Raw genomic sequence first — 243,793 nt, 5'->3', positions numbered from 1 at the left:
TGGCCTTGTGTTCCGGATACAGGCAGTATATGCAGTTGTCATGCTTATCTTCCACAAACAGCCTCTTCTTCCCACAAGAAGCACAAGATCTGAATAAAGCTTTCTTCTCCTAATCTGACATTATGTCCCAAAAGATGGCAAATAAAGTTGAAATAGTAAAGTTTTTGAGAAAACTGAGCAGAGCTCAGTGGAGACTCCCTAGCACAACGTGCGGTAGAAAAATCTGAGGCTCTGAGCTCTCTCAGGAAGGTTCCAGAGGGTGAGGCTGTGCTGATTGGTCCTGGCAAAAGTTTGGGATCTTTTACACAAAGAGGGTGATATACTACAAAATGAGATGAGGCCTAGGCCTATTTTTCTCTTTTGTTTCTATGGATATACATACATACACATATATATATATATATATATATATATTTTTTGTTACCGAGGCTCCCATTCCGACGACGGGGAATGATACAAAGCATGAGAATCTATGAAAGTTCCAATACTGGGGTAAAGTAGCAAACACATACTGTGACAAAGTTCACAACAAAAATGAGTCAGATAGTAAGAGCGATGATTCAAATGGCGTCAACGCAACGTGTGAAATGCTGCTGCGTACAGAGTAGGGAGAAGTTGGCAGCATAATTCTTTGCTTGGGTACGTTCCGTTTGATGATGTTTAATACATCAGATAGTTTGGCTCCAGCGTGAAGCATAAATCCATGCCTAATTTCCAACACCTATACAGACAACACAAAACTAATAAACACTTTAGTTCTGAAAGCCAGAAAACTACCTGGGGTATCCCGCAAACATTTAAGTATTCCAAAAGAAGCCAATGTTAAACTAGGTTTCCATTTTCTACAGTAACTTACACTCAGGGACACTAGAATTATGCAGCAGGGGAGGACCAAATTATGCAGCAAAGTTAACTACATTATGAAAGAAGAAAAGGCAAATTACGAGTGGATTGACTACATTATGCATTAAGAAAAGGCAAAATATGCGACTTAATGAGGCACATTTTGTGATCGTATTCCTAATTTTGCCATGTTTTGACATGTTAACAGTCTAGGCATAGGTTTCACCTCATTGGTAAAAGTTTACAATCCAAACGCATTAATAAGCAAAAAAAAGATGACAATTCAAACTTTGCATAGGGCCTTCCACTGTGGGGCAACAAAGGTCATTGCGATTTTATTTATATTTGACACGTTTGAGCCAAAAAAAGCATTTTTTTTGTTAAAACCTGCATATTATGCATCATGTGGCAAATCCATATTCACACTGAAAACGCTGCAGCCACAGGATTGCATAATTCCCGTGCCTGTGGTTATACTTTCACATCTTATGGAGATACACCATACTGCGGACAAAAACGCCTGAAACTCATTTCGGTGGTAGTAAAACAAGATTTTATTTTTTATTAAATTGGCAATGCTGTATCGCAACTGCTAAAAATGTATAATGATTTAAACTATAATTTGCTAAATTGGGTATTGGAAATAAAATGAACATACCAAAGCTAAACAAAAATGCAAATATGGCAAAACACCAGTGAGTGTGCAAATTTCAAGATATTTTTTAAACATCTTTGCATCACAATTTGTCAGCATTTGCAAAGAATGTGTGGCTTAAATACAGTGCAAAAGTTTGATGAGCAACACTTAAAATTAACCTTTTATTTCCCGGTAGCCCTTACACCTACTTTTCACCCAGAGGCCTGCTCCGAATCCTGCTCAACTTTCAGACATTACACACTAAATTACAGAAAAGCACTCCTTCAAATTTAAAGCTATATTATTCACATTGCTAGAGGCTTTTGCCAGCATTTAAAGAAACAGCTCATTAGGGATTAAGGTGGACATCAGTAAGGATTTTAACATTGTAATTTAACAGCTTCATTTCAACTGCTCAACTTTATTCAAATATGGCAAGAAAGATTTAGAGATGCTTCCTAGTGTTACTAGTCTTTAAGGCACTCTTCTTTAGCTCCCAGCAGAAAAGATAGTGCTGCGTTTTAACTCGCTGAAAAATACAGACCTTGAACTAATACTTAATTACCATTCACTCTTCCAAACAGTACCGCAAAACCTATTAGACATCATTTATTTCTAATGTAGAAAAAACTGACTTTGCCTACAGTCATCGCAATTTTACAAACAAATCTGGTATTTTTCTAGTGTACGAAAAACCACAAATTGTCCCAAATCGCACACCTCATCTCCACCCAATTTCTAACAAGTCATTGATTTAGTACTTTTGAAAGGTACGCTCTAAATAGGATAGCAAGATACTGCCCTTTTAAGAACAATAACAAAGTACACTAGCAATAGTGCTGTTTCGTCATAGGCCTGTCACTTTTTGACACAGTTTTCAAGGGTATTGAAATTAACCATAAATGCACCTTTGGTATAGGAAGAAAAAATATCAATAGTTGCATTAACGAACACATGTAAAACAGCCACCACAAGGTTGCATGCAGCATGTGTGCGCATATAAGGATGCAAATTTATTTTCCCAATATGTTCTGGGGAAGTGTCCTGCTGTCATCCTCGTTAAGGGTATTTAGATACACGGTCATAAATGAGAAAATCTCAAGAGGAGAACGGATTTTGATTTGAACAATATGCAATATTATTGGCGAGCTGTCAGCAGTAGCAGAATGAATGGCACATCTTAGAGAGTATGGTAGTTTCTGTCCTTGGACTTGCAAAATTTATAAAGGAAGAAGATCACGGCCTGCACTCCCAAAACGAGAACAATGCCACCAATGAAACTTGCTGCGTCAAAGGTGGCTTGATTTGGAGAAAATTTGGTAGGAGTCACTGTGGTGTTAGCCGCACCTGCCAAACAAAAAGCATCAACAGGCTGAAAACATTTCCAACTTCAGCAGCAAATGATTTTAAACAATCTCACACTTATTTAAAACAAATTATACATTGTCTTTTAAATAGTGTATCGGAACACGCAACATTTTATTTCGAATTATTTTATTTGTGTAGGTTTTGCAGCTACTTCAGAGAGATTTAACTAATCAGAGCTCAACTGGACAGATGAAAAATATTAGTTAATAGTAGTTCACTTCCTACACAGGAGAATCTTTCTTGAAAGAGGCAGAGGCATAATCTTAATTAATGGTTTCAAAAGCCCTACACCAAAGTGTTCATTTCTGGCATCGGTAAAGTGGAGAGAACTGTTAAAAAAAAAATCAAATTCTGATCAATAGACCTAGATGCTTATTTTGCTTAGAAGGGCTCGAATTCCTGGTACTGTAGAGCAAAAATGAAGACATATTTTAGGTTTGATTGAAAAGATCAAGCAACTTGTGCAGGAGACACCAAATATAGATTTGAATGAATTTGTGTCTCCTAATGTGGCAGATAACCTCTAAGCTGCAATCACACCTCGATTCCAATGTAGAGAGCAAGCAACTATTATCTACAGGCACAGCTTAAATCAGAACAGAAAACTGGGTTTGGGATAGAAGGACACTTAAGGTCAGACCCATGATCACAATGGTTAACTCTGCTTCATCATGACTGAATCACAGCACAGATTATGGAGGAAATGAGGCACCACTGGTAACCACAACTAGACCTCAAGTGAAATAATCGCCAAAGAACTGTCTGACCAAAACAAGCATCACTCCTGTCTGTGTGATAAAATAGGCAATGCTTCCGAAGCTGTGCAGCGACGCTCATAATAATGCACTTTAGATTATTCTGAATTGAGAGTCAGGCAATACCTCAGCTATGATTCAATGCACACAAATCACCAAGGCAACTGATGTCTCAGAAGCCTATCTGTTCTAGGAATTCTTCCACATATCACCGTGGCAAACATTTCAACTTTAGTTTTTCCAAGAACATCATTAGATCTTATCCACTGTGGCAATTCACCTCTGCTCTTGAAAAGTTGATCACTTGAGAAAATGGCAAGATGTATTTTCTATATTGGGAAATCCAATAAATCATATTTAAGAAGTGTAGAATGTTTCATGATTTCAAACTAAAGATAGTTTGAAATTCCAAAACCCTTCAAGACCAATTCAAATGGTCACTTGGAAGGCTGTTTTCAAGGTATGCCGTACCAATAAACAGATGTCTATGGACTGGATTGATTCTATTTTAAACATGCCTAATCACGCTAACATTTGGTTCAAATATCGGCTTACAAGGGAACAAATGGCCAAATGGTGAATCTTTAGGCAAAAAATCGTAAGTGTGTTGAATATCCCAATGAAAGCTAGCCAGCTATTACAAGATTTAGCAAGTATTCTATTCTGTGACAGAGATTTTCAAACACTTTGGTACCTGGGCCTTAGAGGAGGATCTTCCAGGCTTCTAACATGAATTCCATGTAAACCCTATGTCAGAAAAGTAATCTAAGGAACCAGGTTCAAGTCCTTGCAGGAGAAGAGAGGTCTAGATATTTGCTCTATCCTGAAACAATGTTGTGGTGAAAGGTTCATTAACCTATTAGATAGTCAGGAGGTTTAAGAATCAAATGCACAGAGTTCACACTACTGTAGAAACTTAACTGCCAGAGGAAGAAAAATATGGCAGTCAAAATTTACCAAGACATACTGAAAATAAATCCTACAGATATAAGTAACTTCAGCATTGCCTATGTTGGCAAACAGCCTAACATCAATGCTAAATAACCACTCGTTAATTTAGACATGGAGCTAAGATTTGTGTGCTCCATGATTCAGCCATTTTAGTTTGAATTTTACTACTACATCTCTCCCAGGAGGTCGTGGATCCACTCCAAAATGTACATTGTAAGTTAGAGAGTACACCTGTGGTTCCTCTAACTTCAATGTGACATTAGAAGTAAGAATTTATAACCCAAACAAGTTTCTTGCATATGCAATTTTCCCAACCAACTAGACCCACTTTAAATGGAATACAGCAAGAAAGGAGTCAGATCCAAGACACAGTATACTATTTACGAGCTCGGGGACAAGACGGGCAAACTCTTAGCCTGGCTAGCTAGACGGGAAAAGGCTAACCGGTGTGTGGCACAACTAAGACTAGACGATGGAACCCTCAACGCAGACCCGCAATGGATAGCTGATGCACTAGCGGCTCACTACGAGAAGATACACACCCGCAGCAACGACAACAGTGGCTGACAACCTCGCTTTCCTTAAAGACATCAAAATGCCTACACTGTCCCCTACTGCTATTCAGGCGCTGGAGACTGATCTGACCCCAGATGAACTGACATTCGCAATAGGTGCACTACACACCGGGAAGGCCTTGGGACCGAATGGTATTCCCATTGAATTTTGTAAAAACTTGCGACCCAACCTGTGCCGCACCTGTTTGCCATGTATGAGGATAGCCTGGAAAGAGGGGATTGCCAAGGGACTAACGTCTAGCGACGATAGTAGCAATACATAAGCATGGTAAATCACCGCAGGAGTGTGCGTCCTACAGGCCGATCTCACTAATAAATGCGGAAGCCAAATTACTGGCTAAAACATTGGCTGTTGGCCTGCAACCATACCTCACAACACTGCTACACCCGGGACCAATCGGGTTTCATGCCGGGCCGCAACACGGCTCTTAACTTACGATTGTGCAGTGTCATGGCACGCATTCCCATGATCGCAGAGGATGCCGTCATTCTCTCCTTAGACTCACGTATGGCATTCGACTTAGTAGAGTGGCCCTACCTTTTCGCTGTCCTTAAGCACCTGGGTTTCGGCCCTAAATTCTGTGCATGGGTCCAGCTGTTGTACACTGGACCTTTGGCACATGTAGTGTGAATGGCGCATTTCGTCCGACTTCTGCTTGGGAAGAGGGACAAGACAGGGCTGCCCCTTATCACCGCTCCTGTTCGCGCTGGTGCTTGAGCCACTGGCAGCGTGGATACGACAGGACCCGGTCATTCATGGGTTGAAATGGACAGTGGACTGGGAGGGTCGCATCTCGCTATATGCGGACTATGTATTACTATACATGGCATCTCCTACATGCTTTATTAACTGTCTTCTGGACATCTGCGTGGCTTCTGGCAGAGTGTCGGGGTATACTATTAACTGGACAAAATCACTGTTATATGTGCTCCATGGTTCTCCTCCGCGGCTCCCACGGGGCTGTGAAATGCAGATCGCGACAGAGGGGTTTAAATACCTAGGTCTATATATCATACCCCAGCTCTCGCAGTTTATGGAAAGAAATCTCATGAAGCCTCTGCGTCTATTTCGCCGTGATGTGAAGCACTGGCGTTCGCTACTATTGACACTGCTGGGAAGGGCTGCCCTCTTTAAAATGACGGCGCTCCCTAGATTTTTGTACGCCCTACAGAATGCCCCATTCCCGGTCCCCTCCCGTACTTTAAAGCAGTTGACACCGAGGTGAGCAGATCTCCTCTGGGATGGAAAGCCAAGCCTGTATAGCCATTCACAAACTGGTGAGGGGCTGGTATGATGGGGGAATTGCCCTTCCAAACATAAAAATATATTACTGGGCTTCACAGCTCACTGTAATAAATCGATGGTTACATGTCTCCCAGGAGGACCCAGCGTTTCGCATTGACAGATATGTCCTTGGTACTGAGGCTGTCATAGGAATACTTTACAATAATTCAAGGGGGACCACTCTTACGGGTCCTACAGCGCACACTGTCCGAATTTGGTTTACGGCACTTCGTGCACTTGGATGAGAGGGGGGTCTTAACACAGGCCACACCACTCTTTGGGCAACCCGAAGGCTAGGCAGACTACGTAACACGAAGGGATTCAGGCAGTGGGATCTAATAGGTATCTCCAAGATAGGAGACCTGTGGAAGAGGGAAGAGGTTCTGCCTTTCTCGCAACTCCCAAAAACATATGGGCTGCCACAAACTGAAGCATTTCGATACCTGCAGATCAAGCATGCGCTTATGGGGGTACTCCCACCAGGAACGCAATTACCAGAAGCCTCGCCGTTAGAGGACAGGCTTATAACAGACCACACGACTAAAAAAAGCAATTTCACAAACCTATCAGAAAATTATAAATACCCAACCTGACCCCACGGGAACCCTAAGGGAACGTTGGCAGGTCGACATCGGAGATCTTGATGAAACAGACTGGCAAGACACCCTCGCATCCCCACACGAGGTAGCAATATCCTCTAAATTAAAATTAGCACAACTAAAAATCTTACATCGAATATATTACACACGTACACTGCTGCACCGACTGGGCCAGACAGACACACCACTTTGCTTGCGACAGTGTGGACAACCGGGTACATTCTATCACATACTATGGGAATTTCCGGGGCTTGCAACATATTGGAGGGCGGTCATGCGAACTATTTCGGAGGTCAGTGGAGTTAGTGTGTTGCCGGAACTGAGGAGATTTCTCCTAAATATCTGGGAGCCTACGGATTTTAACCACAGAGAGCAGGACTGGGCGACATTAGGTATGATGACACAGACAAGGCCAAATTACAGAATGAATTAAACTCTTTGGGCAATTCCAGATGACCCAGACAGGTGGCCTTATAAACTATTTGCTGTTTTAAAGATGAAGTGGGCAGATCTTTCTTTTTTTTTTTTTTTTTTTGATAAATCAGCATCGATGAAGCAAGTTTACAATCAGAAAGAAAGAGAAAAAACAACCAATAATCATTCAATAATAAATGAGCATACACAGAAAAGAAGTATAATAATCAAATCCAGTTCCTCACTGGGGCCCATAATGCGAACCCAAATTCTTTCCTTCGTGAGCTTTTATGATTATATAGAGAAATTTCCAAATTATACAAAGATAACAATTTAGCTTTCCATATAGAAAAAGAAGGTGCCTCCAAGCTAAGCCATTGTGAGGTAATACATAAACGGGAAATAGCCATACACAGAAACAAGAAGCCTTTCTCTGGGGTTGAGCGATTTCTGCCGTTGGAAACAAAATCATAACCAAAGAGTACTAATTGCGGTGTGATATCGACCGAGACTCCTAAACCTGAGTTCAAAAAGCAGTGTATTTCTTTAAAAAAAAGAGGTAAGTACAGGACATTCAAATAGCATATGCAACAGATCAGCAGCCCTCTGGCTGCATCTAGGACATCGATCCCCCTTATTTGTACCCCATTTGGCTATCTTCGCTGGAGAATAGTACAAATCAAAGATTGCCATATAGCATTGGCTTTTATAGCTGCCTGAGAATATAACAGCATCCAAGAGATTCAAAACTACTTGTAAATCAACACCTACTATCCCCAGCCGCAATTCCCAGCGTTGCTCAAAATAGGCAAGATCGTCCTGTTTGGTTGCAGCTATAGTTTGACAGTTGGGATAGCTTACATTTCTTTTTTATACATTCCAAAATTACTATTTACATCTATCTATTTATGGTAGGTGTAATGTCATTAAGATGGTGGTTTTCCCAAGATTTCTTTATTTTTTCCATTCAATTCCTCTTCTTATACCTAACCTAGTTTTTACAAAAATAGAAAGAATGTGTTCCCGTTTTATTTGGGGGTATAAGAGGTCAAGAAGAGCCATTAAGAAACTTGCTCTACCAATGGCAAGGGGGGGGGTTGGGTATCCCCCAGTTTCAGTACTATTATTGGGCGGCAATGCTCCAATATATGGGGATTTTATTTTTTGGTCCTCAGGTATATTTTGATCCTGCTTCTTTACCCTCCATATACGAGCTTGTTTTAGGGCCAGAAGCCAATTATTTATTCTCTAAATTTTTTGAGCCCAGCTATTACAAAAGAACCCGTTTTAAGATTTTGGTGGCTGCAGCTGCAGTCTGGTTAAAAGTGCATAAACTTTTTACTATAAAGGAATATAATCGATACATGCCACTAGGAGAAATAGGGAAACTTCCTATGATTTTTTCAGATTCAATCATGCATAGATGGAACACTCAGGGGATTAGAGCCATTGGGGACTTATTTTCTAATAACCAGCTGATGTCTTTCTTTGAACTTCAAGAGAAATATGGGCTATATCATATGGATTTTTTTAGATACCTTCAGATTCGAAGCTTCTTAGCTAAACTTCTCAAGAGGTCGGATTAGTTTAGAAAATAACCCAATTTTGGAATGTATAAAAAAAGAAGTGGGCAGATCTTTCTACACAGATGAAATATGCTCACAGGATGGATCCTGCAAAACAGCCGTTAAATCTTCATTGTGCAATGTCTTGAGCATCTAAATCAAATATGCTACGCTGGCACAGTATACAATATTTGCATAATTAAATTAAGATGCGACAGTACTATGGAAGATGTCAAGATCAGGAAACTTCTTTAACCCCCTTTATTTAAGGCGTCAGTTGTTGACTAACACCAGCACTACCTCCTAAGTGTGGTCGTGGGCCAACGGCAGACTCTGGGGATGGTTTAAAAGAAACCTCCCGTTCTTGAATAGGCTGCTTTTCTTTTTTTTGTTTTAAGTGGGGGCCAAAGTGGAATTACGTTCCCACCCCTCCCCCTACCAATTTGTGATGCCAGCACACCACAAGGGGCACTGTGGACACACACCCCACCAGAGCGTTGAGGAAGGAAAGACTAGTTTGTCATGCATACGTCTCATGGTGATCATTCTGCCCATGCTGCCTCCCCACGTTTGAGGAATGTCAAACTATTCAAGGAGGGTGCTATCTCCCCTATCCCCAATAGTAGAAGAAAAAGGGTGGCCAAAATGGCCACTAGTGTCAGACTAGCCTAGAGCAATCTAGCAAAGCCAGAAGGCCTGATCTGACTGATCAATGTCAGGGAACGTTTCTCCCCTTTTAAACAGTATTTGGGTCAGTTTTATGGGCCCATAGGCGAGTTTTTACAGGTCATTTCCCCAATATTACCACCACATTGCCTACAGCAAGCACAAATGTATGCAGTCTTCCATACCTTGTAAAACACCTGTGGATTAGGTCTTTACAAGTTCAAAACTACCCCAATGTGCAAATGTGGGCCACTATTTTAGCCATTTGATTTGACAATGGAGGCCACTTATTTTGGTGCTCAGGCCTAGTTTCTGTTCCACCTAAAATTGCGCCCGCTGAGTGCGAGTCAATGTGGAAAAAAGATATCTTATTTCTTTTAAATCTCTTTTTCCAGTTTAAAATGTTAGCATTTATGATACTTTAACGTCATTGCATATACTTAGCTTTTACTACCACTAGTGAGATATTGCCGTGCTTTACTACGGGCAGCATGCTGCACCGGAACCCAAGGCTAGTGGATAATCCAGTGGTAATTGAGATTAGTCTTTTGCTCTTAGTGCAAACAAAGGTATATAATTGTGTTCATAAAGAACCCAGACAATTGTACATGAACTTTATAGACCTGTTTCTGGCTGTTCCAGAACAGCAAAAAGTTAATAAATGAAAAATAAATGTAAGAAGGAAGGTGGCAACCATGCACGTACCATAATAAATGAACAGTGCCTACAGATGGCTCACCACTCATCCCACAATATATAGCGTGGCACTGCGTATGTGGTAAGTTGACATTAAATAGTTTGGTATTTTTGGTCTCTTTTACCATCTTAGTTATGCTATGTTACGTGGATTGGTATGGCGTAGCTTATCACCCATAAGGGCATTCAGGCACAGGAGCATAGGTTCTTCAGTGCTCCTAGTTGAACAGCCAGGTCTTCACCTTCTTGCGGAAGTTGAAAAGTGGTGTGGCACTTCTGAAATGTTGAGGAAGTTTGTTCAAATTTTTGGTGGCGATTAAGGAGAAGGCGTGCAGGGGATTCATGACAGGGGAAGAGCTGGAGCTTAGTGGTCTAGAGGGTTGATAGGTTTGGAGTCAGTTGTTGAGGTAAGCTGGTCCAGTGTTTGGAAGGCTTTGTAGAAGTGGATAAGCATCTTGAATTGGAAGTGTTTCTGGATGGGTAGCCAGTGTAGTTTATTGAGGTAGGGAGTGATGTGGGCCCTTCTAGGGACTTCTAGGATGAGTCTGGCTGCAGTGTTTTGGATGGTCTGGAGTCCTTATGAGAGTTGGTTGGAGATGCCGACAGAGCGAGTTGCTGTAGTCGAGTCTGCTAGTGATGAAGGCCTGGGTGACTGTGCCTTGTGAGCTTGGGGAGCCATTTGGAAATCTTGTGAAGCATTCTGAGGATGTGGCAGCAGGATTCGATCACTGTGTGGACCGGTTTGTTTGTCACAATTTTGTCATCAAGGGGGATGCCAAGGTATCTGGCGTGGTCTGTGCAAGTGGGTCCCAGGTCGGGTGGCCACCGGGGAAGCTCTTATTTCCAAAGATCAGGACCTCCGTTTTGTCTGTGTTGAGTTTCGGGCAGTTCTCTGGCATCCAGTTGGCCACATTGGACATGCAGGCGGTGAAGCTGGTCCTGGTAGTGTTGTTTATGTCGGTGAGGGAAACGATGAGCTGTGTCGGCATAGGAGACTAGGTTGATACCGTGGGCTCTTATGATGCAGTCGAGGGGAGCTATGTTAACATTGAACAGGTTGGGCGGGATCAGCCCTGGGGGACTCCACAGACAAGCTTCTTATATTCGGAGGTGAAAGTAGTGTCTGACTCATGTTCTGTTGGAGAGGAAGGAGGTGATCCAGCTCAGGACAGGCCCATATATTCCGGATACCTGGAGTCTGATGAGGGCGTCATGAGAGATGGTGCTGAATGCAAGAGGTCGAGCAGGATGAGAGCAGCAATTTCTCCTCTGTTCATGATGGACCGGATGTCGTCTGATGCTGCCAAGAGGGCGGCTTCCGGACTGTGGTTGCTGCGGAACTCCGACTGGGTGGAGTCCAGGAGGTAGTGCTGTTCGAGATGGGCAGAGACCTAATTGTTAATCTCCTCCTCTAGAACTTTGGCTGGGAAGCACAGGAGTGAGATAGGCCCATAATTGCTGCGGTCTTTTGGGTTTGGCTGAGGGTTTCTTTGGAAGAGCTGTGACCTCTGCGAGTTTCCAGCTGTCTTGGGAAGTTTCCACTGAGGATGGAGGAGGTGAAGTTTTTGGAGAGGTTGGCACTGATCAGTGTGCTACCCAGATTGTACAAGTGGTGAGGGCATGGGTCTGTAGGGGAGCAGGAGTGCATGTTCTGGTGGTGTCATCGGTGGTGAAGGTGCTCTAGTTGGTTAGAAGGTTGGTGCTCCTGGTGGTGAAGGGTGGTTGTGAGATGTCCTCTACAATGGGTTGGAGTGTGAAATTGATGTAGATCTTGAGTATTTTGCTGTGGAAAAAGTTGGAAAGGTCATCACAGATTATCTGTGAGGGGATGATGGAGTTTGAGGCTATTCAAGGGTTGGAGATTTCTTTGACGATGCAGAGTTGGAGCAGCATTCGGGTCTGATCATGAGGGCCGCTTTGGAGAAGTTCTTAGGATCTCAGCATCTAGAGACAAGTTATTTTTTCATTGCTTTTCCACTTTGATATTACAGAATTTGAGCTCATATCGCACACCCGCTGATTTGTAAGCATACTTCTCTGCCTTCTAGGCAAGCTACAGTATTTCAGGAGGAAAGTTAGACAGATAACAAAGATAGCATCTCAGTGGGTGACTGCTGTTCAGGCCCTAACTCAAATAATGGAAAACCACGAGGCAAGATCTGGTACTGAGAGAACAGCAGAGGGAGAGGATAATGGAGCAGAATGTCTAAACGATTTTTTTCTTGGCATTCCATTCGATGACTACTAATTTTCCAGTGATTCTGAGGAACATAACCATAGTAGTTGTTGGATCACTTGCCAAGCACAATCTACAGTGGAGCGACAGCAGCACGGCGGTCCACTCCAGAGAGCAAGCATTTATGGTGCCGAGCAGACAGCAAGCTCTTTACAGCCTTGCAATTTAGCTCAGCCCAAATTTACCCCATTTGCTGCAGACACTTGATGTAAAGTCAATAAGGTAAATTCTTTGCCTAATCACTGCATCCATCTCTTTCTGGATGTTGACTTCCTTGATAAAATTGCGCACCAAACAAATGTGTGCCAAGCAGTTTGAGGAAGCATAGAGACACTCTCCAGCCTTTTTCTAGGGCATAACGGTTGACTCTCACATCACTTGGAGGGTTGAAAGAATTTCTGGGCTTTACGCTCAACATTGATATAGTGCACAAACTAAGTGTAAAGTTCTACTGTTCATCTTGCATGGGTTGGGCAACACTCCGCTTCAAACTGATCCTGAACGGACTATTTTTGTTTTCGCAGAATGTGCTGCATTTCAATGGTAATTCTGCAGCATTGCCTCAGTATTATCCAGACCATATCAGGTTGTTCAAAATGAGACTTTTAAAAAAAAAAAATTATTTAATTGTTTTCATGACAGTTAAAACAGTAAGACACTTAAATAGACCTTGTGCACATATCGTTTGACATACCAGCACCCCAATGAACAGTCCTATAGCAAACCCCATTTCTTCATTGCCGATACAGCCAATGGCAACCCACCTCCCTACGGCCCTGCAGGCCACCTCAACAATCCGAATCAGAGGAGTCCTCATGTGAGAGCGGTGGCGGGACACATACTCCTCCCCTAAATTTGTTCCATGCCCCCCATACCTTGTCCCACTTGCGAGGGCATCCCCGCCTGATAAATGCTGATCGCCCAGCAAACATGGCTACATCCATATCTCTCCCCCATGCGGTCAGCAACGGCACCCCCAACGCTCCCCATTTTTGGGCTATGTTCCTTTTGGCCGTCATTATCCCTAGCGTTACACAGCTCTGCGCCTGGCGACTGAGATCATTGGGTTCCCACACATTTAACAGACAACGCTGAGGCTCCGGCGCCAACGATATCCCGCACGCCTGCGACATTGTCCGCATCACTCGCTTCCAGAAGTCTTGGATGGCAGGGCACTCCCAAATAGTGTGATAAAAGGTTCCTTCCTCCCCACAACCTCGCAAGCAGAAGGGGTGTAGTGCTCTGCCCATCTTATGTAGTAAGCACCTGGTGTAGTATGAGCGATGCAAAATGCGAAGCTGCACCAGCCGCAGCCTCGAAGGTATACCCGCCTCGCGCCATTCCGGGTCGTCAAAGTCACCGACCTCATCGGCCCACCGCTCCCGCAAGGGCCCCATAGGGTCCGGCAGGTTGTTGATAAGTTTGCGCAAAATGAGACTTTTGTGGAATGTGTGCGTCTCCTAAGTTTCCAGAGATTTATACTTGTATAAAGAATATAGCAGTTCATGAGTCATGATACTGTATAAAGGGTGACTGCTGCTCAGGCATTACAGACCAAGCAAAAGAGCTCAATATGGAATTAGCATGTACATGCTGTGAGAGAGCCACTGGTTATGTCTATAGCTTGACAGTATAATCAGGAAAGGCCTGATATAAAATCTTACAGGTTGCTTTTCCATGCTAGGAATCAGTACAAAGATTGTAAGGAAGCTTGTGAAATCATTCCTTTATAAAGGTTATAACCTTAATGTGGACAATTTCTTCCCAGGAGGGTAGCTATAAAAAGCTGGTACTGTGGGTAAATGTACAGTTGGATGTCGCTGCAAAGGGTTCCCCACAGGAGGCTGTTTGTAATAAGCTCCAAAAGACTCCGTGCACTGTACTGCGTTCCAATGAGCTGCTTGCAGTCAAACTCTCAGATAGGAAGATTTATAAGTGCTCCCGACCATCCAAGGTGAGTGCTTACCTGGTTTGGGGTCAGCTGGCAGAAGTCTAATGGTACACTTGATTACCACAAGTACAAGGGAGAAGTGACTAGGCAAGCAGCCTTTCAAATTATTCCTCTAGTTTGAAAAATCTTTACAACTTGGTCTTGCTTATGGCTTGTCTGACACCTTTCTAATCCTTCAGCACATGGCAGATGTTCTGTTAGCCTTATGACAAGTATGTAACAGTCACAGCACTGCACATAACAGTGGACAGAACATATGCAACTTTGTCACCGAATACCCTGTGTGCCAACCCCTAAAGCTTTTAGCAGTTTGGGGGTTGCTCTATAGGGTACTTAGGATAGTCTGCCCCAGCAGGTTTGCATTTGTTTTAAAGGTAGACATGCTCACACAATCAGAAGAACATAGGCCAAATCAGGTAGTCACCTGTGGACACCTCTAAATTACATGCACACTCTGGAGGGAGTTGATTTTAGCACAGCGTGTGCTAAAAAACGCATGGAAGGTGCGTTTTCCAGAGTGTTAGGTGGCGGTCATGGAAGGCATTAGTAAAGGTTCACTTGAAACTCATATGGTATCACTGAGGACTTCGAAGGAGAAAGGAACTGGTAGTAAGAGCTTAGCTTAGGTCTCTTGATATTGGGATATCGTGACGCACAAACCTACATGTCTGTCTGTAGGTGTGTCCAGGTTTGCTGGTGGTGGGTTTGTATTTTTTTATTTAGGTTTTTTGCAAGTTACATCATTAATAGTAGCACAGCAACAGATTTGTATTCTACAATTCTATTGCCATCAGAATTCTCCTGTCACATGCAGCAATTGCGTGAGTGGCAGTGCGAATAGTATTTCAGTCCTGGGCATATGAATGTGATGGGTCATTGAATGGTGGCAGTATGTTAATGTGAGTGTTGTGATAGATTGGGCCCACGGCTGGTGCTATGAATGACTGTATGTGGCATATAAATAGTCCGCAAAGTGGTTAATGACTTGAAGAGCTGTAAGAACCTCTAGAAGTCATGTGCTCAGTATTCTGACAATGTTATTAGTACTTGCTCTTTGAACCTAGCAATACTGGAGGTGCTAAATCCAACTGGTACAAGTCTGTACTCTAGTAGTGAATGGCCTCCAAGGAACCCTACCAAACCAGGACATTGTTGAAAACTAGAACCCAGGGGAGTCCAGAAACTGGGGGATCCACAAAATTCCAACCTCCTAGCATTCCCACACATCTCTTGAGAAAACTGAGCTAGACTTGTGTAGCTGGGCCTAGTGCCTGCAACAAACCAGTTACTTCCCTTCAGTTACACTGGTAGAGACTAATTAAAGATTCTTCACCTTAGAATATTTACCAAGCAGCAGATTGGATCGGGAAAATCTTGATCAGTAACTCTATACGCTGGTAGGTGGCAGTCAGCCAGCTCCATATCCGCATCAGAAATGACAGTGTTCACATAAGCGCCACCCCAGCGCACTATTACCTTCTTTTGTGACCATTTGAGCGCCAAAAGTGCAGAGCCACAAAAAAACAATACTAGACAAGTGTGCAGTGGAATCTTTTAGGTGCAGAGCCCACTTCACACATCAGGGAGGATGTGAGGTTCAAAGAGCAATCTGGGTCGGATAGTGTCTCGGCCACTTGTTTTTCTGATCAAGACTTCTAACCGCAGATGCCTCACCTTAGAATAGATATCCATGCAATACTTCCCTGGATGTGGGTCTGCGAACTGGCTTAAACAAAAAAGTCCTGGAGGACCAGGTGAACAAAATACCAGTCTATATGGACCGAACTATCCAAGCAGTAGCGCTTCTTGAATGTGTAAAATGGTGCCCACGTAGCAGGTTGGCAGATGTCCAGGACAGGTACCACCCGTGCTAACAGTAGTAGCAGCCTTGGCCCTGCGGGAATGGGCTTGAAAGCCCCCAGGAGGCTGTTTCTTAGTTAGAGTATAGCAGATTTTGATGTAGAGTACAATCCAATGAGAGATGGCCCATTCTGCGTCACCATACCCTTCTTCACCCAATAAAGGAGTTTATATTCAATCTGGTGATCTTTGGTGTGATCAATACAATAAGAGCTCGTTTTGGGTTCAAGTGATGGACTATCTCCTCCTCCTCAGAAGGATGAAGTGGAGCGGGGGGGGGGGGAAAGAAAAGAGGGCAGCGTGACATTATGGCCTATATGAAAATAATTGATCACTTTTGATAGAAAAGAGAGATGTGTCCAGAGGACTACTTTGTCTGGGTAAAAGCTGGTGTACTGAGGGTTAACAGGCAGAACTTGAAGCTCGCTGACCGTCCTAACTGATGTAATGGACAAAAGAAAGACCATTTTTAGAGTCAAAAGCCGCAAAGGGCAACTGTGCAAGGACTCAAATGGGGCACAAATCATAATGTCAAGACTAGGTTGAGATCCCATTATGGAATATCAAAGAAAGTGAGAGGATACAGATGCTGTAATCCTTTTGAAAAAATTCTCACAACCAGTGACTTGAACAAAGAAAGTTGGTCCGGCAGTCACAGGAAAGCAGATATAGCCATAACATAACTCAACACAGCGCAAGGCATTGAGGGGCTAACAAAAGAACAAACAATACCACAACTGACAAGGTAGCAGAACGCGGGTCCACCTGATGCATGGAGCACCAAACAACACATTTAGCCCAAAAGCAGGCGCATATTGTCTGAGGTCACATACACCAGGAGGGACATCGAACACACAACTGTTGCTGCTCAATCTCCCGGCATGGGGGGGGGAGGAGGAGAGAAGAGAGGTTGGGTTTGGATGCAGGACCATGCAACAGAAAGCCCTACCTGAGGAGCTGCCTGATTGGAATACCGATGTTCAGGAGATTAGGATACCATACTTTGTGAGCAATCCAGAGCCATAAGAATAACTTCAGCCTAGTACATCCCGATTTTCTTAAAGACTCAGGGTAGTAATGGTATAGGCGGAAAGTCATCCAGGAGTCCCGAGAACCCCTCGAGGTGGAATGCATCTTCGGCCTTGGGCCACATCGAAGGAGTAACTGCCATTTGTGATCCGCAAGGCATATATGACTAACCTAGGCTGCCCTTTTGTTCAGAGACCCTGCCTTGTGCTGCACAACCATGAAAATGTCCTGGCACACCAGGTAAGTCCAAAGACGCAGAGTCTCCTAGCACAGGACCCACAACTTCACCGCACCCAGTCCTCTGAATTCCACCCCTCCCATATGGCTGCCCAGGAGGGACACATCTGTCACTACTGTAAGCGTATGGCTCCCACTGACCCAATCGTGGGGCGTCAGCCAGCATTAGAAATCTTGTGCAGTCTCCTACAATATCTGGGCCAGGTTGGAGAGATTTCCCTGATACTGTGCCAACAGGGACTTTAGATTCCACTGCAGAGTCAGTCAACATGTGCTATCTGCCATGATTCGCCAGCAGGATGCAGACGCCATTAGGCCCTGCAGCCTCCGAGTAAGTCTCACTGAAATCCAGGATAGAAGCTCAAATGTCAGAATGAGCCTAAATATCCTGAACTCCCGCTCTGGAGGATAGGCACGGAATCACACCGTGTCCAGAATTGCTCTGATGAAAGGAAGCATCTAGGTGGAGGTCATGTGCGACTTCGGCACATTGATAGTGAACCCCAGGAAATGCAGAACATGCGCCACAGTGTGGTGGTGGGTGACAACTGATTAGGGGTGAGCCAGTCTACAACGGCCACTGGAACCCCAGGCCTTCGCAGATGGGCTGCAACCAACTCCATCACTTTAATGAACACCCGAAGTGGAACTGGTAAGGCCGAAAGGGAGCACAGCAAATTGGAAATGTTCGTGGCCTGCAGGCAATGCCCGTGGGCCAGCAGGAATGGGATACAGGTCCAGCGCTAACATCCAGTCTCCAGGGTCTAGGGCAGACAGAACCCAAACCAACATGAGCATTCTCAATTTCTTTTTCCTCAGAAAGTATTTGAGGGCGCACAGGTCTAATATAGAGTGGAGGCCTTTTGTTGGGCACCAAAAAATAGCGTGTATAAAAACCATGCCCTTCATCTTGTGCAGACACCCTCTCGATGGGTCCTTTGACAAGAAGAGCCTGTTCTTCCTGATAGAGCATGAAGACGTGGTCTTCCATCAGCCCTTCTGTGAAAAGTGGCAAGCATATAGTAAATATAGCTTATACTCACTAACTGAAAGCACTAAGTCCAGCTGGATAGATTTCGGTTTGCCACAATTGTCGGTTTCCTCTTTTATAACCCAGACCATATGAGCTTCGCTTGATCCATGGCTGATCTGTTCCTTTCTGATTTCCCACCTTTGAATATTCCCCAGGCATCAGATTGGAACCATAAAATCTTGAGCAGTACCTCTGTGTGCCTAAACGTAGAGTCTGTCGGCACCACAACGGAAGTGACCTTGTGGTGTCAACTAACAGCACCACCTGGTGCGCTGACATGAGTCCTTTGTTTCGGCGCCAACAGCATGGTTCCAGAAAGCCACCACTGTCCTTTTTTCGATATTCTGTAAACCCTTTTTTTTTAGCATTTGCTCTTAATGTGCTTAGGGACATCTCCCCTTCAATACATACAGGATATAAACCTTTTGGGTACTACCACAGAAATGTTGCGTTGGATCCTCTCATGTGTCTCTGGTGTCTGGGGTCAGGATACGACCCCAAGGCCTACGCTCCGGGCAACTATGAACACCAACATGATCCACAAGCAGCCGATGAAGCTCCTAGTGGCGCTGCAGGAGGTGGCACGAGCCATTCCCAGCCCCATTCCTGAGGGAGATCTCTGATCTGTTCCTAGAGCCGTTCCATCTGAAGATAGTCTTCCTGCTCCAAGATCCTCTTTGATGCCTGGTAACTCAAAGACGCACAAAAAGAAGGCAAACTGTACCTGGGCTTTCCACTCATGGCATCATGCTTCAAGGCCCCATTCTCGCACTCCACAAGCGTAGTCAGCATCTGTCCCCACTCCACACTTTCCAGAGTTTACTGGAGTCGCAACGATTCCTGCTCATTTGCAGCTTTACGATGTCATGCATGCCATCACTGGGCAACCAACTCCCCCTCAGCATGGAACAGAGAGGTTCCCCAACTGGGTTAGCGCCGACAGCCCCATTCCCCCCCCCTCCCCCCCCCCTCTTCCTCCACCTAGCTGGGTTCTCTCGATCAGACCCCGGATCCAGACTGTTGCTTCCATGGGTGCCTTCTTCAACCTTGGCTCCATTTCATCCGGTGCTGTCCCCCACACCACCAGGAATAATAGAAAAGTCCATCATCCATAACTCCAAGCTGGTGTCACACTGACCTTTGATGCCGGCACCATCCAAGTCCTACCAACCCCTGGGCTTACCACTCCTAGATAGACCATTCCTGCGTGAAGCAGGAGGTAAGTTACAAGGTTGGGATCCCCTCGAATAAGAGCACAAGCCAAAAAAAAATAAAAACTGGCATGAGGTTCTTAGTGATGCCAGTGGCGTGGGCACTGCTCCAGACTCTGGCATGCTTTCCCCTCTGGGAAAAAATTGTTGCATAGCTCAGTAGGCTAATGTGGAGCTGGCTCTCTGCTGGAGACTAGAGGCCTCCAATCTCCACCTACCCTAGATTACATCCCCCATCCCAGAACCAATGCATCCATCACCACTGTGAGCCCTAGGTGGGGAAGGGAGAACTTGCACCAATAAATGGAAGTCTCTGCGTGGGAGCAAAGTGGTATTTGTCTTATTTATGGTGAAACCTAGTGATGGTAAAAGTTCTGCAGTTGTCCAGAGGTGGTCTATAGGGGACTGCGACAAGTACGTTTTCTGCAGCCAGTCGTTGATATACAGGAATACTTTTACTCCCAACCTTCAAAATGGCCAGCGACCACAGCTATCACGTTTGTGAGCATCGGAGGGGAGGCTGATTAGGGGGCACAGCAAATTGAAAGTTCTGCTGGTCTACCTTTAACTGCTAGTACTGGCAGGACTAGTACACGACAATGTGTGCTGCAAGTCCAAGGACACCATCCAGTCTCTTGGATCCAGAGAAGAGGGAATCTGAGCCATTGTTTGCTTTTTATATTTGTCCTTCCGCAGGTTGAGAAGCCAGAACAGGCCTGTGGCCTCCATCCTTTTTCAGTGCAAGGAAGAAATGTGAATAAAAAGCCTTGCCTCAGAGTCTGCTACCCATTCAATGGCACCCTTAGAGAGTAATAGATACACCTCCTGCAGCAGGATAGACGGATGCTCGCCTGAAATGTGTTCCGTAGCAGGAGGCAGACAAGGAGGGGGTTATAAAAGGCACGGTGTAGCCACTTTTAACAATCTAGAAGATCCATCTGATGGACATTAAGTATCGTCAACCTGGGACGAAATAATGAATCCTGCCTCCCACTGGTTGAACACAAGTCAAGGACAAACAAAAGCACCTTGGTGACTATTGCAGTGGGGGTTAGTTGGAAAACTTAAGTCCCTGCTGTCCTGTGTGATGTCTGCCTATGCCACATCCACAGCAGGAGAGCACTGAATGGTCTGCTGCATCACTGGTTGTGAAGACTGTTGTCTATTGGACAACCTCTTAGAAAATCCCCTTCACTGATAGGGCTGATGGGCAAATTGTTTTGCACAGGTCAAAAAGACCAAAGAAATGTGCTGTGGCCCTCTGTCTTTCAGCGTGAAGTCTGCCTTCTTTCCAAAGAGTCCAGCCCCTTCCACGGGGATGTCAACCAACAAAGCTTGCACATCGCCAGAAAATCCAGGTCTTTTTCATCCAGATGTGCCTTTGAAGCACATCATTGGTGCCAACAGCTCTGCAAGTGCAGTTTATGGTGTCCAGGACTGCACCATTAATGTATTTCACTGCATCCTGCTTATAATGAATGGCTCGAGCCAGGGAGGCTGCAAGGTCTTCCGGGGCCACCAGCAAGATATCACTCGCCATGTCCCATAAGGCATATGTGTAGCAGCATAACAGGCAGACTGCGTTTATGTGCTTCATGGTCAAGCTAGCTGAAGAGAGTATTTGTTTGCCAAAAGGATCTGTTTGGATCTTCTATCCAGGGACTGGTCGAAAATCAATCAGGATTAGCCTTAGGGGTCAAACCCACACAATGAGACTTTCAAGGTAGTGTCCTTGATGAGGAAAGAGTGAATCACAGGACGCAAGCTTGTGGCATCTGGTTTCTTGCTTACAAACAGGCAGCTACGGCTTCGACCATGAGCCATCAAAGCATCCAGGAGGGTGTCACTGAATGGGAATAATGGCTCTGATGTTGCAGACCAAGCTGAAGAATCTTAGTTAGAACATTTGTCTTCGTCTCAATGGAGGTCAACTGCTATTCTAGTACCTCAGCTGCCTTCAGAATCACCACAGCAAACAAGGACCTTTCCTCCAATGGTGGCCAATATGGAGAGTCAGGCTCCATTTCAGAGGAGTTGTCAAGCCCACTGGCATGTTTTAAAGCAAGGTCTAAGGCATAATCAGTATAACAAGGGGGAAGCTAACTATGATGGTCTCCATCATCAGCAGAATAGTGGAGGGCGCTCCTTGTTCTGGTGCGTAAGTGTCAGATTCAAAAAGAGAGCCTCTGCTGATAGTTGCATTGCGAGATAGGGGTGGGTTAGAATCACTTGCTAAGAATCAGGTAACATGACAACTCGTGGCACTTTATTTCATGGCAAGACATCGGGGCAAGCTATGTGAAGTCTGACATTGGCATCAGCACATCGATCCTTGCAGCAGGCACGGCAGAAGCCAGGCCAGTATGCAAGCTTATACCGATGTCGGTATAGGCCCAGTTATGGGTCTGAAGGGAGCAGATATCAGGGAAGGACCTGCCAGTGGTAATCTGACTGAAGGCATCTGTGGCTTTAAGGGGCTGAAGATGCACCAGTGGGAGTCTGAAGCACCCTAAAGATTAGCAGCATGACCTCCTTGAATATCTTAATTTGCTGCAAGGTAGATCATAGCCTGGGAAACTTAGGGCGTGTCAGGACCAGCTGAGGTATCCGTTCCATTGCTAGGGATACTGATGCCAATAACATTCTCTTCAAACCCAGAGTGGTGGAATGGGGTTGAGTCCCACTTCTCTTTAATGTGCTTGGACATGGACTTACCTGAAGATTTGGAAAATTAAGTGGATCAGTCGGAGAAACAGCCTCGTGACCGGGCCCGCAACTTTGAACAGTGAGCAGGCAGGACCTCTGCGATGTCTACTACTATTTCTTATGCCTTTACTTTGAGGTAATAGATTCCCTTCAGGTTCATTAGAGGACATTGACCAGACACCTTGGAGTTCTGACCAGAGACCAGTCACCAAAAACCTACATTTATTTGCAACAGTCTTGGCATAGCTTTAAATCTGTCATTTTTGAAGGAGGCATTGTAGATTGTTTGGCAAAATGTGACATTTCCAAATAATTTTCAAAGATGGGAGATGAGCTCTGGATCCTTGAAAGAAAGGATCCACTTTCAGAAAGCAAGGGTGGTGACAGCAAGCAAGGTATATGTGGCTCTGCTCCATCATTTCCAGAGTTGTAGGGAGCTAGTCTGGAGCCACAGAAATCCAGATTCCAGTGGGCACCAGCACTGCTGATTAACACAAAACCAATATGGCACCTGGAGGATATTGTAAAGGTGAGGAATATACACCTAGAATTAAATATCAAAACAATTTAATCAGTAGTGGCCAAATCTGTTGAAAGACGACTAGATGGTATGGGGATATTAATATATTATTCAGTGCAATTGTCAACAGTGTAAAAGATGCTGTTGTCTAAGTGGAAGAATTAGTTGCCTTCATAACCACTGACATTACAACTGAAATTTTTCAATGTTTCCTTATCAATGATTACTGTTGATGGTGCTTTTGTCAAAGGTATCATATTTGATAGGCCTGAGAATTATTATTATTACTTAGCATTTCTAGAGCGCATAGCTACCCAGAGGCATCCCAGCGCTAGCGGTTTATGATGGTCTCGTCATCGGCAAGTCTTTGGTCAGACTCTATTGAGTTTTTTGCTTCAGCATTAGTGGCTCAGGGGCTGGTTTAAGTCGATTTGCCAATGAGAATCCAAAAAACAGGAATTGGGCTCCTGGCTTCCTCTGAACCCATTTTGGAGATTCTTTTAAGGTAGATAATTCAGGCTTTTAACGTTCATGGTGTCTCGCCTCTGAATGAACTTCTTAGATTTTATTGTAGGCTTCTTTTAAAGATCCATCTGAAACTTCTTCGCAAGATAGATCTTTTTTAGAACGGACCTTTTGTAGCCAAATTGAGTCTTTCTTCTTTAAGCTTAACTGTGACATTTTCTGTCCTTAGATAGTAGACTCAAAGAAATATGAAGACATCTTCACTGATTATCAAAGATTGACATTGGAATACATCACAGATGTGTGAGGAAAAGAGCAGAGCTCAGGACTTCCTTCACAGAAAGCTGAAGGATGGTGGTTTTTCAGGGTGTTTACATATAGCTGATTATTTCTGACTGGCTGAAGTTTGTTTCTTTTGGGATGATGTGCATAGGCTACTAAACGGTCCGTTTTAGACATAGGGATAATTTATCAGAGAAATGCAACTAAGAGGTAACAGTGGGACTCCCAGCTCAATGACTGGGATGATTCAAGCATGCAAATCTATGAAAGATCCATTTGTTGAGAAATTTACCCAAACTAATAGAATTATTATTTTTGTATGGGTCACATGTCTTGCAAAAGGCAGTGGGAATCAATAGTCCACAAAATGTAGAATCCTATCCTGCACAGGACAATAACATTACATATTTGTAAAGCATCCATTCACCCAAGTCTCAGGTTTCTTGGCGCTCAAATACCAATCTTTATTGCTACTTAGCTCAATGTTTCAGAGAAAGGTGTGGGGCATGACGTAGAGTAACAATATCCATCCAATAATTCCTACATGCAAGACTAGACTAGCAGTCAAACAGTCACCAATTTCAGTTCAGAGCATGGTACTTTAGAGCGAATAGGATGCAGAGATTGTGTGGGCTGCAGCCAAGAATGAATCCTGCCTGTTCAGGAAGGATTAAGTTAGAAATAAAAGCACAATCTTCTTGTAACAATTCTGATGAGTATTTTAGCATCCACGTTTATCAGAGTAAGTGATTCCATCAGATCAACTTTCTTATTTTTATAGTACAATACATAACAATTTTCTGAGTAATCACCATAAGTGAACAGTCATAGAAAATCCAAATATTCTACACATTCTTCTGTACAAGTATTTTTCAGAGATATAGACTCAGATGGTCAAAGAAAACCAAATAAGGACTAAGTTGTGAACTAAGACAAATCTGCAAAAACGTTTTTATTAATGATATATGGAAGACCAATAGATTAGTTCAATTAAAACTGATAAGTGCTTCCAACATACAGGGATGGATTCAAATTCACCTCTAATTGGAGTCTACTTACTTCCAAACATATAATTTTTAAGCATTACTAACTTAAAAGGGTTGTGAAAATTATTGGCCAAGCAAGATCTTGTGGTTATACATAGTGTCAAGATTGCTTTCCTTCTTTTAACCAGCTCTGTTTTAAGTACGAATGAACAAGTTACTTACCTTTGGTAACGCTTTTTCTGGCGGATACAATATCTGCCTGTGGATTCCTCACCTTTTGAATACCCCCTGCGCCAGCATTCCGCTGGAAAATTCTTTCCTAGCTCACGACACCGTATGATGTAATCATGGCCATAAAAGGTCCTAGTCGGCGTGCTGACGTCCGTTCCACCCATTTTTTCCGTGCCACCGAGGCAAAGGGACAAACCGACACATTTTCAAATGCACACACAGCATATCAAGTATATACATGTATATAAATTCACAAATGCATAATCAAGAAAGGCATAGAGAAATAGCAACTGAATAAGCATTTCTCATCATTAAAATATAAACATGATTAAGACATTAAAATAAAATTCTTTTTTTTTTCTTTTTTGGGTATAAACAGGTGGACAACGGGGAGGTGGGTGGGAGCGCGAGGAATGCACAGGCAGATATTGTATCCACCAGAAAAAGCGTTACCGAAGGTAAGTAACTTGTTCTTCTGATGAATACTTCTGCCTGTGGATTCCTCACCTTTTGAATAGATTCCCAAAGCCGCACCTCTCCCGGAGGAGGGTGTCCACCTGACTAGACCTAAAAATCTTGTAGAACAGAGCGAGCAAAATGGCTATCTCTCCTAACCTCAGAGTCCAAGCAGTAATGCTTTGCAAAGGTGTGGAGGGAGGCCCAAGTTGCTGCCTTAAAGATATCAAGAACAGGAACACCTCTAGCCAAAGCAGAAGAAGTAGACTTCGCTCTGGTGGCATGAGCTCTGATACCTTCAGGCGGTTCCTTCTTGGCCAGGGCGTAGCAAATCTTGATGCACAAGATAATCCACCTGGAAAGCGTCCTCTTGTGCACTGCCTTGCCTTTCATTTTCCCAACATAGTCCACGAAGAGCTGATCGTCCAGCCTCAGATCTCTAGACTGATCCAATTAAAAGTGGACAACCCTCTTAGGGTCCAACCGATGCAGTCTCTCTTGCTCCATGGAAGGGTGAGGGGGGGTGGGGGGGGGGGGGGGGAGGATAAAAAGGTGGGTAGAGTGATGGATTGTCCCATATGAAAAGGGGTAACCACCTTGGGAAGGAAAGCAGCCCTCGTCCTTAGAACCAACTTATCCGCAAGAATGGTCAGGAAAGGAGGCTTCAAACTAAGAGCTTGAAGCTCACTTACCCTCCTAGCCGAGGTAATGGCAATCAAGAAAACCGTTTTAAAAGAAAGAAGCCTCAACGGACAAGAGTGAAAAGGCTCAAACGGAGAACCCATTAAAAAAGTGAGTACGAGATTCAAATCCCACCGAGGCATAATGAAAGGTGTGGGAGGAAACTTATTTGTAAGGCCCTTAATGCACCTCATGACAATGGGGGACTTAAAGACGGCTGGTCCGGCAAAAATAAAAAAAACGACAAAGCTGATAAATAGCCCTTAACAGTGGCTACAGCACAACCCTGCTGTGCTAAAGAAAGAGAAAATTCCAAAATATTAGACAAGCGGGCCTTCAAAGGGTCAACGTCTCTCTCTCCACACCATTTAAAAATCTGGACCATCTGGAAGAGTAAACAGACTTAGTGGAGTGTCGCATGGATGATAAAATAACATCCACTATATCCAGCGGGAGAGAGAAGGAACTCCGGTAGCCCCGTTCAATCTCCTGGCATGAAGGTGCAGGCTCTGGAGGTGGGGGGTGTAGAACATGCCCCTGCGACTGCGAGAGCTCTGCCCTGAGAGGGAGACGGAGCGGAGGGTGCAAGGAGAGGTGAAGTTGGTCCGTGTACCACACCCTTCTTGGCCAATCCGGGGTGATCAATATAACTTGGGCCCGGTCTTGGCGAATCTTCCTCAGAACCAGAGGAATCAAGGGTATGGGAGGAAACGCGTAAAGGAGTTGCGAGCTCCAATCCAACTGAAATGCGTCCCCCAAAGCTCCCCGCATCGGATACTGAAGACTGCAGAACGACGGGCGGTGCGCGTTCTCGTGAGTGGCAAACAGGTCCAACCGAGGAGACCCTCACATCTGAAAGATGCGATGGACCACCTCTGGATGAAGCCGCCACTCGTGATCGGCCGAGTAACGCCGACTGAGACTGTCCGCACGAACATTCGGCACACCGGCCAGATGATTTGCAAACACACAAATCCGTTGGCCCCGAGCCCAGGACCAGAGCCGCAGAGCCTCCACACAGGCGATACAACCCTACACCTCCCTGTTTGTTGATGTACCACATCGCGGTAGTGTCGTCTGTCAGGATCTGAACCGACTGACCGTGAAGGGAAGGGAAAAAAGCCTTCAGTGCCAAACGTATCTCCCGAAATTCCAGAAGGTTGATGTGAAGCAACCTTTTCTCTGAAGACCAAAGGCCTTTGATCTCCAGATCGCCCTAGAGTGGAGGTATCCGTGATCACTGTGGCCACCGGCGGAGGAGACTGAAAGGGCTTTCCTTTTGACAGGTTGCCCTGCACACTCCACCAAGACAGCTCCGCTGCAGATCCTGACTGACTCCCTTAGATCTCCGTTGTGCTGATACCACTGCCTGAGGAGGCACCACTGGAGTGCCCTCATGTGCCAGTGTGCATGGTTGACAAACAGAATGCAGGAAGCGAACAGACCGAGCAGGCGAAGAACCTTCAGGACTGGAACAACCGCTTCATCGTGAAATAAAGGAATCATTTCCTGCATGTCGAGAATCCTCTGTGGAGGCGGGAATGCTCAGCAAACAGAAGTGTCCAGTATGGCCCCTATGAACAGGATGTGCTGAGAAGGCACCACGTGAGATTTGGGTACATTTATCGAAAAACCCAATTTGAACAACAGATGAGTTGTCACTTGCAAGTGGCGCGAAACCAACTCTGGAGACTCCGCTTTCAACAGCCAGTCGTCCAGGTAGAGGAAAATAGGAACACCTGACCTTCTGAGATGAGCTGCTACCACCGCCATCACCTTTGTAAAGACTCGAGGCGCGGAAGTGAGACCGAACGGAAGAACCGCAAACTGGTAATGTTGCGATCCCACCGTGAACCAGAGATACTTCGATGCAACTTCAGGATGGGAAGATGAAAATACGCACCCTGCAAAATCGATGGACTCCATCCAGTCTTTCTGTTGCAACACAAGGAGAACCTGAGCCAAGGTCAACATTTTGAACTTTTCCCGTCTGAGGTAAAGGTTCAAAATCCTGAGGTCCAAGATTGGTCTCAAGCGACCATCCTTTTTGAGGATCAGGAAATATCGGGAGTAGCAACCCTGACCCCTTTCCTGCTGTGGAACCACCTCTATCGCACCTTTTTGGAGTAATGTAAGAACCTCCTGCTGCAAAAGCAGCAAGTGGTCGTCTGAACAACCACCCTGGCGAAGAGGGTAAGGAGGAGGAAACTCCAAAAATGGGAGGGCATACCCATTCTCTACAAGATTCAAGACCCAACAATCTGATGTGATCAGTCTCCAATCTTGTAAAAAGTGCAACACCCGACCTCCAACTGGACCAACATGTTGCAAGATGGGGAATCTAGAACTGCTTTCCTGAGGTACCAACGGTGGCGGGAGGGGAGGAAGAGGAGGAAGTCTGTTGTCGATTTGCACCCCTGAAGCCTCTCTTATTCTTCCCTCTGTATGATTTGTACAAGGGATTCTATTGTTGGCCCTGCTGAAATTGTTGGCGGCCATGAAAGGAAGCAGATCTCCCAAAGCCCCGATATCTTTTGTACCCCTAACCTCTAGACTGCACCTGGAGGCCTAAAGATCTTGCGGTAGCTCTACTGTCCTTGAAACGTTCCAAGGCTGAATCAGCCTTTGATCCAAAGAGCCTTGACCCATCAAAGGGCAAATCCAGCAAAGTCACCTCATCAGCCGAAAAACCAGAAGACTTGAGCCATGCCTGTCTCCTTATAACCACAGAAGACCTCATAACGCGAGCCACAGAGTCAGCAGTGTCCATGCCTGACTGAATCACTTGACGTGCTGCGGCCCACAAATCCGAAAAGACTTCCAAGAAGTTGGCACGATCCTCCTCAGGCAACTTAGGAGCCAACTGAACAGAGTCCATCAATGCATGTATATATCATCCAAGAAGGCAAGTTGCATTAGTTGACTTTAGAGCCATACTCGCAGAAGAGAACACCTTTGCAGCTTGCTCCATCTTCTTCGAGTCTCTATCACCCAAAATAGTAGGAAAAGCACTTGAAGACTGTTTGAGCAAGAAGCTTGGACAACTAGACTCTCCGGTATCGGGTGTGATGACAAAAAAGCCGGATCACCAGAGGCAGGCCTGTACCTTCGAGATAGAACGAGATACAGCCGAAGCAGACAAAGGCTTCTGCCACACCTCCAGAATTGGATCTGTTAAGGCATCTGTGAAAGGAAGTAGAGGCTCAGAAGTTGACGAAGAAGTTTTTAAAACTTCCGTTAGTATGTTGGACTTTATCTCCGCAGAGGGAAGTTTAAGGCCCAATAAATCAGCCGCCTTCTTTAGGACTACATGGTAAGGTGCAACGTCCTGTACAACACATCCACTTGCAGATGGTAAGTTATATTCAGGGGAAGTATCTAGGCCACTAGCTTCCTGAAGGCCTTCAAACTCATCCACAATTTCTCCTTCCTCCTGATCTTGTAAATACTCCTCCTCAAGCAATCTCTGAGCCTCTCTCCTGGAGGGTTGCTTAGGTAACGGCACCGGAGAAGACACCAGCGGCGTCGATGAAGGAGCCTCGACATCAAACCTCGACGTCGATCGAATTTGAGGTTGAGCCGACTCAGCCGCTGAAGGAGTCCGGGGAGCCAGAGTGGACGATCTCGGCGCCGGGAAATGCCAAGCCGGAGTAGATGGCATGAAAGGTGCCTGGGGATAGAACTGAGGCACACCCAGGTTGAAAGCCAAAGGTCCCACGGGGCCTGAAGGCACGCCGGATGGAGTCGAGGCTCTTGTAAATAAACCAAAAATAGCGTTGAGAAAATGCGAAGTGTCAGCTATAGGAGCAGGAAAAGGAGGATATGGATCCGTACCTTCCTGTAGGGGAGTCCCCTGAGATTGCACTGGAGCCTGCAGAGCCAGGGACGGCGCCTGCACAGGTGAAGCTACACGGCCTGGAGAGGACCCTCCCGGCGCCGGTGACGTCGCTGGAGCCAGTGAATCTTCATGAAGTGAAAGCCTCTGAAATCGGCGACGCCGCAGCCGGAGATGGTACTGGCGTCGCTTGAGGAGAAGGAGTTGGAGGGATAAAGTCCCTTCTCCGAGGTCGCTCAGCCGGAGTTGGCGACCTCGATCTCAAGACCCTGGCCTTCGAAGAACAATGACGAGAGGTAGGTCTTCTCTTGGATTTTTTGTGCTTCTTCGACCTCGAAGAGTGAGAAGATGAAGACTTCGACCTCTTCCTACCTCTCTTTTGCTTCTTGGCTTTCGCCATAAACAGCTTGGCTTCACGTTCTTTGATAGCCTTGGGATTCATTTTCCTGCAGCTCCTGAATTCCTCGACATTGTGGTTCGAGGATGAACACCACAGGCAGTCATCAAGCGGGTCCGTGATAGACATGTGCCCGCCACACTCTGCAGGGTTTGAATCCAGTCTTCCTAGAAGTAGCCATTCTGAAACAAACGACGAGATACAAAGTTTTCCACGATGAAAATGGAGAGCCCTGAAAAAAAACGTTAAGCGTCGATGGCGCGGAAAAAAGGAAACTGACGGCAGCACGCCGACGAGGTCCTTTTATGGCTCCGACAAGGTCATAGGGTGTCGCGAGCGCAGCCGTGCTATTGTGACGTCCTCGTCGACATGGGAGAGCTAGGAAAGAATTTTCCGGCGGAATGCTGGCACAGGGGGTATTCAAAAGGTGAGGAATCCACAGGCAGAAGTATGGATTAGTTACTTACCTGTAATCCTAGATCTATTCCAGGGGTATCCTCATCAAAGTCATATGCATTCGAATATTACCGCCCATGCGCGGGACCCCGGAAACACTATTATAAGTGCCCTATATATATATATATATATATATATATATATATATATATATATATATATATATATATATACCTATATACATACACATACACACACATACACACACATACACACACGTACACATATACACATACACACATACACACACATACATAAAAATAAGCAATTGCAGCCTAATAAACACCAGAGCTGAATCATGCCGTAAGGAATTTCTACCATACCTGAAAAACAAGCATTAGAAACAGGAGAAACAATAACAACATTTGTTTAGAAACTGTTTTAATGCTCAGCAAACAGTAGAAATTCTCATAAATCAATGAAAGCATAGGAAGCTCCCAGGCTGCATTGCGAATACCCAGTCTAAAAAGACTGAAAAGCTAACATGTAGCTGCATAGCAATAAACTGACACCGTGCCTTTAAGGCACACCTGACCCCCAGCTTCCCATCATGCTTCAGGGGTGCCAGTTTGGTCAGTTCGTTGCGGAGACTGAAAAAGCCATGGTACAAAGAGTTAACAACATCTTCAAAATATAACAATCCTTTGCCTGGGGAGGCGGGAGGGTTGCTTATGACTTTGATGAGGATACCCCTGGAAGAGAACTAGGATTACAGTTAAGTAACTAATCCTTCTCTTCCAGGGGATCCTCATCAAAAGTCATAAGCATTAGAATAGAAGAGCGAGCCTCACCTCATCTCCCTGCGGGCAAAGGAGAAAAAACAGAAAAGTGATCAGTAGGCTTAGAAAGAAAACTAAGCTACCCAAATAGATTCCTCAAGGACGCTTGGCCTACTTGAGCATCAGCCCTGGAATCAGATTCTAGGCAGTAGTGCCTCGTAAAGGTATGAACCGATTTCCAGGTTGCCGCCTTGCAGATCTCGGACATTGGGACGTCATGCAAGAAAGCAACTGTGGCAGCTTTACCCCTAGTGGAATGCGCCTTAGGAGGCAACGGTAAGGGTTTTCTCGCCAGCTGGTAAGCTAAGGTAATGCAGGACACAATCCATCTTGAAATGGATCTCTTAGCGGCTGGGAAGCCTGTTCTCATGGCGCCATAATGGACAAATAACTGATCTGTATTCCTTATGCCTTTGGTACTTTCCAAGTAGAACTTAAGTACCCTCTTGAGGTCCAAGGAATGAACGACCGCTCAGCCGGGGTCGCTGGATTTGGGAAAAAAGATGGAAGGGAAATGGACTGATTGATATGAAAATCAGACACTACCTTAGGGAGAAAGGATGGATGCGCCCTTAAGACTACTTTGTTATGGTGAAAAACAGTGTAAGGCTCATTGGTACACAGCGCTTGGATCTCGCTTACTCTGCGCGCTGATGTAATGGCTACCAGAAAAGCAGCCTTCCAAGACAAATGCTGCAAGGAAGCTCTGTGGATTGGCTCAAAGGGTGGGCCCATCAATTTAGATAATACCAGGTTCAACTCAGACGGAGGAGAAGGGTTTCGAACATGGGATACACCTTCTTCAACCCCTGTAAGAAGTCCTTGACCACCTGCATCTGGAAAAAGGAGGGCTGACTAGGAGATCTCCTGTACGCTGTAATGGCAGATAAATGGACCCCGATAGAAGCATACTTTAAACCAGATCATGCCAAGTACTGTAGGTAAGGGAGAATGACATCCTCCTGCCCCTTCGTAGGATCAAGGTTATGTTCTCTACACCAAAGAAAAAACCTCTTCCACTTAAACGCATACGACGCTATTGTGGAGGGTCTTTTCGCTTCTTTCAAAATATGCATGCAATCAGGAGGCAGTTTCAAATGTCTGTATTGCAGGACCTCAGGAGCCATGCTGTCAAGTTCAGTGAGGGAAGGTTGGGATGAAGAATCCTCTCGCCCATCTTGGTCAGCAGGTCCGGCCTGCAAGGTAGTCTCCTGTGTGGAAGTACCGACAGATTAAGAAGGTCCGGGTACCACCACTGCCGTGGCTAGTCTGGAGCTATCAGAATCATCGTCATGCTGGATCTGAGTAGCTTGGACACCACCTTCGGGATCAGGGGCAGAGGAGGAAAGGCGTAGGCAAATGTCCCTGACCAGTCCATCAAAAGTGTGGCATTTTGTGTTTTCGTCGTCTGCGAATAGATCCATTTCCGGACGACCCCAACGATGGAAAAGGTCCGCCACCACCTCGTCGTGCAGCACCCAGTCTGGCTGATCTTCGAAGTGCCTGCTGAGTGCGTCTGCCTTGACATTTAGTTCTCCTGGAAGGTGTACTGCCACCACCGAGAGGTTCCGGGCGAGAAGCCAGTGCCAGATCGCCTGTGACTCCAGGGAAAGAGGACGCAACCGAGTTCCTCCCTGTTTGTTTAGGTAGAACATGGTCGTCGTGTTGTCGGTCTGGACCAGGACCGACTCGGACTCGATTGCCGGCAGGAAAGCTTTCAGAGCAAGGTGGACTGCTCGTAGCTCCAGCATATTGATGTGGTAGGTCTGTTCCTTCGCCGACCACCGTCCTTGTATCTGAAGGCACCCCATGTGTGCCCCCCCAGCCTTGCAAAGACGCATCTGTCACCACCGATTGCACTGGAAGTGGCTGGTGAAAATGGACTCCCACCATCAGATTGCGCTGCTGAGTCCACCATGTGAGGGAGGATTTCGCCACCTGGGAGAGACATATCTGATCTTCCCAGCGACCTGTTGACTGATCCCACTGGTCCTCCAGAGTCTGTTGCAAAGGCCGCATCCTAAGCCGGGCGTTGGGGATGAGAAAGATGCAGGACGCCATGGATCCCAGCAGGGATGCCACCTGCCGGACTGACAGGTTCTGCACCTGGAGCAGAAGCCTGCACTTCCGTTTCATTGAAGACAGTCTCTCCTCCGAAGGATACGCTCTTCCCACGCTTGTGTCCAGAACGGAGCCAAGGTAGTGGATGGTTTGAGTGGGCTGCTGCACTGAATTCTCCATGTTGACATGAAGGCCGAGATCGTGTAACTGTTGTAGACAGATCTGGAAGTCGTGCCTCACCTGCCGCGGGGATGGACCTTTCAGCAGCCAGTCGTCTAAGAATGGATAGACGAAGAGACCTTGTCTGAAGAAAAGCCGCCACCACTGCCATGCATTTGGTTAAGACTCGCGGGCCGACTTGAGCCCAAAGGGCAGGACTTTGTATTGATAATGTTTGTGGCCGACCACAAACCGTAGGTACTTGCGATGACGTTTTGCAATGGAAATGAGGAAGTACGCATCTTGGAGGTCCACCGAACACATCCAATCCCCTACTTGCAGATGTGGCCATATTTGATGAAGGGCCAACATGCGAAACTTCTCCTTGACTATGAACTTGTTCAGAAGTCGAAGGTCCAGGATCGGTCGAAATTTGTGCTCCTGATCTTTTTTGGGGACCAGAAAGTACCTGGAGTACACTCCTTTTTCTATTTGAGAAGGTGGAACCTTTTCTATAGCCTGCTTTTGAAGAAGGGCCCTCACCTCCTTTCGAAGCAGCTTTAACTGGTGAGGACGGGACTTTTTTGGTGGTATGTCCTTTGGAAGCGCACGGAAACATAGCGCATATCCATTGCGCAGTATATTCAGCACCCAGCGATCTTTTGTGATGCTGTCCCACTCTGCCAGATGTTGTGAAGCACTTCCTCCCACTGGAGTGGGCAACGGCGGCAGAGGAAGCCACTGCTCATGACTTCCCTCCTTCTCTCGCCGTGGTAGAGGACTGCTGTTGGTGGCCCCCTCTACCTCTGTTGGACTTTCCTCCCCAAAACTGTGACTTTCCCTGGGTCTTATTCTGGGACCACTAAGGGGTTTAAACCCTCTGTTGAGGCCCCTTGCGCTGGTTGGGTCCATAGCGGCATCTGAATTCCTTCTTTTTCTCCAACCCAACCGCCTTGAGGGTGTCCAACTCGGTCTTCATCCTTCTCATCTCTTCATCTGCGTGCGTGCCGAAGAGAGAAGAGCCAGAGAATGGAAGGTTCGAGATTCTCTGCTGCGCATCTGGCTTTAGCCCTGTCAGTCTTAACCAGGACGATCTCCTGGCGCATACTCCATGTGCGTAAGAGTGCGCTGATAGCACCACTCCATCTGCCACTGTGCTAATCGTTTGATTAGCCACCAAGGATCCCTCAGTGACTATCTCCTCGAAATCCTTTTGGTCCTCCTTTGGGAGCTTGGATTTGAACCGCTCCAAAGAGTCCCAGAGAGCTCTGTCATAACTGCCTAGCAACGCAGCCCGCTGGAGACCTTAAGGGATGCAGCCGCAGACGTGCAGGCTTTGCGACCCCACGAGTCCTGAGATCTGCTCTCTTTATCTGGTGGGACAGAAGAAGAAGCCGATACAGCGCGAGTCTTTCTTGCTGCCGCTACGATTACCGAGTCTGCAGGACGGTCGATCTTAAAGACCGGATTAGAGGTAGCCGGCTTACATTTCTTAAGGATGCGAGCCGGCACCGCCTTGATGGTTGCTGGAGTTAAGAAGGTGTCCATGACAGGGTCCAGGATCCCAGGAACCAATGGAAGTAATGGTCGAGATGCAGTCTTCTGATGAAGAGTCTCGAAAATCACCATCGTCGTGACTTGCGGGACGGACATCTCAATGTTAAGTTTGAGCACCCCTCTGCAGAACCTCATGGTATGTGTTGATATCATTTATGGGTGAGACCCTGGAGACCGGGCTGTCCGATAGTGTGGGGGAGTAATCCTTCTTTGAGGACCGGGTGGAGGAAGACGATGAAGTAGATGGTGTTCTTCTACTTCGTCGATGATCACGGGGTCTCTCGTGATCTGACTGCACGATCTTCTCGCCTGGGGGAGCGCGATCTAGGGCGCTGTCTCTCAGGTGACTTCTCGCATGCTTGCCTGGGAGGACTCACTCTGTCCACTTCGTCCACCAATCTTTGAAGAGGAGATCTATGCGCCAGACTGGCATACTCTTGCATCCTCCTTGTCGCCCCCAAGTCCTGCCAGTGACGTACGGGCAGCAGACATCTGGGCGACATTTGAACCGAAGGGGTCTCGCGTTGTCTTGAAGGAGACCTGCGGACCTGGCTAGCAACTTCTCTATGTGAGAGACCTTGCGGAGTAGCTGACCTTGGAGAAGCCCCCTTGGATGAGTGCGAGGACGAATGGCGCAAAGCTGACCGTCACTAGGACCACCGATCCATCCCCAGACCTCACCGAGGTCTGTCTCGACGTCGATCTTGGCTCCTGCCTTCCCGCTTGTCGGGCCTCCCGTCTGCTCGACGTCGAACGCCGTCTCGACGCCGACCGGTGCCGATGAGAAGCAGGCGAAGAATGCAGCCTTGACGTCGAACGGCGATGTGAAGCAGACGACGGAGGGACTCTCTCTCTCGACGCCGAACTTAGTCTAGACGACAGCGGAGCGGTGTCCAATCTCTACGTCGACGGTCTGCGCGACGATGGCTGAGGGGTATTTTTCGCCCTTGGATACGACGACGGAGACCTCATCCTCGACGCCGATCGTCGCCTGGTTGACGACGGCGGAGGAGTCTTCGCTCTCGACGTCGATCGCTGATGGAACTGCGATGACAGAAGCGAGCCTGCCCTCGACGACGGAGGGGTGACACACCTCGACGCCGATCGTCGCCGAGTTGACGACGGCGGAGGGTCTCTGCTCCTCGACGCCTATCGTCGCCAGGTTGACGACGGCGGAGGGGTCTTATCTCTCGACGCCGATCGTCGCCGGGTTGACGACGGCGGATCTCGAATCTTCGACGTAGACGACGTACCTTTTCTCGACGGCAAGCCCGCTGTCGAAGTTATTTTCTTAGCCACCTGAAGATCTTTTTTCAGCGCCGAGCCCGACGCTGAAGTAGAAGGACGCGAGGACTTGCTTCCAGAAGGCGTTCTAGACCTCTTGGAGCCCTTCCTTACCGGAGATCTTCCTCTAGATGATTTACCTGCCAGGCCATACAGGCAAATTCTTTCCCTGTCCTTCAAAGTTCTTCTGGACAGGTTCTGGCAGTGAGGACAGGTCTTAGGATCATGGTCCTCCGGTAGATAAAGAATACAGACCCTATGAGAATCAGTCTTGGCCTTCTTTTTACCACAAGAAGGGCAAGGGTCAAAAAGAGATGGCATTTTAAGATATTAAAAAATGCCCAAACCTGTCAAAAAAAGACAGCTTCTTACTTTAACAGATGAAAGACGTCGAAGTAAGGAATAAAAGTTGTAAAAAGTAAATATTTTCTGACAAAAATCAGAAAAAAGTGGAGCTGTGTTGCCAGGATCCTTCCTGAAGGAGCCGGAAAGAACTGACCTAACTGTCACCCCTGAGGCATGATGGGAAGCTGGGGGTCAGGTGTGCCTTAAAGGCACGGTGTCAGTTTATTGCTATGCAGCTACAGGTTAGCTTTTCAGTCTTTTTAGACTGGGTATTTGCAATGCAGCCTGGGAGCTTCCTATGCTTTCAGTGATTTATGAGAATTTCTACTGTTTGCTGAGCATTTAAACAGTTTCTAAACAAACTTTGTTATTGTTTCTCCTGTTTCTAATGCATGTTTTTCAGGTATGGTAGAAATTCCTTACGGCATGATTCAGCTCTGGTGTTTATTAGGCTGCAATTGTGTGTATGTATATATATATATATATATATATATATATATATATATATATATATATATATATATATATATATATATATATATATATATATATATATATATATATATATATATATATATATATATATATATATATATATATATATATATATATATCCAAACGAATCGTAACGCCGTTTTTTTCAAGAAAGATTTTCACTGGAGTGACAAAACCATCTAAATAAATACACGCTGAGAAAATCTTGTGGCCATTGCATCGTTTCTTGAAAAAAAACGGCGTTACGATTCGTTTGGATATTGGGAGTCGCTTTCCCGCCGTGGCCCGCTACTGCAAGTGGCTTTGGTCTTCGTAGCGAAACAGAAGAAGTGGATATATATATATATATATATATATATATATATATATAAAATTCACTGAAAAAACCATAGGTTTCACACACGTTATAGTTAGCGGACATTTCACTCATAAAAAACCAATGAAATTCCCCCGTTATAGTTAGTGCAGGCAACTATAACTCACGCGACCGCAATCCTCTGCTGATGAAATATATGTGTCTTTATGATAAAAAAATATTTGTAATATATGTATAGCTAAAATTTAATGGAAGACGACATGGGCAAATAAGTGTCTAAATACAGTATTAGCATCAGCAGAGGATTGCGGTCGCGTGAGTTATAGTTGCCTGCACTAACTATAACGGGGGAATTTCATTGGTTTTTTATGAGTGAAATGTCCGCTAACTATAACGTGTGTGAAACCTATGGTTTTTTCAGTGAATTTGCAAGGTTTTTTAAATGCTAATTCCTAACTATAACGTGTGTGAAACCTATGGTTTTTTCAGTGAATTTGTACGGTTTTTTAAATGCTAAGTTACTTTACGCCGTTCGTGGCGTGCGTGCCCACTTCACGCAGTTCGTTCCGTGCGCGCACGGTGCGCTTCGCGCACCGTGCGCGCACAGTGAGCACGCGGTGCGCTTCGCGCACCGCGCGCCCACTTTACGCAGTTAGTGCCGTGCACGCACAGTGGGCACGCGGTGCGCTATGCGCACCGCGTGCCCACGTTACGCAGGATGGGCCATGTACGCACGATGCGCTTCGCGCACCGTCCGCACACGGAGGACATATTATGCGCTTCGTTGTGAAAGGTTATCTATCTATCTAAATGTTCAATATCAATTGAATTTTTGCCCTTGGGGGTTCTTTTGGGACACCCTAAGCAAGGCTAGGTGGTTTGGAGCTGTCTAGCCTGCCCCTTTTCATGATATCCAACTTTGTTTTTCCTCCCCCCCTCAGAGTGCGAGAGAGAAAATGGTGGCCGCCATTTCCTGGTTTCGACCGATTCGAATGTTTACTAAGATCTAACAGCCAATCAGAATCGCGCTCGCGCACGGCACCGTACGGTAAGCTTACCGTAAGCGCACGGTAAGCGCACGGTAAGCGCACGGTAAGCGCACGGTAAGCGCACGGTAAGCTGCCACAGATCTATATATTGATTTAAATGCTATTTTCTCAGGAACTACTGAACAGATTTACACCAGACCTACAAAAGGCACTTCCTTGACCTGTAGACTACCTCTCTGCCAAATTTCAAGTAACTCTGTTCAGCCGTTCGGGCTGTAGCTGTGTCTAAAGGTCCTATGGAAAAATGCATGGGGAAAATGCGTTTTGGGACCCCCCTTTTTTGTCAGCCCCCGCTTGACGAATCCCCCCGAGACTTTCAGGGTAGGAGCGGAGCGTAGCGCCCCATTAGTTTTGAAAATTTTGCGAGGATTCGTCGACCGGCGCCAAAGTTATTCCAAATAGAATGTTGCGGATTTCCTATGGAAACAGGGTCCTAACTAGAACTATCTACTGGCGACCGCCAGTAGATAATATACATATACATATACATACATACATACATACATACATACACACACACACACACAGGGCACATAATATAGTATTTCCGGGGTCCCGCGCATGGGCGGGAATATTCTAATGCTTATGACTATTAATGAGGATCCCCTGGAAAAGAACCATCAGAATCCATGTGATTGCATTCCCAATGGGGAAAAAATAAAATCACATCAGAATGTTATTCAATTTGTTGACCTTATTAGGCTAAAAGAGCTACCCACAAACCCAAGAGGCTCGGGGATAAATGCCTAAACAAAACAATGGCACTCGTAGGAATCACTCGGAAAAATCAATACATTGTTTAAATGGATAGATAGCCATTTGCAGTTAATGTGCATGTATGTTTAGAATAACAAACAATATTAAATTGTCAATAGTAGTCGATTTGCCTTCGTTGGTTGTTTTTTATAGTTGTTGACGTTTTGATTCAAAATAAAATGAACATCTTATCTGGACATAAATGATATGGGGAACATCTGAAACGACTAATGAATATAAATTAGCAAAAGAGGGAATCGGGTGGTCTTGTGTAATGCAAATTAAAGAAGCATAGTGAATATTACCAGACAACCACAAATTAGGGAAAGCTGCAACAAACTGCCAAATTTTATATGGTCACCCTTGTGAAGTGGCCAAACAATTGGTACTTACTCAGGGGGCAAAAGATTTAACCTGCAAAAATCGATACCAGCATTAAGCATCACTTACATAATTAAGCCATTACAAGAATGACCTTAATGCTTTTATACGTCAGTCATCTAAATATAGATAGGCAGATTCCCATTCTTCAGAGGTATGCAGGATCTCAACTGATTTGCATATGACTGGGTCCAAACTCGGGTGGCAAAGTGAGCCAAAGAATGATGGATTAAACCCAGATCTCTTGACTGGGGGTGAGTGGTTGAAAAGTTTCATCACACTGTCCATCATCTTGTTGTGTTTGCTATGTTCGCCCAAAGTGACCAAGGGTATGCCCAGACGTGGGTCCCCTACTCGCTGTGCCACTGGATTCAAGCTAGCCTGGCTAATGAGGGGTGCTTCCCTCAAACCAGTCCCAAGATGCTTGGTTTCGGTCCAGAGAGGACTTGGTCTGGCAGTTCGGGCTGGACTGTTCACATGAGAAGCAAGGTTAAGACTGATTTGCATATGGCTGGGTCCAAACTGGGGTGGCGTAGTGGGCAAAAAACAATGCATTAAATCCAGATCACTTGCCTGGGGGTGAGTGGTTGAAATGTTTCAGCACTCTGTTCGCTACAACCACCATCATGCACTTCAAAATCAATTGTGGGGCTGACTTCAGGCCAAAAGGTATTACTTTGTATTGGTAAAGGGAATGACCACCAAGAATCAAGGATTTCCGGTGTTTCCGAATGATAGAGCTATGAATGTAAGGCTGTTGGGTAACTAGTGCACACATCCACTCACCCCGACGGAGTTGGGGAATATACCTGGTGAAGCACCACCATCTGAAACACATTTCTTAATTTATCTGTTGTCCTGAGGTATAGGATTGGACAGTATTACAGTTTTGACCTTTTCTTTGCACCGCAAAGGCAAGAGTTTACTTCTGTAACTTTCAGTCAAAAGGGACCAGTTCCACTGCTTCTTTGATCAGAAGGGTGCTGACTTCCAAACAAAGCAACCTTAGATGGTACTAAGATGTCAACACCCATTTGCCATGTTGTCCCCCTCCAGTCAGATGACTGCTTATATTCTCCCCCTTCCCTGCCCCCATTGGAGAGGAAAACGGAGGGGGTGGGGGTGGAGGAAGAGTAGTCATTATATGGAAGGTTTTCCAGCAGCATCCGATGTTTGTGGGCTGCCTTTGCCTTTCGTAGTCTTCCAAGACTCAAAGGACTTCTGATGCTCTTTTAGCTGGTGGCACTGTTGCGAACACAAAGGTGTTTGTGCTCTCTAATTATAACACCACTTGTAAGGTTTATGACCATCTTCTGTACACCTTAAGCTGCTCCAGGACTACTGTTTTAAGGGTCTCCAATTCTGCTTTAATGTGCTTCATTTTGCGGTCAGCAGGAGCCAAAAACGAAGTATTACCTGAAAATGGTATGTTTAAAAATCCTTTGTTTCTGGTGCTTACAGTACTTATCGCCTTGCTTGTGTTTAGGTTTGGATTTGTGTTTATTTAAAACAGAACCTTCGATTCCCCTGTCATTGGAATGTTGACGCTAGCATGTGTTGTTTTTTAAAGCTGCCGTACCTCCGGGTTGTCGGCTGAATAGCTGTGTCACTGATCTTACAGAATAAAGGTTTTTACAAAAAAAAAAAAAAAAAAAAAAAAAAAATCCTTTGTTGAGCCTTGTGTTTTAATCCTCTCAGGCGCAGCCATTCAGATCAACAAAGGGCTAGGCTATGACAGTAGCAAAAGCAGCAAAGTCAATAGATTAAAAAGCAGCAGTAATCACTTAATTGGAGACCATCATATCCTAAGGAAGAACCGCTCAGAAGTCGTCTGGACTTACTTGTTGAGGCAGCTTTTCTTGAAAATGCTGAGGAGCCTCCCAGAGATACCTCTTACAGCCAGTAAGGCAGTTGCACCAAACATTCTTCTGCCAGAGTCCAGTTTCTTACATTCTTTCACATGAGGCAAAATAGAGGGTGGTGCAGTGGAATGGTGTTTTCTTGGCACTGCCTAATAGTATCAGGTGGACTGGCTGCATGCGAGAAGAGGGTCCTGCTTGGGAGCCTTGTTTGTTTGCAAGCGTGCTGGAGCCGATTTAATGGAATCTAGAACCAGAAACAACTGTATCGCCAATTCAAGATGACTTGGAACCAAAGCCAGTAAAGGACGAGCTGAGGAACGATGGTTAAAAAAAATAAAAACTGAAATCTTTGGTTCAACCAATTGTTTGCCGAGTTTATCTCTACCTCTCACCAGGACATTGGTAAAGGTGGTAATGTCCTCATTTGGGAGAGACCCTCATCTGTGGGGAATCCAAAATGGTCGGCGAGTACAGACAAAAGAATGAAGAACGAGTAGGTGTGATGAGAAGATCTGGTGTGTCTTATTTGACCTTCAACAACTTGTTAATCTGGAACAGACTGGTCAAGATTAATGTTGTGAAGCAGACTATCCATGTGAATGGCGACGCCTAATCAGACTTCTGGAGCGCCTTCTTAGTCTCAGACTCCTAACTGGTGTCACCAGAGCATTCATAGGAAGCTGAGGAACAGACAGTGGAGGTATAGTCAGTGGAGTTAACACCAGAAGAGTAACTTAAGGCACTGTTAGAGGAGTGGATTATGGAGACATCAGATGCACAGAAGACACCAGTGTGACAGAATGCGAAACTAGAGAGCCGCATGCTTCAATGTAAGCACGGAGATTGAGAAGAGAATTACTGATGGTGAATTTTCCCTGAATGGTAAATAAGTCAGAGTAATCCTAATATAACATACGTGGAACCCCTCTCTTCTTTAACCTATAGATGCACTTAAAAGAAAGATGGAAGAATTAACTTCATGAGAAATACTAACATTGAATGTCTTCTTTCCTTCGATGTAAAGACAGCCTTCGACGTAGAAAGTCTTGTTCGCAACATCGACCTACCCCTCCATGATATTGAGTCTGCCCTCAACAGTAAGTAAGCTGTGACTGACCCTACCTTGGACATCAAGTGGTCCAAGTTAGTTGCGTCTTGCAGGACATCTCCCTGGATCTACCCAGCAGGTGGTCCATGGGACGGTTAAAAGTATGAAGGTAGAGAAGTTACCAATACACATTCCTCCGCTCTTCCAGATACCTATTAATATCTGCACTGTTCCCTTCTGAAGATCATCTTTACAAGTTCTTCTTGACATCTTTTTAGAAAAGTCACAAGTCTGGACGATGAATGAAAAAAAGGTAGGCAGAAAATACAGACAGTATGAGTATGCAGTTTGGGCCTTTTTCCTGCCACATTTAGGACACTTCACAGAACGATGTTTTTTGTAAAGAAATTATATCTTGTCAGAATTAGAAAAAATGCATGTGAAGCTCTAAAGACAACATGAAGTTGTGTTTGTAAGTTTTGGAAAGGTTCTCAAAAAGAAATCCGTACTCTGGGATCCTGTCAGCAGTAACTGGACAAAACAACTTGCTCAACAGCCTAAAGGGCATGATGGGATGGTGGATGTATGCCAGGCCATAAAGGAGAAGCAGGCCTCAGAGGCTACATCATTTCCATTTTCTCAATCTCATTTAACAAAAAAACAAAAAAAAGTTTGTATAAGTGTTTAAGTCACTGTTTTCTCTAGTGACTTTTTTGGTAAATTGTTTTTTTTTTTTAGGACGTTGTCTAAAATTGACAAATATAACCCTTACTATGCAGTTTTAAAATCTTTTATTTTTCTTTGAAAACAAAGGATTGTTTTTCTTTCGTTTTTCTTTCTTAATAAAAGCATTCTATATTTCTGAAAAATGCTCCAGGACCTACACATGGGTGGGATAATTCAGTGCTTATCTCAAACAACGAACATCCACTGGAGGAGAACAACCCATGTCCAGGATTACAAAAGATTTGTCATGAAATTAAAATGCGTTACCTGTAGTAGTTGTAGTGTTAGTGGTAATGGTTGGTGCAGCAGTAGGAGTAGCAGTAGTTACATTTGTAGTCTGGTTTGCTGTGAAAAAGAACACATTAAAATATACATGAAATCCTCTTAAATTAAATACAGACATTGCCATATATTGAGCATAAATATAAATGAGTCGTATATACATGATTTAAGTTTGATAAGTGGAAGACCTATCGCACATTTATCTTCTTGTACAGTGAAATCTCTTAGAAGGTACACAGAGATAGAATACAAAGTACACACCAGGAGTAAAATTTCTAAGTGAAATGGACCCTTTCTAAACTTTTGTTACTGAAACATAAAGGAATCAATAAGGCAGTCTGTCTTGGTTTACCTATAATGATTAAAGTGACACTGCACACTGAGCAATCGATTGACAATTTATATTTACATTGCATTATCAGAAGCTCATGAATCGCTGCTTTTGCGCCTATTTACATCCACACATGAAAACGACACTGCAAAAAAAAGTACCCTGGAAACATTCGAGACTTGTAGTGTCAAGTTCTTGTTTTTATATTAAAGATTACCATAATTTTTAACACTTAATTGCTTAGGCAGCGTTGTTTCAATAGTTATGGTTATATATTGTACAGTAACTTATCCTAGTGTGTAAACATATTCAGCACTGAAACAAACCTAATCTTAACCATTATCTTCGTACTTAAAACAGATTTAGGAAAAACTAAAATATTTTTGCAATTTGTACGTAGCGAAGCACTTGCTAACACTTCGAAACAAAACTTTGACATCTACCTGTCAGGATCCGGAGGAGCACAAGGCACAGTCCTCAATAAATCAGTGGTCTACATCAAAGACAGACTAGTTACAGCTACGGACAATAAATAGTAATTGATTACTACAAGAGCTTTCAGACATGCTTGCTAGAAATCATTCATCAGTTCTTTTACAGGAACTCAAAATGTTCTGCAGGATTGTAAGATACAATTTTAAAATTAGGATATGAAAAATACGTTTTTTTTTTAGTTTGAGTAAACTTTTTGTAAGAAACTATGATATTTTAATATTCCAGAAAACCTGGGATCTCAGCCTACAATGCTCGATGGGTTCCAGTGTACTCACCGAACTGTCTCGATCCCGCCGAGCATCTGGAAGCCCATCCATCTGGTTAAACCTGCTTATTAGTGGCCATGCTACGGCCCTGGAAAACTTTAATAGGGATTTCCAGGCTGTGCATTTTGTAGGTGATTTGAGTTTGTATTTGGTTCATTTTTAGAACAATGATGTTATTAACATTCCTAATATGAAGTTACCTGTTTTATTTAATTACATTGAATCACTGCTAGCCAGAACCATTGATGAACAAATTACTTAATGTATCTGGTAGAGACACAGTCTAGCTGCAGATTCCTTAACTTAGAATAGCCCCAGGCATCAGACTGGATCCAGAGAATTTTTCTAAGCAGCACCTCTGCATGCCGGGTGACGGCGCTTCATGGCTCTGCCCCGACGTCGACCACAGACATGACGTCAGTGGAGCCATATAAATCCCTCCCGGCGCGCTGACGCCAGTTTTCTTCAGGTGAAAACTTTCCGCGCCACAATGCAGAGCCACTAGGAAAACAGTGTGTGTGGGAACAGTGTGCCAAAATAGATGAAAAAACATTGAAACAATAACAGAAAGAATAGAATGGTGAGAAAATCACCATAACTGACAGTGAAAGAGCACTTTATACTGAAAGAAATTTAAGGAAAAGAGCAGAGTACCCGTTCTTAGAAAAGCGAACACTATGCCCTCCTATGAGGCAAAACTGCATTTTAAATAAATGTCAGTGCAAATGACAGGGAGTCTGGAACCAAACGATGCAACCGTGAATGGCAACAAGACCGGAACAACATGGCTCACGATAATCGACCGGGGATGGTGGGGGGGGAGGGAAGAAGGACATGAGTAAGCCCCATACTGGAAGTACCAGGGTGTAGGAGCGTAGAAGGACACATGACCCTACCACCCAATCACGATAATGGGTGGAGAAACAACATGTCCAACAGAATGAGCCCATCCTGCCCAGGAGGGAGTTGAAAGAGGCCCCCTCGCAGGAAGACAAAAGTCCCCTGAAAGGAGACTAGTGAGTAAAACCCAACCTGAAAAGGTCCTTGCAGAGTGGGGAAGATGGGTGGGCGTTAAGGAATCTGCGGCTAGACTGTGTCTACTAGATACATCGTTACCAAAGGTAAATAACACCTTCAACATGCCGGGAGGGACTTGTATGGCTCCACCGACATGTCCGTGGACTACTTCAGGGTGGAGCCATGTGGCCCCATCTCACGGCACGCAGAAGTGCTGCTGAGAACATTTTTCCGGATCCAGTCTCACGCCTGGGGATATTCTAAGTTAAGGATGCTGCGGCTAGATGTCTCGTTCAGATAAGTTTCGCAAGGCGCATCTTTGTTGAGGAGGAGATTTTAATGCAAGACTCATCCAGTGATCTGAATTATACTTTGATAGGAGCATTCTAGAGTGTGCTGATTAGAGAGGTAGCGAGTTAATGTCATACCTAGAGTCATTTGATTTGAATAATGCGATGGAAGTCTCCCTCTGTAATAGATTTTATTTTTAGCACAAGCTGCTTAACTGAGATTATTCACTATGGCACAACCATTTCTTCATATTTTGGTGACCACAACCCCATTGAAATAGCCTGCTCAGTAACCTCGAGGGTAAATATTAAGGTAGATAAAGGGGTTAGAAAATGCCAGAAACCGGTCCTAGGAAGCTTGTTTCCGGTCCAGGGAAGACATGGCTTGGCAGTTCGGGCTGGACTGTTCCAATGAGGCACAGGGTCAGACTGATTTGCATATGGCCATGTCTGAACTGGGGTGGCAGAGTGGGCTAAAGAACATTGATGGATTAAACCCAGATCAGTTGACTGGGGGTGAGTGCTTGCAATGATCAACGCTCCGTCCATCATTTCCTTTGGTTTTTGCGTTAGAAAATTGCAGCCATCTTAGACTAATGTGGAAACTTCAAGATCCATCCCAGTTCCTGGGAACAATAATAAAGCAGAATCAGGTGCTGGTCATTAATTGCTTGACGGGAGAGGCTGCCCAAGATCGGTTAGTTAAATACTTTAATGCCCTTTGTTCAAATATAAAACAAGCCCTTATGAAACCCCCTAGATCTACACATACGTTGTTGTGTGTCGATTTAGATACCGTACATAGGTTTCCCGATTTATGTCCTTATATAGGCACAATTCGCATTGCCCATATTTAGGCATAGAAATCCTACCCTTATTTAGGCATTATCCATGCTAACCAAATACAGGCACCTACATCCGTTCATCTACGTCACAACGAGTTCTTGGAAAACCAGACTCTTAAGCGTTTAGGACTTCCCCTTGCTTGGATATTGATTTCTCCATGAACTCATTTATTATGCATGAACATCTATTCCTTAGGGGTTCATTCATGACGTTCTTCTGCCAGACTTTTACCTCAATACTGTCATTCCTCAACATCTTCAAGGTATAAATAAATATACCTTCACTTACCATGGCAAACCACAGTTCGGCTGCCTACTTGCACGACGCGGCTCGCCACAGCAAGTTCGGAAGTCAGTCAAGTCCCCGTCTGACACACTGACCAGACGCGGTCATCCTCCTCGCAGAGAATCCAGCTCCAGTGTTTGACTCCCCTTGCGGGGTGTTCGAGATCGAGACTCGGAAAGAGATTCCAACCTCACTCATTCTAAGGCATGGAGCGGACTAGAACCTAGAGGGACATTTGGTAAATCTTGGCAACTATAGCTAAACTAGATTATAGACAAACAGCTCCTACTTCTTACCTCGTACTACACTGGGGTAGAACTAGCTAGAAGCATCAGATGAGTATTAACATTTTAGCCTGTGTTATTGATGTATGTATTTTTATGAATATCTGTTATAGATACAAACCACGCTATTGCAGTATTATTTTATCTTACTGCTAACGCTGTACATATTATACTTCGCATTCTGTCTTACTATTGTAGCAGTTCATATCTCTTGCACGAGAAATAAGACTGTTCAATAAACCCTTTTTATTGAAACGCCCGTCCATCTATTTCTGTGTAACTCTGTAGAAACAAAGCATGCACGATTAAAGTGAAACGGTTATCTCTTGTTTCCACGATTCTGAGATTGTTCCGATTCTAAGGGAAACAAAGTTGTCATGTTTAAGCGGTTGTCAGAAACAAATCCCTTCTTGTTTATTCAAGACGTTTTCTAGTGACCTCGGAGTTAGCTGGCACACACAAGTAATTAAGTTGAATGTACTCGATAGAGACATACTGACATCAGTCCTGTGTCAAAACTATAGTGTATATTATTCCAATGCGCAGAGCCTATCAGGGATATAGGAACCACACTACATGGCACCCAACATTTTGGTAAGGCACTAATTTAATGATAGAAACTGAAGTAACTCAGTTGTGCTTTTCTTAGAGACCCTACTCATAATACCCCATAAGACGTCTGGAGTGGGTAGGGATAATACCCGCCATAGCTGAGTAGGACAAAAATCCTATGTACTAGCTGTTTGGCTTGTTCAACGTTGAAGGATACAGTGTTCCAAAATATTGTGCACCTTATCTTTGTTCCCTTGGAACTTGCTCTGCAATTTTCATTAAACAAATGCCCCTAAACGAGGATAACACCGGAACCGGTGGAGCTGTACCAGACTATGTTGCAGCAGCTTTTGATTATACAGGTTTTAATGAAACCGATGAAAATGCAAAAATCATCGCTCCAAATTTAAGGCGAGCCATCACTCTAAAACTTATAAAACATGGCCTAACACCAAGAGGTGGTAGAGCAGTTTTTGTGATAGAGGCACATGAATCTCACCAGACAGGTATTCTATTCATGGATAGTATTCCCAGAATCAAATCCAGTACCTAAAATGTTTCACTTCTACAAAGAAGATGAACCACCTGAGGAATATATTCCTTTCGAGGATATTGAAATCCCACTCACATACCAGAAGCATGATCTCTGGTTTAAAGGCGCCCTAAAACATTACAATCACATTACCAGGCTCGGTCCACTAGGTAGACCAGGAGCAACATGGCCGATTTTAGCCGGCTACACACCTCATCCGGACATTGAAGCAATGTCAGACGTAGAATTACTTAATCAGATACAACATTTAATAGAATTGCACAGTTAAACCACAACTGTCTGAAAGTCCTGAAAGGCCTTTACTAAAAACAATCCTACCTCTTCTAAAAAGAAGTGGGAAAATAACAAACAATATTCAAAAGATTCTCAATCCAGAGGTAGGTCTCCTCAAAAGGAGCCCTCTGAAAGGAGGTATAACTTCAGGAATAGGGATAATTTGAAAAAATATGACGGGTATCAAGATACTGATACACGTTCCTCTCGTACCTTTCAGATATCGTCACAGACATCCGAAAGAAGAGGACGGTCAGATCAAAAAGAAGAACGCGTGAAATCCAAAGACGATCAACACGTTCAGAAAAACCAACCAAAACCTCAATTCTCCAAGAAGAAAGTAGCAGGTCTGAAGATCAGACATGCCGAGGATTCTGAGAACACAACTCAAGAACGGAGAATGGGCTCAGACAATGTTGGACAGCGCAGCAGAAGTATCAATAGCTCGCCAGAACCTGAAGGGACTTCTGGAGACAGTGTTCCTGAATGAAGACATCAGAGTTAAAACTGCAGACACCAGGGTTAGTTCTCCACAAAGTTTATATGAAATAACACTCGGGATGGAGGGAGACATACCAACAAAAGTGAAAGCACTCTTTTGGGAGCGACTTTCAAAGGGTTACTTCTAGCACAACGGGACTGGCCACCAGAATTTGTCAGAGTGACCACATGGCGAAGACATCATTATGCCAACCTTCTCTAACCATGTTCCAGTACATTTAAAATATACTTATGCCAGGAAATGGGCAGTGGCCCAAGCCCCAGCATTATACAAAAATCATGTAGGATGGGATGAGGACTCCTAAACTCGATGTAAAACATTTGCAGTGCAAAATGCACATAGTACAGCATTAATGAATAACGTTGTGCGTAAAAAATATAAAACCACATTAGATATTTCTAACGGTTTCTTTTGTCAGAACATAGCTCCTGAAAGTAGGTATTTGACAGCTTTCTCAATAATGGGGACCCAGCGTCAACTCTGTCGTCTCCCTAAGGGATTCAAGAATAGTCCAGGGTTAGTCTCAGCAAGGGTAAATGTTACTACAAAATTATGATAAGACATTGTCATATGTCGATGATATCTATATGACAGACGATGACCTGAACAGGTACTTTAACAGGGTGAATACCATTATACTGGGCTTCACCTCTGAAGGTTATAAATTAATTTTTTTTAAAACGTGAATTCTCCATCTCAACGTCCTTTTCCTAGGATATGAACTATCAAGTGAAGGCAAAAGCCTGGCAGCCAACTTTTTAGAAAAAAGTGTGCGCTGCTCCAATCTCCAACAACAATGAAAAACGTAGTCGATTGTAGGTTTCCTACATTTTGTTAGAACATACATTCTAAACTACGCTGAAAGGGTTAAACCTCTACGAATTAATCAAACCTGGTTTTAAAATCACACATTGGACACAGGAACACACAGAAATCCTGCGTTCCCTACAAGCTGACATGTAAGCAACAAAACACTTACAAACACGCGTAAACGTACGCAACTTAGTGATCCGCATCATTCCGGGTCAATGCGGGTTCACCTACTTAACCTTTAACGAAGGTGAAAAAGTACCAATTGCATAGAAATCACATTTGCATACACAAGCAGAAATTAAATTTACATGGACAGAAAAAATTCTGACAGCAGTTTAAACCGCTGTAGCAAAAGAAAGAGCCCTAGCACAGGAGAAACGCATTATGGTCGTAACTCCTGTACCAGCCTTGGAGGCAGTTACAAAAGTGAGCATTACGAATGCAAAAGCTTTACATCCAGGATGGATACAGTGGGTTAATTCTCTTGCTGCAACTGATGTTGAATATGTTTTTGATCCTTATTTAAAAATTCAAGCCTTCCTGCAATACGAACACAAATTTTGTCTGCCTACTGAAATTCTCCCTCTTGACCAGTACGAATTTATAATTTATACTGACGGATCTGCACAACCCGCTACGGGGAGTAAGCAAGCTTATAATGCAGCATGCGCGATCGTTAAAGGTCGTATGCTCGATGGCAAATTTAGACCAATGGTTACAAAAACGCAATCTCTAGGAGATAGTACAGCTCAGCAAGCTGAACTACAAGCATTTAAAATGGCACTTGAAAATACGGATCATGAATTCCCCACACTCCTAGTGTGCGAATCTTTTTATTGTATTCAATAATACAATTAATATTTACAGAATTGGCTTCAAAATGGTTTCAAAGATGCAAAAGGTGGCACAATCAAGCATAAAACGCTTTGGGAACAAGTAGTTCAGTTGCAAAACGGACTGCAAAACACTCACGTGATACACACGGAGTCATCAACGTGATGGCATTCACATTGTAGGGAATGCATTGGCTGATGAAGCCGCGAAAGGGGCTATGCAAACTGCTTCCGTAGCGGCAATCATTCGTTCAAAAAACGAAAATAGACAGTGAAATAATACTGGCTGTCAATGCTTCAAGCAAAGGCAGCGGTGCAGAGTTACCTAAAAGGTTTCCACTCAAATACTCATATATAATTGACGCGAACAATGTGCCGTTTGCTCGAATCCCTGGAGTGGGGGATAGGGTAATACCAAACATGGAACATAGATTAGGACTAATCCTAGCAGCACATGAAGGGATCACCTCTGCCCATGCAGGTGTTTCCGCCACAGTATCGTTATTAAAACAGAGATACTGGTGGCCAGGCATTAGGAAACAGACCCGGAATTATGTTTTGGACCGCGAAATATGCCAGAAGATGAAAGTCTCTACTGTGAAACGTCCTGCGCAGACGCCCCTGTTAATTTCAGATAAACCATTAGCATGTGTTTACCTGGACCACTGCGGTCCCTTACAAAGGGATGGTAACTATAAATATATCATGGTCGAAGTGGATTCGTGTTCAAGGTTCCTTTGGATGTGGCCTCAGCGCTCGGCTGATGTTCGAACGGTTATAAAAGATTTGTGAGTCTTTATCGGCACATACGCAATTGGCACACTACATTCTGAACAGGGTCCTGCATTTAGCTCTCGAGCTTACAAAGAAGCCATGGCCAGTTTGGGCGTAGCATTGCGGTATTCTTCTCCATTCCATCCTGAGGGAAATTCTGTTGTGGAAAGAAAAAACTGGGACATAAAGCAGTCTATAACAGCTAGGGTATTAGGTTCGGGTGATGGGTGGGCCAAACATCTTTATGGGGTCCAACGCTCATTAAACAATTTGCCAAGAAGTTCTCTAGGGGGTGTCACTCCATATGAAGTCCAATTTGGAACTAGAATGTTGATTCCGGACCTCAACATGAAAGGCACAGTGGTTGAAAATAAAACATTTGATATCAAAGATAGTTTGGCTGTCTTACAGGACTTAAATTAACTAAGATCGAAACAAAGCAACGTGTTCCTGAAGCCGACCACCAATGGGGAAAAACCAACCGCCCCAGCAAGGCCTGTCTGGATCCCAAAGCTTGGTGATCTAGTCAGAGAAAAGATCGTGGACAAGAAGGAATTTGGGCCTTCTAACAGACAACCAGTAACTGTCCTAGCAATCCACGGATCGAGAACAGTACTACTGCCGCCCCCTTGCTGGTAAAAAGGGGAAAAGATTTGAGTCCATCAACGTGATCAAACCACACTATGTGGCCGATATTAAGCAGTAGGCCAAATGGACTCCAACAATGTAGCAGGCGCACTCCGCTAGCTACAATCCAAGAGGTTCAAACCGAGAGACTCTTCACCTTTGAAGATTCAACAGTGAGAAATGAAGGACTAAGCAACAAAGCTATGGAACTCGTCCCTCTTGAGACCCAAATAACAGTTCGTCCTGATACACCTGTCTACAACGAAGTAACAAGTGATCAACTGATACCAGCGATTTCAACAAATCCTGATGCAATTCGAACCATTGACAGAACTGACTCTGGCTATTAACTTTGATATGTTTTCGGAGGATCCCAGCGAACCTGAAAAGACGCCAGCACAAAGAACTTTCAAAGAACAAGCAACAGACTTTTTTTATCTCCTGAAAAAGACTTAACTGGTTTCACCATGGATTGAACTATGGATATTTTTGGGAATAGTCTTCTTCCTACTTTTGTTAGCTCTGGTAATAACTCTGGATATGCTGATAAATGTAAGATATATTCAAATGGACACAGCAAGTAAAAGAGTGAACTTACTTCTCCAGCCACACAAATCATCCCATCGTGAAGCAAGAGACTTGTCAGCAGTGAACATCACAGCCGTTCCTATACCAGATGGTACAGTTTGGGACAGAACTGAATATGACATTTTTGTCCCGTCTGAACATTTGAAGCTTCCACACTTATTTAAAATTTCATTGAGTGACTATTACCTCTAGTACCTTTTCTGATGATTGGGACTTCGAGACTGTTAATAACATGATGTCTGATCTAGAAATGTCTGCAGTATTCACAAATCATGAATATTTAGAGGGTTCATCAGACTATGAACAAATGTATTGTTATTGTGAGAAGTTGGCCTGATATATGTCACTAATTCTAGTGTACACCTTGTATCAGTCCAAACAACCCTTATGGCGATTGGTTGTAAAGTCAACCTTATAGACCAGCTATCCTAGTGGTAGCATGGACAAGAGCAGTCTTAGGCTAAACTCTGAATGGCATGTGAAGCCAGCTGTTATACCATATGTAATCCCTTGAATACCAAATGAAAGGACACCACAACAGATATATATAAAGATAGAATGTATTTATTCTAGTCAAACCCTCAGCACTCTTTATGAGATTCGAGGTAAGTACAACACAGTCTTATTTAAGCATACATTAAGTCACATAGGTAAGTAATACAGTAAGGCACTAGGGGCCACGCAAACCATATACTAAGTAAGTGGTAAAAGGACCACGGTCACGAACACAGGATAGGCCTAGGGAATCGCTGGGGCTACACTATTCTACCAACAGTTAGGAAGTTGGAGGCCCATGGGATTCAGGTGCAGAGTAGAAACACTCACGCGTAATGCGTAAAAGTCGATAGAATTACTAGCAGTTAGAAATAAGCTGTTTTAGGACACTTCTGGTATAGCTAGAAAGTCGAGACTCGGAAACTAGACCCTAGGATAGTCAATACCTTGGGAGCGCCGAAGGACCCAAGTTACCTAGCCCACGGGCTGCAGGTGCAAAGGTGTGAACTTGCGTCGGGTTTCGTCGTTGACTTCTATGGATGCCTGAAGGAAAGTTGCTGACAGGCAGTCAGTGAAGAGTGTCCGGTGGATCCCAAGGAGGGGATCAAGAAGAAGGAACCTGCAAGCAGAAGGGACGGAGTCTAGGTCACCAGCCAGGAGCCGGGAAGGAACCAGGAAGGAACCAGGCGATGTCGTGAAGATGCAGGTGAAGAGGTGAAGATGCAGGTGAAGAGGTGAAGCTTGCCGCAGCAGCCACGAGTACCGGGAGACGTCGAGGACGACCAGGACCAGGAGGTGAGCTGTCCCACGAAGGCTCTTGCTGTCGGCGGCGTCGAAGTCGAGTCAGGACCCAACAAGACTTGGCAAGCGGAACCCACGCAGGATGGAGGACTTGCTTCTGGTGCAGACCAGGAAGGTTTGGGGTGCTTCTCTTTCACAGAGGAGCGGGTGCCAGTCTGGAGGAGCCGGACCAGCAAGATGAAAGTAAAGGTTCGTCGTCACAGAGGCTACTAGCCAACGGGGCAGCAACCGGACAACACGTCGAGCAACACAGGTGCAGAAGGGCCCCACGCAGAACACGTGAAGTGTGGGGAGCTGGTCTTCTTTGCAAATGGTGCTCGGGAGTGGGGCTTCTCAATTCCCCAAGCACAGCCTCGAGGGAGCCTCGGAAGTCACGCTAGTCAGTTACTAGCCACTTTTCCCAAGTCGCCGGTCCCACGTCCCTCGTCGCCTCCACGGGTCTCAGCTTCGCTGGAGATGTGGATCTGGTTCAGAGGTGTCTGGAAGTCTCGGCGCTGGTCAGTCTCTGCAGTCGTCCCTTGTAGGATTCAGTTGCAAAGCAAGCAGCGGTCGCTGGATGGTGCCTGGTTGCCCAGGGTGGTCACTCCTTGGCCACAAGGGAGATTTCTTCAGTCTTCTTCCTGAGGTCGAATGTCGAAGGTCCAGAGTTTCTGTTCAAGTTGCAGATCCAGGTTAATCTAATCTAGCAGGGCTCAGCTACCTACTGATATACTGGGCTAGTGGGCTGGGCTACCTGCAAGGTCCCTCCTATGGGTGGGACCAGGAAGGGGAGTGGCTACACCCCCTTTCCTTTGTCCAGTTTCGCGCCAGAGCTGGGGCTGGAGTGCCCCAGCACCGGTTTGAACTGGACTATGCATGGAGCACCTTGTGTGCCCCAGGCATGTCTCATTCCTTTCAGCCCTCCCTACCCTAATACACTAAAGTCTGTCTGGGGAGGTGCTAGCACCTCCCCAAGCAGGAAACCTATTGTCCAGGCCTCCCTGGCTGGGATGGCTCCCAGCTGCAGGAGGTCAGACTCGTGTCTGTGGCAGCAGCATCCATTTTGTGATGCTGAGGCTTTGGTCAGAGTTAAACAGCAAAGTAGGATTTTAACATGTCTCTCCCTCTAGAAGGGAGGAATAATATCCTCATCACCAGAAATGGTATGGGGGTATTATTCCAAAGTGTTAGACACCTTACACAACATGTTTTGATAAAGCCAAACCATAGTTACCATAACCGTTTAAGATTATAAGGTACTTTAAGAGTATATGGTAGGCTATATCATAGAACAGCTATAAGGACATGGTTCCGAAAGCTGCAGACAGGCTCAGCTCATGCTAGAGCACCATCTCACATGTTACCAAGCACTCTGCCTCCAGGATTGTTAAGGCCTGCCATAGGAGTGGCTCACAGGTACACGTGTCTATTTTAAGGGTAGATATAGGTATACTATATCTAAGCAAGGGGTGATTACACGACCTTGCCCCAGCTGAGTGATCAGCCAGTTGTGTCTGATTGGAAGGCCAGTCCAGGGGTGGCATAATACATGCTGCAGCCCCTGGGAGGCCTAGGGTACACCTATGCCCTGGGTACCTAGGGTACACTGTACAGGATCCAATAAGGTGATCCTTACCAATTGGGTATGTACCTAGGGTACATGGAGTCCATTTTAAAGAGAGAGCAGACAGCCTGAGAACCTGAATGGCAGGATCTCAGGCCAACCAAGTCGAAAAACCAGCTAGACACTAGGCAAAAAGTTGGGGTTAACCATAGTCAGATATCCACCTTCCTACAGTTATAACCACTATGGTCATCATTTCTTGCATTAAACTGCATCACCTAGAAATGTATTTATGTATAACCAATGGGAACATTGTCCTACACCTCCAAAGGGTAGCTCAAACACTTTTGCAATGAAATTTCCATATTTTTCAGGGTTCCACTTATCAAATCCAGAAGTTTTATTTTAAGAATATGAACAAGACAGGAATGAAGGATATGTTAACCAATACAAAACAGATTTATTCTGCAGCCTTTATTGCCCAACTGTCTAGACAGGGTTTCGACTTTTGGAAAGACAACATTGAGACAAAATCTGTCTGGGGTACAAAGGATTGGCAAGTGCAGGGGTTAGAAGCTTTGTTTAGAGCCTGTATCATACCTAAGCAAATTATGTTTTTGAATGACGCTGTCCAACAAACATCTTGCCTTGGGTTAGCCAAGAGCAAAGACATGAACACACTGACCATATCTATACCTGCAAGTAATAGCACTACACGGGGAGAGGTCGACGTACATAATATTTTGCATCACAACAGATCAGATCCAGAATGGAAAAAATGGTTGCTCTGGCCCACAGACACAAACAACTGTCAAGATTGATTCCTGAACAAAACACAGGGTTTCACTATCAATAGGCCAGACCCACGCTATGTGCAAAGACAGCATCCAGGGGTAGTAACAACATACAGTGTAGGGAAACTCTGCATTGATTGGCTACAGAAAGCTACACTGCAGGATGTAAAACACAGGGATGTGGAATTCCTATAGCCCGACGCCCGGGACATATTGTTTGGGGTCAAGGGCAACAAGTTTTAATGTCTATTTTGTCCTTGGGACAAGTAGGGCCAACCCCCTCCAGCACAAACCCTTTAGCTGCCAGTTTACAGAAGGGCATTGTCTACAGTTAAGGTAATATGTGTGTCCATGTGTTAACCTCTTCAATGCCCGTGACGAGCTGGTCTCGTCATGGGCCGCGGTCGCGCTGTGCCCATGACGAGACCAGCTCGTCATAAACCCCGCCCGCTAATACAACGGCCGGCACAGGGCGGGGAAAGGGGCGGGCACTGAAGGGGTTAACACTGTTCAAACTTGTATTTGTGGTTCATTAATGCAATGCCTTTATTATTAGGGTGAGCACTAAAAGTAAATGTTGTCAGCTCTGCCTGCAATGACGATGGTTTCAGTATAAACATGTACACAAGTTTTCAAAGTTTAGTAATATGAGGCTACGTATAATGCTCCCAGAATGCTCTATGATATATGCAAGTATTTGCAGAAGCTTGAAAGCAACAGTGATGATTCTTTGCTTTCAAAACAAAATGTTCACAAAAAAATGCAAGTAGGAAAAATTATATTTTGCTAAACTACTGTAAGATTTTAGGTACCGTATCTTTGCAGCATAATTTAGTAACATGTTGATGTATGCTTTTATTTCCCAAAAATATTCATAATGGAAAATCGGTGTAACCAGTTAAAATACGATTGTGGGAAACAAAAATAAACAAGCATTGGCAAAGCCAGTAGGTCTGAAATTGGTGGTCAGGCTTTTGGTTTTGTCAATGCGTGACTTGTTTAGGCATGGTTTTTGTAAAACCTTATCTGTGTGCGAGCTGCAGAGCCCTCGCCATTCTAACAAGCATTGGCAAAAGCAAAAAACTGTTTTTGGTCTCAAAAAGCACACATTGCCACAGCAGTTCCAGGAACTGAACAAAACTATTTTATGTGCCAGCATGCTCCTTGCAATAGAGCAGAATACTGTCACTCACAGTGAAGCCGGCTGATAGACCGAGCGGAGGAGAAGGAGAGAGACAGACAGAGAGAGACAGAGAGAGAGAGAGACAAACAGAGAGAGAGAGAGAGACAGAGAGAGAGACAGAGAGACAGAGAGAGAGACAGAGAGACAGAGAGAGAGACAGAGAGAGAGAGAGACAGAGACAGAGAGAGAGAGAGACAGAGAGAGAGAGAGACAGAGAGAGAGAGAGACAGAGAGAGAGAGAGACAGAGAGAGAGAGAGAGAGACAGAGACAGAGAGAGACAGAGAGAGAGAGACAGAGAGAGAGACAGAGAGAGAGAGAGAGACAGAGAGAGAGAGACAGAGAGAGAGAGACAGAGAGAGAGAGAGACAGAGAGAGAGAGAGAGACAGAGAGAGAGAGAGACAGAGAGAGAGAGACAGAGAGAGAGAGAGAGACAGAGAGAGAGAGAGAGACAGAGAGAGAGACAGAGAGAGAGAGAGACAGAGAGAGAGAGACAGAGAGAGAGAGAGACAGAGAGAGAGAGAGAGACAGAGAGAGAGAGAGACAGAGAGAGAGAGACAGAGAGAGAGAGAGAGACAGAGAGAGAGAGAGAGACAGAGAGAGAGACAGAGAGAGAGAGAGAGACAGAGAGAGAGACAGAGAGAGAGACAGAGAGAGAGACAGAGAGAGAGAGAGACAGAGAGAGAGAGAGAGACAGAGAGAGAGAGAGACAGAGAGAGAGAGAGACAGAGAGAGAGAGAGACAGAGAGAGAGAGAGAGAGAGAGAGAGAGAGAGACAGAGAGAGAGACAGAGAGAGAGACAGAGAGAGAGACAGAGAGAGAGACAGAGAGAGACAGAGAGAGAGACAGAGAGAGAGACAGAGAGAGAGACAGAGAGAGAGACAGAGAGAGAGACAGAGAGAGACAGAGAGAGACAGAGAGAGACAGAGAGAGACAGAGAGAGAGACAGAGAGAGAGACAGAGAGAGAGACAGAGAGAGAGGGAGAGAGACAGAGAGAGAGGGAGAGAGAGACAGAGAGAGAGGGAGAGAGAGACAGAGAGAGAGGGAGAGAGAGAGAGAGAGAGAGAGAGAATTTTACTAAACACAAACCCCAGGCCTAATTTTTAAAGAAAGTCTCAAAAGTGCATCCATGGTTTATATCCTTGCATATATACAGCCTCCATGAATTCACAAGAATTTACAGAAGTAGGCCAAGAAATAGTACTCCTGGAAAATATTTGTGAACTGCATTTTAGCATGAGCAAATGTGCATGTGTAGATTTGCTCATGTGAAAATATGAATGTTTCAAGTTCACTTTTCCACCCACCACTTTTTCCCAACCCTGAAGAAGTTTTACGTCTGCCACTGCCAGGAGTACATTTCCAAACTTTTTCAGTATGGGAAAAGATTAGAAAAGAGTTGGTGAAAACCCTTAAAACATGCAATTGAGTAGGTTTGCACAGACTCAAAAGGGCATTCCAACCCTTGAACTATTGCTTACCACTACCTTCAGCCCCAGTATGTAGACCTGCAGAAACATAGCAACATAAGGGAATTGCTAGTATTCAAACCCTACTATGGTACAAGCCCTGGCATAATTAGAGAGGCTTTATCAAAACTCTTGCATAATGAGATTGCTGCCGTAATCTGTCGCCACATTACATGGCACAAAAGGGACAATTGGATTTTGTTACAGAACAAGTAGATATATGAAGCAACGTGCCCGATGGACAAGTAGATATTTTATTAAATTCCACACCCCTGAAAACAGCACTTATCTTTACTGAAAGAAGGCGCAGACCTTAGGGAATTCTTGCTAGGATCGAGAAAACTGCGTCACAAACGTTTCATTTCATATATGCCGGTATCTACGCTGCTTATAATGAAATCTGAAAGATTACCCAAGCACAGACTGCAGAACGAATACGAGAATTTGATCATATTAATTTAGAGAAAATCTCTCTGTAGTAGACAATGGGTTAACGACTGTCGTCCAGGATATATTCCTTGGACAGCATTGTGTCTTCTGCCATAGACCTGGAACAAGACTTGGTCATGCTGCAACATGGTCAGTCTCAATTATGTTCTATAATGCTATTAGGCTGGACGCTCCAAAACTTGCGTTCAGGCTATGTGCCTTGGTGTTTAATCAACACTACGTCACTGTTTTCAGAATTCAATATCACTGATAAACAGATCAATCTGGCACAAAGGGGAGCAGACTATACGGTGCTGAGCATTGAAAAAATGGAAAAATGACCATTCACGGTGGGAGAAAAACCAGGTACTGATTGGATCATACATGGTAAAATCACTCTGCCTGTTACAACTTTGCATTTTCAATATTGCCTAAAACATACCAGCAGGCACGTATGAAAGGTTGGGTAAATAATACATCAAGACATCTTGGGATTTACCTTACACACATAGATGTTGGAGTGGGGGGTGTGAAGTGTTTCTTAGCGGTACAAACTGTGAAAATGCACTAAGCGGTTCTCTCCTTTGTCAGGGTATTAATTTACACGGGCCTGCGATGGTTCCACTTCAAACTTATCCTGTCATCTGCAAGGCTCACCAGCTGTAGTGATTAATCCAATTTGTGGACTACTTACAAATGGAAGTTACCTCATGTTGAATGATCACAGCTGCTGTGGCATGTTGCCAGGTATCACATATCTAGTAACGGTTACATCCAGGGTCACTTGCTGTATGCAAGTCTTGTTTCCCCAAATACAGACAGTCAGGGAGTCGCCTCTATGGCCTTCACTGAACATCTCTTCTATACGAATTGATACTCTAAGCAGAATGAAAGCCATTCTTTTACAACAAACTGTGCCACTGACCTTAGCCAAAGAAACCTATGATCTACAAGTCGCAAGGACTTATGCCGAGATAAAAGCCCTTTTGAATACAACTGCCCTATACATTTCTCAGAAATGTTGGAACATATCTTAAACATGCCTGATACAAGCGGTATTGTACATGTATTTAAGACTGTGTTCAGGACTGTTAGCACCTTTTCAAGCAGTCCTCGGAATAATTCCCAACTTCGTGCACTCTGTGTTTGGCGGACTGTCACTACTTTATGAACTCCTTGCAGGGATCCTATTTTTGCTCCTACCATAGCTCTAATGGACATGAAGTGTTGTGAGCACATCATCCAAATTTTAGGTTTACCTCGTCTACAAGAATTAAATACCACATGGTTTCTGTAATTCAGACCAATCTGGCAAGATTGCATCTTACCTGTTCTACGCTGCCAGCTTTGTGGTGAAGAATGCGTGCTAGACATCTGTGTAACACTCCCATCAGTCATGCCTACGGATATCGATACTCTGCTGGACCCAGTAACGGCCCATGCTGTGTGTTGTCCCCAGCGGCTACCAATCCTATTGACGGCATTCATTGAGATCTCACAGATGCAAATTGCTACTGCTGAGGTACGAGAGGAAACAACAGGCACGCAGGACATTCGATACGAACATTGCTGATGCGACCAATGCTGACGGCGATGCTTCTCATCTATGTGCGGTTAGTCTTCTAAACGAGGTAATCCAACTTTCACCTACAACGGCAGACGACTTTTTGTCTACGGGGTTAGAAGATTACATGTTTTCTCCAACCCCATACACTGCCTTTTGATTAAGCACACAGTGTAACGGGAAGGCTCTGAATTTGGCCTTCATTTTTCATAACAAAGACTAAACTTGGAACTTTTTCCTATGATAAATTTTTTTCCAAATTTGAATTTTTCTCTTTATGACACAGTAATCTGCTTAAAGTATAACTATTCATAGAGAACAGGATTCTTTGATACACTTTCAGAGACAATATCACCTTGTCTATGCAAATTGATTTATGTAACTTAGCATGAAATGGTTTCGGCCTTTTTTCTTCTGTATTTACGAGCCATTTCATAATGTTTATATATATATATATATATATATATATATATATATATATATATATATATATATATATATATATATATATATATATATATGCACGTTCATTCATTTAGCATTCAATGTAAATATATGCTTAGAATGAAACATTGCTTTAATATGTACAGCACCCGTGCATTTTTATGCATGGCAACAGTTTTTATGCATTTTACAATGTATTTTTAGACCTGTTCTAAGCCATCCATATGTAGCTATATTTTAGATATGTTTAGGATTTAGTAATGTCGATCATACGAAAGTGGAGTGGGTGTTGTGTGTCGATTTAGAAACCGTATATAGGTTTCCCGATTTATGTCCTTATATAGGCACAATTCACATTGCCCATATTTAGGCATAGAAATCCTACCCTTATTTAGGCATTATCCATGCTACCCAAATACAGGCATGGCCACCTACATCTGTTCATCTACGTCACAACGAGTTCTTGGAAAACCAGACTTTTAAGCCTTTAGGACTTCCCCTTGCTTGGATATTGATTTCTCCAAGAACCCATTTATTATGCATGAACATCTATTCCTTCGGGGTTCATTCATGACGTTCCTTCTGCGAGACTTTTACGTCAATACTGGCATTCCTAAACACCTTCAAGGTATAAATATACCTTCACTTACCATGGCAAACCACGGTTCGGCTGCCTACTTGCACGTCGCGGCTCGCCACGGCAAGTTCGGAAGGAAGTCAAGTCCCCGCCTGACGCACTGACCAGACGCTGTCATCATCCTCGCAGAGAATCCAGCTACAGTGTTCGACTCCCCTTGTGGGGTGTTCGAGATCGAGACTCGGAAAGAGATTCCAACCTCACTCATTCTATGGTATGGAGCGGACTAGAACCTAGAGGGACTTTTGGCAAAATCTTGGCGACTGTAGCTAAGCTAGACTATAGACAAGCAGCACCTACTTCTTACCTCGTACTACACTTAAGTTAGGTACACTGGGGGAGAACTAGCTAGAAGCATCAGATGATTATTAACATTTTAGCCTGTGTTATTTATGTATGTATTTTTATGAATATCTGTCATAACTACAAACCATGCTATTGCAGTATTATTTTATCTTACTGCTAACGCTGTACATACTATACTTCGCATTCTGTCTTACGATTGCAGCAGTTCATATCTCTTGCACGAGAAATAAGATTGAAACGCCCGTCGATTTCTGTGTAACTCTGTAGAAACGAAGCATGCACGATTGACTGAGTGAAACTTATCTATTGTTTCCACGATTCTGAGATTGTTCCGATTCTAAGGGAAACAAAGTTGTCATGTTTATGCAGTTGTCAGAAACTAATCCCTTCTTGTTTATTCGAGAGGTTTTCTAGTGACCTCTGAGCTAGCTGGCACACACAAGTAATTAAGTTTAATGTACTCGATAGAGACATACTGACCTCAGTCCTATGTCAAAACTATAGTGTATATTATTCCAATGCGCAGAGCCTATCAGGGATATAGGAACTACACTACAACGTAACAGAGTTCTATCATGATTGTTCAGCAGCTAACCATTTTCTGTGTAGGGAGCTTGCTGCGAACCCTAGGGTCCCCTCTGTAGTAGCTGCATCACACAAGTAGTAAAAAATGGTCAACGTAAAGCAATGGAGGGAGGTCATCACACAGCAATAGGACTCACTAGCAGCTTCCAAGAAGACAGTAAGTCATTTGGTCGACGGTATGAGAAACCTAAAGCAAACTGCGTCTTCAATTAGCGGTCATATTACTAGTGAGGTATAGGAGGCTCATTTCTTCAAAATATACTCTGCTACCACATTGACCACTGAGCGCTGGGTGAATGTTAGTAACTGCCAGGGAATTCAGATTATCCTGTGTGAATCTGAGACCTCCATCCAACAGTGTGTTAGCGGCAAGGCTTCGGGCCCGGACGGAGTGCCAATTGACCTAATAAAGTGTAACATTGATTTTTGGGCTTCGCTATTTAGAAATGTTTTCAATAATCTTGCACATGCCCTGGCACCTAGTTTGTGGAACACCTCAAATATCATGTCAATATTTAAAAAAGGTGACAGGTCACAGCTGAGCTGCAATAGACCCATTTCCATCATCAATACCACAACCAAAATCTCAGGCAGAGTCCTTTATAATAGGATTGAGGAGTGGACCCAAGAAAAGACAATCTCACAGCCCTGCCAATATGGGTTCTGAAACTGCAAAGGCACAAACGAGCAATACCTGAATTTACATTTAATGTTAGGCAAGTGCACAACAGCCAAGCATACATTGCTATATTTAGCATTTATGGACTTCTCTTTGGCGTTCAATTGTGTAAATCGCTCTAAGTTTTGGCAAGTTTTACTATCTAAAGAGATGGATGAAGCACTTGTTCACTTATAGCATATTTGCACAAGAAAATGAAAACTAATACTAACAAAAGGGTATGCAGTTCCTGATAATAACGCAGTGTGTGTTAGAATCACTAGGTCCCAAGGTGATGGTGTGAAAACGGTCTGATTGAACGGAGTAGAAGGTACTACAACGCAACCGTGAGTATACTTTATACTTTTTACTCGTCACATGCTGTATGATTTAGAGTTAGTATGCGGCTCTTTGAGTCGGAGTTGATACAACGCTTCACAGGAGAAACTGATCGTACACAGGATATCTACTCACTGTTGACGGCGGCCTCACTAGTGCTCTCTTGAGCCACGCTGAGATTAGTCCAGCTTTGCTCTCAAATCACCATGTTCTTGCACAACTTTGTTGAATCACCGGCTGCCACAACCGCTGCGTGCCTCCTTGACACACGCAGAGACCAGTCCTGTTACTTTTTATTGCCATGCACGGGCGCTGCTATACAGGTACCACTGGCAGCGACTTCCTCTACTCTATTAGTACTTGACTGGCATTGGCTTTAACATTTTCTAGTTGATGTGATCACTTTGGCAAGCTTCCGCCTTTGTGCTACCGGATGTTAGTTCTATTTTTATACGCATAAAAAAACTTTATATGCTGTGGTTCTCCATGAGATATCCCACCACATGGGTTCTCCACCTTATTTTGAGTGCACTTGACGCGGATTGATCTGACGCATTTGCTGTTTGTTTTTGTTTTTTGTTTTTATCTATCTTCCTCCCTTTTAGGACACTAGTAATTAGTGTGTTCCTACCCTGGCCACATTGTCTCCACAGCCTAATGGGGTGAGTTTTGTATCAAATCAATAGTATCATGCTGGCTAAAGTGTAGATTAAGTTCTCCTATGAGATTCTGCTGTTTGCCTCTATAAAGTCCTTTTAATATCTGCTCACATTCGACGCATGCCACGGTTTTATGTTTGACATCACTTGTTGCCTTAACTGAACCAGATGCCTCGAACCGTTTTACAAAAACAATGATTTTAATTGTGTGTTTTCTTCACAGGTTGTGTGTTCTTGGTTTACACGGCACCACACGTTTTTAGGGTGCTGTATGTGTGGCCACCATTGACACCTCTTAGAGGTTGTGGCCACCACCAAAAAGGCGCAGGTAGCCGTATACATTGGTCCTGAAGAATTGCCATTTAATTAAAACCCAGGCAAGAAACATGTTGACCTCTTTGATTTTTGTAGCACATATCACTCATACACCTAATGGTGAGAGATGTGCGGATTGTTTTTAATCAGGGTGTTGACCATACTTTATTAAATTTGTTTGAAGTGGATCACCTACCCTGTTTTAGTACACTTACCCTTCACTTCACTTGCACCTACATCATTTATCCTAATTAACTGTTTTCCCCACACACCTCACTCACCGGCGTTTGGAAATAAAGATCTCCGACAGGAAGGCCCCCTCGGGGTGCCTGATCGGGCATTGCACTGCCGGCCCGATAAGGAGCAAAGACCCGGTGATGAAGCAAGACACCCGCTTGTTGGGTGTGTGAGGGTCTTCTTTTCCAGAAGGAGTACCTTCTACTCCGTTCAATCAGACCGTTTTCACACCATCACCTTGGGACCTAGTGATTCTAACACACACTGCGTTATTATCAGGAACTGCATACCCTTTTGTTAGTATTGATTGTTGGGCATGTATGCTGGACCTACAATAGTATTAAGTTAGTTTATTATTGTAAAAGCCCCTCCTTTCCCCTTTCTTGTTTGAGACAAGAAAATGAAAGCCAGGGTAGGGATGAGTTCAAATGAAATAAAGGTCTCCAGAGGCGAGCGGCAAGGCTGCGTATTAGCTCCTTTACGGACATATTATACAAAGACAAGCTTAGCCCTTTATCTACCATTACGCTGGATGTTCCAATGGTTAAAGGGGCTTTCCTCCCACAATACTCCATGCGGATGACAGTGCTGAAGGCTCCTACGCAAAAAGCGCAGCTCTATTGGTGTATTCATTCATCCAATTTATGGCTGCTCCTTACCGAGGAAAAGATTAAGTCGACTGCTGCGGCTTATATGAGATTGAGCACAGACAGCCCATTAACTAATTACCTTTTTAGTGTACGGGGCACTGGGAATGTTGCTTGTTATGTCACTTTAGGGCAGATAAAGTTAAGTATATAATGTGTTTTCCATTGGCCATCAGGAAAATCTGGGCACTACTCCCTGCGCATGTGATGGCAGATCTGGGTAAACTAAGTTTCAGTTTACTTTTTTTTCTGTAAAATTTATATAAAGTACATTGAACGATTTTTAATTCCTCTTATGAAACTGCAGACATTTTGAAAATCTAGGCCAGCGGTTAATTTTCTGCAACAATTGACTGATTAAGAATTATGCTACTATGTTGACTCCTTTTGGAGAGCCTCTGTGCAGTCCCAAAACACAATGCACTTTGACAAATGTATTACTTTAATTGTATGGAAGTATAGTTACTGAAATGCAATGTGCCTTTTTGTTGTGAGATTGTTTGCTACTGCATTTTTTTGCTGCACCCAACGAATTTGTATTGCTGGGTTTTATTTGCGGTGTGTACTTTTATGGATGCTACTGGCACCCTAATACATTAATTAAATCTGAATATGATTTGCATTCTTTGAGTTTGGCACATTACTAAAAAGTAAGCCTTTAAAACATTCTTACAAGAAACACCCAAATTATCAGGATTATCGAATAATTTTGGAATATTCAGGCTACGGCCCGAGTATCTCAATATATGCTAGCCACAGGATCTTCATGACCTTATCCAGACTGATACAATCTTTCAATAACAGCCATGTAAAAGAAGTTTGACTTCTGGTCCAGATGGACAGTAAAATAAATAAATAAATAAAGTAGGACTCCGACTAAAATATTCATTAACATAGAGAAACCCTACTTTCGAATGAAACAAAATGGGTAGATGTGCTCTGAGGGACTTCAAGCAACCTTTTCAGAAACCGGTTATCGACTTTCTGAAAGTCATCAGAGTCCTGTATTACCTATTGCCCCGCACTGTAAATTGCAATTGAGAGGCACTTTGAAATGTAAACGCTTCTCTGATGGGTTCACTACCAGATTTGAGGCAAACTTAAACAGTGCCTATGTACTTCTCCCAAAAGCGCCCGCCCTGATGTGACCCAGAGGGGACCACCCACAGGTGTCATAATAAAATAGCCCCCCCCTCCCGGGGTTACTACCTCGGACTCCTTGTGCGCCAGTCAGAAATATATATATATATATATATATCACCAGAAAATCCACTGCATCTCACTTTCCAAGTGTCAGGACGAAAGAAAGCACTGGAGCCGTGGCCACAAATCAAAGGTGTGTTTATTAAACACTAGGTCCGACGCGTTTCGGAGTTTACACGCACTCCTTTATCACGGGCAACAGACTGTGTTTGTTAGGCATAGTTAAAGTGCTAGTGCCGGTCACGTGCAATAAACATAGTAAAAATACTATCTTCGTATTTAAATAAACATTTTTAACATTTTACGAGACTTGACTTAACAAATGAATAATTAAACGTAATCATCCAAGTTGTTGTTGAATTTTGCACAATTCATTATTTTTGCAATGTACTGCATCTTGGTGTACTGCTTCGTGCATGGTTTTTGAATCGATCAAACTTTATCGACACGCTAATGCTAACATCACAATTTGCTAGTGAAATACCATTGCTCCGCTTATTACCGCTAAACTGCTATGTTTGTTAGTCATGCCCTAGTGGGCTAAATCAATGGTTCAACATAGTCAGTTTGTTAAATTACCCGAATCGAACAATGTTCACGACATACTTAAGTATATCGGGTGAAAAAATTACTTACTTATGAGCATGGACGTGAGTAGTCTTTACACATGCATTCCACAAGATCTGGGAATACAAGCATGTAGATTTTTTCTAAAAAACCGATCACTGTCATTCCTCTTCCACACTGAGATGCTACTTGACATGATTACATTATGTCTGAGCAAGAATTTTTTCATTTTTGACAATCAAATGTTTAAACAAACACAAGGGACGGCGATGGGAACCTGCTTCGCCCCCAGCTTTGCAGGATTATATCTCGGCTGGTGGGAGGAGCAGGTAGTCAATAACATCAGACTATTCAAAGACCACGTCGTCCTTTGGTTAAGATATATAGATGACATTTTCTGTATATGGAATGGGACAGAAAGCACGGCTCGTGAGTTTGTCCAAAGCTTAAACCATAATGAGCTTAATCTACAATTTACCTGTAACATTAACGCCACCAGTCTCGAATTCCTTGATCTACAACTTCTAATCAAGGAGAATAGATTAAGTACTAAACTGTTCAGGAAGGCAACTTCCGGTAACAGCTTATTACATGCCAACAGCTGTCACCCTAAAAATTTAATTCGCAGTATTCCATTCGGAGAATTGTTAAGAGCACGCAGAAACTGCAGCAATGATGAACAATATCTCTTAGAGAAACAAGTCATGACCGAGAGATTCCTAGCCAGAGGATATGACAAAACCCTGGTTAAGGAGGCCTCAAAAAAAGTTGAAGGGTTAAATAGACAAGAATTGTTATATCCAGTAGAGAGGCAAATGAAGAAAGATTCGAAAGAACGTTTAAGATACATCACTACCTTCAATAACCAAGCTTGGGAAGTGAGGAAAAGCCTCAAAAAATTCTGGGATGTACTTAGAAATGATGATGACTTAAAAGAGTACATAGGAGAATACCCTTCCCTTACTTTCAGAAAACCTAGATCAACAGGTGACATACTATGTAAAAGCATGCTGTCAGATAAGAAGAAAAAAAGCAACATAAAGGGTTTCTTCGTGTGCAATAATTGCAAAGCCTGCAAATTCAGTAACAGTTGTAAATCATTAAAACTGTCAAATGAACAAGCACCATTCACAATACAAAAACATTTGAATTGTAATACTGAATATGCAGTATATGCACTTAGATGTCCGTGCAACAAATTTTACATAGGCAGCACCATTCACAAATGTAAGATCAGGATTCTCGAACACCGCAGAGCAATCACTAGAAATGATAAAAATTATCCCATCGCGCGTCACTTCAATGAGTTACATGGCCAAAATCCGAACCTTCTTAAGTTCGTTGTTCTGGATGACATCCCTCTTAGATGTAGGGGCGGGAACAGGACACGTGAGCTCAGGAGGTTAGAATCAAGGATGATCATCAAATATAATACGATGGCCCCAACAGGCCTTAATCTTGATGAAGAGCTGTCAGTGCACCTGTGAAGCCTTTTATGATAACTTTCGGTGAAACTCCCCTGTGTGATTTTAACTTTTTGTGTTATTTTTTATCTTGGTTAGTGCACGTTTGACAGTTATGACAAATTGTCTTTTATTCAATTTTTCTTACAGATGACTTGACGGAAATAACGAAAAATCACGTGGAAGATTATACATATCATTCTTATGTTGAAAACATGCTCACTGAGAAGGGTATCAATGCGATTATTTTTTGTTGTTGTGAAAGCATGTGTAATCGTGCATTATGTCATATGAGTTGATAATTCCATCATTGTTCTTCTGAATCAGAGATTAATGCCCACTGGGGCTGCAACACCAGCTACTTAATTGTTTACATCATAGCTCTGAATACGAGTTTTTTCACCCGATATACTTAAGTATGTCGTGAACATTGTTCGATTCGGGTAATTTAACAAACTGACTATGTTGAACCATTGATTTAGCCCACTAGGGCATGACTAACAAACATAGCAGTTTAGCGGTAATAAGCGGAGCAATGGTATTTCACTAGCAAATTGTGATGTTAGCATTAGCGTGTCGATAAAGTTTGATCGATTCAAAAACCATGCACGAAGCAGTACACCAAGATGCAGTACATTGCAAAAATAATGAATTGTGCAAAATTCAACAACAACTTGGTTGATTACGTTTAATTATTCATTTGTTAAGTCAAGTCTCGTAAAATGTTAAAAATGTTTATTTAAATACGAAGATAGTATTTTTACTATGTTTATTGCACGTGACCGGCACTAGCACTTTAACTATGCCTAACAAACACAGTCTGTTGCCCGTGATAAAGGAGTGCGTGTAAACTCCGAAACGCGTCGGACCTAGTGTTTAATAAACACACCTTTGATTTGTGGCCACGGCTCCAGTGCTTTCTTTCGTCCTGACACTTGGAAAGTGAGATGCAGTGGATTTTCTGGTGATATTTGGGGGTGGCTACCCCTGCCGTGTGCCCGCCGTACAAGAGGCTTGGGGAAAAGCCAACGTCTTGTGGATATATATATATATATATATATATATATATATATATATATATATATATATATATATATATATATATATATATATATATATATATATATTCACAGAAAAAAACATAGGTTTCAGGCACGTTATAGTTAGGAATTAGCATTTAAAAAACCTCAGAAATTCACTGAAAAAACCATAGGTTTCAGGGGTGTTATAGTTAGCTGGACTTTTCACTTGTACAAAACCATTGAAATTCCCCCGTTATAGTTAGTTCAGCTAACTATAACTCGCGCGCCCGCAATGCACTGCTGATGACGTCACATATTACATCACTCATGACATGGTCAGTGACATCACTCATGACATCACTGATGACATCTCAAATGACATCACTCATGACATCACTGATGACATCATCCAGTGAATGTGTTTTTCTGAAAATTAAATATGTTTTATATATGTATATCTCAAGGTCGATGGAAGAATAAATGGGTATATAAGTATCTAAATGGAGGATTTGTTTTTGAAAAATTGATTGTGTAACTGACTGATTAAGTGCATCAGTGAATACATGGCTTAGTGAGTAATGTTTAAATATGTAAATATCTGTATCAGTCTCTCACTTTGTGTATAAGTGGCTGCATGGGTTGGTGAGTAGCTACATGGGTGTCTATATAGGTTATAGGTTGGTTTTTTGAGTATCAGTCTGAGTGTCTGCATGGTTCGGTGGGGGGTATTATGTAGTGCATAGGTGCATGTATGAGTGACTCACTGTTTGTATGTGTTGAACACAGCATGTGTGCAGGACTGTATGGGTGGATGAGTGTGTGTATGGGTGTGTTAGTGAGTGAATGACTGTCTCAATAGTGTCTTTATGAGTAACTACATATGTTTTAAACTAGTATATGTGACTATTGGTGTATATATGCGAGTATATGTGAGAGTGAGAGATTGAAAGAGTTCCTGTATGAATAAGTATGTGTTTCTATAAGTGATTGTTTAAAAGACTAAGTATGTGTAAGTTTCCGTAGAAGTAAGTGTGGTGGTGTGTGTATAACTGTATATGCAAGTAAATGTATGTTTGATTCTTTATTAGCATGAGTGACTATGTGTGTGAGTAACTCTATGGATGAGTGGCATTGTGTAACAGGATGTATAGGTGTATGAGTACATATGATGAGTGAGTACATGTATGAGTGACTGTATAGGACTGTTGGTGAATGAGTGGATGTGTATGTGGATCTTAGAATTACTGAAGAGGTTGTTGTAACTGGTATTGGTATGTCCATTGTTTTGAAAAGGTTAGTCTCTATTTTTGAATGTGTGTATCAAAGGTTATATTAGGGTGAGAGAAGGTCTGCCACTCTATCGCAAGGATGATGTCATCAGTGATGTCATCAGTGATGTCATTTGAGATGTCATCAGTGATGTCATGAGTGATGTCACTGACCATGTCATGAGTGATGTAATATGTGACGTCATCAGCAGTGCATTGCGGGCGCGCGAGTTATAGTTAGCTTAACTAACTATAACGGGGGAATTTCAATGGTTTTGTACGAGTGAAAAGTCCAGCTAACTATAACACCCCTGAAACCTATGGTTTTTTCAGTGAATGAGGTTTTTTAAATGCTAATTCCTAACTATAACGTGCCTGAAACCTATGGTTTTTTCTAGGTACTAGGTACCTCCAGTAAGTGCCACAGAGCTGCGTTGCAGAGAGGTGTAGAAAGTGGCACGGCCTGGACCACCTCTCTGCAATGCAGCTCAGTGGCGCTTACTGGAAGCACTTGGTGGGCTAGTTAGCCCCCAGGGGCCCTCAGTATTGAAGGGAAATTATATCCCCAATTTAAAACGTGCCATAGTGCGTGTTTGCACACGTCACCTCAGGCTCCGTCCCCTCCCCACTGTGTAAACGCGCCCTGTGGCTGTTCTACGTTGAGAGATTAAGTCCCCTTGAATCCTAAGGGTCCCTAGGGTCAAACTAGACCACTAGGTACCTCCAGTAAGCGCCACAGAGCTGAGTTGCAGAGAGGTGTAAAAAGGGGCTTGGCCTCAGAACACCTGTCTGCAGCGCAGCTCCCTGGCGCATACTGGAGATGCCTGTTGGGGGCGCGTTTGCAGAGTGCTGCACGGAGGGGGCATGGCCTCCGGCACGATGCCAGTCTTATTTATTTTAATTTTTTAAGAAGGGGGGCTGTGTGGTTCCCCTTCTTATTCTAATTTATTGGCCCCGATGACCCCATCCCCCAGGGCCTGTCTCCTAATTATATTTTTTTGACCCCAATCCCCAGGGCCGGCCACTGTTTTTTATTATTTTTAAAAAATATATATTTATAGACACACCTAGGATATGCTGGACAAACCGTACGTACCCATCACCATGACGATCTGCGTTTTATTCATTAAAAGGCGACTATGCATGCAATGAATCCACGTGGAATGTATTTACACCACTAGTGAAGCTCTGACATGTCTGATGCCCTACCGTGCCTAATCCCGGTAGACACCCTTGTCGTTTATTTATACAAACATGGGTAGCTATTGACGGGCACATTTAATACACATGCACACCAAGCCATTCAAAGAGGATTCGACAATAATTCGACCAAAACTATGCAAGAAACCCCCCTCACGGTTAATAAAACACACATCCACTGCCGGATGTGTAATACTTTTTATTTTACTCTCTGGAAAGGGGACGAACATCACTTGAGAGTCACAGCGCGCTCCTGACAGAGCCCAATGCTGTGTTACACCCACCATTGCCTGCCGAGTGCCACACACCTCTGTGTTGTATTCCACTAGCTAGTGCATATGCTATGACACTCTCTAGCCCATGTGCACTGTAACACCACCCCGTGAATGTCATGCCACACTTGTCTTCGAACGGGTTATATTGCTCCATCTAACGTGCCTTCCTCGATGCCTATGTTATAACGCACAGTGCTATGCCATACATATTACAATCTGGGATCCATATCTTTGTCACAGTGTATATGCAACGTTACACTCCCCAGCACATATTTTAGATTACAACTTTAGAGACTAGTTAGGTTACACAACACTGCCCTGTGCATATTACACTCCAAGGCGCATATCGCATAGCACGCGCTAGTGCCTGTGCTATCTCGAGCTCTCCAATTAATCTGTCACTGCGCACAATGTATTGCATATTATATTTCACGCCCGGTTCATCTTATATCACACTTTTTGGTGCATAGTTTATACCATACACTATATCTAGTTTTCATTTTCAATCGTGCTCTCAGGACTATGTTCTATATAACACTGTGTTCACCTACCCTTTTCACGGGCATTACATTTTGCGATAGGGGGTGGAGGGTCAGGGGGTGTTTCTGCCAAGTGAGGCCGGAGTCACAGTCCCAAACGTCCTCTTCTTCCTAAATAAAAGTGAGATTATGCTGCATACTTGTTCATATTTTAAGTAGTTCTCACAGACACAATGTTTTAAAAACAATAAAGTTCCTAATACCCGCCTTCTCTGAACAGTTAGCTTGCTGCCCCATCCCCTTCCTCCCTATCCTCTGTTGTGTGAATCCATGGACTAGCCTCCTCCCTCCTGCCATGCATGGTCTGATGTGCTGCCACTGCCCTCAATTTACTATGATGTACCAGTCCACTCCTCCTGCCCTCCATTGCCCAATTCTATGCCCCATCATTGACCTCCTGCTTAAACTCTGTGCTTAGCTTGCTGCCCCTATTCTCCTTCCCCCTGCCCTCCGATGTCTTTGTGCATGCCCCTGCTCCATCCTTTTTGCCCACCATGTCCCATGGACCTGCCACTCCCATCTACTCTGAGTGTTCTGTTGAGCTGCCACTCCCATCCCACCTGCCTAGCATTGTCAGATGACAGTAACCTGTCCCTGCCACCTCCACCCTGCCTGTCTGTCTGTCCACATGCCATGCCCCTATCCTCTTCCTCCTGTCCTACATGGTCCATTGTACTGCCACACCCTTCTGCCCTCCCTGGTCTGTTGTGCTGCAACTGCTCCTCCTGCCTACCCCGTGTGGTCTGTTGTGAGACCCTTCCCCTGAACTTTCTTGTCTGTGCACAGGTCCTGACCCTCCCTTCTATCCTCCATCGTCCTTCGTGCATGCCCCTGTACCCTCCTTCTTGCCCATCATAGCCATTGTGCTGCCACTGCCCCTCCCACTTGCCATGCATGGTCTTCTGTGCTGCCATGCCCCCTCCCACCTTCCCTGTGTGGTCAGTTAGCAGCCCCTGACCCCCTCCCACCTTCCCTCCATGGTCTGTGTGTATGCCATCACAGTCTCACTGTTGCTCTTCATGGTGTGTCTTGCTTCTAGTGCCCATCCTGCCTGACCTCCATGGCTATCTTGCTGCTCCTGCCCTGCCCCCTTGCCCCCAGCCCTCTGTTTACATGTGCAGACCCCTACTCCCTCCCTCCTGGCTGGTCTGTTCCATTGTAATGCCCCTGATCCGTCCCTCCTGCCCTTTATGGTCTGTTATGCTGCAGCTTTCTCTCCTGTCTGTCCATTATGGTCAGCTAGCTACCATTGCCTCTTGCCCCTCTGTTCACTGTTGTCCATGTGCATGGTCCTGTCCCCTCCCTCTTGCTTTCTATGGATTGTTGTGCTGCACTCCCGTCCTGCAAGCCCTGTGTGGTGTATTATGCTGCTGCAAACCCTGATGCCTGCCCTGCAGGGTCAGTTTGGTGCACCTCTCCATGTCCCTCCTGTCCTCTGTTATCCAAGTCCATGTCCCTATCCCATTTCCTTCCATGATCCAATGTACCATACTTGCGAACATTTTGAACTTGGTAAGAGGGAGATTTTGAAAAAAAACTGGGGTATTGATTTTCCCCTTTGAGTTACATTGAAAAAGAGGAGATTGTAGACAGGAGACAGATAAAATAAAGCCCATTTGAGCTTAAAAACATTGGACGTTTCCTGGCTGAATCGGGTCTGTTGGCATGTATGGTTGTACTACCATTGCCTCTTCCTTCTGCCCACAATGGTCTATTACATTGCCACAGCCTCTCTTGCAAGTCCTGTATTGTTGGTTTGTTGCCCCTGCCCCCCCCTTTCCACTGCCCTCCATAGTCTGTTGTGCTTCCACTGCCCTTCCTGCCTGCTCAGTGTGGTTAAATTGTTGCCTTTGCACCCTCCTACCTGCCTTCAATTTTCAGAGTCCGTGCCCCTGGCCTCTGCCTCTCAACAGTATCCTAATGAACAACTAGATTGCTAACATTCTATCTTGATGTAATCAAAACTGTAATACCTAGAGCATTTCCTTTAGAAATTACATATATGAGAGGGTCATATTGGCATCAAAATTAGGGTAAGTGCTCTAAAAGACTAAAATAAGGACATATTTTCTGAGTTTTCAAATAGCGACAAAGCACTTTTAAATTATTTGTTATCTTTATGTTTTTTTATCCAGTTGACCACTTGATTAAATGTTGCACTTAGGGGAGAGGATGTGGTGTTACTTCCAGAACTGCAGACTTTGCAACTGGGGAACCAGGTTGAAGTTTCTGCTTCAGCTCGACATTCTGTGATTCTGGTCAAATCACTTAGTCTCCCCATGTCTACAACCAAAATGAATTTGTTCTTGTGTGATGTAACCAATGCTCATGTAAAGCACTCCAATACCTGACAAGTCTGCACTATATAACACTGCAAAAACACAAAATAATAAGTGTTTTGCACACTTCTGTCATTGGGCTATATTTGGGCTACATCTGGGTGATTTTGGGCTACATTTGGGCTCTTTTGTCTCCGGTGGCCATCTTGGGAGATTTATTTGTTATGAAGTTTCCTAATTTCCTCATGTACTGCAGTCTCCTCAGTAGGAAATGCTTTCAGTTTTTTACTTTGATTCCATAATGAAGGTATTCAGATATGTCAACATTTGCCATAAATTCTGAATGTTAGCACTCTAGTTGCTCATTAGATCACTGTAGTAAAACTACTGTTCACCATGGAAGTCTGCTCCTGTATTAAAAGTGCATGTTTCAGTCTGCATGTCAGAATATTTTAATGAAATAGAAGGGGATTTGAGAAGTCACTCAAAATGTGCCCTAATTTTCTTTCTTCAGCATTAATCACAATTTCTATGGCAAAATGAACCCCCTCATTGTGTTCCTTTTTAAATTAAATGTTTTAAGTGTTACCAGTTTATTCCAATCAAGATGGCTTCAGGTGTGCCATACATTTGTCATAATGAAGACAGTAAGCGCTCTAGTTGTTTTTAAGAACATTCTGGGACATTCTGTCATTGGGCTATACTTGGGCTACATCTGGGTGATATTTGGGCTACATTTGGGCTCTTTTGTCTCTGGTGGCTATCTTGGGAGACTTTATTTGTTATGAAGTTTCCTAATTTCCTCATTTACTGCAGTCTCCTCAGTAGGAAAAACTTTCAGTTTTTTACTTTGATTCCATCAAGAAGGCATTCAGATGTGTCACACATTTGCCATAAATTCAGAATGTTAGCACTCTTTTTGCTCATTAGATCACTGTAGTAAAGCTACTGCTCACCAGGGGAAACTGCTGCTGGTATTGAAAGTGCATGTTTCAGTCTGCATGTCAGAATTTTTTAATGAAATAGAAGAGGATTTGAGAAGTCACTCAAAATGTGCCCTAATTTTTCTTTCTGCAGCACTAATCATACTTTTTATGGAAAAATGAACCCCCTCATTTTGTTCCTTTTTAAATTAAATGTTTTAAGAGTTACCACTTTAATCCAAGCAAGATGGCTTCAGGTGTGCCATACGTTTATCATAAGTAGGACTGTTAGCGCTCTAGTAGTTCTTTGGAACACTCTGGGAAGCTGCAGTAGAACACAAAGGAATCAACTGACAGTTTCTGCCCTTGTTGGATGTACATGTTTTACTGAGAATGTCAGACTTCATTCTTAAATGACTGAGAAAGATAATGTGAATTTACAGAAAATAAGCTCTCAGTTTAGCTTATAGATCACCTTCCAAACCTCTGTGGTAAAAGCATGAGAAAATATTTTTCTCTCAATCATGATATCCCAGCAGAAGGCTTTTTCACATGGTGAAATCACCTTAGAACATACCACAATTCCTAAAATGAGTATGGTACCATCAACAAATGATTTATAATGTAACTAAAGTCTTAAAACCTTCTATTAACTGCAATGCTTTTTAACCCCTTGTGTGCCACGCCCTTTCCCCGCCCTGTGCCGGCCGTTGCATTAGCGGGCGGGGTTCATGACGAGCTGGACTCGTCATGGGCACAGCGCAACCGCGGCCCATGACGAGTCCAGCTCGTCATGGGCACAGAAGGGGTTAATGAGGTGCTATCATGTATATTGGTCCCAAGATGGCTGCCAACACTTCTTGGATGAAGTGCTGACAGCCAATCAGAGCTCAGGATGAGATGTGTGGTTAGGCTCCGCCCACATATATATATATGCTTTTAAATGCTATTTTCTCAGGAAATACTGAACAGATTTACACCAGACCTGCACTTCCTTTGACCTTATGGCTACCTCTCTGCCAAATTTCAAGTAATTCTGTTCAGCCGTTCGGGCTGTAGCTGTGTCTAAAGGTCCTATGGAAAAATGCATGGGGAAAACGCGTTTTGGGACCCCCCTTCTTTCTCGGCCCCTGCTTGATAGATAGATAGATAGATAGATAGATATATATATATATATATTACAGCGATGACTCAAGTTTACGGCATACCAGCGGGCAACTGAGCACCATACAATGGAAACACACGAGTTTTCCTTTTTTGACCGTCAGACGGTAAATTAACATGAAATTTCGACAAAAGTTCCCCCAGAACTATCACGTCACGATGCAAAGTTGCAAAAATGCCAATGAGAACGATCACTAGTTAATAAACCATAACAGACTTTTGTGCACTACAAGGCCCACAATGCAAAGCAGGATATGATGCAACATCATGTGACCGAGACATATACAAAAAGGAAAAGAAAAAAATGTCCGTTACCCGTGAACAAGGTCTGAGAAGACTGAAACACGTTGGGTTAACCTGCTTGCCATGCCAGGTTATGGAATTGATTAAATTGAATTGATAATCACACCAGGGAGTGCGTGTGGATTTTTCCTGCCAAAGGAACTGGTTCGATAGATATATATATATATATATTTTTTTTTTATCAGTTCACAGAACAATTATTCGAGTCTTCGCTAATCTGAGTTACCTCATTTACATCTAGGGCCTTCATTACAAGTCGCTCCGAAAACAGCTTGGCTTTTCCCCACCCTCTGGGTTATCTATTCCAGAGGTGTCCGTAATTCAGGGGGTGTGGAAAATCTGATAGTTTACAAGTTGGATCCCAAGGCTCCCATTAGAAATGGGGAATTACTGGGGAAAATCGGTAATTCCGGTATATTCCCATGGTAATTACTCATTTCCCCCATACTGTCACACGGAGATTCCAAAGGTTTTCAGCAGTTGAAATCTTTAGGTGAAAGAAAACAATTATCCCATAGAGTACCAGCAGACCTCAATTTCAATGGGACAGGTAACTGATATCAGCCCCATAAGCATGGAGACACCACTCGTAAGAAGGACCTAAATTCACATGCGGAAAAGAGGAGTACTAGTGGCATAAAACTACGTGCAATAAGCAGCATGACCCGCTACACATCACCTTCAATTGAGTCTCCAATGAGCGGAGAAAGTCCCTTAAGGACGACACGCAAAGGGCCATGAAGCCAGCAACGCAACAGCCCCTGCAAACACATTTAAAATACTGTGCTGCATACAGAAGAATCAAAGAGAAGCATGTCCGGAGAGGAGCGCCTATTGGCCCATAAGTAAAAAATTTCAGCAAATTGCAGAGCTCAGAAACTAGTGTCCAAGGCTGAAACCGTAATATTAAGTGAAAGGCACAGCCACAGAGCGAAGACAAAATCATTATACAAGGCAGTTGAACACTGTAGCGGGCACAGCAACAATGTAAGACACAACATTAACAATTATGCAATTTAACGGATACATTTCTAATTAGTGAGACCATTAACAATTCAAAGCACATATTTACTACAGCACTCTTGCTTCAGACTTGAAAAGAACATAAGAATTGGCATAGCCAATAGGTCACATCTTTGGGACCTTAGAAGTGTTTAGTCATGCAGCACATGACCCTGGTCTGGGATCCATCCATTTTCGTTAACAGTGACTGAAGATCTGTTGAAGAAGCTGCCAACTCTCAAATGTCTATTTAATGGATACATGGCCATGCTCATGGTGCACAGTGAATCATGAAGCAGACTGGGTGTTCATGGCGCAGGATTCTTTGAGCTTTTGGCATGGAGGAAGACTCAGATAGGCGATGTTTATATGATTTACCCCGCACAGTAAGAATCCAAAACATGGATGGGACTGTAATCCGTCAGTTATTTACTTTTGAGCCAAGTTTACCTTCAGAATTCTAAATCAGTTACCTCAACCCAGGAACACCCCAATGTTAAAACGCAAGAGATGCCACATATCACGATAAAGCGTCTTCAAAGTGATGGGTGAAAGATGTGAAGATAGCCCATGACAACAGACAGGGTTTCTGTCCATTCAATGCATGTTACAATTGAACAAATGCACCATGTCCACGGTAAAATGAAGCTCAAGGCAACTTTAATATTTCTGCCTCTGTGCGCGATATATCGCTGTTAAAAAGTTCCGTAGAGTGGGAGGTTAACACCTAATGAGCCTTTTAAATAAAAAATAACTGAAGGGCTGCTGAAGAACAAGTTACTTACCTTCGGTAACGCATTATCTGGTAGAGAAAATCTAGCTGCAGATTCATTATCTACGAATTTCCTAACCGTCAGACTGGATCAGGAAACTTTTGCACGAGCAGTACCCCTGCGTGCAGTCAGTGGCTCCGTTCGATTCCGCGTGACGTAGTCAGACAGGACATTACCTATATAGGCGCCATGGAGGAATGCAGACGTCCGTTACTTTTCACATTTTCCACCCCAGAAGCACAGATCCATGAAGTGAACTGACTGGTGTGTGTCCAAACTAGGGTCCTGAAACGGGAGCAACTGTAGCCCTACAAATGAGTCCGCAGTGTGGGGAGGTATGGGTAAGGAATCTGCAGCTAAATACTGCCTCTACCAGATGATGCATTACAGAAGGTAAGTAACTTGTTCATCTGATAGAGGGTTCTAGCTGCAGGTTCTAGCTGCATATTCCTTACCTTTGAGTTGATACCCAAACCATATACTAGACCAAAAAGCCCTTCAGGACCAAACAGGCAAAATGCCCATCCCTGCAGACTGGACTGTTCAGGCAGTAGTGTTTAGCAAATGTGCAGTGAAGCCCAAGTTGCAGCTTGGCAGAAGTCCAGGACCGGCACTCCACGAGCCAACACCGTGGTCACAGCCTTCCCTGGGTGGAATGGACTTGTAAACCCTCAGGAGGCTGCTTCTTAATCAGGGTGGAGCAAATCTTAATACAGATATTGATCAAGTGCACAATGGTTTGTTTCTGTGCAGCCAGACCTTTTTTAGTTCCCACATAACTCACAAAGAGTTAGTCTTTCTGTAGGAACTCTTTTGTGCAGTCAAGGTAGAACAAAAACACTCTTTTTGGGTCCAGTCGATGGAGTCACTCCTCTTTCTTAGAGGGATATGGAGGAGCATAAAGGTGGGTAGTGTGACTGACTGACCCAGATGGAATGGGTCACCACCTTAGGAAGGAAAGAGGCTCGGGAGCGAAGCACCACCTTATCTGGAAGGATCATGAGATAGGGAAACTTGAACGATAAAACCTGCAGCTCACTTACCCTCAAGGCTGATGATATTGCCACTAGAAATGCGGTTTTGATGGTGAACAACCTGAGGGGGCAATTATGTAGTGGCTCAAAGGGCGTGCACATGAGAAGTGATAACTAGGTTCAGATTCCACTGAGGTATAATGAAGGGAATAGGAGGAAATATATGTACAAGTCCTTTCAGGAATTTATTTACATTAGGGTACTTGCATAAAGAGGGTTGGTCCTGCAGCCGCAGAAAAGCGGACAGAGCAGAAAGATTACCTTTGAGAGTGCCCAGAGCAGAGCACTGCTGGGCAAACATAAAAAGAAAAAGAAAATCAAAAAGAGGGTCAATAAACCTTTTGGTACAATATTTTAAAAAAAATTGCCAACAGGAGGCGTATACCAGGATGGTGAAGGGCCACCTGGCCACCAAAATAACCTTACAGACTTCGGCAGGAGGGTTGAAAGCTATCAACTGTCACTGCTCAATCTCCATGCAAGTAGGCAGAGAGTAGACAGGTTCAGGTGGATGACCCTCTCCTGCTGCTGCGACAGAAGATCCTCCTGAAGGGGCAGCCTGATCGGAGGATCGATGCCCATTTGAGGCAGTTTGTGATACCAGACTCTAAATGCCCAGTCCAAAGCCACAAGAAGACCTTGAACCCGGTAATACCTGATCTTCTTGAGAATTTTGGGATAGGGAGGCGTGGTATGGGTGGAAAGGGATACAGGAGGCCTAAGCTCCATTCACTACGAAAAACGATGCAAGCGATAGCTGCCTTGGAAACTTCTGACAATACGTATTCTCTTCGGAGGCAAACGGATCTAACCAAGGCTTTCCTCACTGTTAAAAAAGACCTTGCGTGACTCCGGCTGGAGATGCCATTCCTGATCCGCTAGGCATAGACGGCTGAGCTCGTCCGTCCCGGCATTCAGAGAACCTGCCAGGTGTTGAACCACCAGGGATATGCATGCTGGTCCAGCAATGTCAACAGGCGCAGAACTTTTTGACGAAGGGTCTAGGACCCCACACCGCCCTGCTTGTTGTAGTACCACATAGCGGTCGTTTTGCCCATGAACACCTTGACAGAGGGATGAAATGCTTTCAAAGCAAAATGGTTCGCCCAGAATTCCAACAAGTTGATGTGGAATCGCAAATCCCCTGGATCTCCACCTCTCCCAGATGGCTGCCCCATCCCAGGAGAGATGCAGTTATCACTACTGTGAGATCTGGTTGGGGAAGGGAGAGGGGTTTGCCTCTGACACAATCACAGTTCGTTAGCCACCACTGCAGGTCCTTTGCAGTTCCCTCTGCGATCTGGACCATGTCGGAGAGATTCCCCTGATGAAAAGCTAGAAATTTGTCTGATGTTATGAACTGCCGTTGGAAGAGATGTTAGATTCTCCCTCAACTGGACACCTATGGCCTTGCAGAACCAAACTAGGAAGGCATAGAATCTGCAGCGGGGGAGGGTAGACTACTTCTGGCTACCATTCCCACAAGGTCGGAATGCACCAGGTCCATGTCCTTGCACAACTTGGGAAGTCTGTGCGGGATGGTGGCTGGGGTATGGCCGACACAGTTGAAAGCCCCTTACACTGCCACAATAGAGACAAAAGGCAGACTGGGGATGAGGTGTTACTGAGAGGCCCAAGGTTGCCCACAAATCCTCAAAGAGCTCCAGAGCAGAGTCTGCTTTCTCTCCGAAGAGACGAGTCCCATAGGGCACGTCCATGAGGTTGGTCATAACATACCCCAGAGAAGCCAAATGTTCTAAGCCAGGTGTGGTGCCGCAAGGCCACCGTTGATTAAACCGCTCTGCCCAGTGAGTCAGTCATATCCAAACCCCACCTAATGGTGAACTTTTCTGTATATCTCCCATCTTTCACTGCTTGGGAGAGCACAGCCCAGGACTCTTCCAGGACCTGTGGCAGCAACCATTTTCCATAGGGTATGCGAGAAATGTCCCAAAAGGCATGCAGTGTTCACCGACCGCAATGCAAGGCTGACGGAAGGAAACCTCTTCCAAAGTGTGTCCAGCCTCTAAGATTCTCTGTCCGGGGGAGCAAATGGGAACGCGTCATAGAGCGTTGAGGCTTGGACCACCAAGCTCTCAAGGGTATGATGTTGGCTGAGGAAACTTGGATCATCCGGGGGAGGGGGGAGGGCGATGGCGGCGTGCTATAGGTTTGAACCACAAACCTACAAGGACATTGATTAGTGCCTCATTAAAGGGCAAAAGGGTTTCAGATGAGGAAGCCCCAGGCTGACACACTTCAGTCAAGAGGTTAGTCTAGATCTGCACCAAGGGCACCTCCAGGCGAAGAACTTCTGCTGCCCATTTACACAACCATAGCAAAAGAAGCTCCCTCCTCCATAGCCACAGTAGGTGGAGGGAGAGCATACTAGCATCTGGAGAGGTGTTCAGTCCACTGGCCTCTGCAAGTTCCTCATACCAGTCCAAATCCTCACCAGGAGTTTAACTGGTGTTCTAAATCTTGAGGCTTCATAATGGTTATGACATGGACCTCCAAAACCTTTGTCACTCAATCCATCACCACTAGTTTGGGTTTGCCTCCTCAAATCGGCCATTTCAAATTTCAGAATTGTGCATATGTCCACAAAAACTTAACACCAAGGTATCTAAATATGATACGGCTTCCTATTCTTTGAAAAAATTAACCAACTGTCGATGCATCAATGTGATGTGTTGTAAGTGGTCCTTGTGGTTTGTTATATTTTGTAAAAACCACCCAAATAATTAAGACCCATATAATCAGATGCGATGTAGAGGATGCTTCTTTGGTATATTTTAATCTCTCACAACCATCCTGAAAAGGACAATAAGGCAGTGATTGACCAGCCCGGTCTCCCAATACGGGGTGGAATTTATAAGAGCTGCTTACACAATGTGAATGCTGCTGGATTTCCAAGTGACTCGTCTATAACGGATTGAATACACTGAATGAATGGAACTGTATGGTTGTGACAATGTCAATTCCCATTTACAGTCATGCTGTATTTCAACATGAGCTCTTTAAATGGTTTTGCTGCGCCATGCCTATTGACAACTTTATTTATATGACAAAACCTTTGTTGAGACTAGACATTTGGAACCATTAGTTGGGATACTATTTCTGTTACGTGAAATAACCATTACCATTGTGTGACATTATGGTATAGGTTTAATTGTTACCCACATGCATATGTATATTTATTTCCACAATTATCTATGGATTCTATAATCTTTCATTTCAACAAATTGTTATAATGTAATTTATGGACTTTGTTAGGTCTTAATTCTGACTGTGCACTCCACACATGATTCTTCTTTTGGCCTTTTCTTTTAATTTCTGCCTTTAAAAAATCCAGAATATTTACCCTTTGTGCTTCTAATGTATCCATCTATTGCACATGAATACAACCCTGGCCTTTAACTCATTTACACAAAGCCAGTTCCTTTCATATTCTCTCTATAGTCTCCTGAGGTTCGCATTCCATTTCCTTTTTTATTATTTTACCTATAGTGAATCAACTGGTGGACATTATTTACTAACTGAAATTTATTAATCTCAGTGACTATATTTTCACTTTGTCGAATGTAAAACCTGGTGTTTTTCATTTAATTAGCTGACTCTACTGCCAACCTGATTGTCTCCCAAGACTTGTTAACTAACTTACCTCTACCACCAGTACGACGCTGGCTGTCGCATGTCAATGGTGTAGGAAGATGGCTTAGCACATGGTGCACATTTATGTAAGTGGGCACCCTGCACTAATCCAGACAACCCTTATGGTGATTTTAGTGGTCTTACACAACCTTAGAAAGCTCTCCAAGTGGTAGCTGTGGAGAGCAGCCTTCAGGCTTAGTCCAGAAGGAGTGTAAAGCAGCTTGTTTTACCAGATCATAATCTTACTGGTATAGATTTAGTGAAAAGGAACCACATAGTGTAGTTATAAAAATATGTATTTATTATAAGACACTCACTAACGCATACAGATATCTCCTAGCCAGAGATACACAATATACACAATACTGTGCAACAGAAACAGGCAAGTAGCGCAAAATACACAGTGGCCTCCAGGGGGAGACAAACCATATACTAAAATAGTGGTATGCGAACCACAACTCAAGTCAAGACTATACCCAGAAGACGTAGAAGTACCTGGGACCCAAGGAACCTCCCAAGGAAAGTAACCAGGGACCCTACGGAGGCCGTGTTCAGAATGGGAACATGACCGGGGGCTCAATACAAGTCAATGGGTAAGTCGCGGCCAATTTAGAGATGGTCATTGTGTAATGACGAATGGCCACCTCTATGTATCGGAATGGCTGAGGCACTTACAACCCAGGAGAATGGACTCTGAAGGTTGTAGGGGTGTCCTGCTCATGCAGGGGCACCCTCACACTTAGAACCGAGCACCCTGTCATCAGGATTGAAAGGACTGCTTTAGGGGTGACATAGGATTTAAGTGCAGTGACCTTAGATATAGGGAAACATATATCTTTCGTAAGTATTTCTAGCACCAGCTTACAGAGGCTGCAATAGGAGACCTGTCATTACAGTTTGAGTGGTCCCCCATGGGGGAACCCTAGTGTACCTATGCTATCGGTACCTCAGTACCATATACTAGGGACTGATAAGGATACACCAGTATCCAATCTGGGATGTGCCGGAGTACTTACCATACCAATATCGGGGAGAAAGCACAGAGACTGGGGTTCTGTTTAGCAGAATCCCAGTCAGACTAGACAAACTGCATAGCACCAGGCAAAAAAGGGGTGGTAACCATAAAAGAAGATCCTACTTTCCTACAAATGGCAAGTGTCATTTCGCTACAAGGGTCTTCATTTTCGAATGGATTCTTCTGGTACTTCACAACTTAAACCTACCCTGGTTTCTCTACCATTACAGGTCCTAAAATGCAGGCAACTAACTGCGAGTGTTACATAAATCACTCACTTTTACTGTGTGGTTTGTGCACTCCCTCAATTTTTCTTGATCTGGTTAAACTTTAACTCCCTCTTTGTTTCCTTACTGCTTTGCAGATTTCCTGGATTTATTACAGGTATCTCAGATGAACAAGTTATTTACCTTCGGCAATGCATTATCTGATAGAGACTATCTAGCTGCAGATTCCTTACCTATGAATTTCCCAGGCTGGATCCAGAAACGTTAGCAGTACCCCTTGCGCGCGCCTTCAGGTGGCTCCATGTGACATCATTGGTTAGGACGTCGCAGTCACCTAGATAGGCACCACTCTGGTGCGGATATCAGTACTTTTCCACGGCAGAAACGCAGAGCCATGAAGTGACTGACGTGTGTGTGCCAAAACTAGGGCCCTGAAATAGGGAGTAACCCTAGACCAAAAAAATAAGTAAGCAGAGTGGAGAGGCATGGGTGGGTCTGTAAGGAATCTGCAGCTTGATGTTGTCTCTACCAGATAATGAGTTACCGAATGTAAATAACTTGTTCATCTGATAGAGACTTCTAGCTGCAGATTCCTTACCTTTGAATTAGATACCAAAGCCATACCACCCAGGCGGTGGGTTGCTGACCAATACATTATACTAGGAAGTCCTGCAGGACCGAACAGGCAAAATGCCCGTCCCTGCGGACCCAACTGAACAGGCAGTAGTGCTTGGCAAACATGTGCACGGATGCCCACGTTGCCGACTGACTGATGTCCAGGACTGGGACACCCGAGCCAAGGCCGTGGTCACAGCTTTTTCCCTGGTGGAGTGAGTCCGTAATCCCTTAGGGTGCTGCTTTTTATCCAGGGCATAGCAGATCTTAATGCAGACCCAGTGATAGATGGTCATTTTCTGCACTGCCAGGCCCTTCTTAGCTCCCACGTACCCCACAAAGAGTCCACCCAGATCTCTTGTGCGTTCAAGGTAGAACGACCAAGCTCTTTTTGGGTCCAGTCGGTGGAGATGATCCTCTTCCTTTGAGGGATGCGTGGGAGCAAAGCAGGTGGGCAGCATGATGGATTGATCCAGAAATTAAATACCAGCATTTGTAAAGCGCACAGCTACCTCCGGAGAGGTGTCCCGGTGCTGGGGGCCATCGGGAAGATTAACCCCTTGGGTGCCAGGCCTTTTCCCCCTCCTGTGCCCGGCGCTTCCCTAGTGGGTGGGTGTCGTGACGAGATAGTCTCGTCATGGGCACAGCGCGACTGTGCTCCATGACGAGACCATCTCGTCATGGGCACAGAAGAGGTTAAGAAAGCGATTGCCTAGAGTCACATGGTGCTGAGTTAACCTGCAGCCGGCACCGGGGATCGAACAGTGAACCCCATGGTCCAGAGTCAGGCACCCTGGCCGTTGCGCCACACCTCTTCCCTAATGGGGTCACAACCTTTGGCAAAAATGAATCCCAAGTGACATCACAAGGGGAGGCATGCAAGACAGCAGCTGCAACTCATTCACCCTCCGCGCACATGAAATCGCCACTAAAAAGGCTGTCTTGATGGTAAGCAACTGGAGAGGACAGTTGTGTAAAGGCTCAAAGGGAGCGCACAGTATATAGATGAGGACCAAATTAGGGTCCCACTGTGGCACAGCTAAGGGCGCGGGCGGGAACAAGTGAGCTAGCCCTTTCAGAAGGTAAACGCCCATTACAACAGATCTTTTACCATGACTAGCATCACAACGCAACTACCATTACAATGCACGGCATTACATTTTATATGCTTTTACCACACATGCTTTTACAACAAAATTCGTTGTAAATGCATGAATGGTAAAAGCATATGTTTTTTATATGCAAGTATAAGGTAAGTATGGGGTTTTGGGGTATATGTTTTGGGGTTCAGGGGTAATTTTAGGGTTCGGGTGGGTTATGGTTTCAGGTTGCCAAGGGAAATTTTAGGGTACAGGATGGTATTGGGGTGGGATGGGCAATTTTAAAATTTTGGGGGAGTTTAGTCATTGGGATACAAATGGACATTTAGGGGGGGGGGAGAAAGAGGGAGAGAGGGAGAGAAAGAGAGGGAGAGAGAGAGAAAGAGAGGGAGAGAGAGAGAAAGAGAGGGGGAGAGAGAGAGAGAGAGAGAGAGAGAGAAAGAGAGGGAGAGAGAGAGAGAAAGAGGGAGAGAGAGAGAAAGAGAGGGAGAGAGAGAGAAAGAGAGGGAGAGAGAGAGGGAGAGAGAGAGAAAGAGGGAGAGAGAGAGAAAGAGGGAGAGAGAGAGAAAGAGGGAGAGAGAGAGAAAGAGAGAAAGAGAGAAATGAATATGCTACTTACCAGTATGCATCTGTTCTTGGCATGTAGGGCTGCTGACATTCATATCTGTGCATAGATCGCCGCCTAGTGTTGGGTCCGGATGTTTGCACGTTGTTGTCCTGGAAGAGTCTTCGAAGTATCCTTGGATAGGTGACTCCTCCCCTGGACTACAGTGCGCATGGGCATCCTCTCCATCCTCAGATTGTTTTTCGCCATTGTGGCAGTGATGGAGTAGATACAGAAAGTGATGACCATGCTTGCAGTAATTCTGAGAGCTGCAGCTGCGACAGGCGCCGGGGAGGAGGGAGGGCGATATGAATGTCAGCAGCCCTACATGCCAAGAACAGATGCATACTGGTAAGTAGCATATTCAGATCGAGGCATGTGGGCTGCTGAATTCATATCTGTGCATAGAATACATAGCAGTGCCCTCTATTAGCGGCGGCTACCCGTGCCAGCTGCAGCGGTCTGAAAAAGTGTCTTGAGAACAGCCTGTCCTACAGCTGCCTGCTGTTTTGACTGCACATCTACACAATAGTGTTTTGTAAATGTGTGTGTAGTGGACCATGTGGCTGCTCTGCATATATCATGCAGGGGAATATTCCCTAGGAAGGCCATGGAAGCCCCCAACTTACGTGTTGAGTGGGCTCGTGGTGGAATAGTTAATGTGCGTTTTGCCTTTTGATAACAGATTTGAATACACTTAACTATCCATCTGGCTATCCCTGCTTTGGAGATGGCGTTACCCTTGTGGTGTGGGGCAAAGGCAACGAACAGTTGTTTTGTCTTCCTGAATGGTTTAGTCCTGTCGATGTAGTACATGAGGGCCCTCCGTACATCTAGTGTATGTAGTGCCCTTTCTGCAACAGTTTGTGGGTTTTGGAAGAAAACGGGCAGTTCAATAGTCTGATTCATGTGGAACTGCGATATTACCTTGGGCATGAATTTGGGGTTGGTACGTAGTACGACCCTGTTGGCGTGAACCTGAATAAATGGCTCTTGAACGGTTAGTGCCTGGAGTTCACTAACTCTTCTTAGGGAAGTGATCGCTACTAGGAAGGCCACTTTCCAGGTAAGGAATTGAATCTCGCATGAGTGTAGAGGTTCAAAGGGTGGACCCATCAGGCGTGTGAGGACCAAGTTGAGGTTCCACATTGGAGCCGGTGGGTGACTAGGTGGAATGACTCGTTTGAGCCCTTCCAAGAATGCTTTGATGGCAGGCACTCTGAATAGGGAGAGGTGCTGCCTAGTTTGCAGATAGGCTGATATCGCGGTCAAATGGACACGTATAGAGGTGTACGCCAGATTGCATCGGTATAGGTGTAAGAGGTAACAGATGATGTTGTGGATGGATGCGTCCAGCGGGTTGATGTCATTATTACCGCAATAAATGACGAACCTTTTCCATTTGGCTGCATAGCAAGCCCTGGTAGTGGGTCTCCTGGCCTCCTTGATGATGTCCATACAGTCAGGTGGCAGGTTGAGATAGCCAAACTCTAGGACTTCAGGAGCCAGATCGCCAGGTTCAGCTGTTGCGGATCTGGGTGCTGAACCTCTCCATGGTTCTGCGTCAAATGCGCGGGTTTGATCCGCAGCCTTTGATGCGGCACCACGGAAAGTTCGAGGAAGGTGGTGTACCACGGCTGGCGTGCCCACGTGGGAGCAACTAGGACGAGTGTCAGGGAGTGTTGTCGTAGTTTGCGAGCCACCAGCGGTATCAGCGGCGCTGGGGGAAAAGCGTACGCAAATCTGCCAGACCAGTTCATCCATATCGCATTGCCCTGCGACTGCGGATGTGGGAATCTGGCGGCGAAGCTTTGGCATTTTGCGTTTTCGCTTGTCGCGAATAGGTCTATCTCTGGATGACCCCACTGCTGGAAGTACGGTTGGAGTACTGATGGGTGTAACTCCCACTCGTGCATCTGGTGGCTGTGTCTGCTGAGCAGATCTGCTATCTGGTTGTCCTTGCCAGGGAGGTGTTCCGCCATGAGGAACATGTTCCTCTGAATGGCCCACTTCCACATGCTCTGAGCCAGATGAGACAACTGTGGAGAGTGTGTTCCTCCCTGCTTCTGTATGTAGTACATGGCAGTCATGTTGTCCGTCCGGATCAACACGACTTTGTTGCACAGATGTACTTTGAATGCCTTCATGGCCAGGAAGATTGCCATCAGTTCCAGAAGGTTGATGTGCATCTTCTTCTGTTGTGTCGTCCATAGTCCCTGCACTGTGTAGTGGAGTACATGAGCTCCCCATCCCTGGAGAGACGCGTCCGCTGTCAGTACTATTTGCGGAACAGGCTCTTGGAACGGTCGGCCCTTGCAAAGGTTTTGTGGATTCCACCAATGCAGAGAGTTGTATGCCCGACCGCTCACCAACACTAGGTCTTTCAACTGTCCTTGAGCCTGATTCCACTGACGTGCTAGGCACTCCTGAAGCGGGCGCATATGTAATCTCGCGTGCGGGACTATGAAGATGCAGGAGGCCATCATGCCTATCAACTGCATAAACACTCGCGCTGGAAGTGAGTGATTGGGTTTGAACTTGGAGATCAGCAGTTGTATGCTGTTGATCCTCACTAAATTTGGCTGAGCTGTGGCCGCCAGAGTGTCTATAGTCGCACCTAGGTACTGTTGTACGTGTGCGGGGTGGAGATGGGACTTTGGGTAATTTAGTGAGAATCCCAGACTGTGGAGGAGGTGAATGGTGCGGGACATGTGGCTGGCACATTGCTGGGCTGCTTCGCTTGAACGAGCCAGTCGTCTAGGTAGGGGTAGATGTGTATATGCTGCCTCCGTAGATGTGCTGCCACTGTAGCTAGGCACTTCGTGAAAACCCTGGGCGCTGTTGTCACGCCGAAGGGAAGGACTTTGAATTGATAGTGCTGCCCCTGAACAGTGAACCGGAGGTATTTTTTGTGTGAGGGGTGGATGGGTATGTGGAAATACGCATCCTTGAGGTCCAGTGTGGCTAGGAAGTCTCCCTGCTTGAGAAGCGGAAGGACTTGCTGTAGAGTGAGCATGTGAAAGTGCTCTGAAAGAATGTACTGGTTCAGGGGTCTCAGGTCTAATATAGGTCTGAGTGACCCGTCCTTTTTTGGAATTAGGAAGTAGAGGGAGTACACCCCCGTACCCTGCTCGTGGATGGGTACGACCTTTATAGCGCCTTTTAGAAGCATACTTTGCACCTCTTTCTGTAAGAGCGTTAAGTGCTCTGAGGACATAGGACGGTTTCTTGGTGGTATTGTGGGTGGAGTGGAGGTTAACTCCAGACAGTAACCGTATTTTACAATATCTTTGACCCACCTGTCCGTGGTGATGGAGTTCCACGTGGACAGGAAACTTTGTAGCCTTCCCCCGACAGGTGTTATGTGGTCGGGAGGAAGGGAGAGGGCGTCACTGCTTGTTCTTGGGGGAGGACCTGGTGTTGCCGTAGCCGCGTCCTCTGCCCTTTGTACTGGAGCCACGATATCCACCCCGGGTGTTTTTATCGTAGGTGGTCTGTGTATTGCCTTTGTTATATGTTTGTTGTGACCCCTGTCCTCTACCTGCTCCCTTGTTTCCGGGGCGACGAAAGGAGCCGCTCCGAAAGGACTGAGTTTGGAGAGCGCCCATGGACTTTGCAGTGTCCGTGTCCTTTTTTATCTTTTCAAGGGTGGTGTCAACCTCTGGCCCGAATAGATAGTCGGGGTTGACAGGCTGGTTGAGTATATTGTTTTGTACCTCAGGCTTGAATCCTGAGATTCGTAACCAGGCATGTCGTCGCAGCATGACGCTTGTGTTTATGGCCCTTGCAGCCGTGTCTGCAGCATCTAGCGCACACTTGATGGAAGCATTCGTGAGTAGCTGTCCTTCTCTGATGAGCATTTCTGCGCCTTCCTTGAACTGGTCAGGGAGATGTTGGAATATTTGCTCGAGTGTGTCATAGTGCGCTCTATCATAGCGAGCAAGGAGCGCTTGAGTGTTGGCTATGCGCCATATGTTGGCTGCTTGGGCGGCAACTCTCTTGCCAGAGGTCTCTAACACCTTGGACTCTTTGTCCGGGGGAGGAGCGTCACCTGTCGTTTGCGAGTGTGCCCTCTTGCGAGCATTCGCTACGACGATGGAGTCAAGTGGCAATTGTCCTTTAATGTAAGTAGGATCCCCAGGTGCTGATCTGTATTTTTTATCAATCCTGGGGTTTATGACTCGCGCCCTGGTGGGTTCCTTGAAAATGTCCTTAGCTGGTTTGAGGACCCCCTTCAGCATTGGCAGAGTTTTTACATGTCTTTCTGAGGATGCAAAAGTGTCCATTAGAAAATCATCCTCGATGGTATCTGAGTGAAGCTGTACCCCATGGTTATTTGCAGCACGTTCAATAAGAGCGTTGAACGCCGCAGTATCCTCCGTGGGAGATGTTTTTGCCCCATAGAGTTGTGGGTCCTGTGTATCGAGAGGTGCACTGGGGTCTGCAGGGTCGCCCCAAGTATGATCAGGGTCCTGCTGGTCATCAGGGTCTGTGTCTACATGGTAGGGTGCTTGGTCATCCATGTAGTCCTCCAATGCATCCGTGTCGGAGCGTGTGGGGGAGAACCTGTGTGGATCCTGGTAGGAGGAATGGAACGGTTCATAAAGGAGAGGTTCTGATTCCACAGGCAGCTTCCTTTTTAGTGGGATCCTGAAAGGGTCCAATGGCGGTTCCGAAGTTATTCTTCGGTCGTGGAGAATCATCCTGCCAGTGTCGGCGTCGATGACACGTGACGGAGACGTCTCGTCCGGTGGAACCGGAGTCTGGGTAACCCGTGTCCTGAGTTGGAACATCTTCGGGATTGTTGACGGAGGCAAGCCGAAGGTAATGTTGGCTGGCCCCGTAGAGGTTGCTGGAGCTCCGATCGGGCCGGAACCCGACGGATCTTTGAGGGCCGCCGTGGTTTTGTTGCTTTGCGTCGCAGCAGGCCGCACTTGGGGCGTCTTTGAGGCTTTGGCACCGGGCAGGTTCGTAGAGCCGGGCGTGGATTTTTTCGGTGCCGGCGGGTCCTCGAGTCGAGGTGTGGAGATCACCGTCGACGTCCTCGATACGTGAGGCATCGGCGTCGTCGAGGGAGCGAGGCGAAGCAGGCGGTATTGCCCTCGGTGTCGTTGGCGTCGGTAGCCGAGTAGGTTTCTCGGTGCCGAAGGCCTTTTTCCGTTTGTCGACTCCGATGTCGCCCGCTTCCAGTTCGGCACCGAAGTCCCTCTTGGTGCGGTCGGTGCCGACGCGTTGCGCTGGCGTCGAGGGCCTCGATCCGACCAGCGCCACTTTCAGTTTCGGTTTCGTATGAACCGGAGCAGCTTTCGGTTTCGGTTTTGTGGTAGGGAAACCAGCTGGCTTATGCAGCAATGGCTGCCGCTGGACGTCCGAGGCCGGGCCCGAAGAACTACGGGATGGGTCTCGGGTAAGGCCCGAAGGCGATCCCTCGACCGGAGCCAAAGGCTGTGGCGCTGGTGTGTCTTCGGTTTGAACAGGTAGGCCTTGTTCATCATTGGGGCTACTCTCTTCGGCCCCTAAGGCCTCCTCGTCGTCTCCTACCTCGGTGTCGTCTTCACCTCTGTGGAAGAGTGACTCGTCGCCCTCGTCCGATCCGGGGTCGTGTTCGGAAACGGGACTGGAGGGTATGACTTCTAATTCTTCGACGTCGGCCTCGTCGAAGATGTCTGTTGGGGCCGGTGCCGCGTGCCGCGCCTCGAGTCTCGCCGCTCTTCGGTTCCGTAGAGTCTTCTTGGAACGGAACCGGGCACAGGCCATGCATGTCGATTCGTCGTGGTCCGGCGAAAGGCATTTGTTGCACACCGGATGGACGTCGATGTGTGGGTACTTCGCATTGCATACCGGACACCTTTTGAATGGCGTCCTGGATTCCATCGTCGAAGTAGTCGATGGACAGGGAAATGCGAAAGAAGTCGGTGCTGAAAGTTAGTAAACTAACAAAATGCTATCGAAACCCGATCGATAAACAGTACCGACGCGAACTAAAGGCCTTTTGGCCTCGACCAAATATTTTCCTAACTTGAGCTAAGATAGCACATCCGAACCCAATGGCGGAAAAAAACAATCTGAGGATGGAGAGGATGCCCATGCGCACTGTAGTCCAGGGGAGGAGTCACCTATCCAAGGATACTTCGAAGACTCTTCCAGGACAACAACGTGCAAACATCCGGACCCAACACTAGGCGGCGATCTATGCACAGATATGAATTCAGCAGCCCACATGCCTCGAACGAAAGAGATATATCTTAACCACTTTTACAGAGTTTATGCCTTCATCAGGCATGCCTTTGCGTTGTAATAGCATGCGTGGTAAAGGCATATGCGGAGTGAAAGTTTGTGCGGTGACTGTATCACGTTGTAACATCACTTGCGTTGTAAAAAAATGCAGGGTGATGACTTGCAGGAAAACTACATATTCCCTTCAGAAACCTATGTACAATTGGTGACCTAAAGTGAGAGGGTTAGTCTGACAGCCGCAAAAAAGCAGACAGAGCAGAAAGGTAACCCTTGAGAGTACCCAACACAGAGCCCTGCTGGGCAAGGGTTAGAATGAATAGAAGAACAGTGGAAAGCAAAGTAGAAAGAAGGTCAATAGACCTTTCTGTTCAGTATAATACTAATTTCTGCCAACGGCAGGCGTATACCGTCTTAGTGGAGGGACACATGGCCACCAAAACACACTTCAGGAGGAATTAGCAAAAGCCATCAACTGTCACTGTTCAATCTCCACGCATGGAGGCGCAGAATTGACTGGTTCGGGTGGAGGACCCTCCCCTGCTGCTGCGACACAAGATCCTCCCGAAGGGGCAGCCTGATTGGAGGATCGATGCTCATTTTCAGAAGATCTGGATACCAGAGACTCCGACCAGGCCGGAGCCACAAGAACGACTTGGGATCGTCGTTCCTGATCTTTTTCAGAACCCTGGGCAGGAGTGGCATGGGTAGAAAGGTGTACAGCATGCCTGAACTCCACTCGCAACGAAAGGCGTTGCCAAGCGATAGCGCCTTGGAAACTTCAGCGCATAGTATTGCTGACACTGCATATTCTCTTCGGAGGTGAATAAATATAACCAAGGTTCTCCCCACTGCTGAAAGAGACCTTGTGCCACCTCCGACTGGAGACGCCATTCTTGATCTGCTAGGCATTGACAGCAGAGTTCATCCGTCGTGGCGTTCAAAGAACCTGCAATGTGTTGAACCCTTACAGTTATGCCCATCGGTTATAGCGATGTCAAGAGATGCAGGGCCTCTCGACAAAGGTCCATGACCCCACCCCACCCCACCCTGCTTGTTGCAGTGCCACATGGCGGTGGCGTTATCCGTGAACACCTGCACTAACTTCCACTTGACCGAGGGAAGAAATGTTTCAATCCCAATCGAATCGCTCGAAGCTCCAACAAATGTATGTGGTGCCTCGACTCTGCCGGATACCACTGCCCCTGATCTCCACCTCTCCCAGATGGCCGCCCCATCCCAGAAGTGACGCATCTGTCATGACTGAAATCTGATTGGGGAAGGGAGAGGAGTCTGCTGTTGACCCAATCGCGGTTTGTCAACCACCACTGCAGATGTTTTGCAATTTCTTCCGAGATCTGGACCAAGTTGGTGAGATTTCCCAGATGCTGTGCCCACTGGAACGTCAAGTCCCACTGCAGAGTCCGGATACGCCACTTTGCCATGTTTTATCAACAGTAGATGCGAAAGAAGGGTTTTGATTGATGCGGTATGCGATGGCGCCTGCTCGTGTGTACATCTGTATGTATGAGAATGTTCTTAATAAGGTACGGTGCTACAGACAGGGGGGGGGGGGGATAACCCTGAACCCCTCAACAGACACAAGGTCCACAAATTTCTATACCAGATGCCCAGGCATCTGGTATATGTTTTATCAACAGGATGCAGAAAGCCATGAGGCCAAACAGCCTCAGAGTCAGTCTTACTAAAATCCAGGACAGAGGCTGAAACATCGGAATCGTAACCTGAATATCCTGGACTTGCTGCTCAGGCGGATAGGCCAGAAATTGCACTGAGTCCAGAACAGGCCCGATGAAAGGGAGCGTCTGAGAAGGAGTCAGGTGTGACTTCGGCACCTTTATAGAGAACCCCGGTGAATGCAGGAGGTCCACCGTAGCCTGGGGCGAGGACTACTTCAACACCCAGTCAGTCATCGAGGTAGGGGAAGACTGACACCCCTAACCTGCGCAGATGAGCTGCGCCCACAGGGCATCACCTTGGTGAACATCCATGGGGCACTGGTAGGGCCGAAGGGGAACACGGTAAACTGAAAGTGCTCGCAGCCTACCTTGAACCGCAGGCAACGCCTGTGGCCCGGCAGGATGGGGATGTGTAAAAATGCATCATGCAGGTCCAACGCTACCATCCAGTCTTCTTGGTCTAGGGCAGACAAGACCTGAGCTAGAGTGAGCATTTTGAACTTCTTGAGGAGGAGGAGATTGACGGTCCAAAAATCTAAAATGGGCCGCAATCCTTTGTTCTTCGGAATCAGAAAGAAGAGGGAATAACAGCCACTGCCTATTTCTGAAACCGGGATCCTCTCTATAGCTCCCTTGGCCAAGAGTGGGAGATGAAAAAGAAAGGAGAGGCAGAGAATAGCCCTCATGAATAATCTCCAAGACCCACTTGTCCGATGGTATTGACCTTCAGTGGGGCGGGGGGGGGGTGGGGGGGTGGGAGGGGTTGTCCCGCCAACTGGAGTGGTGTAGCCTAGCAGAGTCAGACTAGGAGTGCTTGGAGGCTGTGGCTGCCAGAGGAAGGGTGGCCAACGATTACTGGCTTCCATTCCTAGGTCAGAATGAACTGTGACCACGTGCCCTCTTGGCCTGCGAAGCTTGCGCAGGACGGTGGCTAGGATAGGGCTAACACGGCTTGAAACCTCTTCCCGTGTCACGAAAGGTAGACTGGGAGTAGAAGAGAGGCCCAAGGACCTGGCTGTAGCTCAAGAGTCCTTGAACCTCACTAGGGCTGAATCTACCTTTTCCCCAAAAAGATGGATTCCATCAAAAGGCATGTCCATCAAATTTGCCTGGACATCGCCAGAGAAGCCAGTTGTCCAAAGCCAGGCATGGCACCTCAAGGCCACTTTCATGGAAATCGATCTGCCCAGCGAATCCATCGCATCAAGGCCACACCTTATGATGAATTTTGCTGAATCTCTCCCGTTCTTAACTTCTTGAGGGAGCGCAGCCTGTCCCTCCTCCAGGACATGTGGCAGCACTTGTGCAACCATCTCCCAAAGGGAGTGGGAGAAACTGCACAATAAGCATGTGGGATTCGCTCACCGCAATGCCAAGCTGGAGAAAAAAAAACATGTGCTTAACAAATGAATCCAGCCTCTTGGATATCCAATCTGGAGGGGCGGATGGGTATGCGCCCTGGGATGTGGAGGCGTGCACCACCAAACTTTAGGGGGTGAAGTGTTGGCTGAGAAACTTGGGGTCTCCTGGAGCTGGGCGATGGCGGCGTGCAAATGTCCTATTCACATGAGTCCCTGTGCTAAGCTTAGACCACGTGCCTTGAAGTACATCAGTTAGTGCGCCATTAAAGGACAAAAGGGGTTCAGAGCGGGAGGCTCCAGGTTGAAGCACCTCAGTCAGGAGATTAAACTTGACCTGCACGGAAGGCAGCTCTAGTCCGAGGACCTTGGCTGCGATTTTAACCACCATAGTATAGAATACCCACTCCTCCGCAGCCACAGTTGGTGACGAGAGCATGCCAGTATCCGGAGAAGTGTCCAGTCCACTGGCTTGCCCAAGCTTCCCATATCAGTCAAACTGCTCTGAAGAGTCATTCTGGTGTACCGAAGGGCCCATACACCCCTCCCATTCTTTTCCAAAGCCCAACACATCCTCAAAGTGTTCAGGCAACCACATAGAGCTCCTGGGGTCAATCGGCGCTGGACAGATGTTATTGCCACTAGAAAGGCTGTCTTGATGGTAAGCAGCCGGCCAATTATGTAAAAGCTCGAAAGGAGCACACATGAGAAATGTAAGGACCAAATTAAGGTCATCACACTGTGGCATAGCAAAAGGCGTTGGTGGGGGGGCGCTAGTGAGCCCGGAGCAAAATGGCCGCACCTTAGTGCAGCTCTGCTGGCCGAGATAACTATCTGCCAATTATCCGACACATCAGGCGCCATGAGGGGTCAAACTGCAGCAGTATCAGTTTAAAGAACATCGTGGACTGTGCTGGCGGCTTACCTGGGGGCCCGGACCGCTTCTATCGGATGTCAGCTCATCTGGACCTGCCAGCCTTGCTTGTGGTAAAATGGCGGCTCCTCGAGATCGCACTGCTCCCTGCATCGCCGACGGCCGCTGCGGAGTGATTGCTAGTGCCTGGTGGTGGCCTGCAGGACCCTTTGGTGCTGGGAGTGGGAATTGCGGCCGGCCCCCCCGCCGCTAGTGACGGCTGCAGCCCCGCAGGTTTTTAAAAAAAAATTTGTTTATTCAGGTTAGCAAATGAATGACATTACAGTTGCGTACGTTCACGGCGTCATCAAACACATGTGAGCTCAAAACCAATTTGACACTGTAAAATATCATGTACACAAGTATCGGTTTTCTTTTACACCCAAATTCACTTTTAGATGAACAGAAACAAAACAAACGATGGTACGAACGGAAAGCAGCATAGGATAAACCAAACTGATTTCTCTAGCAATAGAGGGTCAACACTTACAAAGGAGATATCCCAGAGTTAGTATGTGGACACGGCCGCCAAGAAAAGAATACACATATAGACCTGACTGCGGTACATTGCAGGAGGCGCAGGGCTACGCACAGTTGAATCCGGACTCCGGGTCAGGCCTGTCTTGGCAGTGCACCCCCCAGACAACGAGGCACGAGCTTAGTCCCACCGCCCTCAGAGGGTGTCAATGAAATGTGGAAGTGCACCGGGCTCAGCGGCACAGGCGAACGCAACCCCCCGCCTGACAGCGTCAACCCCTGTCATCAGAGACCTCCCCAGACCCCGAATGTGTGGACTTAGGGGAGCCCGCTCTTTCTCGCGACCACTGCAGGAAGGGATCCCAGATATACCTGGGCCGGGAGGCAGCTGGCATCAAGTCCCAATAGCGCTCGAGTTGTGTGTTACCATACGTCACATCCTTCACCCGCTCAGAGAACTTGGGCAGCGATCTGCGACCCCAGCGCACCGCCACCTGTCTCTTAGCATAAAGGAGCAATAGTGCATGTAATTTCCTATTCTTCGGTGCAGTATCTTGAACGTACCCCAATAACCCGCGGTGTGGAGTTGGCGTATCGGCTCTGAGTAAAATTTGATTAATAGCCACAAAAATGTTTGACCAGTACTCCTCGAGCCTCGGGCAACTCCATGCAACATGCATAAAAGAGGCATTTTCGGATTCGCATTTCCAGCACGTATCGTCTTCCCTAAGCCCCATGCGGTGCAGCAACTTTGGTGTACGATAGTATCTGTGTAAAAACTTGAAATGCACCAGTCGCAACCTGTAATTAGGCAATAGTTCCGTTAGCTGTCTGCAGCAGAAGGTCCACTGGTCTTCCGACAAGGGATCTTCCAATTCCGCATTCCATGCGTGCATGGAAGAAGGTACAACAACGGGGGACTGTTCCTGCATACAGTTATATAGCCGGGACACAAGTTTTTTGGGAGATGCCCTCGAGAGCAAGTTTTGTAACGCCAGTAACTGTGGGGGTTCTTCTGGAAACTGAGGCCACAGTGCTTTACAGGATTCTTTGAGCTTATAGTAAGTGAAGAGGTCAGAAAAGGACTCGGGTGGGTCCGCCCCTCCAGAACCGGGCTCCCTGAAGGTGCCCTTGGGGTAGATGTCTGCAAAAGTGTGCAGGGGCTTCCCCCTGATAGTGACGTCACCCCCGCTGTCCTGTAGGCAGGGCATCATTATATTGCCTCGCAGGGGAATGGCCGGCGCGTAAAGAAGTGGGAGTTTTGCCCTCCTCTGCAGTTCCCGCCATGTCCATCGGAGCATGGCCACTGTGTCCACATCTTTTGATGGACGAGGCGCCCTCCCGTACAACGCCACACTCAGCGGTAATGGAGCCGCGGCAGCCAGTTCCACCGCAACATGCGGTTGACAAGGGGTGGGAAAAGCCCAAAAATGTAGAAATTGTGCTTGCGCACATAGCGAGTATAGTTGCATATCTGGGGCCCCCAGTCCACCCTGCCTCAACGGGAGTGTAAGCAGCGCCCAAGATGCTCTCGCCTGACCACCAGCCCAGACCAGTGTCAACAGCAGTGCCCGCACCCGGGCGTGAAAGTGCACAGTCAGGGGTATTGGAAGGTTTACAAATAGATATAAGAATTTGGGAAGGATCACCATTTTTGCTAGGGCTATTCTAGCGACCAAAGACAGGGGGAGCCTGTTCCACAGTTCTATCTTCCCTTCCAACCAGGCCATCGCCCTGCCAAAATTCAGAGTCCAGAGATCATTGAGGTTGCGGCTGATCCAGACCCCCAAGTATTTGACGGAGTCAGCTTCCCAGCGCAGGGGATAATCAGACAGCACCTCCGATGTGGTATCTGTCAAAGGGAACGCGACAGACTTGGACCAGTTGATTGATACCCCTGCTAGACCTTTGAAACGGACAAACACCCTCAACAATGGGTTTAAGTTCTCGGCGGGGTTGGTGACATACAGCGGGACATCATCCGCATATAGGGAAATCAGCAAGCTGCGAGAGCTGAATCAGATGCCCCTTGCCGTGTGATGTTGTCTGACCCTGGCCGCAAGAGGCTCCATGGCAATGGCAAAGAGTAATGGGGATAAGGGGCAGCCCTGCCTAGTCCCGCGGGAGATAGCAAATGGCTGGGATATCAGACCGTTCACACACACCCGCGCCCTGGGCGCATCGTATAGCAGTCTAATCGAGTTGATGAAGAGTGGGCTAAAACCCATCCTACCGAGGATCTTAAAAAGGTAGGGCCATTCCAGCGAGTCAAACGCTTTCGTAGCGTCTAAAAAAATGACCGCCGCCTGTATGGAAGGATGTAGATAGTTTAATATTGAAAATATCGTTCTAAGGTTGTGCGACGTGGCTCGGCCAGGGATAAACCCAGATTGATCGGGCAGTGCCACCATGGGGAGCAGGGGCTGCAGTCGGTCCGCGATGATTTTAGCGTAGATTTTAACATAAACGTTAATTAGTGATAAGGGGCGGTACGAGTCCAACACCTGGCTATCCTTGTCCGGTTTTAGCAGCGTTATTATTAATGCTTCGCGCATCGAGTCGGGCAGGGAGCCAGACTCCAGGGCCTCGGCAAAGACAGAGTGAAGTCTGGGGGCCAGTTCTTCAACATAGGCCTTATAAAAGGCCGTCGTCAGACCATCCGGACCCGGGGCCTTGTTTGCGGGCATACTCATTACATGAGCTATATCCTTGGCAGTAAATGGGGCATCCATATACCGGCGATGGAAGTCGTTAAACCATACTATGGCTATTAACCAGGAAACCTTCTAGGGATTCCGGAGCGGTAGCCTGTCTTGAGGTATATAGAGTCGAGTAAAATTCTGTAAATGTGTTAAGAACCGCTTCCTGTCCAACAATGAGTGTCCCCTCTTTGCTTCTAATGGAGTGAATATAGTTTGATTGTGCGCGTGGAGATTGGAGCCTCGCTAGGGTTCTGCTCGGTCTGTCCCCCTCCCCGTATGTACGCGCCTCTGCATGCTTGCCCAGGAATATCACCTCGCGCTGTGCCTCTTCGCTGAATGTCAGCAGTTTGGCCTTCATCTGTGCCGCCAATTCGGGTGAAGGATCATTGCAGAAGTGCACGTCTAACTCTTGTAGCTCCCTCTTCAATTTGCCGAGGGTCTGGCGGAGTGCTTTTAGGACACCGCCTGTCTCAAGATGTACTGGCCACGGATCACCACCTTAAACGCGTCCCACAGGACGGCCTCGGTGGACACTGACCCCGCGTTGTCTGCAAAATATTTCTCAATGTCTGCCCTGATCTCTTCAGTGAAGGCGGAGTCGGTAAGCGCATGAGGGGGTAACCGCCAGGAGAAAGCGCGTGTAGGGGCATCTGGCGCTTTTATCTCCAATAAGCAGGGGGCGTGATCTGAGAGCGACCTGGCCTGAATGTCCACCCCCACCACCCAGGAAGCCACATCTGGTGACACCAGCCAGTAGTCCAGGCGAGACCAAGCTGCATGTTGACTCGTTATGCATGTCCCCACAGTGACATTGGGGTGTCTGGATCTCCACACATCCGCCAACAGGCCCTCTTCCATAATATCTAAGATAGCCTGACGGGCTCTAGTGTGCGTGGGCCCCCCAGCGCCTCTACGATCCAACGCATCATTGAGCACCACATTGAAGTCCCCACCCAGGATAACTGTCGAACAATCCAGTAGCGTGATCTGGGCCCATACAGCTCTGAAGAATTCTGGGTCATCTACATTAGGGCCGTATACGGCCACCAGCACCAGTAGTCTCCCCTGGAGTGTGCCATGTGTTATAACGTATCTACCCTCTTTGACCAATATAGTGCGGTGTTCTGTCCAGCCCAGCCCACTGCGAATGAGGATCGCCACCCCTCTAGCGTAGTTAGAATAAATGGCGGAGTATACCCGTGCCCACCGTGAGTGTTTCAATCTAGGCGATGGAACGGAGTTAATATGCGTTTCCTGGAGGAAGCATATATCTACCTTATGTCTGGAGAGGAACCCATGCATTAATCTAGCCTTTTTGTAGTCCCCGAGACCTCTAATGTTCCATGTCAATATCCTAGCGCCCATCATCACACCTCCCGCTCCGCGTAGTATGTACAGTGCTGCTGTACATCATAGTGTCCACCAACTGGGATGTGTACCCTGTGCAAGGATAAAGCGTAACCCTGACTCGTAAGAAACCATTTCCATCGTGCCAATACATGAGTAACTTGAAACTTCTCAACTCTCCCCCCCCCCCCCTACCCGCACCAACCCCCCAATCAGGTTGTGGCAAATCCCCTCCAAATACACGCATAGCGTGTTGACACCCTAAACACAAAAACAGTGGGAGACACCCCATGGGGGCGTGGTGCTTCTAGTGTACACCCCCGTTTGCACAGGGTGGCTGCACTATAACAGTCCATCCACAGCATCAGCGTTGGTCATTACACCCAGTTCACAACCCGCACCCCGGCAGAGCCTCACACTGTTAACCTAGTCCAGCAACAGATCACCAAGAACAGCAGCATTATCTCCGCGCCCACCCGGAATCAAAAACAGGCCGTATGGGCAACTGTGGGTTGAAGGGAGTCTCGAGTTGACCATCCGAGGGATTCAGCCTATGGGTATATTGCACACCACACATTCACAATGTGATCAGTCATTGTCACTCAGATGTCCGTCTCCTTCCTCTACTCTTGGTGACTTCCTTCTCGCCCCAGCACCCCCAATATGTTTTGCAAACTTCAGCGCTAATTTGGCGTCTGTGAAATGATGTGTGGTGCCTTCATGCGACACCCTCAATTTTGCAGGATAGAGCAGTGAGTACTGAACGCCTGCTTGAATTAACAGCTTTTCGGCAGGCAAGAATTCTTTCCGGGCGGCCTGCACCAGAGGCGTAAAGTCAGGGTAGAAGGAGATGCTGTTGCCCCTGTGCGTTATCTTTCCTTTCTCTCGGGCTAGGCGCAAGATAAGGTCTCTGTCTTGGAAATTCAGAATCTTAACAAGAATGGGGCGTGGCGCCGCTCGCACCGGTGGCTTCTTCCCAAGCGATCTGTGCGCCCTTTCGACCGTGAAGACCTGTGAGAGCGCAGGGTCAAAGAGTTCGTGAAGCAGGTCAGACACATACACCTCCATTTTGCCAGTGTTCGTTGTCTCCGGAATGCCTGTTATGCGGATGTTGGATCGACGAGAGCGTGCTTCCAAATCATCTGTCTTAGCCCGGAGGAACTCCAGCTCCTTCTCGACAGCGGTAAGAGTTCTTTTGGTGTCTTGTTGGAACTCGCAGCACTCTGTGTGTCTGTTTTCCAAGCAGTCCAGTCTGGTTTCGTGAGTGTCCACCTGCTTTTTAACCGATTCCAGTTGTGAGGACATGGCGTCCAGCTTGGTATCGATGCTCTTGAGGCTCGAGCGGACCTCCAGCATCAGAGCCCTGAAGTCCACATCCGAGTCAGTGCCCTGCGAGGAGGACTCCGCCGACTCCAGTTCCGCTGCGTGTTGTTTGGCATGGCGCTTGTGGTCAAAAGTGAGTTTGGGCTGCCTGGCATAGTTTTTCCCCCCCATCGCGGCACCTCAGGCGTGCCCACTGGCCGGAGCACACTTTAGTTCCAGCTGTGCACCCAAACTCGAGTGTCGCCTATCTCGGTGGCACTAGGCCCCTCAATGGGATGTGTGCCACGGCAGGTCAGCCACGTCCGCGTCGCTGCAGGATCAATTATCAGTGTGCAGTATCGCAGCGCCGTCCCCGGAGCACCCGCACACAGGCGCCCCTCGAGGCCCATGTCCCAGCCCCGTTGCTCCCTGGTCTTACAACTCGCATTCGTGTCCGCAACTTCGGCCAGCCTGCAGTTGATGTATATGCCTGCAGTGTCTCCCGCATCCAGTAGAATGATGCTGCGCCGCACAGCACTCGTGCTACATGGCGTAGGCGCCGCTCTCAGGAGGGAATCAGGGGTGCCTCCGTGTCGTCCCACCTATGTTAGGCGTTCGCAAGGCATCGCCCCCAGCCAATGTACCGTAGGTATCAGAGACGCGCGTCTGTCATGGCGGGTACACCAGTGATGTCTCCGACGATAGGGCAGACGGAGCACAGTCAGCAGAGATCAACAGAGCACGTTACAGAGGGGACTCGATCTCACCCACAGCGGGGCGGGGATGGGCACCGCGCGGTCCCCCCCGCACAGGCGCCGCACCCCACAGCCAGTCGCTAAGCCAGGGGGAATGTCGCACCCGCGCCCCCCGCTCTCACCGTCAGGTCGCAGATCTCGGGAAGGCACCCGCCTACGGCAACCGTCTGTCCGGGTCCACAACAGCGCTTTACAGGCTTTCCCCGCTATGCGTGTGCTTCATTTCGGGGCCGTTCCTAGGCCCGACAGGGTAGATCGCCTCCGCGTGCAGCCGCCATCCAACCTCCGAGCTCCCACTTAAAATGGCAGCCTCGCCTGCAGGGCTCCACCAGATTAGGCCCGCTGGAAATCTCCGATGTCCGCGCCCGCGTTGGATGGGTGTAGCACTCTAGTGGCCCGCCAGTGCTGGTCCGGGGTGCTCCGTATACGCAGCTCGGCTGGTGAGTCGCGCTCCGGCGCCTGCCCTCAGGCCTCGCCTCCCGCGGGCCACAGTAGCCGCACACTCCCGCCTCGGGCTCCAAGGCGGCAGGCCGCCGACTCTATGAAGACTCGGCCCAGGCGTCCAGGCACATAGCTCAGCTCCCTCTCATCCGGCAGCCGCCAGGGTCCGCTCGATGAGGCACCGGGGCGTCCGCCGCCAACTGGTGTGCAGAACAGAACGCAGTGTGTGTCCGGTACAGGATTACTGAGTGCAGCCGGCGGAGCTCACTCACAGAGCGGCCATCTCGCTGCCCGGTTGGCCACGCCCCCCCCTCCCCGCAGGTTCATCGGACAGTGGAGGTAGGCAGTGGACAGCCGGCCTCTACTTCGGAGGACGCGGCGCTGATTCACGGGCGGCGGCCCCGCGACCTGAGGTAAGGCGGCGCGGTGTGCAACTGAGGGCGGTGAAGAGGCAATGGTGGGTGCTTGCTAGCCTTGCCGGCCCCTGAGGAGTTGATTGTGGCCGCTGGCGTTCATGAGCGCAGACGACTGGTGGGACCGCGTCTGTTTGGCGCGCGGCGGCCGTTAGCTGCCTGGCGGCGGAGGGCGCATCTTGTCGGCATCCTGGACTGCGCGCCGCTGTGCTCACGGCCCGCTCCTGGTGCTCAACTGCTCCTGCCTAGCGATTGCAATAGCACTGGGCGCTGGCGGTGCCTGCCGGATGTGATACTCCATTGCAGCGTGGATGGCGTGCTGTTGTTGAAGTGCTAACCCCGAGGGGACATTTTGAGGCCTGGCTGCCCTGTACGTCTGGACGCTACTGCCCGGGGCTGTCAACTCTCCAGTGGTGCTCTCGCTTATACAACGGTGACCGTGCCCAGGATTGGCGCGCAGAGCTGCTCTCCCTTTCAATTCCCTTGCCTGGGGCCGAGTCGGACCTGTGGCGGCTGCATGGTGGTAACTTTTGCTGCAGGTAACCTGCTGCGTAGTGGGCCTCACCTTTATCGCTGTCAGGCGGGCTGGGGGCTGTGCCACGCGCCATTGACTGTATCTGCGTGACGCAGTGAAGTTTGGGAGCTGGTTAATATTAGATTAAACTGCGCTGGGGTAGCCCTGTGGTGGGCTTTACTGCTGCCTATTGCTCCCTTGGGTGGTGTCTCCGTTCACGAGCTTGATTGTTAACAGCTGGTCAAAATGGGCAAGGCAGACAAACAGCAATCCAAGTTGCCATTTGAGGCCAAAAAAACACGCTAAAGCCACCACATCTGCTGTCACTGACTCTGACCCCGACTTGGAAGCTGGCGCAACCACGAAAGTGGAGCGCATGATGCTCAACATGCAACAGTTTGCAAACTATTGATGCCAAGATTGACCACATTAATATGCGCATGGACTCCATGGCCTCGAAAATTGCAAAGCACGACTCCCAGATTGCGGAGGCGGAGCAGCGCATTTCAACAACAGAGGACCGCGTGGAGGCGGTTAGTGCATCATGTGCTAGCATGGAAAAAATACTGGAGGTGATTAGGGCCAAGAATGAGGACATTGAAGCCCGCTCCCGCAGGAATAACCTGCGCATTACTGGGGTCGCGGAGAGTACCAACACCGGTTCCATGGAAACCTATGTCGAAGCCATGCTCAAATCCCTGCTGGGAGTGGAGAACTTCTCGAAGGTGCTCATAGTTGAGCGGGCCCACCGCTCTCTGGCTGCCCGGCCGATCCCAGGTGCTCCACCGCGCCCTATAATCGCCAGATTGTAAAATTATAGGGACAGGGACACAGCTCTCAGGTTGGCCAGGGAAAAGGGACGACTGGAATATCAGGGTATGAGGATAGAGCTTTTCCCGGATTTTACGGTCGCAGTGCAACAAGCTCGCCGAGAATTCCAAACGGTGAAGAAAAAACTGCAAACCCTCAAGATCTCTTATGCCATGCTCTACCCAGCGCGTCTACACATCCAACACAACGGGAAGGCGCGTATTTTCCTGACGCCTAAAGACGCACTTCAATACCTTCAGCGCCTTGAACGTCAGGACGCACCGCGTGACAGAGATGGGAACTCTGACATAGAAGACTGAATCTGGGAGGCACCATCAGAGCTCATTATCACTGTTCTACTGGTCTTATGATGCCCGTCTCTGCTGATTGCGGAGACTGATTGTTATATGCTTTTGGGTTAGAATATGCATTTAGTTGGCCATCTATAGAAGGCCTCCCTTTGCTGGAGAGATCCTGTACATAGATCGTTGCTGGGGCGGCGGGAGGCTTGGCCCCGGGGAGTGCGCAGCTTGAGTTACTGTTGGACTGATAGATTGGAGAAACAGCAGTTACCACCTGAGGAAGATTGTGTACTGGTTAGCCTGACTCTACACATCTCGGCCCACCCTGGTTCTGCGGGGGGCCGAAGGGCTACTAGCGACCCACACTATGGGATTACCCCAAAAGGTTATGTTGGTTGAAGGGGTTTCATGGGGCGGCCTTCTAGAGGCGCTGTTTTTCTTTGTCTTAGGCCCACAGGGGCCCGTAAAAAGCAGGTTGCTTTGTTTCCATTATGTTTATGGGGGGGTTTGCTGGCAGGGTGTGTTTACTGCTGCTGTGGGTGGATGGGGTGGTTGGGGATCTATATGGTATGGTATTGGTGTTGGCTGGTATAGTATAATGTCTGTGTGGTGCCACGCCTCGTGGCTTTCAGATTGCATGATGTGCTATGTGAATAGGGACTGTGCAATTGACAGATATGCAGCAACCTAATATTTCCTGGATTAGCTGGAATGTGCGGGGTCTTAATAATGCTAAGAAAGTGAGACAGGTATTGGCCTACTTAGATCGCCATTGTATCCACATTGCTCTATTACAAGAGACGCACCTCACGAGTCAAAATGTCTCTCGAACTGCCAGTAGGTGGGCGGGGGTGCGGCTGGCCGCCTCATACTCCTCATACGCGCGGGGTGTGATGATCCTTGTTAAAAAGTGTGTTCCGTTTGTCCCAACACATGTGGAGGAGGATACTGAGGGCCGCTTTATAATAGTGCAGGGTATGCTTTACAACACTAAACTGATTATGAATTTATACGGCCCTAATGTGGACGATCCCGCCTTTTTTGATACAGTATGGAGCAAACTCTACCAGTTACCGCCTGCGGCGGTTATCTGTGGGGGGGACCTCAATGTGATCTTAGATCCTGTGCTGGATCGGAGATCTGAGACGGCTGTGGCCGCCCGGCGGGCTTCCAGGGCTCTACAGGACGGGATGAGGTCCCTAAATCTTGCGGACATCTGGCGTCTTCGACACCCGTATGACAAAGAGGGTACGTGCCACTCGTATGCACGGCAATCCTGGTCCCGCTTGGACTACTGGCTGGGAACGCCGGAGGTTTGTACCTGGACCACCTCGGTGAAGCACCTGCCCCAGACACTGTCGGATCATTCGCCGGTGGTACTGGTCATGGCATTGCCGTCTTGCGCCCCCACCCCCCCCCGCCTTTTCAGTGGAGGTTGCAATCGACATCCTTGTTGGATCCGGTATTTCAGGAGGGGGTCCGGGAAGCTATCTCTGAATATTTTGCGTTCAATTCAGGATCCGTTCAGACTATGGAATTCTTATGGGAAGCTTTTAAAATAACCATACGGGGGAAATGTATTAGCCTTCAGGCCGGGGTCTTAAAGGCATTGCGCCGCACCATGACTAAGTTGGAAAAGGAACTCAGTGCTCTAGAGCGTGAGTATGAAGATCGAGCCAGCCCCGGAACGTTGGCGCTCATCAAGGGGAAAATAGTAGAATATAATGCAACAGCTGACCAAGAGATAAACAACTTGTCGCGGCGTTGCAAAGCGCGCTATTATGGCGAGGGAGGCCGGCTGGGCCGAGTGTTGGCCAGTCGTATATTGGAACCCCAGAAGAGGGCGCATATAGTTCAGTCGATTACCACTGCCGAGGGCACCTATTATGATACGCCCAATATTTTGCGTGCCTTCACGGACTATTATGCTGAAGTCTATGCTCACAAGTCCGTGGCTGACGCGGTTGAACTTGAGCACTATCTCGAGGACGTGGCCTTGGTATGGCGGTCACGTAGGCAGCAAGACTTTCTCATGCACCCGCTTACAGTGGGTGAAGTGCGGGATGCTATAGCGGCATTGCCGAATGGAAAGGCTGCAGGCACTGATGGATTGCCGGCTGAATTCTATAAAGAATATATAGACCAGTTAGCTCCGTGCCTCTTGCAACTGTACGAGGAGGCGTGTGAGGCTCAGTGCTTGCCGCCCACCATGCGGGAGGCGCTGATAGTTGCACTTTTAAAACCGGGGAAGACTCCGGAACATTGTGAATCCTACCGCCCGTTATCTCTCATTAATACGGATATTAAAATCCTGGCAAAAGTGCTGGCCACCCGACTGCAGTTACTTCTTCCTGTTATGGTCCTACCGGATCAGTCGGGTTTTGTCCCCACTCGCTCCACGTCACATAATTTATGGACGATTTTTGCAGCCATGCACGTTCTGGAACCTAAACTGCCAGCAGTGGCGGTTCTTCTAGGCGCTGCGAAAGCGTTCGATTCAATATCCTGGTCATACATGCTCATGGTCCTGCATCGCATGGGGGTTCCCTTTGCTTTCACGAATTGGATTAAATTATTATATACTAATCCGGTGGCCCGGGTTCGGGTGAATGGGCAGATATCCTAAGTAATCCCCATCCAGCGGGGTACACGACAGGGGTGCCCACTATCGCCACTGTTATTTGCCCTGGTATTGGAACCCCTGGCTTGTATCTTGCGTCAGCACCATGCCCAGACGGCGTTGCGATTTTTGCAACGTCCGCTTGCAGTCTCCATGTATGCAGATGAAATGGTGTTGTATGTCCGGGAACCAGAGAAGTTTCTTGCGCAGCTCATCCATGAATATGTTCGTTTTGAACGCTTCTCGGGCCTGGGCATTAATTGGTCCAAATCAACCATATTGCCGCTTACGGAGAGCACCCGGCCATTTGACATGGACTATCCCTTAGCGTGGTGCTCAGAGACAGTAAAATATTTAGGTATTTGGCTGTGTAGAGACCTGCAGGCCCTCATCCAAGCTAACTTCGGCACGGCCATCTCGCGCCTAGAAGACCAGGTGAACAGATGGGTGAAATTGCCGCTCTCGTTCGCTGATCGGATAGCGCTGATGAAAATGGTGGTTCTCCCGCGCTTTTTGTATCTTTTTCTGAACATCCCGGTGCACCTCCCAAGACACTTTTTTGACAGGCTTCGTTCCCTTATGGTTACACTAGCCTGGGGAGGTAAAAAACCCAGTCTTCGATGGGAGATTCTGACTCTCCCATATGATCAAGGTGGTTTTTCTGCGCCTGACTTCCGTCTGTACTACCTTTGTGCACAGGCGCACTATGCCTATTATTGGCAGCAGGATCCGGCTTATATTCCGCACGTCGCAGTGGAGGCTGCCGCGGTGTGCCAGATACCTCTGCGGGCGATGCTGGTGAATAGCTATACGGTGTTTGAGAAAGGGGAAGTTGATACGGTGCATGTCACGGCGAGAGCCTGGCGCGAACTGGGTCAACGAGCGCATAAATTGCCGTTATATGCGCCTGCAATGCCGCTTCTTTATCATTCGGATCTTTCAGTCAAGGGTGAGGCCGGTATGCGACGCAATCTTACGGCTATGGGGCTGACCACGATGGGGGATGTGTTCCCGGGTGGCCGATTCATCTCCTCAGAAACCATAGGTGTCCAAGGCAGCGTTTCTGCTATGCATCTGTTTGCTTATGCTAGGCTGCGGGCTGCGATGCGGGATTATTACCCTACCTACCCGTTGGAGCCCCCGACATTGGAGGCACTGCAATTGATATACACCACTAAATCTAGAGCCCGGCTGGTCACCCGGCTATATACTATCTCTCAAGGGGAGGCACCCCAGGGTGAGACGGCTGCGCTGACCAGGTGGAATGCGGTGCTGCCGGAGCCTCTCTCTGAAACTGACTGGTTGGGCTGTTGTGGCTTGACTGGACGCCTGACACCCAATGGGAACCTGCGGTTGGTTCACTATAAATACCTGCACCAGCTCTACTACACGCCGTTACAGCTGCATCATTACGGGCTGCGACCAAAAGATACTTGCAAGCGCTGCGATGCCCCGGGGGCTGATTTTTACCATTTAGCGTGGACATGTCCCAAAATAGCAGCATACTGGAGCTCCATCACAAGAGTTCTTGGTCTAATGGTAGATGAGGTGGTGGAATGGGGTTCTAGGGTGTGTCTGCTGGGTGTTGCAGCCAAGGTGAAACCGTACAATAAGAAATTTGTCTCTATAACGTTGCTGTTAGCTAAACGCAGAGTCTTAATGTGCTGGGGCAGCAGGGTGGTGCCCACCACTAAACTATGGCTGCAGGATCTGACATATAGCCGGGATCAGCTCACGTTATGCGGAGGAGCTGCCCGCACAGTCTAAGTCGAGGGATATTTGGGCTCCGCTCACGTCCTATTTGTTACGCAGTGCCGCTGTTTGAGGCCCCTCTCGGTGGGTTGTCTGCTTGCCTGCCTGTGTTCACCTTGCATTGCTCTTCTAGGTGGGTGCTGTCTGTACCTTCGAACGTGCTGGTTAATGTACCCTGATGCACTAGGAGTTATCTACTTTATGAAAAAGAATGTGTATACTATGCCAATGCCATATTTTGAGAGACTATATACTGTTATTTTGTGAGACTGTATACTGTTATTGCTGTTCTTTTGTTTCTGTAAGAAATTGCAAAAGCATAAATAAAAATAAATAAAAAAATTAATAAAAAAGGCGTTGGTGGGAACATATGTACAAGCCCTTTAAGAAATCTATTTTCAACAGGAGATTTAAACAGAGTGGGTTGGCCTGGCAGCCACAAGAAAGCAGAGAGAGCAGAAAGATATCCCTTGAGCATGCCCAACGCAAAGCCTTGCTGGCCAAGGGTAAGAATAAAAAATAAAAATAAAATACAGAGAGGGTCCTATGATGGTGGACTGGCAATCACGGATGTTAAAAACTACTATTGGGACTTGCAACTCCTAGTAGTTAACGACTGGGTGTATGTGGGTTGGGGCAAGCCGGCCTACAGGGTTGACAGTGCGGCTAAGCCAGCAAGTAACTATGAATCCATTCTATACGCCCGCCAGGGGAGTGAGGATTTACTAGAACATACAGCATCCATAGAGAGGTGTTTGACTGAGGAGAATCAGTATCCGGGGTGCCACACTAGACTGATCGCTATGCCAGGGGGGAGGGGGCGGTGTCCGGTCTACTGGGCTTCTCGCAATCGGCAAAGATAGGTATTGAGCATCCGGGTGACGTATGGAGGAATGGGACATTACCTCCCTAAGATGACCTTAGTTAGAAATATGAGTTCTGTATAGAACCTCTGACTCTTAAATCTACTTTGTTAATGCAGTATATAATAAGAGACTGGAGACACCGATCCAACTCAGTCATCGGAGATAAGGATGGGGCTGGCGACGGCACCAAAGGCACCAACTTCGGGTCAGACACCGGTGAAGGTCACGTTGGCACGACTGTCGTCGTCCCAGAACCAGATTCCTGAGGCTCCACCGGCGCCACGTTTGGATCAGACTGTCGAATTAGATGGGGCCTGTCCTGACTCCATGGGGCCCGAAGACTAACCAGAGGCATCTACCAGCTCCAATAAGCAGTGCATGGCTTCGTAAAATTATTTGATTTTAGCGGGGTTCATTCCGGCTATCGGAAACAGGGGGAGGCGCAAAGTCTACCTTGGCTCCAGCTCGGCAGAACCGTGCCTAGGGCATTGGTGCGCCTTACCTAGTTGGTAGACGGGCGACAGTCGAGGCGAAGACTGAGTCCGCTTGGACTACTACAGAGGCAGATGAGGTGGGGGCCGGTAACTGACATGGCGACAAGTGCCACACGGTTTGAACCCTGTCCTTCTCGAAGACAAACTCAACACGTCCAGAAAAGAAGTAAAAAAAATAAACTGTCAAAAAGTGACAGATGGGTAGCTCTTCAGGGATCGATGCTTAACAGGCGCGGAAAGAAAAGTGACATCCGCGTGCCCGGGTGGCACCCAGATAGGCAACTGCAATGTCATAATAGATGCCAACGACATCAAGCGGAGCCAAATGGAGTCATCTGACGGCACGCGCCAGGGGGACTGCACATGCAAAAATTTCCAGACCCAGCCCCACTCCTAGGAAATTCAAAAGTAAAGGACTTGCAGCTACAACTCTCTACCAGATCTGACCATATAATGTCCGTTTCCTTTATTCACATTTAAATCTTTTGTTGAATCATTGTTCATTTGTTCCCCAGTCCGCATGATGGCCTCAAACTAAGGAAGGTCGAAATGTCTTTGACATACACTGGCAGATAAACAGATATTGTGCCAAGATACTTTCGTGAATTATTGGACTGGCTTTCGTCATGCACAATATTTATTTAAATGGTCCTTTTTGATGTTCCCCGTTCTTGTATGTGTTTCACTTTGTGCAGCTCACTTTCTTCACACACTATGTGTTCACTTTGCACCATGAGCACGTTTTCTGAACAATATCAGCTGGCGCATTCAGTTATATATTCTAAACAGATCAAATACATTGGATTACTTATTGTGTTGCCATATTTTCCTTGTGTTGTCACAATCCAGTGATTTATACATGTTTTCTTACTGATGCCCTGTGGGACTTTGTTGCATGGTATACATTTTACCCAGGTATCAGGTGGGTTTATGGGTTACTTTGGTGGCACTCTGGTGGCACTCATCAGAATGGTTACGAAGCACCATGCTAAAGATGCAATCTCAGCCGGAGGTGGCTTTGTAGCCAGCAGAGCTTTGCATGACAAAACAAAATTACTCCCTTTGTACACCAGACACTCCCAATTAAATGAGAGCAAGCAGTGAAGGCTTACTCTAGGAAATAGCAGACAGCATGGCAGTTTATCTTATGAGAGGAGCAGTACAAATTAAAGGTCTGGTTAGAGCTGTACTTCTGATAAAGAACAGGTTTCCCATTCAGAGATAGAATAATAAACATTTAGGGTTATGAAGTGAAGAGAAACAAAAGGAAATGTTCTACCACTCTATTGCCGAGAAGACCTCTCGGCAATAACAAATAGCAATGATAGTAAGGCCACTGTTATCCTATGGAGAATGTCGGTAGCCTTTGTTAATTCTCTGGTCTCCAGTCTCATTATATACTGCATTATCAAAGTAAATTTAAGAGGCAGAGGTTCTATACAGAACGCTACAGTGGATCAAGCAGGTTCAGATATGTTTTCCCTCTACTAGTTTCATAGAAGTACAGACAGCAATGTCAGGCAATTTGGTGTATTTGAGAATCCTCAAAAACATACTCAGTAACAAAGCCATTCAAAATACACCACTGAAGTCAAACCTTAGCACCACACAAGTACAGGGTGACATTTCTAATGTAGAACAACTCCAGTGACTCAAGGAAGCTATCAAGAATCCATTCTATAGGGCACGTGTCATGGTTCCAGATGACATAGGACAATGTGGCAGCTATATTGTTGACGTTTGATTGGTCATAAATCACTCTAGAGTCATTGGTGCTTGGTACAAGAGTACTGTCAGAGTGACAAGAACAGTGTTTTCTCTTCCTTCCAGTCTAGGTCCAATTAATCGGCTGTCTGCTGTGGTTGGCGGATGTAGCATATGTCGTGTAGCATCTGCAAGCAAGGAAGTCTGTCTGGGGCTCAATGTGCACGAGCATCACTTTGTGCTGCAGGCAGGGTATCAAAAATAAAATATCTACTTGCTCTAGCCATGGGATGCTTCTTAAACCTATTTGTCCTGTATCAAAAATCCTCTTGTTTCCTTCAATGCCATGCAGTAAGGGGACAATTTGCACATTGTTATTAATATGCAAGAGCTCGATAATCCCCTCTCTAATTTGGTTGGGGGTCATCAGGTTTTGGATTGTGGCTAGGTTCTGATTTTGCCACCTTCCACAAGTGTACATACAGGGCTTGGAAGCAGGTAGAAAACAGTAGTTCTGGGTTGGAATACCTTGTGAGTCTGTGCAACCCGCAGACTAACATGTTTAAGGCTACTCACCAATTCCTCTCTAATTCTTTCCCACACTAGAAAGGGTTGTACATTTACTCCTAATAAGGGCAGGAATAAAACATTTTCAAGGATTAGAAAGAAGGGGGTGTAGGGGATGAGGATTGCAATTGCTCAGCAGATTTTCACCACTGCAAATTTACTCATTTGAAAATGGAATTAGCAAACATTTGTTAGGAGTATGGTTTCTATGCCTGGATCTGTTAACTAGTGAATTCATAAATCTGCACCAAACCAAGGACATGCACTGCCAGTGCACTTTGTGACTTTTTTCTTTTCTTTTTTTTTTTTTAAACCTTGGGGCTTCGATTTGTTTACATGTTTCCTATACTGATTTTACACAGATTCCCCATTATTCATCTTCTGTATAACATATATCAAACATGCTTTACTTAATTATGCCTCAGAGGAATTGTGGAAGTTACACAACAGTTTAGCAAAAAAAAAAAATATATAATTTTTAGTTGCAAATTTCGTGAACTTTTTCTTATGAAAGCAGACAATCATCAAACACGTTTATAAATGTATTTTGTCTATAAAAAAGAAACATTGTGGGAGTACCATAAATAGCATTAGTCATTTAATTTTGCAAACAATGTGTACACATTTTTATACTGGAAACACTGTCCGTAATGTAAGCAGAGTTCCCATCTCTCTGCATTTCTTGGAGCACTCTCACCAATAGTAAGGGCGCTAGTATTAATAACTACTTCGTAAAATAAAAATTTGAAAACATTTATGTAGGAATTGAAATCATGCCTTTAGTGGCATACCAGACTGTATATTGGTAGCTAAAGGACATCTGCCATAGGGCTAGGAAATTACTTGACTACTGAACAAAATAAAAATGAAAACTTGTCCTAGACTCTGAACAATATGTCCTGGGCACCAGGCGATAAGAATTCAACAAACCTGTAAAAGGACTTTTCTCTAGGAGATATTCTGCATTTAGCTGTAAATTTGCAACGAAACCGTGATAGTGGGTTTGACTAAATCCACATATTCTAGGCACTAAAGGGAAAATCTTGCATGTTAGCCTGGTAGAGCCTGGTACAGCAGTCAAATAGTTTAAATAAAGGGAAGGAGTTAATTTGTACCAGTTCTTAAGCAACTTACAACTTCAAGTGTAACGTATCTTACAACTATCCACCTGCTCTTTGCTTATTACAGAACAGTATTATCAGTTTGCCTCTCCTTCCAGTTTTCATTAAGCATCATACTCTAACAGCACTTTTTTTTTTTTTTTTACACTGAGAGGCAGGGATCAAATCTTTGCAGCAGATAAGAAATATTCACAAGTGGCTGGTGTGGGCAGATGCCCATGTACTAGATCTACCAGGTCTACACCGGAACGGACAGGAGATAGTTAGTCCACAAACTTCCTTCCTCCCATATATAGTGCACCAGCTGTAGTTGGTAGGTCACTGCCTCCAGTCCACACACTGGCAAACTGAAAGAGGTAGAGTACAGCTTTGAGGCTGGTAACCTCACCAAATAGCAAAGAGCACTCCAATCCAAGTATGAATATTAATGGCTCCAGGTAGCTGTCAGGCATGCTATGTAGTTAACAACAGAAGTGCCATTGGTTACAGTGGTGATAGCAATGGATGGGACTGTTGGGGTTGATACTGGTGTAGGTGGGCACTAGTTTCTAGGTGCCACTAGTCATTACGCACACTGGTGCATTCTGCAGTTACAACAGCAGGAAGTACAACCCTGGCTCAAAGCATCTGTGGGTGAGAGCCACTGTGTTTCATGCGTTAGCTCAATGTGTCAAGTCACACTGCAAAACTGAGGCAGGTGGATGTAGTGCCACCTGCCACTGGTGTCGAGCGGCTGCGGAACTATTACCGATGGAAGATGTACAGAAAATCTGTGGTCTCCAATAAACACTATTACCTGTCTGCATGTTGTCATTAAGCATAATACATAGCATTTTTTAGAGGTAGATAACGAAAATAAAAATTGATCAGGATTAACCAAATCATGTCAATACAATCAAAAGTATTCAATAGAATCACAGGAGACAAAAACATCCTCCTCAAAAATATACTTTCGCCTAAAAAAACACCATAACCAGAAAACATCGGACTGGCAATAAAGGTGTCGCAGTATTAAAAAGTAAACGGATAAAACACAAAAATCGCCACTAATGTCTAAACTTTCAAATGGGGGATAAAGTGTACTCTGGGTCACTACTTCTAACAAGTTTTTGCCAAGTTTAAGAGTAGGGTCCAGAAAACATGTAGGTTTTCTTTTCCTGCGAGAAAGGCTTTCCTTTTGTACCCACCCCATTTTTCTGTTGTACAATGAGAACATGCTTAGAAACCCACGCACCTACTTTAGTTAAAATCCTACACATTCTGTTATCAAGTGGGTATAACGAGTGTAAAAATGGATAACTAGTGTGTTTCCTGATGACAATCAAATAAATTATAAGTGCACAAAAAGCTATTTTTTTTATTTGATAACATTATCATTGAAAGAAATATTTTCTTATTACCAGTTGTAGGAGTGGTTGGAAGCGAAACACTTGTGGATTCAGAAGGGGCAACAGATGAATTTACTGCAAAAAAAAAAAACAAAAAAAAAAAACTTTCAGTGGATGCAGATGGAAAAAATTCAACAAACTTGATCAGATGCAAATGCATCACAAACAGTCAGTCGGGCCAGTGCTACATGAATGCCTTACTAGGCAACCGTCACCGACATTCCCAGTAGGTTAGCACCAAACTTCATCTAGAAACATCAATAAGGTCCATATCCATAGGAAGAGGGGACCAACATCATTACCCTCACCCAATGCACAACATAGTTAATATCTTACACCCTCAATTTACAAACTGATGGAAAGAATAAAGCACCTCTATATACTCAATGTTATTTTAAACAAAATTAGGAAAAAATATTTTCATGGTAATTTCAGTACTATCAGTCTTTGCCCTCCCTGTTACAGCTAGTGAGAATTGCAGAAGGCAGCAGAAAAATAAAAAAAAGCCTCTAAAAAATACTGCCCCCCCCCCCCTTATATACATATCAATGACAAACACATTTCAACACGCAAAGTTGTAGCCCAGCATTTGCAAAGAATGAGAGCGCAAGGACCACGAGTCCTGGTCACCATTAGGATATTATTTTCATACTGATATCACTCCGTGTTTAGGAAAACCTGATGGTGCACAGATTTTATAAAAATTATCTGCATTTCAAACACTGACCATCAGCTTCAAATTTATCCAATACCCATTTTCCCATTCAGTACAAGGCTCTCAGGTGGACTGACTCCTCCCTGAGGAACATCAAAGTCCGTGCAACTTTTGTTTTCCTCAGAACCTAGCGGCATTATGATGGTTCCACGGGTTTAGGCAATCTTCCCTTTTCTTTTCAATTTATATCTGGAACCTCTAGCAATATTCAGGTGCATATAACATTTTATTTGTATGCTGATAATGCCCAAATCCTCTATCTTAAAGGTAAGGTCCAAGCATCATTATCTCCAGGCCAAGAAGCTGTGTAAGCCTGGATGACAATTTTGTTTTAAACATAATCCATCTAGAATGAAGTTATGCTTGAGCCCAATCAACCTCATAAGAACAAAAGTTATTTACCTGTAATCTGCGGTTCTCCAGTATTGGTATCTTTCATAGATTCACATGCCTGAATCATTCCCCCTCGTCAGAGTCCCACGGTACATAAAATAAGCAATAATTATGCACATAACCATAACATAGGTAACATAGAAACAGGAAGTAAAGTAGCCAGAAACTAAAAGGAAAAAACTTCCACATTTATGACTTGTCCAAGTCATTATAAAAAGGTCCAAACTGCAGCCAATCAGGCGACAGCACCCTTCAGAATGTTCTCCTCAGAGGCTCAGGCTCTCTGATTTTCTCGCACAAGAGTGATCCAAGTTAAAAGCATAAACAAGCCTCTGAGGGGAGGCGGATGGGTTGCATGGGAATCTGTGAAAGATACCAATACTGGAGAACCACAGATTACAGGTAAGTAACTTTTGTTCTTCTCCAGTATTGGGGTATCTTTCATAGATTCACATGCCTGAAACAGAGTAGAAAGCAGTGCATCCATAACAATGCTTGCAAGATCCTAATTGTAACATAAGCATATGTACAAGAGGCATTATGCAATAACACACAAAAGATCTATAATATATATTACCTACTGGCAGTCGCCAGTAGGTAGATATAGTTAGGACCCATTTTCCATAGGAAATCCGCAACATTCTATTTGGAATAACGTTGGCGCCGATTGACGAATCTTCGCGAAATGTTCCAAACTTTTGCCAGCTCCGGTCCGCTCCTAACCTGAAAATTTCACGGTGATTCGTCAAGCGGGGGCCAAGAAAAAAGGGGGGTCCCAAAACACGTTTTCCCCATGCATTTTCCCATAGGACCTTTAGACGCAGCTACAGCCGGAACTGCAGAACGGAATTACACCAAATTTGGCAAAGAGGTAGTCCTCAGTTCAGACCCATGCCTTTTGCTTAAATGGTGTAAATCCGTTCAGTAGTTCCTGAGAAAATTAGAGTTAAATGTACATATATATCTATGGCCTCGGAGGATCCGCGCACCCTCCCGAGCACGAGCTGTATGCTATTGGGCTGCCAACACTCTGAATCAGGAAGTGTTGGCAGCCATCTTGTGCCTCGGTAGAACCGAGGCACAAGAAAAACAAAAAACAAAACAAAGAAAGGCGCAAAACGCGACAAGGGGGCAGGGTAGAAACACCCTGACCCCCTAGGCCTACACAGCCCCCCTTCTAAAAAAAAAAAGTAGAAAAAAAAGGCGGGATCGGGCCAGAGGCCACGCCCCATCCTTACACCACTCTGCAAACGCGCCCCCTGGCGCGTTTGCAGAGGGGGAACTAATTCCCCTTGAATACTGGGGTCCCTCGGGGCCAACTAGCCCACCAGGAACCTCCAGTATGCGCCAGGGGGCTGCGTTGCAGAGAGGTGTAATGAGGCCATGCCCCTTTTTATACCTCTGCAACGCAGCTCCGTGGCGCTTACTGGAGATACCTGGTGGCCTAGTTGGCCGCCAGGAGACCTCAGGATTCAAGGTGACTTAATCCCCCAACTTAAAACGCACCACGGGGCGCGTTTGCACAGTGGTGAAGGTAGGGGGCGGGGCCTGAGGTGATACTGTGCAAACACGCCCTGTGGCGAGTTTTAAGTTGGGGGAATTCATCCCTCTTCAATCCAGAGGTCCCCTAGGGGCAGAGTATACAGTGTTGTTTTTGGGTTATGAACTCAACAATGAAGGTGGAGGATTAGCCCCTCACTTCCTGGAGAAGTGCGCATGTTTGCGTGCTCCGACAACACTGAAAAAACTACATCTTTGCTGGGTTTTCTAAATTTCAGGCGTACTTACATTCCCAATTATGGCCAGCGTATCAAGCCGCTATATGCCTTGGTACAACCTACTTTTTCCAAATCGAGGTGGCTGCCGGAGCATTCAGCTATCTTGCAATCTTTGCAGGCTGATCTTCTTGCTTCAAAGTACTTACTTACACGTGATAACCACACTAACTTGGTGATAAGAATTGTGCCTGGTGTAGTGGATTTCACGTACTTAACGTTCAATGAGGGCTACAGTCCCCATTGCTTACAAACCACACTTGTACACTTCGGCTGAAATGCGCTTTTCCACTGTCGAGAAAGTTTTGACTGCAGTGCAGATGTCGATTCTGAAAGAGAGCACCTTGTCGCAAGGGAAACGAATGTGGGTTGTCACACCGTATCTTGCTCTAGAGGCAGTGACGAAAGCCAGTGTACCTAATTCTAAAGCTTTGCATCCACGTTGGATACAATGGGCCACTTCCTTGACATCGCCAGATGGCACCTACATCTTTGATGCCTCATTGCAGACTCGGGAGTATTTGCAGTATGAATTTGTTCATCCGGCCCCTGTCTTTGCGCCCGCTTGAGGATTACCATTGTGTCATTTACACTGACGGGTCGGTGCAACCGGCGACAGAATCAAAGCATGCATATTCACCGGCCTGAACAATTGTGGCTGGTACTTTCGTGAATGGTGAATTCAAATCTGATGTCGTGCATACGCAGTCATTGGGTGATTGTACAGCCCAGTTGGCCGAGCTAAGTGCTCTGGTGCTTGCACTGGAGTTTGCTGATCCACGAGTTACAACTCTTATAGTTAGTGACTGATTTTACTGTGTTCAGTCTTTTAACGACAATTTATTCTTTTGGTCTCAAAATGAATATCGTGATTCCAAGGGTAGCACAATCAAGCATAAAATGCTTTGGGTTCGAGTTGCAGAACTCAAACAGAATCTGCCTCTCGTGAATGTAATTCATACTCTTGGGCACCAGCGAGTTGGTGTCCACGCTGTCTGAAACAGCTTAGCTGACGAGGCTGCGAAAACAGCAGTGGCAACATATCTAGTAGCAGCAGTTACAAGATCCAAAAGTAAGATTGATGTTGACTTCTTGGCAGCTATTGCTGCAACCGAGAAGGGAAGTAATTACCCGAGAGGTTTCCCTTCTAAGTACCCTTATCATTTAGGTCCTGATAAAGTTCCTTATGTGAGAATTAACGATGTTGGTGACAGATTGATTCCCAATGCGGACTGCAGACTTTCCTTGATAACAGCGGCTCACGAAGGCATGGCTTCACCGCATGCCAGCGTTTCAGCGACTGTTACTCTTACAACAACGTTACTGGTGGCGTGGGTTGTATAAACAGACTAGGGCTTATGTTCTTAATTGTGACATCTCTCAGCAGATTAAACCTTCGACTGCTGCGCGCCCACCACAAACACAGTTGTACATATCTAATAAACCACTTGGGTGTGTTTCTTTAGATCACTGCGGTCCTTTCTCCTCTGATACTGCGTATAAATACATCTTAGTTGCAGTGGATTCGCGCACACGTTTTCTTTGGGTATGGTTGCTACGGCGTGCTGATGCTCGAACTGTCATCAGGGATTTGCATGTCTTTGTGGGAATTTTCGCATGTGGTACCCTTCATTCTGACTAAGGTCCTGCGTTCGCCTCTAAAGCGTACAAAGATGCCATGCGGTCTTTGGGGGTCCGAGTCAAATTTGTCTCCATACCGGCCTGAGGGCAATAGTGTTGTGGAACAAATGAACCGTGACAAAGCAATCCCTGACAGCTAGGGTTTTAGGCACTGGCAGGAATTGGTTAGCCCATCTGTATAACGTACAACGTGCACTTAATAATCTCCCTATAAGGTCCCTGGGTGGGCGGACCCCATATGAAATGCTCTTTGGCATAAAGAGGTTTGTTCCGGACCTTGATGGTCTAGACATGGCGGCGGCCGCACCCTTTGACGTAGATGATCACTGTGCTGTATTACAGAATCTACAAGAGACCAGAGATGGTCTTGCAGAGGAACACTTGCCCTCCACGGCTGATGCTGTGCTTCAGATTCCGGTAGTCAGCTGGCTACCTCGAGTTGGTGACCTGGTCCGTGAGAAGGTGGAGGACAAGAAGGAGTTTGCCCCCTCTTATCGTGCTCCAGTACCAGTGCTTGGCGCGCAGGGTACAAGAACAGTCATTTTACCTCCACTTCCTGGTCGCAAGGATAACCAGTACATCTCCATTGACAATGTAAAACTACAGCGAGTGGCCGATTCTTCTTAGTACGACTCCAGCGGTCTCTTGTCCAGCGATGCTGAGGAATTCTATTTTGGCTCCGGCGTCTACCACCAGGCCTGACATTGCCATTGAGATGCATACAGTTACTAATCCTTTGTTGCCACCACAGGCTGGTGGTCCACCTGAAGATACTGAGTATACTTATCTCACAGATGTGTCGTTGCCTGGTTTACAATCAACTGCAGTTGACCAGTCACGTTTTTCATTTGACACTAACTCTATGACTTCCAATCCTCCATCGCAAATTTCTATTTTTGCTGCTTGGTTTAAAAGACATTTAATTCCCCCCCTGGACTTACATTTGGCTGATGCTCATAAGTATTTTTTTTGTTTATGTCCATTGGATTTGTGGTGGCATTTTTTCGTCTTGTAAAGGGACACTATCTTACCGAAAGGTCTGCAATTAGATTAATTGATGGAATTTTGGCCCCCCACCCCTCATCGCACATCATGAAAAGGGACCAAACTTTTGTGAATATTACTGCCTGGCCTGTGTTGGATGGGATTGTGTGGGATGCTGTTAAATTTCAAATTCATGGTCCCACAGAGGTGATCAATGTCCCCAATGTACTTTGTGTTTCTATGGGGGATGTTGTGAAACAAAACATCCCCTCTAAGGATTGGGACGTCCAGGCCATAGAGGCACTTTTTTTCTGATGTCAAATATTATGCTGCATTTGATGCTGAAGATTTGTATTTGACACGGCTAACTATGGGGAGTGTACCAACACTATGGCAATCATTTCCTGCATAAAGCGAAAACATTTAGAAATGTTGTCAATTACACACAATGGGAGCGTTGCCCTGCACCCATTGAAGGCAGCTCTACAACTTTAGTGAAAAAATGTACATATTTTACTGATTTCAGTGTATCTGAACCTGAAGCATTTTATTTTAAAATGGTTGCGGAGCCAGCTTCTAAGGTTAGACTGACCCACACTAAATTATTATATTCCAAATCCTTTATGGATGAATTGGTTATAGGGGGCTATGAGCTGTGGAAAGATACCATTGATCTTAAATCACTTTGGAGGTTCTAAAACATGTCAGGTACAAGGTACAGAGGCTCTGCATCGTGCTTGCCTTATCCCAAACCACATTTTGTTTTTGAATTCTACCATTTTTCAAACCACCTGCTTTGGATTGGCTACTTCTAAAAAGATGAATTCACCCTCTGTTCCTGATCTGGGTGCTTATCCACAATGGAATAATCGCACAGATCTGTCCATCGATGCGTTGCAGTCCTATATTTCTAATATATCCTTCAACATTTCCAACTTAGATCCTGAAGGATGGTTGATTTTGCTGATGAGCTCAGATTCATGTCAGCGTCGTTTTCTGAGTGTATATCCTGGCTATACACAGGTTAGGGTTGCCCCAGGTTTGCATCTCCTCATTCTCTTACTACCTATTCTGTCAGAAGTTAAGTCAGAATTGGCTGCAACATTCCACTTTAGCATCTGTTAAAATTAATTTGTCAAAATTAAATGACAGAATAGATTTGAATGATTTTGTTAAGGGTCCTGTGGGTGGCAGATCCAAAAGATGGGTGTATGCTGTTTACAATGAAGTTTGGAAATTATCTCAGATTTAAGCTGCTTCAAGATTAAGAGCTACTGATCAAGCTAATTTGGAAACAGTGCTAGCTGTCATTGATAACAGCATTAATACCCTCTCTTCAAGGATTTATACATTAGATAATATTGTTTCATCTGTTGTGGATATTGTACAGGATGATGTATCTGTTCTATATCATGGTCAAAATCAATTGCGTTCTATTATGCAGTTTGCATGGACTTTGCAAACATTGAAGGCTGGGAAAGTTCCCTGGGACTACATGAATACGTCATCGTTATTCCTCCCGTTTAATCTAACTACAAAACAACAATTCACGCCCATGAAAGATGCAACATACTCATTACTGCATATTGAGAAGTTACACCTTTCTGTGGCCGAATCAAACTCAGCTGTGTGGGTAATTCACGGTTTGATCAACTTGCCGTTTCCACTGTTTAAGTTCAGTTCGTGTATGAAAAATTATGCCCTAGGTAGATATGAACCATTGGGTACTGCTTTCCTGCATGAAGTTTGGTCACTCCCATTTACATACAGGTGCATGAGAGAGGGTAAAGAAGTTTTTTTACAGGAGAGGAATGCACTTCCACACCTGATCACTCAGCAGTCTGTAGGCACATCCAATTGCATGGCGCATGCAACATTCAGGCACCGAATTTAGCTTGCGTTCTGAAGGGAAATCCTGTGCCAGCAATTACGCCCACTTTTACATTATTAGCTAACGGTAGTTATTTGCTTTTGAATAATGAGGCATGCTGCGGGATGCTAGTGGGAATTCAGTACATTGTAACTGTCTCACAACGGGTAGTCTGCTGTAAAAATGTCCTTTTCCCGCCCCCGCATGGGAGACTGGATGTATCCATCTGGCCTTCCATCCCAACCTTGAAAGCAGAGTTCAACAAGATGAGCAGAATAAGGGCTCTATTGTCTCAAAAGAACAAGTTACTTACCTTCGGTAACGCTTTTTCTGGTGGATACAGTATCTGCCTGTGGATTCCTCCCCTTGTGAATATCCCCTGCGCCAGCAACATTCGGAAACTTTTGTAGCAGTCCACGCCGATGAGGTCGAAGACGACGTCACAGAGGCACGGCTCCGCTCGCGACTCCGCTGACGTCACCGGCTCCATAAGAAGACCTCCTCGGCGTGATGACGTCAGTTCCGCCCCTTTTTTCCGTGCCTTCGAGGAACACGGACGGACTGACAGCAATATATATATATATATACACAGTATACACAGTACACAATATGCATATCAACACACACAGTGTGGAAAATAAGTAACAAAGCACAAGAAATAACAAAATGCCTTTGACAGTGATAAACACATTTGAAACACCATCAATAGAATCACAGGCATAGAACTACAGGTATAGAAGGATGGACAACGGGGAGGCGGGCGGGTCAGTGAGGAATCCACAGGCAGATACTGTATCCACCAGAAAAAGCGTTACCGAAGGTAAGTAACTTGTTCTTCTGATGGATACATCTGCCAGTGGATTCCTCACCTTGTGAATAGATTCCACAGCAGTCCCCACTCCCGGAGGAGGGTGTCCATCCTTCTATACCAGAAAGTCCTGAAGAACGGAACGAGCAAAGTGTCCGTCCCTCCTCACCTCGGTGTCCAAGCAATAATGTTTTGCGAAGGTGTGGAGGGAGGCCCAAGTTGCCGCCCTACAAATGTCCTCCACAGGAACACCCCTAGATAAAGCAGACGTAGAAGACTTTGCCCTGGTAGAATGAGCCCTCAAACCCTCCGGAGGCTCCTTACCAGCTAGGGAGTAGCAGATCTTGATGCATAGTACAATCCATCTGGACAGGGTGCGCTTGTGCACCGCACGACCCTTTCTGCAGCCAGCAAAGCCCACAAAGAGCTGGTCATCAATCCTGTAGTCTTTTGTCCTGTCCAGGTAAAAGCTCACCGCCCTCTTAGGGTCCAAACGGTGAAGTCTCTCCTCCTCCTTGGAAGGGTGAGGGGGAGGATAAAAGGAAGGAAGGGTAATGGATTGCCCCAGATGGAAGGGAGTTACCACCTTAGGCAAAAACGCGGTCCTGGTCCGGAGCACCATTCGTTCAGCATGCACAGTCAAGAATGGGGGTTTTGAACTAAGAGCTTGAAGCTCACTTACCCTCCTTGCCGAGGTGATAGCAACGAGGAAAACCGTTTTAAAGGACAACAGTCTCAAGGGACACTTATGTAAGGGCTCGAAGGGAGAACCCATAAGATAAGTCAGTACAAGGTTTAAGTCCCATTGAGGTACAATAAAGGGAGTAGGAGGAAATTTATTCGTGAGGCCCTTAAGAAACCTAAGCACAATAGGTGATTTAAATAAGGACGGCTGATCCGGCAGGCATAGGAAAGCCGACAAAGCCGATAAATATCCTTTTACAGTAGCCACAGCAAAGCCTTGCTGAGCAAGAGAAAGGGCAAACTGTAAAATATTAGACAAACGAGCCTTCAAGGGATCAATTGACCTCTCTCCGCACCAGAGAACTAATTTAGACCATCTATAGGAGTATTTGGATTTGGTGGAGTGTCGCCTGGCCGATAAAATAACGTCCACCACATCTGGAGGGAGAGAGAAAGAATTCAGGTTGCCCCGTTCAATCTCCAGGCATGAAGGTGTAAGCTCTGGAGGTGGGGGTGTAGAACCTGCCCCTCCAACTGCGAGAGGAGGTCTGCCCTCAGAGGGAGACGGAGCAGAGGGCACGAGGAGAGGTGGAGAAGATCTGTATACCACACCCTTCTTGGCCAATCCGGGGCGATCAATATGACTTGGGCCCGGTCTTGGCGAATCTTCCTCAGAACCCGAGGAATCAAGGGTATGGGAGGAAACGCGTAAAGGAGTCGAGAGCCCCAACTCAACTGAAACGCATCCCCCAACGCTCCCTGCATCGGATACTGGAGACTGCAGAACAACGGACAGTGCGCGTTCTCGCGGGTGGCAAACAGATCCACCCGAGGAGTTCCCCACGTCCGAAAGACGTGACGAACCACCTCCGGATGGAGCCTCCACTCGTGGTCGGCGGAAAACTGCCGACTGAGACTGTCCGCACGCACGTTCAGAACACCGGCCAGATGATTTGCCATCAGACAAATCTGATGGTCCCGAGCCCAGGACCATAGACGCAGGGCCTCTCTGCAGAGACAAAGAGACCCCACTCCTCCCTGTTTGTTTATGTACCACATCGCGGTAGTGTTGTCCGTCAGGACTTGAACAGACTGACCGCGAAGGGAAGGGAGGAAGGCCTTGAGTGCTAAACGTATCGCCCGTAACTCCAGAAGGTTGATGTGAAGCAACCTTTCCTCTGGAGACCAAAGACCTTTGATCTCCAGATCCCCCAGATGAGCACCCCACCCTAGAGTGGATGCATCCGTTATCACCGTGGTCACCGATGGAGGTAGATGAAAGGGCTTTCCTTGGGTCAGATTGCCCTCCACGCTCCACCAAGACAAATCCGCTGCAGCTTCTCTGGAGATCCTCACAGACTCCCTGAGATCTCCCCTGTGCTGATACCACTGCTTGCGGAGGCACCACTGGAGTGCCCTCATGTGCCAGCGTGCATGGTTGACCAACAGGATGCAGGAGGCGAACAGACCGAGCAGACGAAGGACCTTCAGAACTGGAACGACCGCTCCGTTGAAAAATAAAGGAATCATTTCCTGTATGTCGAGAATCCTTTGAGGAGGAGGGAATGCTCGACACACAGTAGTGTCCAGTACCGCACCTATGAACAGGTTGCGCTGAGAGGGCACCAGGTGAGATTTGGGCACATTGATCGAAAAACCCAATTTGTACAACAGCTGAGTTGTATCCTGCAGATGGAGCAGCACCTTCCCTGGCGACTCCGCCTTGATCAGCCAGTCGTCCAAATAAGGGAAAACCGAAATCCCCGATCTTCTGAGATGGGCTGCCACCACCGCCATCACCTTTGTGAAGACTCGTGGTGCCGAAGTAAGACCAAACGGGAGGACCGCAAACTGATAATGTTGCGACCCTACCGTAAACCGGAGATACTTCCTGTGCGACTTCAGAATGGGGATGTGAAAATACGCATCCTGCAAGTCGAGCGACACCATCCAGTCCTCCTGATTCAGCGCCTGAAGAACCTGCGCAAGGGTGAGCATCTTGAACTTCTCTTGCTTCAGATAAAGATTCAAGATCCTGAGGTCCAATATCGGACGCAATCTGCCGTCCTTTTTCGGAATCAGAAAATACCGCGAGTAGCATCCCTGACCCCTCTCCTGCTCTGGGACCACCTCTATCGCACCTTTCTGAAACAACTTCAGGACTTCCTCCTGCAGGAGAAGACGGTGGTCCTCCGAGCAAGCCCCTTGGCAAGGAGGATAATTTGGAGGGAATTCCCGAAAGGGAAGGGCATACCCATTTTCTACAAGATCTAGAACCCAGAGATCTGTAGTTACAGATTCCCAATCTTGCAGAAAATGGGTAAGCCGGCCTCCCACAGGACCAGCATGATCCGGAATGTCGAATCTAGGGCTGTTTTGCGGTGGTGGGAGGGGCTGAGGAAGAGGAAGAGGAGGAGGAGAGCTGACGGCCACGTGAGCGACCTCTAAGCCTTCCTCTATATCCCTTGGACAGAGAGCCTTGCTGCTGCTGCTGCTGAGTTGGTCTGTAGGAACGAAAACTCGCCCTTCCAAAGCCTCTGTACCTCTTAAAAGTACCCCTCGGCTGGGATTGAAGGCCCAACGACCTAGCCGTAGCCTTACTCTCTTTGAAGCGCTCGAGAGCAGCATCAGCCTTCTTCCCGAACAGACCAGACCCATCAAAAGGTAAGTCCAACAAAGTTGTCTGGACATCCGAAGAGAACTCGGAGGACTTAAGCCATGCACCCCTCCTGGTGGCAACTGAAGACCCCATGACCCTGGCAACTGAGTCTGCTGTATCCAGGCCACTCTGTATAACCTGGCGAGCAGCCGCCTGGGCATCCGATAGCACTTCATTGAAGCCTCCTCTATCCTCCTCTGACAGTTTTGGCGCCAACTTTTTAGCAGAGTCCATAAGTGCATGGATATAGCGCCGCAACAAACAAGTTGCATTTGAAGACTTTAATGCCATACTGGCTGATGAAAAGACCTTCTTGGCCGATTGGTCCACCTTCTTTGCCTCCCTGTCCCCTGGGACTTGAGGAAACGCACCTTTGGAACGTCCAGAACAAGCCGCCTGAACCACTAGGCTTTCAGGTGAAGGGTGTGAAGACAAAAACTCAGGATCCCCTGGAGCCACCCTATATCTTCTTGCAACTACCTTGGATACTGCAGGAGCTGAAAAAGGCTTGCGCCATACATCCAGCACAGGTTCCAATATTGCCTCATTAAAGGGCAACAGAGGCTCTGACACCGCAGTTGGAGAATGCAACACCTCAGTCAAAATATTGGACTTGAATTCAGTAGATGGCAATTGAAGGTCCAACAACTCTGCAGCCTTTCTAATTACAGCATGATAGGGTGCCGCGTCTTTAGAGGGTTCATCCGATGGCGGAGTGATCTCCCACTCCGGAGACAAATCCAAACCACTTGCCTCCTTCAACTCGTCGAACACCTCATCAGATTCGACCAATTCCCCCTCTTCAGCCTCATCCATCAGAAAGCGTCTCTCCTCCAGCACTCTCTGCGCCTCCCTTCTTGAACGGATCCGCACCTGCGGCGTCGGCGGCGCCGTGATCGAATCCGACGGCGCCGGCAGTGGCGTCGAACGCGGATCAGCTGGAGCAGCCGGCGTCGAACGAGGTCGAGTCGGCGAAGAGGGAAGCGGCGATGTTCTCGGCGCCGGCATCTGCCAAGACGGCGTCGCTGGGAAGAACGGCATAAATGGTGCTTGAGGGTAAACCTGCGGCACACCCAGATTGAAAGCCATCGAACCCATAGGTGCACCAGAGGTATACATGGCCCGAGAAAACACCCCGTACATTGCATTGAGATAATGCGAGGGGTCCTGACCTGGATTAGGGAAAGCCGGATACTGGTCAGGTAACACTGGACTCGGGCCTGCCGGCGCCGACGGTGGAACTTGCGGCGTCACAGACTCACCCGGAGCCTGATTATCCTCATCCTGGGCCGGAGTCAGAGACGGAGCCCGAGGACTTGCAGGATCTGGAGATGGCACCGGCGCCGGAGAGGACGCCGGCACCGGGGATTCAGCCGGAGCCGGCGAAGACACCGGAGAAGATGGAACCGGAGGCGAAGCCGGGACAGGAGAAGGAGACACTGACTCCCTTCGACGCCGAGCAGGTGATTTCGACTTCGACGTCGAAGCCTTATGATGCGACGAATGCCTCCTCTTTTTCTTATGCTTCTTGCTCTTTGAAGCATGTCCCGAAGTCGACTTGGAAGCCGACCTCGACCTCGACCTGGATCTTCTTCTACCTCTTTTCTCCTTTTTCTTCATCCGGGCGATAAAGAGCTTTGCCTCTCTCTCCTTAAGAGCCTTCGAGCTCATTTTCCTGCAACTCGAACAACCTCCAACGTCATGGTCCGAGGACAAACACCAAACGCAATCGTCATGCGGGTCAGTGATGGACATGTGTTTGCCACATTCACGGCAAGGCTTAAAACCAGACTTCCTTGTCGACATTCTCGAAGAAAGACAGAGAAACTTCAGAATAAACACAAAGTAACAGGTAAAGCTACCAGTAACGATTCCCGAAATCCGTTGGCGTCGTCGGCGCGGAAAAAAGGGAACGGACGTCATCACGCCGAGGAGGTCTTCTTATGGAGCCGGTGACGTCAGCGGAGTCGCGAGCAGAGCCGTGCCTCTGTGACGTCGTCTTCGACCTCATCGGCGTGGACTGCTACAAAAGTTTCCGAATGTTGCTGGCGCAGGGGATATTCACAAGGTGAGGAATCCACTGGCAGATGTATCCATCAGAAAGAAGTCGCACTGACTTCCTCCCGTGAAACATTCTTCCTTCACGTAGCTAACACCCGCACCGAGGTGCAAGTGCTTTTAAATACTGAACTCCCCCTTCATTTCGGTGCTCTGATTCATACTATATTCAATGCCTTGTCAACAACTGGCTTGGCGCATTTTTTCAAAGTTGTGGGCTCCGGCCTTGTGACCTCCTTCCAGACAATCTTTGGTGCAATACCGGCATTTTTTCATTCTATTTTTCCAGCGTCTTAGGCGGGCTCCCGTTGATTCTCGCCCTCACGGCTGGTGTGCTCCTGTTGGTCTGCTTGCTGCGCAATGGCTGCACAATATGTATCATGAATATTATGGAACATTACCACTGGCCACTTTAAGCGTAGCCAATGGATTGTCCTTCCGGTTTTCCTACTTTACTTGCGTGCAACCTGTTTTTCATTGCCTAGATTGTCCTTTCGAATGGGCTCTGGATTTGTGCCTGTCGAACTGTGTCTCCTGCCCCAGATTATGATCGACTGATGAGTCCCTTAGTGGCTCATGAGTTAGACTGCTCTGGTATCGGGATTATGGCCTGTGGAGCGGCACATGGAGTCCAAGGGAATTGGGATATCTATATATCAGCGTATGACTTCTTGGCGAGAAGTTATCTTGAAGAACACGCAAGTCGTCCTCTGATTGTGCTAGAGGCTCCAGTTATCGAAGAACATGTATGTTCATTTACTTTGTTAGACTGGATGGCGGATTCTTTTACAGAACATTATGACTTCCTCTTGGAGGCTGTCACTACTTATTGTGCTTACAAGTTGATGGATTAACTTGGAAGTTGTCCATCTTCCATAAGTCAAACCATGAGTTTTTTTCAATTTTTCTAATTACTCCACATCTAGGCTCTGTTGAGCCTTTGCGAGATGTTACATATTTTTTTTTCTCTTCCTTTTTCAAGCCGGTTTTTCGAACTTTCACTACCAATTATATGGATGGACAATACATGAACTTGGTTCCATCTCTGTCGAACTTGAACTCTGCATTCCTAATTTGTATCCCTATTTGTTCGTTGTCCGATCAAGGGAGGGTGTAGTGGAGACGGAGTTCCGGGTACACACATTGCTATGTTAGCATAAGCATCTTAGATCTAAAACGCCATCTTGCCACTTTTGCTGCTTTTGCACACAACACTGCAGGTAGCTGTTATTATAAGAAAAATGATTGCTTGCTTTTCCTTCACATGAGAACGGCCTGTTCACATCCCTAGACGAGCACCGCAACCTTGGTCTGAACACTGTGTGCAGAAGCCGTCAGGGCCAAAAAACAATGTATGCTTTTGAAATCATGTTGATCGGCCCACGCACTAGCCATAACACGCACACAGCTGCAAATATCTGAAACTCGACTGCCTTTAATATTGCAGTTTGCATGCATGATTCAGACACTTTGGAGTAGACTTTTTCCAGACACAGAGAAGAGCTGATCCTGTGATGTGATTCACCTAATCTTTACGGTATGGGGTTCCCCATTCAAACCTAGAGACCTATTAGTTTAATAAAACTAGTTTTCTTATGAAGGGAGGGTGACTATAATCCACTATCATTTATAACATGATTTCTCCCTTCATTTTATATGGTATTGTAACAATGCTGATGGTTTTATTTTTAATTATTTGTCTGCTTATGTTAGCCAAAGTACTACATCTTAGGGCAAGTAGTTAAAAATAAACATTTTAAACTATACTGTGTCTGATTACTCTTGTTGTGGACTGATATGAGAATAATAACAAAAAGGTGTTTGATTCCCACCATTCCTGAGAGTACTCTAAGTCGCTTGTTCTGGGTTGTCTAATCATTGGTAGCTTCGAGATGATACGGAGAACGAATGAGACACTGATGCTAGTCGGACAGGTGTTCTGGGTACTGAGGTGAGTTGGGGGTACACCGCAATTCACTAAGGTCCTGGTTTCCTGCGCATAGTTCTGTGCATGAGCAGAATCCCTGCAACAGGACGGGGGATTGCCACCGGGACAATTCTTAACTCACCGCTCATTAATCAGGACACTGGCCGCTAAATGGGGTGATATGTCCACAGAACCCAGCCAACACCTAACCCAACACCTAACCATACAGTATCTACACGTCATGGGGCGAGGCAGACACCTGGTCCGTTGGTTCGCGGCGTCACTACGCACACATTCGGCGATCACCCTAGAGCCTCTCCAACGCAAATGGGAACTAGATCTAGGGAGACAGTTGGCAGATAAGGAGTGGGAACGAGTATTGAAAGGTCCGGTACGCATACCCAGAAACATGCACCTCCGACAGATAGGTGTTCATGGTACACAGGGCATATCTCACCCCTGCGGCTCTCAACAGATACTTTCACCGCACTGACGCGATGTGCCCTAGATGCGCTGAGCCAGGGGCTGATCTAGTCCACATGCTGTGGAGTTGCTGCAAATTACACACATACTGGCACACAATCAGCAAGTCACTGCGCATAAGTACGGGTCGCGACATACCCTTTGACTGGACAGTTTACCTGCTGCACCACTTCCGCAGAACCCCGACCACCAAAGTAACGTCCCGGTTTCTTGACCTGGGACTTGCGGTCGCAAAGCGACTTCTGACCAGGAGGTGGAAAGCACAGTACCCACCTCCTCCACAGGCATGGAGGTGTTCGCATTCCATGTGGGCCAGAGCGGAGGGAACCACCATTCGCCGGGAGGAGACACTGGGGTCGAGGAAGATGCCCATAGCTGCACAATGGGAGGAATTGCTCCGGCGAACCGAGGAGGCAGGCCCAGGGGGAGGGATACGCATCCGGGATAGGCAATGGGAGCTCTGCTGGAGCGAGATCGTAGAAACATGGTTGGGAGCAACAGCTAAGCTCAGCAGAATGGGGGGGGGATAGGCACATTCATACGGGCACCGGTCTATGTTGAGGTTGTTGTTTTTTTTTAACTGTTTCACTTAATCAGAAGTCCATACCGATTCGTTTGAGAGACCTCATGCGTTGTATTGATGTAACTTTGTTTTCATTGTACTGTAACCTGCTATGTTCATGGTATGAGCTGTTCATGGGACTCACGAACATTCTGGTGTGACAAGCACCCCAGGGACTGCTACAACGCTCTACCTCCTTGTACCTGATATGTATTTCCATCAGTAATACGTGCGCTAATGCATGGTCCAGTACAGGAGCGAGCCGCATTGATGTAAATGTAAACCAAAAGTCAATAAAAACAGATTTTAACAAAAAAAAAAAAATGCATATATGCAGATAGACTGACAATTCTGTAAACCTAGGTCTTCTCAAAATGAATATTGCCATATGAACAAGTTACTTACCGTCGGTAACGCTTTTTCTGCTGGATACAGGATCTGCCTGTGAATTCCTCACCTTATGAATTACCCCATACGCAGCATTCCACAGAAACGTTTCGCCATAGCTCTCCCACGTCGACGTCACAATGGAACGGTTCCGCACGCGACTGTGTGACGTCATCGGAGCCATAAGAAGATCTTAGGCGTGCTGGCATCAGTTCCACCCATTTTTTATATATGCCTTTGAGGCGAACGGGTGAACCGAAAACATTTCCACAAGTATATACTGTATACAAAAAACAAGAAAGAAACTGAAAATTCAAAAATATAGATATTTCCTAGTGACAAGTATCACATTTCAAATAAACCAGAATAAAGTACATGAATGACATGTCAACAGTTTTTCAGAATATACAGGGAGGCAACGGGAAGGCGGGTGGGTCAGTGAGGAATCCACAGGCAGATACTGTATCCACCAGAAAAAGCATTACCGAAGGCAAGTAACTTGCTCCTCTGATGGATAAATCTGCCTGTGGATTCCTCACCTTATGAACTGAATCCCCAAGCAGTCCCGCTCTCAGAGGAGGATGCCGTCCCTCCTCACCTCGGGGTCCAAGCAGAAGTGCTTTGCCCAAGTTGCTGCTTTGCAACAGTCACACCTCTAGCTAAAGTCGAAGAAGACTTAGCTCTGGTGGAATGAGCTTGAATACCTTCAGGAGGCTCCTTCTTGGCAAAAGTGTAGCAGATCTTGATGCAGAGGATGATCCACCTGGACAATGTTCTTGTGGACAGCCTTGCCCTTCATTTTGCCCACATATCCAATAAAGAGTTGGGCGTCCAACCTGAAGTTTAAGTCCTGTCCAGGTAGAAGCTGACTGCCCTCTTAGAGTCCAGGCAGTGAAGTCTCTCCTCCTCCTCCTTAGAAGGAGGAGGATAGAAAATGGGTAGAGTGATAGATTGTCCTAGGTGGAAAGGAGGGACAACCTTAGGCAGTAAAGCAACTCTGGTCTTAAGAACCATCTTATCTGTATGAAATGAGGTAAATGGAGGCTTGGAGCTAAGAGCCTGCAGCTCACACACCCTCCTAGCGGAAGTGATTGCGATTAGAAATACGGTCTTAAACGCAAAGAATCTCAAGGGACAACTATGAAAGGGTTCAAATGGAGACCCCATCAGAAAAGTATGAACTAAATTAAAATCCCACTGAGGCATGATAAAGGGAGTGGGAGGAAACCTATTGATGAAACATATTGGTGAGACCCTTGATGAATCTCAGGACTATGGGAGACTTAAATAAAGAGGACTGGTCTGGCAAACAGAGAAAAGTTGACAAGGCAGACAAGTAGCCTTTAACAGTAGCTACTGCCCAACCCTGTTGTGCCAGGGAAAAAGAGGAACTCAGAGTATCAGACAACTGGGCACACAATGGATCAACTGATCTCTCTGCACAACACTTTACGAACTTGGCCCACCTATCAGAATAGACAGATTAGGCGGAGTGTCTTCTGGCCAATAAAATAAAATCCACCATATCTGGCGGGAGAGAGAAAGAGTTCAGGTTGCCCTGTTCAATCTCCAGGCATGAAGGTGCAAGCTCTGGAGGTGGGGGGTGTAGAACCTGCTCCAGCGACAAGAGGTTTGCCCTAAAAGGGAGACAGAGCAGAGGGTGCAATGAGAAGTAAAGGTGGTGTGTGTACCATACCCTTCTTGGTCAATCCGGGGTGGTCAATATGACTTGGCCCGGTCTTGAAGAATCTTCCTCAGAACTTGAGGAATCAAGGGTATGGGGGGGGGGGGAAATGTGTAAAGCAGTTCCGAGCCACAATCTAACTGAAACGCTTCCCCCAATGCTCCCCGCATCGGATACTGGAGACTGCAGACAACATGCAGTGCAAATTCTCGTGAGTGGCAAATGGGTCCAACTGAGGAAACCCCCACATCCTGAAAATACGATGGACCACCTCCGGATGGAGACGCCACTCGTGATCGGTGAGTACTGCCGACTGAGATTGTCCGCACGCACATTCAGCACTCTGGCCAGATGATTCGCAATCACACAAATCTGATCGGTCCTGAGCCCAGGACCAGAGTCACAGAGCCTCTCTGCAGAGACGATACGACCCTACTCCTCCCGGTTTGTTGTATCACATTGCAGTAGTGTTGTCAGTCAGGACCTGAACCGACTGACTGGGAAGGAAAGCCTTGAGAGCCAAATGTATTGCCTACAATTACAGAAGATGGAAGTGAAACAATCTTTGCTCTGGAGACCAAAGGCCTTTGACCTCTAGATATCCCAGATAAGCACCCCACCCTAGAGTGGAGGCATCCGTTATCACTGTGGCCACCAGAGAAGAAGGTTGAAACTGCTTACCTCGAGACATGCTGTCCTAAACACTCCACCATAGCAGCTCCGCTGTAGTCTCTGGCGATTCTGACCACCTCCCTGAGATCTCCGTTGTGTTGAAACCACTGCCTGCTGAGATGCCACTGGGAGGGCCCTCATGTGCCAGTGTGTATGGTTGACCAACAGTATGCAGGAAGCGAACAGACCAAGCAGGCGCAAGACCCTCAGGACTGGAACAGACGCCATTCTGAAAAAGTGGAATCCTAGCCTGGATGTCTTGAATCCTCTGTAGAGATGGAAAGGCACAACTCACAGTAGTGTCTAGTACTGCCCCTATGAACCGATTACGCTGAGAGGGCACCAGGTGAGATTTGAGTACGTATATCAAAAAACCCAAGTTGAACAACTGACAATGATGCAGCAACAGCTCATGCGACTTTGCTTTGAGCAGCCAGTCGTCCAGAGAGGGAAAAACAGGATCTCAGATCTCCTGCGATGTGCTGCTACCACCGCCATCACCTTCGTGAAGACCCATGGTGCAGATGCAAGACCGAAAGAAAGGACCACATACTGGTACTTTTGAGATCCCACCGTAAAACGAAGATACTTCCGATGAGACTTCAGGATGAGAATGTGAAAACACGAATACTGCAAATCTATCAGCACCATCCAGTCTTCCTGCTGCAGCGCCAGAAGAACCTGAGCCAGGGTCAACATCTTGAACTTCTCTAGCCTGAGGTAAAAATTCAAGACCCTGAGGTCTCGGAATCAATCGACCGTCCTTTTTGGGAATCAGGAAGTACCGGGAGTAGCATCCCTGACCCCTTTCCTGCTCTGAAACCACCTCCATTGCATATTTATGAGGCAAAAATAGAACCTCCTGTTGTAGAAGCAACAGGTGCTCCTCTGAGCACCAACCCTGGTGAGAGGGGGAAGGAATGGGAAACTCCCGAAAGGGAAGGGCATACCCATTTTCTACAAGATCCAAAACCTAGACATCTGAAGCAACTGATCTCCAATTTCGTAGAAAATGGGACACCCCTCATCCCACTCGACCAGCATGCTCTAGGATGGAGGATCTAGAGCTGCTCCCCTGCTGTACCAATTGGAGGGACAGCGGAGGAGGAGGAGACTTGCTACCGAGCTGTGCCTCACAGACTAACTCTCCCTTTTCCTCTGTAGGACCTATAGAGAGTTCGCTTGATGCTGCTATTGTAACTGCTGCGGTTTGGATCAAAATGAAGTGGTCCTGCCACACCCGTGAAATCTGCGGTACCCACAACCTCTGGGCTGGGACTGAAGACCCAACGATCTCACAGTGGCTTTACTATCTTTAAAGCTCTGGTCCGCTTTGGCACCAAAAAGATGAGACCCATCAAAGGGCAAATCCGATAGAGTGGCCTGTACATCAGATGAAACCCAGACCCCCCCCCCCCCGACCCCCTTTAGCCAGGAGTGCCTCCTGGTTGCCACCGGGGAACTGTTAGAAATGGGGGTCTCTAGTTAGCAATAGTTTCCACCTTAGACCAAGTAGGGACCCTTCTTCCTAGTCAGGGTAATGGGGATACACTTCTAAAATAACCCCTCCTCACCCTCTTGGTAGCATGGCACGAGCTGACAGGCAGTGTGTAAAGCATTTGTGCACACATACAGTAATACAGCGAAAAAAATACAAATTAACACCACATCAGTTTAGAAAAATAAGCAATCTTTATCTAAACCAAATAAGACCAAAAGGGCAAAAATCCACTATACAGTAATCAAAATGTAATCCTTAGAATGTAAAAACAGTTCTGTCCATAGCAAACTATTGATGTGACAATTTCAACACAAAGTAACTTGGATGCGTCAAAATCAAACAAAAACAGCTGCAGGGAAGGTGATGTGTCTGTTTCTTACTGTGCGGGGAGGGGCTGTGTCGGTTTCTTACTGCAGCCCTGGTGTCCTTGTAGACTTGGCGCCCGGTGTGAGGCATGAGGATCGGGTATGCGCATGTTCTCGATGCGGTGGCAGCAATGGCGCTATGTTGGTCTCTTCAGCCGCGTTCCCACAATGCGTTGGTTCTTGTGTGGTTATCTCAGACTTAGGAGATCGTGCACGGGATTCGGCTTGCCACAATTTCCCCAGCTGCGGGCAGGTGCTGCGTTGGTTTCTTCACCGGCACAGCGGCGATGTGTCAGAAACAGGAGCGGATGCGTTGCGCTTCTCGTAGTTGCGTCTCTTTTCCAGCTCCAAACAGCAGAACAACCTTCAGGGGCCCAACTCAGCAAACAAGTAAAGGGGAGCTGGTGGTGAAGTCTTTGTGTCCCTGAGACTTCAGAGCAGGATGCAAGCTCTACTTCGAGCCCCTGAAAATTTTCTTCATTAGACACAGCACAGAGCAAATACTTTATCCTCTCCTTGGCGGAAACCGCCACTGCAGGCAATCCCCAGGCAGCACAAAGCAAAGGGGGAAGTACTTCTTCAGCTTTTCCAGCTGGTCTCCTTGGCAGAGGTTCCTCGAGTCCTAAAGTAATCTAAAGTTCTGGGCCCAAATATTTTTACAGCATTTCTCTTTGCTCTCTTGTGGCAGAGAGGCTCCGTGCTCAGTCAAAACCAGTTCCGTCCTCTCTGGTCCAGCTTCCCGGCAGGAGGTGAAGACAGCATTGTGAAAGGCAGACCAGGCACGTTCAGGTGAAAGGAAATTTCCCCCCCCCCCCCCTCCCCCCCCCCCACTACTCTAAATGCAGCCCAGGTCTATTCAGCCAGAGAGGCAGGACAACACCCCCCCTCCCCCTTCAGTGGCAATCTACAGTGAATGCACATCCCCCAGTCCGTCACTCCAAAGCCAGACAGTCACTCCACAAACCAGCAGAGGCACACAGGATGGCTAAGCAAGAAAATACCCACTTTTTAAAAGGGGTATTTTCAAACACAGAATGTAAAAAAACATTAGCCTTAATAAAACATGCATCTTTACATTCGGAGTTCAGGCATACTAAACTTTCCCTTCCGATCTTAAATTGGGATGCTGGGGATTGGTTAGACACCGTCGGCTGGGCCACCCAAGGCCGTGGAGTGTCGGGTGCAGGGGTGTCTTTTAGAGTCCGATCTTACCAGCTCCTGGTCACGGTTGGGGAGACCTTCCAGATTTAGGCTGCAGGCGTCGGCTGGAGGCTTGAGGCAGGTCAGGATCATGGGTCAGGACCGCCGGGTAGACATCCTCGTGGTGTTGGGCCACTCAAACTCTGGCAGGGGGCGTCGGGTGCAGACTCTCAGATTTTGCCAGAGCTGGAGTCTGTTTGGTGAACAAATCCGGTGTTCACGGGAGACAAAGTCTTTTCCTGGGAAGGCAGGGCAGGTCCTCAGGGTTCTTGAGGTTGCTGGCTGCAGGACACACCGGGGTTTCGTTTCTGCAGGTTCGAGGTGGGGACAGGCCAGTACGGCTGGGGCCAAGTCAGTAGGCGTCCTTTTCTTCTTAGCTTCGGCACAGCTGTTCTGTCCTTTTCTTCTTGGTCGTTGCTTGTCTGAGTTCTTGGTTCAGGGCTGCCACCCCAATACTGGCAGGCACTGAAGAGTGGGCATCGCCTCCCCCACCTGAGGGGTGGGGTTGGCAGAGGTGGGCACGCCGAAAAGGAGGGGAGACAGGAAGGGGGCCTGCTCCTGATAGCAGGAGAGGCTGGTGGTCGCATTACAAAGGCTGCAAGGCCTTTGAAGCTCCCGTGCCACAGATGTCTCTTCCTGGCTTGGGGGAGGTGTGAACACCTCTGCCAGGAAAGGCTTGGTTTCTGGGTTCAGGGAGCGAAGGCTCCCACCCTAGGGGGTCCAGAAACATGTCTTGTGGTGGCAGGCTGGTGTGTACCAGTCAGGGAACCCACCAGAGGCTGGTCGTTATCAGGGGGCATCTCTAAGATGCCCTCCGAGTAAGTTTTTCATTAAATCCCTCACTTGCATCAGTGTGGGTTAAATGTGCTGAGAAGTTGGATACCAAACTTCCCTGTTTTCAGTAAAGCCATTATGGTGCTGGGGAATTCGTAATGACAAACTCCCAGTACCATATACTTTTAATGGCATTACTGCACTTACAATGTCTAAGAATTGGCTTAGACACTGTAGGGGTACAGGGCTCATGTACGTGTACTCTCACCACTGGTATAGTGCATCCAGCTAGAGGGGTGGCTGAACTATGCCAGGGCAGTAGGTTGTAGGCATGGCACACAGGTACATGTGCCATGTCGACTCTTCACTTTGTTCTGCACCAAAACATGCAGCCTGCAATGGCACAAATGTGTGTTTGTGTAAAGGTACAGGGCCTCCAAGGGTGACACAATGAGTGTTGCAGCCCTTTAGAGGCCTTCCCTGGCCACAGTGCCCTTGGTACCCATGGTACCTTCTACAAGGGACTAACGTGGCCAGAGGTGTGCCAATTGGGGGTACAAGGTACAGTTTTTGGGAAAGAACCCCAGCTTCCTACAAGTAAAGGCAAATTCAGTAGATCCGCTGCCTTCCTCATTACAGAATGGCAAGAGGAAACCTCCTGCGATGGAAGGCCTTTCAGTAAAGAGAGCTCCCATTCAGGAGATGTGTCTAATCCACTAGCCTCCTGCAGTCCCTCAAATTCCTCCATAGGGTCAACAATTACAGCCTCTTCCATCTGCTACTGATATTCTTCCTCCTCCAGCAGCCTCTGTACCTCCCTTCTGGATCTCATCCTAGGGACCGGCGTCCGCGTCACCAGTGACTTTGTGACCGGCGTCGATGGAGGCTCCATAGGAATAGTGAAAGGTGCCGGGCGAAGCAGAGTCGGCGCCGGGCTGGAGCCAGATGGCGTGAGAAGCACTCTTCCCTCCATGGATTTTACCGGCATAGAGTACCTCGGCGTCAGGAAAGGTCAACTCCCAAGGGCCATTGGCATGAAAGGTGCATGTGTGAAGTGAGATCGCAAACCTCGAAGGGAGTATGAAAAAGGTTCCATGGGGCCAACCGGCGCACCAGCAGGGTGAGTCGCTGGGGAAAACATGCTAAACATCGCATTCAAGAAATGCGAAGGATCCGTACCTGGAGCTGGAAAGGGTGGGTATGGATCCGGTAACGTTCATCAGAGACCACTCAATGAGGCAGTCAGATTGGCTCCGGTTGCGGCGCAGGAGACACTGGAGCCAGGGGTGGAGTTGCCGTAGGCGTCATTTCTCTGGACGCCAGTGAAACTTAGCTGGAGAGTATGCCGGAGTCACCTGAGGCGAAGGGGAAGGGGAAGGAGAGACTTCATCCTTGCAGTGAAGTCGGAGTACCGGAGACCCTGACTTCGATGTTTCTTCCTTTGACGACCGATGTCTGGATCTATGGCGCCGTTTCTTTTTGTGCTTCCTCAACGACTTCCGAGGTATGCGGATTGGATCTCATCCTCCTCTAGCCTCTTTTCTGCTTCTTCGCCTTGGCCATAAACAGCGTGGCCTCTCTCACTTCAAGGCCTTCTGATTCATGCGCATGCATGACAAATCCCTCGGCGTTGTGGTCCGATGAGAGGCACCATAAACAATCTTCATGGGGGTCAGTAATACACATTCCCTACAAGGCTTAAAACTGGACTTCTGGGTAGCCATGACACTGCTACAATTACAGGATGAACCTGCAACAATGAAACTCCAGAATAGGAGAGCCCTGGCAAAAACAGTTATGGGTCGACAGTGCAGAAAAATGGAAACTGACTTCAGGACGCCGAAGAGGTCTTCTTATGGCTCCCATGATGTCACGCGGAGTAACGTGCGGAGCCATTCCATTGTGACGTCCTCGTCGACGTGGGAGTGCTATGGAGAAAAGTTTCCATTGAATGCTACGCATGGGGCAATTCATAAGGGGAGTGTGAGAAGTTGGCCTGGCATATGCTGGTCACTAGTTATAGTGGCCACCTTGCACCAGTCCTTATGGTAGATAGGTTTAAGACAACCTTTTAAAGAAAGCTATCCTAGTGGTAGCTGTGGAGAGCAGCCTTCAGGCTAAGTCTCAGAGTAATGTAAAGCAGCTTGTTTTACCTTATAATCTCTTGAATTACCAAATGAAAGGACACTACACAGGTATATATATCATATATATATAAATGTATTACTAGATACACTCTACTAATCTCTTTATGAGATTAGGAGTCAACAACAAATGCAATTATCAACGTTTCACAATAAGTTAAGCACAAATATGGCTGGGGCCCTAGGGGCGTACCAGACCATATACTAAAAAAATGGGTTAGGAATGTCGACTTGCGTGGGGACAAGGCCTAGGGCCTGTAGAATCGCTGGGGCCTCACTAATACAGCAGATGTAGGTAAGTAAAGGACGCACGGGAGACGCGTGCAGTGTGAGAACACAGCCGCAGGTTCCCTATTGATTTCAATGGAGCAAGTCGCGGTTTGATTTTTAAAGTTTTAGGGTACTTCGAGGAAGTCTACAAGCAAGCCACTTACAAGTTAAGTAATTCGAGGGCCAACACACACTAGGGCACCAGAGTGCACGAGTTACCTCACCCAGGGAAGCCGGGTGCATAGGTGTCTTTTGGTGTCAGGCCGCGTCGTCATTTTCTATGGAAGCCGAAGGAGATTTGCTGCTTGAGAAGTCTGTAGAAGTGTCCGGTGGAATTCAAGGCTGGATTCAAGATGAAGATGACCTGAAAGCAGAAGGGACAGTGTTCACAGTCACTTGCCAGTTACCTGGGGGCCAGGAAGATGGATGACCACGGAAGTCGGGTGATTTCAGTTAATCAATGGTGTTTTGACTCTTCAGCCACGAGATCCAGGAGGCAGACGATGACCAGGAGCTGGATTCAGACTGTCCCACAACGTCTGCAGCTTACTGAGGTGTCAGCAACCGGATTGGAGCCAACAAGCCTTGGCAACAGAAAGTCTCGTGGAATGTGAAGAAAGTCAGCGGTGCAGACCAGCAAGGTCTGAAGGACTCACCCAGCAAGGGTGAGTGCAGGCAGGCCTGGAGCAACCAGGGTAGCCCTTTGGTTCGATGAAAAAGTCTTCGGGGGACCCACAAGCAAACGGGCAAGGGACCGCGAAGACGCCTCATGAGGAAATGCTTTACAGGAGCCCGCGGTCACTCGGGACGGGGTAGGCCTCTGGTTTTCGGTGCAAAACCTGCTGGAGGCTTGGGCCACAGGTGGTCCAAGTCACAAGTTCGTAGAACGTCGTGAAGGGGTTGCACTCGACAATAGTGCACGGTACCCAGGTATTTCTGTTCCTAGTCACTCGTGGGGTCCACTCGCCTCAGCTTTGCTGGGGACTCTCAATGGCCGTAGAGAAGTCAGGAAATCCACTTCCGGGGCTGCAGGGACTTCGGACTCCAGCGGGAAAGTTTGCGACCGTTGATTAGAGTTTCTGGTGCCTGCCAAGCAGGGAAGTCACTCCTTGACTCCAAGGGAGATTCTTCAGTCTTCCAAAGGTAGTGGGACGTCGAAGGGCCAGGATTCTTCTTGTAGAGTGTCATCCAGGGATATCTGATTTGCAATGGCAAGGTTTCCCTATCTTATACCAAAGGTAGGGGAGGGACTAGCTCTATGACCACTCCTCTGGGAGGGTCAGGGTAGGGGGTGGTTGAACCCACTTCCCTTTGTCCAGTTTCGCGCCAGAGCAGGGACAGGTAGCCCCTGAATCGGTTTGAGCTGGCATATGCACAGAGGAGCCTACTGCTCCCCCAGTGCAGGACTTCAAAGCACTCTAGGAGTGCACCCACCCAGCCCCAATACACTAAATCTTGTCTAGAAGGTGGTGACACCTCCCTGTGACAGGATGCCTATTGTTGGGCCTCCTCCACTGCGAGTTTGTCAGCAGCAGGAGGGCAGCCCAGTGTCTGTGCTGGTGGCATCCATTTTGTGATGCCAGGGCTCTTTAGGATTCTACCGCGTTTCCACAGTGGGTACATATCGTCCCCTCTAGAAGGGTGGGATCATGCTCCCACATCATCAACATGTTTTGATGCAATCATTCCAAAGTTAGCATTTATAATGCACTTAAGAGTATATGGTTTAACCGCATCCACAAACAGCCACAGAGAATAGACTCTGAGGGGCCCTGCTCAGGCAGAGGCACCCCCTCACATGTAAACCAAGCACCCTGCCCTCAGGATTGATAGGGCCTGCCTTAGGGGTTACTGATAGGGTTATATGTGTGTGTATGGTGAGATATAGGAAACCTATACCTTAGTGAGGAGTGCTAACACTACCTCACCCAGGCTGCAGTAGCAGGCCTGTGGTGTCAGATTTAGTCTGCTTCCCAGGGGTGGCATAATAAATGCTTCAGCCCCTGGCCCCGAGCCAACCACAGCACCGAGACCGCCCTCATTGCAGCCACTGACGACATCCGAGCTCTGCTCGACAACGGGGAAACAGCGGCCCTCATCCTCCTGGACCTCTCCGCAGCGTTCTACACTGTCTGCCACCGCACCCTAATGCAGCGCCTCAGCAAGATGGGAATCCAAGAGAAGGCTCTAGAATGGATCATCTCGTTCCTCGCAGGAAGAACCCAGAGAGTCCGCCTCCCCCCGTTCAGATCAGAGGCCACCGAAGTCATCTGCGGCGTACCACAAGGATCATCACTCAGCCCCACCCTCTTCAACGTCTACATGAGCCCCCTCGCGGCCATCGCACGCCAACACAACCTCAACATCATCTCCTACGCCGACGACACCCAGCTGATCCCCTCCCTCACCAACGACCCAGCCACCGCCAGAACCAACCTACACGAAGGGATGAAAGACGTAGCCGAATGGATGATGAACAGCCGCCTGAAACTGAACTCAGACAAGACGGAAGTCCTCATCCTCGGATCTTCACCCTCTGCATGGGACGACTCATGGTGGCCCCCGGCCCTTGACAGCGCACCCAAACCAACGGACCACGCACGCAACCTGGGCTTCATCCTGGACTCCTCCCTCTCGATGACCAGACAAGTCAACGCCGTCTCATCATCATGTTTCAACATCCTACGCATGCTCCGTAAGATCTTCCGTTGGATCCCCACCGAAACCAGGAAGACGGTCACCCAGGCCCTCGTCACCAGCCGACTGGACTACGGGAACACCCTCTACACCGGAACCACAACCAAACTTCAGAAAAGACTCCAATGAATCGAGAACGCATCCGCACGACTCATCCTGGACATCCCCCGACACAGCCACATCTCCGGACACCTGAGAGACCTCCACTGGCTCCCCGTCAGCAAGAGCATCACGTTCCGACTCCTCACCCACGCACACAAGGCCCTCCACGACCTGGACCCCAGGTACCTCAACAACCGCCTGACCTTCTACACTCCCACCAGTCAGCTACGATCGACCGGCCACGCCCTCGCCCTCGCCGCCGTTCCACGCATCTGAAAAGCCACCATGGGAGGAAGATCCTTCTCCTACCTGGCAGCCAAGACGTGGAACTCCCTCCCCATCCACCTTCGTCTGACCCAAGACCACCTCTCCTTCAGGAAGCAACTCAAGACCTGGCTGTTCGAGCAGTAGCAGAACAGGCAGTATCCATCAGAAATGCCCATTTGCTGAAGATCTGGAAATATTCAACCTTTCCACAACCATAAACAGCTTCTGAGATTTCAGGAGAGCCAAGATCAGACTCTGCTTTAACCAGATTTGTCATTATGTATCCCTCCTTCAAGGCCCATGCACATATTAATATCTTGAGCTTTGTTACTAGTTCCAGACTAGCAGGGTTTCTCTTCATTCTGAATCCATAGAGGCATCAGGAGTAAAAATGGTTAAACACATGCTGGGGTGTTCCAATTAATGATGGGGAATTAAGGTAACTTCTAATTCCCTTATGGAATTCTGCATAATAGGATGGTACTGGAACATCTCATTGCTCCAACTACTATAGGAGTTGGGTTACTAGATCCACAACAATATAGAGACTATCAGTAGAGGCAATTCCTGGTCAGAGAAATCTGTACCTTGCGTGGCCACCAGCATCCTTTGAGGTGCCCCCATTCCTCTGTGCGATGATTTCCTGTAGCATTGGGAGGCTTGGAGGGCTGGGTATACAGATCAAATATGGTGGAAAGGTTGAAGAGCCTAAAGCTTACAATTATGCATTGCTACGCAACATAACAGTATAATACAAGAAACTGCAGACATGTTCCTTGAAATAAAACTTGAATTCAAAAATGTGCTATTAAAATATGCAACAGCACTGCAGTTTGTCATTGTTATATCCATTGAGTTAAATCAACTTACACTTGTGAAGTGCAACTTTTACTTGGAATAATAGGATGTAAAATGACAAGGTATTTGAGAGCATATGATTTTAACAAAACATGGTAGTACTTTATGCAAATGCTACAAACGAATTGTTTCTCAAACCAATCACAGAGTTACACAAATTTATGGATATGAAGTTTGACAGCTAAGCAAGGGACCTGCCTCTAAAGTCACAACGTGCATACATTTAAAAAATATATACAGCATGATCTTCAAGACTGATACGTGATTGGAGGGCATTAAATGGTGCAAGACTCGTGAGATCGGGTATCTTTATACACGGATGATCTGCTGGTGTACGTTAGCCACCCGAATTTTACTGCACCTGTAATCATGGAGCTCACTGATATTTTGGGGGAATACTCTGAGCTCAGGGTCAAATGGAGTAAGACAAAGCTGTTCTGGTTGGGCTGAGGAACGAGACGGAGGAATGGGCTCAGAGTGAGTCTCACGCTGGGGACAGCAGGAGTCTGCTATTTAGTGGTGAATTCCGAGATACAGATATACAGTCTATGGCGGACAACCTCACTGACCAATGTTTGACAACCTGAAGTCCTAGTCTTCGCTGCCCCTATCCTCGGGTAGGCTGTGCTGCTGAAGAGAATTGTTCTCCTGCTGATGTACTACATAGTACAAAATTACTCCTACTAAAAACCAATGTCAAGATTGGCAGTGTTCATGCATTTGCCAGGGGAGGGCCAACATGAATTGGTGATTTATTATCTGCAATCCTACTACCGAGCTTCCTATCTTCTGGCCCTCAACAATCTATGGGCTCATGGACAACAAAACCTACAGCTGGAGAGGTGGTTCATGGGTAGTCGCCTCTAGCTTCACCACATATAGGAAGGCTGGTTGCCACTACTCCTCCCTCCCTCCCCAGACACAGGCAGGGCTGAAAACAGAGATCCTCACTCAAAGACCACTGCTCGGTGGGCAGGCTGATGCGGAAGAGGCCACTGTGCTGTGCAACTCCCCCATGCCAGATTAAGGTCATCCATGGTTGAGATTCCCTTGGGATTACTATCCTGGGTCATGTTCTGATAGGCAGATATGAAGTCATTCACCCAGCTTCAAGATGATTGAGGAATTAAAAAGTCTGAATTTTACAGTTATCTGCAGATGTGCCATGCCTTCAGAGTGTACCTGCGAGGGTGTGCTGACATTCCAGAAATTAGTCCATTTGAGGCGAAATGAAAATGGCTTGCCTTCCAGACAAAGGCTGTCTCCCCCTTATTTAGAAGTCCTTAGTGAATACCACCCTGGACTCTTTCCATAAACTGAGAGGAAAAGCAAGGGGGCAGGTTCATGGAGAGTGCAATGACTAAGTGGACAACCAACGCCTATGGCTAATTAACAGAAGAGAAAAACACGGCCTATCTATGATGCAAGGCGACAGTGGGAGATTTTCTCCACACTGTTTGGGACGGTGGGGTCCTTTTTTAGGTCTCGGCTAGACAGCGCTTAGGCTGTCTCTTCCAGACAGGTTGTATATATTTGTGGGTTTCAGCCAGTCCATAGGCTTGCTCCATCATTGCTCTCATATTCTCTCTCCCCATTTGTCTATGGCCTGTTCCTGTGTTTTGCCCTCCCCGAGAGCAGGGACCAAGTACTATATCAATACATTAGTCACCTTTTTAGCATGTCTTTTACAAACTACTTTCTTCTTTGTCTAAGGGCAAGTCACATAAGCGCTTGTGTTTCGCTCCGAGCTGCTCTGTAAATTGTCCTGTAAATCTTGCTCTGATCTCCTCACATTTGCTACGCATTCAAAGACTGAGATCAGATGTCAGATGCGCTTTTCTTTTTTAGACTCCAAACTGAGTGGATGTTTTTGTTCATGTCCTGGTGTTGCTTTTTTCGCTTATCATAGCAACCCCACACAGATGATACGTTGAGGCTTGCCTGCGAGATGTGTCCTGCGGCCATTGAGCATTATTTCCTTTCTTGTGTGCAGGTGGTAGAGCAGCCCTGCGTGTGAATGTAAATGTAAATGTGTTGTACTTGTATAGCGCACTGTTACCCTAGGGTGTCCTAGCGCTGTACTCATACCGCTGTGGATCCCTTCCTGGCTTTTTCCCTGTGAAATGTCCACTCCTGGGCACCCCCAAGGTGAAGGCAGGCATCCCAGCGCTGTTGGGGCCGTTGTGGAGATTAAGTAAGCTATTGCCCAGAGTTGCAGAGTGGGACCCATGATTAGAATAGGCACCGAGGCGAGAATTAACAGGTGTGAGGAAATTGAGCCCAAGACCCACCGAGGCGGGAATTGAACCCTGGTCCCAGGCCAGACCTCTGCATCAGGGTCTGCCGCTCTAACCATTGAGCCACACTTCTCCACTGAATCACACTCTGGCTGCCTGCAAGGGGAATCAATGAAATGAAAGGTGTTACTTGTATAGCGCATCTGTCACTCCTGAGTCTCCTGGCGCTGTAAATGACAAAGATCAGCTGTGTAGATTGAGATCTAAATTAGGGCCAGGCAGCAGGCATCAGATGTTCCAAAGATCCATGTCTTTAAAGCCTTTCTGAACTCCTCCTGTTCAATTGCTCCGAGTTGCTTTGGCATGCAATTCCAGGCTTTTGCTCCCAATACCGTGGCCGATTTCCCTCGTCTGGTTGTTAGTTTGAAGGCAGGCACTTTAAGCAAGTTTGCAGCACTAGATCCAAGTGTTCTCGCTGTAGTGTATGGTTTGAATCTTGTTGAAAGGTATACCGTACCCAGGCGGCGGTATGCTCTGAAAGTCGTCAATAGTTTAAACCAGATTCTTTTATGAACTGGGAGCCAGTGAAGGGTCTTCAGGGCGGCAGAGGCAGATGCTCTACTAGGAAGCCCGAGGACCAATCGGGCCGCTGCATGCTGAACTACCTGTAGTCTCCTCAGGGTGGCTTTATTAATCCCTGCGAGAAGACTATTGCAGTAGTCCAGCCGTGATAGTATAAGAGCCACTGTTTTCCTAGCGGCCAACGGGATCAGGTTGAAGAACTTTCTCAGAGTTTTGATAAGGCCAAAACAAGACCCTGTTAACTTTAGGACATGGGGTTTGAAAGAGTAAAGCGTCAAACCATACGCCCAGATTTTTTTCAACCTCCACCGTTGATTGGGGGGAGGGGGGGGGGGTCACCGATTCTTTGTTTAGAAGGAATTGTTTTTTCCAATCGGTAGTATTTCCGTCTTGTCAGAATTACAGCATAGATGATTATTTTTCATCCATTTGATGACTGCTGTAAGACAAGCTTTAAAATGTTCCTTGGCTTCAGTGAAATTAGTTTCCAATGATAGGATCAGCGGAGTGTCATCAGCAGAAGATGTAATTTCGATCCCATAAGCCGAGATCAGCGAAATAATTATATATATTAAATAGAAGAGACCTAAGAGAAGCCCCCTGTGGGACGCCCGTGGTAACGATACGTTCCGACGAGAGAAAAGATCCCAACGAGACAACCTGCTTCCTATTTGACAGGAAGGATGTAATCCAGGCCAATGCAGAATCAGAAATGCCACAAGAACTCAATCTAGCTAGCAGGATATGGTGCAAGAAGGAATCAAATACAGCAGACAGATCCAAAAGGATCAAGACTGCCTTCTTGCCGTTGTCCGTTATAAATTTCAGGGTGTCCGATATCTCGAGTAATGCCGATTCTGTCGAATGTTTTGGGCGGAATCCAGATTGGCGGGGATGGAAAATCAGTGTTGACTCCGAGAAACCAGAGAGTTCTTTATACACTATTCTCTCTGTGATCTTACCTAAGATTGGTAACAGGGATACGAGCCTGTAATTAGAGAGATTAGATGAATCTACATTCTGTTTTTTCTTAAGTAGCTTCACAATGGCAAATTTCCATTCATCCGGTACTATACTGCTGGATAGGGAGGAATTCACAATATTGTTAATCACAGGATTCACAATATCGATGATGTGATGTAATAAGATCGGGGGCATGCATCCAATGGAGAGCCTGATTTACAGGCCAATATCGCCTCTTTGGTCTGGGATAGCGTGGCAGTTTGGAAGGCTTGAAGGCCAGGACTGTCTTCTCTATAATCTGGCACCTTTCCCTCAATATGATCCGAGAGACTATGGGTCTCAAAGTTCATTTGAAAGGTCTTAATCAAGAACGTACTCTGCTGCTCGATCTTTTTGCACACAGTAAGTGCTGTGGTAGGCTGTGCACTATTTTTTTCGTTTTATTTTGGGTGTATGCTTTGTTAATGAGCAGCTGCGAGTTTCCATGGCAGCAATCTCGGCGGTTTGTTTAACCGTGAAGTCCCTGTAGGAGCCGGCCCTGCTTGACTGGCTATATAATGAGAGCACAGTGTTTTATTTGTCTGGTGCTTTGGTGCTAAATTGCTGGTGTCAGTTACACTTAAAATGAGCGTGTTTGTTGTTCAAAAACTTGCAGTGCACTGGTAAATTAGTTTAAATCGGACTGGACTATTTGTTTAAGAATCATGCAGCGAGCTGGGTTGCTCATTTCTCTCTTCCAGGCACTGACTGGATTGCCCCTCTCCTTCCTTCATGCTGAATCTCTTTGCTTCAGTCTGTGTTCACCCTCCCTTCCCCCTTTCTGTGCCTGCTTTGCCTGCCCTCCAGCTGTGCACGCTCAAACCCCTCAGACGTACTGCATAATAAACTTGATCTGTTCATCATCATCATAAATACTTTATTTCGGTTCTTTTATAGACCATAAAAGTACATATACAATACAAGATACATAACACAAATATAAACACATTTCAGATAAAGTGCCAGATAGTGAATACTTGCACGTGTTGCCACAAAATACAACATTACCAGGGATAAAGGCATAAAATAGTGCAAATACGCGAAGAGTCATTACTGGTCCATACAGATTCTTAGTTTAACTGTTAGTTTTAAAAATTCCTTCATTTGAAGGATACAGTCACTGTGCAAAAGTTGTAGATACATTAGTGCCGGTCTGATTTGAGTAAAATCAAGTTTTTTTAAAAGGGTCACCAGATAGCGCTTACGGGGGAAGTCATAAAACTTACATAAAAATATAAAATGCAGCATATCCTGCGGAGACTTTCCGTCGCAGCCGCAGGGTGCTGCCACTTTTTTAAAAATGTCTATTTTTGGTCGGATCAACAGGTGATGAGAGGTTTAGCCTAAACCTTGTCAGCAAAAGTTTTTCATGGGTAGTCAGTGAGCCAGACAGGTACGGTTCAATTGTTTCACAAGTTTTCAGCATGGCAAATTTCCTCACGCTTTGTTTCTGGAGCTCCACGCATTCCCTCCGGGACCTCCTATCCATAAGGAAGGCCCGTTTAATGAGCTCCAGATCCCCTTGTACAATATTGTTCGGTTGTTCAAACAGTTCTAGTCGGCCTAACCTAGAAAAGTTTGATTTCAAATATTTGATCCAAGGAGTACACAGTATCTTGTCCCGGCCCAGAAAATCCCTCAAGATCAGGTGTGTTAATGGTATATCCTGGTTTAGCCATAATTTAAGCCAACAGGTCAGGGGACGTAAGGAAAACAAGTCACTTAAGTATTGCACCCCTAACTCTTCATGCACAACAAAGTTAGATGTGCCTGTGGGGGACACATAAGAGACGCTTCAAAAAAGAATTGTCAGCAATCTGCAGCTGCTCACCAGCAACATATCCCCAAATTTCGCTGCCATAGAATACAGTTGCCACTGACTTACCGTTATACAGTTTAAGCATGGCACAAATGGGTTTTTTCCCGATTTTGGCAGCAAAGTTAAATATCGAGGCATTAACTCTTGCGAATTCTCCTTTCTTTTTTAAAAGTTGCGGGGCCCAGTTAAGTTTAGAGTCGAAGAGAACCCCAAGATAGGAGAATGTTTTCGTTGACGGAATTATTGCTTCATTAATTTTAAATGTAAAAGTCCTCCTTGATTGCTGCCCTACTTGCATGACAAAAGATTTAGAGGTATTGACCATCAGATCTCTGTCATAAATTAGTTAAAAGCATCTAGAAGAGATTGCAGGCCCTTTTCCGTTCTTGAAATTAGAACCGCGTCATCTGCGTACAATAAAATGGGAATTCCCCGCCTGCCTACTCTAGGATAGTCGGCCTGGACATTCTGTAACACGCTATCTAGCTCATTAATGTAAAAATTAAAAAGAAAGGGGGCCAGGATACATCCCTGACGCACATTACTGATATTAAAATTATTTGATACACACAATTCTTGAGAATATCTCACATTAGCTCTGGTATTATTGTGTAAGTCAGCCAGAAAATCGACCACACCACTATCCACCCCCTTCTCCCTCATGGACTGCCACAGCTTTCCCCTGTTAACACAGTCGAAAGCTGAGGACAGATCCATGAAGGCGAGGTGGATGGTGCCCTTCTGCGCTACAGTGTACTTACTTAAAATTAGGAAGAGATTAAGACACTGGGTGATTGTAGAACGACCTCTACAGAATCCATACTGTGAATTGGACATAATATTATTCTCCTCTGCCCAATCAGAAAGTCGCTGCAATAAGATTCTGCCTACAATTTTGACCGCAGAGTCTATTAAAGAAATAGGTCTATAACAATGTGGGCTGCCTTTGTCCCCTTTCTTAAAAACTGGGACAATTGTAGAGACACCCCATGATTGTGGACACCCAGCTTTCACAGCGGCATTAAAAACAGATTCAAGTATTGGAGCCCAAAAGTTAGGCTCAGAATTATACAGGTCCGGAGGGATCCCATCTGGATCTGGTGCCTTACCGGCTGTTAGCCCCACAATTCCATTAATAACTTCACCACTTGAGCTGTTTGTTGCTTGATCAAAGTAAGCAAAAAGAAAGAGGAAAGGCACCCGCTGCCTCCCCCACTGAAGCAGGGGCAGGGAAAGAGTCTCTTGTACAACTTCTCAAGTGCAACCAAAACCATGTACTTGGTTTGAAACACAGCAATCCAAGCATTAGACACACGCCTGAACTAAACACACAATCCCTCATTTTTCAATTAACACAAACGTCTTTACATGCCTGCACATGCCCAATCCTGTGTATACATCACACACCACCCTGTACCCTACCACAGAGTACGCAAGCCCTGTCTCCCTGGCACACTTAATAGTTCTACAGCCAAATAGGCACACATTTTATCAAGACAGAATTCCTGCAACGTTTTTTGTAACAGGAGGCTCACCATATACTAAGTGTAAAGAATACAAAGCCACAGACAACCGCATATGATCATGTGGAATTTAGCTTATGCAAAGTTACATTTATGAACTGCATTAAGCCTCCAAGATACCTTACTGAGATTGGAAGCTGGGACTTTTGAAACTTAGGCAGAGTCAGTTTAATAGGCAAGTCTTTCTGAGCCTCTGGTATGTTCTGTCGTCTTTCTGTGTTCGCAGACAAATCAATTTTAGGGAGGCAGTGTTAACGAATGGTTGCACTTGTCAATGATTACTTTAAAAAAATACTTCAACACTAGTGAAAGGGTGACTTTGATCTAATCAACAAACATTCACTCCCTTCAATTTTTGTGAATTTTAATGAATGGATTAGTTAGACTGGCTGCTTCTGCTCACAACGCTTTCACAATTTTAGTGTTCACACTGGACTTGTGGGTTATTGTTTCACTAGATGAGCCTGTGGTCACCGACTCCAATTGCAGCGGCGCCACTCAGTCTTTAATCCTTCTGATGTTACTAAAACAAGGATCATTAACACAGAATCCGTTATCACAGCAAGCTTACTTCATGTGCTGTGATTGTGGAATGTGCTCATCGCCACATCCTGTCACATTCAGCCAGTCTGATTTTTTAAGCAATCAGCACCTTGCATTCTGGGATGCATATAGTTTCGCTGTTCAAGTGTCAGACTTTAAATCACTATGTAGTAAGTGTTATTGGGTGATACGTCATGATTGGGCTGGAACCCTTTGTTTGTGGCCATATGCTCAGACGTTTTAGGGTCCATTCACGTTTGTTCAGACAGACATTTTTTCTGTGTCCTTCGTGAAGTCGGTGGGAAGGCCCTCCGTGGTTCACAACACTCCACCCTCAAAGTAAAGCCTCCTGTTTTTGTCCCCTTTGTGGTCCCGTAAATAAAAATTGAGTCACAGCCCGCCGTCTATATGAAAAGCTCAGACAGTCACCCACTGGTGGAGGGAGGACAGGGCCATGTCTAAACCAGGCTGGAAAATGTAGATTGCAACAAATATGGTTAACTAAAGAGGGTGGGAGATGTATTCATCCATGTGACATACCATCCATACAGTGACAGCACATGCCATACCATACCATACACTGATCGGCCATACCATAAAATACCATTGCATACTATACAATGACAGGCCATGCCATACAATAGCAGACCACCCCATACCATGCCATTCCACTGCATGCCATACAATGACAAACCATACCATACCATGACAGGCCATAGTATACCATACCATGCCATGCCACACCACACAACACTATACTATACTATACTATACAATGACAGATCATACCATAATATACGATGACAAGCTATATGATACCACACATTAGCATGCCATATAGCATACAATACTATACAAGGACTGGCCATACCATAATATACAATGACAGACCATATGATATAATACCCTGCTATACTATGCCATGACAGGGCCATACCATGTCATACTATACAATGACATATACCAAACCATATTCTACAATGACGGACCATACCATGCGATATCACGGTTATAGAGCCCATGTTGGAGCTATTAATATCATGGTGAGAGGGGTGTCTGTGTTTCCTGACCACTAATGAAAGTAGTGGCAGAGGTGGAAAAGCATATGTAAATATTCTTGACCAGCTTATCCACAGAGCAATGCTTTTGGATTGAAGGTGTGGATACCCTGCTTAGGAAGTATGGGCAGTTAGGATTTTCTTTTGTTGCAAAACAGGTCTATTTCTGCAAACTCCCACTTGTGAAACTGGCTTTTGAGTAAGGGGTATTGTTTCCTCTGCCTCTTCCTTTAAACATTCCTGTAAAAAAACCTCTGTAGAAGGTTCTAGACATACAGGTTTGTCCCTTGTTTTTGCACTGTGACCCAGAGATATCGGTGGTAGCAGTTTTTGCACCTTGTTTGCAATTGGGCCTACGAAAAAGAACCACGTTATGTGTTAGTCTGTGGAGCGCCCATTGATTTTGCAACCTCAGTGTCCTTCATTTTTTTTTTTTTTTTTTTTTTTTTTTTTTAAGAGCTGTGTCCACTTGAGGGCCGAAAAGATGTTCTTTATCGAATGGGAGATTTCGTATGGCCTGCTGTACTTCAGGTTTAATTCCTGCCACCCTTAACCAGGGGTGTCTACGTAATAGCATACTGGTGTTTATATCCCTAGCAGCAGTGTCGGCTGCATCCAGTGCACATTTACTAGAATTGTTGGTAATAAGTTTACCTTCATTTACTATTTCCCGACCCCCTTTTCTATGCTCCTCTGAGAGGTGTTGGAGGAGCCCCTCTATTTCCTCCCAGTGGACCCGGTCATACCCTGCTAACAAAGCCTGGCTGTATGCCAATGATTAGCTGCTTGTGCCACAACTCATTTACCAGAGGCATCTATGAGCTTGGGACTCTTTCTGGAGATGGTTAATCTCCAGTTGTTTGGGCATTCGCTCTTTTCCTTGTGTTGGACACTACTAGAGAGTCCGGGGTTAGTTGACCTTTATAAAAAAATGAGGTCTGATGGTGCTGCTTTGTACTTTTTGTCAATGATTACCCATGCTTTGAAACGATCTTTAAAAAGTATTGTGCCCCTGGGGTGTGGCTAGCCTGACTACGTGATGGCCGCAGCCTAAGAGAGCTCCGGCAGTCGCCACATCTATCCTGCAATATTTGCACCTTCTGATCGACCGGATATCGCAGGTACGGCAGCATCAGCGTCTGAAGATGTGGTGCACAGCCTCTGAAAATTTGGAGGCTCTGCAATCAACGAGGCACAGGCGGCGACATCCTACGCACTTTCGCTGTGGCAGAGACCGTGGCGGCCATCTTGCGGCTCGCTGAGGTCATGTGTGTGGATCGGCATAGTACCGCGTGCTCCACCGGAGCTGTGGACTGGGCCGTTGTGCTGGCTGGCGGCGATTGCGGTGAGCGACCAGAGGAGTCACTGCCTGGAGCTGCTGAGGAAACTGCAGATATGCTTGCCGGGGGCTGCGCAGCCAGGTACGGGGTCCGTCACGCCCGGAGGACACAAACTGCATGGCCTAGGGCCCTTGAGACGTCGACTTCCCCTGAGCAACCCCATTTGTAGTAAGGACAGCTGCCAGCGAACCACAATCGGCTCCCCGCAGCATGAGATTGGGGCCGCCAAATCAACACCCCCTTCTTGTGGCCCCTGAAAGTCACATAAGCGGGAGCAGCTGATTTCCCCAGAGCACTACCTCCCTCGTTCGAGTGAGCGGCGAGGCAAGGGCAGCGGCACACCGGAGAGCGGGGCCTAATTGAGCTCGGCGCTGGCTGCGACTGGATTGCTGGAGTACCGTCCTGGCCTGCGGAGGGTGAGCAGGACAAGCCTGAATCTATTGCAGCAGTTTGGTTTCGCAAGCTCCTGCTGACATCATTGCTGCTGTGTGCGGACATCTGGGGCCTTCTCTGTTCCGGTTGTGGGGCCTGGTGGAGCTGCAGGGTTTCACGGCGCTGTCTGTATTTGCTTTTTATAATATATGAATGCACTGCTGTGCTGTCACACTACATGAGAAGTATCACCATTGACCAGTCGTTCAGTTGGTAACTATAAATATGAGGCGACAAATGGCCACCCAATAACACCGTGTGAGTGCACAAGCTTGCGGCTATAGGCCTTTTAGCAAAACGTAGGGTTGCCATGAGGAGGGATCCCATGCCCACTCTGGCAGAATGGCACACTGACTAAGCGTACTGTTCTACTCAATCCAACAATTACAACGCATTGATGCCTGTGAAATGCACACCCAAAGACATATGGGGACCTTTTAGACAATATTTGATAGAGACAGCGGCTGCAGGAGCCCCACAGGAGGAGCAGGATCGAACTGGAAAGGGGTGACGATGTGGTTGGAGGGCACGTTACGAGTGATAACTGTACAATGATTCAGTGGTACACTGTATCATCAATTGCCTGTTTGTTCCCAAGAAGTACATCACAGCTGGGAAAAGGAAGACTACGATAATGCAGCATTGTTGCGTTATTGGTCAAGCAGTGATTTCATTGTTATTCACTGTAGGGTGGCACAAGGCAGAATATGCACTGTATGTAACCTGTATTACAGATTGGACTGTCAATATTGATAAGATTCAATGGTGATGTATGTTTATTATTCTGTTGATTTTCCGTTTTCTTTTTCCATTTCCTTTCGGTTTTTATGTTTTTGCTGTTTGTTCATGAAAAATGATCAAGTTCCAAAAAAAAAAAAAAAGTATTGTGCCCCTCTCTGCATTTGACAAAGTCTCAAGCAGAAAATCCTCCTCTAGTGACTATTGAGTCTTTATATAGAGGAACCTGATGGAATGTTGCTGCATGTACTTTTAGATCCTGGTAAGCAGAGGCATCATCAGGTGGTGATGGGCGAGTGGGATATCAGTCTGGGTCAGTGTCAGCTTGAGGCTCAATATCATAATCATCCCAAGAATCCCCTGGTTGTGCATCATCTGGGATATCCGGATGTTCCTCCACTATTGGTTGAGTGAATAGGTTTCCTGCCTCAGACAAATGTTGTGAGTGAGGTAGTATAGGAGGTGTTTGTGGTATAGGTGAAGTGGGAATGGGAATGTGCAATGGACTAGTTTCAGCATCCTTTCTTTTCTTCTTTACAGGTTGAACAGGAATGTCCAATGCGTCCCCAAAACTCTGTTTTTTATAAGTCCGTTTCGGTGGTTCTATCATTATTTTCTTTGCTCCAGGCTGAATTTGCAGTCTGTTATGGATCGAGCTTTTGATGAAATTGCTTGAGAATGGGCGCTGGAGGAGATTTCGGTCTGAAAACGAAGCATTTCGGTGGTGGAAGCTTTATTTTTGATGAGGGAATATTCGGTTCCAAAATATGGAGTGTTTCGGTGCCGAGACCGAAGAGCGAGGTGTGGCCTTGGATGTAAAAGAGCTGGCGGCCCCAGCTGTAAGTCGAACTTTCGAAGCGGCTTCCAAGGCACGTTTTCGGTGTGCGCCATGGCTTGTCTGCAGTGACTGCCCGTGAGCAGGTATTTCTGTGGAAACCGATTGTTTGGGCTTAGGATCAGAGGTAAAAGTACTCACTGTCCGTTGTTTCTGCGCTGGCTGAAGAATGGTGGAGTCATCCTCTGAGACTCGGAATAATGGATGGAAAGTGATTCCACCTGTGCCGCTAAAGCTTCTTCCTCCTCTTCTTGTCGACCGAAGATGCCGGGGACATCATCCGCTTGTTTGCGCTGCATTTCCGGTCATTTCGCATGTTGGTCCCAAAGAGTCTTTTTAGAACGAAAGTGTTGCAGGGATTCTGCTTATACACAGAACTATGCGTAGAACCCCAGGACCTCAGTGAATTGTGGTGTACCAGAAACTCACCTCAGAACCCAGAACCCAGTATCCGGCTAGCATAAGTGTCCCATTCGTTATCCGAGATTCGGCTCAGAGATCCCAATGAAAAGACAACCCAGAACAAGCTACTTAGTGTACTCTCAGGAATGGTGGGAATCGGAAATACCTGTTCGTATATTATTCTCACATCAGTCCACAACAATAATCAACAGAGACACGGTGTAAATAAAAAGAGTTTATTTTTATAGACCACGTGTTTTAAGATGCAGTACTTTGGCTAATACAAGCAGACAAATGATTAAAATCAAAACCATCAGCATAGTTACAATACCATAGAATATAAAAGGGGTGATCATATTATAATGACAGTGGATACTACCACCTTCCCTGTATTAAGAAGCTAATATTATTATTAGGCTAGTAGAAGGTCTCTTAGGCTTGAATAGGGGACCCCATACCTCAAAGATCAGCTTAGTGAAATCACATCACAGGAGTATCAGGAGTCTTCTCGCAGGAAGGCTCGTCTTCGGTCTGAATAATAAACATGATGTCTGTGATATTAAAAGCACCAACTTTCAGGTATGTGCAGCTGCTCGTGTGTTATGACTAAATAGTGGGTCGATCAACCTAGAGTGGAAAACATGCATTGTCTAACAACTCAGACTGTTTGTCACATCGTGTGCAGACCAAGGTCGCTGCGCAGAGCTCAGGATGGTAACAACAGATTGCTCTCGTGTGAGGCAAAACTCGAGTCAGCAGTTTGTTTAAGCAATAACATGTGAACGCAGTGTCGTGTGCAAAAGCAGCAAGATGGCTTTCTAACTTCTAACGTGGTTATGCTAACTTAACAATGTATGTACGTATTAAGGAAGTCCTTACTACAAAAGGATTTGTAGGCCTCATAAGCATCTTCAATGCTCAGGCGAGAGGCATAAGTTACAAACAGGATATTGGTCGGTGTGAGGGTATTTGGAGTGACACTTCGACAGAAACAGAAAGGACTGCGTTCCATTAGCACATCCTTCTCCAAGAGCGTTGTGAAATGGAGAGATTTTGCCCTTCTGGGCGCAGCCCGTACGCTAAGGAAGACCTGCTATGGAAAGGGTGTATGAGGCGAAATAGTATATCGATCAAAACAATGCAGTCGAAAGATATCAAAGGACGAAAGGAGTCTCGAACCGTAGCGCGAGATACTAAATCCGAACCGGTCAGCAGAAAAAAGCTATATGAAGATGGCGTTGATGACCATGCGCAGTACTACAAAGAGGAGGAGTCACACAGCCTCGTGAATTGAAGAAAACTTCTTGGAACAAAAACAAATTATAATCCTTTGACACCAACACTAGATGGTTGACTTATGCAAAGCATGTGTATCTACAGCACACATGCCTTGAACAACAGATGTTTCAACCAACTGAGAAAGAAGCTCTGAATACTAAATTATCCAGACTACTGGTATTTGCTCTAAATCATCAATCATTACGGTTTGAAAAGTTTGTGTAGAAAGTGGTAACCAGCCAGCAAGTTATGCATGGAATGAATGAAGATTTTCTGCTGTGCCTCTACCCTGAACGTGATCACGTCATATGCTACACTATGCATCAGACCTTTGCTTTGATTAAACAGTCAGCTGATAAGTGGCTTCTTCCCCCACCAAGAATTCATCATTGAGAAAAATATTTTCATCCCGGAGATCAATGGCTTCCTGCATTCGGATAATTCCACCTATGCAACCACACGTGTGACCATTGAGGGAATATCCATAGGACCAATCTGTCAGCCAACAGGGAGCTAGGGACACAGGCTGATACTGCTGGCAGATGCACTGTAATCCTTGCATTATGAACAAACCAGATGAATCTCATAAAAGTAGTTACTATGCAGGAATCTCTAGTGAAACAAACTTGTCACAGACACCTCCTGCTCATTTTGTGGATTTGAAGATTCAAATTGTCTTGAAAAGAAAGGTCATATTGCAAAGAAATTAAAACTCAGGGCAGTGACTTTGGCTTTGAAATCATTTTTCCAGTTCTGAAGGACAAGGAACTACTTGTACAGACAATTCAACAATGAGGCACTACTTCAATAAAGAATGGGGATGCAAGTCAAGGACTCTACTCATAGCACAAAAGATATGGCACCCCAGTTTCAAGGCGATGCATCAACCAGGTGTGCAAGATCACAAGAATATGCATATGGGAAGAGTACAAATGGGCCATCAATGATGAGCTACTGAGTGGCATTTTGAGCAGTTAGGGATGACCAAACAGATCGCTTTGAAACGGCAGACAATTTAAAATACAGCTTCACATTCGGGTTGCACGTGCCTAGTGAAGGTGTTCTTGAAAGGTTGGTCTGAAATGCATAGTTTTTTCGATATCTGTAATTTTAAATAAGGAAATCCTTATTACCTATAATAATTGCATCTGTCACATGAATCTTTAATGAATTCAGGAAAATCCCTCCCTCTTCTTTGAATATCTAGAGATAGGCTGGCTGCATAACTTCTTACAGTAGACCACTATTTTGATGAGCACGTCAAGATCAACTAAAGTAAGGGATAAGTTCTAATAATGACAGAGACAAGAACTAAACAACTAAACAATTGTTCATTCAGAAGTCGGAGGATAATCATTAACAGATACAGAACTAGTATACCTCTAAATTATAGTGATGTCAGAAATGACCACTGGTATTAAAATGGCTGGATAGGACAATGACAAGAGTGAAATGCCGAACACATCACGGAGGGAGGAGATGGTCAATTCAGGGACGGGGTTGGTTCAGAGGTCAGGAACACCCCCCCCCCCCCCCCCCAAGATTACATTCAGATAAGAAGGCAATACTATTGGAAACAATAAACAGTCTCAACGTAGTCTTGTGGGTGACATAGTGGAAAATAAAAGCAGCAAGTTACATTGAAGCACAGCATTCTGAATTATCTGGCTAGCCGGAATGTTCAGTCTTAGGCAGAGTGACTAGATGTTGTAACACGCATTAGAAAAGCTAGCAAGTCTAGCTCTTTGTTAGGCAGACGTATTTGATAACAGTTGGGCGACTGTGTTCTAGAAATAAAATTCCATCGTGAATTATTATCCTGGGTTACAACAATATGCAGAGTTAAGTTGTACCCGCGAAGAAAACCATCACAAAAGGGAGTTAGACGATGTTCTTATTGTAAGTGGCAAAATGAAAAAACATACAGTGCAAAATATTCTATAGCAGATAACATTGACAAATGGGCAGCATTTTTGTGGCATCTTTTAAAAAGTCTATGTACAAGCACATCTTTAAACGAGAACACAAAAAATGTAAATCCAACGACATGATATCATGATATAAGTAAAATCAATGAGTTTGCACATTGAATTGCATAGTCATTATGTTTAAGGCATCCAAAAATCACGCATGCCCTAAACAAAAAGCCATAAACCAGCAATTAAAATGTTTGGGTGTCAGCAAAGTAAATATATCAAAAAACACACATACCAGCTCTCAACACAAACAGCTTATATCCTAAAGTATAATAAAAGGACTTCTTGATCCACAAGAACACAAATGCAAGGCCAGCTTTCAGCATTGGTGAGCTGGTCAAGGGTGCCAAACTGTAGAGAGGCACACTGAACGGTCTGCTTTAGGGTCATGGAAACAGCAGTGTCCCACTCCCTTGGCTCCAGAGATTCAGGTGAAAGTGCTCTTAATCATTTTTAACGTGCTGCGGGAGCTCTTTTAAACTCAGTCAGCTTCCTTGCCCTCCCCATCTCACTCACTACGACCACACACCAAAAACTCCCTGTCCAACTCCATCCAACAGCTTGACACCAGCAGGAAGGAGCTAGCCCATGAGGGATACAGATGAGCTGAGAGGTGCAGAAATGTTTGTGTTCAGAGACTAATCACGGCTCTGATGTTATCAGTCAACACAAAAGTGACTGCTGCCTCCTTATATCCACCGGCATGAACGAGGGAGTCCAATTTCTTTCCACCCAGGCAGTTATCCAAGCAAGGACCGGCTCTGCACAAACGGGACAAAGTAACCATCTATTAAATGCCATGGAGTTATATGGACAGTTCCTACAAGTAATGGTAAAGCAAGAAAAACGCATGAAAGACAACAGCTCAAAAGGGTGACCCAGAGGCCACACTCTCTCTGTACTACTGCTATTTGTACACTTTCGTAAACAATTGCCAACATGAGGTGAACAACTTTAGCCAGACCTAAAAAGGTAACTCCTTGATGTTAAAAAAATGTTTTGTTTTTAAGCATTCAGCTACCCTTTCAACTAATTGAAATAATGTAATGTATTTAGAAAAGTTTGAATGATGGAGAACCCTTTAGTCGCAAGTATGCAAAACAACTCAGAAGATGCCAGACAGAAATGTTTTATACTTGATAAACACAGGAAGCCAGACCCTCTCTGGCAATATCATGTGGTGGAATGGTACAGAGATGTCCTGTTTGACTGTTACCATAAGATTACTCACAGTATATGGTTACCAACAGACACTTGACCTGAAAAGATTACACTCAAAGCAAATTCAGTGTTTAATAAAAGCAGCATAAATCATGGATCTTGAAATGGAATAAATTGATACTTACCAGAACATTGTGAAACTTCATCAAAAACCGTACAGTTATTTGAAACATCCGTTTTATTTACACAGCTACTGCCGTTTCCATCTAGGTATAAACAGGAAAAGATCACTGTTGTCATTAAATAATTCGGAATTCGCTTTTAATTGAACACATTTTATGTTAAATACTATTAAAAGGTCGCCAACCACTTGCACTGCCAAATATCTTGCCCTTCAATGAAAATATTCACTTGAAAAATAAACTGATCAAATGAGGGAATGATTCAGCAAGGAGGATTTTAAAAAAAGGTATATAGCTACCTTTTGTGATTTACATTAGTCACTGCTTTCAAACCACTGCATAACCATAAGATATTAAAAGATAAATGTTAAGACCTCCATCAACCAAGCAGAAGTGCTGATCGAATGAGCTGAAAAACTGAATTTTAGAACATCCCTTGCACAACAAGGTTTGTAAGTTTCATCTAAAACAAGTTTAATTTGAATTTTATAACAAGTATCAATTGAGATCATAAATCAGTACATACATTCAATGTTGGATTCAATACGTCAACCATTCTGTTGGGAAATACATAACGGTTTCGAATAGGCACTCCAAATATCCATGAATACATTTAAATATGTCATTAAAGTAGCAATAAGATTAAAAGCAATCAGAAATTCCACACCAAAAGGGTCCATGTCGTCAATTCATTGCAATGTTTACTTCCTTGAAGGCAGGGTATATGTCTTGCAGTCTTCATCTTAAGTTTTCTCTTAGCAATGTGAAGCAATGAGGGTTCAGGGGTGGCCTGGCTGTAACAACGAAAGGGGCACTCAGCTGTGGCATTCGCATTTTGGGTGGGGCTACCTCACATTACTCTTGTCCACTGTTCCACCCTAAACCTGGCATCATTGATGCCCATCTCCAAATAGGGAGAACCCCATAATTTCCTTAAAGTCACTGAGCATGTCACAAAACCCCATATTGATCTCAATGATCCACCAATAACCAATAGCAAGCTCTCTAATGAGGATGGTTCATCACTTCCTGTAATTTTAATTACTGGTTATGCTGAATGTACAGTGTACAAAGTTAATTAATGCAGAAGCCGATCTCGTGCTTCTTCCGCACAAGTAGCCGACCTTATGGCTTTGGCCAGAACATGCATCCTTGCTGAGAAAAAGGTTGTCACATTATTCACTGACTACAAAAAAAGCTTTTGGGGTACCTATGATGTCAAACTCCTGTGGATGCAACACAAATTTTTGACCTCAGCCAGGACGCCTTTTTAAAATTGGATGTATGTGAATAATTTCTACAACAGTATTCACTAGATGCAGCAATGCTGCCTTTTATATGGTCATTACCAGAAAAGAGATTGGCCGTGCAGTTTGGAAAATGATATCTTCTCTACAATAAGGATAATGACGTTTTTTTACTGCATAAAAGGATTCCACCGTCCTCGCATGCAGGACAAAATATTCTATAGATATGACTATCAGTTCGGATCTTATGATGCAGAAAAATCATTGTACACTGCAGCTCTTTTGATGTTTTTAGGTTATCATATGCCTTTAGGTAACGGATAAATACTACCTCTCTCTCCCTATAAACGGAAAAGCCTCACGGACATTAGAGTACATTACTTGTTTATTCTACTACCGTGTAAAATGTTAGATGAAAACACTGCACCACTTTCCATTTTCCTGCCTTACTTTCACTATTTTCTGATTTCACAAATGACATGTTGCTGAATTCACTATTTTACCGCTTAAGAAAAGTATAGCTTTCTGGAATCCTTCACAGGTCGCACGCCTCTTTCTTCCACAAACTGCTACTAGGTAGAACGGCGAGAAAAATCACTACCACTAAGAAAATTGCAAAAACAGTTATGAAAAATACTTTATTACTGTGCGTTTCTGAAAGCTGGTAACAGGCAGAGCTTAGCAAAGCAAACCTTTTGTTGATGTCATTTTACAATACATTAATAAGATTTCCTGCCACTTCCACCATTTTTCTGAAACAAAATGTAGATTTATAAAGCCCTATATTGCCCAGAGCAGTCTTAGCGCTACCACTACCTAAGGGTATGAAAAAAGAAACAGAAGTTGAGTAATCAAACATTTAAAGAGATCTATTGGCAGAACAGCCATGTCTTTAATGCTTTCCTAAATTGGAGAAGACCTGTAATTTCCTTCAGCTTAAGAGTAAGAGTGTTCCTAAATTTGCTCGTGCCGATACCCAGCTTCTGCCTCCACAATGGAATTTCCTGAATTTAAGAACAATTACGTTATTGGCTGCCAATGAGCTCAAAGACTTGTACGGAATTAACAGGAAAATTTGTGATTAAGATGGTTAGGGGTAGAGTTGTGCAGTACCTTGAAGACCATGCATAAGGCCTTTAAATTAAATGCGCCTTTTAATAGGCACAAAATGTAGCTCTTTAAAGGGACTGTAATGCTGACTGATGCTTGGGAATACCGAGCAGTATTAGAGCTGCCGCATTCTACAGGATCTGCAGTTTGTTTATAAGTCTTAGCTGCATATTGATGTACAGCGCTGCACTGATTCTCGTGGAATGGAGACGGCTGATCAAAAGGTCATGATTGAGCGTGTCGAATTACGGTGAGAGATCTAGAACTAAGGCAGCATTTTTTTTATTTTATTTCCACCTTTGTATAGATCTTATGTCCTCAGATGCCACAATCGAGCATCAGTGCTGTGCTTGCTCCTGAACGCAAACTGGGTAGGGTCGAGCAAGTAATTGGTGTTTATGAAAGATGCCAGCTGCGGATTCATGGCTTTTTCAACTATCTTGGCTGAGAAAGGCAGACGTGTTATGGGCCGATAGTTGCTAAGGTCAAAATGGGTAAAGATGGCCTTACAGAAGCTTTTTTCCAAGACTTAGTAAAGTAGCCCGAGTTGAGTATTTCATTTAATATGTTAGCCAAATGCACGGATATCGTTTTAGGAACCAATTGTATTACTTTTAGAGGACATGGGTTTAAAGGGAAGCCCGAATTAGTAGAATCGATTAAGATAAGCACCTGATCTCCAGTAAGTGGGGAGAAAAAAGCTAATGGTTCTAGCTTAGAGGGAAGGGGACCTCATTATGAGACCTGAAGATTGAAGTGGAGTTAGCAGCTAAGAGGTTATTATATACATCTTCAACTTTTACCTGAAAAGCAAGAAGAATCAAATTTTTGCTAATTTCTCTTTTTCCTCTGGGGAAATACACCAATATATGAAGTCTGTGTACATTAATCATCATCATGTCAGAACAAGCATTGGTAATGCCAACAGTGCTGGCTTTAAAGGAATGTTGTATGGTAATTTGAAGCATTACAAGTAAATTGCACAGGAATAGATATGCATTTGGGCTGAGACCACCAACTGTACAGTAATATTTCTGTAGCTTAAAAAGGTAATGTGACAATTGCATTGTCAAGCAAGACCTAAAAATCCATGTAGGTTAATGACTGCCCTCCTTCCATTTCTGCGGCTGCCAGAGAAAACATAAGCTATTTAGATGCTAAGGCACTTAACCCCTTCCCCGCTCATAACGGAACCGCTCCGTCATGAGCCACGGTTGCCGTGTGCTCATGACGGAGCGGTTCCGTCATGCCACGACCGTTGGCGGCCGCTCTGCCCACGCGGCGCTGTTTCCCCGCCTGTGCGGGGGGACAACGCAACTGGGCGGAGTCATGACGGAACCGCTCAGTCATGAGCACAGCTCAACCGTGGCTCATGACGGAGCCGCTCCGTCATGTGCACAGCGCCACCGCGCTGCCCCCCCGCACCTCCCAGCGCTGCGGCGGAATTCCCGCCGCAGCGAAGGGGTTAAACAGCATTACAATGTCATGTGTGCCCCTCAAGGTTCAAGCTTCGGCAGCGAGATAAATAAACAAAATGAGCATAACTGTGTGGAGGGGAATCAATATTTGTGTGGAGGGGAATCAATATTTGTGTTGAAACGCACAACTTCTGCCCTATTAAACATATACTCTTGGCTACCATCAGGAAGGGGAAGGCAATCCCCTCTCGAGTGATGCTCACATAATTGTCTGGTGACAGCTGCGCTATCAAGCCCGACCATAAAAGGACTCAGGATATCAATTGCAGGAAAAATGTTGAAGGCTTAGGTGAGACCTGTCACAAATATTTAAAAAATGGGTTTTGCATTCTACATCAAAAGAGATTAACAACAAGGGGTTAAAAAGGATTATTACGGAATCTATAAACATACTAAACAGAAATGCATTGCAACTCCCTCAAGTACGTGGCTGAGAAATACACTCGTATCTCTTCCAAAACTAGACCATGCAGATCCTTTTTTGTGATACGATCAACACACACACACACACACACACACACACACAATGCTACTTACTAGTATGCATCTATTCTTGGCACGTAGAGCTGTAGATTTGTATACTTGAGCATAGATCGCCATCTGGTGTTGGGCTCGGATGTTTGCACTTTTTTTTTTGTCTTGGAAGAAGTCTTTGTAGTCACGAGGTAGGGGACTCCTCCTTAGGACGATAGTGCCCATGTGCATCGACTCCATCTCCACATTGTTTTGCCATGGAGGGCTATGATGGAGTTAGTAAGAAATCGAAAAGGATGTCCATGTGTAATGTATCTAAGTAGAATAGTACTGGAACAGTTAGAGGTATCCGGGGAGGCGGGTGGGCGTATACAAATCTACAGCTCTACAAGCAGAGAACAGATGCATACTGGTAAGTAGCAATTTCCGTTCAAGGCATACGAGCTGTAGACTGTATACTTGTGCATAGACTATACAGCAGTTACCTCCTTAGGGGAGGCTACTTGTATCTGTTGCAGCGGTTTGAAAAAGTGTTCTTAATACAGCCTGGCCCACACTAGCTTGTTGCTTTGCTTGCACGTCTACACAATAGTGTTTTGTCAACGTGTGTGGTGTAGACCAAGTTGCTGCTTTGCAGATGCCATCTAGGGGAATGTTCCCTAAGAGTGTCATATACGCCCCTAGTTTACGTGTGGAGTGAGCTCGAGGAGGAATGGGTAAGGTGCGTTTAGCTTTAGCATAGCATATTTGGATGCATTTAACAATCCACCTTGCAATCCCTGTTTTTGAGATAGGATTGCCTTTATGAGGTTACAAAAAGTTATTTAGTCTTCTTAAAGGATTTTGTTCTTTCAATGTAGTAAAGTATTGCTCTATTTACGTCTAGCGTGTAAAGAGCTCGTTCTGCTACGGAGTCTGGTAGAGGGAAAAACACTGGGAGTTCTACAGACTGGTTCAGGTGGAAAGGAGACCCCACTTTAGGTAGACATCTGGGGTTAGTCCTATGAACCACTTTGTTATGATCAATTTGCAGAAATGGTTCTTGTATGGTTAATGCCTGGAGTTCACCGGCTCTTCTGAGAGAGGTGATTGCAACCAGGAAAGCTACTTTCCAGGTGAGAAAATGTAATTCACATTTATGCAGAGGTTCAAACGGGGGACCCATCAGTCTGGTAAGGACCACATTTAAGTTCCATATTGGAGAGGGTGGAACTCAGGTGGAATTATCCTTTTGGGTTCTTCCATAAATGCTTTGATAGTTGGTACCCTAAACAAAGACAAGGTCTGTTTTGGAGATAGGCTGCTATTGCAGCGAGATGTAGTCGAATGGATGTATACGCTAGGTTACATTGTTGTAGATGCAAAAGGTAACAGATGATGTTTTGAATGGAAGCATCTAGTGCGTTGATTTTGTTATTTGTACAGTAAATTGCAAATCTTTTCCAGTTTGCGGCATAGCAAGCTCTAGTTATAGGACGTCTAGCCTGTTTAATGATGTTCATGCAGTCTGGCGGAAGATTGAGGTAGCCTAACTCTAAGATTTCAGGAGCCAGATCGCAAGGTTCAGTTGACTGGGATCTGGATGCCTGATCTCTGCATGGTTCAGAGTGAGATCTGGATGCCTGATCTCTGCATGGTTCAGAGTGAGAAGCTTGGGTGAGAGACGTAGCTTTTGATGAGGAACTACTGATAGTTCTAAGAGCATTGTGAACCGTGGCTGTCGGGCCCATGTTGGTGCAACCAGGATCATTGTGAGGGATTGCGGTTTGAGCTTCCGAACCACTAGCGGTATGAGTGGGAGAGGCGGAAAAGCGTAAGCAAATTTGTCTGACCAGTTCATCGATAGCGCATTGCCTTTGGACAATGGGAAAGGCTACCTGAATGCGAAGCTTGGGCATTTTGCGTTTTGGTGTGTGGTGAACAGGTCTATTTCTGGGTATCCCCACATTTGAAAGAACGGAAGCAGAACTTGAGGATGTTCACATTCATGGATCTGCTGTCTTTGACGACTGAGCAGATCTGCAATTCGATTGTGTACTCCTGGGAGGTGTTCTACAAGGAGGTAGATGTTTTGCGGAATGGCCCATCTCCATATGCTTTTAGCTAGGCGTGAAAGCTGCGGAGAGTGTGTCCACCCCTGTTTTTGTATGTAATATATTGCGGTCATGTTGTCTGTACGGACCGGGACAGCTTTGCCTAAGAGTTGGCGTTGAAAGGATTTTAACGCTAGGAAGAGCGCTAGCAATTCCAGATAATTTATGTGGAGTTGTTTTTGTTGAGCGGTCCATATGCCCTAAATGGTATGATTTTGAAGATAAGCTCCCCAGCCGGTGAGCGATGCGTCTGTTGAGCACTATCTGTGGAACCGGGTCGAGGAACGTCGGCCCTTTGGAAAGATTTTGAGTGTTCCACCACTGCAGAGAGCGATGTGTGCGGCTGTCCAACACCAGATCTGTTAGCTGACATTGAGCCTGGTTCTACCAACGTGCCAAACACTCCTGTAAGGGATGCATCAGGAGTCTTGAGTAAAGGGACAACGAGAATGCAAGATGCCATCATCCCGATCAACTGCATGAACACTCGAGCTGGTAATGAGTGTCGCGGCGTAAATATTGATATGAGGGCTTGCATGGTGCTAATTCTGACTGGGTTGGGATATGCTAGAGCTTTTGAAGTGTTTATTGTAGCTCCTAGATATTGTTGTGTTGTGGACGGTTGGAGATGGGATTTGGAGAGGTTGCCTGAATCCCAAACCGTGAAGCAACTGGATTGTTTTGTATGTGTGTTGAACACAGCTGCTGTGTGACTTGACTTTTATGAGCTAGTCGTCCAGGTAAGGGAAAACGTGAATATGTTGTTTTCGTAAGTGAGCCCCCACTACTGCGAGGCACTTGGTGAAGACTCTGGGTGCTGTGGTCACCCCGAATGAGAGGACTTTGAATTGGTAGTGTTGGCCGTTTATCACAAGCCGGAGGTATTTCCTGTGAGCGGGGTGAAAGAGAATATGAAAGTAGGCGTCCTTTAAATCCGGAGTGGACAGAACGTCGCCTTGTTGAAGTAGTGGGAGTACTTGTTGGAGAGTGACCATATGGAAATGGTATGACTGAATGTATAGATTTAATGGTCTGATGTCCAGTATTGGTCTGAGAGAGACGTCCTTTTTTGGGATTAGAAAGTACACTCCTGTGCCTTGATGAGGCAGAGGGACTGGTTCTATTGCATGTTTTTAAAACAGGGAGAGAGCCTCGTGTTTGAGAAGAGAGATATTCTGAGGATATTGGGCGTTCTCTGGGAGGAATGTTTGGTGGAGTACCAGTGAGTTCCAAGCAAAAACCATACTGGATAATTTGTTTCACCTACTTGTCTGTTGTAATGGAAATCCAGACAGGTAGGAACTGTGACAGGCGTCCCCTGACAGGAGTGGAATGGTCGGGGGAAGTCACTGCTTGGTTGCAGGGGAAGTGCGGGTGGAATTATTTTTGCTCCCTATTGTTTCCTCTATATCCTCCTCGATAGTACCCTCGGGAGGAAGGTTGATTTTGTTTTTTGTAAGTAGAGGAGGTATTCTCCGATTACAATGTTTTGGAGCCACCCCTATAGAAGGAGTGACGAAAGGAGCCTCTGTTAGAGGGTAGTTGTAGGGCTCCCATAATTTGGCAGTTTCTGTATCTTTCTTCATTTTTTCTAATGAAGAATCTACATTTGGTCCAAAAAGGGGTTGTTGGTCAAAGGGCTGGTTTAGTATAGCGGACTGTACCTCTTGCTTGAATCCGGAGATTCGAAGCCAAGCATGGCGGTGTAGCAAGATGCTGGTGTTAATATCACAGGATGCGGAATCTAGTGCACATTTTATAGAGGTGTTTGTAAATAATTTACCCTCTTGAATGAGGTAGTTGGCTTTACCCTTGTATTGATCTGGTAAATGCTGTATTAGCTTTTGTAGTTCATCATAGCGGGCTCTGTAATAGCGTGCTAGAAGGGCTTGCGCATTGGCAATACGCCAACTATTTGCGGACTGTTACGCAATTAGTTTGCCTGAAGCGTCTAGAAGCTTTGACTCCTAATCAGGACGAGGTGCGTTTCCTGTGGCTTGTGAATTGGCTCACTTGCAGGCATTAGATACAACAAGGGAGTCCAGGGGCACTTGACCCTTAATATAAACTGGGTCAGTAGGAGCAGCTTTATATTTTTTTATCAACTCTTGGGGTAAGTATTCGTGCTCCGAGTCCTTGAATACTTCATTAGTGCGCTTTAGCATGCCTTTTAGCATTGGCAACGTATTAGTAGATTTTTGTCATGGAGCGAATGTTTCAATGAGAAAATCCTCTTCTAGTGGGTCAGTGTGTATTTCCACTCCATGATATAGAGCTGCCCTATTGATGAGTTGTGCAAATCCATTATCATTATCAGGTGGTGATGGTCTGGAGGAATATAGGTCCGGATCATAACTATTGTCTGGGTCTAATAATTGTCCCATGGATCTGGGTCTTGTGGTATGGTGTGATGGTTGTTATCCCCATCCCTGTGTCCATCCCTATACCTATAGTCATCCATGTTATTATCCCCCTGTGGTTGAGGTAGAAATGAGGTGGTGGTGAGTTATATGGAGATATTATTAAGTTTGGATTAATAGGTGGAGGAGAGGGAGGTATGTAAGGGGGAGAGGGGTTATTACCCATGTCCTTGTTCTTTTTGAGAGGTATATGGTATTCCTCTGAAAAGTCCTGTTCACGTTTCTTAGGAAGGGTTGCTACAAGATGTCCAGTAGTTGGATCAATATGCAGTTTCTTTTGCTTGGGATCCATTGGTTCTTGTAAAGGAAGTTCTTTAGCTGGTATTCCCTTTTATTTAGTTGTTTCAGAGGGTATTTTATGGATAGTCTCTGAAGCCTTAAGAGGAGTGGTCTGTTTTTTCGGTTCTGAATCCTTTGGCGCATGTTGTTTATGCGCCGAAGGTTTGTGTAAAGGCTCGTCTTTTGTAACTTTCGGTTTCGAAGGTTTGTCTTTAGGTTTTGGATCTGAAAGCTTATCTTTGGGTTTCGGCTCCAAAGATTTGGGCTTAATTATTGCAGGATCCAAAATTTTTGGTTTATGAGATTTCGGGTGACAGTCTTTTGGTGCCGAAGATGCCTTCGTTGCCGGTATCGAAGCATTGGAACCATGCTTGGATTTAGTTTTTGGCGCCAGAGATGGGTTTTCGGTACCGTGGGGACGGCTCGATCCCGAACCGGAGGCTATGTCTTTTGGTTTCATAGCCGGACCGGAGGGCAGGGCATCTGAATCATGTTTTTGGTGTTTGCCTAGGCCCAAGGGCGAAGGTAGTACCGGAGCCTTCATGGGTTTTCCGGTGACTTGGGGCTTGTTACTCATAGTTCGTTAACCTGGAGTGATTTGCGAGTCTTCCTCCATGTCGGAGTCATCTGCTTCAGACACGGAGATTTCTACCTCTTGTTCGGCGCTGTGCTGATGACTCGCACTGTTCTCCGAAGATGTCCGGTACCGGGCTAGTGCCGCGTCTCATCTCGTGACGTTGAGCCCGACAGTCATGAATTGTTTTCTTCGATCGGAATGATCGACAGGCTTCGCAGCTACTTTCTTCGTGCTCCGGGGATAGGCACAGATTACAAACCTCGTGTAGATCTGTGTGTGGAAATTTAGCACCACATCCAGGGCATTTTTGAAATGGAGTCAGTTTCATAGACTGCTGGCGCGGTCGGCGCAGGTAGGCCTTGCGGCCTGCGTCGAAGCTCCCGATCAAAGGTGTTGGATTTCAACGATGCGCGTCAAAGGGGTAAAACGTGATCTAAACAATACCGTCGAGGGGTAATGATTGCACGTCAAAAAGGTTCGAAGACTATACCGAACCGCAGCAATGCACATCCGAACCCGATGGCGGAAAAAAAAAACCAATCTAGAGATGGAGTCGATGCCCATGCGCACTATCGTCCTAAGGAGGAGTCACCTACCTCGTGACTACAAAGACTTTCTCCAAGACAAAAACAAAGTGCAAACATCAGAGCCCAACACCAGATGGCGATCTATGCACAACAATACAATCTACAGCTCATATATTCCTCCAACAACATTAACATAACATGCAGCAGGTAGAGGTCGCTCTGTATGTGATATTTGTTAGAAAAAAGAGCCATGAAAGAAACAAAGGGTGTGAAGTCAGTTTGCCTGTTACAAGGATTTATGCTGACTTGTATTGTTTTTAATGAAAAAGTTGTTGATTAGCCACAGCCATTTTGAATACTCATGTTATACTTACACTTGCACTTATGGTCTATTTAGTTGCATGTTTTTATTGGCACTTACCAGCAATGATTTATAAACTACTAGTTCAGTGTCTGAGAAATTTCTATTATTCGCATCTGCCAAGACTTTCCCTATTTGAGTTTGTTGCAGTCATGGGTGTATTTTCCATTACTGCTTAAAGGACAGCAATCCATAAAATATAAAGCACTGGTCTATACTTGCTAGCTCGGCGAAGCAATGTCTCACTGAGTACTTATTTGGATACTTTTGTTTCAGTACAAATGTTCCAGGCTTAAAGTAGGTGTGCAACGTTAAGTTTTCTTTCACAGGGTAAGAGCAGGAAAGGTCAAGCCGCGTGCCCTTTCCGGCAGAAAAAACTGAATAAAGAGGGGCTACAAGGAGTACACACGAGCAGAGGTGTAGGTGTGCAAGGGTATATCAGAGTCAAATTCTTAACTAGTTGGAAAAAGAAGGAGATCAGAAAGATGGAGTAAAGGCTATACCAGTGTCAATAGAAAAATGAACTAAATCTTTTGAAAACAAATTTCCTCAAGAAATATTGCTTTGCCATTTTGCCAAAACAAATGAAGTACTTACCAAGTGAGCAGGTTTGCCATGTACAATTTAGACTAGTGACATTGAGGCAGTCTTCACAGGAACGGAAGTCTCCACAGTCAGCTGAAACCACAAACATCAGTAAATAGGTTAAACTGAAGAAATTAAAAATTAGATTAGAACTAGAATATACAAACTTTGATTTAAAAAACAAAAAAATACTTTTGCATAATTTCAAAAATATACTTCACAGAATGACTTAATTCCAGTTTTTGTCATTACAAAACTGCAGATGTCATTACTGCGAGAACTTTTAAAAACAGTACGCCACACTCCAAGCTAGTCTTACTGTGTTGAAGAATAGGATTCAGGGCAAAGGTGAAAGGTCAATTTTGGAGAGAATTATAAGCCCCCCTTTAAGCTAGCAGGGCAACTTATAAAATTCAAATTCTGTTAAAGTAAGCCCCCAAACTTGCAATTGTTTCCCCCATTTCAGTCAATGGATTACCACCGACCAGAATTGGTGATAAACTGCTATTGTTTTTCCGAATGCATTCCAGTTGCAAAACAATCGGACATCCCCCCCCCCTTGCAACTCGCTATTAGAAAGGGACGCATGTGGTACGCCCCTTCCCAATAGCTACTCACAAACCCTATTCTGCAAGTTGGTAACCGGTTACTGACTCGCAAAATAGTGTTGGTACATGTCAAAAGCCGATTTAGCGGTCGCAAATGGGCTGAATTTCCGTTTGCAACTGCTAAAAAAAGATGCATATGTGCCCCTTAGTGTTCCATTTTTGCATTTTACGCAGAGTAAATGTTTACCTACAGGTAATTATGCAGTGCGTTGTAAGTTCCATTTATCGAAAAATGTAAATCCTTTGCGCACTGCCGAATTACTGACCTAGACAATTGGGTTTGTTTGTATGGCCGAAAAGGGCAAATTATTTCTCTTTGAATTTCAAAAGCAAAAGTTTTGAAGTAAAATTATATTTACTTTGGAACTTCCGAATTCGGTTTGAAGCAAAGGGTTCGAGTTCAAATGTAAAAACCCATCAAGCTTGTTAAAAAATGACTTTACTTACTGTATTATGGTTATGAAAGTTAACAACAAAATTGTGGGAAAAAGATTAGAGTTTTTTCTAAAATAAACTGACCAAGAAGGAATAGGGCATGAGGATAATCAAGAGTCTTAACAAAAGGATCCTAATAAATACTTGGAATTCCATCAACCCTCAAAAAACTAAGATCAAGGAGGGCCTGCTGCATTTTGCTGGTTGTGCTGCGGGTCATCATTGTCAGTTAATGTGCTCACCCCAAAAACAAGAGACAAACACATTTCCCTTGGCATCTTTTAATAAGGTGTAACATTTCTGAACCATGTCTCACTAATAGCAAGTTATGTCAGACCGCTAGATGGAACATTTCCCACTAACTGGTTTCAAAGAAAGGCACGGCAAACAGTAAGGTCAGCCTGATTTCAGGTTGTTTCTCTATTCCCTCTGCTTGCAGCGTCTGCTTCGATCATATGAAACAGAAAGATAGAAGTTTTTATTATCTTGGCTAAACGCGCCCAAATTACCATAGTTATAAGAAATATACAGGCTTTAGTCAACTATAGGTATTGTCAGAGCAGAGGTGATTTTGAGAGGGACAAACACCAACAATGATCTTTTATGAGCCAGTAAGGCCCTTAATAGAGTAATCCCTATCCCAGGCATGTAAGTCTTCCTGTGCTCGTTCAAGCAATGGAGAAATATTGGTGTTGTGTTCGACCACTGGTTAGAGTCACTGGAGATAAGGATGCCAGGGTATTTAAAGCAATCGATTTGCGAGCACACTGGCCCTCTCTATCCAACAATCCCCAACCACTCCCAGCAACAGGTTATACATCAACTTGCCTTAATGAACCAGTAGCCCGGATACATCTCAAAATACTTTAAATATGTTCATTAAGGCGAGGTCTGAAGACGTTCAGTCTCAGGAGAACCAGAAGCATGCTGTCAGTGTATAGGGACACAGTCTTCTACATTACTGTTTCAAAGAAACCCCCTTACCTGGGTGCCATGCATTATCCAATGGATCAGAGGCTCAATAACCAGAGGGAACAGTAGCAGGGAGAGGGATATCCCCGTCTAGTACTCAACGCCATCGGAATTGGTGAAAAAAGAAAGCCGTGGACAAGCCCATGTGGCTGTATAAAACAGCTCAACCATTCTTCTCTTTTTCCTTACACTGCACTGAAGTCAGCCAATTATAGCCTCCAAGCGAGTGTGGACAGAGACACTTCAAGTTGCCCAGTAGGACACCCCTCTCATAGCCTTGAACAAGAATATTGCACAGGTGCTAATAATTGGGGGAACCAGAGTCTGTGTCAAGGCCAATGGGAGACTGAAGAGATGAGCTGCAGCACAGAAAATGCACTGCACAATAAAGGATAAGACCTTCTGAAATCTTAACAAGTAAAAACGTTAACATCTACAGTAAAGTAGCCCTGAACCTGCAGCGAAGCGCACCCAAAGCGGTACAAGTAAATCTGGGCTCATGGTCAGGCTGGCACTGGCCCTGCCTCAAAGCCAATAACTCATGTTAGCTTTTATGCTCAAAACATAGCATGAGGAAAGCAAAAGAAGGCCCAGTTTCAACATAATTTTGTGTTGCTTTGCAAGTGTTGTACACCAGCAGGACCTGGCCTGTGTACAGTCCTGGTTTCGACTGGGAAGACAGTATTCATTTTGCCATTTGAGACTTTTCCACAATTAAAACATTAGCAGACAAGAAAGGAATCTGCTCTGCAATAACACAGGAACAATAAATAGTGCATTTTATCTTATGCATTAATAACAATTGAAGTACAGAGACTAATATCAGGTGTGTAAAGAGGGGCAGACAAGGCCAAGGCAACTGTTAGATCCCATTCTACCTTTCCGTCTTCCCCAATAGAGCTCCTGAAGTAAGAAAAACAAAGAAGTTATTTTTTCAGAAGGTATCTAAAATGACAAAACCTTTCCACTGAAAAAGAAGAAAATGTAGTAAAAATAATGAGGTAGCAGAAACTACTACAATACACAAGGTATCATGTTTTGTGGTTAGGCAGTGTGAGAATGGGTTGCTGGTTGAGTAAGGGTGTGAACCCTACTCAGCAACAGCCACAATCCCGGTCAGGGTGAACCAGTAAAGTCACTATATTGACCTGTGCTCAACCCTCTTATAGCCTGGAACAAAAGTGGTCAGGCTTAACTTAAAGGCAGTGTGTAAAGTATTCATGCAGCACACAAACAGTAATAAAGTGAGAACACAGCACAAGAAATATCCCACACCAATTTAGAAAAAGGAGTACATTTTTTAACAAATTGACACTAAAACTACATAAATCTGATCAGTAGAATTGGAGCTATGCTTTTTAAAGTTGAAGGTAAAAACTAGTGCCTAAAAGACCAAAGCACCAACCACAGACATCTACATACGCAAGAAAGGGTCAAAGTAGAAAATTATGGCCAACTGTAATGGAGAGCGAGTTGGTTAGAAAAAATGGGTTGGGCCTGGTCAGTACTCAACTTCGGACTTCGAAGAAATTTCCACAAAAAACTGTCTAAGGGGGTAGTAGTTTAGCAGGGCAAGGCTGCAGGCGGTCTCCGAGGAGGCAGTGGTGGATGACATTGCAGTGAAGATTTCCATGTTCTTACATGGTGCCTGATTTAGATCTGTCTTCCACCCGCCGTATTTAGATGTATATGTGATACACAGAAGACCAGCGATCTTCTGTGCTGGTGAACCGTCACAGTCTTGAAGGTGGGGTCCCACCAAGCAGATTTGGATGTTCCTGTTGGGCAGGCAGTGTCCGGTCAGTGAAGTACTGATGGGGGTGAGACCATGGTGGTGGGGAGACAGGTAAGTAACTTTTTTTATTACGTAAAACACATGTGTATGTGTACATATGTGTACGTAGGTTATGTGCAGTGAACATATTTTGTACATTCTGGATTGCACCCTACCAACGAACACACACACACACACCATGCAACGTATACCCGCTCACACCTACCTTCGGGTCCATCAAAATGGGGTGCCGGTCCTCACACTCAAGGTGCAATAAGTAAGGAGGGACTTGGGTGAAAGAGTAGAGGATGAAATTGCAGCTGTACCACAAAAAAGATGAGTTTCACCCCTTTCCAATGATACGAAATAGGAGGGATTCCCACCAGAATTCCCTTCGAAACAGCACACATCGAAATCTGGAGGGCGGGAATCCTAGCTGGAGTCCCAGCGTGTGCTGGAGACTATCCTGCCATAGGGGCGGGGAGCGAAGTCTTGTCGGAGTCAGCTTCTTTACCATTGCCAGCCAGCAATTAAATCGGGCAGCAGACCACCAGGGTGGTGGGCGGAAAGACCACCAAAAAAGATCACTTCAGGGGCGTGGCTCAGCAGGCCGACGTGTGCTAGCCAGCTCCGTCCAGCCCGACATTAATCCGACGCTTATCCTGGCTCCCTCGGACCTTTGACAAGTCCTGGAGGAAGCATTTCAGCGTCAGTAACCGGTGAGGGCAGTTTGGTGAGCGGCAGCGGTGACCGGAGCGGCTGGGAGCTGGAACGGACGCGTCCGCGAGGCGCGGCCTGGTGTCTGGAGGCAGAGCCGGGGAGTACATTCTGGCGAGCCCTGGAGAGGACGCGAGCTGCACGGCTGCCCTTGTGAGCCTGCGGCGCCGGAGGCCGGTTCCGACAGCCCAGTGGCGGCGGTGATTTTCGCAGGGCAGGTCGGCCCCAGGGTCTGGGCAGAAAACACCGGTGAGGAGCTAAGGGGAGGAGGGGGCGCCCTGGCCAGCGGGTAGCTTCTGCTGCGCCGGCACACCGCGCCCAGGAGTGAGGCCGGTGTCTGAGGCCCCGGGTGGGGGGAGGGGGGGGGGGGGGGGGGAGAGATCTCCTCCCTGACAGTTGGTGGCTATAGTGCCGCGGTAACGGCAGGGAGAGCGGGAGGCTCCCCCCCGCCCTTCGGGCTGGTGCCTGTGTCGGGGGACCGGCAGCTGCATCAGGCCGTGGTGGAGGGGCTTGGGAGGCCCTACAGGAGCTGTCTGGTCGCTCCTTGATCCTCGGGGTCCCGTGGTGGAGTCGACGATTGGGCCCTGTGGTACTTTAGCCTTGGGGGATTCCTGGGCCTGTAAAGAGTTCGGCCGGGAGTGTGCTCTCCCGGGGGCGCCCCGCGACGGGCCGGTGGCAAGAGCAAGACCAGGAGGGACAGCACGGCCGCAGGGTGAGGACGGCGGATCTTGACGGACCTTAGTTGCTGTGTGTGCCCTGGGCGTGGATGCAGGTTGGTCGGCCTCTATTGGTGACAGTTCCTCTGCCTTGACTGTGGTGGCGGGGCCCGTGATCGGCCGACGCGCCCCTGGGGAACGCGAGCGAGCAGTTTGGGGTCCGTAGGACGGCGTCACCGGTGTGGCCACGCAGCCTTGGCGCTCAGCGACTTCGACGGGCGGGTTGGTGCAGGGTCCATTTGCGGGCTGAGGTTCGCACCAATGGATTGCGGGCCCCAGGCCGGGGGGGGTGCCTTCCCTCCTCTCTTCCTTTCCTCACTTGGGCACGGGCCGGGTGACGGATCCACCTGTGGTGTGCCGGATCCACCTGTGGTGTGCCTGTGCAAAGGAGGCTCTGGTGCCGGTGTCCAGTCCACCTTGGCCTGAATTTGCGGAGTGTCCGTTGAAAGCCGTCATGACGAGAGACAAGGGCGGCGGTGGATCCACGAAGCATGGGCCTATAGAAAAGTTCACTGGCCCTGGAGCGACAGGTGGGGGTTCCCAAGATGCCGTACCAGACAACGCGGCCCTGATGGCGGCAATCACTCAATCCTGGGATATGCTTGATGCCAAAATTGGTGCAGTGGCAGCGGATGTTATGTTACTGCGCCAAGATTTACGGAACGCGGTGTCCCGCATCACGGAGGCAGAGACCCGCATTTCAGGGGTGGAAGACTACGTCGGGGTTCTCAAGCAGAGGGTGGCGGGTTTGGAAAGCATCCAGAAGGGCTTGGCGCTCCGGGTCGAGGATGCTGAAGGGCGGGCCCAGCGGAACAGCCTGCGCTTTGTTGGCTTCCCGGAGGGGTGCGAGAATGGCACTATGGAGCGTTTCCTTACGCGGTGGTTGGAGAGTTGGCTCCCACCGGATACGCTGTCCCGGTGCTTCGTCGTGAAGCTGGCCCAGAGAGCACTTTTTCAGAAATCCCGGTGGGGGCTCGTCCACGACCGGTGATTGCGAGACTGTTTAATTACCGCGACCGAGATACTGTGCTGAAGCAGGCCCACGCCAAAGAACCTTGGCTCTATAACAATCAAAGTATCCTGGTGTGGTTCCGGATTATACACGACTCGAGCAGCAGCAACGCCAATTGTTCATGGCGGCGAAGGCCAGACTGAGAGACCTCAATCTCCCGTATGCTTTACTATTCCCTGCCCGCTTGCGGGTGGTCTTTCTATCCCGCACCCACTTCTTTGACTCTCCGGAAAACTTCTAAGTGGACAGACGAAACCGTGCGGGTGAGCACGCCACCTGGGCTGCAGTCAGACTCATCATTAAGTGAGGGGCCATCAAAGAATTCCCGTGGACAGCGCCGGAGGGGGCATAGAAGATCGCGGTCTCAGAGGCGCTCTGTTTCCTGTAGAGCCTCTTCCCGGGAGGACCCTGCCTCCCAGCCCCAGACATTGGACCCTTGATTCTTGTGAATAGGGTGGCGCCGGGGTGCTTCTTTAATTGGACTGTGTGAATGTTTGATTTAAGTGGTATAGAGGGAGCCCTTAGGATAGCTGAAATCCACCTGTCTAGGGCTTGTGGGGGGTGGGCCTGGGTGACCTGGGCTGCAAGTTGGGGTTCCATTGGCGGGTGCAGACTGTGACCCCCCCCCCCCCCCGTTGGCGGCCTGGTGCCAACCCCGCTGCGACGGGTACTTCAGTGTTCTTGAGGTATAGGGTGGGGGGTTTGTTATGGGGAAGGGGTTTGGTTAGGGGTATGAGTTGTGCTTTTACACTGTGCCCATCAGGTCATGCACACACACGGTTGGGACCTCATATTCGTGCTACATCAATGCTTGTCACCCAATGGCTAGTGGGTCTGTAGCGGCTGGGGTGTCCCCGGGCACCCTCCGTATTGTCAGTTGGAATATGCACGGGGTTCTGGATAAAGTTAAGCGAGGGGCAGTCCTGCGTCAGGCGAAAAGGGTCAGAGCGGACATCCTCTTTTTGCAGGAAACCCATCTGATGGGCTCCAAGGCCCTGTGCCTGCAGTGTTATGGCTTCCAGCAGATCTTTCACGCTAGGTTCATGCAGGGTTCTAGGGGCTTAGCGGTCCTAATACATCGCATGGTTCCATACGTGCACACGCAACAAGGGCTGGGCCCGCAGGGGCGGTACCGGTTTCTTCGGGGCAAGATTGGGGAGGCCTCTATTGTACTGGGCTGTGTATACGCCCCTCCCCCCTTAGTGTTTCTTGGTGGAGCAGTTGCTCTCCTTATGGGCGGACATGACGGACGTGGCCTCAGTGGTGGGTGGAGATTGGAATGATGTTATGGATATGGGCAGGGACAGAAGCAGGGCAGGAGGGGTTCTGGGTGGCACTCAACCCACGAAATTGCAATCCCTGGTTATGAGCCTCGATTGCACGGGGATAGGAGGAAATGTACGTACCTCTCAGCGGTCCATAAGTCTTTCTCTAGGATAGACTATGTTTTTGTCCCCCGGGCGACTGCAACGCGTGTAATGTCCGCTGGGAACCTTCCTAGGGGACTGTCGGACCACTCACCGGTGGCCGTGGTGCTGCAGCTGGGTAGGGGGCATCAACCCTTTCACTGGCGCCTAGCCTAGCAGTATGGAATTTGCAGAATGGCAACTACGAGAGGCTTATGAGGGAGGCGATGGCGGACTACTTTGTCGCTAATGTGGGGTCGGTCTCCAGTGCAGTAACACTTTGGGTGGCACTAAAGCCCACTCTACGAGGGGTGGACATTGCATAGTGCGTGGCGGCCCGTAGAAAGCGTTGAGATGAGTTGGTTAGGGCTGAGGCGGAGGTGGAAGCACTTGAGCGTCGGAGCCGGGGGACGGACCGGAGGTGCGACAGCTACTGCTGGCGCAGCAGTCCTATGCCTCTCTGACGGATGAGGCTCGCCAAATATGGCTAGCAACACGTAGCAGAATTTGTCAATGGAGTGACAAGTCGAGCAAGTGGCTACATCGGCTCTGCCAGGGTGTTTTTCCTCCCCAGGCCATCCCGGGGGTGCTGGATGAGAGGGGGGAGCCGATAATTGACCCTATGACTATAGCGGAGAGTTTCGCCACCTACTACGCGGACTTATACAGCCCTCGTGCGTGTTTACTGGAGGCTACGGTAGACAAATTCATTGGAGGACCTCTCGCCCAGAGTGGTGTCCGATGAGACGCGCCAGCAGCTGGAGCTCCCCCTCTCGTAGGAGGAACTGGGTAAGGCCCTGGGTGAGCTCAATTCAGGGAAGGCACCGGGACCCAATGGGTTCCCCAGTGAGTTCCATCGTCGATACAATTTACAACTAGCATCTAATTTTCGGGCGGCGGTGGAGGAGGCCAGGGAGGCCAGTCGGCTCCCACCGGACTGGCGACACGCAGAGGTGGTGGTGTTCCATAAGCCTGGTCGACCCCGGAACAGCATGCTTCATACCGCCCAATCTCCCTCCTCAATGTTGAGGCCAAGGTTTTGGCCAAGGCCCTGGCTAATCGCCTTCTGCCCCACATTTCGGCTTTGGTCCACACGGACCAGGCCGGGTTCATGCCTCAGAGAGCGACGCGACAACATACGGCGGGCACACGTAGCGCTGGCAGCGGTCCGACAGACGGGGGAGCCGGCTGCACTTCTACTGGCAGACATGGACAGGGCATTTGATTCCCTGAGCTGGGTTTATCTGTTCGCCCTCCTTCGCCGGCTTAATCTCGGCCCTCGGTTCCTGTCGTATGTGATGCTCCTGTATACTGAATTGACAGCTTCGGTCCGCGTGGCGGGCGGTCTCGTCCAGCTTTCCCATCCGACAGGGCGACAGGGGGCACCCCTGTCTGGTGCCACATCTATTTGCCCTCGCCATGGAGCCGTTGGCGGCCTGGGTGCGTATAGACGCACAGTTGAAAAGATTTGAGTGGGCCCCTTGTCTATCTGTCAGGATCGCATTTTATGCGGATGATGCTTTTTAACGGCATTGGACAGGTCGGGGTGGCGCATCCTGGAGATCATGCGAATATTCGGGGAAACAACCGGGTTGTATATGAACCCCCGCAAGTCCACGCAGTGGGTCTTGGTACCTCGAGCGAGAGTTGGCACGTGGGCGTCTGCGCTACAGGTAGCGGAGGGAGCACTTAAATATCTGGGATTTTTCCTGTCAGAGGTGCCGGCGATATCGTGGGAGCGGAACTTGGCACCGGTATGGGAGCGCGTCCGTGCAGACATTAAGACCTGGTCCCGTATGCCTCTAACTATATATGGTAGATCAGCGATCTTTAAGATGGTTGCGCTTCCCCGCCTGCTAAATCAATTACAGAATCACCCGTTCCCGATCGCGCCTCGCTGGTTCCGACTGGTGAATTTGGTGCCGGGCCGGTTCCTTTGGGGGCAGGGGTCGGTGCGTGTGGCTTTGCACACATGCTTTCTCTCCACTTACTGTGGAGGCCTGGCGACCTCAGATGTTCTTTCATACTACCAGGCCTCACACCTGTTAGTCCTCAATGAGTGGTGGTATGGGGACGGGGGGACCCGGCCTATGCAATGGAGCGGCACCTAATGGGCATCACATTCTCCACACAATCCTCTACTCGGCGACGTTGCGGGGTGCGCTGCCGTCGGTGTCAAGGGTTGTCTTCCAAGTCTGGCGGCAGTCTCTAAGAAGAATAGGGTGGTGGAATACACTAACTGGGGAGACTCCTCTGTGGCACAGCGAACGCCTGCCTGACCTGGAGGCCCTACAGGGCTTCAGGGGATGGGATGCTATAGGTATTTCCATCCTGGTAGATGTAGTGCAGAATGGGTTTCTTAAATCGTTTCGGGATCTGCAGGAAGAATTTTGCATGCCTCGGACACAGTTTTACCGGTACCTCCAGCTCCGCCATGCGCTTTCCCCCAGCCTGGAGGGTCTCGACTCCATCCCCGAGTTTAGCCCGTTGGAGGCGAAGGTCTTCATGGGTGACCTCGAAACCAATATACATCAGTCCCTGGTCACCCACAGTGTGCCTACGTTGGAAAAGTTATGGAAGATGTGGAAGGAGGACGTGGGTATATTGGAGGAAGAAGATTGGGAGGGAGGCCCCAGCCGCCCCTCGGGGAGCGGCCATAGCGATGCGCCTCCGACTCATCAAATTCAAGTACCTCCACCGGGTTTACTATACTCTGCTTCGACTGAATTGGGCGGGCCTGGTTGCCTCCTCTGAATGCCTCCGGTGTGGTGGGGCGGAGGGCACATTCCTGCATACGGTCTGGCAATGGTCGTCGCTGGATCGTTTCTGGAGGGGAGTTTTTTCTTGCCTATCTGTTCTGGGGTGGTTGCTCCAACGCACGCCACAGCTCACCCTGCTGCATGCAATGGACAGAATCGGGGGCAATCTTTATAAACAGCATCTTATGCAGCTGGGCCTCACGTCGGCGAAACGTGATCATTGCCAGGATGTGGAAGGACACGCAGGCCCGCCTCGGTGGCTGCCTGGAAAAATGGCCTGGACTTCGGCATGGGGCTGGAGCAGCCCGTATTTGTGGCCCGGGGATGTCCGCATAAGCATTACAAAATTTGGAAGCAGTGGGCGGACTATAGAGGCCTGTGGCTGGAGCTTCCAATTACAACATAGGATATCCCAGTGGAATGAAGGTAGAGATGGGGCGGTTGGGCCTGGCACCTGGGGGATGGGGGGGTTGCCTGGGGTGTTTTTGTGCTAAGAGTGGGATGGTCTCTCTTCAGTTCTGGTATTTTGTATGTTTCTTTCCTTTTTGGTCCTTGGTTATCGGCGGGTGGGCGGTCATCAGTGGGAATTGCGCAACTCTGGGGGGGGGGGGGGGGGCGTCGGGGTTGATATCCGGAGCGACACTCAATGTCAACGATAGTGGTTGTTTGGTTTATAAAAAGGTCAATTGCGGTCATGCCAATGTATAACTGGATACTGCAGTGGTCTCTGGGGTACAGAGCCCTGCGTTTATTGTGCAAATTGACAATAAAAATTTTGTTAAAAAAAAATAGATCACTCCGTTGCAGTCCCACCAAGATCTAAAATCAGGCAATTGGTCTTGATTTTAGAAGTGGAAAATCTCCAGCGGGGCGAGGCTGCAGCCGATGAGGGCTCCACGAGGTCAGATCCCCCTTCTGCGAAGGACCGCTGAACAGGATTTGCTGCTGTAGAGAAGAACATAGCCAGAGCTGCTGTAAAGATGTTCTTTAACCGTACCAGAATACATGTACATAGTTACACATTTTGAACAATCCCACCCTGGCACCATACAGTATTCCCCTATCTTCCACTCCTCATGGTCAAATGTATTCTATCAGTTCTTCCACCCTCCCCCGGAGCTCAGGTGGCGTGCACTGGTTGCCTCTATAATGATTCCACTTGCTCCAGATCTTCCCCCACTTACTCAGGGCATCCTCTGTTTGTATATACCGCCTTTTCTGCCACCATGCACCAGTCCATATCTCTTCCATTCTCCTAAAGATGGAGCCACCTCCGAGACCCACGCCCGTGCTATGTTTCTTTTGCGGATCATTTGGGCCTATGTCACCTCAGTTTGGTCTCCGCTACTCAAGTCGGTCGCCTCCCACACATTCAAGAGACCCCATTGAGGTTCGCAACGTAGCTCGTTTCCATACACTCCACTCAAACATTGAATTATTTTAGCCCAATATTCCTGGATTTTGGGGCAGGCCCATAACATGTGAAAGAATGGGCCCACCAAACTACAGCCCCTCCAGCAGGAAGCGTCCGTTATTTTCCCCATCTTTACTAGTGTGGTACATGCAATATAGGCCCTGTGAAGTATTTTTTGTTTGAACTAGGCGAAACAGGGTCTGGATGGCCACTTCACAGGGAGATGCTACAGCCTTCCGCCACTCCTCGTCCGTCAGTCAGGGATATCTGTTTCCCATTTCACTTTTAACTGGGTTAAATTGTTAGGGGTGTGGTTAATTCGTTTTTTGTATGTTAGTGAGATCGCCTTTTTAGTTAGATGTTCCTCCAGTAATCCATTTTCAAGTAGGACGATTCTGGAAGCGGGTCCCCCCCAGGGAGGACTGCTTGTAGTGCGTGTCGGAGTCGCAGATATCGAAACGCCTCCGACGGGGCCAAGTCATAGTCTTTCTGTAATCTCAGAGCATTTTTTAAGCAAAAAATCTTCCAAGTCCAAGTTTTGGATTTTGGCTAAATGGCACCTTTGGCATCACAAGGGTCCAGTACTGGGGAGGGCATTGTGGGTTGTGGCTCACGCATGTGCAGATATAAAGTAGTTGGTGGCTTTTCTGTTTTGGAGGCTTTGATCAAGAGACCTGCCAACTAGCCCTTGGAGTCAACTCTGGTAGTCATGGGTTTAAGCAGTGGAAAACCGCTCAGGCAGCAGGGCATGCCTCTGAGGGTTCGAGGCAGGCTTCAGAGCAGTCCTTTTAGGGACCGGAGATGCAGTCCTCTGAAGCACACATCAAGCCATAGCAGCAGGCAGTCCCGAGTGTCATTCTGCAGGTACAGAAAGTGAACAGAAGAGTGGGTGTGAGGGTCCAATTAGTATTCCTGGGGCCTTATTTGAAGTAGGGGTTTCTAGGAGAATTCCCTTTCAAGTGCTTGGAATTTCCTGCTTCCCCTGCCCTGGCTCCATCACAATGCACTGTTGTCAAGTCCCTTGTGTAAAGGGAGGGCACAGCTTCTTGAATTGCACGTGGGGCTATGCCCAGCTCCATTACCCAAACCCCTCAACTCTGCCATTCATGACCGATCCAGGCACACCTAATCCCTCAATTGTGTGGCAGTCTCAGAGCAATAAACAAAGTCCAACTGCCAACTACAATCAGTCATGTAACCCCGAACAGGCTGCAGGCACCAAATAGGGAAGGAAAAAGCCAACTGTCTAACAATGGCATTTTCAAAATTGTACCTAAAAGTCTGACTTTACCATTAAAGAGGATTTTAAATTACAATTTTAGACACCAAATTTGAAAGACCTACTTGCTCCTAATCAAAAGTTAGCACTTCTTAAATGTAATAAGGCAACCCAATGTTATCCTATGGGAGTGCTAGGTGTCACAGTAGTGAAAAACGAATTTGCGAGTTTTTAACTGCCAGGACACGTAAAACTTGAAAGTACATTGTCCTACTTTTTTTTACAATGTACCCTGCTTTAAGGGCTACCTAGGGCCTACCTCAGGGGTGACGTGTAATAAAAATAGAAATTAAGGCTTGGCAAGGGGGTTATTTTACCAAGTCAATCTGGCAGTTTAGAACTGCATTCAAGCTGCAATTGCAGACAGGGGACTACTTAGGTGGGTGGCACAGTAAGTGCTGCAGGCCCACAAGTAGCATTTAATTTTCAGGCCTTGGGTATTAAGTATACCACTTGAAGAGGGGCTAATAAATAAATTAGATATGCCATTCAGGTGAAAGACAATGTTACAATGCTTTAAGGAGTGAGCACAAGCACTTTGTGCACTTAACCACTGCTAATTATTGCTAAAGTCCGAAGGCCTACTGAAACAAATTTAGCAAAAATAGGAGGGGCTAAGGTAAAACATTTGGGAGCGACCCTGCACAGAGGGCCAAGTCCAACAGGCAGGAAAAACACTGTTTACTTGGGAAACAGGATGTTATTACTACAGCATGTAATCTGTCCTTCTGACTCCAACTTCTCCCTTTGGTAAATCAATTCTTCACCCTGAAGGGCACATCTGATGAAAAAGAGGGAAGAAAGAGGAGAGTGTCGATGATTTGACTCAATTTAACACGGTGTGCTAGGATGGCTCTGCTCACAAGATGGCCATTGCTAAAAGAGTGGTAAGGGACAAGCTTACAATCAGCAGGATGCAAATGTAAAACTGGATACTAACAAACAAGAGCCCACTTTGACTACTATCTTTTATCTCAAAGCAAAAAGATAAAACATGTAAGATACCCTTTCCTACTAAGAACTGTACTCACAAGAGCCATCTCACTGTGAGGAAGCCGGTCAAGTCAATGCATGTGTCCTTGCAAAGAGTGCAGAATTTGAACCACAGGAAGCTGGAGATGCTCTAATGGCAACAAGGAAGGTGGTAGGCCAGCACATGGATCACAATTCTGATATTTCTCAAATGCTGGACAGGTATGACAACTGAAGCCTTGGAGACTGCAGAAGGATGTGGAGACGTTTGAGTAATTCTCACCACAAGTATCCACTGCTCCAATTTAGGAAAGAGTTGAACACAAACCTCTTTAAAGAACACATCACAATGCAGCAACAATTTATTTGTTTGGTTTTTATTAAATAGCTCTTTTACCAAAATGCTTCCTGGTGCAGAAACGCACACAAAAAATAAAATAAATAAAATGAGAGGCACCGCCAAACAATTACCACTTGAACAACCGGGTTTGAAGTGTCCTTCTAAAGCATGCCAACTCCTTTGTCACTCGAAAAGACTGAGGTTGAGCGTTCCTAAAAGAGCGGGAAACGAAAATGCACGGCCTTGGGCTCCGATTCAGAAAGTATTTTGTACGTAGCTGTTACTTGAAGAGAAAAAGTTCACATGTAGGATAACAAGTTATGTTAAAATATTTAGCACCGAAGGAGTATGCAGTTCCTGTAGGGTGGGGAAAGAAGTGAAGGAGACTAGGTTGGTCAACACCCTTACTCAGTGGAGTGAGGGCGTCTCCCAATTTGGGAAGTGGAGTCCTCACACACCCATTTGGGTTTCATGCTTCATCATAGGGCTTTCTCCTTATCAGGCCGGCGCTGCAATGCCCGACGGGCACCCTATGAGGGGCTTTTGTCGGAGGTCTTTTTTCCAAGCCGTATAGGTGAGGTGCTTATGAGGGGCCTAGTGGTGTAGATGCGAGGTGATGCGATGAGAAATAAAACGAGGCAAGGTGGTGCTCCAAAATGAATTTTAATCTGCGAGCCCACTCGTCTCAATTAAAACCAGAATAGGGATACCGCCGATTCTAATGGTCGGAGATGTCTATATGTGTGTAGTCATGGTCAACATGTTTCTTGCCTTGTGTGTTGTGAGATCTTAAAATATTTATAGAGCGCATGCTGTCCCAGCAACGGAACGTCCCAGCACTGACTGTGTGGTAGAGTGGGAAGGAGAGGCATCATAGTGATCGGAGAATAGCCAAGTCTTCACAGCCCTTCTAAAAACCCAATGGTTTTGATAGAAATGTACAAAAATACAGGCCAGTTGCTATAGATTACTTGATGAAAGATGCAGAAATATTTGAAATTAGTCCGATTTTCAACCTGTAACCAGTTTTCGATTATCTGATATGGGAAACTATGGGGGGAGTTCTAGAGAATTGTTGCCAGATTTGAATATCTGTCATTTGTGCAGCTTATATTTAGGCTGAGCTAAATAAAGTGGACTACAGTAATTCAGTTGAAAGCAAATACGGGCTAAGGACTGGAAAGCGAGCTTCAATAGGCATGAGAGAAAGTATCTTCCGGAGGATTTTCATGCCCAAAGCAGGAGGACGTTAAGTTAGTAGTCTGAGCAACCCAATATCCACCTACCTCTCTTATCACTGTACGCTTGGCTTTGACCTGTACAGCTTCCTGCTGCCTTTTTTGTATAGGTTCACACTATACAAACAGTGCATACATATCAGAGTAGGCCTCTTAAGACATAACTGAATGGAATTTCCACATGCTCAACGACTGCCATTTCAGATGAATACCCCAATAGCACCAGTCACTCCCAGGAATATCATGATTTACATTGGGAATTTTAATCTTTAGGAGACTTTGTTCAAGCCCAACAGATCTCACCCCTAAAGTATGGCTAACATATCTTTTGCACAGTTTGCCAAACCACAGTAGATCTACGATGGCAATTTAAGAAACTGTTTGACCTCCTTAATGAAATAGAGAAGCAACTGTATCTTAGGAGCCTACAAAGCTCAAGATTTCAAAGCAAAGTAAAGTTGTGTATTTCTGAGTTACGAGCTCCATGAGTATGTGATGAGTGGAGCTAGATGTGGGTGAAGGGGGGGCCTAATATAAATACCCGATATTAAGAAAGGTTCCAAATAAAATCTTGAGCAAGGCCATTCTGCCTTAGTGAAATATGGTTTGGAGTGGGAGAAGGACAATTAGGAATGGTGGGCCCCTTAACCTCATGCAGTCTGCCTATGGATAGCTGGAGGAGATCAGAAGTGCAAAGTGGGATGATATCAATCCATGTTGCGAGTGTAATGTGGAGTAATAATTAGCAAACGTATGCATAAATACAAGCATTTCTTTTTAAATGGTATTTGTATTAGATTTTGGATGAAATGCTGGTAGAAAATCTGGGTTGCTCTGCGTAACTTTATGTTACTGTGTTTTAACACTGGTTGCTTCAGAGCAAAGTGAAATTGGTTTTGAAGACATCTCTACAAAGACACCATTAGCCAATGCAGAGGTCGCTTTTCCTCAGGGGAGTTGGAAGAGCCAGAACACGATGTGGAAGGATTGGCAAAGTGGACTTGTTGATCAAGGCAAAACTTAACATTTAAAAATGCTTTAGAGAATAGGGTAGGAATATTAAGGCAAGAAGGAGTTCGATCAGACTGTGGTTGAAAATACAGGAGTAATAGGGTACGTTTTTTGACTTGGTATTTTAAAGAGCCCAAAGAAGTAAGCAAGGGTAAAAGCAGTAGTGAAGAGTTGATAGAGTTGATATGGTCGGTATATAGGACTGTATATCTCTGTTAAAAACAAACATCTTGTTAAAGTACTGGGATTTCAGCTGCTATAATACACCTCAAAATATGTTGCCATGGTTGGATGGCTATTATGGCTAAAAATAAACAAATAAAACTTGGCAATTTAATAACCTGCTTGTGGATTACTGGGGCTGATGACAATGTCATCATCCAGAGAGGGTTGTTCCATTACTGATAATGATACATGTAACCAAGGGGCAAAGATTTGCAACATTAAAAGCACTTTTGACAATCACATATAGCGGATCATAAATATCACCCCAGAATCAGGTCTTCTTAGAAGAGTACCATAACTTGTGTAACAACACACCCTCATGCAACTGACAGGTCAAACAAGTACTTATATTTGATAGATTAACATAAGCATTATTCATACGCCGTCAAATTATATCAAAAAGATGACTGACCGCTAAAAAATTATCTTATGCAAATTGAAATCAAATATGGGACCAAAGGCTGAAGAATTGATTTGACAAATAACATTTTATTAGAACATCTTTTCATGCTTGTTAAAATGTATATCTTTTATTTACATATGTAAAACGGTTGTATGCCTTGGCTCATTGAAGACATGTTTGACTATATGTAAAGTTTTATTTACAAAACAAACAATATGCATGCAAAATAGATAATATATAATATATTTAAATAAATATGTCCACCAAAATGTCCCAAGCTTTGAGAGGGAACACAAACAGCTTGTCTGCTTAAAAGCTTTCTATTTTCAAAATCGCCTCTTCATCCCGGTGACTTTATTACAGCGCCCAACACGTTTCCAGGCATTCCGCATCTTCATCAGGGGCTTGGCTTGTTCTTACACATGGCGCCATGACATCTCCTTTTATGCACGCAATTTCATTAATTAATGGCCTCTCCCGGCCTGCGCTTAGTGCGTTCTCCAAACAAACTGCATGCTGGGACATGTGGTCCCAGGAGAAAAAAGAATAATCCCCAAGTGGGTTCATAGCGTCATTTGTAAAATGTAAAAGCATTTTTATTTCCTTTAGTAGGATACCAGATGTTAAGGCAATTTGCCATTTTATTTCCAACTTGCTGTGCTGTGATTGAGTTCAAGCGTATTTTCGAGCTCCAGCCTCTAAGTTTCCAGACAGTTCTCCCCTCCACGGCAGGGCTGCCGTGCGAAAATATGTCCACCAAAATGTCCCAAGCATTGAGAGGGAACACAAACAGATTGTCTGCTAAAAAGCTTTCTATTTTCAAAATCGCCTCTTCATCCCGGTGACTTTATTACAGTACCCAACACGTTTCCAGGAATTCTGCATCTTCATCAGGGGCTTGGCTTGTTCTTACACATGGCGCCATGACATCTTTTATGCATGCAATTTCATTAATTAATGGCCTCTCCCGGCCTGCACTAGGTGCGTTCTCCAAACATACTGCATGCTGGGACATGTGGTCCCAGGAGAAAAAGTATTTATATATTGATTCTGAAAACCTCTAAATATTTGAAGAGCTGATGATCGAAATATCTAACTGGGATCATTCCTGCACCTTAGCAGGTAATTTTAACTTCATTATCCCAAGTTTGATATTTCAACCTTTAGAATTGACATTTCAAACTGCTGACATCTACAAGGATAGCTGCGTAGCAGAAGCCTCTTAAGAGCACACCAGCATAAAAGTGCTGCAGTCCATGCAATTCTCCAAATGGAATGCGCTTTCGTCCTTCTGTTGAGTGGCTGCTTAGAGTTGACATGACAGAAGTAATACAGGCTGAGACAAAACAAGGTATACCCTGCTTGGACAGATGATGACCTCTTCATTGTTGTCCAAAAGACACAAACAGAACAGCTGGTGTGATGTTCGTATGTTCTTTGTTTTGTCAAAGTAAAACCTGGGAGATTTACTCAAGTCTAATTAATGCAACCATCTTTCTGCTGACGTTGACTGATTTGGAAAGAAAGATCTGAGAAGAATAGGTTAATTTAAGTGAACGTCAATACGAACCCTCGGTATCCATCTTGCATTGGTTCTCTATCTTTTGCGCATCAAAGGAAAGGTTACTTGATAGTGAGCGTTTGAATGTCACTCACTCTCCTTGCAGATGTCATTGGGTAGGAGAAGCGCCGTCTTCCATGAGACGAATTTCAAATGTGCCTCATGTATCGGTTCAAAAGAAAATATTATTATGTGACGGAGTACAGTATCAAGTTCCGATGCAACCAGAGGACATCCTAAAGGTATTGCCTTGAACTTCTAGTTTTACCCCACTACCCTCTATCATAGGTACTTTCTGTTTTTTCAGCGAATCGGAATGAGAAAATATGCATCCCAAGGATCTAGGGAAGTCATAGTCCGAGATCTAGGATTGGCCTCCATTGACCAGCCTTTTTGAGCAGGAAAAACCTAGAATAAAATCTTTGATTTCTTTGTGAATTGGGGGCAATCTCTATAGCCCCTTTGAGGAGAAGCATGAGAATTTCCCATTGAAACTCCTTCAGATGTAGAGGTTCTTTCTCCTTGGGTGGGCATACTGGGGGTCTCTGAACGCACGCCAAGGTTTGCAGGGTTGTCATTGACAATGTTGTAGACAGGAGGGTTGTTTATTCTGGTTGATCCTTCTTACAACAAATCGAGGTTTGCTTTTCTTGTTTATTACTTGAGGAGGTGGTTGCAAGCACAGTATCAAATAAGTCCAGTTCAGGAAACTGTACAAGACTCCATTTCTGCAATGCCTTTGTGGATGTGCTCAGAGGGGCACTTTTCAAAGTATTTTTCCCTGAAGAGGGGCCATCCACCCTAAAAGGGGGGAAAAAAACCTTTAGCAATATGAAATATTTCTAATCTCCTTTCTCGATCTTTAAGAGACTCTGTAGTAAAAGTCTTGCATACATCACATCTTGATGCATTATGATTTGGATAAAAGCAATAAATACACTGGGAATGAGGGTCATCACTGTACACCTAGTTTCCCCAAAATGAAGATGGTTTGAAAAGAAGTCTTCAGCGCACTTCCAGTCGAAATCGCATCAAATAGCAGGCAAAAATTGGGGGTGACCACGTCAAAAAGGGCACTTTCCAACAGATATATATTGTGACGAGTACATAGATGTAATGTGGCAATTGTTGATACAAATATACTAGCATTCTGTTTGAATTAACATGACAGAGTATGATAAAACTAATAAAAATATATTAAAAATAACATTAGGATGCAGGTTATTTCTTGCTTAGCGCATCGTTATGAGAAGATGTCAAGAAAAATTGTATTTTAAAACAAGCATTTACAATGCAATGGTCTCGGCATTGTTAAAGTTAGAGCTATTGGAATTGCTCATAAACCCACCACAAATCTTCAACACAACACTTAACCAGCACTCTTAACCCCCTTTATTCTCCCGATGTAGGCAGCAGTAGAACGAAAGCACCAGCTGGCAGAGTTATATATTTAAATGGCGCGAACTCGCCCGGAAGTTATTGGACCGCTTTACATAACCCCGTATTTACATTACACATTCAGGCACGGGGAGATTTGGAGCGCCCCGCATGAGTGCCGGCTACGTTACACATTCAAGCACGGGGAAGGATGTGGACGCGACCCCGAGGGACGAACTCTGGCTTCCAGCACAAAAGTCGGCAGTCTAGCCGACGGACAAAGTAATGATATAGCGTGAACTCGCCCGGAAGGTATTGGAGCGCTTTACATGGCCCCGTATTTACATTACACATTCAGGCACAGGGAGATTTGGAGCGCCTTACATGAGTGCCGGTTACGTTACACATTCGGGGAAGGATGTGGACGCGACCCTCAACACAACACTTAACCAGCACTCTTAACCCCCTTTATTCTCCCGATGTAGGCAGCAGTAGAACGAAAGCACCAGCTGGCAGAGTTATATATTTATATGGCGCGAACTCACCCGGAAGTTATTGGAGCGCTTTACATAACCCCGTATTTACCTGACACATTTCAGCACGGGGAGATTTGTAGCGCTTTACATGAGCGCCGGTCACGTTACACATTCAGGCACGGGGAAGGATGTGGACGCTACCCCGAGGGATGAACTCCGGTCTCCAGCACAAAAGTCGGCAGTCTAGCCGACGGACAAAGCAATGATATAGCGTGAACTCGACCCGAAGGTGTTGGAGCGCGCCACATAGCACCGTTTTTTCATTACGCATCTCGGCACGGGGAGATTAGTAGCACCTTACATGAGTGCCGGTTACGTCACCCATTCAGGCGCGGGGAAGGATGTGGACGCGACCCCGAGGGACGAACTCTGGATTCCAGCACACGGCAAGGCAGAACACAGGCAGCATCTGAATATAGAGAGGCTTACTCCCAGAAGAAAACAAGCACACCACTGCCTTTCTCCGAGGTGAAAGCAGAAATGCCTCGGAGAAGGGCAGCGGCGTTTTCGGATTCGGGGGCGTGTTTTTCTCGAACAACACGCCCAGAGAAAAATCGACAAAAAACACGCCCCCGAATCGCAAAACGACGGGGCTTGTTTGGAGAGACAAGCCTCTTCTCCAATGGCTGACCAGCATTTAAGAGGCCAGCCAATGGAGAAGAGGGGCGGGTTCAAGCCCCTCTTCTCCAAGTCATTAAATCTCGCAAGCGAGACTGCGCCAGTGCAGCCTTCGCTAGCCGAGACCTAAAAAGGTGGGAGGGGGGGGGGGGGGGGGGGGGGCATCTCACACTACTTTTATTTACACGTCATTAGATGAGAAAATTCCCTGCATGGTGTACAGTCAGGTCCACTGTCCGTGCCCAAGTGCGAGTACATGGTATGCATTTTTCTGGATTTTGGACCACAGCCTCACATTAACCCAACATGTGCACCTAGGCCTACAACTGATCTGAGGCTGGTCCTGCGCCTAGAGGCGCACAAAGTAAGCTCTCAGTACTGACAGAGGCTACTGTCCCTGTCACGGGTTCATGCATGTAGCGCAGAGGTGGCAGCATACCATGTTTTGTAGTGATTGTAGAGTGACCAGCCTTATTTGGGGATGATCTGAGTGTTGATGTGGACAGAAGTGGTTGACCCAGGTGCGGTCATCCGTCCATTAAAGACGCACAACCCATGAGACGAGTGTCCCCTAGTGACTAAACTCTATTGAAAAAACGCAGCTCTTACGAAGCGTGCCAGAGCAGCAATATCACAGCAGTGCCAAGTATGCCCAATCAGTCTGCCCAGCAGAATAAGGGATCAATGTTGACCCACAGCCACTGAAACCTATGTGCTGAATCAGACTTGGCGGCCATGCCACAAAATGTTTTCAATCTGCTAAGTCACCACCTGAGCTCTGTACCTGAAGAAGAGGACTGCAAGGGGACCCAGATAGAAGTAGGGAGAGGAGATTAGCTTCCCCTTGGAATTTCATTTAGGTCTTTTTCTGCTGCTGATTAGACTCCTGAAGCTGCCATATAGGTTATGGCAAGGTGAAGGGTAGGACTGCAGTTCCTGTTGTCAGGGTGTGAAGGATCTTTCAGAAGAGGAGCAACACTTTGCCTCTCTTCCTGATCATTTTCAGGTGTAGATGTTAATAGTGAGGTAAAGACAGCTCACATCTCTTTGCTCCATTCTTGTGAGGCCTCAGCTGGCCTGTCATTGAGACTCACCAAAGTGTGTGGGGGGGGGGATGAATGGGATTGCAATGCCAGTCTTGCCAATACCACCAGAGCCCAGAAGAGGGCCACCATCAGAATCCAGCCACTCCCACTGACCACCGTGCACCGGCCTGGCCAATTCTGCAGCTTCAGTGCATCGCACAACTCTGATAACTCAGACTGAGTAGAAGGCCTTCTGCCACTCAGATTAGTGGGTGAGAGACTAAATGGCTGTTCCAAGGCAGAAAACTGCTAGATGCCAGCTGTTTGAAGCACTGGTCGCAATTTGCAACCAGTGCAGTATTTTGGAAACAGATCTATGCAACAATTGGTCAGCTCACAAGATACCAATTCTTAGTGGATGGCAAATCGACCTATCTTATGAATATTATTGAGGTAAGACGCAATTTTCAACCCACTAGAAATCGCAACCAACAAGGGGATTGTGGCCTACTGGGGTCAGCAGATCACCATGTCTTTGATTGCTTTTAACCCCTTCGCTGCTTGCCCCCCCTCTCCCCCCCCCCTCACCCCCCCCCCATCACTAAGCCTTTTTTTGGCTATTTGGGGTAATTTGCGATTAGGCCCCTGTAACTTTTTGACCACACATGGTATCCATGCCAAACTTGGGTTATTTTCTACCAACACCATGGGGATTTTAAAGGTACCCAGGGTTTGTGGATTCCCCTGGAGAGTGCCCAGAAATTAGCCAAAATACAGCTACATTTTGTTTTGGGGGGGAAAAAATGGGGAAAAATTGCTGCAAATGAAAGTTTTTTTCACTGCAAATGATATCAACAAAGGTTTTGTGGGGCTCAAATCACAATTTTCCCAGCTTTTAGGGACTGACAGACTTGTCAGAAAACCAATATTTTTTACACGGTTTTGGCATTTTACTGGGACATAGCCTATTTTTGCTATTTTTTGTGCTTTCAACCTTCTTCCAGTTAACGGTAGAAATGGTTATGAAAGCAATAATAAATCATGGAAAGCTATACATTTTAGAAAAGTAGACAATTCTGAATTCAGCAAGGAGTCATTTGTGTAGATCTTTCAAAGTTTCTTTATAGAAACTAACAGTTGAAAATAGGGAAAATTGAAAAGGAATTGGAAAAAACAGCCATTTGTGCCAACATTTACACCTGTAACTTCTTTTAATTATGACAGATGTTTGAAAGCAATATACCGTTACATCCGCTGGACCTTTCTGGTTGTGGGTATATACAAGACTTGCAGGTTTACCAAGAACCCAACAAACCCAATAATTGAGCAGGGTCTTTTAATGTTTTTTGTTATTATTATTTACTGGGTATATAGCAATTAATTTGGGAAACTATATACAGTGAAAAATGACGATGAAAAACTCCTATGTATTTCTGAAATTGGAACAGAATATAGAGTTTAGAAACAGTAGCTATTTGCACATTTCCGAAAATGTGAGTACCCATACTAGCATGAGAATTATTAGGACATTTTTCAGTGACTTCTTTTTCACACATTGTCTTTCATTTGGAAGGCAGAAATGCATTGAAAGTCAATATGTAATAACAGTTGCTCTACAATTCTGTGTTACACTAAGGCTCCCGATTAAAATGGTACCTCACTTGTGTGGGTAGGTTTAGTGCCCGCAACAGGTAACGGCCCAAAACGCAATGTGGACACATTTTCTTTTTTTTTTTTTTATTTTTTATTTGTGTACAGGCTGAAGGATATAGCATACATAAATACATGTATTTATTTTAACAATCAATCAGTAAGTTATTTTGATAAATGAGCGGGAAATAAAGAGAAAACCAAAAAAAAAAGGAGAAGAGAGAATAAAAGACAATTCAAAGCAGAGGGAAAAGATCGCACTATTCCATAAACGTACCCCAATTCTTTTTGTATTTCATCAGAGAACGTGTCCCCCTAAGATTAGCTAATCCTAACTCCATCGAGTGAATCTCGGTTACCAACACCCACCAATCCCACACAGTTGGTGGGTCAGGACAAATCCAAGCTCTGGCCAGAGTTAATTTAGCACAGGACACAAGAATTGAGGTCAGAGCAGGCTGTGGGAGAGAGATAGGATATATATCTAGTAAGACCGATGCAGCAGAAAATGGAGGCAGCTGAATATGTTTAATTTCAAGAACCTTCTTAATATCCCTCCAGTAGTCTACCAGGGTGGGGCAAGAAAACAACATATGATCCAAGTCTACTGCATGAGTGGAGCATTTAGGGCATTTTGTACGATCATTTAAAGAATTATTAGAGGGCCACCTGGAGATAAGTTTTGGAGTGTAATATAACATGCAACTCGTTCTGAGTTGTTGTAGCCTTAAACTTGAGGATCGTACATTTTCATTAATATTTGAAAAAGATCGTTCTATGTCCTTTAGTGTAATATTAGAGCCTAATAGCCTGCTCCATTTGCCAGCTAGTTTGGAGCAGTCGTTTGATTTAAAACTAACTATAAAGCTGTAGGTGTTGCTTATTACGGATTTAGTTTCTGTGGAATATAAGTGGTTCCATATATCGCTATCAGAGTTTTCCACGAGATGTTTTTTATTGATCAGATAGTCATGTATCTGTCGATATTTATATCGCATAGTTTCGGGGAGATCATAAAGCCGTTTTAAGTCATTAAAATCTAAAAACCCTTGCGTGCCGTATAGGTCCCCTAATACTCTGATGCCCAACCTTGCCCAGCCGTTGTCCATTTGTTCGTAGAAAATTGCTGGAAGCCCGGGGTTACCCCATAGAGGTAACTTTGAGTGAAATAGACTGGTTTTGCAATAGATTAGTATATTGTCCCAGATTTTTTTTGAGTCTCTTGCGGTCTTAAATTTGACTCTTTTAAAGTAGTTGGGGTCATTAGCGCGTAGTAGAAACATATTTGAGTCTTGTTTTAACATAAAGGAGTGAAAAAAAAGTGCGCCTCCTCTGTTTAGTAGAGAACGTATGCGTAAAACAAATGTGGACCAAAAATATAGCTTGAAATCAGGAAAGTTAAGTCCACCGGTGTTCGTGCTATTTTTTAAAAGATTCAACGACCTTCTAGATTTTTTATAGCCCCAAATGAAGCTGCTAAATACCCCATCAAGTCTTTTAAAGAAGGCGTTGTTTAAGATTAGTGGGATAGAACGAAATAAGTATACAAATTTAGGCAGAACCTTCATTTTAATTAGATTAATTCTTCCAATTAAGTTCAGAGGAAGCCTATGCCATTTTTTAAGTGTAAGTATGGTAGATTTAATTAATTCATTATAGTTTATATTATTAATTTCTTGGAGGTTGGCCGTTAATTTGACTCCTAAGTAAGTTGCATTTTTACATATCTCCGGGACCGCGACAGCTGGGGTGTAGTTAGTTATGATTTGAGTCTTTTGGATGTTGAGCTTGTATCCGGAGACTGTCCCAAATTTCCCGGCCTCAAAAGCAATGCCTCGCAGTGCCTCCACTATATCTTGAGAATAGACCGCGATGTCGTCGGCATATGCTGTTATTTTTAGCTCTAGTGTACCTGATCTAAAGGGACGAATTTGAGTTTGAAGTTGAAGGGCAGAAAGAAATGGTTCAAGCGTGAGAGCAAAAAGGAGGGGAGAGAGGGGGCATCCCTGACGGGTTCCACGTGAGATTGAAAAGTCTGCAGAGGTTAGACCCCCGTAACAGGTACAGGCCGTAGGGTTACCATACAGAGCCTGTATACCTCGTAAGAATTGCCCCCCAAACCCCATTTTGAAGAGGACGCACCAAAGATAATTCCATCCCACACGGTGGACACATTTTCACACTGAAAACTTACCTTTTTTTGCAAAGTGCCTAGCTGTAGATTTTTAACCCCTACCTCTGCCAACACCTACGGAAACCAAGCAAGCCCATACATTTTTGCAAAGTAGACACCCAGGGAATTCCAGGATGGGGTGACTTGTCTGGCTCTCACCAGGTTCTGTTACCCAGAATCCCTTGCAAACCTCAAACTTTGCCAAAAAAAACCACATTTTTCCTCACATTTCTGTGGTGGCAAGTTGTGGATCCACAAAATTCCACCCACCCCGCATTCCCCAAAGACTTCGAGAAAAATGATACATCACTTTTGTGGGTAAGCCTAGTGGCAGCAACAGGAAACGGCCCAAAATGCAACGTGGACACACCACATTTTCACAGTGAAAACTGACCCTTTTTTGCAAAGTGCCTAGCTGTAGATTTTGAACCCTAGCTCTGCCGGCACCTAGAGAAACCTAGCAAACTTATACATTTTTGAAAACTAGACACCAGGGAAGTCCAGCGAGGTATGGCTTGCGTGGGTTCCCCAACGTTTTCCTACCCAGAATCCCCTGCAAACCACACATTTAGCTGAAAAGAAAACGACTTTTTTTCTCAGATTTCTGTGTGGTAAGTTCTGGAATCAGCGTGGATCAACAAATTTCCTACCACCGAGCGTTCCCCCAGGTCTCCTGATAAAAATGGTACCTCACTTGCGTGGGTGGGTCAAGTACCCGCCACAGGCAAGTGCCCAAAACGTATTGAGGAGACTTAAAAATGACCTATTACCATCATCATCATTTAGTCTTTATTCGATTAAAAATCATAAAAAACACAGCATCAACAAATGTATAAGCCACATCAATAAATTACATAAAACAAGTATTAAATACACCAAGACTAGTATAACAGTAGTCAATAAAACAGTATTCACACAAAAAACCCAATAATAGCTTTAAATTTGCAGAACTTTCCTTCTTATTGCCCAACACGTGGACCAGAACTTTGCTACAGCAACAACAATGACCTCCTTAGTGTCACACTTGAGGATACGCAGAGCTGTTTGCGCTGAACTTATGCCTAACTGCTTGCACAGGGGCTTGATCCACTTCATACGGGGAGCTCTGTATGCTGGGCAGACAAATAACACATGTGGAATAGTCTCAGGGATCCCTGGGCAACAGTGACAGGAAGTGTCCGTGTTTAAACCCTGATTTTGGCCCCAATTTTTAATAAAAAATTTTAAGGGTAAACTTCCAACTCTGAATTGATGGTACAACTTCCCATCACTGTTTCCAATAATAATGTCCCAATAGGGTTCCAATGAATAATCGACCTTATGGTCCATAAAGAGATCAGTTAATGAATCCCTAGTAATCTGGGCGTGAGACTTAAATTGAAACATCTCAACATACAGTCTCTTAAGCTCACTCTTCGATGGGAAGGGAGTCCCTTCTGGATCTAACCAAAGATGACCTAGATTCATAGCCATAAGGACTGCTCTGATGTTATGCAACCAAGGGATTTTACGGGACTTGTCCACCCCTATAAGATATTTAAGAGCCAAAGCGTAAGGTGCTAACTCTGGGGTGGTCCACAAGCGTCTCCAGTACGCCAATGGTCTAAACCCTGCTGTCTCTTCAAAAGACAAACATCCCAAATCCTGCAGCAATGGTTTTAGGGGTGTAGAATGGGGTAAACCAGTAAAAGATCGCAAAAACTTATTTTGGGCAAGTACCAGGGGTCGCAGATTTTCAAAACCCCAGAGTTCCGCACTGTAAAGTATTGACGCTCTAACCTTCCCAAGATACAACTTCATTACTGGAGCTATGGGTTTAGTTAGGGAGGATCTGTGTTCTTTTAGAAGGACTCCCGCTAATTGATTATGTTTAATTACTGAGAGATCCAACTGATGATTCCAATTAAGTCTCCGTCCCAGAGTCACCCCTAGGTATGCAAAAAAATCAGTTTGATCAATAGGGGCATTATTCATTCTAAATGTAGTACTGATTTTTTTCCTCTTATGTAAGACCATAAATTTTGTCTTCCCAACGTTAACCTCCAACTCATTATCGCTACAAAAGAGTTGGAAGCGATCCAGAGCACGTTGGAGGCCAGATTTAGTTTTGGACAATAAAAGGGTATTGTCCGCAAACATTAAAATCGGAATTCTTAACCCATCAAGTGTGGGGGCGTCCGTGGGGTAATCAGTAAAATAGGGGATGACATTGTTAATAAAAAGGGAGAATAAGGTGAGGGCTAGCACGCACCCCTGCCGCACACCTTTAGCCACTTTAAAACTATTAGTAGTCTCCACTTGCCCTCTTATAAAACATGGTTTTGCAAGGGGGGGGGCGGGGGGTCACCTGGGTTTTTGGCCCCGGGCTCGGCGGACATCTTGGGAAACCTACCAAACCCACACATTTCTGAAAACTAGACACCCGGGGGAGTCCAGCGAGGTATGGTTTGCGTGAGTCCCCAACGTTTTCCTACCCAGAATCCCCTGCAAACCTAAAATGTAGCTGGAAAAAAAATCACTTTTCTCTCAAATTTCTGTGTGAGAAAGTTCTGGAATCTGTGTGGATCCACAAATTTCCAAGTGTCGAGCGGATTTCAAGAGGAAACCCCAATTATTCCAACATTAACTTATTTTCATAAATAGATGACTAACGTTTGATCTGGGACCTTGTATATTAGTAGTTGGAAAACGAAGAGCTGTGATTGGTGTAACTTGTTTAGAGTCTTGTTTATTTTCAACTTGTTCATGTGCCCTTTTTTCCCCATATGCCCTAGGTTTACTCTTTACTTAATGCTTTCTTTAAAAGGCAAGGAAAATAACATGTACATCCAATGAACATCATTTGTAACGTGTTGTACATCTGAGGCGATAAATAATAAAGACCATTCGTAAAGCACACAAGACAAACAGCATTATTTAACAGGGATTACTATGTGATTGCAGTATTTTGAAAGACACGAAATAAAACGAATGTGTTCATTATAACCCAGCTCATTGAACAAACCTTAGAATAAGGAAAATCTACAATTAACCACTGTATGTATTAAAATGTACACTGCACCGTAAATGCAGATCACAGCAGCAGAAGCCTGTTTTAATGTATTTATAATACTGATACAGCCCCACCCTTACATCCGAGGATGTCAGTGCACTTTACGTTTAATAGGAAAAAGATACCTGGGCTACGAAATACAATAAAATATTCAAAATAACAGAGTCTAGAACTCAAAGTAGGATACAAAGAGGGGAGGAAGGACGACACCAGAAAGGAAATATATTCTCAGAGGGAAATGGTAATTTGTCATCCATCTGTTGGGGGAAACTGCAACACAATATGGTGTATATTGACTAGATGGCTTTTACATTTTTTTCTAGATCGTAATGTTTTCCTGGCATGTTAGATGTGCAGAGAGAGTATTGCATGATACAGCAACATGGAGAATGATTTTTCGCCGCGGAGTCTAAACTGAAGTTTTGTCACCCTACTCTACTTTGCTTCTGAGGTATTGGGCAACTAAGATATAATGTAATGAATGAAGATAGCATGGTTGTCAACAGCTAACTGCTTTCAAACTGAAGCAAATTTACTTAATCTTAAATCTTACCTTTAGAGGTAATCAGTAAAGCTCTCTTGATACTTAAGTTATACATTTATACTTTGTAGATCCAATGACTTGTCATGCAGCTGAATGCAGCAGAGATCTCAAGGAGGCAATAGAGTTCGTTGGTGACCGTTTGAGAAGGGTATTTCCTAAGTCGAATTTAGAGAACTACAGCACCTAAGTCTGGTTTCTTCAGTAAAGGTTGAAATCTTTTTGAGCCATCGTATTAGGAGTGAATATTGCAATATACAGGTTTCTTGTAGATTCCTACAGTAAATCCATGGACTGTCTGAGCTCTTAATAGAATACGAGCATCGGACCTGCCCTCTACATGATAAACAACAAATAAATAAACCATTCCTCCTATCTTTGATAGATAGAAACTTGCTCGCGGCAAATTAGAAATAGATCTCTGCACAACCAAATTATGCAACTAAACATTACGAGCAGCTTAGAGCTGCTGGATAAAACATACCTCTGCAGGGGTGCGCAACGCCATTAGAAATTGAGCAAAATGCCATTTACCTGCAAATGAAACCGATAACGTAGTCTAGCTGTTTAAGGTGTTTATCGCAATTTGCTTTACTCAGTTTATCTTTCTTCCAAGTTAAAATTCTCTTCAGTTAAACAAAGAAAAGATATGCTTAACAAAGTTACAAACTAACACGTGTAATTGTGCCTCTTGGTATAAAAGATTATATGTATGGCATAATCCATACATTTACACTTACAATTATCACAATATTGATATATTGGTAGGCTCTATACTGCCACAATTCTAAACCCTCTTAAAGTCTACTTTTACGAGAATCATACCATAACAAGATGACTGTCATAACCAGAGACAGTCATTTGATGCCCTATTAACCTGGAACACCCTGATTCGCTAACACGTGCCAGAAAGGAAGTCGGGTCATCATTTATATCGCGCTACAACTTAAATATATACAGCAGTCAAGGTTCTCACCTCAAAAGAAGTGATGGATCGCTTCTACCAAAACTGCCTAACAAAGACCGAAAATATCCCAGCAGTTTCACTTCTTGGGCTTCTTCGTTGTTAACATCAGCAAACAGGGACCCTAACAGTAACAACGGTGTTGACGTTTTGCAGGGAATATTTGTGTGCATATTCCATACCCTATGTTAGCTAAAAAAAGGAGCACAAATGAGCTGCTAATGAGTAACAATTACAAACCTTGCATCCTAAGAAAAAACTAGGAGTGAGTGGAGGGGTTTGGGAGACTTGACACTTGTAGGGACAGTTTAATTCACGGGGAACAAGCATGCCTTAAAACGCATCTCGGTATCATCAGTCAAACAGCACTAAGGCGGAACCAGGTGCTTCACGCAGGTAGAGAGGAGTGGACTTTGCCCGAAATAACTAGAAGAAACTAAGGCCGTGTACTCCTTTGTCCGCTGCGAAACAAAATCGCAATCCCCAGTCCGGTTTTTGCTGTAAAACTACTGACAGCGCCAACCTTAATACTTTTGTTTTTAGTTGTGCGGCGCCTACAGCTCAAACCGAAAGCGAATGGCCACAGCAGCAGAGAATAACCCACGTAACCACACATACAACCTGCAGCGCCCTTTGTACTTCGCTTACCTGCGGTGACCCGGCCCAACAAGCAGAGCAGGGCCAGGCTGAGGAGGGTGACGACTGCTCCCCGACTGCCAGACATCCTGGCTCAGCGTCTGCCGTTGGTCTCACGAGTGAGCACCACGCACCACGAACCACTCACAAGTCCTCAACGCACTGTTCCAACCGAACTGACAGTCTTCCGTGCACGTGACCCAGGCTGAAAATTCAATAGGCGGGGCCTGTTTGATGTGCCCATGAAGGGAACGCCCCGCAGAATACGGACGACATGTTAGAAAGGGATGCAATGCCTTATACAAACTTTAGAAACTGGCGGTTTCTGCTAGAGTAAAGCGGTCTTTCTTTTTATCAAATGCCGAATGATTTTTGTCATATAAATTGTGACTCTTTACGGTTGTTCTGTGAATGCATGAGCAGTTTTGGACAAAACTTTCTTTCAACTTTCGGATGCTGGGTAGTTCTATTCCGAACGTACTTTTACGCTCTCATGAGAAAGATCTCTTTGAGCGTTGAACTCAGGCGGCGTTTGACTCACCTTTCCACTGACTGTACGCTGCCTTGAGATTGATTGAAAACCAAGATGGTCACCAACTTCTACACTTTCAGAGGACAGAAATTTGAAGTCCTTCTTCTCTTGCAATTACAGCTCACTCAGCAATGGCTGGTAGCATTAGGCGGTAGTACCGATGCATTTTATTCTGCTTAGCATATGTTCAAAGTGCAATAGAAGACTGCTTCACGTACAGTAAGACGTCGAGACTAATCTCCCTCTATGTACGTCCTACTGGGAGGTTTGGCAGTGAAACAACTTGGTGGACGGTCTGGGTTGAAACAACACAAGACGCAGTTATTTTCTTCTGGCAATTTTATGTCAGGAACGGGGATTTCGGATTATGCTCCCTGAAGTGTCACAGTGCAGGAAACAATACACCAGGAACAGGTATTGTCTTAATAAAGTATTTATTAAGGATAATAAAGCCCACGTCAGCTGGGAGACAGAGTGGCTGTGAAGCAACAGCTGATAAGAATGAACAAAGGGGACGCCAGCAGTGACGTGCGTTAAATAGGGATAGAAGGTTCTAAGTGACGTAGGCGATAGCTAATCAATTAAATGCAGTGTACCGAAAACTGTCTCGACTACTTAACATGAGATATACAATATCTCCCTTCTTTTTTAGGTCTCGTTTAGCGATTGCGTATGCGAGACTCTAGTAAGGGGCTCCCAAAAGTGCTCCCAAAAGTGGATTGCATGGCGAGCACGCGCACAATTACGTGCATGCAATCCACTTTTAGGGAAGCGCTTCAGCTCACTGGCGTGTGCACTGGCGACGGGCGTGCGGTTACGCACACAATGACGAGCAGAGGCGCCATATCGCTTTCCTCTCTCGTCATGGTGCGCGCACATCGCACACCACTCGCCGGCCAGCCTGCTTTCACTTTTGCGCCTCAGTCTTGTTTATTATACCTAATGTTGTTAAATGTATACGTAGATGTAAATAAGAAAGTGAGTAAACAGCGGTGTTTTGAAGACAAAATAAGTAAGAAACTCAAAGAATTTGTACACAAAAAATGACATTCAGTTTGGCTAACTCTGTACATGCAGCTTAATCTCTATATCAGGGTGTGAGTAGGAAAAAAACGACGCAGACAGATCGCTAGAATGTTTATGATTTCTAATTTATATTAATTGTAATGTCCCACTAGTGTAATTTTTTTTAATCTTTTTGGTGCTTTGTTGTTTTCTGTCGAAGTCTAAAGTAACAAAGAATGGAATTTACTAAATTTGGTGATTTTATGCATTACCAAGTTTTATATAAATATTACAAACATCAGTGGTTAAAAGTAGGTGGCCAAAGAACACCTGCTTTGTAAATGTCACAAGTACTCCAAGATGGCACTGGTGAACAATAAGATACACGTAACGTGTTGCATTTTTATCCCATGGCTTAGTTTAGAAAGGCTTGAAAAATGTTTTTTTTTTGCAGCCAAGAATGAATATGTTCACTGAAAGCAGGTATCTGTATACTGTAGCATTTTTGATTATCTGTATTCTGTGATAAAATAGGAAAATGTGTTAATTTGTTTAACCAGGGGTGCAGTTCTAGGGAAGATCGTTTTGTATTTAAATTTCTATTCGGTGTACACTCTCTGGAGGAGGGCAGGGGTGTGGTACTGCTGCAGATCGGAGCATATAAATTCTCCCTACTCCCACGGACAGAGTAAATCCACAGTCGCACACACATACACTCATCATACGCTAGGGCCCATTACACTAACATACATTCTATTACTCTATCCACACTGAATATATGAGAGAAATCTAAACCAATCTGCATCTAAAGCGAGGTCAATGCGACCATAAAGAAATTGTCCTGAGTCATGATTTAAAACATAGGAAAATACATTTGAAAACTCAATAAATGACAAGGAAATAACCACCCGACACTGGAATTCAAACAAAGATCATCTTTTATCTAAATTAGTTCAAAAGAAAGTCAATCAATAGTGAAATCATTATTCTCATAGTTACCTATTCTAGCTAAATGTTATTTGGGTCAGGACAGGTCTCTCAGTAAAGTCTCCCGAGTCGCCGTCCTCTCAATCAGCATCGATCCTCACGAGCATAGGTTCGGGAAGAAGTGGCCTTAGACCCTCTCTAGTCTAACATTATTTATAATGAAACTTACAAAAATAAAAGTAACAAACAAACTCTAAACGTCCGTTGAGCTGCTGAGCAGATCGAACAGGAAAGGATGTTGACTGGCAACATTTAGAAAACCTCCGCTCAGAAAAATCACAAAAATAAAAACACGGAAGAAGGAAACTCAAGCTAGGAAAACGATACATTTATGAATGCTTTTCCTCGGAACCATAGTGAAGCCACCGCAAGTTTATCAGAGTTCATTGTGACTTTATTCTTCTCCAAGGGCAATTGGCAGCAAGCCTGGAGCTGTTGTCCTCACGGAAACTTTTAATTCAGACAGAGGCTGTGGTCAGGTGACTTCCAACCATGTTCAGCAAGGCCTCTCGTCACATTTCAATCACTCGAGTGCAGGCTGCAAATAGCGGCCAACTTGGTTTAGGCCAAAACGGACCATCTTAATTAAAAGAAACACAAAACAACGTTACCACATCGTAATGATTATACAGTGTTAATCCCCACTAATACCCTTATGTGTATGTAATTACCTAGCCGTCTGCAACACAAAGAAGCATTAGAGCACGTTATTTTAAAGCGCAAACACGAAACAAATAGCACTTTTGCAACACCCATTTAATTAATTTGCTCACCAATTTAGTTCACGTATTAATAAAGCAACATATATGCATTCCCGCGTGTAATTTCTCTCATTAGTAATGTTGATTAGTCAAGACTTCTAACAAAGTTAGTAATTAATGATTATAAATCAGTAATTTTAATCACGACATATAACATAAACTGGAGTTTAAATCTCAATAAATTTTCAATAGAAAACCCTGCTCCAGCAATCCCCCCTTTGGTGATATATATCACCACAAAAACCAACCCCCAAAAAAAATAAAAAAATTAGTCCCCATGTTCAGGAGAAATTGAAATGTCTTTTATGACACAACATTAAACACCAGATTCTCTTTCATCATCCCTCTTCGACTCCAAGTAAACACTCTCCCTCAATTCTTCTAATTCTATTTCTTGTGGGTCTCTCTTTGACCTCTTTTGTTTCTTTGCAGTATTTCCTCTAATTATTCTCTTTTTCCCTCCCCTGTTTTTACAACACAAACACCCTAATCTAAGCATCAATAAAGCAACGATCACACATGTCAAAGGAAACAATATTCTACCAATAATGGTACTACCTATCTTAGCAATAAAACTCTTAACAGCAAGTAGCTTATGAGCCATTTTAGTCCAGATACTTTCAGCTTCTAGTGGTACTAATTCTTCATGCAAATCAGTAATATTTTTGATATAGACCTTTAGATCTTTGCTTTCATCAGGAATGTAAGTACAACAATGTTGAACTTTCAGCATTCCACAAACTCCACCCTCTTTGGCCAATAGAATATCAAGGGCAAGTCGATTTTGCATAGACATGGCACGTACGGCAATCATTTCCGTATTTACCAAAAGAAACCCTCCAGCGGTACTTGTCGATAAGCGATCCACCACTGTTGACAGTTTCCAAATCCCATATGCATTCAATGAAATTCCCACTGCTGGAATTAAAGCTCCAAAAATATCACCTACAATTTCTGACCAAGTTTCTCTCTTAAAACGTGTTAGTAGAATAATGTGTTCTTCATCTTCTATCTTATCTATATGAAAAATCTTTGGAAAGACCAGGCCAACATAACACGTGCCATACCAATGGTCAGGCAACCTGTAATAAGCCTTATTCCCACAAATATAATACACTCCCGGGAAAACTGGATCTTCACCACCTATAAAACCCCATCCTGTTGCAATAAAGTATGTATCATGACACTCACTAGTCCCAACAAAATAATTATCATATTGGGATTTCTTTTTGGTAATGCATAGTTTACCCTTCTGTGGTGCATCTAAAGCCAAAGTTGGACTGGCCCCATTCCTCAACTCTTTTCCCATCTCAATATCCCATATTGTCTCACTCACTTCATATTTCCCTGCCTTTTCATTCATGCTCACTCTCCTTTTCTCTACCAAGTCTAGGAAAGCCTTTTCCTCTTCTTTCAAACTACAAGTTAAATTGTTTCTAAAAATATAATCTAACGTTAATTCTTCTGTCTCTATAAAAATCTCACCAAAAATGTTAGCTTCTTTAGCTGGATTCAACTTCTTATCCATAGGTAATTGCCCAAAAATGTTATCTTTGTTAGACATCTCATAATCTATTTTCCCTAACAAATAAAAAACACTACTTAGCACACTACATGAAATCCCATACGTAGCTGGTAAATGGTGATAAGTAACACCCTTTGAAACGGATGCAGGTAATTGCATACAGACGTAGCAATCCCTAACTTCCATTGTCTTTACGTATTCGTACAACAATTTTGAAAAAACATTGCTAGAAAAATCATTAATCGACCTATCTTTGTGTATGTAAATGTTACTAATTCTAGTTGGAACTACTTTCTGTGAACTCTTCTCTATATTAGTCATATTTTCAGCATATATTCCAAAAGTGTCTATTGTAACCCTAAAGGTAACTAATAAAGCTAGCACACCCCACAACAGCATTAATAATCCAGTACAGCAGCAGCACATTCTACACCATCTTTTCAGGAAGGCACATCTACTTTGACTATTTTCTGTGTTAGCCATTTTACTACTTTGGCAGTGTCTTTTGACTTAGCCTCTTCTACTCCACTACCGAAATTTAGAACTCTAGATTATTTCAAACAGCTAATTTCAGACTTTTTCCTTTTCACTTTTCTCCAAGTGACTCCTTTAGTTTACTCAATTTGGATTTTCATCACTTTTCACTTCTTCTTCAGCAACATCAAATTGTATCAGATCTTCAACAATATCCTGAGCATCCGACTCTTCTCCAATGTCAGTCAAGATAACTTTCAGGATTCCAACAGTTTTCTCCTCAACCACTTCTCGTACGGTCCCCTCTGGATTTCCTTGACTCTCTGCCTCTTCACCTTCAGACAGTGCCACGTACGTCCATTCCGGTGACCTATACTTCTTGTTAGGTTTTCTGATTCTCTTGATCTCTTCCGGTTCTTTTGAGACCTTTTGTTTTTCACCTTTTGCTTGATTCTGACTCGACACCTCGTTCACCTGTTCATTCTCGATGAACTTGAACTTGCACTTGCTCGTGTCAGTCTGTACCTTAGCCTCTTTATTCTGTTAGGCCAAAGATCTCCTCTTACACTCCTCTTCGGTCTTACTTCTTTATTATTTCTTTCTCCGATTCAAGTTCTCTTTCTGAGAACTCGACCCTCTGATTTCTCATTCTCACTCTCATCTGATTCTGTCTCATTTGCCTCTTGTCCATGAACAATTCTCTTTTGCTCCACAGTCTTTTCCACCACCGATTGAGATTTCCCTAATTCTGTCCCTCCTCGGGTCTCCGACACGCAATCTTCTTGCTGTCTACTTGTCCCTTCACCTAGCTTATCAGGAATGTTCCCTACACCTCCTCGGGGGTCTTCCGCAATCTGTCCCTCTCTATCTTCTACTGACCCTGCTTCTTCAGGTGTAATCTCAAGTGGATTTTCAACCTCCTCATCTGATTCAGGTGTAGTCTCTGTGGAATTGCTCTTTTCTCTTCTTTCTTCTCCACTGCTTGTTGGAACTTCAGGCACTCTTACAGAATCTGATCTCTCCTCTGAGACTCTCAATGTTTCTCTTGAAGCCTCTCTTGGAAAGAAAAAAGAATCACCTGACTCTGACTCTCTTTCTCCTTCCCCCCTTTCAGGATTCTTTTTTCTTCTCACTGGTTCAGTCTCCGCATCATCACTGGAATCTGACTCTTCAAAATACTCTTTACCAGTCCCATCCTTTGGATTTGGAACTCTCAGAGTATGATTTGCATGAACCCAGTTCTTCACACCAGCACACTTCACTGCAGTTGTCGTAGTCAGAATGACTTGTCTTGGCCTTCCCCACCTTGGAACCAAGCAATTTCTTCTTCTGTGCACCTTAATCCTCACCCAGTCCCCTGGACTCAGATCATGGGCTTGCTTCTTCTCAAGTGTGGTAGCGTCTTCTCCAACCTGGTGAAACACAGAATGAACTGCGTCAGCCAGGCCTTTACAGTAATCCAAAATCATGTCATCAGTTATTGTCATCAACTTGTTGACAGGCACGAATGCATGTCTCATCGCACGTCCCATCAATATTTCATGTGGACTCAACCCTGTGGTTCTATCTGGAGTAGACCTAATAGTCCTAAGCACTAGAGGCAAGACATCATGCCATTTCATTCCAGTGGCTAAACACATCTTACCAATTCGGTTTTTGATTGTGCCGTTCATCTGTTCAACCACACCAGAAGCCTCCGGTCTGTATGCACAATGTAGCTTCTGCTGTATGCTCAATGCTTCACAAATTAAACCCATGAGCTCATTGTAGAAGTGTCCACCTCTGTCTGACTCAATTGTCACTGGGAACCCGTACCTAGGAATCAACTCTCTTAACAGTAACTTTGCCACTGTTATTCCATCATTCCTCCTAGTCGAATAGGCCTCCACCCATCTTGAGAACAAACAGACTACCACTAGAACATACCTCAATCTGTTCACTTGGGGCATTTCAATGAAATCTATTTGCATTCTGGTAAAAGGACCTCCTTCTCTGCCTATTGTTCCTAGACTCACCTCTGTCTTCTTTCCAGTATTGAACTGCTGACAAATCAAACATCTTTGACAGATGCTCTCCGCAATCAGCCTGAACTTTGCATTGTACCAGGTTTGTTTGAAGGACCTAATCATTGCGTCCCTCCCCAAATGTCCCTGACCATGATACATTCTTGCCATTGTTGACAACATGCTATTTGGCATGACTGGTCTTCCATCTCTATAGATCCAAACATGATCTGTCTCTCTTGGGGCACAACCTGCCTTGATCCAATCTCTCATTTCCTCATCTCCTTCTTCATCCTGCAACTGTTTCACTTCATCCCACGTTTCTAGGACATTCGTAAACATCACAGAACAAAAAGACATCTCCCTTTCTCGTCCTCGATTAATCGAATTATTGTTCTTTGCACAATACTGTGCTATGTCATTGGCAAAACGATTACCAAGAGTAACAAAATCATCTCCTTGTCCATGAGCTGCACACTTCACAACTGCTAATTCTTTAGGCAGCTGTATCGCCTCAAGCAACTTTCCAATCACTTCAGCATTCTTTATTGGAGTCCCACTCGACGTCAAGAAACCTCTCTGAAGCCAAAGTTGGCCAAAATCATGAACCACTCCAAATCCATACTGACTATCAGTCATCACAGTCACCCTCAGATTCTTCCCAATCTTGCAAGCTTTCGTCAATGCCACCAATTCAGCCACTTGAGCAGATCTTACTCCTTTCAAAGACGAAGCTTCCATAACCTCTGAAACCTTGCACACCGCATATGCTGCACTCAGCACACCATCATCAGTTCTCAGACATGATCCATCCACAAACAGCACATGATCACTCTCAGGCAATGGAAAATCTCGTATGTCTGGTCTAGGTTTTGTGCAGTAGTCAAGCACATCCAAACAATCATGATCAACATCATCTCCCACATTCACATTGTCAGCATCTGGCAACAGAGTTGCTGGATTCACATTCACACATCTCTCAAGAGTCACATTTGATGCTCCCAGAATGATTTTCTCATATTTAGTCAACCGACTGTGTGACATATATTGAGTCCTGCTTCTTGTCAAAAGAATTGCCACATCATGAGGTACGAATACCCGTACAGGATATCCCATTATTATACCCTCACTCTGTTCCAAGCTTCTGCATGTAGCAGCTACTGCTTTCAGGCAACCTGGCAAACCCACAGCTACGGTATCAAGTGTTGATGAGAAGTACGCAATTGGCCTTCTCAGTTGTCCATGTTTCTGAATTAACACTGAAAGTGCACATCCATTTCTCTCACTGCAGTACAACTCAAACTCCTTCTCATAGTCTGGCATTCCCAAAGCAGGAGCTTCACACATTCTGCTCTTTAACTCCTCAAATGCTGCCATTTGTTCTGCATTCAGTTCCAATAGGTCTTTCACTTCACTTTTGGTCAACTTAATCAATGGCTTTGCTATCAGGGAGAAATTACTTATCCACTGACGACAATAACCCACCATCCCCAGAAACATCCTCACTTCTCTCTGGGTCATTGGGGCTCTCATTCCTCTGATTATTTTGATCCTGTCATCAGTCACCTTTCTCAGACCTTTTTCAATATTGTGTCCAAGATAATGCACCTCTTTCTTGCAAAATTGCAATTTGGCTGGAGATACCTTTAACCCTCCATCTGCCAGATGATTCAGTAAAGCTATGGTATCTACTTCACAAGCTTCACGTGTCTTCGATGCCACAAGTAGGTCATCGATGTACTGCACTAGTACTGAACTTTCAGGCATGATCAAACTCTCCAATGATTTCTTCAATAACTGATTGAATATCGAAGGACTCTCTGTATACCCCTGTGGGATACGACACCATGCCAAAATACGCTGTCCAAACCGAAATGCAAAAATCGGCTGGCTGTCTTGATGCAATGGAATTGAAAAGAAAGCATGACACAAATCAATCACCGTGTACCACTCAGCATCATGAGGAATCTGATACAAAATCACTGAAGGATTTGGCACAATGGGACAACATGCCACCACAATTTTGTTAACTTTTCTCAAATCTTGTACAATCCTGAACTTTCCATTAGGTTTCTTCAGCCCCATTATCGGTGAATTACACGGGCTACTCAGTAACTCTCTCAAAACACCCTGTTGAATCATCTTGTCAATTATAGGGGTTATTCCCTCAATTATCTCTGGTGTCAATCTGTACTGTGGGATATTAGGATAAACAATCCCCTCTTTCACTGAAATCTTCACTGGATCTACATTATTCATCAATCCCACATCTTCTCCAGTAAAATCCCAAACCGCTGTTTTTACTGTGTGTCTCAACTCCTGAGGCAAATCATCTGGATTAAACACAGCATATGTACCAACAATCTCACTCTTTCTATTGTCTAGAGTCATCCTGTACAAGACATCCTCATCTGGTGTCTCAAAAGCTATTCCATCCGGAGTACAAAAAATTGTACAATTCATCTTACACAATAGGTCCCTACCTAACAAGTTCACTGGACTAGTGTCACAGACTACAAACCTGTGCATGTGTGAAAATTTCCCTATTCTTACCCTTACTGGTTCGGTAAGACGAGTCTTAATCTGTGTATTGGCTACACCAACCACTTGGATTGCTTCGTCCGAGAGAGGAAGATTTCTTATATCTGCTGACCTGACAGTTGATCTCGTCGCTCCTGTGTCTACCAAAAAAGTAACACTCTCCCCATTTATTTTCCCATCTACAAATGGTCCTGCCTGGTCTATTTCTAGAGTTGCACCAAGTATGCACTCTTCCTCCTCTCTTCGGCACCGTCAATAGTCCCCTTCAGACTCACTCCCCTCATTCTTTAACCAGTACTGCTCTACCAGGTTAGAACGTCTCGGTTTGTTTACCTGCTCATCATTGTAGAATCCTGAGTCCTGGTTATACTTTTGAGACCATCTATTCTGCGGCAAGGGCAGTTTTGGCTCTTGGCTCTGCTGTCTGACAACCTTCTGCTGTTGCTGTTGTTGATTACACCCCTCGTTCTGCACCTGTTGATTCAAGGGTTTATTCTCATTACTCACTAATGGTGGATTAGTACACTCGGATCTCCAATGCCCCAATTGTCCACAGTTGTGACAAGTGAACTTTTTCTTTGCTTCTTCTAGATTCCCCTTCCCTTTTCCTGCATTTCTGGGTCTATTTCCTGGATTATTCGCTTGTTCCACCATCTGTGCTTCTTGTCTTTCAGCAACCTTCACCTGTGCCCACATTGCTTTCTCTTTCAGCTTTCTCTGTTTTGCCTCAATCTCATCACTGAAGTACTTTGCATGTCTCAAGATTTCATCAATCTTTTTACTCTGCCAATCAACTGTGTGCTCACGTATTCTTTCACTAATTTCAGGTCTCAAGCCATGTACAAATCTGTATACAAAATGACTCAAATCCTTGTCACCCAGGTGTTCATCTCCACTAAACTGTTTAAAAGCCAGTATCAGCCTTTCGTAAAAAGCATGAACTGATTCTTTTGCTTCCTGATGTGTTCGATCTATCTTAACCCAGTCTGTCTCTTTTGGGGGTACCTTATTTTTCAGGAACACAATTACCTGGTCATATTTTTTCATCACCTCTGGATCTGGTGCTCCTGTTTTCGGATCTCTTGGATACTCCTTAGCAGGCCAATCTACAACTATTTTACACTCTGCCCACAAGTCTGCTGGAACAATTATATCAAACAGACTATTCAGGTCAATCCACAGCACTTTTGACAATTTCACAAACCTGTCTACCTGCCTATACCACTCGACAGGCTTTTCTCTCAGTCGAGGAAAATCATTCATAAATGACAAAATATCCTGTCTAGTCCATGGGACATGTACATATCCTCCTCCAGGAATCTCTCTCATAGGATAAGCATCCACTGTTTTCTCTTTTTCTCTCATAGGGAAAGCTGAGTAAGTCCTGTCCACTGAATCTTCCCTTTTCTTGTACCACCTATCCTTCCATTTTTCCACATCACCCCATTTTCGCAAAATAAGGCAATCATTTCCTTAATCTGCCAACACCATTTAGATTCTCAATGTCCTTGTCGGTGAAATCCACCCTGTAAGGCTTCTGCAAAGCTTTTACCTTATCCATGTCAACTCCTTGTTCACTCGCTATTGCTTTTAACCTGTCATGTGTACTCTTAGCCCTCCAGGTGATACTCTTGCACATAAATAACAACTCTCCATCATGATGGTTTTTCAATATTTCTGTAGGAATTGTTCCTGCAATAAGCTCCTCCAATTCTATGCGCAACCTGGCTACATCAATTGCCTGTGAATCTTTATCCTTCTTTTGGAGAACTTTCAACCAATCATTCAAATCTTCAGCTGTTATTTCAGTAGACTTTTTCACTGCACCCACTTGTTCTGCCATCCTCTGTGGTTCCATAATCGTTCCTCCCATACAACCAGTATTCAATCCTGAACTAGGCTGTACATCTGATCCTCCACTACATGTGTCATGTCTCCGCTGTCTCAAATTATTTTCTCCCGTCCTCATTCTTGATTCCTCCAAAGTGCAAGAACCAACCAAACCATTTCCTACATAGGGAACTGTCAAACCATTTTCACCCATTCTTTGTTTATCAAAAATAGGCACAACCGGACCTATGGTTACAGGCACTGTAACAGCTTCTAGATTTTTCGTCAGCTCTCTAATTTTCTCAGTCAGCTCAGATGTCGTTCTTGCTAATTCTCTTGTTTTCTCATCACCGATTTGATTCTCTCTCTCTCGCTCTCTCTCTCTTTCCCTTTCCATGAAAGAGCTACCACTTTTCAGATCAGGTGTCACAACCTCAGTTTTAACAATTCGTAAAGTATCTCTTATGGGAGTAGCAACTGGCGTGCTCTCTTCTGGTTCTGGTCTATATGGAGGTGGTCTCTTGTAAATCATGTCATCCAAGACCTCATCCTCCTAATCATTAGCCCCATACCTTCTCACTTCTGTATCAGGTACCTTTTCTGCACCTTTCCTCCCTTCCGCTTCTTCAACAGTTCTCATAGGATATAATCCCTCTGGCATACTAGCATCTCGCCATCTCCTCATTCGATCATGATGAGTCTCACGATCATATTTTCTCCCGAACAAATACCTATAATTGCCTCCACTCCTCTGCTTTTCTCGCTCATGCACCTCATCTTCCCATTCCACCAACGCCTCAAACTGTGTCGGCCTTGGTCTAGGCTCTAGACACATCATTTTTTCCGTAAATTTCTTAACACGGCCAAATTAAATGAACCATGTTCCGGGAACGCTAAAACACCATCATCCTTAGTGTACTTAGCCCAGTTGTCTAACCATATACAGGTATGATACCCATATTTCGCAACCATAAAGGATGCAGGAGTTCTTGTCGGAGGTAGTAATTCACCTTCTCTAGATATTATGTTCTTATCCTTGTCGAACCATCTTTTAATTTTACCGAACAAGGATTTCTTTTTCTTTTCGTCCGTTTGGTAATACATTTTAGCGTTTACCACTATTCTCTAGTCCCTTCCGCAACTGTACGATCTTTTGTCCAATAACAGCGCGACTCACAGCAACGCACCAATCCTGGAGCGTCTACGTCACCCTGTACTCCTTCCAATCCCTGCGCGGCTCACACCAACGCACCAATCCCAGCGCGAGCACTGTTCTGATCCACTGCCCAATCACAGCACGGTCTGTATGACGTCAGTAGTCGCTGCAGTCACTTCTGCTCTGTCTCCTGTCACTCGTCTACCCCTCCTTTACAAAGCCTTCTCAGTAGACTTCGTTTCAGATTCTACAAAATCTATTAGTTACAACATATAAACATCTCCATTGTCTGCTTCGCTAACCACAGAATAGTAAAGAAAAGTATTTTTCACAAGAATCCCGCTTCTCTCTAGAACAGCGCTTGCCTCTGCTCTACCACGGAATAATTACTTTCGTTGACACAGTAGCACATCCCTCTACTCTGCCCTTCTAACATGCATCCATTAACTGTTTCCTCCTGGAATGCTCCAAAGAGTCTCACAATCAACTAAATGCTCATACATTCACACACTTTCACACTAGAAAATGTAGCACATCCACACAGAATCCTGTCTTTCCCGAGATCAGCGAACAATCTGTCCCACTACAGAATTATAACACACGTTAACCAAGCAGCGCTTACCTCTGCCCAGTCCTTCAGACAAGCTCAGAGAATACCTATTACTACTCCAGCAGTAAGCTTTAACGGCGAACCTTACGGATCCCTGGGACTTAAGACCAGAGTTTCACAGATAACCTTCACTACCATACGCACTCCTTTTATACCGAAAATATATCTCTAATAGTAACACACGACGATGTCATCAATTCCGAACCCAGACAATGTGACGCGCAACTTCAATTGTCACACGTTTTTCCCCGCATACGTACAGGGCCAACAATCCCGTCTTTCCCGAGAGCAGCACTCACTTCCCTCTGCCCTACTACGGAACCGTCACCAGCTCCCTACGTTCCAGAAGCCGTACACACTACATAGAACTCAATACAACGACTTCAACATATAGTATTAGTACATATACCAACATCAATCAATAAATCAATGAATCAAAAGCCTATGTACAAGCAATCTATCAGATCAAGACAATAATCTTAACCATCATACTGCTACCAGGAAACTGCTGCAGATCGGAGCATATAAATTCTCCCTACTCCCACGGACAGAGTAAATCCACAGTCGCACACACATACACTCATCATACGCTAGGGCCCATTACACTAACATACATTCTATTACTCTATCCACACTGAATATATGAGAGAAATCTAAACCAATCTGCATCTAAAGCGAGGTCAATGCGACCATAAAGAAATTGTCCTGAGTCATGATTTAAAACATAGGAAAATACATTTGAAAACTCAATAAATGACAAGGAAATAACCACCCGACACTGGAATTCAAACAAAGATCATCTTTTATCTAAATTAGTTCAAAAGAAAGTCAATCAATAGTGAAATCATTATTCTCATAGTTACCTATTCTAGCTAAATGTTATTTGGGTCAGGACAGGTCTCTCAGTAAAGTCTCCCGAGTCGCCGTCCTCTCAATCAGCATCGATCCTCACGAGCATAGGTTCGGGAAGAAGTGGCCTTAGACCCTCTCTAGTCTAACATTATTTATAATGAAACTTACAAAAACAAAAGTAACAAACAAACTCTAAACGTCCGTTGAGCTGCTGAGCAGAGCGAACAGGAAAGGATGTTGACTGGCAACATTTAGAAAACCTCCGCTCAGAAAAATCACAAAAATAAAAACACGGAAGAAGTAAACTCAAGCTAGGAAAACGATACATTCATGAATGCTTTTCCTCGGAACCATAGTGAAGCCACCGCAAGTTTATCAGAGTTCATTGTGACTTTATTCTTCTCCAAGGGCAATTGGCAGCAAGCCTGGAGCTGCTGTCCTCACAGAAACTTTTAATTCAGACAGAGGCTGTGGTCAGGTGACTTCCAACCATGTTCAGCAAGGCCTCTCGTCACATTTCAATCACTTGAGTGCAGGCTGCAAATAGCGGCCATCTTGGTTTAGGCCAAAACGGACCATCTTAATTAAAAGAAACACAAAACAACGTTACCACATCGTAATGATTATACAGTGTTAATCCCCACTAATACCCTTATGTGTATGTAATTACCTAGCCGTCTGCAACACAAAGAACATTAGAGCACGTTATTTTAAAGCGCAAACACGAAACAAATAGCACTTTTGCAAAACCCATTTAATTAATTTGCTCACCAATTTAGTTCTCGTATTAATAAAGCAACATATATGCATTCCCGCGTGTAATTTCTCTCATTAGTAATGTTGATTAGTCAAGTCTTCTAACAAAGTTAGTAATTAATGATTATAAATCAGTAATTTTAATCACGACATATAACATAAACTGGAGTTTAAATCTCAATACATTTTCAATAGAAAACCCTGCTCCAGCAGTACCCCTTGTGTGAATTGCTGAATGACTTAATTGGTCCCCTAACATTAAACAGTATTTTGTTCATTAAAGGGGCATACAGTGTAAAGAAAACAAGCATTTGCAATGCAATAGGTCTTGCATTTACACCAGTTTGAGCTATTAACATTGTAAATGAAAATGCCTTTTTGTGTTTGTTTTCGTTTTTTAAAACGTAAGTAAAAGGCATTGTCATTTATAACGCCAATAGCTCAAACTCGCGTAAATGCGAGACCTATTGCATTGCAAATGCTTGTTTTTTATTTGAAAGACAACCTTAATATACAATGTAGTCCCTATAAACATTGGGAAAACGTGATAACCTTCCTGAAGTTGTGTAAGTACCATTACTTACATCAGAGGGCGAGGAATCCTTACTTGCCGCAACACAGTGACTTGAGTCTTCAACATTTGAAACATGTGCATCTTGAACCACAGTACGCAATACACCTTGTCTATCGCCATCAAACATTTTTTTAGTACATTGATGCGCTGGCGGCATTTGTAACCTGTTAGTGGGGAAGCCATCATATTGGGTTCTTCATTGAGCAAAAGGTCCTTGGTTGCTGAACCACCACTTTCCTTTACACTAAATTCAAATCAAACGTTATGTTCTGAGTCTGCACCTTCCTTGTTTGCCTCAAGAATTAAGTCTTTCTGGCCCAATTTGAGTTTTATCACATCACTTTTGCTCCTCCACCCTAACTTTGGCAAACGAACAGAGCTACTAGATGCTTCAACAACTTCATTAGGCTCATAGTATTTGGATTCTCCTTTAAACCTGACAACGTTTTTTTTGACGATCACCCAATCGCCTTTGTGAATGTCCTTTACTGTGGCTCTGTGAATCTTACCATGGTATTCTTTAGACTTTAACTGGTGCTCTAGAATTTTTTCCTTTACATTAAGTTGTGAATCCTGAATTTCAATCACTTTAGAATTCTTAACTTCTAGGCTTGTGAATTTTGGGGAAAGAGTAGTGTTACCATGTCTCTCTCTCATAAGAAAGAACAGAGAATGTCCAGTTACACTGTTTGTTTTATTGTTGTACATATCAACTCTCCCCTGTGTGAATTCTTTTACTGGGAAACCTGCTGCCAGAGCCAGTTGAATACTCTCCTTTAGGAAACGGTTGACCCTTTCGACCTGTCCGTTGGATTTTGTAGAATAAAATGGTGTTTTCTCTTGCTGGATGCCTTTTTGACTTAAAAATGTGACCATCTTCTCTGAAACCAGTTGCTTGCCATTGTCCGATACTAAAAGTTTAGGTAACCCTTCTAAAGAAAAACATGTCCCCAGAAATTTTATTACACAATCTGAATCTATGGTTGACACACATTTGACATAAATCCGTTTACTATAATAGTCGCTTACTACAATTACAAATTTGGAATCAATATCTAAAACATTGAATGGACCGGCAAAGTCAATAGCTATTTTGCTCCAAGAAGATTCAGGGATGTGAACCAATTGCATTTCTTGTACACGAGGTTTCCAATGTTTGTCTGACTTGAGACAGATTAGACATCTATCTACATATAAATTAACGTCAGAGTCTAACCCAGGCCACCAATAATGTTGTTTTAGCAATTTGTTGGTCATTGTTGAACCTAAATGGCTTTTGTGTGCAAGTTCAATTAAATTTCTTCTAACTTTTGTTGGTGGAATCAAGAGGTCACCTCTCAAAAGGAAACCATTTTCAATGCAAAGCTCATCAGCAACTTGAACATACGTTTTGAAATCAGCAGATAGATTCCTAATAGGTGGCCACTTACTCAAAATATACGCTTTTACTTTGACAAGAATAGGATCGGCTTCTAACAAATTCAACCATTCAGATTCATTGCAAACCTGTAAAGATTTACTGAACTCACTAACATAAGATACTACCAATTCAGTGTTTTCTTCAGTCTTGGGCTCATTAACATTCAAGGGTAAACGTGACAAAAAGTCTGCTCTTACATTACTTTTGCCGTTGTATAGAAAAATTGTACTCTTGCAGCTTTTCTAAAAGCCTTACCAACCTTGCAGATAATTTTCCATTTCCCTTGCCATAACCATCCATTAAGAAAGTTAACGGTTTATGATCGGTGATTAGTTTGAATCGTTTTCCCCATAAGTACTTTTCTACAGCCCATACACAAGCAAGAGCTTCCCTCTCTATTGTGCTGTAATGTTTTTCTGCATCCAGCAGACGTCTTGAAATAAAAGCTATTGTGTGAACACTACCATTGACTTTCTGTGTGAACACCGCACCAATGCCTACTGAACTTGCATTAACTGTAATGATGTTGGTACCTTCCGGGTTATACGGTTTCAAAGATGGGGCTAAGATAATTGCACTCTTTATCTTTGTAAATGCAGCTTTTTGAAGTTCAGTCCACATATACTTTTCACCTGTATGCAGTAACATATGTAATGGTTCAACCACCTCTGAGTAATTTTCTACAAAACGTGAATAGCACTCGCTGAGACCCAAAAAGGATCTCAGAGAATCTTTATCTCCCGGTTCAGGGGCGTCTGAAATGGCTTTAACTAAGTCGAGTTTGGGTTTAATACCATCACCACTAAGAATGTGGCCTAAATACTCTATTTCCGTTTGAAGAAACTTACATTTGTTTTTGGAAACTGTCATCCCCCTCTCATTGAGTTTGTGCAACACAGTGTCTAAAATTTTGCTATGCTCTGAAAGGGCACTGGCATGAATGAGAATATCATCTTGGAATTTCTGCACGCCACTTACATCTTTTAGAATACATTCCATCAGTTTCTGGAATACACTGGCTGAGGATGCAAGCCCAAATGGAAGTCTCCTGAATCTGTACGCTCCCAATGGGGTAATAAATGTGGTATAATCTTTGGATTCTTCTGACAATTTGACTTGATGATAAGCCGATTTGAGATCGATCAGGGAAAAATACCTTGACCCATTGGTTGCTGCCAAAATTTCTGGGATTTTCGGCAAGGGATAACAATCAACCAAAATATTTTTATTGAGAGACCTCAAATCGGCTCACAGGCGCACATCGCCTTTTTTTTTTTTTAAATCAAAACTATGGCAGAAACCCATTCTGCTGAATCAGTAGGTTCAATTACCTCTTCATCTACTAACTTTTCAAGCACATTTTGCAGATCGGACTTAACTGACAATGGAATAGACCTTACCTTTTGTTTTATTGGAATTGCACCTTTCTTTAGTTTTATGGAGTGCTCAAAACCTTTGACACATCCGATCCTGTCTTCAAAAAGAGACTCATATTTACTTACAACAGAATCAATTTTGTCCATAGAAGACAACGGATCAGAAGGAGATACTGAGAAAACAACAGAATCATCCAATATAATCGGATCATCCGCACCAGGCTTGAGAATAATTCCCAGGCGTGCTAAATCCTTCCACCCGACTATATTTCTGCCCCGCTCTGCAACATAAACCTTTGTAACAATAGATCTACCTTTTATATTTAAATTATCTTGGAAATAGCCTAACATATTTATGTCAAAATCCCGAAAGCCTTGGGGTTGACATCAGAAGCAGGTAATACTACATGCGGCCAATATTCTTCATATTTCTTGTCAGAAATTATTGTGATTGGTGAGCCTGAATCTGCCAAAATATTCAATTCCGCCTTACCAATATGCGCTACATCAAGCGGACCTTTAACTGCATTGCCTTGATCACCTAACGTTAGAACAATATTGGATAACATATTTTCATCAAAGTCATCTACTGTATTAATTTTTACTTTTGGATATTTCTGTGCCCTGAAATTGTTACAAACACCTGCAAAATGCCCTACCTTGAAGCATTTAGAGCATTTCTTCCCTTGAGCTGGACATCCTGTGAAATCCGCCTTATGATTCTTTGTACCACACCTAAAACAAATAATCATGTTAGAATCCGTACCATTACTTACTTTACTTCTTTTGTCATTAAAATTTACTGCTTTCTTGTTTTCATGAACAAAATAAACATTTGACTTTGAATTAGTCTTTGCCGAGAGCTTCTTTGAACTTTCAAGAGATCGTTCAATACCCTTAGCAATGTCTATAGTTTCTTGAAGAGAAGGGTTCCTGCAAGCCAAAAGTCTCTCTTGAATCTTTTTCTCAAAACAATAAAAAACAAATTGGTCCCGAATATACACATTAACCATTTCGTTAAACTCGCATTTGGTTGCCAGCACTCGTAGACATGCAATGTACTCTTCAATTGTCTCATTTTCTAATTGTTTACGCATGGCAAAACGATGTCTGCCAATCATTATGTTTGGCTCCTCTCCAAATTGTTTTTCTAATCTCTTTATGGCTTCATGGTACTCATCAAGGGGTATGAATTGATCTGGAGGCACCTCATACTCTGGTAAACTGTCAAATATCTCCTGACCTGCAGCCCCTAATAATCCAAACATAATAGCTTTTTTCCTCTCTGGCTCGTATTTCTTACCATCGATGGCAACCAAATAATTCTCAAATGCGCGCAACCAATTTTTCGACTTCATTACTGGTTTGCCTGGATCAGTTAGAAATGCTGCAGGGGCACTGATATTTGAATTACTGGCCATGTTATGGCTTGACACTGAGTAGTATTCTTTTTTTATTTTAGAATCATTTAAAAAAAAAAAATTAAATTATACTTTAGCTGACCATAAGCTTTAATACACAAAATTATTTATCTCCTTATAGTGTTACCTAGAGTTCAGTTACTTTCAAAATGGAAATTTGCTTGACTCTTCTTCTTGAATGGAAGATCTCTGTATTTAATCATATGGCTTATTATTGTATGTTTCCTAAAGAAAACTATAAAATTACCTGGTGATAATTCAGTTTGCACCCTATTGTGCACAGCGTATACCATGCGATAAATACAAATGAAGAAAATTTACCTTAGTTTATATTCTTTTCTTTCTGAAGCCTTTATTGTGGTAACCGATTTCCTAATGCACTTACTAGAACTGCAGAAACAAAATGGAGTCATGTAACGTAGTGACTTCACTGCCGATGTAGGCTGCGTTGAACACGTCACCAGTATTTGGATACACAGCTGCAACTGACATCGGAACTGTCAGATGAATCCGTTGAGCAATTACAGTTGAACGGACGGTTTTATTGTCTTTAACAGACTTCTCACTGTTTTTCTCCTCAACTACGATGGATGAACTTATAATTAAATGTTCAGCTTTTCACTTCTGATGACTAGATCTTCGATCAGCGCCAATATTAGCTAGACGCCTCGAAAGAAATATACACAAATAAATGGCAATTAGTAAACCATCAACTCGTAGTGCGCGAATCAATTAGTAACTTGCCTGAAATATGAAGAACATCTATGAATTCAATCCGCAAACGAAATCAGCTGATGCAGGCCTTTCCTCCGTAAACTCCGTCCCGAACTCGTCGCCATAATGAAGTGTCACAGTGCAGGCAACAATACACCAGGAACAGGTATTGTCTTAATAAAGTATTTATTAAGGATAATAAGGCCCATGTCAGCTGGGAGGCAGAGTGGCTGTGAAGCAACAGTTGATAAGAATGAACAAAGGGGACGCCAGTAGTGACGTGCATTAAATAGAGATAGAAGGTTCTAAGTGACGTAGGCGATAGCTAACCAATTAAATGCAGTGTACCGAAAACTGTCTCGACTACTTAACATGAGATATACAACACTCCCCTTTCCTTACTAGAGAAAATACAGCAGCCAATCAAAACAAGAAACTAAATTTCCCATGAACCCCAGTATTCCATCTTCCACCAATCACGGGGTCATGCATAGTATAAAAGGTCCTGTGACATCAATCTTCCTCTTTCTTTCTCAATAAGCCTCAAAAGTCATTTCCAACATCCTTGTCAATGTGAACTTCAAACCTTAAATCCTCAAAGAATCAGTATGCCAAACTCAGAAACCATATGAACTGCGAAGGAAAGTCTTCTCCTCCCATAAACACTGGAACTGGAAAGCAAGGCGCCAATCCCCTCAGGATGCTTTAGTATCTGCCCCTGAAATGAATAGGAAAATCAGTAGCACAACATCCATTCATTCTATAACCATATCAACAAGTGTAGGAAAAAACAACCTTCTAATCATAACTAGCTTAACTCTGCCATTCCACTCTCCTACACTACTCCACGTTATGCCACTCCACTCTACAGCAATCTACTCTACGCAACACTCAACGCCACTCTGTTCTACAACATTCTATGACACTCTGCCACTATAATCTACGCTACTTCATCACATTGCACTTTTTGACCTGCAACTCTCCTTTAGCCCACTAACTTTTAGCCATGCTGAACAACAGCCACGCTCGTGTACAATATGGCTAAAACATATTAGCAAAGCCAATAGCTCTTGCGAAGGCCAGACATTTTGGCTTTGCCAATGCTTGTTTATTTTACCCGATACTGTAGACCATCGGCAGAAGACATTGGCAAGCCACATGGTCAAAAAAGCAAGACCTATTGGCTTTGCCAATGCTTGTTTTTGTAGCAATAATTTGCTCTGCTAACGAACTAATAAAACTGTATTTCTTAACATCCTGTGTATGTCAATCAAGTATTACTACTCGAGGTCTTCCTACAGTTATGCATCTGCATATTGAAACGGCCATGCAGTATCACAGCCAGAACCTACCCTAGGGTATTACATCCCCATCATGAATTAATTAGCTAGTACAGTCCCAGTCCCATTCTACAGTTATCCTTGCATCATCCTTGAGTAATGCAGCCTCATTCCGAGTAATCACAAGATGGTTCTGTAATAATACAGCCCCATCCTGAAATACTCATAGGATCAGTCTGGAGTAATCCCGCCTAATCCTGAAATCATCATGGGATCATTCCGAAGTAGTCAAGATTATCACATGTTTTCCACTGAAGTAATCAGGAACCCATCCTGGAGTAATCCAGTCTAATCCTGAAATCATCATGGCATCATTCTGGAGTAGTATATTATCATCACATGTTTTCTACTGAAGTAATCAGTGACCCATCCTGGAGTAATCCAACCTAATCCTGAAATCATCATGGGATCATCCTGCAGTGGTACAAGATCATCACATCTTTCCCACTGAAGTAATTGGGAACTAATCCTGGAGTAGTTTCTCTCATGACTCGAGGTGTCATCTCATTTAAATATTTTGCTCTATAGGATGGCTTCGGATGACTTCCCCAGTTAGTTGCAGGAATAGCCTGGCTGAAGTCATCAGATAACTTCAGAATCACTCCAGGATGATCTTCCTTTTTGACTTGGGACATTAGCAACCCCACATTTGCACAGGTCCTGAAGAAAGCACCCTGACCCATTTGGGCGAAAGAAGGGCAGAAACATGATGACCACTCACACGGACAACAAGGTGCTATAGAAGAGTAACATTTCTATAAACGCACCGCCCTTATTTTAACTTTGCCTTATCTCCAACTAAATAAAGCTTCTGTGAGATGGAGATGCAGGCAATTTTAACTCACCTCATTTAACTTTGTCTTATCACTGATCACTATTGTAATCACCAGATGGTCTACCTCCAGGTGGAGGAAAGCATATTGCTGAAAAAAGATTCGATGATGATGCTTTCACGTTATGTAAGAAGGGGATAATCAAGATATACCGCTCCACCACTTCTCTACGTGATTGAGGGTTTTTAAAGACGATTAACATATCTGAGCCTGGTCGTAATACAGGTACAAGTGATCCATTCTCCTATGATTATCTATCCTCGTCTGGAAGCCAAATGGATCTCAGCTTCTCTCTTCCTCCTTTGATTATTTATTACCCTTATTTACTAGCCATCCTGTTTGGAGAAGATGTAAACACTTCCTGCCATAGCAGGCATTGTTTCTGACCTCTGAGAGCGGGGATCTCACCTCCTAGGGAGTCAGAAACTCATCTATGGTGGCAGGCTGGACAGGACTAGTCAGCCAGCACACTAGAGGATTAGTAGAGTTCAGGGTTTACCTCTAAGGTAGCCTCTGGGTGCATGTAGAAATAAATCCATGGAACCAGTGTGGGTTTATTAATACGAGGTGTTTGATATCGAACACCGTAGGTTTCAGTGAAGCCATCATGTAGCTGGGAAACTCGTTTTGAACAGTGCCAGGTATACATACCTTGAGATGGCTTCCCTGCTCACTTGTAATATCCAGCAATGAAGCTAGACTTTACAGGGGCACATCTGCTCATGCCGATATGTCTTCACATATGCTATAATGAACCATGCCTTAGGGCTTCAAGGCCTGCTGTATGGGCGACTTGTATATAGCCTATGCAGTGTCTTTGGCATGGCACACATGGCACACATGTCATATTTTCAAACATGGTCTGCACCATGTCACGCAGACTGAAATGGCAGTCTCTGTGGATTTTTGTGGGAGTCCCTTAGGGTGACATAAGATATACTGCAGCCCTTAGGGACTTTATTTAATACCCCTTGCCCTACTTGCCTGGGGTACCATTTAATAGGGACTTACAGGGGTGCTTAAGTCCTTTGCCAATTGTAGAACAATCAGTCATCACTTTGTTTGAACCCTTTCGCTGCAAGGCCTTTTCCCCCATGCTCTAAGCCTTTTTTTGGCTATTTGGGGTAATTTGCACTAAGCCCCTGTAACGTTTAGTCCACAGAAGGTATCCACACCAAATTTGCGTCCTTTTCTTCCAACATCTTGAGGATTTTGAAGGTACTCAGGGTTTGTGGATTCCACTGGAAGGGACCCAGAATTTCTTTTCTTTTTTTTAAAATGGGATAAAACAGCTGCAGATTGAAAGCATCTGTGTTTTTTCGCTGAAAATGGTATCAACATAGTGTTTGTGGTGCAGTAATCACCATCTTCCCAGCTTTCAGGGATAGGTAGACTTTTGTCAGAAAACCAACATTTTTACACAGTTTTGGCATTTTACTGGGTCATCGCCTAGTACTATTTTTTGTGCTTTCAACCTCCTTACAGATAGTGGTAGAAATGGGTCCGAAAGCAATAATGGAGCCCGGAAAGCTGTACATTTCAGAAAAGTAGACAAAATTCTGAATTTAGCAAGGGGTCATTTATATAGATCGTTCAAGGTTTTCCTATAGAAACAGTTGAAATAAAAAAATATTGAAATTGAGTTAAAAAAAACAGCTGTGTTTGCCAACATTTTCACCTGTAACTTCTTCTAATTATGGCAAATCTTTTGAAAGCAATATACCGTTACGTCCGCTGGACCCTTCTAATTGTGGTGATATATAGGACTTGTAGGTTCATCAAGGACCCGAGGTTCCCAGAGCCAATAACTGAGGTTCGCCTTGCAATGGGTTTTCATTGTGTACCAAGTATATAGCAATTCATTTGGGAAAATATAAAGAGTGTAAAATAGGTATCAGGGACACCTACGTATTTCCGAAACGGGAACAAATATAGAGTTTAGAAGCAATAGTTATTTGCACATCTCCAAAATTGTGGGTACCCACACTAGCATGTGAATTCTAGGACATTTTTCAAAGTGACTTCATTTTTACACATTGTCCTACATTTGGAAGGCAGAAATGCATAGAAAGTCAATAGGTAATAACAGTTATTCTACAAATCTGTGTTACCCTAAGTCTCCCGATAAAAATGGTACCTCACTTGTGTCAAGAGGCCTAGTGCCTGTGACAGGAAGTGGCCCAAAATGCAACGTGGACACATTACATTTTCTCCACTGAAAAATTACCCTTTTTTGCAATGGGCCTAGCTGTGGATTTTGGACCCTAGCTCAGCCGGCACTTAGGGAAACCTAGCAAACCTGTACATTTTTTTAAACTAGACACCAAGGGGAATCCAGGAGGGGGTGCCTTGTGTGGCTCTCACCAGGTTCTGTTCTAAAGAATCCATTGCAAACCTCAAACTTTATCAAGAAAAACACATTTTCCTCACATTTCTGTGATGGAAAGTTCTGGAATCTGCGTGGATCCACAATCTTCCATGCACTCCGCATTCCCCAAAGTCTCTCGATAAAAATGGTACCTCACTTGGGCAGGTAGGCCTAGTGCCTGCAACAGGAAATGGCCCAAAACTCAACGTGGATACATCACATTTTTCCAGTGAAAACTGACCCTTTTTTTCCAATATGCCTAGCTGTGGATTAGGAACCCTAGCTGGGTTTGGTAGGTTTCTCTAGATGGCTGCCAAGCCCGGGACCAAAAACCCAGGCGCCCCTCTTGCAAAACGAGGTCGTTTTATGATAGGTAATTTTGATATCTCCAAAATACGTTTTGGGCCCTTGCCAGTCACAGGTACATGGCCCACCTACACAATTGAGGTACCATTTTTATCGGGAGACCTTGGGGAATGCTGGGTGGATGGAAATGTGTGAATGCATGTAGATTCCAGAACTTCCCATCACAAAAATGTCAGGGTATGGTGGGTTTCCCTAGATGGCTGCCGAGCCTGGGGGCAAAAACTCAGGTGACCCCCCTTGCAAAACCAGGTGTCAAGAACCCAACCTCCTGCCTTGCAACTAGCTCAAAGAAAAAGAAAAGAAATGCCAAGTACCTCAAAAATAGGAAGTTGTACCCATTCAACAGATTGCTGATTCGTGTATTAATCAAGCTTCTACAAAATCGCCATGACAAGAATTTCAAGATGGCCGCCAGCTGCTCAACAGTAGGAGGGATGTGGTCTAGTCTTTCAAGGCGACAGACAACAGATAGTGCGCTCGTTACTCCAAGTTTTAGAATTCCTTATGGATGCACGGTGCCCATCCAGTCCATGGTGTATGTGAAGACCTATGACGCATACAATCTGATGTTATTTTTCCTTCAGAGGGGATATTTTCCTGAGAAGCCCTGACGAAGTTCTCTTTGAGAACGAAACGCGTTGGCTGAACCTTTTTCCTTTTTGAATCAAACTTGACTAATAAAGAACATTGACAATTCTACGGCTAATTTCTGGACATTCAAATTATTTCCTGCGCACACCACTAATTATCTTATAAATTTGAGCTATATGTGCACTTCTTGGCAAATTGCATTCATGTAGTAAGATGTGGGGGTAATTCCCTATTTGGTGGCATTATTTGGACTACAGTTATTTGTTTACCTGGTATTTTGCGTCATTTGCACAAGCTTCCTATTAGCAAATCTTAATGATTAAGATTTTATCCATTTACAGTTTTTACTATATGGATTATTGATAAGCATGGCAACAAAGAATTTTCCTATTTTTGATCTTTGGCTTAAGGTTTTTATAAAGTACATGCAAAAGGAAATGCACTTTAGGATTTTATTAATACCAGACACTGATTATTCAATTAATTGTTCCATTATTTATTTATATGTTTTTTTTTTTGTTTGGTGACAAGGCAGTTTATGTGCAAAAATGAAAAATAAAAACATGAGTAATATGGATAAATATATTTTGGAAAACAGACTCATTTATAGGTGAAACGAAACAAGAAGTATTTCTTTTGTGTTTATTCATCACGTGGGGGCCCAACACTGCATATTTAAAAAAATGTCGAACTCTGCTATGTTATCTGTGAGCCAGGGCTATTGTGTCCGACACGCGTCAGAACTGAAGAGAAAATAAAATAACATCTGTGCCAAGCAATTCTGTGGGGTTTGTGTTTCTCTGCTCGCCACACGATGTGCAGAAGTGCAGAGGTTCCTTGGAGTCGTTGATATATATATATATATATATATGTATATATATATATATATATATATATATATAGCAACAATTTTACTTGAGAAAAGACTAAATTATTATTCAGAATACCTCCTATAAGAATTTTCCCTGGAATGACAATAATTTCATGTAAATTCTAACTTATGGGATACAATTACAATCTGCAACCGTATATAACCAATAAGTTCTCCATTCTTTAAGTCTCTACAGAGAGGTGTGATTCCTCAACTCATTAACAGGTAAATATAGTTAAAGGTTACTGTTTGAAATGTAATTGTAGAAATTGAAATCAAAGTTAGAGAGAGTAAATTGTAGGAGAAGTAGATCTCTATAAATATTTTGTTAATCTGTTATAGGTGCATAGCTGAGAACCTCCAGAGTGAGAGTAGAAGAGGAGAGCAGGAAGCACCTGAGTGAGGAGTCTCTCTATTTTATCTCCTACCCCTTTCCCCCTCCGTTAATACTTGAGATGCCAGTTAATTCTTTGTCAAGAGTGGTTTCAGAGAGGGGCTGGGGAATTATCTTCTGCTTCTGAGGAAATCGAACCCAGGTACCTTTTACAGTTCTGACACCAGGTCATTTTGTGATAGGTAAATCTGATGTCTCCACAATATGTTTTGGGCCCTTCCCTGCCTCTGACACTTGGCCCACCCACACAAGTGAGGTACCATTTTTATCGGGAGACTTTGGGGAATGCTGGTCGTGTTGAAGCTTGTGGATCCACGCAGATTCCAGAACTTTCTATCACAGAAATGTGAGGAAAATGTAATTTTTTCAGCTAAATTTGAGGTTTGCAGGGGATTCCGGGTAGGAAAACGTTGGGGGATCCACGCAAGCCATACTTCCCTGGACTCTCCCGGGAGTCTAGTTTTCAGAAATGTCTGGGTTTAGTAGGTTTTCCTAGATGGCCGCTGAGCCCGGGACCAAAAAATGTTTGGTGATAGATAGGTGGGCACCTGTGTTTTTGGTCCCGGGTTTGCAGGCATCTAGGGGAACCTAAAAAAAACTAAGATTTCTGAAAACTAGACACACATGGGAGTCCAGGGAGGTGTGGATTGCATTGATAACCCCACATTTTCCTTCCCGGAATCTGCTGCAAACCTCAAATTTAGCTAAAAAGTCAAATTTTCCTCTAATCTGTGTGGGAAGGTTGTGGGATCTTTGCAAGACACAAATTTCCTACCACTCACCATTCCCCTCAGTCTTCTGATAAGAATGATACCTTAATAGTGTGGATGGGCCAAGTGCCTCTGACATGGAAGGGCCAAAAACTTGTAGAGATTGAGTGGGGCCCAAAACGGGTCCAAAAGGGCAGTTTGTTTATACGTTTTTAGGCTCATGCCACTTTGGGCACCCACACAAGTGAGGTATAATTTTTCTCGAAAGACCAAGGGGCATTTTGCATGGTAGAAGTTTGCAGGGTATTCTGGGTGAGAAAACTCTGGGAGATCCATGCAAGTCACACCACCTGCCAAGAGTCAGTACACGCACACCACCATCCACGCACACAACCAGCCAAGCGCCATCCATGCACACAGTCAGCCAAACATTATCCATGCACACCGCCAGCCAAGCGCCACCCACACACTCCACAGGCCAAGCGCCAATCCGGCACACTGCCAGCCAAGCAAAAGTGGACTGGGAACAGCAATCAGCCTGGGTGGGGCGTTCTAGGAAAAAGCACGTCTACCGTTTTTATTACCGAGGGCCGATATTGCAGCACTGCTGCAAAACTGCCCCCCACAGACAGAAAACCGGCCCCCATCCCTCCGGCCCAACGGAGGAACATCCAGTGCCCGCTACGGCCAATCCAGCCCTGCAGCCAAGCCCCATCCATGCACTCAGCCAGCCAAGCTCCAGTTCATGTATACTACCAGCCAAGCACCACTCAACGCACACCACCAGGCAAGCACCAATCGACAAACACCTTCATCAAGCGCAAGTCTACCCACACCATTAGCCAAGTGTAGGCCCACACACACCTCCAGCAAAATGCCAGCCAAAGGTCAGTACAGGTGTACCGTCAGCCAAATTCCAGTTTACACACACACAAACTCTCCCTGGTGTCTAGTGGTTTGCTGCCCCCGCTTGGGAGCAGATGCAACTAAAAATATTACTTAAACAGCAAAATGTGTGCCTTAAAAAAAAGGGAGCGACCCTTGCCTATGGGCCTTATCACTGTCATGCCCATAAACATATCCCTGGTGCCTAGTGGGATTTTTGCCCCCCCCCTCCTGGGTGGACAGATAAAGGACTATTTTCCCCATTTGCCTCCAGGAGGGGTAGGACAGAAAGACTCAGTTAAATGTTTTTGGGGATGGTGGCATTGGCATGCCCATTCTGGGCATCCCCCACCCCTACATATAAAAAAACAACATAATACCTGGTGCCTAGTGGGCTTTCTGTCCTCTCTGGGGCGGCAGATCAGGGGCTATTGCCCCCATCTGCATCCCTAGGGAAGCAGTAAGACTGCTTGCAATTTGTTTTGGGGGTGGGAGCATTTGCATGCCCATTGTGGGAGCTCCCACCCCTATGTATAAAAAAAAGCAAACCCTGTTGCCTAGTGGGCTTTCTGTCCCCGTCGAGGCAAGCCAGGAGCTATTGCCACCATCTGCCTCCTGGGGGGTAGAAATACTGTGGAATTTGTTTGCCCCCCCCCCCCCGGGAGGGGAGAACAGGGGCTATTGCTGTGGCTGTGTTTTCAGGGGTTGGGGCATTGGCATGCCCCTTTTGGGCAGCCCCCAACCCTACGTATAAAAAAAAAACAATCCCTGGTACTTAGTGGGCCTTCTGCCTCCCCGGGGGGGGGGCAGATCGGGTGCTACTGCCCCATCTGCCTCCCAGGGGGCTGAAAGACTGGGGATTTTTGTGGGGGATGGGGGCATTGGCATGCTCATCTCAGGCAGCCCCCACCCCAAATATGCCATAAAAATAAATCCCTGGTGCTTAGTGTGCTTTTTGCCCCTTCTTCGGGGAGCAGATTGGTGAATGTGCCACAAATTAATTGGGGGGAGCAAAGGCCCTTGCCCAAGGGGCCACTCCCCCTCCCTGGTGTCCAGTGGGTGGAACCCTGCTTTGGGATCACCCTCCTGAGGCGATCGCCAGGCAGGGATTCTCCCCTTTCCAATGATACCTCTTGTCTCTCTGAGATAGCCCCACTAGCACGTAGAAAGTGAAACTGAAATTAGCCAATTGGCTCATTTCAGTTTCGGTTTCACTGAAATGACGTCAGTGCAATGTGCGCGCTGATCGTCATTTCAGCGCATTTCAAGAAGCTCCCGAGGCTGTTTAGGGGGAAAGGAAATCCCTCTGGTGCCCGCACCGAGGGATTTCCTGTGCTACAGGCCTAACAGTAACCTCTACTAGTACAGCCCTTACTTGTCTTGTCCCTTAGGGTGGCATATGATATGCTGCAGCCTTAAGGGACCCTCTTTAATACCCCTGACCTACGTGCCTGGGGTGCTATTTACTATGGACTTACAGGGGTGCTAAAGTCCTTTGCCAATTGCAGAACAATCAGTCATCACTTTGTTTTAAGAAAGGAGCTCTGGCAATGAGGTCTGGTTAGCAGGTCTCAGTGCACTGTCAGACTCGAAAATCAGCATCTAGCAGCTAAAAAGTGGGCAGAAAGCGGCAGGGACAACTGCAACAAAAGGACAGTTTCCTACAGTTTATCTTTAACAAAGCATGACAATAGACTGGTGAAACAGTGGATAAGATTGTTGAAGGTCTTAAAGCACATATAAAAACATTGCAATTTCTGTGACTTTCCAGATGGGGAAGACATGTACCAAAGAGTCCTCAATGGCTGCCTTTCAGATTCATTAAGAAGGCACATGTTTACAGAGACACTCAGTCTAGAGAAAATGCTGATGGCTGTGAGAGCCGAAGAACGAGCAGAATGACAAGCTGCTGACATGGAAGCAGGGTCAGAACACAATGAATCAACGCTGACCTTGAAAAGCAAGAACAAGCACAAAACAGATGCACATAAGTCAACGTCGGCGACAAAGACAAAACTATGCTTCCGATTTAGATTTTTGTTTCCCCATGAAGGCCTTAGCACCAACCAGTAAGGGTTGTGATAAAGAGAACCACTTCGTAACTGTGTTGTGCTAAGGAAAAATCAAGTGTGTCACATTGGAAAGAAAAGATGGACAAGAGAATGTACCAGAAACACGACCACGAAGTTAAAAAGCAACATCAGGTACGACAGGTCGAGGAGAAGCAAATGCAATCGTCATCAAGTTCCTCGTACAGAGGTTCTTCTACGTCACTATCCAAAGTACCAGCAAAGAAGATGGGTGCATGCTGACGATGTCCACAAAAAACTGCGTGCACATATGGGGTTAGCTGCCTGTGAAGAAGACCAAAAATTTGAAAAAAAATCACCAAACAAAGTGCTGAACTTCTTTCGGACACTGTCCAAGAATTACATTGAACGTGAATGGTCACCCCTAACCGCCATCATCATCGACAGTGGGGCGTAAATTAATATCATGCCAGTAGAAAGGTTTAACAGCCTGTGCCACGCCTCACTCCTTCAAACATAAAGGTATACAGCTGAGCTGCTTCTAAACTGTTATGAAGCCAAGGGTTGTTCACAGCAGCCATGCAACACAAAACTACGTTAGAACGTGCCATCATTCATGTATTAAAAGAAACCTCATTGAGGGCATGCTTGCTCAGTTTTGCCACATCAGCTAATATGGGTTTAATATTCCTCAACTACAACCACCGCACACTCGCTGATATCACAAGCCAATTCCCGTAGTTGTTTCATGGCTTGGGAAAACTCAAGAAAATTAAAGCACAGCTTCATATGAACGACGACGTTGGTCCTGTTGCCCAGCGACACCATAGTGTCGCATTTTATTTGCAAGAAGCTTTAGAGAAAGAGTTGGCAACACTTTTGAAACATGACACCATTGAACGTTCCACAGGCCCCACGCAACAGGTTTTTCCCATAGTAGCGGTGCCAAAAAAGGACAATAGTAGAGCAGTGCACATTTGTGTTGATATGCCCAAGCTAAACAGAATCGTTGAGAGGGTGAGACACCCTGATCCCCATATAACAGACATGATCATGCAGCTGAACGGAGCGGAACAGAACAAAGTATTTTCCCATTGTGACCTAAGCAAATGGTACCACCAACTCTAAAAGAGAATTGCAGAAATATTACCACTTTTCCACCCATGTTGTTTTGTTCGGCTACAAGAGACTGAGTTTTGAAGTATCTTCGGCTGCTGCGATTTTTCTGGATGTTATCCGCAGAGTAATCTAACCTCTTGCACATGCTTTCAATAATAGTGACTACATACTGGTCTTTGGGAGAATCCAGAAAGAACACGACAAAGCCCGCACTCAAGTGTGCCAGTAACTTGCTGATGCAGGTCTCACTTTGAATGCAGCAAAATGTTAATTTCACAAAACCACAAACCAAGATTGGACACATAGGTGCCGATTCCGATCATGGAAAAACCGGGTACGAACCGTCGGTCGGAGCGTATTCTCCGTCCGACTCGTACCCGGGAAAAAAACATTACAAACATGCAAGTACGATTCGCACGGAAACACCATTTCCGTACGAATCGTAAAAAACACCGACCGATGAAAATATACATACAAATGTGATCCGGGAAAGCGCCGACGTGACGTCGGGACGCATGCAGGCTGCGTTTCACGAACCAGGAAGTACGATCCGCACCGACGTCACCCCGCACGGATAAAATTCTCCGCCTGCCAAAAACTGCCGGGAAATCAGGACGACGCGCGCAAGGAGCACCTGTACGCGATGGACAGCCATGGACCCGAACCTACGTGTCATCCCAGCGCTCATAGCAGTCCACCTGCTCTACAGGAACCGAAGCAGACGCCGCAGAAGGTCAGAACAACACCCAGGGGCAAAGGGGGGGGCAGGGGCAGGACACAAAACCCCCACACAAGTCACAAATCATACATGCCCTGGACATACCTGACCTTCAGGGCCTGGTCACTTCGAGGTGGTGGGGGCGTGTCCAGCAACGGAAGTGGATGTAGACGCGAACTGGCAACACAACAAGTCCGGTACGTACCGTACCCACGCCTTAAGAGCGTGGGTACGACTCGTACCACGCCCACCCCTACGTCTCCCCAATAATGGCGGTACGGCCCGTACCCACGTTCCAAAGGCCTGGGTACGGGCCGTACCCCCACCTGTGTATGTACGGCGCGTACCAACACCCCACCCGTGGATGTATGGACCGTACCCACACCCGCATACGTATGGAGCGTACCCCCATCCCAACAGTGTATGTATGGAGCGTACCCCCACCCCAACAGTGTATGTATGGAGCGTACCCCCACCCCAACAGTGTATGTATGGACCGTACCCCCACCCGTGTATGTACGGCGCGTACCAACACCACACCCGTGGATGTACAGACCGTACCCACACCCGCGTACGTATGGAGCATACCCCCACCCCAACAGTGTATGTATGGAGCATACCCCCACCCCAACAGTGTATGTACGGACCGTACCCACACCCGCGTACGTATGGAGCGTACCCCCACCCCAACAGTGTATGTATGGAGCGTACCCCCACCCCAACAGTATGTATGGACCGTACCCCCACCCGTGTATGCATGGAGCGTACCCAGACCCGCGTATGTTTGGAGCGTACCCCCACCCGTGTATGTACGGACCGTACCCACACCCGCGTACGTATGGAGCGTACCCCCACAGTGTATGTACGGACCGTACTCCCACCCGTGTATGCATGGAGCGTACCCAGACCCGCGTATGTTCGGAGCATACCCCCACCCGTGTATGTACGGACCGTACCCACACCCGCGTACGTATGGAGCGTACCCCCACCCCAATAGTGTATGTATGGAGCGTACCCCCACCCCAACAGTGTATGTATGGAGCGTACCCCCACCCCAACAGTGTATGTATGGAGCGTACCCCCACCCCAACAGTGTATGTACAGACCGTACCCCCACCCGTGTATGCATGGAGCGTACCCAGACCCGCGTATGTTCGGAGCGTACCCCCACCCGTGTATGTACGGACCGTACCCACACCCGCGTACGTATGGAGCGTACCCCCACCCCAACAGTGTATGTATGGAGCGTACCCCCACCCCAACAGTGTATGTATGGAGCGTAACCCCACCCCAACAGTGTATGTATGGAGCGTACCCCCACCCCAACAGTGTATGTACGGACCGTACCCCCACCCGTGTATGTATGGAGCGTACATGGCCAGACACAGGAGGGGTGTGTGCAGAGTCCTCCCAGCAGTGCCCAGACACAGGAGGGGTGTGTGCAGAGTCCTCCCAGCAATGCCCAGACACAGGAGGGGTGTGTGTAGAGTCCCCCCAGCAGTGCCCAGACACAGGAGGGGTGGGTGCCTATCACTCCCAGCAGTGCCCAGACGCAGGAGGGGTGGGTGCAGAGTCCTCCCAGCAGTGCCCAGACACAGGAGGGGTGGGTGCAGAGTCCTCCCAGCAGTGCCCAGACACAGGAGGGGTGGGTGTAGAGTCCCCCCAGCAGTGCCCAGACACAGGAGGGGTGTGTGCAGAGTCCTCCCAGCAGTGCCCAGACACAGGAGGGGTGGGTGCAGAGTCCTCCCAGCAGTGCCCAGACACAGGAGGGGTGGGTGTAGAGTCCCCCCAGCAGTGCCCAGACACAGGAGGGGTAGGTGCCTATCACTCCCAGCAGTGCCCAGACACAGGAGGGGTGTGTGCAGAGTTCTCCCAGCAGTCCCCAGACACAGGAGGGGTGTGTGCAGAGTCCTCCCAGCAGTGCCCAGACACAGGAGGGGTGGATGTAGAGTCCCCCCAGCAGTGCCCAGACATAGGAGGGGTGGGTGCCTATCACTCCCAGCAGTGTCCAGACACAGGAGGGGTGGGTGCCTATCACTCCCAGAAGTGCCCAGACACAGGAGGGGTGGGTGCCTATCACTCCCAGCAGTGCCCAGACGCAGGAGGGGTGGGTGCAGAGTCCTCCCAGCAGTGCCCAGACACAGGAGGCGTGGGTGCAGAGTCCTCCCAGCAGTGCCCAGACACAGGAGGGGTGGGTGTAGAATCCCCCCAGCAGTGCCCAGACACAGCAGGGGTGTGTGCAGAGTCCTCCAAGCAGTGCCCAGACACAGGAGGGGTGTGTGCAGAGTCCTCCCAGCAGTGCCCAGACGCAGGAGGGGTGTGTGCAGAGTCCTCCCAGCAGTGCCCAGATGCAGGAGGGGTGGGTGCAGAGTCCTCCCAGCAGTGCCCAGACGCAGGAGGGGTGGGTGCAGAGTCCTCCCAGCAGTGCCCAGACGCAGGAGGGGTGGGTGCCTATCACTCCCAGCAGTGCCCAGACGCAGGAGGGGTGGGTGTAGAGTCCTCCCAGCAGTGCCCACACGCAGGAGGGGTGGGTGTAGAGTCCCCCCAGCAGTGCCCAGACACAGGAGGGGTGTGTGCAGAGTCCTCCCAGCAGTGCCCAGACACAGGAGGGGTGGGTGTAGAGTCCCCCCAGCAGTGCCCAGACACAGGAGGGGTGTGTGCAGAGTCCTCCCAGCAGTGCCCAGACGCAGGAGGGGTGTGTGCAGAGTCCTCCCAGCAGTGCCCAGACGCAGGAGGGGTGTGTGCAGAGTCCTCCCAGCAGTGCCCAGACGCAGGAGGGGTGGGTGCAGAGTCCTCCCAGCAGTGCCCAGACGCAGGAGGGGTGGGTGCAGAGTCCTCCCAGCAGCGCCCAGACGCAGGAGGGGTGGGTGCAGAGTCCTCCCAGCAGTGCCCAGACGCAGGAGGGGTGGGTGCCTATCACTCCCAGCAGTGCCCTGACGCAGGAGGGGTGGGTGCAGAGTCCTCCCAGCAGTGCCCACACGCAGGAGGGGTGGGTGTAGAGTCCCCCCAGCAGTGCCTAGACACAGGAGGGGTGGGTGCCCATCACTCCCAGCAGTGGCCAGACACGAGGGGTGTGTGCAGAGTCCTCCCAGCAGTGCCCAGACACAGGAGGGGTGTGTCCAGAGTCCTCCCAGCAGTGCCCAGACGCAGGAGGGGTGGGTGTAGAGTCCCCCCAGCAGTGCCCAGACACAGGAGGGGTGGGTGCCTATCACTCCCAGCAGTGCCCAGACACAGGAGGGGTGTGTGCAGAGTCCTCCCAGCAGTGCCGAGACACAGGAGGGGTGTGTGCAGAGTCCTCCCAGCAGTGCCCAGACGCAGGAGGGGTGGGTGTAGAGTCCCCCCAGCAGTGCCCAGACACAGGAGGGGTGGGTGCCTATCACTCCCAGCAGTGCCCAGACGCAGGAGGGG

General features: G+C 45.7%; 1 protein-coding gene across 1 annotated transcript; it reads right to left on the bottom strand.

Annotated features, from left to right (window-relative positions):
- Positions 1–1,373: 1,373 nt before the first annotated feature.
- CD164 (CD164 molecule) lies at positions 1,374–207,836 on the bottom strand. Its single transcript, XM_085611194.1, has 6 exons — positions 207,636–207,836; positions 176,222–176,302; positions 165,062–165,142; positions 118,483–118,545; positions 44,012–44,089; positions 1,374–2,827 (listed from the first exon to the last, which is right to left on the bottom strand). The coding sequence occupies exons 1-6, from the start codon at positions 207,709–207,711 to the stop codon at positions 2,661–2,663; spliced, it is 546 nt and encodes a 181-aa protein (XP_085467320.1). The 5' UTR covers positions 207,712–207,836; the 3' UTR covers positions 1,374–2,660.
- Between the last annotated feature and the right edge of the window lie 35,957 nt (positions 207,837–243,793).

The sequence above is a fragment of the Triturus cristatus genome, chromosome 6 (assembly GCF_964204655.1).
Source record: "Triturus cristatus chromosome 6, aTriCri1.1, whole genome shotgun sequence".
Taxonomy (NCBI): Eukaryota; Metazoa; Chordata; class Amphibia; order Caudata; family Salamandridae; genus Triturus; species Triturus cristatus.
The sequence above is the reverse complement of the archived record's forward strand: the minus strand, read 5'-3'. Positions and strand labels throughout refer to the sequence as shown.

What these genes read in the sequence shown, in the direction of transcription:
- CD164 (XM_085611194.1), bottom strand. Translation starts at nt 207,711, where the DNA reads ATGTCTGGCAGTCGGGGAGCAGTCGTCACCCTCCTCAGCCTGGCCCTG. An exon ending in TGAAGTTTCACAATGTTCTG is followed by an intron (nt 118,546 to 165,061) that starts GTAAGTATCAAT and finishes TTTTTTTTGCAG; the next exon opens with TAAATTCATCTGTTGCCCCT. An exon ending in TCCAACCACTCCTACAACTG is followed by an intron (nt 44,090 to 118,482) that starts GTAATAAGAAAA and finishes TCTTTTTCACAG; the next exon opens with CAAACCAGACTACAAATGTA.